Below are 288,358 nucleotides of genomic sequence, written 5' to 3'. Positions count from 1 at the left end.
TTCTGTTGGTCTATTTGTCTAACCAGGCACTAATATCACACTTTGTTAATTACTATAACTTTTTGGTAAGTCTTAATATCTGATACAATAAATTCTTCCATTTTATTTTTTATTCTTCAAGAGTAATTTAGATATTCTCATCTATTTACTTTCTGCATAAATTTTTGAAACATTTTTTAAATTATATACAATCTTGTGATTTTGTTTGTATTCTATTGATACTCCAGATCAGTTTTAGAGAATTGTCATTTTTATAATACTGACTCTTCTAATCCAAAGATGTGATGTATTTTTTTCTTCACTTATTGAAGTATTTTTTCATATCACTCAAAAACTAGAATTTTCTACATCTTGTACATCTTTTGTTAGATTTATTCTCAGGTACATCGTATTATTTTATAGTATCGTGAATGTCATATTTATTTCCTAACTGCTTATTTCTGGTAGGTAGAGTCTTGCACGTGATTTTTGTATACTGAGTTTGTATCTAGCAAAATCACTTTTTTTTTTCTTACTTAGTTTTATCATTTATCGGTAGAATTTGCGGGGGAGGGGGGGATTTGCTATGTAGACAACCTTTTCCATTCTTTTAACTTTCATTTCTTTACCTTGTCTTTTACTAAGATGTCTAGCATAATATCAAACAGAAGCTGTGAAATCCAAAATTCCTCTAGTCACATGTTAGAGTACATTTCCAAGCTTCTTTTTGTAATTACAGGTGGACATATGACTTTATCAGTGAAATTTAGGGCTAAATGTAGCATGATACTTCCAGCAGTTATCTATCAAATAATTACATGTGATCCTTTGTTTTCTCTCTCTTCTTTTCTGTTAGATGGAGAAGACTCGGAGAACCTAAGGAAAAGCAAGCTATTAGATGAAAGGAACCTAAGTACTTTAATGCCATATAGATTGTCACCTCATCAGGAGTACTCACACTGTATTTTCACATAAGTGTGGATTAAGTTTTATTAAGTTACTTAGCCTTTAGATTCATCTGATATATCAACTAGAAAGCATACATTTAGTTCGTTAATTTTAGTCTTTCTTTCTAAAAAGGCTAAAAAATTTCTTTGTAAGAACTGTTTTAGTTGCATCTCACAAGTTTTGCTACGTAATATTGTATTTTCATTTGCCTGGTTCAAATATTTTCCATTAAATTTACTCTTGAATTTCTAATATATCGATGTATTTTTCTTTTCAAACACTGATATTTTATAGTTACTTTTAAGGTGTTTAATTCTAGCTTAATTATATTGCCATAAGGTAACATGTTCTGTACGTATTTATTCTTTGAACAATTGGCATACTGCATGACCCAAACACTGATGGTGTAGTGAAATTATGAAACAATCTCTTTGAAGACATAATATACCTGCTTAGAAATGATACCTGTAAAGTTGGGATGGCATCCTTCAGGATGGCATATTCATAAATGAATATTTATGAATATCCATTCATAAATGAATGACCATTACATGGTACTATTTCCAGTAGGTTAGAATACAGGGTGTAGGAATCAAGGAGTGGAAGTAAAGTTGGCTTCCTTTACCATCACTACCAGCGACACACTCAGGGAATTTGTGCTTCATGTCTCTGCTACATTAATCTTTGTAAGTCTGGAGATCCTCTTTAGTGTCTGACAGTTGAACTTAAAAGAGATGGTAGGCAAAGAAGTTATCCTGTCTCACAGTTTACAGTAACTGAGAGCAAGAAAAAGAAAATATTATGAAAGCACAGAGAAGATGCTCCTAAACCAAATAGATGTATTTTTATTTTTGGTGGTCAAGGATTAGATAAGAACTGAAAGAGAATTAGAAAAGGCAGGAAAGATTTTCAGGGAGAGGTAATAATTGAATTAGATTTTGTGGAAATGAAAGCTGTTAATCATTCATATGTGTAGGTGAAAGTCATTTGGGCAAAAGGCAGAGAAACTTACATGAAGACTAGGAGATGTACAGATTTCTAATTCCAATAAGTGGAATGGAGTTTTAGAAGGGAAGGAATGTGCCAGAAGGTCAGGCTGCAGAGGCAGACAAATGACAATGCAGAAGCCTTTAATACCGCAGATGCCTGGAGGCAGTAGGAAGTCATCAAAGGGGTTTAATCAGGAGAATGAGGTGATTCCATGTGCGCTGAGCACATTGAACTGAAAACGCCCATTCTTGTGTGCTTTGGCCTCAGCCCATTCAGAAAGAAAAACCCTCCTTTTGGCAACAAACCTATATCTTCAAGAGATTTATAGACTTCTGGAGAAATTCCAGTGTAATACATCAAGTTTGGAACCTACTGTTTTTTTTTAAGGGGGTGGGGGAGGGAAACACTTCACTTTTGAGAGGGAGGGTTTTTCTGTTTGTTTGTTTGTTTTTACTTTTTTGGTGGGGAAAGAGATAACTAGATTTTTGGAAAATCACACCCTGATTACAGAAGTGGAAGGTATCATTACTTCAATAACGAGTTGTCTTAAGAACCAGAATTTCCATTAAGAGGACAAGAAGCACTACAAGAAAACCCTCCTGAGATGGAGCACTGGATTTTAGTTTTGCAAAGATCCACAAATTAGTTAAATCAGGTCATCACTTTGCTAAGAGATTACTCTCAGAAAAAAAAATAATAATAAAATAAAATAATAACATAAAATAAAATAAAAGATTTCCGAATGCACTTGCTAATCAGCTCTCCCTTAAAAGTTATTTCATTTAGGGGATGGGGGCTATTAAGGACTTTAGTCCAAGGAGAGCACTTCCTCAATTTCTTTGGGATTTCAGATTTAAAGCCCAGGATGCATCAGGAAACTGTTCCAGCGAGTAATATTCTCCTCTATGTGCATCAGCTTCCCTTTGGACCTTTACATGAATTACTCCTTTCTTGGTGCTCAAGTAGCACTTTTTCATGACCAATCTTTGTGTCTGTCTTAACTAAGAGGCTTGCGAATGTGTTGGTCATTAGGACTTTTCCATGGATTGTAAGAAACACAGAATTTTAGCCAGAGGAACTTTGAATGCCAAGTCTGCCACTTGTAGTGGCTGGAGGCAATGGAATCTCAACACATCTCAGTTTGTTCCATGTGAACTGGAGATACAAGGCCTCTGATGGAATGTTCTTATTGTATTCCTTTAACGAACTGTTTTCATCCAAAGCCAGACATTACAGTCACTTAGAGAAGCTTTTTTAAAAAGACCTTTGACAAGATCTCATCTTCAGAGGGCCAGGGCATTAGTATTTTTCAAAAGCCCCTCAAGCAATTCAAATATATAGCCTTAGTGGACAACCACTGCCTTAAACCAAGCCATTTCAGCAGCATACCGTGGGACAAGTGCAGAATAAATTGTTTATTGGGCCACGTGCACTGGTCTTCACACCGACCTAGTGAACAGACCATAGAGATAGGTTAGAGGCTCTCTTTAATCTATCAGTTGGTACTGTTAGAATGTCCCAGGAGCTGGGAGGAGAGGGGAATCTCCACTTCAGACTAGCAAAGTTTTATTAACCTGAGAAGAAAATATGAGAAATACAGTAAGGAAGGAGATGATCCCTTTATTCCATATGCGGTGACAAAATTCTGGGAAGAGCGGACAAAAGGTCCAGAACTCCTGCCTCACCTGCCTTTCTGCAAAAAATGACCCCTGGCAATAAGCTTGTTCTCTTGCTTGGAAGCCTGGAAAATGGGAACTAATATTTTGTGAATGTCTGCTAGGAGTTGAGAATTCTAAGTACACACACGGTATTTGGTCTCCAGTATCAGTCTACACAGGGGAGTCTGCCAGCTTTCAGTGGAATTGAAAGGACTTGAAGATAAAGTAGGAGACTGTAGAACAGACTTCCTGTCTGCCACTAACTGAGATCTCCTGGCCAAGTGGTTCTCAAACTTTAGTGGACATCAGCGTTACATAGGAGACTTGTAAATCACCATATAGAAAGTCACATTGATAAGCTTAATAAGTTTTGATTACTTAATAAGTAATCAAAAGGAAAATAGTAAACTATAAAATATATAATTGTAGAAATGGAAAAATGTAAATTAAATACAGACTCCTGAATCTCACTTCAGAATTCCTGATTCAGTTGGTCTGTGAAGGGGCTCTGTAATTTGCATTTTGGACAAGTTCTCAGGTAAGGCTAACGCTGCTGGTTTTTGGACCATACTTTGAGATCCACTCTTCTAGAGCACTTGTATAACCCTCTAGTTCAGTTATCAAGGACCAGACATGTATGCTCCCAAATCTATGATTCTCTTCTTTTTAATCAATTCAATTCAATGTTAGGTAACTAACAAAATACAAAAGTGAAAAAATTTTTTCTGTCTTTTTCTAAAAGCAAAGTAGAATATTTTGGAAATACCCCACCTATAAAGAGTGTTGCATTTAAAAAAAAAAAAAAGATATTGCGAAGTTAGTTGCCTGTCAGATGAGAAAGCTAAAAGATTGGGAATGGAGGGTGAGGAGAATTACAAAACTCTTCAACTTCTGTATTTAAGGTGCTTCGTGGTGTTTTATAACTTTTTTTTTTTTTTTTTTGCTTTACTATAATGGTATTGAAACTTGAAAAGGCCTTGGAAATACATTAAAATGTCATTAATTCAATATGTATGTGCATAATTTAAATTTTTCTAAAGTTTCTTAAAAACTTCTGAAAAGCTGTATATAATATTTTATCCTCTTCTTTATCATGTATTTTCTCCATTTTTATTTATATGTATTTAATTCATAAATTAGCTGACCAGTTATTGATACCTATAATACTAAACTTAGATCACACTAATTTTTCTGCCCACATAGGAACTAAGAGATATCTTTTCAAGAACTCACAAATAGAAAAATGAATTAACTTGGGAGATATAAAAATATTCCGCAGAAGAAAGGAAAAAGAGTCTTGTTCTGAGGACATGGAAGAAAAGACATTCACATATGTACATGTCTGTGGCGTATCTTTATATCTCTGGCTACATCACAAATATTGTTACATAGAATTTTTTAAAATAAACTGCTTCTTTCTCCTTTCCCCAATATTTAATTAGGTGTGCTTTTTAAAAACATTTCTACATGCTATCATCTTATATTTGTTTAGCATAATAAGTTTCTCCATTATTATTATTATAATGATAATAACAATAATTATTATTAAATGACTCTTGAATACTTCAGAAAGTATTTTTCTTGTATTTGAAGTTGGATGTATATCTAATAACACTGCCTAATTAATTGTATTGTGTTACTTTTTTGATATCTTGCTGTATTATAGACTTATAATGTGATGTTAACGTCTTTCATTACAATTGTGTTCTGTTTTCCCTGAAAAACTCCTGGTAGTTCTTAAGGCACCAAGTAAGACATTTTCTTTTCATTGAGCCCCTCTACTAGAACTTGTAGTTTAGTACTAATTTATGTTATATTGCAAATATTTATATTGCATATATTGGCATATAGCTTATGATAAACCAAATCCTATATCTTATTTTGGTAAAATTTTCCTAATGTTTATTTAGAAGAAAACAAAAACAGAGATCATTGTTAAAAATAATGGATAATTAGGTTGGGAGAGGAGAAAACTCTACTAGTTATTGGAACATGTTATAAATCCACAATGTGATATTATCACAAGAATAAATATTTCAGTGGAACAGAATAGGTTATCCAGATATAGACACCCCCCCTATTATAAATAGAAATATTTTATGAAAAAAAGAGAAGCATTGAAAATCAAAAGTAAGGATGGTATTATTAATCGATGTGTAGAATGGAAACAAATAGTTGTCATTTGGATAAAAATTATTTAAACTATTTTCTCAGACTGTACTTTTTTTTTTTTACTTTTCCACTCAAACAAATCATTAAAAATTTGTAAAGACTTGAATGTAATTACGGTCAAATATATAGAATGTATTTTATGAATTCACAAAGAGAAATAGTAGATAGATATTAAACCATTTAATTTTCTTGATAGACTATTTTTCTATGGTTAAAATAAAAAACAGCGGCAAATAAGAATAAAACAACTTGGAAAAAAAGTTTCTGAAAATTTGACAGAAACAAATACTTGTGGATAAAGACCAATGAAAATTAAAATAAAAAAATAGGTTCCTTAAAATAAATGGGGTAAAATAAACATAACAAAAAGAAAATAGCTCACAAACACGAAGATATATTAATCTCATTAGTAATCAAAAAAGTAATTTAAGGTGAGATATAATTTTCAACTACTAAATTAAAAAATTTAGTAATACATAAAATCATCCAGTGTCCAGTGAAATAGGCATTTCCATCAATTACTGCTTGAACTCTTTGGAAAGCAAATTACAATTATGTATAAATATATTCATTCATAGTGCTTTATATTTTGGAAGAAAATCATCCTAAATAATTTAGTAATAAATGTGGATTTATAAAGAGAAAACTAGCTGTACACACAGTTCATGTTCCTTCTTCATAAGGCAGAGTTTTACTGGGAAGTGACTTCCCAGCCCATTTTACAGTTAGATGAAATCATATGTCTAAATCCCAGTGAACAGGAATAAGGATAGAATTAATCCAAGCTACTCCCAGTGATGGACAGACTCTCTAGATTCAAACCTTAGATTTCCATTACCAGTGCACGATCTTAAACAAGTTATCTATCTGCCTCAGTTTCCTCATCTGTAATAACAGTGCCAACCTAATAGGTTTTAGAGTTAAAAACAATTAGTACATACTAAATTCTTAGACCAGTGTCAGGAGGCCAGTAGTTCAGAGAAGTAAAAGCATAACCAAATCCATCAAGGAAACCTGTATAAGGTTTTGCCCCAAGGCAGATGTCTGCCTTTAGTCCATCAGGCGGGGGTGGAGGTGGGGTGCTTGGGTCCCAAAATGAAGGAGACTCAGCCTTCCTGGGGGATGCGCTCCCTAATCCTGGGAAGTCAGGAAAGCAGTGTCACCATCCATAGGCAGTGTTCACAGTGGCATGGAACCTGAGCTGTGATCCTGTAGACCCTTTCAAGGCCATCTGGTTACCATGGATCTGGGAACACCAATCACCTTGTCCCTTCCGGACAATGAAAAGAAAAAAAGAAAGAGGTCATCTGGTCATAGCTTTCCAGACTTTGAGTATTAATCCATGTAAGGTCCCTGAAGGTGAGATGTTATTTATATAAATAAAGGCCTGTGGCTAAAAATTGAGATAAGAATACAGATAAAAGAGAGCCTTGAGAAAACACTCTTATTGTCCAGAACATATATTTGCCATGAAGTAATCATTATCTTAAAAAAATATATATTTAACAACCATTGATACGGCCCTTAGTATGCAAAAAGCATTGCTCTAAGAATGCTACATGTAACAAACCAGTGAGGGTTACTCTGTTATTACTCACATTTTACCGATGAGTTTAGGTACCTTGTCTAAGGTCACTCAGGTAGTAAGTACTAAAACCATAATTCAAACCCAGACAATATGATTCCCCAGTCTGTTCTCTGAGCTGCTAAACTCTCTTGCCTCTCTTACCATTCTAAGGGAGAGATGCCCATTAATGCTATTTTTAATGCCACTTTATATTAGTATAACATAATTTTAAATTTACATAAAGCAGTTACAGTGATTAGCTAAAAATTTTCACCATAGTCCCAGGAAGCAGATAAAACTGTTATTAATTCTCATTTTATATAAGAAAAAATTGAAGCTCATAAAATCAAAGTAACATTTAGAGGAACACATATCTGAAATTCAGATCCTAGTTTTTTGACTACTGATCCATCATTCTTCTCTTCACTCCACACTAATTTTCTCAATTCTCTATTTTCCCTTAGGGAGAATTTAAAATAAGATAGATTTTTTTTTTTTCTATTTCCTACAATGTTGGCAGAGTGATTAAATCAAAGAGATGAACTTTTTTTTTAAGCCCAGAACGTTAAGCAATTCTCAAAATTACTAGGAATGTTTGATTTCAATCTTTTTAGATAATGCAGTTACTTATTAAGAGTCAGGAGGGCTTTTGAAGCTTGATATATTGTACAGGATGACTGGGTAGAACATGGCAGTCCCTTTCCCCCTTCATCTTCAGCCAGGACACTGGATTGCTCCTTTGCCAGCTAGTGAGGCAGGCATGTTGGGAAGTGTTGAGGCAGGAAATGAAAGTTTGGTAGAGAAAACTCTGGAGCCCTAGGTTCAAGCCCCATAAGAAATCAGGACTCACTGAGGGACCCTCAGCAAATCACTTGCCCCTTTAGGCTTCAATACTCTCATCTGTTGAATACGGGTTTTGGACTAAATAACTCCTAAAGTGCCTCCCAACCTCCCGGCTCTGGGTCTGGGCTCTTTTCATGTGATTTTGAACATGTTGGGCTTCATTTTCCTCATCTGTAAACTAAGAGTAATGATATTTATCATGATTATCTTTCTTCATGGAAGAATTCATCAAAGAGGACTTTCAGCACAAAAGCTTTTAAATACAAAGTATGCTTTAGAACAGGCAAATGTTACCATTAACAAAATAGGAAAAAAAAGTTAATATTTCAGCAAATAAAAGCATCACTACAGATCTTCATAAAGCCCTTAGTGGGTTAAATACTTGGACATCTGGTGAAATACTAGCCTCAGCTGTTTAAGTGACATCTTCTTGGGTCAAATTTCTCTCCTCTCTCCAGTCCATCTGCTCACAGCTTGTCATGATAAACACTTCTGAGTTACAAAGCAAAGAGTACACAGCAACAAGAGAGGGATAGCATCTTGGATCTTTACTAGACAGTATTATCAGAGCAAAAACAGCACCCAGTTGTCTACTTATCATTCTCCCAACCCCACCGACATGGCCTATCCACCTTTGCCCCCATCTTTCTTTGATTCAATGTGTCATAGCCATTTGTCAAGCTAAAGGTAGGAAATCAAATCCATCAGTGAGTGACTAAGGAGAAGAGACAAACTTAATGAGTAAGAATAATGCCAGATGGAAACTTTAGGTGTCACTTGCCTTTGGTTCAATGAAATACAAAGTGATATGTGATTGATACTCCCTAAAATAGGATTATCTCAATATGGTGTTCTGGGGATCAGGGCACTTCACTTATCTAGGCACCATGGTGATTTATTCTTGAGACTTTGGCAGAATTGCCAAATATTCAGCCTATTTCCTCATTTGTAAACTCAAGTGATATTTGGTGGTAGCAACAAACAACTACATCACTGTTGTTATTAGGCTTAAATAAAAAAGTTTCTGACAGAGGTTGGCATGCAATGAGCAGTAAACGTTTTTTATTGACTCAGAATCAGGTATTCTGGAACAAGCAGAGTTCTTGCATGTTCAGCTAAGTACTTTGATCTTTCAACTCCTTAGAAGCAATCTGAAATTTCAGAACAAGTGAATGCAATCATTAGAGTTGGGATTCATATTCCTAGCTCTATTTCTTCCTATAGAAAATGAGGAAATTATTTAAATGTTCTATAAAGCCTCTCCTTAATCTGATGTTTTCAAAGTCCATGCTGCTGCCTTGAATGTCCAATTACTTTTAAAATTAAAGAGGATGTGTCATTACATATGTAATCTGTGTGCATAAGCACACTCCCAAAGCACACTTCTCCAATATATTCACCAATAACATAAAAACGACTTCATAACAATTAAACAGATTTAGGTGCATTCATACAATGCTAATAGTGTTTATTTCATAATGGAGCAATTTTAGATAAAATTTTTTAAAAAATTATTTTTGACTTTAGTTCCTTATTCATTTTTTATGAATATGCAATCCTTACATACTAACTTATTTAGATAAAAGAGAAAGGGAGAATGCTGTTCAAGCCAGGAGTAAAAAGAATTATGTTACAAGAGTCAGATTGTAAACTGGAAATTGACTCAGCGCTTATCCTGTTAGGCGAAGAAAATATAATTTGGCCTATGAATACATTCTTTAGCAATAAGGTTATCTATCTCCTCCCATTGGAAGAAAAAAAATGCATGTTTTATAATAATCCCTAAAAGAATCAGCATCCTCTTTCTCTGAATTTGCTTTAGCATCTAAGCTCCTCTCTCATTCATCTGATTAAATTAATATCACAGTGTACCCTCCATGTGCCAAATGTGCTATGGACTTAGTACACATAAATGAATTAGACGGCCTCTGCTTTCAAGGATATGATGTAACAAACATTGTCACACACTGCTGGTGGGAGGATAAATTGGAAATCCATTTTGGAAAAGCAGTTTGATTAGTTGTTACACTGGAAGACATGATTGCATTTTTCAGGACCTGGCATTTTCACACTAGACAAAGTTCTTAAGTATATGCAAGTATTGCATATGTGCGACTAGCACTCACACACAAGCATGTTCATAGTAGCATTATTTGTAATAGAAATGAAAAAAAAAAAACAGAAATGATCTAAATTATGTGAATACTTACAGCTGCTTGGATCAATATTAATGAAATTCAGAATCATAACATTAAATAGGAAATAGGTTACAGAAGACCATATGTAATATGGTTTCATTTATACAAAGATCAAGTGTCAAAACTAAACAATATGCTATTGGGGACACATAGATCAGTGATCAACTACAAAAGAAGACAAAAAATTAGAAAAATTCATTCAAATTCAGTATAGTGGTTACCTCTGAGAGTTGGGGAACAAGATTATTTAATAGGTAAAGAGCACTGGGGAAATTTCAAAGATATTGGGACTGTAATGGATACATGAGTAATAATTATATTGTTATTCTTTAAGCTATATAATGTATATAGTCTTTCTACATATAACCTCATTTTAATTTAAAAAATAAAATGCACAAAAATGGGACAAAATATTCCCTCTGCTCCACCCCCCCAAATCTATCTTGTCTTCAAAGCTCAAGTTATTTCTTGCTACATAGAGTCTCCAGATCTCACTGCTGTTTTCCCTCCCTGTTTTGATTGTTCTTTATATTTTTTTTTTATTAAACTTGACTTCCTATAACTTTTAATTTCTACTTTATGTGCACATAGTTTAGGTAACAAGCTTATCTTCTGGGGACTATAACCATTTTGAGTGTAGGATCTGTGGCTCATTATCTCCAGGCACTCACAGCAACTATCTTGGGAAGCATCAGTGTGGTGTAGTTAAGGGACATTGGGATTTGCCCTTAAGAGTTTTGACTTTAAATGTTGGGTTTATGACGTAAAATGTATGAGCTGTTGACATCGGTTTCCACTTCTATGAAATGCTGATAATGTGTACCTATCAGCATCACAAATTCAGAATTTTTCTGAGAATTTATTGATATAATGTTTGCTATATTGCATTATGAAGCATTAGATAAATGTTTATTTGGAGACCTTGAACGCAGAAAGTTTTCAACAAATATTTGTTAAATGGCTTTGAAACTGTCTTACTTTATCATGTTTCAGAGTCTTAATCAATATACGGGAAGGAAACACGCCTTATGAAGGGTCGAATGACTTGTTCGTGGAAAGGAAGGCACTGAGTCACTCAGAAATGACCCACCCCGGAATTATGACTTCACTAAAAAGAATTGAGTGTAAATTTTTCAACATCGTACCTTCTAAGCTAGAAAAACCTGTCAATAATTTGCTTCCAAACCCTTTAAGAGAGGAGCTATCAAAGGCCACTGCACTTTGGTGTTATGTGTCAATGTAAAGTATACTCTAAAACATAAAGAAGAATAGCTATAAAGTTGATATATGATAGCTATAGCTCACAATTAAAATAACAAAAACTGATTTTACCTTAAAATGAAGTCATTAGATATCAACACTTTTCTTAAAATATAAAATTGAACTTTTTTAGACTCATTGTTCTGGATAGTGTTAGAAAAATTTGAAAATTGCCTACAAGTTTGTTGAAGATATTTAAAAATTTGTTTTAAAGGTGTTTATTATTTTTTTTTCTGAAACACAAAATTGTTAAAGAGAATAAATGAGGACAAGTTGGATTGACTTTATTTTGGATTTATGCATATTAAAATGTCTACTTTGATTAATATTTATTTTATTTCCAAAATGCTTTAAGGCAGAATTATTTTATTTAAAATCTTTGAAAAGAGCAATATAAATCCCATTTGACACAAAAGAGTTTCGAGGTGTAGATAGTAAGTGATAGAGCCAGTTTCAAAACCTGAGATCACTGACTCTAGATTCCAGACATTTTCCACACCACTAATTTTGTCAGCCATTTATGTTCGACATTTACCTAGGTGGATCACCTTTTGTCTTTAACACACAGATATCTCTTTCAAATGTAAAAACTATGCCTAGCACATAGTACGTATGCAATACATAATTTTTGAATAAATAAACTTATTTTTTACTCCACATCCTTAGAGACCTACTACATCTACAACATTGTACTTGGCACCAAGTAGTATCGCAGACTATTCCTACCCTAACAGATACATCACCATTTTCATCTTTTGTGTGCATCTTCTATGAGCAAAAAATTGTTTAGATAGTTAAAATTTCAAAGGTCAGACATAACTTTTAGTTTTCACCTAGAAGATGGGCTCTTTGATATACTTTATTCTGCAAACGCAAGTCTACCAAATTAGCACTGGAAATTAAAAATGACATTCATATCTTTTTAAAAATGTGACTATTTCTAAATGTAAATCAAAACATCTTATTATTTATATCCTCAAAGTATCTATACTATGTCTGGCACATAGTAAGTGCTTCATAAATATTTGTCAAAGAAGTTGAAGTCTTGACAATCCTAATAAAATGGCCAGGGCCAAGTAATAAAACAAAGAGAACAGAACTCTGTGAGTGTGTGTTTGTGTATGTGGGTAGTAAATTTTATTTTGAAGTAATTTTGGATTTAAAGAGAAGTTGCAAAAATAAAGTTGACATATACCTCTCACCCAGTTTCTCCTAATGTTAATGTCTTACATATTTGTCAAAACTAAGAAACCGACATTAATATATTACTATCAACTATACTTCAAACTTTATTTGAATTTCTCTAGATTTTGCACTAATATCCTTGCTCTGTTTCAAAATTCAATCCTGGATACCACATTGCATTTAGGAATTTATTATTTACAGAAACGATTTTTATAGTGTGGAAGAGTTTTTCGTTATATGAAGCCTGTCAATGCACTGGAGAATGTTCATTAAGCCAAAATTGCAGACCCACACAAAGCAACTTCTATCAGGATAAGGGAAGAACACATAACTATAACATAACTATAAGTAATGAAGCTTGAAAGAAAAATACCTGTCAATTATTTCTCAATAAAACTGAAATTAAAAAGAAAAATACTTGAATTACATATTTTGAACCACGTTTGTATGCTCAGTCTCAGTAGTTGTGTATGTATAACAAAACCAATATGTGAATGTGTATTTATTAAACAAAAAATTATTTTAAATAGTCTCTTTTTTAATATCATTTTTATTAAATAAGAGACTATTTAAAATAATTTTTTGTTTAATAAATACACATTCACATACGTCACAAATATCACTATCACGAAGGATCTTGAAATCCTCTTGTAGTTTAAGTCCACTTTCTGTTCATCACCAAAACTCATCTATTTTTCTTTCTCTGGAGATTCTGTTGAATTTACAGCATATAATTTTTTTTTTTTTAATGACAAACTCAAAATAGTAAGAAGAATGCAGAAGTTTAGGAGATTTTGACATTTTTTTGGAGCATTGAGTCTTAGAAATGGATGGATCAAAGCAGACAAAGCCTCTGACCACTTCCAAGACAGTTTTCCTGGAAGAAGTTAGAAAGTTCAAGGTCAGAAGATTCAGAGATTAGAACTCCCTTATCAACTACTTTGTGAATTTCAGCCAAAAATTGGGAACAATTCCCCTAAGGAAATGAATACCTAAAATGACTAAGACCTCTAATTAACCTTAGTTAACCCAGAGTAGGTCCTATTTTTTTCTTGCTTTTGAAAATTCTTGCTAAATGGCTCACTTCTGTTTGACAATCTGAATGTAGAAATTAGCAGTTTATAAACTTTGTCAAGTGCACTGAACTTTTTTTCAGCCTTCTATTCAGAGAGAAGCTGAGCAGGAAAAGAGCACAGATTCACAAAAGCAAGAGAATTCAATACCTAAATAACCTGAATTTTTCATAGTTATCTATGAGTGAAATAAAATTGCACAAGACCTGTGGGAAACACCATCGAATAAAAGACAAAGGTAAACAAAGGACAACTAACCCCAAAGACACAAAACTGACACAGGAAATAGGTATGATTGTACATTGCAACTATATCATCAGAGAGATTTGAGAAGATATTTCAGGTATGAAATAGAATGAAGGCAAAAAATAAATTAGCAATCAAACATTTAAAAAAATCTTGTTGGAGATTAAAAATAAATTCATGGGAATGAAAGCTTAATAAAAGTATTGGAAGAATAGTTTGAGAAAAAAATTCAAAGAAATAGAGATAGAAAATATGAAAGAAAATATAAATGATGTAGCAAAACAATTGGTAAGTGTGGTATCCAAGGAAGTTTCAGAAAAAGAAAATAGAACAAAGTATCAAATAAACAATAATTATAATTTTTAAGTTGTGGGGGAATATTATTTTAGCATTCACATAGATTTCCATATCTTGAGAAGTTGTTAATCTAGTGTTGCTACAAAATAGATAGATTTTTAAATGTTTAATTTGTGTCATGTAGTATTTAAAATATAAAAAATAATTAACAGATATACATATAATTACCACTGTGATTTATATGTTGTTTATTTTTTGCCATTTTGGCTTCAGAATTTTAAAAAATGAAAAAATAATTTTGGAGACAAGAGCTAGCAAATGCTGGCATGCATATGGAGAAAAGGGAACCTGTTGGTAGGACTGTTAATTGGTGCAGTAACTGTGGAAAACAGTTTGGAGGATCCTCAAAAAATTAAAAATACAACCACTATATGATCCAGCAATTCCACTTCTGGGGATGTATCCCAAGGTGACTCAAAAAGACATCTGTGACCCATGTTCATAGCAGCATTTACAATAGCCAATCACGGAAACAATCTAAATGTCTATTAATGGGTAAATGGATAAAGAAATTGTGGTATACATATGTTATGGAATATTATTTAGCCATGAAAAATGAAGAAATCTTATTTTTTGAGACAATATGGATGGACATTGTAGGCCTTATGTTAAGCAAAATATGTTAAAGACAAATACTGTATGATTTATATGTGAAATCTTATTTTAAAAAGCTTTAAAATCTTTAAAACAAAACTCAGAAAAAGATTAGAGGTGGGGTAAGAAGAAGAGAGAATTGAAGCAAAGTGGTCAAAGGGTGCAAATTTCTAGTTATAAGATAACTGAGTATCAGGGATGTAATGTATAATGTGATTATAGCTAACACTGTTGTATGATAAATAAAAAAGTTGTTAAGAGAGTAGATCCTAAGAATTCTCTTCACAAAAAGAAAATATTTTTTGATTTATTTTGTTTTTTTTTGTTGTTGTTCTTTTCTTTTTATTGTCCCTATATGAGAAGATAGATGTTAGCTAAATCCATTGTGGTAATTATTTCACAATTTATGTAAATCGGACTATCATGCTGAATGCTTTAAACTTATGCAGTGTCGTATGTCAATTATTTTTCAATAAAACTGGAAAAAAACATATTTTGGGAAGAAAAATTATAATCATTCTTTAAGAACTAAAACATGTTTTTAAAAACGTAAAAATACTGAGAAATAAAAATTTTATGGTACAAATTTATCCTATATCTTGCTAAAATTCTACCCCTTTTATTTCTCCCCAAAGATTGTGTCTGTTCTGCTGGTAATATATATCCTTCCTATCATATGCTTTATAAGTTTAATGCATAAATAAGCATTTACAAATAGTACCTTGTACCAATTATTTGAAAATTTTTTAAATGGTACTATATTGTATATATCCAATGATGTATATATTTACCTTTACATTATGTTTCTGAAATTTATTTACCTTGATACATGAAGATTAAGTTCATTTATTTTAATTACTGCCTATAATTTCACTGTTTATATATCTATTCTCCTATTATGAATGTTCAAATTATCCCAACTTTAGTCTTACAAATTCTGTCATAATGATTATTCTTAAACATATCTCTTCATCTATATAGGTGAGAGTTTCTGCAGGAAATACTTCTAGAAATGGATTTCTCAGTAATAGGGTATGTCATTTTCAAATTTACTCGATAATGTCAAATTGTGCTCTTAAGTGATTTTCCCAATCTACTCTGCCACTAGAAATATGTGAAATTCCTTTTACCACATCTTCATCGATCTTTAATATGTTCCAAATTTTTAATTTGATAGTCTGATGCTTGTGATTTTAATATTTTTTTGATTGCTAGAAAGGATTTATATATTTATTGGCCTCTCTGATTTCCCTTTGTTCAAAATTCCCATGTTTAATATCTATTTACAATGCTGTTGGGTTATTTGACATTTTCTCATTAATTTTAGGAGTTCTTCATAAATTCTGTCCACATATTTTTTATCATTCATTATTATCCATTAGAGTTGCAAAACTCTTCTTTCCAGTTTCTAACTTGCTCTTAAATTCTCAGTCTCTTGTCATAAAAAGGGTATTATACTAAGTGAAATAAGTCAGACAGAGAAAGACAAATACTGCATGAGCTCACATATGTGTGGGAACTCATAAAACAAAAAAAATCAACAACAACGACAACGACAACAAACCTCGTGGACATGGTGAATACAGTGGTTATTAGGGGACTGCGCAAAACGGGTAAAGAGAGTTGGGAGGTACAAACTTCCAAATGTGAAATGAATAGGTCATGGGGATATGGTGCACAGCATGGTGAATATAATCAATGGTATTATAGTGCATATTTAAAGGTTTTTGGGAAAGTAGATCTTAAAAGTTCTCATTACAAGAAAAAAAAACAGCTCATCCATCCAAACCCGCAACGTAAAGTTTTTTTATGGGGATAAGATAGTGACTAGACTTATTGTGGCGATCATTTGCAGTATACACATGCGTCGAATCATTTTGCTATACACCTAAAACTAATATATTGTATGTCAATTATACCTCAATTTAAAAAAATAAGGTTTTAAAGTGTTATCTAGTCAAAATTATTAATATTACTTTTTATGGTTTGTGCTTTTGGGGGTTTATAAAATCCTTCCTAATTTCTATATCACTAATATCTCCTGTTTTTTCTAAATTTTTAAAAATTCTGAGTTTTATATTTGAATGTTTATAATAAACATATTTATTTATTACTTCAATATTACTTCTATATTATATTCGAATGTTTATAATAAGCATATTTATTTATTACTTCTATATTTTTAAAGGAACATAAAAGTAAAAAAAAAAATCCTCAGAAACCAAGTTCAGTTAACATTTATTCTATTTAATTCTAATTTTATTTTTATATAGAAGACTTTTGTTATATAAGTGAAATGACATATTATCTATATTTTATACAAGTTTTTTATTGAATAGCACTTAATATTTGAAAAACTCTATAGCAATTCACAAAAAGAGGCGTTGAGACTGAGGAATCCAGAGATGCAAGGTTTGGAGAAAAAACATGCATGAAAATTTCCCTTTACAGTATGAATTTGGAATACATGCAACCCAAAACAAGTATGCTAATTAGAAATTTTGTTTTCACAGAGTCTATACATCTCTCCATTTTTTAGAAACTTACATAATCTCCCTAGCAATTATTATTTATATCTCTGCCTCTTCTACTAAATTATATGTCCCTTTAGGTCAGGGACAGATCTCATTCATCTTTATATTACTAATTGGACTCAGTAACTAATAGGTGTTCAAGAAATGTGGAAGGGAGGTGGTGAAGTGAATGTTGAATTAGGAATAAAGAGACCTATGTTCTAGTTCAATAAGTAGTGTCTTTGGACAAATTTCTTCTAAGACTCAATCTCTTACTCTGCAAATGAAGGGAAAGAAACTAGATGACTTAAAAGTTTCCTACTTCCTCTGACATTCTAGACTCAGATTCTTAAAAAAAAAATGTATTGATGGGTTCCATAAATATTCTTTTAAATATTTATATTTCATGATCTCATTATATAGTGCAGTCTTTTAACAACCTATGATATCTAATACTAACCAGTGTTTACTTAAACACAGATGGAAATTGTAGTCGCTTAAGACTGCCAATTTTCAGTAGAGATGTCCTTGCGGGTTTGGATGGATGAGCTGTTTTCTGGTAAGCAGCCATCAGAATACCAGAGAGTGAGCTTAACGTAAGATACCCATTGGTGATCTCTTACCACTGAGATTTCTGGCAGGATATAAGTCCATGTCATTTCCTGGCTCCTTTGCCTTTCCATCTGCCCCATGAACTCCAACCTACTACAGGACTTTGTGATTACATCTCCCTCTAGTGACTAAAACCTTTGCATAATACAAAGTCTCTTGTGGCACACAAGAAAGAATATTTGGCTAGAAAGATATAAATAATAAAAGGTACTATATTAATCCTTTGATAATTCAAGAAAAAGTCTCTCACCATCACTCTACAGGAGGAGCAAAGTTCATCATATAATCCACTTTGCAATGAGAGAACTAACACTCAGGAGAAATTTTTCTGAGTGTGTCTGAGTACCAAACACACAGGAATTTGCCCCATTAATATAATACACAAGACCAATGATAAACCAAAGTCTTATATAAACATAAGATAGTGCAAATATACAAGAAAAAAATTCCTCTTCCATTCGTTCTGTGTATGTTGCCCACAGAAGTCATTCCGGTTGAAAAAGCTTTGAGTATTTTTTTATAATAAGGAAATAAAAATATCGGGAATATAAATTTTCAACCGAATAACAAACACTTACAGGAGAAATTAATAATAATAGTTAGCCAAGGTTAACTCCAAATAAATAGTTTGAGAGGTAAGGTAGGCAGTGAGAAGGCAATCCACCTCCTAGACCTATGAGTTTACTCTAAAACTCAGGTAGAAATGGCACAATCTGTTCTGTAATAATTCCATGCAGTTCAAGGGAAAATATTAGGCAAACAAATAGCCATTTTGTTTTCTCCTTATTTTGTTTGTGATAAGTATCACTGTGATCGCCAACAAAATTAGGAGGAAATCTCTGTATTGGCATAGAACTTGCTAGAGGTCTCATAAGGGTCCAAATCAGTGATATCAACTCCAGACTCTGACCTCAGGACATCTCACCTTTCACATCAAATACCCTAATCCCTCTATTCAGTACAAATTAAGGTCAAGGGATTAGAATGTCCTGAACCTTACAGAAAGTATTTGTCATCACAAGCAGGTTCATTTCAGGAGCCCACTTTTTATTAAAACTGTTATATCTGAAATGGAAGTTAGAAACTGGCTCTGGGGAAGAAGGGATTTTCACCAGCTCACTGGGAAAGTCCCTCTGGTTTCTAAGTTCCATTTCTCAGTTCATTTTAAGAAGATCTTAATACAGCTGGCCCTGTCATTTTAAACCACCATAGTCAATTTTTTCATCATTGACCTTGTAGTTGGACAATCGAAGAAGTCAAGTCTGTAATTTCAGCACAATTGTAGTCATTCGATGGGTCCAGACTTTAGATCTTAATCTGTTAAGCTTCTCAATTTTACAGCACAGAAGACAAAGGACTTGACTGGGTAAAAGAGTTCCTAAAATCACACATAGAGGGTAGGACTAGAAACCAGATCTCAAGATTTCGAGGACCCCTGTGTTTTGTACCATGCCATACTTACTGCTTTTATTTTTCCCAAACAGCCCAGAGATCACATATGTAAATAAATGTAGATTAATTTTTGCCTATTCAAAATATTCTTAGACATTTTCAGATGTTTCAACAATATTATGATTATTCAAAACGCATTTAGGAATCATCTCTGGGCATTATACCTAGACTATGACACATTATTAGTGATTTTCTTAGCTATCACACTGTTAGCTCATTTAAAGGCCCAGTTTGTATAATTTTGCCTGTATCTCCAACACTCAGCATAATATTTGGCACATGGTTGGTCATCGCAAGATTTTTTGAATAAAATTAGCCAGTTTATCTTCTAATGGAGGATTTCGCTATTAGGAATATCCAGTATTACAAGGAAAAATATCAAGTTCATAAAGTCATTAATTTGGTTGGATATTCTGCATCATATGTTTCAGGGTCCCTGGCTCCCCCACAGGCCCAGAGTAAGTTGAGCACAGAGACCATGTCTTATTTATCTCAGAATTTCATAGCACTAGTCCCAATTCTTGCACAGAACTCTCATAGATATTCAATAAATGTTTGATGAATAGTGGAGCAGTAGGTAGGAATTAGGATGAAGGCAGAGAGCTCTTATTTACAGGTTACTGAAGCAAGACCATAATGGTAATATTTCTTCATTGGAAAATAAAAATTAACATGGGTTATTGCCAAAGTTCTAACCTCAACTAGCCACTTTGGACAGTGACCTTAGATGAAAAGGTACTGTATAGATAATAGATTGTACCAGGAGCTGACATCCAAGTATCTTTCGCTGTCAACATTCTGATCCCAGAATGTTGTTAAAAACACAAAGTTTTCTCTTTTGCAAAGATCTCATCTTACTCCTTCCAGGATGCAGTATGTACTCATCACCAGCAGGACTTATACATTAAATAAGAAGTACTATGACTATAGTTAAGTTCTCTGATGTTTGTTGGTGCTCGTTATGCTTGGTGTTTGAAATTACATATATTTATGTTTACCCGAGATGACAAGCTATTAACATATGCTATTTGGGAATAATGCAGCATGGGCTATTTTATGAAAAAAAAAATGAAAGAAAAAGAAACAACAATAACACAAAGATACACACCTAGTACTCAAAAGCTATTTAATAAATGTGCTTGGGCAAAATCATGAGACCTAACTACCTAGAGATGCCCCTTTTAAAATCAAGGTTGAATGATAAATTTTAAGCCCCTATTTCCATCCAATCTATATTCCTTTAGAAATAAAACTTAATAAACCTTACCTTTTACCCCATATTGTTCTGGGTAGAGGTTTTGAGATGTCATCAAGCTTAATTAAAAGTATGAAAAATAACTTCAACTTGGATGTAAGTACCAGGGTAGCAACAAGATGCTGGGTGCTTCCTCACCATCCAAAATGATTTTTCTTCATGGAGGACTATACTTGTGATATTATGTTTAATTCTTTAGGGGGATCTCCCCCTATTTGAGATTCTTAATATATTCTAGTTTAACAAGCAAGATTTATTTTTGACAAGGTGTGTTTTATTACTGAACTGCTTTGTGGAGGAGATGAAGAGTTGGTTGCGTTCAGTCCTGCCCATCTATACAAAATGGGAGTGTTTGGCTGGGGAGGAAAAGAACTTTGTCTTCCACACTGTTGTTCCCCGCCCCCCCCCCCCCAGTTGTCCTGATCTAACTCTCCACCTAGAGTACTTATATATTTTCTGGCACATTAAAATGAATGTCTGTACATGGAACAAGTCAGATGAGGACTGAGCAAAGTATTAGGATGAAATAATACTTCTATTAGACAGCCAGTGAGGCAACTTCTTAGCCACCGTCTTGTCAGATAGATACCAACAAAAAAGACAGCCAACGAAACTCAACCCAGGCCATGAAAATTCTTCATTTTAAGGAAAATGTAGTGAGTGGCTGTGGCTCTGATTCTACTCCCATGTGGTTCTTAGGCCCCCACAGGCAAAAGATCTATCTTGACCAAGTGTGTGTGCCAGTGAATTTGGAGGTTAAACTGCTGGTGCTACTACTTTCTGCACCTCTCAAGATTAATTTCTGTCTTCTCAAGATCTACTGTGCTCCTTCCTTACACATCAACAAAGTTTCTCTTTTTCTTTACCATCTAAAGAATTGTTCGAGTCCCATGATGGGACTCCAGACTCTTTCCCCCTCCTATCCCATCGTCTCTCTAATCTGATTCGAAGCATGTGAATCTTATGCGACCCCTCTGAAATTAAGATTTTCGAACTCAAAAACCAAGGGTTAACTTTAATTTTCTTTTCTATCAGCTATGTCATCTCTTCTTTGAGGCAATACAAAGACTGCCTACCTGGATGAATGGAGTAGTCAAAAAGAAAACATTGGGAGTAAAAAATCACATTGTAAAGTTTTAAAAATATTATCTCATCATAACTTGTATATTCATGGAGACTGAAAAAAGAAATATGAGCTCAGAGAAGTGCATAAGTAGTTTGTTATTTTAAGATTATGGAGACAATTAGAGATCGCATTCTTTCATTTACAGTGGGGATAACCAAGTTCCAGAGAAAAGAAGTGCCTTGCTCAATATGATAGTGTAAGTTATCGGGGGGAAAAAATGGGGTTTTCAACCCATATTCTTATCAGTTTAATTTACACAAGAAAATACAGACTTTAATGTTAGTCATTTAACATTTATATTTTAATTTATATTTGAAAAGAATTTTAAAAAATAAAATAATATGAAATCAATAAATTATGTCATTTACTAAAATGTATGATCTTGATGACTATTAAACATCTTTAAAGGTTATCTATGAGAGTAATGTTAGACTTTATAAACTTGTTATAATCACATTATGTGAAGCATCCAAGTTCTTGGCATGTACTAAGTACTCAATAATTCATAGCTATGGTATAGTGCTATATGTATTTTTTATTTATAGTTGTGGATTATCATATGAATTTGTAGATAAAAGATGCTAGTTATGTGTTTAAATAGCATTTAATAGTATGCTATTTTGAAGGCTGGAATATCCCTTACCAGGCAAAGATAAACCACAGTACTTTTGAACATTTATTATTCACTTTCAAAGAGTATATCTTAAATTAGAAGCATTGAAACATTTACAAATGGGATTTTCTGACATTTTAGTTGGAACAGTTAAGCCAATCAGACTACTTGTCCTTTGAAAGGGGGTAAGATAGAAAAGAAAGATTAAATCTCTAAGATCTATTTTTTCACACACACATGCACAAAACTGAGCCTTACAAACGGAGAATTACTTTCCCAAGGTTACCGAGCTAGTTCCTTACAGAACTAGATTTACAATCCCCAAATTCAGTTATTTAAACTGGTCACATTACACTCTCTGTCCCATTTGTGACTGAAGAGTTGGAGAACATAAACCTCAAACCTGGAGGTAATTCAGACTCCTTCTCCGCCTTTACACTGTATCTTGTATCAATGATCAGATGCACTCTAAGTTGCTTTATTTAACTTTTTAGATTCATTCTACACCAACAAAATATAGATGACAAGAGACAGATCTGAGTGCCCCAAACTTCTTGTCAATAGATTTTTTATTTACGTAAACTAATTTTTAAATTTGTGATGCTTTCTAAAACTCACTTTACTGAATCCTCACGAGTCTACTTCTTTGGAATTTGTTTGTTTATATTTGTCCAGATGTTTAATTAAGAGAAAAATACTGGTTGCTTTACCAAAGTTTCAACCTATTTCTAAAATAAAGAAGAAAGAAATAATTTTCTGATCCCTTTCTTTACTTAAGCAAATTGAAAAGATAAAAATAAACAAATGCAAGAATGATTCAGAGATAACAAAGGAGTTTTACCTAAACAACTCCAATCACATGGACACAAAAATACTAAACACACAGAACAAATGAAATACAGTGAGAACTGTCTTTATCATAGACACACCTGAAATAGGTTCCCAAACGAGTCATGTTCAGTTTAATAATAGTTAATATAACCTGATGCTAGAATATTTTTATAAAGCCTTTTTAAAAATTAAACCTCACCCACGTAAAATCCATGTAAACAGATTTAAAGACAAAACACAAAACTCTCAGCATCACTATCCTGGTGAAAGTATACTAATAGAACAAGTGAAAATGCCAAAAGTGAAGCTCAGGAACAAGTTCGAACACTATAATCTCAATTCTTGAGACTATTAAGAGTTGTAGCCCATGATCATGAAAAGGGTGTGTGTGTGTGTGTGTGTGTGTGTGTGTGTGTGTAATATATATATATATATGAAAATACCTTCATTAACATGAAGCAAAAACATTATTATAACAAATGTTTTTAATATGACACCACAGCAGAGAATTTGCAGGGCAGGGAAGCATCTATGTGGCCAATTATTTTCCATTTTCCGTCTTCTTATTTTTCAAAATATATTTTGCTGTGTGAATTTGGTCTTATCATTGAACCTTCTTGAGTTTCCCTAGTCTCAAAAATAAAATTGTAACAACAATATCTACTTCACCTGTCATTAGAGGTAAATTTTGAAGAAAAGGCCAACATAATTTCTTAAAGGACAGGATGGAAAGGTGAGAGAAAGAGAGATTTTAGAAATAACTCCAGAGTATTTAGCCTGAAGGGTATAGAAGAATGGCATTGCCATTATTTGACTTAGGAAAGAAAGCCTGTGGAGGGAGCAGGTATGAGATACACATTCCCCCCAGCACACAGTTTCCCAGCTAGCTGAGCACATTTAACAGCAAAAGCCTAGAAATGTGAAAGAATCAGAGTTCTTCTATTCGATCCATTATTTAGCCCAGGCCTAGCACACATAGACTATGCTTTGCTGGATTCTGTGGCAACAGATGTTGACTTGTGGCTGCTCGAGATAATTCGGTATGAAAAAAGCTTGTTTCTAAGAAAGTTCTTTATCTTCCAATAAGATTGCCTGCAGAAAAATGGGTTATAGTAACTTGAATGGTACTTGCATTGCCTAATTATTTTATTATTTAATATATTATATGTTTGTGGGGTAAATTTTTTTGTTATGTATTAGAAAACATACCCAAAATACTATTTTTAAAAGTGCCATAGATGTTTTGACATACTCAAAAGACAAAATTCCAGCTGGAATGAAGGATATAGTGATTGAAGGACCAACGTCAAAAATATTTTAACATATTTTTCTATTAATAATTGTAAGATTGCACAGCTCCTTTCTGACAGATAAATCTTTTCTTTTGGGACCTGTAGGGTGCTAAATTATTTCTCTTTCCTATTAGGAAGTCAATAGACATCTAAAATGTATAAATAAAAAAATAGAAACTACAGTCTATTATTTAGAATTATAAAAGTATCTAGTAGGACAATGAAAATTAAGATCTATAAATCAATGAGACAATGTTGAAGTATAATTTTCATAGGAGGAAGTCATAAGATACTAGGTCAGTTGGAATCGGCAGAAAAGAGATAGCATACTGTTTAATAAAAAGTAGTTTACAAAGCTGTGGACCATGTTTAGGTAAAACAAAAAGAAATGATAAAGTATTCAAATTCTATCAAGGGGTGGGTGGGGGGGGGAAGTAATTTCCAGTACCTGGCATGACTTGTAGCTGTAGGGGAATATTATTCACAGAGTGGTAGCTGAAAGGACTTGTAGCCTTAGATTTGAGCCATTGTCTACCTATCAGCCAATAGAAAGCTAGCCATCCCTTTGATCTCCTGATGATGTCATTGGCTAAACTCATTTGGAAGACAAAGGGCATGGGAACCTAGATAGATGACTTCAAGAGGTCAGCTTCCCAAGTCACAATGCTGGGTGGAGAATCGACTCAGAGAAGCACAGAGAATTCCAGCACAAATATTCTCTAAGATAAGAAGCTTAAACATGTTAAAGTTGCCTAAGAAAACACATATGACTACAAAGAAATATAATTATTTTAACACATAAAATTGAAAAAAATGAAGTTAAAAAATATTCCAACTCAAAAATAAACATTGTACACACATTATTTATACATCATTTCAGACCCCTGCCCTCTCTCTCAGAGTGAATCAAGATAAATAAATATGTAGGTGGACAGATTGATAGAAGACATTTAAAATGATATTAATCACTATTTCTTATAAAGACTACTAAATACAATATTAAATACGATGGAGGTTAAAACTAAGATATTTAAATTATAACTGAAGTAGAATTCAATGATTTACCAATATGTATTTCTTTACCGCAAGTTTTAGTAGTATATAGATTTACAATATGTGCCTTAGCACATATTACCTTGTTTTAAAATTTATACTTTATGTGACTTATTAAATTTCCCATTTATCATTTATTTATTTGTGAATAGAGTCGCAAATTTTTATGTTATTCTATGACTATAGTCTAATTTTATTATTTATTTGGGTGTTTAAAGTATCCTAGTTTGGCCAGTGGGGGTCTGTCTCTTCAAGCTGCTTTCTCTGTCCTTTTGATATGTTTCCATTATTCTAAGAGTGGCTCCTTATTTTCCAGCATACAAAATGCTCCAGTCTCATTTTGTGTTTCCCCTGCCCAAGCCCTGGAAACAGCTCTTTCCCAAAGATCCCTGTCTCCTTTTGGTGGAGAATTTTATTTCAAAACCAAAATCTAAGTTATAATTATGCTCATTGTTATGAATGTATTACTGCTCCCAAACCATTTTAGTAAAGCTAGGGAATTCACACATATACCCATTTATCTATCTATCTATCTATCTATCTATCTATCTATCTATCTATCTCTACATCTATATCTATATCTATATCTATCTATATTAAAGATCATTATTTGACACCGATATCTTCAATTCTAATCTAACAAGACAATGTCATTTTGTTTTCTCCCTTCCCATATTTACAATTTCCTTTTCTAACAAAGAGGCACTTGGCTCCCATTATACGTAATAGTTTTGCATATTTAGTTAACACCTGTATATTAAAAAGTTCTCTCACTGCTGACATGTCTGTGTGTGTACACGCGCGCGCGCGCGCGCGCGCGCACACACACACACACACACCTTTCACTCCCTAGACGCCAATGTTCCATGTCAAGCTGTTTATCTCACCACACACAGGAACTGTCTTCACTCCTGTTGGGCTCTAACACCCACCCGGCTCTATGATTTTTAACCCAGGAATAAGTCTGGTATAATAATCAACATAATTTAATATATAAATAGGATAAAGAAGATAACTTTTACAATGATCTCAATATATGTTAAAAAGCATTTATGATAAAACTTAAAGAAACTTCTTCAATCTGACTGTGAGTATCTATGAAATAACCAGACTTAGCATTATTTTTAATTATGAAGGACTGAATGCTTTCTTTCTAAGAGTGGGACCAAGGCAAGGGTATTTCTCCTTAACACTTGTCTTCAAATTTTTAGTGAGAGTACAATGAAACAAGAAAAAGAAAGAAGAAATAAAGATTGAAAAATAACAATAAACCTAAGATCTCCCCCTTATTCCTGCTCTTAAAATCTCTACCACCTTTTATTTCAGCAGAGTTGAGTTCAGACTGTATTTGCTCTCTTTGCCCTATTGTAATAGCCTTGAATGAAGTCTTCGTTATTGTAAAAAAAAAAAAAAAAAAGATTAAAAAATAAGTAAACTATTATTATTCATAAATGCCAAAATTGTTCACATTAAGAGCCTAATAAGGAGGTCCTAATCACAGCAATCAGACAAGAAAACAAACAAATAAATAATAAATAAATGGCATCCTACTTAGAAAAGAAGTAAAATTTTCATCATTTGCAGATGACATGTTATTATATATAGAGAACTTTAAAGATTCCTACCAAAAAAATTAGAAGTGATAAATGAATTCAGTAAAGCAGTTGAATAAAAAAATTAATATTCAGAAATTGGTTGTACTGTTATACACCAATAGCAAACTCTCAAAAAGAGAAGTTAATTAAACTATTTCGTTTATAATGGGATCAAAATAAATAAATAAATAAAATGCCTGGAATACATTTAACCAAGGAGGTGAAAGATCTTACTCAAAAAATTATAAGATATTGAAGAAGTTACAAATAAATGGAGGTATATTCATATGCTCATGAATATGAAGAATTAACATTGTTAAAATATCTATACTATCCACAACAATCTATAGAGTCAGTGCAATTTCTATCAAAATATCACTGGGATTTTTTACAGAACTAGAATAAATAAACCTAAAATTTATATGGAACCACAAAAAAACCTCAAATAGCCACAGCAATCTTGAGAAAGATGAATAAAATTGGAAGTATCATGCTACCTGATCATGCTATACTACAAGTTTATAGTCATCAAAACAACATGTTACTGATATAAAAACAGACACATGGGTCAATGGAACAGAATTGAGAGCCCAGAAATAAATCCAGGCCTATGTGGTCAATTAATAATGACAAAGGAGGAAAGAATATATAATGGAGTAGATACAGCATATTCAATAAATAGTATTAGGGAAACTGGACAGATAATATGCAAAAAATAAAATGAAACTGGGCCACCTTCTTATACCATATACAAGAGTAAACTCAGATTAAAAGACTTAAATGTAAGACCTGAAACCATAAATCTCCTAGAAGAAAACATAGGCAGTAAACTTTGTGACATTGCTCTTAGTAATATTTTTTTCTGATATATCTGCTTGGGCAAGGGAAACAAACAAATAAACAAAAATAAATGGAACTACATTAAACTGAAAAAATTTTTCACAGTAAGGAAACCATCAGTGAAATGAAAAAACAACCTACTGAATGATATTGACTAATAATGTATTCGATAAGGGATTAGCATCCACAATTTTAAAAGAATTCATACAACTCAACACACATGCGCACGCTCGCGCGCGCACACACACACACACACACACACACACAATCTAATTAGAAAATAAGTAGAGTACCTGAATAGATATTTCTCGAAAGAAGACATACATATGGCCATTGGACATATGAAAATATGCTCAACATCACTAATCATCAGGAAAATGCAAATTAAAACCACAATGAAATATCACCTCACATGTGTCAGAGAGCCATCATCAATAAATAAACAAGTGTTGGTGAGGATGAAGGGAACCCTTGGGCACTGTTGGTGGGATTGCAAATTGGTTCAGCCGCTATGAAAATCAGTATGAAGGTCCCTTGAAATATTAAAAATAAAACAACTTATGACCTAGAAATTCTACTTCTGGGTATTTATCTGAAGAAATCCAAAACGCTAATTCAAAAAGATGTATTCACCCCTATGTCCACTGCACCACTCTTTACAATAGCCAAGATATGGAAGTAACTTAAGTGTCCATCAATAGATGATTGGATAAAGATGAAATGAAACATACATAAAATGAAATATTATTTGGCCGTAAAAAAAAAAAAGAAAGAAAGAAAGAAAAAGAAAAGAAAAAGAAACGAAATCTTACTGTTTGCAACATGAATGGACTTAGACGATATTATGGTACATAAAATAAGTCAGACAGAGAAAGACAAAAACCATATTGTCTCACTTATATGTGAAATCCAAAGAACAAAATAAATGAATAAGCAAAGCAGGAACAGACTCATAGATACAAAGAAAAAAAATTGATGGTTTCCAGATGGGAGAGAGGTTGGGGAACTGGGTGAAAAAGGTAAGGGATCAAGGAGTACAAATTGGCAGTTACAAAATAGTCAGAGATGTAAAGTACAGCATAGAGATATAGTCAATAATATTGTAATAACTATTTATAGTACTATAGGTAGGTATTAGACTAACCAGGGGATCACTTTTTAAATTATATAAATGTCTCATCACTATGCCTTTCAACTGAAACTAATATAAAATAATACTGAATGTCAACTGTACCTGGAAAATAAAAATAATAAAAAATAAAATCTTTTTAGAAACAAACTGAAAACCACAGCGAGCAATGAAAGTTACATAAATAACAATTAGATGTATCAACCAAAATGATAGATAATGAAGAGAACTGTAAAACCTGCCTGGAATTTAAAAAAAAAAAGGAAAGGAAAGAAAGAAAAACAAAACAAATAACTTTCCCAGTAGATTGCCATGCTACCTAAAATTCTAAAATTGCAAACTTAGACATATTTTCTTATTAACAGTTTTAAATATTTAACTATTTTGCTTTAAAATGAAAACCAGAATGTTAAAATTGTATAAAGCCAGAAAATAAATATTATGGTCTTTTCATTTAGTACTATGAACTATTAATCTATCAATTTTTAAATAAGCTTTTTATAAACAGTTTTAATTTTACATAATGTTGAGTTTTATAAATCTATTACAATTTAACCTTTTTTGTTGTTGTTTGGTGTTGTATTTTTTTTTCCTGCTTTTCACTCTTATAAAAAACAATATAACTTAAAAAAAGAGCCAGATAAAATTCACAAAAAAATTCTTCTAACTTATCAAGTTCATAGGACACAAAGTTACTAGTCAAAATTTAATGCTTTCTATAATAAGCAAAGAGCAATTGGAAAATAAAAATTTTTAAATGTCATTTAATAAATCATCAAATATATCAAATATCTAGCAATAAATCTAAAAAGATCTCTTTGCCGAAAGCTACAAAATATTGCTGAAATAAAAAATAAATAAAACCTAAAAAATATTAAAGTATATATAATGTTTATGAATTGGAAGACTCAATATTTTTAATATCCTCCCCCTCCAAATTGACCTCTAAATTCACTGCAATCTCAATGAAAATCTCAGCAGGCCCTTTGAAGAAATCAATGAGATAATTCTAAAATTTATATGTAAAGGATCTAGGATGACCAAAACAATTTCATATTTGTACCCTGTAGCATTTATAAGATTCCATGATTAAGGAAGCGACAGTTATAATAATGGCAGAGTGACCTAAGGTAAGGAAAGCCAAGAAAAAGAATTCAAAATATAGTAGCTATCTGCTTACTACGTTCTAGGCATAATGTGGGTACTTGGTATGTGTTATTTTTTAGTCCTCACAATAACCCTGTGAGGCAGGTATAATGAGGACCTCTACAGATGAAGAAACTGTGTTAAGTAACTTGTCTGAATTCATAAGTCTGTTAGATGGCAAATCCAGAATACAGAGTAAGGGCTTTCAGATCACAGATATTATCCATAAACAAAAAGGTACAGATAAAAATGGTATTTACATTCCATATGCAATATAAACAAACTGAAACATGTTTGCCTTTCTAATATATTACTAATACCTTTAAATGCCAAATGATATTTAGTTGCAAAGTGAAACCATTCTCTTCATGGCATAGACTAAAAATATTTCCTCCCAGAGTCTTTCAAAATAGTCAAATGAACAATATGCTGATGCAAAGATTGAATATTGAATGATAATGTAAAAGTAGTAATAATATTGAGAGATGCGAGGGCCAGGCTAAATCTCACGTGATTATTCCCAGAAGTAATGCAGTATAGAGATAAACATGGACATTCTCAGACTTCTATTTATTCGAGCAGTGTGGATCCTTGAATTAAAGCATTTTGAGGGAATCAACCTTTATTATTATACAAGGATTATTTTCAGAAAAAAAATCAATATGTAGGTTTTTCCTATATTATTTAGTAAGGAAAAAAAAAAGAATAGGGGTAACATCCCTGTTTGCACCGGAAAAAATGTCATTAAATATTTATTCTAATATTTGCTGAGCCTTCCTGTAGGAAGAGAAAGAAATAAAACACAACTATTACATTTGAGGAATTTGCAGCTTAGTAAGTAAACAAATGTATGTGTCAATAACTGGAAGTACAGTGAAATCAGTATGGAGAAGATTATGTAAATTACCAGAGTATAAATAAATTGTGGAAGCCTAGAGAAGGGATCAGTCAGGGATATATGGAATGAGAAGAAAGTTATGAAGGAAGTGTGAGAAATCAATAGTGGGGAAAGGAGAGAAAATACATTCTGGATAAATGATAATAATAATCAGAGACATGATGCTTAAAAGAGCATTACATGTTCAGGAAACTGCAAGTGATTCAATATGACATAAATGTGCAGTAGATGAAAAGGCAAGGAGGCTCAGGGGGCAGAATGTGAAGGATTTGGAACTTTGTCTTGAGGTTACAGAACCATGGAAGATTTTACACATTGGGGTAATCTCTTTATAGTACATTGGTGACACAGCTCAAAGTTGGAGTCTGGATGATGACTAAAAGGTTATTGCAATAGTTTACAGGAAATGTGAGGTGACCTAAATGTAAAGACAGAAATGAGATAGAAAAGCGAATTTGAGGACATTTAGCAGGCAGAATCAACAGAAATGAGCAAACCGTTGAATATGTAGGGACAGCAGAAAAGAGGCTGACTCAAAGAATCGTGGCACAAGCAGCTGAACATAAGCATTGCTAACAGATGACTTTCAATTACCCTTCCAATTACAGACTTATAGAACTAAATTAAGAGGAGGTGAAGCATAAGAATGACCACCAACAATTTTGTTTGGCAATCCTACTTTTTAACTCAGAACCTGAGATGTCAATTTTTCTTGTCACAAGCATTCAGATACACGATTCCTTTCTAAACATTGTACATGATTCACTCTTTCTGACTAATAACCTGACAGTAGGTAAAAGAGAAGAAAAGAAGAAATTGCCACAGAACAGAAAAAGGAGAGGCCAAAGAAACACACTGCATGTGAACACCTGCTATTGCACATAATAATTAGTTATTTTAGAAGTTTCAGGTTGAATAAGCACCAAAAGCCCCTGTGGCAAGAGAAACATCACCACCCAGAATGATATCTCTTCTTACCACATTCTGAGATCTTACTTTGTGTTGGTGAAAATGAGTTAAGCACAGATATGACTGGGCACTGTTGGCATTATTTGTATAGGATCCAAGCTACTATGAAAGAACAGAGTTTGTTTATCCTTCCATTTCTGCATTTATTCATACCTTGATCTCATCTACAATCTCAGGTAAGCCCTGGACATTCAGTTTGATACCCTGTGTCTGACCTCGGGCCAGTTTTCCAGGAAACTCCCTGTCCTTGGGCCCCTCTTGATCACTGAGGAATCCCGGCACATATTGGTGGTTTAATGAGAAGGCCCAGGACTGGGGACTGAGCGATCTCATCTCACCTTATCTCACTGCACTTCATGTTTCCATTCCTTGAAGCAGAAACAGTCATCACTCAGATATTACATCGCAATTAAAACCAAATAGAATGATGCTGCAAAGTGTTCTTTGTAACCTTAACATGTTATGCAAATATGAATGATTATAATCATCACCTGACCTTTCTCAGCCAGTTTATACATTTTGTCTAAATTACATCAACAACAAACTTAATTTTCTTCTTCTGTAGTATAAGGATAGAAACAGTGTCTTAACAGAGTAGTTATAAGAATAAAATGAAGATGTGGGGTATATGGTACTTGTCTTGAAAGCAGTAAGCACTGAATAAAAGATAGTACTTTTGGTAGAAATATTGCTGTTATTAGTATAATTATTATTAATCTATTCCAAAGTAATCAATGTTTTGTCTTATCTTACCAACAGAGCACAAATGCAGTGCTTGGTGGAGACTTTGCAGGTAGACTGTGCAGGAGGGATGTTGTAATCACACACGGTTTGCAGGATGAAGTAGTGCATTGCTTTAGTAGTAGTATGTGCAGCCCAGACCATGGCCCTTGCTTAGTACTAGTACAGCTTTACCCACTACTAATAGACAGAGCTTGATGACACAGTGAGTCTAAACTTTCTTAAAATTGGGACTCATGGAACGAGGGCCAAGACAGTTTATTGTGTGCATTTTGACCCATCACTAGTAGTGAGCTTGAACTCGCCTGTCTGGACCTTCCCCTGGGGATAGGGTTGCTTCAGGCAAGTGGTGTTATCCTTTCAGGTGTGGGAAATACTTAGCCTACACTTTATTTCAGATCCTAGAACTTAAGAATTGGACAAGACCCTAAAGATCATTTAGCTTAACCCACTTACTTCCCAGATGGTGAAACTAGGGCCAGAGAGGAGTGACTTGCAAAAGGTTGTACAGCTTATCTGTGGAGAAATCCAGCCAGGTCTCCTGTTTCTCTACTTGCTTCCTTTTCTATTCTGCACTTAATTTAGTCCCTCTTGGCCCAGATTATCTTGTTGTTGGCTTCCTGATGCTGAGCACCTGGGTGGTTTCTTATCTGAGTCTTGGACAGTAGCCAGGCATGTGGATGGGCAGGGGTGGCTGACTCAGACTTCAGAACATTTTGCGCCTAAGGGGCCAAGCTACAGTCTGAAAGGAGGGTGCGGGCTTTGGGCACTTCCCCATACCCCGTAGCTCCCAAGTTCTGTCAGCATGACAATGTGTGTATGTGGTGGGGAGGGGGGCGGGGAGTAGGGGAGCATGGTTTCACCCTGCAGGGCACTGCTAATGAGTTGTGGGATATGGAGCAACTTTGATTAATCACCCAACTCAGGGTATGCTTGGCAATGAATTAGGAGGGCATTACTCAGTGCGCAGAGAGTGAAAAGAGAGATTTTCTTTTGCAGGAAAAATCTTTATTATTTTTATGCATTCATTCATTTATGAAAGAGATATTTGTTGATTACCTACCACATGCTAGAAGGTGTGCAAACATTCAAGTATACAAAAGCAAGTAATAAGATCCCTGTTCTCAAAAAGTGAGAGATGGCAAGTAAAGAGCCAAATTTTATACAGTGAGATATGTACGGTCACAGTGGTAAGAACAAGGAAGGTGGAAGCTCAGTGGGGAACTGTTACATGTGTTCGCGTATGCATGTAAACAGTGTTTAAGAAGGTTTTCCTGAAAATGATGTTTGCACTGAATCTCTAAAGATACAGAGGGAGTATAATGACAGTGATATGAGGCATCACGACTGTTATGAGGAAATAGTAATTCAATATGGCCAGAGTACAGAATTAAAAATAAGTATTATTAGAAGATACTTGGCATGTCACTCTCAACTCATTGTAGGAATGTTCCATCTCACTTTGCTGTTGAGCAAACGGAAGACATCCTCCTAAGACTCAGGAGATATTAAGCACCAAACCAAGATTAGGTTGGATCCTCGTTTTTTTGTGTGTTCCTCTTTTCCTAGATGCAGAAGGGCATATTTGAAAAATCGTTTTCAAGTCTTCCTCAAGGTAGAGACCGAGCAATAATTTGTAACAGATATTATTTTCTTATGGAAAACATATATCTATATGGGTTAAGGTTTATCCCATGAATGTTATAGGTACATCCACAATGTACCTATAACATTGTACCAAAATAGTTACAGTAACTTGGTTATCAAATACAACCAAGTTTGTGTGGGAAAATGTGCTTAAATTTGGAATGCTTGAAAAAACTCACCTTTACCCTTCTGAGGTAGGAGATGGAGACTTCAAGATCAAACTGACCGGGTCCAGGAGGACATGGAGTGAGAATGCAAAGAAAGAACATGAACAAGGAACACTAGGGACCCAGAAAGTGTGAAACAAAACACCTATTTAGAACAAATTCATCAGGGACTCTTCTCAGCCTTGCATTCTCCATTGTCATCTATCCCTTATTTTCTTCAGTAAACCTTTTCATAACTCTTCAGGTGAATGATCATGTTTTTCTCCACTCCGATGTCTCATAGAGCTTTCCCTTCCTTCCTTCCTGAAATAAGCACCTCAAAATGTGGAAGTTTCATAAAGTCCATTTGTTGCTAGAGACTATGAAACATTAAGAAATGCGAAGACCTCCAAAGCCCCTTACGTTTTCTTTTTTTCGAGGAGATCCTTTGGGGAAAGTCAAAAGTGTGTAATCAGATCCACCCTTTTCGTAAAAAGGCCAGGGATTCTCTGTGGGTTAGCCATCTTGTGACAGCTGAAGTTTAGTGCCGAGTACAGCAGTGTTTGGTAGGTCTTGTCTCTTAGTAAGCTCAAAGATCTTTACTTAGAACTTACTAAAAGCAAAAAAAAAAAAAAAAAAAAAGATTTAGAAAAAAAATTCAGTATGTTGGTGATTCTCTGTGTCTATATTCCCAAGGCATGCTGTCATCATAGTCCTGAATGCTGATGCTCAGGAACACAAAAAGGGAGCAGGGTAGTAAAAAAAAAAAAAAAAAAAAAAGGCAGATGCTGATATTGCTACCTTTTCACCAGTTCTATCTTCCTGCTCTAACAATAACAAAAACTAATACTTATTTAATGTTTTAGCATTTCTGAAAAATGTTTAAATGATTAAAAAAATAAGAGAGTTCTTTAAGTGTGAATTATGTATTGATTCAATGTAAATCCTGGAAGGAATGTCAGAGGTGATCTAGTCAAACTTCTTTATCCTAAAGATAATGAAACTGAGGCACACAGCGTTTCATTTGTTCATGTTCATGAAGATGACCAGAGGCATATTCACAGTCAACACAGTACTTTTATATTCATTATTTTATTAATTATTCATGAAACTCTGGGTTTGTGCAAAATCAAATTGTTTCCAATGATTTGCCCGAAGCCACATAGTTAATGTGACAGCTGTAAACAGATCCTAGATTTTTAAAATTTCAATTCCAATGCTTATAAAACTCTGTAAAGATAGTTTTGTGTAATGCCCTTTCCAAAAAAAAAAAAAATTAACCTGTGGCATAGGTTGAGAACTTGAAAATAAATGATAGCTGCAGAATAATTTGTTGGGTAGTCTCAAAAAAAAAAATAAAAAACCAAGATCAAAACTATAAACAGAACTCCTCTAAGGATGAGTGTTAAATGAGCCACCTGTTTTTATTTCTTTAAATAGGTAGTATTTTACATGGTACATCATATAACAATTCAGAACACTTTAAAATTTAAGATACCTATAATTATTTCATTTAAAAAAATTCTCACATACATTAACTCATTTGGATTGACCATTTCTTGGAACAATTTGCTATTATTGTTATTATTATTATCATCATTAATATTATCATCTCCTTTTTGGAGATGAGAAACTAAAGCCCACAATCTCAAAAGTAATAAATTACAGCATAACTCTAGGTTTTTTAAAATCTAAATCCAATAGGCTAAATATTACTTCTGGCACATTTCAAACCATTTCTTGTATTTGCTTTGCTCTCTTTGAGAAAGATATTTTGGCAACCACAGTCCTGAATAGCACTTATATATTTAAATATCTATTTGCTTCTAAAAAATAGTAGCCCTATAGATTTGAGACCATTGGAGCATAATTTGCTGTATAATAAATGTTTTTTTTGCCATAAACGCAACCACAGAAAGTTGGTTTTCAAAACATATTCATGAGTACTCACCTACCAAAATCAAGTTTGTAGTTAAAATTTCAATTTCAATCTATTGCTCAGGTAAATATGTGAATTAATAAAAAATTAATAAAAAATCAAAATGCATAAATTTATATATATATTTCTCTATATAATGAAAGTAATAAAGAAGAGATGATAGAAAAAATATTTGCTTAAAACTTTCAGGATATTTTAATGTATTTTTTTAAAAACCATTTTATTACTATTATTCTCCTTTATTTGGTCAATGTAAAGTTTTGTTAAACTTGATTTGATTTAAGTAAATCCATGCTTAATCTAATTTAGTACATAAAATTGTATATATATATTTTTTTCTGGTTCTAAGCAAGTAAGTTTATTCATAGTTGCCTGAGTAGATAAATCCTTATGCAAGTGTATACAATAGATAAAACCTCATAGCCAGAACAGTTTTGTCTTCCTGGATCCAAATGATGAGTCTGATAGCAACTCATTGTTACGTAGCCCCTCAAAATAACCTTGTCCGTGCTAAAGGTTGTAATTTGTTTCAATCACTGTAACTGAAAGCTAGGCTAGATTGCTTTGTGAAGGTCAACTATTAACTCCATTCTGGAACTGCTCTCAGAATCAAGAAAATCAGAAGCACTCAGAACTCATTTTAACCATCCTCTGGAAGTAGTAAAAGACAAAACAGACAATATTTATAAATGAAACTTAACTTTCTTATAAAACAAAACCAACTTATAAATGTCAAAACTTATCTCCTAAACGAAAAAAAGGAAATTGTTACCATCAGTAATTTTTTTTTCTTTTCAATATGTTTTTCTTTGCAAATAAGAAAAGTCCATATAAAGTAATTCAAGCAATAAGGAGTTTTCTATCTCTCCTTATAAGAAGTTCTGAGGTCGGTAGTTCTACGAGAAATCTAGCAATTCTATGAGGTAAAGACATAATAATCACATACCACTGATAACAGTGACATTAAAGAGAGCCAGAAATTAAGTTAATAGAAGTGGTCAATAATGTGGCTTATTACAGGAGATTTAACATTTTTAATAGCAAAATGTAACTATGACAAGAAGATACTAAATAGTTTATATCTTCATTAATGTACCTTTCATAAAATATTTATTAAATGCCAATACCTTACTATATTTCTAAAGTTAAAAATTGGACTTCTAAAAAGTTAAATAAGTTTAATTTTGATTATTCTAGTATTGATTAAAAAGGGTTATAAGAAATACATTTCAGAACTTTATTTTTTAAATTAAAATAATACTTAGTGATATTTATTCTACAAGGTTTGTTTTAAATCTTGAACCCATACATAAGTTTGACGTGTACTATTTTGAATTCCTGGACTCGCAGATACGTATAGTCTTTTTTTTTCTTATTGAGTGTAACTTTTTTTAAGAAAGAGATTATGTTCTCAGCTTAAAAATATATTGAGTGAGAGTGGATCAACATGTACTTAACTTTCTCTCACCTTTTACACCTTATATGTATGTATGCATATGTGTAGATATACACAAAATTATAAATACAGAATTATATAAGTATTTATATATACTACTATATAAATTTTGAGCCAACATAAATGAGTTACAATGCTGTAAAACACAGAGGATTCACATTTGTTGAAAGAAATTATAATAGATAATTGTCATATACATAAATTTATATGAATTTACATATGTATAAATAAGGTGGGATGTATAATATATATATTGTATAAAGTGTACATGCACACACACAAGATTTGATCACTGAGAAAATCACAGCTCAATACACATAGTTGATTGAAATCCTACCCCCTGCCTCCAGAACCTCTCTTTTGACTTTGGGTTTATTAACGCTCTCCTCTACTCTTACTGCCCAAATTCCACATTATATTTTTGAGATGCATCCATGTTAATATATGTGGGTTTTGTTTATAAATATTAACTGTACATTCTTCTGATAGATATTAGGTTGTTTCCAACTCTTCACTGATGCAGTGCTGCCGTGAACATTTTAGTACGTATCTCTTAGGACACAAATACAAGAGCATCTCTTAGGGAGAAAATGATGGGTCAAAGAATATGTTTATCTTCACCTTTATTAGATATATCTAAATGGTTGTATAATCTCATTCTCTACCAGCAGTGTAGAAGAATTCTCATTTTACCACTTACTTTTAAAATAGTATGTGACACATGACAAAATGCCATGTAAGTTTTGTTATTGAGATTGAGGTAATATCAACCTGATAATATGAGTTCAATAGCTTTTTCTATATATTCTGTTTAATACCTGTGTAATATATTCCTTGAAGGTTTGGTAAAAATTAACATGAAACTCTTAGATCCCTTATATCTTGGAGGGGGTACTTGATTACCTGGTCAGTTTTTATAATCGATATTCATTTAATTCATGTTTGTTATTTTTCTTTGATCAAATTTATAATTAATATGCTTTTCTAAAAAATAATAATGTTTTTATAACTAATATTTACAGACAATTTAATGCTATTTATTAAATATTTACATTGATTATTGAGTAATTTGTGCATTTATTCATTGCCTTTTCTCTTTTTTTCCTAATGATTTAATAGAGATCCATCCAATTAAAGTTAGTTAATCTTTTAAAAGTTGACCTTTGATTTTGCTGTTTACTTTCCTGTTTAAACTATTTTTGGCTCTTAGCTTTTGCATTTCCTTCCTTTAAGTTTCTTTAGTTACCTAGTTTCTCTTTTGTAATTTATTGAGCTGAATGTGATTTGCTCATTAACTCATGATTTATTTCAGAATGTGTTTCTTCATTTTCAAATACGTTATTTTTGTGTGTGGGTGTGGGCATTTTCTTACATAAATTTTTTTCTAATCCACTATCATTTAAAAACATGTTATAGTTGCTTTAAAATCCCATGAACAATTTGTGACTAATTGCTTGTATAGTAGCAAAGAACTGCTTGTTAATTTTGCCTTCAAATCCATATTCAGTGCTAAATTTTGTCTTATTGATAGATCAGTTGCTGATACATATATGTTTAAAATCACCCACAGTAATTATGAATTTGTTCAATTCACCTTGTGAATTATGTATTTTGAGGCAATATTATTTAGTAACTAAGTTTATAATTGTCCTCTACTCTTGGCAGGTTGTTGCATTTATCATTATCAGTATCATTATTATATTATTGCTGCTGTTCCATTCTTAATTCCATTAAACTAAAATAATAATTTGCATTTTATCTTTTAAGAAATATCTACTGAATTATCTGACATATTCTAATTTTTAGACTTGTGTTAAAGGTATTCTTATTTCCTGTATTCCCAAAGGTACTAAGAAAGAATTTTATATGGCTCAACAATCCAAAATCATGAAAATAATTAATTAACTGGGGGAATCTAGGAGAGACTGAATTGGATTAGTGGGATGGTGGCAGTGGCGCTGATAGTGTGTGTTAATGTGTGTATAAATATGACATGACTTAAAGAGTTAGGGACAAGATAGAAAAAACCTGGTGGACCTTAAAGCTTTTGAAGTATGATGAAGATATCATGTTATAAATCTTCCCAATTTTAGAAAAAATTTGTTGTAATGGTTATAGGGGGGAAACCATGGAATAATTGTTTTCATGCTCAGCAAAAATTAATTGGTATTAGTTGTTTTAAAGTAATATTCTTGAAAAGTCCCTTATCAAAATTAAACCTTTTCATTATAATTGTGCATGTAGTATTAATTTATTTAAATTATCATTTCTAGATAGTTTGACACCTTCAGTGATATTTTTGTTGCAATTTTCATGAATTCTGATGATTTTACTTATTTGGTATCAAAATGCACAATGATATATAATTAATTAATTCAATGACTACATGTAGAGCATGTTTTTGGAAAACAGACCTTCCCTAAGGCTCCAGAAAGAGGGCACTGAAGGGCAGGCAACATTTGTGGACTCAAGAAACTCACTTTAGTAGAGCAAACAAGTAAGGATGATATAATGTAGAAAATGTTACCAGAACACATTAGTTGTAGTTAATTCTCATAGGGCTTGCTAGATGAGGGCTTGTAGTGAGTGGACTTCATAAACAAAATGTCACAGTATCTAGAGGTTAAAGAATGAGAAAATTCAACAAGAGGTGAGATGAGGGAAGTTTATTTTATCAGAATAGCCTATGTAAGAAGAAATGAAGAAATGTGAACACGTCTGGCCTGATTGGGAAGTAGGTAGTCTGGTGTAGTTGGCAGCGTGAGAATGGTGGTTGATGCAAACAAATAAATTAATAATAATAATTATTATTATTACATGTAACACATATAGAAGATACTAGATGTTTGCTGTCTGTCAATGCCATTTTAAATTCTTTACATATGATAATTCATTTAAGCCTTTAAACAACTTTATGAGATAGCTGTTATCATCTCCAATTACAGATGAAGAAACAAAGGTACAAACAAGTTAAAAGTTTGCCAAAATCTCAGAGCAAGAAAATAGTAGAAGCAGAATTAAAATCAGGTATTGGGCTCTAGAGCCAGAGCTCTTAAAGACTTATACAGTATTTCAAGCAACAGCACATGGAGGGAATTTTTACAAGATCAGCCACTATCACAGGAAAGCATACAGATTTCATTTATTTTTCAATTTCCTTGGCCTAAGTGATTACCCTGGGACAATAGTTATTTGCAAGTACCATCCAGATACAAAAGCAGAGGCAACCCAGATGGGAAATGACAAAAACTCTAAAGCCTAGCAAACCTACTGTCATTTTTAGAATTGATTATTGGTTTTTATTACAAAAAGCTAAACATTATAGGCTATGAAAGTAAGACAATGTTAAAATAAGCCCTCAGGAGAAAAATCAGAGTAGGCAATGTCAGCTGCTCCTGTCACTGTGGAAATGCAAACTTGTGAATTATTTTAGGCCCTTAAACAGCCCTAAAGTTCTTATGGACAAAGGGTTTTGGTTAAAACTATTTAAACCACTTTAAGTTAATTTACCATCGTATTTCTGAATTCTGGCCTGAAGCCAGCATCTTCCCAGTTTTAATTTGGTCCCTAGTTGAATTCAGATTTTAAACTTCATGTTCCCAGGAAATCTAAGCCCAATTTCATTTACCTCCTTAGGGACTTAGAGAACGCTCCTCCCTGTAACTTTCCCACAGTTAGATGTGCTGTACTGAAACATGCAAAAACACATGTATCTTTTCAAACCAGGGATCTGGTTAACCTTTTCCACCTCAAGCCTCTTTAAACTCCAAAACTGATTGTAAGGAACACTGTGTCCACAGAGCTCATGTCACTGCCTGTTTCCTTTAGCCACTAAACTGATAGCTCAGCCACTGCCTCTTCCATGGGGAAGTCCAAACCCCAGGTCTAATTTCTAGACATTCTGTGATTCTGGGTATATCAGTATAATGAAGATTTTCCCCAAATACTCTAAGTTCTGTTTCTTTCAAACTTTAGTGATGCTCTCCGCTTCCTCTGAACTATCTTTCCAACTCTTCTCATTCCAAGTTTCACAAAATATAACCCAATATGCAAGGCCCAGCTCAAATACCATTCTTCTCCCAGAACTGTATTATTTTTCAACTTTACATCCAAAACACTTCTTCAAGGCCTCTAAGAAATCTCTCATCAAAGCCACTTGGATTGCATTATCTGGTATAATTAACTAAAATGGGTGCCCTTTCCCCCCAAAATGTGAGCTTCCCCCACCCCACACTGCAGTGAGTCACATAGTCTGTACAGAAGCTTCCATAGTGCCTTATATATAGCAGATGCTCTGTAATCATAGTTGGAATTTGAAAAAAAAAATAGATGAGCTGAAATCTACTGCTTTGTTTTTGAGACTGAAAGAAATAATGAAAAGATAGCTTGACCATCAACCAAAAAATTTGGGTTCAAAGCTGGATCTACCACTATTTTTGTAACATCAGACCAATAACTTTGTCTCTCTGGGTAAAGGAGAATGTATTAGATAATCCTAAGATTCATTCTAATTTTTAGAATTTGTCATTCTATGATTTCCCCAGTATATCAGGGACATAAAATACTGATAACTTCTATCCCAACCTCCAATCTGGCTTGAGAAATGTTGTCTTAGACTATAACCCACAAAATCTCATTCTACAGGGTTAACTAGTGAACCTGCACAGTGTGGTTGAACATTTTTTAACATTCTTGGCAACCTGAAGGACAAAAACAAAACAAAAGTTAAAAAAGAAAAAGAAGAAAACTCCACTCTTAAGAGAATTTGAATAAATATTTATAGTCAAAGCCTCATTTCACTTGAAAAAGAAACTTAGGTTAAGAGAAGCAAATTATTTTTGCCTGTAGCACAGAGTCACTAGCTGCACACAGCCCCCAACTGAGTTCTCATCTTCCAGAAAGAGCTTTACCCATAGGAATTAAGAATTTAAATATTTAACTGACTTCAACAACTAAGGTGAAGGTAATGAAGAGAGAAAAAAAAGAAACAAGGTGTTTTGAGCTTTATCTGGGGTACATTTAATTAGAAGTATTAATCATTGGGTTTTTAAAAGGCATAATTATTGTGTGTATAAATTGTGGTTCAAACATGCAGGTGAGCAAAATTTTTAATTTTCTTTATTTTTATATAACTCAGCCTATTGGATATGTTAGATTCCTACCCTAATAGGTGGTGGAAACTTAATGTTGGTCACTTTAGGGTTCTTCTCCTCATCCCAGGTTTCCATCTAAGTTCCAAAGGATTTTTTTTTTTTTTTTATGCTATGGCAACAGGAGGCATCTGGTCCTCTACTACCATCTAATCATTTCCACAAATTTGATTTATGTCTCTCAGTTCACACAAGTCACTGCTCGGTCATCCATTATTCTCCTAGCCAAGAGGTCTGATTCTTTCTCCGTGCTTCCTCTGTTCCTTACTGCTGTTCCTGGAGACTCTTTGAGGCCAAGGCCCTATTTGCATACATCATGCAGTTATTTCCACATTGGGTTTTGCTTCTTGTCCAGGCTTTCCTGGAAAGCAAGGCATAGGCCTTGCAGCTCTCTAATTTGACCAATCTATACGAGAATTTGGTTATTTTCCCTAAGGTTATGGTCTGGGATAGAGAAAGTGGCAGAGTCTCGTATTATCTACATATATATTACTTTATGACGCTGTTCTCTCCCCAACCTAGAAAATACTTTTTTCTTTCTTTAATTTTTTAATTATAGAAAATTTCAACATATACAAAAGTATGTATGCATGATGAACCCCATGCATTCATTACCCAGCTTTGGTAATCATCTACCCCAAACAGTCTTGTCTTATCTATACTCTTGTCCATTCCCCACCAGTGCTGTTTTGAAGAAAATCTCAGGCATCATGTTTCCTTTTTATTTAAACATTTAGCTAATCTCTAAATTATAAGGATTCTTTTAAAAAGCAAAATATAATATTAGTATTAAAAACAATAATTTCCTAATATCAAATATCTACTATTTGTATATTTCACATTTTAAAATGTTTAATAAATATTTTGCTTTTTAAAAAATTTGTTTGAATTGGGATCCAAACAAGAAAGATTTATTGTTATTGACTGATGTGTCTTATAAAACTACTTTTATCTATAGGTAATGGCACCATCAATCTTCATAAAGCAAAAAGCAAAAACAAAACAAAACAAAAAACACCTTATCCTGAAGAGACCAAGTCATTTGTCCTGTAGATTTTCAGGAAATTTTTATTTGGACTCTAAGTGGGGAAACTCCCCTTCCCCCCACAGGTACACATTCATCAGATAGCCTCCTAAATGTATTTTCGAACTCATTTAATTGTCACCTATATTAGTGTATGGCATATAAAATCCAAACTGGGCTTGCTTAACACTATGGAACCATATTTTTTCAATGGGAGGCAAAAGAATTGTAACTTATCCCACATGGAGGTGTCGATTTTTCTATTTCTCCAACCTGGACATGGCACTCATTACTTCCACTCATATTTTACAGTGACACCTAACTGCAGAAGAGGCTGGGAAGTAATGCTGAGCTGTTTACTAGAAGGAAGAGGAAATAGAGGTAGTGAAAATTAGCTAGTTTTTGCCCATCTCCAAGAGCTATATTTTTGAAGTTCAAAAGCCATAATAACAGTCTTTTTTACTCATGTTCTGTTATCTCTTTCCTTAGTTAATAAATTTAGATTTACCTACTTTGTCCGGGTGGCATCAAGGTGCTAAAAAAAGTACTAGGGTTGAGTAAGAAAACTATCAGTTACAATTTCATTTTTTTTCTTGCCATGCATTGTAGTATTTTTTAAGATAGGCTTGTAACACAGTTGAATTGAGTTTGGATCCTTGACCTACAACTATCTAGTTATGTAAATTTGGTTAAGTTAATTTCTCTGAGCTTTGCTTCCCACATGTATAAAATGACACGAAGCATGCCTTATTTCATAAGCTGTAGTAAAACAGAGTAACATAAGCAAAAATTTTAATACAATGCCTGATATAAGGTAGCCTCTTAATAAAGGGTAGGTACTAATAGTAAAGAAAATAACAAAAAATTTTCTCTGACTGTAAGTCATTACCTATTATCCTGATGCTGCAGACCAAACCTCTACACAGATTTATCTTATTTTCTGAATGTAGTCATCAACATCTACCTGAAAAGTTTTGAATATCTGTCTCATCCTGAGTAAAAACAACTACAAAAAGCAGAAGCATCTGAGTTAAATGAGCTATAAAATGATATAAAAATTTATTATTCTAAATAGTAAAGATAGTACTATGTGTATTATTCACACTTTTACATGGATTATTTCCTTTAAAAAAGGAAACATGTTGGAATAATTTTTTATTGCTATTCTTGTTATTGTTTTTGTTTTGTTATGTTTCGTTTTGTTTTGAACTTGTCAGCTTTTTGCCTTCAGCAATCTACACAGCTGAATCTCTAAATGCCTGGAAATGAGAGTCTTCAAGGTAAGTCTTGCCTTGACCTTCTTCACTGCAAGGCTGAGGGATCCAGCTGGAAATAAGAACAGCTGCCTTTGGTGCCCTAGTTTAAGACACTTTAAACACAGCTTTAGCTTTATCCTGCTTTGAGTACAGACATTTCAAGATCCCATGGAATGGGACACGACCCATCTACTTTATATTTGGATGCTGTTTTTACTGAAGATAGACTACATGGGGAGGGGGAGGGGCATGAAGGGATGGCGTAAGAGTCCCTTGATGCCAGGTCAATGATATTTATATTTTTAGAGTACCTTTCTCTTCCAAGAATGTGTCCATTATATCTTGGTATTCTCAGGCATATCAGTTCCTCAAAAATTAAGTGGTTTTTAAAAAAGTTAGATGTTGTATTTCACTAGAGTTGAAAAAAGGGAAATCCAGTTGGGAATCAGATCTGTCCAACATTGTGGGGTACTCACCTCACAGGGAACCTTCCTTTTTAGGGTGAAAGGGAGTCACCATTCCACTGTTCTGCTAACAGACTATTTTTATGTTCAGGAAGTAGAGTTATTGCAGAATCATGAGAATTGGATATGGAAAGAATTCCTGAAGTAATCCATTGCAACTTCAGGCCGCATAAGAAGAATCTTTAGTCTGCTCTCCAGTGGAGGTGTGGGCCACCACATTCCTCTCATACTTTGATGAGCTGATTTCATCCAAGGCTAAAATTCTGTCAGTTTCATAAACAAAAGCATAGAGGTGTTAACAGTCTATTCACAGTTAGATTTACATGAACTGTCTTCCTGTGAAAGAGACTAGATTTCTATTGCCATTTTCTTTCATAGCACAGTTATCTTTAGGTAAAAGAAACAAACAAACAAAACCCAAATCACCATACTTTGAAGAGAATATATAAACATGTTAAAAATAAAACAAAAATTTCATATAAAGTACTTAAATCAATAAGACACTAATCAGAATATGTAGGAGAGGAAATAACCTTTAATGTAATGAGATTCTTCTTGTCATTATAATCCTGAATATTTATACAATAGCCAAATTTGAGTTATACAGTCAAAATATCAGAAAAATTTTTTTAACAGATCTCATAATTTTGCTAAAGATAAACTGAGGATCTAGAGAAATTTAGGAATTTGCCAAAGGGGTTCCAGAAAATTGTTAACAGGACTCCACTGACTGACAAAGCAGGGATCTTTGTACTGTAGAATACTACTGTCAATTTACGTAGGAATTCTGAAAATATTTGGTTGAAGTTTACAAGTATCACTATTACAAATAGCTTCAGCAGGATTTGGTACAACATCTGGTGAACTAGAAAGCTCTAAAGAATCTATGATTAAACTACATTTGTGGTGAAATGGTTGGGATTGGAAAAATTACCTGTTTAAAAATAGCATTGATCTTAAGTCAGTTATAAGAAAATAGCCCTGAGTATGGAAATTAATAGGGCCATATTAATGCCACCTATTTCCTCTGAATTGTTGGGTGAGTTTTGGTAATAACCAAATTTCTCTAAAATGAAGGGAGTTAAATCAATCCTAAGGCTGTCCTGGGAGTTCCACTAGTTTACCCAGCATAGCTATTCCTTCTCAATAAGTATTTATTAATGGAATTTTGCAGATATGTTCAGTGAACAATTCTTTCATCATATAAAGTTTAGAGCATGTCTTTCATTGGACGAAATCAATGAGTAAATGTTACCAGGCATATTGATTTACTTTATAAACGACTATACTCTATGTAATCTTTGTGAGTTTATTTCCTAATGCTCTAGAATAACAAATATTTAATTCTGAAAAGAGTCGAAGACTTGAAAAATAATATAAAAAATAAACAGCCTACCCCCCTCCCCGCCCCCCTTATTGAAATGGTCTCTATTCACAGTGGAATTTTTAGGTTGGGAATTTACCAACATGGAAAACATAAAATGAAGTGTAAGAATAAGCAAGGAGGGGAGTGACTAAAATGCTAGAGAAAATCCTTAAATTGAAAAGTTTCCCCAATGTAGTAAAAGTCCTATGAATGTGACCTACTTGCTGTAGACCAATATCTGAATATTATACAGAATGCCTCACTTCCTTATTCTTTCCTCAGCAAAATATTTTCAAAAATCATATTTGAGATGTTTATTGCCATGGAAATATGTTTGACTTATAATTTATGTGAAGTGATAAACAGCATTTGTTTCACAGAAATGAACATCACAGTCACGGTTTCTAGAGGGCATTTATTTTTCATAAATCCTTCGGGGTATATATCCTAAATCTTGAACTGTTTGATATTAAGAAACAGAATTATAATAAAACGCAGTCTAAATATGTCAGCAGGAACCTTTCATAACTTAAAAGTTAATAGAATAAAGTTTGCATCCTCTCCTAAAGTTTCCAACTTTGTGCGCCTACACTAAGTACGTTTATCACAGCACCTGTAACTCATTATTGCACCCACTCTTACACACTTGACTTTCTCCACTGAACCTGTCTTTTAGGGAAGAAACCATATCTTACTTATCTTTACATGACCAGGTAAGTCCCTGTTTCCAAGAAGTCAAATGTTTTTAAGTAATTAATGATAATTAAGGCTTGTATTTTGGTGACGTTACATCTTCTCTCATTACATTACATGTGGGTGACACATATCGGTGTGAACTTAGCAAAGTCCATTATAAAATCTGATCCCATATCTCTAATTAAAGGAATGAAAATCACAATTATTACTTGGGCACCACCTAAGATTATCATATTAATCAAATGGTTATGTATTATAATTTAATAGGGTTAAAAAAAGTAAATTATCTAATGCAATTTTTTGTATTTTTGGTGGTCATCACAGTAACAAAAAATATTAAAGTACTAAAAAGAAAAATAAATTATGCTTACATAGAGTTGCACTTTGGGCATTGAGAATGACTTTTTTTTCTTTAACCAATATGATGCTAAGTACTTCCCAGAAAGATTACTTAGTAATGTGAGAAATCAGTGCAATCAAAGTAAAATTTTACCTGGCAGTTCATTCATTTTACAATTTAGTTCACTTCCCCCATTGCTATTGGCATGACTCTGAGCTACTTATCCTTCAGGTTTAGTTCTAAACATGGATAGATGAAGGATAGACAATAGCGCAGACTCACAAAGTCTAGTCAGCTGTATTCTGTATCACATGATTCTTTTTCCATATCATTACCTTTCTTATATCTATTCCAGTTTAGTGCTCTTTTCACCACTAGTAAAACTAATGGCTGTCAGGTTGCCTCTCTCAAATCTTCTTTAAATATATTACTCGCTGAAAAAAATCCTCATTCATTGATTTATTGACTTATCTTACTTTCACTGCCCTCGTCTCTTTGACGCAAAACCATACACTTTCTAATTCTGCAGTTAGCCAGTGAAAGACTGGAAACACCCTAGAACCCAACCTGAAGTCATTTAGGATGTGGAACCACCATTTAGGAATCAAACACTGAAGGTAGTCTCCACATTTCCATAACTTAGATCCACTGGGAACGAGACTTTGGGAATCATCAAGCCCACTTTTTGCACTTCAAGGATGGAGCAGGGGAAGTTGTTCAAGGTCACTCAGCTTATTAGTGGCAGAACTGGAATTAGAACTTTAATTTCTGAACTCTTAATTTAGAGCTTTCTATAGAACAATTCTGTCCCCTTTTCTAGTGCTTAAGTTTTAAATACTCAGAATTGTTCAATACCTTTAAATGGCCTTGTGTAAATTCCAAGCACCATTAGGCTTCATTCCTCCTGAGGTCACCCTGACACACAACCTTATGCCAGCCATTTTCAGACTAACCCAGGGACCGAGAAAGGTGTCTGTGTTATTGAGTGTGTATATATTGGTTGCCACAAGTATCTGCAGTTTTCATGACTCTCCATGGATCACATTTCTGTGCAAGTTGCACTGCAGTGACCCAGACACAACACTGACAGCTGTGGTGTAAATAAATAAAAACAGAGTATTTTGATCCTAATGGGGGAAGGGGTAGTAAGAGGCTGGGTACAAGAAGAGAAAGAGGCAGACAGAATGAAAGAACCACAGCTGTGGAAAGAACAGATGCTGGCCAGGAGAGAGGGAGAGAGTGAGAAGGGGAGGAGAGAGAAGATTAGGGTTCCACCAATGTCAGAAATGTTGAGGCTCTTGGAAAAGGATACACATACTTGGGACAGGTGGGAAGTGTTTACATTAAAACCAGAATATCAAATGCCTTTCTAAATGCTAGCCAGCTCATTAAAGACCCAAGTTGACCCAAAGGAATAAGCTGAAGTCCTTGCCTAGAGAGCCCATTACAGAGAGGGCATCCAGAATTCTTTATATTCCATCCAAATTACGGGATATCAATTGTATGCATCAACATATGATGCTGTATGCCAGTCCCTGGATCAGTATCACTAAGGAAATTTCTAGAAATGGAAATTTTATGGACCTATTCTTACCTACTAAATCAGAAATTCTTGGAGTAGGACCTGAAACGTGTATTTCGACAAATCTTCCAGGTGATTCTGATGCATGTTCAAGACTGAGAATATGTGCTCTATCTGCATGATACTGATCAGCTTTCTCAGGATTCTTCAAAATCCTGCCACCTCCAGTCAATAGACCTTCACTCAACCTCACCTTGGTCACTCTGGTTTCTGCAGAACCCTTGCCCTGACAACACCAAGAACTATTATCCCCACAGGGCAATGGAGGCAAGAGACTGAATAGCATATACTTCTGATAGCTGGGCAACAGAATAACTAAATCATCAGCTCAAAAACCTGAAATCCATGCATTGAGATTCCATTTAGTAAATAGTGTTCAACACATACTCTCAACCAGAAATTGGCCCAATGCAAGAGCAGTAGCTTTAGTCTCAGGGTCATTTTTTCGGTTGCTTTCTGCAGTGACTTTTATTTAAGGAATACAAAATATTTTCTGTTAAGTTACTGAACTTAATATCTAAGCACATCAGTGTCTAAAGGAGATTTAGAAAATTTGGCACAGGAAAGTTCAGTTTAACATGGAAAACAATTTATTCTCTATCCCTTGATATTATTTTTAAGTGGTGGTGATATAGCAGCCTGGATTCCAGGAATCTAGCTTTCAGTGCTTCCTTCTCTACTGATCTGACCTCTGAGCAGTCATTTGTACTCTTTCATGCCAAGTTTCCCCTTCTATAAAATGAGGACCATAATTACAGAGGATATTGAAGGTCCTTTTTCAGCTCTAACAAATAATATCTTTGTAGTGGAGCTGACTGGTTAAAAAGCCAATTAGAGGACATGGTTGCATAGTGTAGCGGTTAGCACGTCTGCTTTACATGCAGAAGGTCCTAGGTTCATGCCCCAGTGGAGCCACTGTCCGTAGTCTATGGCCATGCCTCCCTGAGCAAGCCGGATGACTGATCTTGGAAGCTAAGCAGCGTCGGGCCTGGTTAGTACTTAGGTGAGAGACAACTTATAAAAACCAGGTGCTGTAGGCATAAATAACGATGACGATGATAATAATAATAAAAATAATAATAATAATAAGACAATTAGAGGAATTAATTAGGTGACAGTTCCCCAGTTCAGTTCCCTGTGTGTTTTGCAGGGCTGGCTATATATAGTCCATCCTCCTTTAGCAAACACTGGTTTCCAAAGGACTCTGGTGGCTCACTCTGTATGGCATGGCACTAAGATATCCATCATCACTTTAGAGAAAATGACTCAACATACATATTGCTTTGTATCTAATAGTGTTATGGCCTCCACTGGAAAGAAGTCACAAAATTATTATCAAAGAAGCTATCTGAGAGGTAGACTAGAAGAGTTTCTAAGTTCAAGAAACCATTTCCTAATTTCCCGGGACATTTTCACTAGGTTCTGCCCTTATGTTAAACACCTCAGCATGTTCAAAACGAGTCTCACTGTGCCAAAAGTCACAATTCTGAAAGTATAGAATGTCAGAACTGGAAATTCCTTAGAAAGGAGAATGGGAGAAAATGACTATTTATTTAGTACTAACCCTGTGCCAGAAACTATTAGATGCTTTATCATGATTACCATTCCATTTTACTACATAGAGGAAATCTAGTCTCACCTTTCTCATTTTACCCAAAGGGAAACTGGAATTCTCAAAGAAACATAAAGTGACAGGCTACAACATGACTTAGGAGCAGACCCAGAACTACACCCCCAGTCCAGTGATCTTTCCAATATGTTTTATTCCCTCTAGAGAGTCATTATCTCCCCAGAAAAATATAAAGGCAATATAGAAGACATTAGAAAGAAAAAAAAAAAACTTTTGATTTTTAAACGTATACTGCCCACTATAAAAATAACTGCATTTTAAATTTTAAAAATAATGAAACTGCCAAGGACAGTTAAAGATTTGCTCAAAAGAGGACATAGTTCCATAGTGTAGCAATTAACACATCTGCTTTACACGCAGCAGGACTTGAGTTCATGTGCCAGTGGAATGATTCATGGTCTTCAGCCATGCCACCCTGAACAAGCCCGATGTCTGATCTTGGAAGCTAAGTAGGGTCGGGCCTGGTTAGTTCTTGGATGGGAGACCACCTCGGAAGACCAGGTGCTATAAGCATAAAAAATAATACATAATAATAAAAAGTAAAAAAAATAAAATAAAGATTTGCTCAAAAGAACACCCAGGCAATTGCTTCAGTGTAAGGAATTCTAGAGTGGACTTCCAGAAAGACTCCGCACTTTGAGACTTTGGGTATAAGAGCAGCCACAGTTTGTAAAATTATAGTAATAGCAAAATATGTTGATTTCTTAATATGTGCCAATCACTGTGGCACTGCCTAGTTTAACCCTTCCATTTAGGGGAAGAAGGAAATATTAATGCCATTTCAGAATGACAAAACTGAGTTTTAGCAAGGTTACAGAACATGCTTGAATTCAAATAGCTTGTAAGTGGCAAAAACATTTGAACAAACTTGGTTTTATTGTAGATCTTCAACTTCTAACTACTATTCTATACTCCACTTGTAAACGGGTAGTGATAATACCTATCTTGTCCTTCAGGGTTTATGAACCTTAGTACGCTCCATCGTACTTAACAGTCATAAACGTGGCAAGGTTTCATGGTCATAACTGTTAAAACTCACGTAGGGTAAGAGATGAAAAAACTGAGGCCGTGTGAGATTAAGGAAGTGGTCTTGGGTTTCACAGGTAGAAAGTGCAGAAACAGAACTTCTGAGCTCTAGTGCATTGCATTTTCCCTTATACCATGACAGACCACAGCTACGCAAGTGGGCATCTTGAAGACGTGACATGATCAAGCCTCAGTACCAGTCACTGAATAGAAGGTTGTAGGAAAATCTTCCTCTTGCCCCGGGAAAGCTGGGAAAGGGATGGGGGTAGTTCGCGGAGGTCATGGTGATAGTGTAATACATAATGCTACCTCCTTTCATCACTATGTCCCATGTGAATTGGAACAGGCAGTGAGGCCTCAGTCATCCCTCTAAATGTGAGCAGGGGAAATAAAAGTGGAAATCATAAAAGATAGCTGTTCTCAATAACCTGCAAGTATCTCTCTTTCTTTGGCTTCTTATCTTTTGTCTATGAATGGCCCAGGGAACCTTTCAGCTTTGACCTCTGCTAATTTCACTGACCCTGGGCTTCCAGTTTAAAGGAGGGAGTCAGGACTGTCTCCTTTATTACAGCCTCCTCAGTTATAGGGTCACGACTGCCATCCCTGTTGGTTCCCCACCACCAAGAGTCACACTCTCCTTGCTGTCTCTGTTGAATAAATTCTCACCACACTTTTTTGGCAAAGTATGCTTCATTGTCTGATGAGTCCATATCAGACATTAAAGTAAATTTCAAGAACAGATTAGAAAAGCTTATGTTAAATTTAATCCTTAAGTGACACTGATTTTTAAATTAATAAAAAGAAACATCCTTTTTTTATAAGAAAATTTTACAGATCTTAACTTCTATTTCTTAAAAATAAAATAAGCACAAAACAAACAAACATAACCAAAAGAGAAATAAAAGGTTTATATGATCGCAGTTCTTGAAGTATTCAAATAGTACTGTTATTGGAAAGTTTTCATTGACTTAATGGCAAACAAAATTACTTTGCAATTACTCCACTGCTGCTTTAAAATATCTGGAGTCCATCTTTTACTTTTTTCCTTGTGTCCATATTCATTGGCCATCAAAACTCTAATTATACATTTTTTAAACACATACACAATTTGACATGCATACTGTCATAAATTGCTAGGCTATAAATGCATAAGCACTAATGAAAAGCTACAAATGCAAGAGTTGATTATCAACCTCTTCTCTTTTCCATTTACATGACCTTAAGCAAGACTTTTAATATCTCTCGTCCTCAGTTTTGATTCCTGTGAGATGGAAATTATAGTCTCCACCTTTTCTGCTTCCCTATATCCCAGAATTTTTGTAAAGAGTAAAAGGAATCATTTATATTAAACAACTTTGTAAACTCTGGCATTGTACATGTGAGACATTTTTACCATGATTATATTTATTTTTCAATCTCTTCTTCAATCCATGCTTCGTATAATGTGAATCTGCCATCGTATTATAGATGTTGCTCTCTTTAACTATTTTTTATGTCCTGCTTAGCCTGACGATTGCATAAATCTGTTCGTCATTATCATTTATTTTCTCAGTTACTGGTAATTTGTCACCACGTCATTCGTTCAACAGTTGAGCATGCCAAGTGTCAAGCTTTATTAAAAAGAAAGTTATTGTATTGGATTTATTTATTAATGATTCAAAGAGTTATTTTCTTTTCATTCATCTTTCTATTATTTTATATGAATTTTATTTTTTATTGAAAATATCACATTCTATATTTTAATATTAGTTCAAGCAATCCCATACTGCAATACTCGGAACCTGGTACTGAAGTTGTTGCCACAACAAAAAAAATTCATTTTTAAATATATCTGGTAAATGTATAAATATATATCATATATGAATATATAATATATAATAAATATTGCATACATATAATATATATACATGTATAAATATATAAGACATATACAAATGTAATTCCTGTCTCCTATACTCTTGGAATCACTGCCATAGCCATCCCAAACGCACTAAATTTGCTATTGCACATATATACATGCACAATAGTCATTTAATCCCTCTGAGCCTATTTCCTATTATTAAAATGAGGTTAATAATATTCTCCCCACCCCTGTATATGCCTTAAAGGTGACTGTAGAGGACAATGACAATAATGGGTATGAGTGCAACTGATGCACTGTAGAAAGTGATCCAGAATGGAGAGGCTATGTTGTCATGAATTTGCTGGCCCTGGTGATGTTTGCAGGTAGACTTAAGCCAGGGATCGGGGCTGGCATTCATAGTACATGAATCATCACTCAAATCTCAGTCATACAGTGAAAGGCATGTCTGAGCTATTCTTTGATTTGTTGTGGTTTTACGCCCTTTCAAGCCACACCTACCAATGTAAGAACCAAGCACCTTTGAGAAATTTATTTGAAATGCTTATTCTATTGGGTATAGTAACTTTAGGTCCAACCTTTTCATGATAAGCCTAGGTTGATTTTGTTAACGGCTGGCATCTGGTTTCCAAACTTGCCCTTACATAACCTGAGTGAGTCCCAGTTCAGCCTCGGCTTTAATGAAGATAGAAGTCTTGCACATCAAGGCAACGTGCCCTTGTTCTTATTATCCTCTAATCATAATAGCCAGGGCGTCCAAAGCTACACAAAAGTTGCTAGTGTTTCATCAATTTAACGACCAGGCAGAGGCACACAGATCTCACCCTGGGCTCATTACTGTAACCCAGTTTAAGAGCACAGAGACCACAAAACTACTGCCGTGTGCACTGAAGAAGGTACTTCAACAACTCTCTACTCCTGGATAATCATAGAGCCAGGGAAATGTTAAAAAGCACAAGACCTCGGGTAGCCTCTAGGGGAACTACTGGAATGTTGTTTATCTTCAGACCACAACAACTGGTCCAGTGTTTCACAACAGGAAGGTCTGTCCTGGATCTCAGACATTGAAAGCTTAGAGAAGCAAGGCCTGAAATAACCATTCCCCACCTCCCTTCTCTTCTACCTTCTGTTTCCCCACCCTTCTGGATCCCTTTTCTGTTCAACAGTTCAGATTTTTTAAAAAAAAAGGCGGGGGGGGGAGGGTAAGAGGGGAGGGCACAGCCAAGGCTGTGACCTTGAAATAGATACAGCTTTCCAAGCAGTTTGCAGTTAACTTAATACTCTAGCCTGGATGGGACGCAGCCTGATCCAACAGGACTTTAGGGAAACCAGAAACTATGCCTTCTTTTATTGTCTTAACCTCTCGACTCATAAAAATTACCCTTCTTCTGCTGCATCTGTGTTTTTAGAAGTTCAGATATATTCTCTCAGATCTCAGTATGAGAAGAAAGGAGAAACTGATTATGACTCAAATTCTAAATTAATAGTCAATGCCTGGTAACTGTTTAAGCTCCACATGATTTGGAGGAGTCAGTTTTAAAAAGTCCTGGTAAGTAGCTCCAGTCTTGGACGAATGAACTAACCTCTCAGAGGAGAGATAAGAGCCTATGTTCAGGCCCATAAAATGGAGAGGTTGTATGGGCCTTACATATTTGCACTTCAGGGATCTCTGAGACTCCTTGGCAGAGAGCACCAAACTCATAAGATTCTGGGTGAGTTTATTACATAACGTAATGAGAGCAGATTGTTGCTGAGAAAGGAATCTTTGTACACTAAATCATGAGGACATTCCTGAGTTTTGCATGTTATAATAGGGAAATATTGGTCTGCAATGTTTACGACCAGGTCTTGTCATCTCAACTGTTTTTTCGCACCCTGTTTCAACTCAGCTCTCCTTTCCTGTGATGGAGAGAAGAAACCTGGATCCAAGAAAAATGTTCTCTGGATATACCAGGATGGAGAAGCATTTGACCTGAAAACAGATGAGTACATAATGATTGTCTCAGAAAAGGTAACTATTTCATGTCCAACTCCTTCCTGGAAATATTTAACCCTTAGCACTCTGGCAGGCCATAGTATAACTACTTCTCAAAAAACCAACAAGTGAATCCATTCATTTATTTAGTAGGCAACTACGATACCCTGTCTTAAGCATAAAAGATGAACAATACTCACTTTTAGCTCTCAGAAAAGGCACAGAGAGAAAAAAAGGTAAAAACAAAACAACAACAACAAAAAAAACAACAACAAAAACCACTCTACTGTCAAGGAAAATAAAATACAGATGCAAAGAGAAAATGATGACATAATACAGAGAAGCATAAACAATTAATTCTGGCTGTCGGTTTAAAGAAGGTCTTTGTGAAATCAGTGCCATTCTACTTGAACCTTAAAGGACTGGTAGGTTTTGATAAGAATAAGAAAGTGAGTTCATTTCAAGCTGAAGTCAAAGCAACAGCAAATGAAAAAAGCTTGAAAATATGTCATTGATTATATATATATATATCAAAGAGCAATTAGAGAGGCCGTGAAGACCATTGCTTACACCTTCCCAACACTTCCAGAAGGACTTGCACTTTCACACTGCCTTTTATAGCACCTATGAAGTTGAAATATTTCCACATGTATTATTTAATCTTTAGCAACCTTGTAAAATAAGAATGTCTCCCATCACTTTTAGAATAAAATTCCATATCTTTAGGTTATCACATGAAGTCTGCCAGGATCTGGCTCCATTCCATCTATATGGCCTTATCTCTAACCTCTGACCCCTTACATCTACCAAACTTTTCCTACAGCCAGCCTGAGATACTAACACTTCCTACTCTTCCTTACTTCCAGACCTTATTACATGTTACTATTTTTGCTGGACATAATCTTCCTAATTGCCTCTAAAAGTTGGCCTGCATCAACTCCCTGAAGTCCACCACTACCATCATTTTCTTCCCCACGTATTGTAGCACTCTTCACATCGGTTTCCTAGATTTTCACTCCCACTAAGATCTCCTTGAGGCTAGAACTTTGACCACATTAACTTCTAAACCCACAGTGACTAATATAGCAGCTAATACATAGTAAGTTCTAAAATAGTATTTGTTGAATGAATGGATGTGAAATGTTAAATTTTCTGGAACACAAAAATGACTACCCAACTTCTAAACTTGAGCTGCAAACTCAAAGAAAGATAGTATGCAGCGGAGATTAAATTTGGTTCTAAGTTCTACATGACTTAGTGACATCACTATATTCCTTTTGTTTATCAAAAAATGTCTGAGGCCAACTTAGGGACACAGAGATTGTAATTTTGCTATGTTGATCTCAGCCAAAACCAAGGTGCATTTGCATGAGACTGTAATCATTTAACTGCCTTCTTACCAAGAACACTAATAATTTGGCCCTTCCAGACAGGCTTGGGAACATGATTAGGAACCATTTGAAAAGTGACACCCCACAGTAAAATGGAGCTTTGTGGCCGCATCCTCAATCCCAGCTCTGATCCTTTAAAACCTCCTTTCGAAAATATTTTTTTTTCTTTTCTTGTGTATGTTTATAAAAAGTGAGAATAAGAACACTCTTCTGAAACTACTCTTACCTGCCAAATTATCCCGTATTTATTTAGACAATAGTCGAGTCTCCGTGGTTAAAATAAACCTAAAATCTTTCTATCAAATCAGCCAATCTATGCTATATTATGTGGCCAGTTATTATTCTTCTTTGCCAAATATGTATAAACAGAAAATGAATTCATGAGTTTTGTTCTTATATTTTGTCTTCTCATATCTTGCTGAGCTTTTATAGGTAACATTTGTCCCAGTTGATATTTTTACAGTGCCATTATTGACTAATAGAATCTCAGGTTTTGGCAGGAACCTGATCTTGGAGCCTATGTATATAGTTGTCTGCAAAATGGCTGTGGAATTTCTATTTGAAAAGTCCTTTAACAGAGAACTCACTAACTCCTAAGAGTAGTTCATCCTATCTTTGAACAACACTAGCAATTTTAACTTGTGAGATCAGTTTTTCCAGGAGTTTCCATATCATTAGTTCTAATCTATTCTTTGGAGCCACAGAGCACAAATATAATCCATCGTCCATGCCAGCTCCTTTAGATATGTGACGATGATAAGGCAATTCTATTAAATCTTCTGCAGATGACTCTTTCAAAGGAAGTAGTTTGAGTCATACTCCTTGAGATTCCTGTGATTGTCAATGTCACTATAAAATCTGGTCTCTAGATTTAAGACCTGCCATCTGGATACTTTCAGAAGAAACAACAAGCTCAAGACCGTTGTATAAATATTTCAACTGGTGATGTGAGCCCCACATTTCTTACCTTAATCTTACATTTTCCATCCTGCTTTTAAATTTACCTTTCAGTTTATTCTTTCATTAAGCTCATACACTAATTATATTTTTTCCTTCACCCGTGCTATTAAAATTTGTAGACACATGATAATTCCAATAGATAAAACAGATATACAAATAAAATTGCAATATATTTGTATATAATATTTATTGAAAGTCCTATAATTTTTGCCATTGTAGTTACCCTTAGTCGCTTTAAATTTTAACTCTGCCAATTCATGATTTCTCCCCTGTCTATTTTACAGGAGTGCGTCTACGCTCTGAGAAAGCTTATGTTACATCGTGCAGAAAACATCAGGCCAAATCTGTATCAGTGCGAAATGTTTGCATTTCTATCTACCAACATCAATGTTCCTGTTCTTCACTGCCTTCTCTCCTCACCAACCCCTCTACCTGTATACTAGATCCCATCTCCTCCTGGAAGCAAAAAGATATCCCACCCTTAACATACCCTAGATTGATACTGATATCTAATAACTGTAAACCTTCTCCTCTCCCAGTCTTCCTAAACTTAGTAAATGGCCACTCTATCCTTCCAGTTGCTCAGGCCAAAAATCTTGGACTTATTTTTGAGTTTTTCTCTTTTTCTCATAGTCAACATTTGTTCTAACATAAGACACTCTGTCTGTCTTCCTAATACATCTAGAGCCCAACCAACCATTTATATTAATCTACACTGTAGTATCCTGAGTCAAGCTACCATTATCTCACCTGGATTTTTGCGATTGCCTCCTTCCTGCAGTCTCTGCTTCTCCCTTGACCTCTATGAACTATTTCACTCAGAACAACTAAGGTGATTCTGATCCTGTTAAAAATTAAGTCAGACCATGTTATCCCTCTGCACAAAACAGTGAAAGGCTTCCCATTTGACTGAAAGAAAGAGCCAAAGCTTACTGTGAAGGTATGGCTCGACGTGACCTGGATACATGTGGTCTGCCTTACTTTGACTTCCTTTACACACTCCTAACTCACAACACTGCACTATACTGGCCTCGTTGGTTCCTCAAACACCACAAACACATTCCTGCTTCAAGGCCTTTACATTGGGTATTCCCTGATATCACTATAGTTCTCTTTCTCACTCTCTTTAGGTCTTTCCTTAATTCCCATATTCAAAATTAACCACCCCCTCCAGCATGCTCCACCCAACTTTATTTTTCCTATGGTTCTTTCACCTTCTTAAGTATTCTTTTATTGTGTTTATTGTCCCTTCCACTCCTCTGTTCCCCATCATCAAAATGCCTTATGAAGACTGGAATTTTTATGTTTGTTTTTTCTGTTTTGTTTTGTTTTGTTTTGTTTTAGTGTATTCCAAATTGCTAGAATAGTATCTGACACAGCCAGCATTCAATAAATATAAATATTCACTACCTGAAATCCCATAAGACTCTTACCACATCATGTTCTGTTTGACATTGTTTTTTCTGACCATTAGGCTTTTCTAGGTCCACAAGCTGCTGTCTCTGAGCCCTCCTGAAGAAACGCGTGGATAATTTCTGGGTACCTTCCCTGCCCCTCTCAGGCTGCAGACACTTATGAGGCACCTCTTTGGTCTTCTTTGCACAGACGTAATGCAGTACCACTCCTTGTTCAGTGCTGCTCTCCTGCATCAGAGGAAGTACCATAAAGTCTGCCAGAATCCATTCAGCAAGTAGGCTCCTGGTCAGCTATAATCTCAGATGACCTCATTTTGGGGAAATGTAATACTTAACCACTAAACTCTCAACTCTTTCAAGTTAACAATTGAGTAGGGGGAGTAACTTCCTCAGAAACCACCTTCAGCTTCTCACTAGTTTGTTCTTATTTCCATTCCCAGATCTTAATCTCACATGGTCAATATGAAAATCACTCTAGGCTTATTGCTTCTATGCCAATATCACTTCATGCCAGAATCTTCATTATTGATTTCTAAAGGACCCATGCTATTACAAGTCCCACAGCATTTTCTCTTAAAGTTTTCATCTCTGTTAGGGCTTCAAAAAGCTTATTTTGAAACTAAAAAGTTGAGCTTCTCCTCCTTTCCTGTGTCTGAGATTCTGAAGTAACAATTCATTCTGAGGACATGGGGTTACAGAGAATAGCTCCGGCACCCAAGATATTTGAAGGGGGTAAACATATCAATTATATTTTTAAATCTTATTCAACTTTCCGAAAAATAGAATGGTTAGAATTCCTTGCCAGGAAAGAGGGGTTAAAAATCACTTATAATCCAGAATTTTCATATTCTCAACCTTTAAATTTTCCAGGTCCTCCTGCTGAGGTGTTCTAAGTAATATGCTCGGAAGACCCTGTAGGATACCTTATCCTTGTATTATTAATCTCTTATCTATGTAAAATCACAGGACTTATTCCTGTTTGATTTGTCTCCTGTCCAAGTGAGTTAAGATAATCAAACTGATGGCTGCTAGATGGAAGGGTGTTTAGGGGAATGTTGAAAAAGGTGAAGGAATTAAGAAGTACAAATTAGTTGTGAAAAAGTCACAGGGATATAAAGTACAGCATAGGGAATATAGTCAATAATATTGTAATAACTATGTTTGGTGCCAGGGGAATCACTTCATGAATTGTCTAAATGTCTAACCACTATATTGTACACCTGAAACTAATGTAAAACAATATCGAATGTCATCAGTAATTGAAAATATATTTTTTTAAAGAAGATAATCATGTGTAAGTCACAAGAACTCCTTTGGCCCCCAGGATCTCAGGTAGTGATTAGAGTACCCTGTGCAGAATCATGTCATCATGTTGATAGCAGGCTTTCCTAGGAATGCACACTAGGAAGAAATACTGACAGGCCCAAGATGGTGAGGAAGAGAGCAGCTAGATGAGCTCAGAATGCATTCATGGTGCTCTGCCAAACTGAAGTGTTGACATCCTCCTGGGGGAAAAATGGGGATTCTATGAAAAAACAGAGCAGAATAGAAGGCTATTCCATCTCTACTCATGTGTAAGCCAAGGCAGATCTCCACTGTGAAAATGCCTTAAAAATGAAAATATTGAAGTTTATACATCATTATTAACTATTTCTTTATGGATCGATAAACTATTCAAATTAGGTAGTGTTTTCTAAGTCCTAGCCTCAAATCCTGGTGAGCAAGAGAGAATGTGCTACCAGGAAATGTCAAGGAAATTCCAGGATTGGGCTCAGGCCAAGGGTGCGTGGTCAGGGCTCTGATGAGAGGGTGCAATGAAGGAACTGGTGAAAAGGAAAAATCTGTGACTGGAAGAGTTAAGAGGCATCAAGGAGGAAGATTTAACCTGGAGTGTTGCTTTTATTGCAGTTCTAGCACATCTCTCCTCGGCATCCCAATTCTATCATAATCCACTGTGAGCTCAGGTAATGCAAACTCATTTTCATATCAGCAAAAGGGATTAGGAAGGTAAATCTTCAGAGGAAAATATATCCATGATGTATTTTACAGCCGAATGCAGTATAAATGATTTTTTATCCCCCCTTTTGTATTATTCATGCCTCAGCTCCCTGTCATGGCCATGAATAAATGAAATTTAACAAATGTTGTTTGGTCCACAGTGGCCCAGAATCATCCTAGAAGCTTCAGATTAGCTGCAACCCGTTCCAGGGCCCCATTGAGTATGAATGTGAAGGCCTTGGAGATGATTAAAATAAAAATCAAAAGACTCTCTCAGTCTTTTCAAACTTCCTTTTACAAACGAAAAAAAAAAAATCACACACCCACAATTAATTCATTTGAAATGCAGTGTGTTTCATTGTATTTAGAACATATCTCTGCCTTGAACTTTTATAGACCCTCCTTTGAGAAATAACGTGTCAATCAGAAATGAGCAAAATTTGGCCTGTCGCCTACCTTCTTATGGCCTGTGTGCTAAGAATGGTTTTTAAATTCTTAAAAGGCTGAAAAAAAAAATAAAATAAAAGAAGAAGAATACTTCATAACATGTAAAAATTATATGAAATTCAAATTTTGGTGTCCACAAATTAAGTTTCATGGGAGTCCAACCATGCTCACCCATATTGTTCGTGGCTGCTTTTGCACTAAACAGTGGAATAGAGTGAGTGCAACATAGATCAGATGGCGCACAAATCTGAAATATGTACTATTTGACCATTTACCCACCCCCCCCCAAAAAAAATGTTTATCCTGGTGTAAACCAATTCCTTCTTTTAAAGATGAGGAAAATAAAACGCAAGGAAAAGTAACATCTCAAGGTCTTACAGCTGGTGTGTGACAGGGGCAATGCTGGAACCCACCTAGCATCCTATTTTTTTCATTACGCTACATGGTCCAGGGCCCTCCGGCCTATAGGGTGAAAGGCAGTGATGAAGCAGGCCATAGGAACCAGAGCCACTGTTTCAGGGTTTCAGGAGCATAAATTAAAAATACTTCCTAAGGTGAGGAGAAAACTAAACAAAATAAAACAAAACAAACACAGAAACCGATTATAAAGGTGTGTGAGGCAAATTCATTTAGGCCCAGCACATGCCCAACTGTGTGATAAGGCCATATCACCTTCTGTTCTGAACTGAATGCTGTGTGCCTTTGCACTTATTCTTATATCTCTGTGGCAATCTAAGAGCTCACAGAAATAGGAATGTGGAACTCTTCAGCTGAGCGAGGGCACTGGGAAGAAAAAAAAGAGAGAGAATCTCGGAATGAGGGATAGTCAAGCTTGGTTTTCTGCTGGAACATACATTTTTATTTATTATTTTTTCTGACTGGCACGTGTCTTCTTTGTTTTGAATAATGGAGATAATTATACATTTGAGGGATCACACTCTAAACCCCTTAAACAATTAAGAAATCTTATTGCAGGCAATCATGAGAAAATGTGAAGGAGGATTACCCAGAGAGACAATGGAAATTACACTTCTTCAAGTCCCTCGCTTAGCACAGGGACCTAATCACCATTCTCCTCTCTTTCCCATGGCCTAATTATTGATATTCCAGGCTGCTCTCAGGGTAAGGCAGTGTTCTCTCCTAAACCCCGTTCATGTGAAGTCAGAGGTTTTGATGGGTCCCTCTTGGGAAATTGCTACCTCAGTGATTTTGATGACAACTTATAAGCTCCCATTTACCAGCACCTAGGAGTAGAACAAAAGCTTTCATTATATTCAGGCTGCAAGATTCTTTGTGTAGGGAGAAAGGAACCATGTAGAATATTTGCTCAATTCAACAAATATGTATTGAGCAGCTACCACATAGCAGACGTTATTCTAGAAGCTGGGGATTAAGCAGTGAGAAAAATATACTCCTTGAAATATACCAGAAGGGCCTATGTCTAGTCAAGCCAGGTAGCTAGACAAGAAAATAAGAAATTCAAATGTGTGTCATAAGAGATAAAAAAATATATATATGTACAGATTGTTCGGGGCTGCCTAGGTGTTAAGCCATTTAAATAATAAATGGAATTAACCAGAAAAAGAGGCTAGAGGAAGCATTTGTCAGGCCAAGGGAAGAAGTGTAAAGCCCTATAGACAAAGGGAGTTGATGGGTTGTTCAGAAACTAGGGTGGGGCTGATCACACTTCTGGAAGTAGAGCAGTAGGCAGGTGGATTGGAGAGCAAAGGGCAAAGGATGAGGCTGAGCAGCCCAGCTGGTGTCAACCAGGAAGGTTCTTTTGAACTTTACTCTGAGGATAAGAAATGCGACCTTAACATGAGGGTAATGCAAAGCCTCAAAATTTTCTTAGTGACAGTATGTGATAGGACCCCATAATACCTTCTCACCAGAGACTATATATTTTGACCCACAATGCCCTCACTTTCATGGTATAATAAGAATAATAATGATAGCAATAGACAGTGCATATTGTGTTAACATGTCTCTGACACTGGGTTAAGCACTTTACCTGAATTATTTCATGTAATCCTTATAGCAGTCTGATGAAATAGATATTATTATTTCTGACAGATAAGGAAACTAAGACACAGAAGTTAAATAGCATGCCCAAGAATGAACAATTCTTAAGGAGAGAATTTAAATATAAATCCGGTGTGGTCTGCCTCCAGAGCTCAAACTGAACGTGGCCCTAGGAGTGAAAAAATCAAATACAGTTTCTGACTCAGATCCTCAGTGACTGTGTGACCATAGGCTTTTGCTGGCTGAATGTTTCCTAGTATTTAAATGAGAAAGATGGGTTAGTAATCCCCTTCTTCAAATCTAATGTCAAGATATTTTATTTTTCGTAGATATCAACAGAAAAACAGGAGTTCAGCCTACTTGTTTGACTCTTACTGTTCTTAAGCCAAGTACGGTTACAAGAAATCAACCCTATAGAAAAAATGTGGTCTCTCTCAAGGCTAATTCTAAATCTCTCTTCTCCCTCTCCATCACAGTCTTCTTTTGCAAGGCTTGAGGTGAAAATACAGTAACAGAATGATTTCCATAAACATAGGTTGACTGTCAGTGGATCAGAAAATACAGTATCCCTGGAACTTCCCTTCAACGTGTCACTGTCATCTGGTTTTGTCTTCTTTATGGTCCATCTACAGTGACAATAATCCAGGCTCTGCTTTCTCTTCATCGATTATACTTTAAGCTGATTAGAGTGAGACTTTCATTAAAAGAAAGTCAACAGCTCTGAAGAAGCAGGTGTTAAAAGCTAACAAAAAGATTCAACGTTAAAAATGGCTCAACTGTGTTTGCTGGTTTTGGAATGGCCAACAGGTCCCCATTCCTGAGTTACACCACTATCCATCATATAGAATGGAAGTCATAGTTGGCAAAAAAATATCTAGAGAAAGGCAGAGAACCATCCCATTTTAGTGCCCTCAGTTTGCCAGGGGAGTATCAATGTCTGGTTGGCTTTTGGTACTGGGAACATAACTCAGTGGTCTCAGCTTCAGAATTCTTAGACTTCCTGGAACCAAAGGTTTAAAGTCATGGCAAGTATGAGTCATGGCTTCAGTCTCTGTCTTCTTAGGAAAAAATCTGAAGAGCAAGTGATTTATGGTATCTTCTTCTTCTACAAGAGCTCTCCAAATCCTGGCCACTAAATGGACTTTGAAATATGCCCACAGGGATCCTTTATCCAAGGGCAATCTCTGAGTGCTTTTTATTCACTTTACTAGTGTAGAAGCTCTTTAATCATTGTCTCTGCACTTGCTTTAATCTAGAAACTGTCAATTTATTAGCCCATAATGTGCCTGAAGCTTCTCACCATCTTACTGGAGAAAGATTAGTATAAATTCACAAGATGGCTTTAAAAATTCAGATTGATGTGACATTAGAATATGAAGAGACAAAATAATATAACAATTATAGTACAGACTTTATGTTTATTTCTGAAAAAAAAGTCCATAGTTTTAAAGTAGAATAAGACCATTTTTAACTCCAGCAATAATAATAATCAAGTATAAAAGTAGTATTTATTAAAAACTTGAAGTTATCTATCCAAAAGGATTTTTCGCACCAGAGCTTTGGGAAGTTATCCAGAGTGCAATCTGAGAGATGCTTCAGTAGTTAAGAAATAGTTAAAACAAAGTAGGTAAGAAACCAAAGGCCATAGGCTGCTAAGTACATACATACAGACCACACACACATAAATAAGAATATAGATAGATAGATAGATAGATAGATAGATAGATAGATAGATAGATAGATAGATAACAATTTCATGGAGAACAATCAGAGCATCAAGAAAAAATAATGTTTCAGATATAGGAATCCAGGAGCCCAGGACAACATGAGACCAATGCAGTATGTGGGGCACATGCTAAAGAGAAGATGGCATAAGAGTCCCAAGAGAAAGGGCTGAAAGAAAGAATGACTCCACCTTGAAATAAAACTTCAATGTTTTGGCTTCCGGATGATCTAAAGCCCGGCTACAGCGAGTCTAAACTTTATAATCACTATGGTCTCTACCAATGCCATTCTTGATCTGTTACTATTTGTCTCTGATCTTTCTCCCTAGAGTTGTTTTATTATCAAGTAAAACATACTTTTTTTTTCCTTACAGCATATACCTAAAAGATTATCTAGTCCAATTCATTCACTTCGTAAATGGAGAAACCAGGACCCTGAGAGGTTAAAGTGAATTGCCCCAAAGCATCTGGGTATAGAGAACCATAAATGACTAAAATCCTGGATTTTCTAATTCCCAAACCACACTTCATCCTAAGAGCCCATTTTTCCTCTCAAGTAATCATCACTTTCCTCTTAATCATAGTGGGAATTTCTACAAAGGTAGAGAAAGACTAGATAGAGGCGATTCTCAAATTGTTGATTTTAAAATCATCATTTGGGAACTGTATATTTGTAAAGAAGTACTAGAAATTGGGAGGAAGACAATATTATCACATTTCTTTTCAAAAGAGTCCTAACATATTCCAGACCACTGGCTTAAAATAATAGGTTCTGTCTGTTCTGTCAATTAACTATTCTATTATTCTTTTCTTAGCAAAAATAGAATTTAGGTATGCAAAGGATCTTAGAGATTACCTAGATCTGCTTTCTTATTTTATGAATGAGAAAGCTGAGGTTCAAAGAGGATATCTTACAAAAGCAGAAAATATTAGAATTTGAAGGGACAATAAATATTTAGTCAATTTTATTTTTAATTTAGAGAAATGGAATTACAAAAAGTGCTTAACTATTATTAATGCCTGTGCTTCCTACCACCTATCATTGACAACTGATCATATTTTGCCATATTTATTTCAAACATTTTTTTATATAAGAAATAAAACTATGCAAATACAATTGAAATAACCTAAAGTATTGGCAACACCTAGTCTCATTTTCTTCCTTATAAATCGAGGGACAGCCTGCATTATAAATTTGCTTGTGAATCTTTGCAATGTAATTTGTATAATTTCACATCTGCCTGTAGATATTAGTGGATAATACATATCCTCTGTTAGTGCTAGGGAATTAGAGACCCTTCAAACAAAAGGATTCTGATTTTATCTGATTGAATATTATTCTGCCTAGAAATATTTAGCAGAAAATTACTATAAGACAACAAAATTGTAAACAAGTTAAATCTAACACACCCATTTAACAGAAAGGCAGAGGGGTTAAGTGACTTGCCTCAATGGATAGTGTCACCATTCAACAAGAACCCAGATGTCCTCTCTCCTATAACTACCTCCACATTCTGTTTTCACTAGAAAACCCCACCTCATTGTCTTTTTTCTCCTATTTTAAGTGCTGTGGTTTTTTGGGTTTTTTTGTTTTTTGTTTTTTGTTTTTCATCATTTTTAGAAAGCCACATTTCTCCCCTCTACTTCCATTCAGAAAATAAACAATTCTGGGGTTGAGAAATTTCATACCAGAAACAATATACTTTTTAATTTCACACTTTGTTCTGAACAGCAGGGCAGCCACGCAGACACCAGACTCACACACCATTATGAATCTGTCAGCAATTAGAATTCTAAACCCTTTTCGGTTTTTACTTGCTTCAATCAACTTGTCACTGCAGTGAGGATTATCTACTTTCTCAACATAAACATCAACCGAAGTGAGCGCAATGGCTTGCGTCCTTGGCGGAGGCACCGTCAGGGAGAATGTTAAATAGCACATTCTGCAGACAGAAGGGATCCGTGGCCTTAATGGGCCATAATTAAAGGGGGGAGAGCTACACTAGCCTTTGTGCGAGGCTTTAGAATTCTGCACCTTAAGATTGAGGGACATTTTGTGAGATGCAAGGAGACTGCTGTCTGAGTCTCCTGTCTCATTTTCTGAGAGGGAGAGAAAGGAACGGAAAAGAAAATGTGTCTGTGCAATGTTTGCACTCAGACTCAAAGGATCTTGGGGATCATGCCACACAACTCTCTCATTTAAAGGATTAGGAAACAGATACAAAGAGAGGACAATCATGGCCACTCACCACACTGCCCCCTATAGGGGAGGTGGAAAGGACTGAGGTCCTAAGCTAAATCTTTTTCCCAAATTCTCTTAGTTTTCCATGGCTCCCAGTGATGCAAAAGACCAAGCAATAAAGTGCAATAAGTGTGAGCACAAGGCAAACCCAGAGTGTCAGAGGCACCTAGGGAAGAGTCAGTCATTCCACATCAAATCTCTTCTGAAGATAGAGAGTATGTAAGTATACAAGTAGAAATTAATTTGATTCCTTTGAACAAGCTATTTTAAAATTATTGTCTAATGAAGTTAAAGTTAGGTGGGAAAAGACAAAGAGAGTTTGGTATCTTCTACTAATAATAATAGCTAACATTATATATTTACTTATTTAACCTTCATGACAACTATATGAGACTAACATTATTATTTTAGCCTTTATTTTACAGATGAGGAAACTGAAGCACAGAGTGTTGCATAACTTGCTCAAGGAGAATGTTGTATAGCACATTCTGCAGACAGAAGGGATCTGTGTCCTTAAAGGGCTATAATTGGAGGTAATGGCATACTAAGATTTGAATCTAGATGATCTGGCTCTAGAACTACACTCTAATAAAAGTAGAGTCTGTCTCAGTTTTAGTAATGAAGGTCTCATGATCTGGGTAACCCCTTAGATAAACTGGGACTCCTTACATATAACTCTACTGACTCTTGTTTGTCAACAATTAAACCCAAGCTTGAAGAGATGATTCAGTTAGTTGAGTTGTCATACTTGCCTTTGTATCCTTGAGAGGCTGAGGTGACAGGATAAAGCTTAAATGTTAATATGTGCCAGGTACCATAATGAGAAATTGTCAGGCTTGGTGTCGTTTTAATTCTCACATGCACCCTGGTTGAGATATATAGATAAAAAAACAAAGGCTCAGAGAAGATTGGGTTAGTTGCCTAAGACCTCAGAGGTAACAAGGCCAAAGTCAGGATTTGAACCTAGGCAAGACAGAAGATCTTGAGACTTCTTTATAGAAAAGTATTAAAATGAGGAAGGCTCAAAATATGAAAATTCTACCTGTTTGGTGGATTTTTTTTTTGTTTTTCACATATGAGAACTCACATCTAGAAATTTCAGTATAACTCTTTGGTAATTCCCTCTTTCTAAATAGAACTTTGTGCTTCCTCCTCCTTCCCATTCAGCCATGGGATATAGTATAAGAGGGCTACAAATTGGGGCCATTACCTCAGTGACCTCCCTATCTCCATGCTATGTCCACAGTTTCTTTTACTGAGATTATAGATTCTCTACAGATGTGCACATGCAAAATTCTTACCCATTTTTTACGACCAGTTCAAATATTATTTTCCTAAAAGCTTCCTGTGGATAGATTAATCATTCTCTCATTTTCTTCCCCTAAAAATTCTTTACCTTTTAAAAGTAGGTATCCTAAAAAGCAAACAAACAAACAAATATAAAAATAGGTATCCCATTCTGCCTTATTCTAGAGTCACAGTGTGCAGGGGTAGGAGGTGGGCAGTGCCTGGATCTTTAGCTATAGGAACCCACCTAGGCATTGTCCTATTTCCTTTCTTAGTACCCCATAGTACTGAAGGAGACATCTGCTCACAGTTAGTAGTTCAAAGTCAGTGGCTTGTTGAATGAATATCTGGATGCATCAGTGTATTTCATTGTAAACGATGATGTTTATATATGGAGATTTGGATGATGAAAACGAATATCCAGAATTTTTTTTTGCATTTAAGGGGATAATTTCTTTGGCACTTCTAGGCCAGGTTCTACTCTAAAGTTAAGGGCTAAATTTAGGTAATTGGCTAGACGTTTGTTAAGTATCTATTTCTATAAAACTTAACTATCTTCACAAAATTATTTGGTATCAAGAATAATGATTTTAAAATGGCTTAATAGAAACAAATACAGGGCAGGGAGTCAGTTTTCACTTTCTTGGTTGTGACCCAAACTTACTGTGTGACCTTTGGTCATCTTTTTGCCCAAACTGTAGCATAATAGTAGTAGGGTTACATGATTTCTAGGATCCGCTCCAGCTCTACATTCCTACAATCCAATAATTCTAATAATTAGAGCAATTTTCCCTCCACAGGGACATTCTGTTCTCTGCTGTTATAGTTTTGGCATTCAGAAAATTTTGGATGAATAATAATATTAATAACAAATTGGTGAAGGACCAATCGAGCCATCTGAGGAAGAAGAGAGTATTATGTTTGAAAGAAGGAAGCCAGAGATTTTGGATGGACATGATGTGTGAAATGCAGGCTGGGGGTTTAATGAGTTTGAGGCGTGAAAAATCCAAGCTTCAGGGCAGCATTCTTTGGCAGTGTGGAGCGAGGCATGTTTTCATGCCCTCTGTGGCTGAGTTCTATTTTAAAATGTCCTTATACTGAGATCCTCTAACAGCTGTGACTGTCTGTCAACTTGTAAGCATGGCTCTCCATTCAAGCAAATGACTCTTGGTCTCATATTGGCAGACCTCGGGGAAAGGAAGCTAGAGGAGGACCGACCTAGAAACTGTCAGAAAGTTGATTTGCGTGTGTGTGTATTGGGGGAAGTGGACTTTATTGAGATTAAGATGTGGCAAACTAAGTCCAATGGACCAGTGAAGATAGAATATTACTCTATGAAGGTGAGATGCAAATGGTGTGTATGAAAGTTATACTGGGCAGCCTCACCCAGCAAGAAATGTTTCATTCAGTATTTGAGAGCCCCTCAAAACTCATTTGCCATTAATGTTCTTTTTAGCTCGGACATACCTCTTGAGATATTAACCCATGGAAAAAAAAATAAGAAAACAGATGAGTGGTTTCACTGTACCCCTACCCTTCTCCCTTCTGGAATCTCTTCCAGGGGCCAAAGTGCAGAGCTGTCAAGTCCTGCCCTGAATGCTTTGGTTAAGTGGATGCCCAGCCCAACTGAGGAAGTTGTATCAGGGTTGGGTTAAGCTCTCCAGCTGCTGGGAAGGGCAGAAGTTGTCACTATGGAAACAAGTCCCTCATCAATCATTTAGTGACACAAGGAAATGACTAGGATTCAAAGGGGACTAGAGTCCCTGGAAAAACTACACCTTTTTCCTTGAAAAAAAAGCTGTCTGACTGCATTCTTGAAAAACAAGGCAGCCACTTCTAAAACAAGTGAAAATAGCTAGGGTTGCTTCTATCTCCTGAATTTAGGCCTAAATGCTATGGTGCCCTGGGTCTGTGAAGGCAGAAAGGCCCCTGTCTGTGTGGATTTTGTTATTGCAGCCAGTTCTAGTTGGTACAACTTAATCTTAGAGGAAGAAGAGAACTTTGGGTGTTATCTAGTCAAAATTTTCATTTTTTAAAGAAATAATTAAGGGGTCAAGAGTGAATCACTTGTCCAAGGCTTACATAGTGAATCAATTGGAGAGACTGGACTAGAATCAAGGTCTTGTACATTAAATCTCTTACCCTTTCCACAATCTTGGGATCAGAGTAGATTTTAAGTTTAAATTAAACTTCAAAATATCTCCTTTAATGGGTTCCTTCCAAAGCTATGAGAGAGGCCTTAGCAATGTATTCTTATGGTCACTTCTCTCTCTCTTTTTTAAATTTTCAAAAGTTAAATAGTTTAACTACACTTTGTCTCCTTCTCCATCATTCTTCCCCTCAGGTTGGGAGTTAGAATGACCATATGCTTTTCTGGCTAAGTAGAAGTCAAGGTAGGTTAACATTATTTGGGATTTAGTCGGATATAATTATGTGGTTCCCAATCACTTTCAGGAAGAGTTAAGTTATTGTTTTATCTTGATGTAGGACTGGGTTCCATTAACCCTCTTACAACCAACTAGTGCCAAGATTCAAAGAAGAGAGAGGGGCAAAGTTTAGTTTTTATGCAGATACAAATGGGCCCTGAGGCATCTGGCACAGGAAACATGAGGGTAGTGGAGAAGAACAAAGTTTAAAATATACAGAGGCAGGAGGTAGTCTGTAAAGATTCTTCCAAATCTCATCTCATATATGGAAGAAACTTGATAGACATTTCCATTATCCATAATGAATTGTGAAGCCGTAAATTATAAATGAAACTTTTCTAAACTACCAATAACAATTTTATAAAAATACATTTTATTCAACTAAAGAAAAATTGAATTATCTATTCTCCTTATAGAAAATAATTTAAAAATGTATCATCATAAGAAGTAATGTTCAACCAGTATACTGTCAATAATGGGTATGAATAAAGTATAAATCAGGTATGTTAATAAAGGTATTGTGTTATTTTCTGGATTTTCATTTTTTTGTAGGAGATATCAGGTCTATAATACCTGAATTTTTTTTGTAATTAATGAAAATGTATTTTGGCATTCAAAAAATATTCATTACTGTGCCTAATTTCGTTTTTATAATATTATATTTGTTTTCCTAAAAAAAGCCCCTATGTCATATATAAGCTGCATAAAATTTGGATCTGTCCTCTTCCTGAGATTATTTCTTTAATAAGTTTTCATCAATCATAGGATTACTGAGAATGATAGGATATGTCCTGGGCGAGGTTTCTGAATCAGGAATCCATTCTTTCTCTACAGTCACTCTAGCACTATCTTCATTGGAATTTAGCAATTTAGAAGAGAGTTGGAGTCTTTTGTTGGTGTGCAGGAACAGTCCCCCAATCCGTTTGGGTCAATTTCATTTCTAGTGACAGGAGCAAAGCCTTATAACATTGCATTATTACTCATCAGTGTTATGTTTGTATACTGCTTATCTCCAAAGCAACCAAGCTACTTAATCTCATTTGATTTTACCAAATTTATCTTCCAAATATGCACATTTGTGATATATGTCTGGGAGACTGGTTATTCTAGCCCATTTTACAGAAGGAAAAAACTCAATCATTTAATGAATTATTAAAACTCGAACTACTCATTACCATCTCTAATATATTCTCTACCTGGAGAGTTATTGTGAGGATTAAATAAGACAATGTTTATGAAATATCTTAACCTAGACACTAGCATGTGAGCACTTGGTAAATGTTAGTTTAATGTTAGATGATTCTTTACTCGTCGGTAAACATTTGCCAACTTGGGTTCATGAAACACCCAGATGCCTGGAGGCATTTCTACAGTTCCTTGAAAGAAAATGTGGTCATAGCACACAAGCTTTAAATTTTTCTGCTCTAACATGAACCATGGATTGTAGACCTGAAGCAAGAAATTCAACAAATTTTTTTTTTTTTTTTTTTTTTTTTTTTTTTTTTTGCAGACTTGGATGGTTAGGAAACCTTATTGAGAATTGATTTCTGAGGTGATATGTCAACAGAAAACCTGACTAACTAACTCTCAACTTACCTACCTACTTCCCAGTTACATGACCTTGGTCAAGTTGTTCTATTTATTTTTATTTTTTTATCTGCAAAATAAGTATGTTAATAACTTATGGGTCTAAAAGGGAATCAAAAAATAAAATATATGAGAAATTCAAAGATGTATAGGCAATGAATTATTTTTGCACTATAAAAGTAAGAATAAGAACCAAAGCAAACCAACAGATAATTTGTCTCACATTCTTTCTTCCACAAACTGCATCACTACTTTCCTCAGAATTACTAAGTGCAAGTAAGTGGGACACACTTAATATGATTCCAGAACAGAAAGTAAATGTTTAAAGCCTGGATAAGTAGATGTAAATACATACTTGACAAAAGACAAAAAAATAAGCATTGCTGAAAAAAAGCTAGGGTTATCTCCCTAGCTTTTATTTTCACAGAGGGGAGATGTGATACAAATTAAAGATGATAGAGAAATATAAGTAAAAGCATATCATTTAATTAACAAATATAGTCAACAGAAAAGTGGAAATAAACATTTAAGGAGGAAATGGAAGTGGGAAGTATAGTGTGTGTGAATTAAGTCTGGTTATTTCATAGACAGACGTCAATAGGTGATATGTGATGCTGACAAATCAATATATACAAATAAAAACACATTTTTCAGAGGTAACAAAAGTAACTACCAGCAAAACCAGAAATAAAGGCTCTTAAAGTAAGTTACCACTAAGTTGGAAGTAGGAAGAAATGAGTTGGGAAGGTACTATTGTCTAACATAAGCTCTTCTGTATAGATATTAAAGAAAAAAACAAACAACTAAAAAATACATATTTTTGTTTATCTTTGGTAGCATCAGGATCACCTCAGATATTCAACATTGCTATTAGTAAGGATTTTATTTTCAGCCATCGCTTTTCTTTATTCTATACCTATATTGTCCAGTAAGATAGCCACTAGACACACGTGGCTATGAGAAATTAAATTAATTAAAATAAAATAAAAAATTCAGTTTCTACATCTTATCTGCTATATTTCATAGCTAAAGGCTACTGTATTGGATATCCTAGAATTATGGAATTTTCCATTATTGCAGAAAGTTCTATACCCTCAATCTAAGCAATCTCATTCACATTTGACGTTTTACCTACCACTCCTTGACCTTTATCTCTACCCAAACATGCCGTGTCCTGAGCAATATGTCCTCACATGTACTGGCTGATTAAACAGGAATATTTCACTTTATGTCCCATTGCCCTTTATACTCAATTTATCCAAATCTGAACACATTGTATTTCTTGTGAAAGTCATTTTTACTTCTTATATTCTCTATATTGTTGAAATCATCATCTAAAAAGTCACTAGAACCTGATGGCAAGTCTCTGCTACTTGCCACTCACTCCCTCAAAGCTGACAGTGGTCAGCTTGTCACTTCTTCCTTTTACACTTTTTCTGGCCAGAGTATCTACCAGGTCATCATGTTCCGCTTATTCTGGATGCGCCCCACACTTCTGCTAACTGAACTCTGTTCTAAAGCTGACAAGTTCCTGACTGGCGCTCTGGACATCACTCAGCTAGTCTTCTTTACAATTTTTTTTTTTTACCCAGGTAAAATGCCATTCCTCACTTTCTGTAGCTATGATACATTCTGACTGTGTTTTGATGTAACCACAACAAAGTCTGGGGAATAAAAAGCTTTTGGTAAAATGAAAAGACTATTTCTTTCTAAAGTCAGTGAGGAGGCCTATGTTGGTCTGCTGCTTTGTAAAACCAGACTACAAAAAAGCAGTTATTTCACAGAAGTTTAAATGTGTGCCACTGAAATGAGTTGAAACCAAAAGACTTACGGCATTAGGATCATAAAATACATTTACTAATTGCCTAATATATGTAAAGGTCTGTGTTAGAGGAGAAATTGGGGTTTCTTCAAGAAATACACAGTCAATCAAGGGAGAAAATAGTTTAACAGCTATCTTTAATATAAGTGAAGTTGTGGAATCAGTAGAATGACCAGCTCAATATCTGTTTCAATCTTGTTCAAGTGGGTCTTTGGCACAGCAGTAATTATAAATTAGTATAATTCTTAGGTTCCTTTGCAACTAGATTCTGGATTTGATTGTGTTCTAACTTACTCCACATCCCCTACCTATGAGTGTACAATCTTAGCCATGTTTCTTAGCCTCCGTGTACTTTTGTCATTACAATATAGAGTTTGCGACATTAATTTATTCTTGAGAGGTATCCGAGAATCCATTAATATAGTGAATGTAAAGACCTTAACACACTCCCTGGTACCTAGAAACACTCAATAAATTCTTGCAGTTACTATTAAGAGAAAGAAATGGAATACCCTTCCCATGTCTTGCTTTAGGATAAATAAGGAGCAAGGAAGCAGAATGTGTCACGTTCATTTTGCTAATGCAGACCTAGCAGATGCAATATGGCTCTGGAGCCAATCAATCTAGTGGAAACTCCTGATTATTAGATTGTAGGTAAGGTATGGTACAATCCTGATGCCTGCTGTTGGGATAGCAACCTCCTGATTTTTTAGATTCCTGTATATGGCAGAGATAACTAATCTTTTGGTAAGCCAATTTGTAGTGTTGTTCAGGGAATCACTTCTGGAGTGCCAGCCTAAATCTTATGCCTCCAGCCTTTCTAACAACATTGTCAGTACTTATTTCTACATGTTAAACATTTTGTGTTTAAAATATAAAATTGTTTATATTATGTGAAACTGAACCCAACCAGATATACGCAGAATGGAAGAAAAAGAATCATGTCTCTTTCACTAACAAGCTGTGGTGGCTTTATGAGGTATGTGTGACAGTAACTGGGTCATAGCACTACTCCAGATATCAGTTTTTTCATTTATAAATTGGAAAGTAGTTTTGAGGTGGACATAAAGGAGGAATTTCCTTCACCACAGTCTTTCACTAGAACCATGGAGTAGGTGCCATAGCTGTCCAGTTTCAGGTTATATGTTGTATCATACAAAACCATTTTTCAATCAAGTTCAACAGCTTTTCCTCAGTCCATCAACTGTGGGAACTTTCCACAAAACCATAGGTATGAGCAGCTTAGGTTGCATTACCACTTGTTGGCCTATGCTCAAGTGCTTAATGTCTACTAAGGCCCAGCAACAAATTGAAAGAAAAAAAAAATGTTATCTAAGAGAATACCTTTGCTAAAATCTTAAGGTATATCTAGGGACTCACCTAATGAGGCTGGCCAAAGTTTCCATTTGGGATCTCCATCTGACAAAGATACTTCAAGCACCATTAGATCTGCTGGATATATAGTCCATGATAAAGTAAGTTGTACAGCAGCCTGAACCTGCTCCAGATCCTTCTCCTGTTCTGTTCTTCATTCAAAATTAGCAACCTTTGGATTACTTGATCAAGAAGTTCAAATAGCAGACCCAAGTGAGGTATATGTTGCCTTTGAAACCTAAAGAACCCAATAGGCATTGTGGTTCTTTCTTTGTAATAGAACAGAATTTTCTAACTGCCTTAGGAGGTATATCTTGACATGTCCCAGACTACTGATATTGTAGAAAAGTCATCACTATGACTTTTGGTGACAAAAGCCCTAGAATTCGAGGTAAATATATTTCTATGCATGTCACACAAGTGTTAGAATACTTACTGTTGTTCGCCTGGTTAATTTAACATGATATCATCAGTGAAATAGACCAGTGGAACAGAGAGATGATCAAGTTCCATGTTGACTGGAATGGGACATAGGTTTGGAAGGTTGATATAACCCTGAGAGTACTGGTGAAATCGAACTGCCTCTGATGATCTTTAATTATAGGTAAAAAGAGAAAAATAAAAACTCATCAGATTGATAACTTGCATACCAGGTGCCAGGGAATGAAAATGTATCATTTTTCTTAAATAAAACAGACAGACACACACACACAAACATACACACCCACACACACACACACACACACACATACACACACACATCTGGATCAATAGCTGTAGTTGGAATCAACATCTGATTAAATGAGCAATAATTCATTCTCATTCTGCATTGTTTCTACACTTATAACCAAATTCAGCTTTTCACAAGTAACTAAAAAAGTGTGATTAATGGAAAGTATAATATACTTCAAAATAATTGTGAGGTTTTGCCAATTTACACCAATGGAAAACATGTATGGAGACTGATTCCAAGGGGATTATTTCAAGGTGGAAGAAATACAATGTTGGAGTAGATAATATTTATTGATTAGAGTATACAAGGCTAAAATTCTGGATTCAACATGTTCAAGACATGAAAAATGGCTCTAAAAGTTTGCCTGGTCAATTGACTAAAATATGGGCCAAAGAAAGTATATACTGAACAAATACATACATCAAAGGACTTAGGGAGATTGAAATGCTAAAGTGAATTTATTTCGTAAGACCTTCTTACCTACCTCCTAACTATGTCCCCTAAGAAGTTTCTAGGGACACTTCCCTCACCAAGGCCATGAGGAATACAATTGTGAGGGGAATCCCAACATTCTTCAACAGATTCATTGTGGATATTCTCTGCTGACCAAGAATTACAAAGGGAACTGTTGCCATTGAATTGGACAATCTGAATTCAATGGGGGTAATGATACTGGTGTGGCAGTTTTGGATTAAAGGCAGACTTCATTTCTCTTCTGCTTACACAGATAAAACAAGACTTGAATGGTTTGTTTATCAATTTTTTGCTCTGGGGACCAAACTATCAACTGACCAATACCAAAGTTCTTTGTGAGTCATACCATTCTCATCATTGCCTTGGCTCAGCTCTCCATCATGGAAACCAGGCCAACCTTGTCCTCTGGACTGAAGACAGAAATAACCACTTAAAAATAATGCTGGTTACCTGATACTAAAATATAGTAACTTTGACACTAACTCAGGATAAAATGTTAAATGGAACTTTAACAAAAAAAATTAACAAATTTAAAAGTAAAAAAAAAAAAAACAATGATTACTAGGAGCTAACATAGGTTCACTATGAATAGTCCATTCTAATGTGGTCCCATTTGTTTTTTAAATGAGATTACTAAACAGAAAAAAAGTTTTATATTATATATAGTATGAAAGTAACCATGAGTTTTATGTGAATACATAGTATGATAAAGAAAACCTGAATTTCATTAATAACATATTGGTAAATGAAAAGTAACTACACTCTAATCTGTGCTAGTCAAGTTATATATGAACTGTCATGACAGTGTGGAATATAATATTGTAAAAGAAATATTAACCCAACAGAATAGTCCTCAAACAAATTCACTGAGGGCTCGAGATAATCCATTGCATGAAGAATGACTGGTAACTGGGGCTTATGTGTGAAAAACAAAAGTAAAACTACTTTGTCGAGAGAGCACCAGTTAGCTGTCTTTGTTTAAAGTATAACCATGTGAAACAGGAAATTGATTTATTCTGGATAATTTCAAAGGAAGAAGAATGATCAAATAGATAAATTTCCAGGGAGGAAGATTTGTACGCAATATCCAGAAAAATCTTCTACTTGAGGCAGCTGCCTAGCAGAAGAATTGGCTGCTGTGGAAAGGAAGGGATTCTCTGCCTTGGGAATGTTATTGCAGAAACTGAGTCTATATGTGCTGTGTGTTTTGGCTGAGCACATTCCTGTAATAGGTAGGAGGCTAAACTAGATGACCTTTAAGGTTCCTTGCAATCTCAGAATGAATGATTCCATAGAGTGAGCAGAGAATGTGAAAGGAAGGAAAAAGAATTTCTAAGATGAATGTGGTACACATTGTGGACAGTATGTGAGCAAGAAGGTGGTGGTTTAGAGAACTTGATCCTAACATATTCTCTATCCATAATGTAGCATCATGATTTTATATATATATATATATATATATATACATACACACACTCAGCAACTATGATACATTAATTTAGATGAAATACCTTTCCCTGGAAATAGAGATATACAGAAAGAGCAGTAGGACAGAAATAAAAAATTAGAAGCTTTAGAATTTAATTCCAGTATCACCAGAAATTTTCCATATACTATTTGAGCAATTCCTTGCAAATTCCACTTGTCTTCACTAAAAAGGAGATTTGTGAGATGTTTACTAAGAACTTTTTATAATTGAGTATAAAATAGTTCATCAGATACAAAATCTAGGCTCAGGAGCAAGCTCATGACTTTGCCTCTTAAATTTCACAGTGATTGCATCCCTGAAATGAAACATAGCTCACATTTTTTTGGTTTTGGTTTTGAGGCTAAAGTGGGAGTTTAGGAGAGGATGTCATAATTCTTCCTTGTGGCTACAGAACTATCCTAAGGGGTTGCTCCAATTGAGTAGAATAAGTATTGATCAAGTCTCCATCACTCTCAAGACCACAAAAGGAGTTATTCCTTAGCCTCTGAGGATCTGGTATCTCCAAAGAAATCAGGAGACCTGACCCCCTACCTCCCTTCAGAGCACCTTGTAGGAGGTGCAGACCAAAGGTGAGTTTACACATCAGTGACTAAAGCTTCCTGCCACTAAGCATAAGAAGTCACTCATGAGCAGCATCCCTAAACCACAGCTACAGGATGTGGGCACAAACTCTTGTATAATTGTTGGCCAAGAGCCAATGAGCATTCATCCCTGTGCAAATACTTGGGCTTTTTTGTTGTCGTTAACCTTTGAAAACCACAGGTATTAGCCTCTCTCTTTCTTTCCTTTGGCACGAGTCATCTTCTTTTCTCCAACTTGGTTTCTTGTGTGTAAAGAATTTCTAAGGAACTTTTAAGCCTAAATTTAATACTTTTGTCTGCCCCTCTCCTGCTCCACAAAATGCCAAGCAGAGGTAAATCTGCTTTATAAAATATCTGCTGGCTGTCCTGGCTTCCGCAGCTTTGTTTGCACTTTTTGATCAGAAAGAAAATCAGAACGCTCTATGAGTGACCTTAACCTTTATGAAAATACAGGACATTTCTGGAAATTCCCTTTAAACAATGGTGATCTATTTTTTTCTCACCTCAGAATTAACCTAGCAACTATGAGAAAACTGATTTAGATGACAGGCCTCTTCCTGAAAGAAAGATATATGGAAATAGCGGTGGACCAGGAATAGGAAATTGGAAGCTTTCGGATCTAATTCTAGTATTGCCAAAAATTCACTATCTGCTTTTTGAGCAATTCCTTTCCACTCTGTAGGTCTTTGCTCTGTGAAATAAAAACACTGGATTAGATAGTTTATATGCTTCCTTAGTCTCATGGCTCTGTGAATTGGCTTCCTTAGGAATGCTTCACCAGAGAATGGGCCTCATGGCAAAATATCCAAACTTGTAAGGTCTCCTTTCTTTTCTGCTTCAGAGGCTGGCCAAAATGCAAGCATCAAAAGAGGCCTTATTGCCCACTAGGAGGTTAGGCATAGTGGCTCTTGACCACTCCTCTTCTTATAAATGGTAGAGAATTGATACACCTTGTGTATCCAAATGTTCCTCATCCTAATATGAAAATCCAAGCTGAACCTACTCCAGCATCAGGATATTTTTAAATAAAACAGATGGCAGATAGACATTACAGGGTCTAAGTCTACAGAAGGAGAATTTTGTAACCATCAGAGCTGCCCAAGATGTATCAGAAAACTGTTAGCAAGCTGTTGATAGAAATGTTCAAGAAGTTTCTGAAGGGAGACTTATTGGGGATTTTCTAGTGGGAATTCCAGTATGGGATAAAAAGAATAAACTCAAATATATGGTGAAGGAAGGAGACTTGACTTTGAGTGGTGAACATACAATGCAATAAACAGATGATGTGTACACTTAAAATCTATATAATCTTATATAACTGATGTCACCCCAATAAATTTAATATTTAAAAAAAAGATTAGATAAGGAAGATGACTGACTATGACATTTTTATGATATGCTTTGTACTTAACATCTCTTGTATCTAATCCTATTCCCAATCGAACCTACGATGCCCCTTTTGGAAACTTTATTGGTATAGTTCAGATAATAGTCTAAAGAAAAAGCCCAGGTCACATATAGGTTTCCTGATTTGTGGATGTTAGTGGAGCTTAAAGACAAAAGCCCAAGTGAGAACCCCAAGTGGCAAATGAGAAAATGATGGTCAGTGGGCCCACGTTAACCAAAAAATCATTCCCTAAGAGAACTGAATTTAGTTCCTTTGGATGTTGCCCCACTTTCTGCTGTAAAAGTCACATCACTCTACAGGCAAGTACTCAAAGATTTTTATTTGATAAAATAATTTAATCTCATTTTATTGAGTCCTCACAAGACCTCTATGAAGAAAGCAGAAGAGGTATCATTGTCTCTATTTTGCAGATGAGGAAATTAAAACTTAGGAAAGTGAAGGTAATTTTTCAGGGTTTCACATGATTGATTTAACTTTTTGCAAACAACAAAGAATCTAATTATTTAATCAATAGCAAGAATTATTTGGAGAATCATAAAAATCATAGGTTAAAGGATTACATTAGTCATCTCTTCAGCAATCCTTTTCACAATATCCACTTTATCTGTCTCTACTTGAACACTATTTCAAGAAGCAATCCATGCCATCTTTTGACATTTCTAACTGTAAGATTATTCTTATTTTAAATTATCCTTTAAATTCTTGTATGCTCTCATCTTTTGATCATAATCCTGCTTTCTAGATCTCATGTATTACTTTTTCCACAGAACAGCCTTTCTAAAATGTGAAGATAGTTCTCCTGTCATTTGAGTTCACTCTTCTACATACTAAACAGCTTTGGTACCATTAACTGCTTATCCTATTGTTACAGACTGGACCTCAGGGCTGAGAGACATCTACCTCCTCTCATCTTTTCTGATTTGATTCCATTGATGATGCACTGAGTTCTTTAGAAGGTCATTTGGAACAGTCCAGCTTAGATTACAAAGGGGACAACTGTGCAGAGAGAAGTCAATTGTCAGGCTGATCCTTAAACAGTAACTCAAAAGAATGGGCTGGACACTTCAGAGGCGTCTGCCAACAAATGTCACTATCTTGAGGCAAATAGAGATTTTTGGGCAGCAGTGTTATAATAATTTGCCAATTATGTCTACTTCAGAACCACTGCCAAAACAATCTAACGACTTTTCATTCCACTACTGTTGACAGGACAGCTAAGAATTTCAACATTTCCTTTTAGAGTATGAATAGAAGTTTCCTGCCTTGGGGACTGTAACAATATTTGTCATCATAGGGGAAAAAAAGTGGGTGCTGAGAATGGGAAAGAGAGAGAGGGAGAAAAATACTTATGGAAGTAAACAGAGACAAAATAAAGTTTATTCAAGGCTTAGGTTTTGAATACCTGCATCGAATTGATGTTTGTGAATGTATCAGAGGACAAATCTTTGGACTTGAGGAAGTTTTTCAAGGGAAAGACTTCAAAAATAGACTCCACATGAGCAAAAAAGTAATATTACCTGAAAATTTTCACTTGAGTGTCAACCAAGATGTCTCAACTTTGGGTCATGGGACATGAAAAAAGTTGATTATAATGTTTACAGTGTTTAACATTCAAAACTTTTTTTTCAAAAGAAATTAAAAATAAAATAAACTTGAAAAAATTAAAAACTAAAAGAAATTTGAAGAGATGATAAAAGATGAGATAATCTCCAGAGTTCTTCAAAATTAGGCTTAAATCAAGGAGAAACAAAGAGGAAATAAGAGAAAAGAGTAATGAAAACAGAACAAATTAGACAGTGTTTTTGAAAATACACTCCTTAAAACTCTTTGAGATCCACAGATATTCTACAGGGAGCCTCTTTGAGACCTAAAAAGGAAGAGACCAGTGGCATTCCCACCTCCATTTTGGTCATGGTGGACCTACTTCTATTTGTTTTACATATTAAGTACCTAATAGAAAGAAAGGGTCTGCTATTGAAAGAAAAAAAAAAAAAAAAAGCTTGAACAAAAAACTGCAAAAGGAAATGAGCCATTGAAAATTCTTAAGCAAGGAGTGATATGATCAAATAGTGCTTTAGGAATCTGGCAACTGAGAACAGGATGGATTAGAAGAGGGTCAATCCTGGAGCAAGGATACAAATTAAAAATCTATGACCTCAAAAAAAAAAAAAAAAAACAGGCTACGGCCATTATTTAGGTGAATAGAATTGAAAAATTGATCTAATAATACACTTATAAGAATGGAAAGAAAGAGTATATAAACAATTTTGAAAGAATAATGAACAATTTGACATCTGAGCATCGTGGTACAATGGTAAGTCACATACAGATGCAGTACTGCTGTGGTCTAAATGTTTGTGTTCCCTCAGATTTTATATGTTATAATTCTAAAGCTCAATATGATAGTATTAAGAGGTGAAACCTTTAGACAGTGATTAGGTTACAAGAGCAGAGCTTTCATAAAAAAAAAAGGGCTCTTATTAAAAAAAAAAAGTATAAGAACACCTTTGCCCCTTTTCCATGTGAGGCTATAACAAGAGGGCTGTAACCTCAGAAGAGGACTCTCACCTGACCATGCTGGCACCCTGATCTCAGAATCCCAACCTCTGGAACTGTGAGAAATAAACTTAAGTTATTTATAAGACACTCAAATTGTGGTATTTTGTTATAGCAGCCCACACAGACTAAACTAGATACTCTATGGAATGTATTTGGCAAGGAATTTAAAGAAATAAACTGATGGATTTCAAAAATATTGACTGGGACCATAAAAATGCCACAGAGAAATCCAGAAATTTGAAGATGCCAAATGTGAGAGGCCATTGGAACACTAATATAGATGATAAGCATACACAAATGCAAAACTGAATCTTGAAGAAATATCAAGGATGCATATATGGATTTGGAAGTCATATTCATAAAAAGGGTAGCTAAAATAATATAGACAGTGAGACTCCTGATAAAGAAGATCGGGATCGAAAGGCTAAAGATCAAGACTTGGAAAATGCTTATATTTAGAGGACCGAAGAATAAGAACCCAGAAAGTCTGCTCTGAGTTTGTGATCAGGTATTCATTTGATAATATTATTTGATGGGCTTAGGAGAACTTATTTTCTAGTTTTAGAAAATTTGATTATACTTATATGAAATCTGAAATGTACATCTATCAGACTAATCAAGATTTTAAATTTCCTAAGACACTAAACATTCAAAATCATGTAGTATCATTTAAAAGTAGTTAATTGCTTCAGTCTGAAAATATGACAGGCTGAACCAGAATCTTCAATAACGATATATCTGTGGATGATGTACTTATACATCAAAAAGAGTCCTAAAAACCAATACTCCCACGGGCAAGGGAATAGCCAAGTTTGTTGCGGTTTCCAATGAACGACATCAGCCCCATGTAAGTCTCAATCAAAATAGGTTCAGTTAACACCATCAGTCCCTTTTGTCTTTCAGATCCACTTGAACTCTTGAGGGCATTCTGGATGGCTGGAACAAGCTTAGATGTGAACCCAGACAACTGAAGAGGAAAAGAAGGCACAGAGTTAGTGAACACAGATTAGGTCCAGAGGAACCCCATTCCCAGCCAGTTCTTACAACAGTTGACCACTCTCGGGGGCTGCAATTATTCTTCTTAAACAGAAATCATTTCTCAGAATTGTTAACATTGCTTCTCCTAGTCTTTTAATAAATTAATCAGTTAATAAATTATGTACATAAAATCATCTGCTTTATCTTGTTTACTTTTCATTATTCATAATTTGTAAACACATTAAGAAGCTGCTTTCATAAATTTGCTGATAGTCTATTAAGAATCAAATACCTGTTGAGTGTTACTGAAGATTTAAATACAAAGAAGATACAGTCTTGGCCATCAAAGAAATGACCCTGTAATAATCTAAGAAATGAACTTATAATGATTATACAAAGTTCACAAAAATAAATAGCAAAAAGAGGCACAAGATGCTAAAGCAACACAAGAGGGAGAAATCATAAATGGTTGAAGAATAGGAATGACTAAAAGGTGACTCAAGATAACCCTTTAAGGGTTAATAGCGTTTCGACCAGTGAAATTAGGTTAGGGAGGGGCCCAGCTGACAGCTGCTGTTTATTTTAACCCAGTATCTTTTTCACTATTTGAGATTCTTCTCGGAATACAAGTATTTTCATTTTCCTTTGGAAAACCACCCTCTTCCATTTAGCCCAACTAGTTTAAGTGGAACTGACTTTGGTACATGACTCAAGACTAGTCAATCAGAGGAACCCATTCTTCTGGGTAGAGATCTGTTCAAGTATGAGCATATGACCAAAGTAATTGTGAAATTGATAGAATATAAGCTTAGAGGTATTCATGGTCCTCTTTGTGATACATACTGAGAATCTGACTGAGAGTGAAGCCAATAATGGTGAAAGAACTAAGATATGGAGAGAGATAAATTCTTAACAAAGGCATTTGAATTACCAGATTGGCCTACACTAAATTTTTAAGTTAAATGAATGAAAAAAACTTTCCTTTGGTCAAGCCAAGTCAAATTGATAAGTCAGGGAGCATTTCAAACAGAGATATAAACAAGTAAATGAATTGAGAAAGTTCATATCTTTGTATTTCCAATAAACTCTTCTATATCAATTATCTCATTCTAATATAAGTCTATCATTTAGGTAAAGGAAGATATAATTATTTTCATGTTAGAAACAAAGGCTCATAAAAGTAAATGACTTACCAACAGTCACTCCACTTTCTGTATCATAATAAAAAAAAATACATTTGGAATAAGAGCCTACTCATAGTGAGATCCAAATCTGTTTCCTAGGAAACTGAATCACAAATCTAAATTAAATCTCTTAGAGTATATTTGAATATCAATCCAAATTATTAAGCATACTATATAAGTTATCTTTCCCATTTCTCCATTAGGTAGTCTTTACTTTAAGAGACTAAATGAGAGTGACAGTTCAATTAAAAAGGAGAAGCCTGTAGTCTTTCACCATAATCCAATTGTCTAATAGGTTTTATCCTGGATTCTTAAATCTATACCAAATTTCCCTTGAGCAAACTACTTCTTTATATTAGGTTTAGTTTCTTTACTAGTAAGAAAAAAATGCTAAAATTTAAAATTTAGAATGTATCTATTATTACTAGTTGACTTAACCCAAAAGAAAGAAAAAAAGAAAGAAAAAAGAAAAAGCCATGCAAATGCAACTTTTGTAATTTGCTAGTTGTGTGACATTGTAAATACCCTTTCCCTTTTTTGAGCCTCAGTTTGCTCTTTTGAAAAGAGGCCTTAAAATCTGTGTGTTTTTTTAGCCAATATAAGAAGAAGAAAAAAATAGTGGCTGATGATAAGACAACACAGAGTTTACTAGAGCACCTCAATATCTGTGGGTTTTTCAAAATAACCTGAGGTATTTGTCCCTCTACTTTTCTCTAAAGTAAAATTTACCTAATTGGATAATACAAAAATACTAATTTAAAAAAGCACACTCTGCTGAAGTAAAAGATCTAACAGACAAGTAGGGTTTTTGCTTGTTCTCCATGAGTTTCACGTATAGCAGCAAAGATAGACAGAAAGTACCTCTTATTACCAGTACCAGCATCTTCTTTGAGACCTTAGAAGGGATCTAAATACTGGTGTTAGTAAATTAACCAAATATAGTCACGTGGGTGGAGGATTCTGGAAAGAACATCCTTCATTTCAGTGAACTCTCCCAGTGCTTTAGTTGATTGGATAAGAAAAGCAGAAAAAAGAGTTCTTTCTTCAACTTCCAAAAGAGGAAAAACAAAAATGGAAGAATAATTTCCAGGTTTCGATAACTATATTTCAGTTATGTAAGTTGTTAGAAGGGTTTAAATGACAGGCATATGAAAAGTCTACTATATTTGCAACTTTTCTGTAAGTCCAAAATTATTTCAAAATGGAAGGGTTTTAAAATCTAAATTTAAAAATTCTAAATATTAGTTTCCTAAGATTGTTGATGTTTTCAATTAATCAAGAAGAAAAGTTTAAAAGAAAAACAGATACAAGAGAACATTACTACTTTGTTTCTCTTATCTCTATATTTTTAATATAAACCTCTATCAAAATTATATGAGCATTAGTAAATTTTCATTAACATTATGTATTTGTCATGAATTACATTGAGGCAATTAAATTTATTGAATAATTTTCATCCAATACAGTTAAATAATTTTCATTTTTTCCCATTTTTTAAAATGTTTCTGAACAATTCCACTGAATAGATTCTTTCCTTTGCAACTTTTACAACAAAAATTTGATTTTTGTTCATTTTAAATTTACCAATTATGTTTTCTTCTGAGGACATTATTTTTAATGTTATTATTTTCCTGAGTATGATTTTAGTTGTTAATTTTGTGTTTAACTCTATTAAGAATAACTTTCATCAGGCCAAATTTTGCTTCTTAATGTCAAAAATAATATGTGATTTTTTAGTTTGTTTACCAGCTATATGTGTATAAGACAGCTATGTTGTCTTAGCTGCTTTAACTTTCCATGTTTATAGAATTATTACTATTGGTACTGTAGACTAACTCTCTGTGTCACTAACAGATGAAAGGCTATTTAAAATCATTCAAGAAATATTAATTAAGCAGCTACATTCTACTCCAAGTACGTTCTAAGTATTGTGAGTAGACAGGTTAAGAAGCCTGCTCTCACGGAACTTATATTCTTGTGCTATGAGACAAAAAGTAAAAATAGATACAAGTGATTCTGGTAGTGAAAAAGATCTAGAAGGAAAATAAAATATGGTAAAGAGATACAGAGTAATGAGATTGAGGGTTTATTTATATATCATATTCAGAGCAAGTGTTTCTGAGGGAGAAAAACTTGAACTGAGGCCCAAAGAATAAAAAAGAGACAGTCATTTGGAGAAGGTATTCTAGGAAGAAAGTAACAGCATTGCTAAGGCTGTGAGGTAGAAATGAGCTTAGTTTACTTAAGAAACAGAAAAGGTCCGTAAGACTGGATTATAGTGATCAAAATGAAGAGGTCAGAGAACTAGGCATGAAGAATCTTGTGGACCATATTAAGAACTTTGGATTGAAGTGATTGTAAAGACAATTTAATGTCTTATTTTTAAAAAAGAATTCTGGCTGCTATTTAGATAATTTACTGTTGGGAGAAGGACTAGAAGCAGGAAGCTGAGATGAGTTTGGAGGTCACTTCAGTAGTCCAGGAAAGAGGTGGTGTCTTAGACCGGATAGCAGTGGAGAACATAAGAACTGGTTGAACTGGGAATACTTTTTCAAGGTAGAGTCACAGGACTTGCTGATATGATTGAATATAGGAGATGAGAACAGAAGAATTGAAGATGACATCTAGATTTTTTGTCTGAGCAATTGGGTAGATGGCGATATCATTAATGAGTTGGAAAAGCCTGTGGGAGTAGGGATTGGAGGTGGTGACGTGTAGAGATCAAGGATTCTGTTTTAGATATGTGTTGTTTTAGATGTCTCACCAGTAAGTCTCTTAGAGATTTATAATAGTCAGCTAGATACACGAGCTGGAGCATGAAGAAATGTACAGATGAAAAGTCTATGTCTATAGTTAAAAATTCTATAATAATAACTATAGATTCAGAAGTCAAGAACAATATTCACAAGGAAAAGTTAATAGCCTAAACAAAATAGGCTATAAGGCAGGGGTTAGATATCAAACATTTCAGAAAACATGTTGGACAAGACCCTAGGCACTAGGGGATCTAATAGGTAAACTGAGGATTCAAGTGTTTCAGAGATTTGTCCAGTACCAAGTAGCTAGTATGCAACTGAGCAAGTTCTTAGACCCAGGTCTCCTAATTTGAGTCCTAAAATCTTCTTTACAGTTCATAATAGCAGCATATACAAAATGCTGCTATTATGAACTGTAAAATTCTAATATTTAGGAAAGGATTCATGTTTCTTATTTTCAAAAGGGAGAGAGAAAAAAATCAGACTCAGTAATTACCAAACCCATGTTCCTTAGAACACTAGATTTCCTCATAGGGTGAGTGACCATATAATTTATCATCCAAGCCAGGATTCTTTTGAAAAGAAAGGAAGTGTTATTAATAATGTTGGGAAAACAGATTCCTGAGGGTTTAGAGAAAGGGTGTGGAAGAAAAGGAAGAAGCTAAGCAGGTAACCTGCTTCAGTTCCTGAAATTACATCGATTAGAGCTGCTCTATTTTTATCAGTTTTATATATTTGGGGTCTGAATAAGATTTTATTTTAAAAAGACTTTAACTTTTTTTTTTTTTTTTTGAGAAACACAGTACTAAGCTTGCCTAGGAACCCCAAGCTCTGACTATTCGATCCACAAAAATCTATAATGCCTACATTTCTATTCATCTTTTAAAACCAAGCTCCAATCCTCTCTCCCACAAGGCCTTCCCACACACTCTAGGCAAAAGTTTTTTTTTTTTTATTCTATTCCATTTCACATATATCTCCACTCAAATATTTTATCCAGTTTTCTAAGAATTAGAGTTACAAGTGTGATTGGCTGTCAATACAACTAAATCAAGGTTTCTCTATCTTGGGACTATTGCTATTTGGGGCCAGATAATTCTTTGCTAAATGGGAGGATGTCCTCTTAATTTAGGATATTAAGCAGCAACCTCAGCCTCTACTTACTAGATACTAGTGGCACCCCAACCTAGGCATGATAATGAAAATTATCTCCGGATATTCCCAAAGGTCCTCCAGAGGCAAAATGATCCCTTGTTGTGAACTACTAAGCTAAAGAAAGTAGAGCATGATGTAACATGAGAATCGAGATCAAACAGATCTGCTCTTAAGTTTCAAATATGGCATTCACTAGCCATATGACTTTGGGCACGTTATGTAATCTCTCTGAATTTTATAGTTTCTTTTCCATAAAAAAAAAAGCTATTAATAGCACTGAACTCACATGCTGTAAAGATTAAACTAACTTTAATAAGTAAAGAGTTTGTATATAAGGAATATGTGTGTGAACTCACACACTCATGTATTTCAGGAAGGGTTAGGGAAGTGAAATTCAATGAGGCTAAAATTTGGAGTTATATTGCAAAGGCCATAAAGAAAGCCTATTGCTAATATTCAATAAATATTGTCAATAAATCATTGATATTATCATCATCACTATCATCATCATCATCATCACTAAACTATGATTTCCTAAAGGCCAAGTACAATTCACCTTAACACTTCCATTGCCAACACCCTCTGGATTGTCAAGATGCCTTTTCATAGATCAATAAATATTTGTCAAATTAGATTACTGAATGCCTCCCTAGTCTTCATCATAAGCTTCATTTCACAAGAATCCTCTGTGGTCTCAGAATCTAAGTTCTGGAAAGAAAAAGTTGATACTATTGCATACTCAATAAACTTGGCATTTTATTAGAGTCGGATGCAATTTATTTGTAGTCATTTCTATGAGCCCTCTAAAAGTAGGAGGGCCAGGAAGACGGAACAAGCAGTACATTGAAAAAGAGGCAGACAAAAGACCAAATCTCCAAGGCTCTTGAGGTTTCAAGCACCTGAATTCAATCTGTGTGACAGGAACACAGTGTCATCTGATATGAATGCCACTAGCCACATACTTTTGTCTAAAAGCTTTTATACACCCACTCCTGGCTCCTTCTATTATTCCAGTCTCAAAAACAAAGGGTCAAGTTTTAACGACTCCAATTACATAGGGGCTAGGTGTTGGTTAAGGTAGGCATAGTAGTGTGTGTGTGTGTGTGTGTGTGTGTGTGTGTGTGTGTGTGTGTTTGGGGGGTAGAGTAGGGCGTGTTGAATATCCTTCTTCACTTTACAACAGTTATTTACCCACTGAGTGGCTGGGCCCCTGGTTTGCTTCAGGTGCTGTCTGCCAGCAGTTCACTGAGCAGGGTCTCGGTTTTCCTTATTACAACCATCACTTGTTTCCTGTTTACACTGGGTAGAGACCTGGTTTCATGCCTGCAGGCCCACATTCCTCAGCGAAGCAGATTTTTTAAGCCTTCGGGCTATGTATTTCAGTCTCTCTATGTGCTCTTGTTAGCACATTGATCAGCTTGTAGTATTCAATGCCATGTAGATACTCTATGAATATTTGTTGAATTGATGTGAAGAAAAATCAAAGGGCTAAAGATATAAAGTTTGATTTGAGTGCTAAAATATTGGTTCAATTCTTTAATTCCCTTGAAAAGAAAGTTAAATATATCAGAAGAGAATAAAAAGGGAAGTCTGCAGATAAGTTTGATTTGGCTGTAGAGCTCCCATGATACATTCACTATTATTCACCAGCTCTAAACTCAGTAACTAGTCACTCTCTGCAAGACTATCCACATGCTCCAAAAACCCAGTGAGGCAATAATTAAAATAGAGGAGATAAGGCGACAAGTTGCACATATAAAGAGGATTAAACAATGAGGATATTTTCACCTAGTCATAATGTATAATATCTTATCATATCCTATCATATCATATCAATGAATATGAATACATGCAGAGCTCCTTCAGGTTTACATCCATTTTTCTGCACATTAGAAATTGTTTAGTTGTGAAAAAAAAAAGCCATTTTATTGTAATACTTTAGTCAATTAATTTAATCACTCTAAGCACCCTCATTTTTAAAATGGAGATAGCTATCCTGACTCACAGGGTTTTATTGGTTGAATTACATAAAAACTTTAATGAATAAATACAAAATATAATTACAAAATATTACATGAGATTATTTTTATGTCTTGTAGTAATGTAATAGATAATCAATGCCCCCAAAATTTAGTATTTTCTATTTTCACTACTGCTTTATATAAATAATGCAAAGTATGTGCATGCACTGATTGGAAAATGTTGGTGAGGCTTGGAAATAAGCAAGAATGTCTGGAAAGAGAACATTTGACCATCATATTTGCCAGAGTTAGAAGGTATAGTGAGATGGATTAAGAAAATGTATTTTGACCTAGTATTCCATAATTTTGATAGTGAGTTTTTAGATCAATGAGACTAAGAGATAGTATAAATTTGAATTTGAATGCAATTATGTCTATTAATGTTTTTCACCAGGGTACCTTCCTAACTAAACAACCCATGGCTCAGCTTTGACACAATGTTGGATCATCAGAAACCTCTGTCACCAGCTCAACTTTCTCTCCTAAGTTTCAGGCGAAAATTTCTAACTGCCTGACAACCAATTCAACTCCACGTTCCTTGGACATTTCAAGCGCAACATGCACTAAACTGAATGTCCAAACTTAATCTTCTTGTAGTTTTCTCCTTTCAAATTAATGAATCTAATATCTACCTAAGCCAGAAACAATGTCATATTTGACATCTTCCTCTCTTTAACCTACTATGTCTTGTCAGTTACCTTCTTTCATTGAGACTATATCCTGAATATCTCGAAATGTCTTGATCTTTTCTCCATTCTTACTGCCCCTTAGTTGAAGCCCATATACCTATTGTTTGAGCTATTAAAATTACGGTGGGGAATTAATAAAATTAAACTCTAGCTAAACTGAATTACTGTGTCTAAGAACACTCCTTGTACCTTCATGTGCCTCCCTCCTCTCTTCATTTAATTCAGACTTCTGTTTTAGTTGATCAGTATTCATTTAAAAATCTTTGCATTTGTTTGTGCCTCCACTATTAAGCAATGCCTTCCACAAAGGGAAGAATCTTGTCTCATTTATATTTGTATCTTTAATAATAGGCATAATACCTGCACTTCACAGGTGTCAGGAAATATTTGTTGAATAAAGAGATTACATGTGCTTGTGCTCTAAAAAAAGTGAATAGAAGCTTTTAATATATTTTTTAAAATAAATTATTTCATTAAATTGTAAATAATTGTAAATTTTGACTGTGTGTAATTCAACTCTGCATGGTTCTCTTCCAATACCATAATAGTTTTGTTAAATTAAATTAAATTGCTTTAGGTATTTAATTTAGTTATGCATTTCCCTCATATTCTTACACTTTTCCCTGTTTCATTCATAAGGGAAATGGAACAGATAGTTTAGATCACTCTTTTAACATCTTATTTTATGCCAAAATATTCATATAAAAGGTATTTTATATCCCCAGAATTATCTTTCTTCTTATTTATACTTCTATGTTAATATAACTGGGTCTTAATCAAAGCCAATGCTGGAAAATGTCCTGAACATAAATAATATTGTGACATAAAAACCAACAACAAAAGAAAAACTAAGACTCGAAGAACTGGATCAGCATACTCATCTCACATCCCAGATGGAGATCACTTGTTTTCCTAGAGAGCTGGGACTTGGGGTGGTCTTTGAATAAGAAATGGCTTGGCAAATGAAAGTGCCAGACTGTTGCCAGGAAGAAAAAAAAAAGACACTGGAAGAATAATTTAAGGGAAAAAGCCTTAAAAGCAACGCACTCAACAGATCCACAAAGCAGTTAGATTGACAAAAAAAACAACCAACCAACTAACCAACCATTCACCATGCTTGAAGTCCATGCATGTGGACACACACACTCACACACACACACACACACACACACACACACACACACACACCCCTACTATTCTTACTTCCATCCAACAAGAGCTGTGTGAATATCAAATTTCAAATTTCCTTTTTAGCCTTGGGTAATAAGAAGACTTAGGGAAAAATTTAATGTTCCAGTCTACTAATTACATTCATGGGTATTTGGGAAATAATTATTCTATTTCCTTTTCAATAATTTAGTTGGTATCTTCATTCTTAAATTGATTGTACTTATATAAAACAGGATAAAACAAAACATTTATCTATAATTAATAGAAGTTGTTTTTTCACCCTTCACTTTGATTTCTTTCAGCAAAGGACATTTAAGGAATAAGTACTTAGTGCACCAGATAGGAGGAATATGAGAATCCTTGGTCCAGGAAGCGATGGATATAATAGCCAAGTTATTGCTGTTATTTATTTATTAAGTTGGTATTTATTTTGACTTAGAATTAAACATAATTATTATTAATTCAAATATACATATAGTTTTAATAGCTAGAACCAGATTCCCTTTAAAGGCGAATAGCTTTTGTAAGTTACATTATTAAGCTCTTTGAGTTGGAATAACAGGTGTTACAAAAACAAACAAACAGATAAACTACTCTCTACTATTAATAAGAAAAAAATAAAACAGGATTTTAGGTAAGGGCAAGAGCAGGATAGACAAGAAAGGAAAGAGGACTATGAAGCAATGCATCAGAGTATTATTATTAATAAGATCATTTAGAAACAGGGAGATCTGATATTCCATTTGAAGTTGGGGCATTATTATGTTGTAAACTCCCACTCTCTCTACCTGAAGCCCTCAGTGAGTCTACTCTCACAGAAATGCCTTTGTGTAAGTGTTGTTTTGTTCTTACCGGTTTTCATTTTGTTTTGTTCTGTTGACTTTGGGTGGTAAGGAGTCAGTCTAGGGACCAATGTTGATGCCTGTGTTGAGATATTGTGAAATGGAATTTCAGGAAGAGCAGCAACATTATCTATACAATGAAGTAATTTAGTGTCTGCAATAGCTTGGAGCCAGAACTTCTTCTCACTGGTGTGTTTCATGGGGTGTTCAGTATAGGTAACACAAGTCCCTGAGGATGTTGGCATAAATCTTAAGAGGACCACTGAAATGTCCTGAAAGCAGAATGTGACTTAAGCGAACTTCATCTATGTGTTAGAGGGGGATAAATGCCCCCATCCAGCCTTTAACCGCATATATTTTATTTCAAGTACTTTTTAAAATAGAGACTTACCAATTTAAAATATTTGTTTCACACATGAATAGGTATGTTTAAAATAATCTAAGAAATGCAATGTATGCCATCCAACCACTGAAGACTTTAGAGACAGATTGCCATATTCTGAATTTATAGCAAATCAAGAGTTGTGATATTCTGAAGTGAATGCCAGCTTAAAATGACAAACAGAAATGACAAGAGAAGGCAAGAATTTCAAGGCCTATAAGTGTTCTTGTATGTGTATATCTGATTTTGTTGAAAATATAATGTTCGATCTTTCACTGAATGTATGGCTCAAACTGTTTTACTTAGACTACTTAGAGTATTCTAGCACCTCTTCCTGGGGAAGAGGAAAGGATAGTAAAATGAATGTAAAATCTACTTGGGGAGATAAGATTTAAAGACATAAAAACACTATTAGTTTCTTTATAGTTAATGGAGCATTTTTATACACATTATCTCATTTAATCTTACAATAATTCAATGAGATTGGAAGACAGGGCAGTGTTCCTTATGTCTATTTAGAGATAAGACTACCAAGGCCCAGAGAGAAAAGTGTCTTAAACAAAACCACAGAGTCATATTTGACTTCATAGTTTGCACTATTCCATACCCCTCTGAACAAAATAATTAAAATATAATTATATCTAGAAAATTATATACATTCTGTGAGCAATAAACACAGTCAGACTAACACAAATATTGCAATTTTTAAACAATATTACACTATAATTTCTTGCTAAGAAATTAGCAAGGAAGGAACAGCATGATATGGTTAATAAAAATATTATATATTTTTCATATATAAAACAGCTTTATTGTTTACTAAAAAAGTTATATAAACCTATTAAAGTTTTTTACCTATATAAACCCCAGGTTGTATCTTATCACTTTTATTTAACTGTACATATTTTAGAATCACAAAACTTTACTACCAAAGCTATTCCAAGAGGGAATCCCAAAATGCATCCTACCTTGCAAATTTCGAGGAACTTCTCACTGGTGTGTCTTATAGGGTGCTCAGTGAAGGTAGCATAAGGCACCTCAGTGGACCACGGGTTCCAACGGGACAGTAGAGACTGCTGCTCTGGGCTCCCCCAGTAGATCCTAAGGCCTTCTCCTTGTCTCCTACAAGAAAGGAGTTTTTCTTTAGTCATTTCTATTAGATTAAAGCAAAAAGGGAAAGGTGGGAAAGGAATGTAATATTTCAGTGAGCCTTTATATTATTGCTGAGACAATTGGTTTAATTATCACCTAGTTGAATTGTTCTAGGCTTTTTAGGAGAATATAAAGAATTAGCTTTCAAACACGATGAGTTTAAAGTGTGGTTGAGAACTCTGTGTGGAAATGCCTCATTGGAAATGTGACTCTGGTGTTCAGGACAGTGGCCAGGGCTAAACATGTGAAAATCGACTTCATGAAAACATTCTGATAGTAACAGTTAAAAGAGAAAATGAGAAGGAAGAGTCGAGGAACTGAAACAGTCAGGGTGGGAGATGGTTTCAAGAAGAAAGATGACAACAGCAATGGTTTCCATAGAGTCATAAATACAAGCAAGAATTGACTAAAAAAAGGCTTGAGATTTCCCAAACAGACAGATATACATGATCTTTAAGAAAGATGATGACCAATTCAAAATGCCCTGTGACCTTAGATTATTTATCTCACGATTTTCTGTTCTCTGCACACATTCCACCTAGAAAAATTATAGCAACAAATATGTCAAAGCTCATAGGGAAGCTTTCCCTGACCTTTTTCACTAAGTTCACAGTCTTGATTCACAGTATGTGGGAGGCAGTCATTCTCTAATATAGCCCAGGCCTGGTCATCTGGTAAATCCAAGTGACAAGTAAAAGAAAGTCATCTTGAGAGTGGTGGGAGGGAAGTTGTGGTAAGGAAATGTGGCCGCTTTGAATAACAAAATTGTAATTTCTATGGCCTCTTCTTTTGCATGTGCCCATCGGAATTTACAGTTTGTGGTTTTAGACATCTCTGAATATAACGAGATGCCTAGAGGTTAAGCCAAGCTTAGGAGCTTTGCATTTGACAAGCTTTAAAACTAAGTTGCCTGTAATTCTAAACAGCCCCGTGGAACATCATAGAGGTCTTGTTTCTTCTGGAAATTAAATCCTGGGATCTAGAATAAAAAATTTGTACTTAATTGTGGTCCCTTAACAAAGTTGTCACTTCCTGTATTAAGGAAGGATTCCTTTGGAAATGTTATTGTGGTTTCCGAATGTTTATCCATGCAGAGATGTGTATAAACACCATCTCACACATAAGCATATAACACCCCTCTCCCAATTGGCTGGTTCCTGAACTACTTCTTACAAAAGGAAAGTAAGAAAAATGCTTGGCATATTCTGCTGCCCAGTTTTCAGATTTTCGATGATTAAATTTGAAAGGTGACACCCAACCTATTTTGAACTTAATCCTTTGTCCGGAAAGAAAAAAAAAGAGAAAAGAAAAATATTGTACATACCTCTAAAGTTCCCTCCCTAACCGCTCACATTCTCAGCTGCTATACTAACATTTATCATCCCCCCTGTACTTTCCTTCATTTTTTTTTTCCTGGCCTGATAAGAAACCCAAGGCTCAATGAATATTCTATACATGCTGGTCAATGGAGCATTCTGGATTGAATTCATTAAATAATTTTTACAATGGAAATATTTGCTGCTTCATATGTCAATTTATGTCCCGGGTGCAATTTTGCTCTTATCCAAAGAGGATGAAAATTTGCCAAGATAGCTTATCTAATAAGTACAATTATCTTACTTCACCTTGGGGAAACCCCAAATGAAGTTTAAGTATGACATTCAAGAAGGACTCTATTTCTAAATAGACAATCAATTTGGGCATGGCAATGACCTTTCTCAGAGATGTGGTATACTTCTAAATACACAAATTCAGCCACCCTTTTCTCCTGAGTTCCAGAGGTGATGATAGATGAGAAGATAAATCTACAACTAAGTAGTATCTCCAAAGGTAAAACTAAGATGACGCTTCTCAGCAGAGCTTTTAGTACTATAGTACTATGAAAATCTATCATCTTCTTTTCCGTCAAATATCACCACGACGATTGTGGAGAATATGAGTGATTTTATGACCAAGAATGCTTTATTAAACAGTTATTCATGCTTACCATGAGATAAATCATGTAAAATAATTAGAGTAAAAAATGCAATGACTGGATGTTGGGTAGTCCTATGTTAGTCTTAGTTTTGACATTTAATGCTGTGTGACCATGGGCTAGTTCATTTCTTTTTCTAAATTTCCATTTCCCCTATGTTCTTTAGAGTGCCTCCATTTGGGATATCCCATGACCTCAGGAACTCTGTGTTAATGATGTAGACAGCTATGATCATAATGCTACTAGCATTTATCCAGTAAAGAACATACAGTATCTATAAGAAGCCTCTGGGTTATGGGTTTTTTTTAATTTAAAGGCATCACATTTGCCTCCCAACCCACCCCCAAGCAGAATGCATCCTCTGCTGCAAAGGCTACATCAAGTATTGTCTCATTATTCCTAAGGAAATTTGGCACCTACCACAATATTTCAAAAACGTGTAAAAGCACTAATCAGCCACCATATGGTACAATGGTAGTTTAAGGCTTATAAGCTGTAGAATATCAGAGCTAGAATGGCCTTCTTTCTGAAGTTAGGAAAACTAAGACTCGGAAAGGACCAGGACATTCCCAAAGTATCACTACAGATAGGACTGAGTTGGTGAGAGCCATGGTCTCCCAAAATTTCACTGAGGAGTGTTTTCACCATTCTTGCCTATTGTTACAAAATACATTTCAAGTTAAGGTCCTGCCATTACACAACACAGCCTTATTTCCAATTAGACACAGAATTAAAAGAATTGCCCTAAGGAGCCAGCCATCTTTTGTGGGTAAAAAGCCTGCTCAGGAATTCTAGCTAATGGTTGGAAAGAAAATCCCTGACTCAAAAGGAACTGTATATTTTTATTTATACCCAATTATGGTAATAGCGATTATATGATTGTAGGAAAATAAGGTAGTACTGGAAGTGAGGCAGTTATGTCATAGGGCAAGAAGACTGGGTCTTTCTCACTGAGCTGCTATGGTCAACTTATCAAAGTTGGGGTACAGTCCCAGGAAAATAATGCTAACATCAAATTTTTAAGCAAAGAAAGAGTTGGTAGCTTTCTTCCTGAAATCATACTCTGAGTGTAAACCCTGGCTTTCACCAACTCTTTGTCTTTGGGCATTTCATACCACCTTTCTGATATTTAAGTAACAATTTCATGAGAAATAGGAAGATAATAGGTGAGAAAATGTTTTGTATGCTATAAAGCACTTTTCAACTAGCAAATACTAAGTGCCTCGCATATACTATAATGCTTATTGTGTACTGTTACAGACTTTATATTTTTAAATTTTATTTAATCCTCATAGCAATTTTTAATTTTTTGGGGGGGTAAAAAATAGTCGCTTACAGGAAATAAGATAAAAAATAATTGACTAATCTTCATCACATCACCAAGTCAAGAACTACTAGTGGAATAGAATAAAAAGGGGGAAGAGAGACATCATTATCCATTATCTCCAAGAGAGACACCAGTAATCATGTGTTACTGGTTCACAGTCCATTGCCCAATATTTTGAAAGGCTAAAACTAAAAATTTCAGAATTTGGAGTAAGAAAAAATTTATTGATCAAGAAGGGCCAACCAAGAAGATGAGAGACCTAGTTGTGCCTCAAATCCATCTTAAGAAAGCAAAGAGTTCCAGTTTCTTCTATGTTCAGCAAAAGGGGAAATGTGAGAGACAAGAGGCAATTGATGACTACAGACATGCCAGCAGGGTCCACGGAAGATCGTGCCTACTCTGTTGACCCTAGTTGATGTGAGTCCTGTCAAGAGTTTTCTGCAAATTTTTGATCAACAATACATACTTTCTTTATCTCCTTGGGAGAGGCACTTTATGGTAAGGGGCTGTTTTGAAAAAACTCAAGCCGCAAGCAGAATTCCTCCAATGATTAGCATGTCTGTATGCAAGAAGCTATTTACCTGAAGGCCATGGGAACAAAGCAGGCTTGAACAAAATGGAGTCAAAAAGACTGAGTATTTCACTCTGTTACAATTACATCTTATTTTATTATCGCTTTTTAACCTTAAGGAACTCAGCTGGATCCGACCTCCGTTCCCACTTTCTACCCTTCACTTAGATAAATATCAAAACCTCACAGAAAGGTATAGCAGTAGAGGAAGAGCTCCATAATGGCAAATAGGAACTTGATGAAAGAAAAGGGTTTATGATATTTGGAGTTTTTTAGAATCCTAGACTGTCTGAGTTGGAAGGCCTCTTAGAGGTGTGTTTCTAATTCTTTCACTTTATAGATATATAAACTGAGGACAAGAATTTTCAAAGATCAGAGTTCTTTAGTCATGTTAATTACATGTTCTACTCGGTGACTCAGACTTTGAATTCTACTCAAATACAATTGTTGGCAGGGTGGAAGCCCTAAGCAATTACTACTTTAAACCATCACAGCAGCCCAAGAGAAGATTTGCCTTTTACAACCCCCCCCCCCTCACCCACCAAAAAGAAAGCAAAGTCATGTTGAAGAGATGAGGTTTACACACAAGAAACTATCATATAAGTTCTGAAGGACCAATTGTGAAAAATAAACATGGTTTAACAACACAGAAAGGAGCTCCAAGATGAACAGGGGAATACTTTCTTTAAGAACAAGCTTTGTGAGAGAAGACATGATTTCTGTCATGAAAGAGTCCCCTACTTGAAGTCATTTTTGCTGAACTAGGAAAACATGCCAGTCAGCCACCAGACTGCGTTAATTTGCTCATTCCACGCATTTTTCTCCTCAGGAGAGAAACCACATATCCGTCTGTGTAGCCCAATATAGCCAACTTCCTTTCCCTTGACTCCCCACTCTCTTTCCACCCTGGTCTTCACAGGTGCTGGGCTGAGGCATTAAACTATCTGTTAGAAGAACTGAATGAAGATGCAGGGCTCCCCAGACGGAGAATGGCAGCTTCCATTATTACCTGTGTCAGTTGCTCCCCCTTTCTACTCATCTCAAATCTCAAAGCTCCACCACAGAATTAAAAACATAGCTCAAGGCACCAAAGTGAGATTTATGAGGAAGCACAGACATTAACTCTTGCTCTAAATGCAGGGCGTGTGCTTGTAAGTACGGGTGAGCAAACAGAGGAAGGCCACAGGGGAGGCGGGCTGGAGGGCGGGCAGGGAGGGGGAGACAGCAGTTCAGAAAAACACAATATATTTTCTTAATGTCTCCTTTCAGCCTGTATTGTTGAAAAGTGGGCCTTCTAGGCCTATGAAATGTTAGTCTCTTGCTTATTTAATTTACACAAAAGGGGGGACTGAGTTGGCACCCTGGAGGGTATTCAATGCTCCTTTGCTCATTGAATGACCTCAGACGAAATATTTTCCATGACAAGAACCCAAAAGACGCTGGCACAGAGTCAGACAATAAGATTTCAGAATGTGTTTACATTCTCTCACTGTCCCCAGGCTGTTCCAAACCCATCAGCAGGTGCTGCCTTTATCTGCTCTCTTTGCTCACCTGGCTCCCTCCCAGAAGTTTCCAGAGCCTTGGGCGCAGTGAGGTTAACTATTTACTGACATGGGTAACCAAGAAATTCTATAGGACTTGAGGGAGAGGTAAGTAACAAAGTTAAACAGATTAGCAGTGCCCAGACAGAGAGAACTCAGGGGCAGTGTGGTACAGTGGTGAGAACCTTGAATGTTAATAAGGAACCCTGCCTTCAAGGACTAGATCTGCCACTGGCTTGCTGGGTAATTTGAATCACTTACTTCCCTTTTGGCTCCAGGGATACATCTGTAAACCCAGATAGTCAAACTGTATCATCTCTTAGTTCCCTTTCTGTTCCAATAAATTAATATCTATGCTGAAAGACCAAAATAATTAGTATCATACTGGCTAAATAAAAAGCCATAGGATAATTTAATGAATATGAGAAATTCTTAGAGGGTTGCTGACCTGATCATTCCTGTCCTAGAAGAAGAAATGATCTTAAACTGCAGAATGAAAGACCTAGGTTTAAGCCAAAAGCAGAACTTAGAGAAAGTGAGAGTGAATAATTATAAAAAGGGTTATAAAAAAATTTTAAAAGATTATGGAATCACCCAAGCAAAAACAGATTTGTCTTTGCTTGAGAAATTTTAGATACATTTGTCCTAGAAGTGTTCATGTTCAGGCTATGGTAAAGATCCAAACCAAAGCCACCACCTAAGATTTTGTGACTGGCAGTGTTGGGATGTGTGTGTGTGTGTGTGTGTGTGTGTGTGTGTGTGTGTGTGTACTCGTGCGCACGTGCACGCATGCACATATATGTGTACGCAAATACTTAGAATAAAATATATACAGGCTGTTAAGGTGTCAGGTACATAATAATCACTGAATACATCCTTGTTTAATGACAATGAATGAATTCACGGACCAAGTTAGGATGCCTGTGAGATTGGATGCCCTATTATTCTGTTTTAAGAATGTCACATGTTATGATAATAAGATCCCTGAACTGGCAGTCAATAAAATCTGGGTCTAATCCTAGTACTGATACTAACTTTCTGTGTTTCTTAGAGCTGGGCACAATATCTTTAAGATTTAATTTCATTTTTCCATGGTCTAAATGTTTGTGTGCCCCCAAAATGTATATGTTGAAATTTTAATGCCCAAGGTGATAGAATTAGAAAGTAAAGTCTTTGTGGGGTGATTAGTTTATGAGGGTGGATGAAATTAGTGCCTTTTAAAAAGATCCCAGAGAGATCCTTCACCCTTTCACGGCAAGAAGGTGTCATATGTGAACCAGTAAACCAGATATCAAGCCCTTACTAGAAACTGTATCTGCTGACAACTTCATTTTGGACTTCCCAGGCTCCAAAACTGTGAGAAATAAATTTCTGTTGTTTATAAGCTACGCAGTCTCTGGTATTTTGCTATAGCAGCCCAAATGAACTAAGATACCCTTCTTATAAAATTATATAGAGACATGGATTAGATAGTCTGTAGAGGACACTCCACCTATGGCAAATCTAATGCTTATGATCCATCGAAGCCAAGGAATATTTACTTACCTTTGGGTTTTACTTAAATAACATACACCAATATTTTATTTTCCAGAACTGGTAGGAATAGATTGTTTGAATGTAAGTCATTTTAAAACTTACATACTTATTTTCTGAAAGACTATATTTAAAACTAACTAATTCTTTTATAGCTTAATAAAAACCATCACAAACTCCAGATTTTAAGACCTGGAAGGAATTTATTGTTAATCATTCATATCCTATGTTCTCGACTTCTTAATTTTACTGATACAGAGACTAAAGTTAAGAAAGTTATTTAGATTAATACTCAACTCCCACGTAATACTTTCCTTTACTCCAATGCTTTAATTCATCAAAGCCAACTGTTGTATACGAAAAGAAAGCCTATTTACCAAAGCCCTAAAAGATTCGTGACTGCCAAATGTATTAGTTCTTGTGTCAGCTGTCTCTTCCCCCATCATTATTCTAGTCTTGCTGTTATCAACATTCTATTACAATATTCCAGCAGCTCTTCTTCTATTTTTTTTTTTTTCTTCTAAATTTCCATTGATAAAGAAACTAGGAATCCATTACTCTGGGAATCACAGGAAAATAATTAAACAACAACAAACCTCTTTCCCATTCCCCTTCCTATAAGGAAAATGTACCATTTTATAGCAAAATTTTTGGTTTCACAAATGTCATCTAAATGGAGAGCTAATTTAATGAGATTGATGGTAAACAATTTAGATTTAAAACAAAAAGGATATGTGGTTCTTTTAGTCTTGGGCATCTAGATGTTCATATTTTAGTACATCCATTTGGACTCTACACTTGTCAAAATGAAACAAACATGATTCCGGGATTAAAAATAATAATCTTGTTTCCACTGATGGGGATGACATAAATTTTATAATTCATAGGATCATACTCCTGTAGACTCTTATTATCATATTCTGTACAAGAAGCTCATATTCTGATCTCCCCTTCAAACCTTTTAGGGTCTAACTCCCACAATATGTAACAATTGCTGTGAATAGCAACATTATCAGCAAATCCCTGCTAGCATTCCTCCATAAGGCCCAGAGAAATTTCTCTAGATAAAATTGCAATGAAGACTCAGAGGTGGTAATAATCTTTTACTGTTGAAAGTATCAAAGGAGGCTTCATTTATTCAATACGTGTTTACTAATCTTCAACCTTGTACCAAGTACCTTGCATTGAAGACAGAGGAAATTATGAAAGCAAAGACCCAGTTGGGAGTAGGGAATGAGGAAGACATAGAAAATTCAGTGTATGTGCTGTGATTTATGTTTTTAGAAGGATCTTACTCAGTTCCAGGTGAGCTACATGTGAGCTGGGAGGGTGGAGGAAAAGAAGAAAGTCACAGAACTCTGTGAAAATTGGAGTAGTACAGGAGGTAAAAGATCTGGAGAAGCCTATTCCTAATATAGAAGCTAGTAAGATGCCACTTGAAAATCAATGGGAAGTGTTTAATTAGCCAAGGAAATTGGTCTCTGACTGCTACACTCAAAACTACAGAAAGAAGGGTAATGATGTGTAGAGGCGAGTGGGGTATATGGCTAAGCCCTATGTCTTTCTTGGTCTCCAGGAGAAAAATGGGTCTGAGTTTCGACAATGTATGTGCTTCCTACTGGTGTCATCAGGAAGCCTAGAGGCAAACAAAAAATGGGATAAAATCAAAAGTTGTGTGGTGGCAGGATGACAGCAGAAGAAGAAAGGGAAGCAGAAAGTTTAAATGAAATATAATCTTTATCTTCAACAATTTCAAATTGCAGTTACTACTTTACTCAATTAGCAGGCTTCCTACTCTTACTGCACTTCGATTTTCTTTTCTGTCAAAACTAGTGACACTGTCTTTAAAAGGTATTATAAGGGTTAAGTAAAAAATTTAAAATGTAAGACTCTATATTTGCTAGTTCGGCAATGTTTTACAGCACACAAAACAATTTTTCATCCATTATCCCATTGTTCCTCATGAAACTGCTGTTTCCATAAAAATTATAAAGGTGATGTGAAATGCCCAAAGCCACAGGGGTAGTGAAAGCCAGAGTTTATGCCCAGATATTTCCGATCCAGTGGTAGGATTCCGATCTAGGGCTCCAAAGAATTTAGCTTGCTGAGCCTGTCTAACATTTGTGATAATGTCAACAATGTGAAATACTTCTGCATACTTGTCTTATATCATCCAATGAACTGTGAGCCCTCAAGAACAGGATCCACATCTAAATCAGATCCATTGCCCCACAAAATCTATCTTGTAAGACATGATTGGTTTTCCCAGGGTCTTTCTTGTAAAAAATACAAATCAAATCATAGCAAAAATACTCATTCCTCAAAAAGATTTATCTAGTTACTGCTTTTGCCTTTCATTAACTACATTTCCAAATTGCATTGTTTAAAATTGAGCTCTTAAAATGTTTTCTGTTTGTTTAAGTGGGGTGGGAGAATCCTTCATCAATTTTGAGGTGTACAGAAAATGAGATGTTTAGAGAAACACCCAGGACAGAGTGGCTGTACCTTTGCATGCAGGTAGTCAGGTAGTTTACGGTTCTTCTCTGAAAGCATTGTGCTGTAGATGCAGGTCTGCCAGGACTGTATTAGGGCCCTTCTATGCTAAGAGGCTGCCATGTGTAAAAAGGAGAGGGCAACTCTTGTAAAGTCACCAAGGAAAATGGCACATTATAAAGGAAATAATTTTGAAGCAACTGCCTCTATTATAAATTGGGATATTTGGCAAACCTCTTGGCCTCAGGTTTGTGTAAGTTTTCATCTCTTCTCTTAAAAGGAAGTTACTTTTGAACATCTTAAATAACCAAGTTTCAACAGGCACTGAATAGCTAAATTAAAAAAAAAATAGCTTCTTCTGAGAAAAACATTTTTCTGAATCTCATCTCTTTCTATTTTCTCTCAAGGGAGACTGAGAGTTGAAGGGCTGGAATACATACATGGGCAATTAGAGAGACCAGTTACCACAAACTTTTGGCCCAACTTTCCGTGGCTCTTTGGTAAACAGCCAAGGCTGGCCAAGAAGGAAAAGGGCACAGCAGGAACCCAGATATTTTCTCTTAACACTTCCCCTTGGATCATGCTCAAAAAGCTGAGACCATTTTCCTTTCTTGACCTTGAAAAAATTTGAATTGAAAAAATTTTTAAGAGGTTAAATGTGATACACATTTATTTTTCCTTTTATATTTATGAAAAAAATTTCCTGAGGAACTTTATTTATGTTATTTCATACAATACCTTATGTGGATGAAGCAAAAATGTCCATCTCTAATTTCCATACATAGATGTAGTTCCCAGTTAACATCATTTTCCCTCTTAGTCATCATCAATGTGAGCCATTTAAACTGTTCAGCAAGAATTGCATGTTCAGTGATCCCTTCCATCTCTGTCCAAAGTGATTATAGGTGAAATTCAATGAAAAAAAAAAAAACACACATTATTTGTGAGGTATTTCAAATAAAAGAAGTCATAGAGTTTAGAGGATGTAGACCTGGGTTCAAATCTCAGTGCCTTCATTTATTCTGTGATCTTGGAAAAGTCTCTTTAACTCTCACAGTCTGTTTCCTTATTTGCAAAATGGAGATAAGAATGACTACTTAGTGAAAATATTGTAGGGCTATATATAAAATGTCTGGCACATTTCATCATAGGTTTAAAGTACTCCTTTAGCAGAACTCTGAAAAGTAAATCAAAAGAAAAGAAATTTCTAAATTCTCTTGTACTCTGGTGAGTTTCTTTTGCATCCACCCAAAACTGCCAAATTATAAATTAAGGGAGGGGCACGGAGTGGTGACACAATTAGTAACATGGTATAAAATACTAAGTTAAGGACAAAGCTATGACATTTCTGAAATACAGCTGATTTACCTACATTCCACTGTGTATATTTATTTTGGGTTAAGTGAGCTAGCGTTTACTTGGTGTTTTTTATCTTTATGTTGCAGTAGTATTATTTTGCATACACATGAGCTTGGGGTTTTATGATTTTGTTTTTACTTAAGATTTACTTCTGCCACAGAGCTTTATTTATATTTCCACCTAGGCCCAGAGCAACAATACAGAAAGAGACCTGGGATCCTCATCTTATTTTTCAGTCCTGGTGTTCAGTACCTCAGTGTGGCAGCTTCGCATACATGAGCAAGAACAAGCAGACCACACCTCCAAATTCTATCCAAAGGTCCACTTTCCAGATGGTAACCTTCTTGGTTACCCATCTGGCCTAATATATTTCCATTGGCAGCATGGCATGCTCTGGGAAGGACAGGTCCTGAAAACAGAAACGGGGCCATTTGGAAAGAGAATTCTAGTGCCTCAGGTGCCCAGAATGTGGTCTAGAGCAATACATGACAAACTTTGATGTGTATTTGAATTGCCTGGAGACCTTTGTTAAAACACAAATTCTGATTCAGTTGGTTCTAGACTCAGTATCTCTAGCAAGCTCTCAAGTGATCCTGCCACTGGTCTTAATAACAAGTAGACTGGGGACCAGGAATAGGCTGTGGGTAAACATATCCCTTGGCCTTGAGGGTTCCTCGCCCAGTGGGAACCAACACAGCTAAATAAGGATCAGCAGAGGGTTGCCTTCAGTATGGGCTTAGTGGAAGGCACAATGGTTTATACCTGCTCCAAGATAGGAATCTAAGAGAAAAGCATTGTATTGGGATGATTAAAGAAAAAATCCAAAGGATTCAATTCAAACAAATTTTCTACTATATAGTGGAATTATCAAACAGCAGTTCTCAGAACATTTATTTTTTTCATTATTTTTTATTAAGAAAATAGTCTAGTGTTAGGTTTGTCTAAAGAGTCTTCAAATGTTTATAGTAATAATTTTTTTATCATAGAATCTCTCTCACCTCTCTCTCTCTCTCTCTCTCTCTCTCTCCCCCCTCTTCCCCATAAGAAATTTTAAAGCATTGTACAGAAATTGTTGAACATTCTCTTAAATAGCAACAACAATGAACATCTAGTTTCTTCAACCATTCCTCATTTGACAAAGTTAAAAATTCCCTGACTGGCCAGCAAATTATCCTCTTCTGAATATGTTCCAGTTTTCCAATGTCCTTATTAAAAATTATGTATCCAAGAAAGAAAAACAATACTCCAACAGTGATCTAGTCACTGTAGAGCATACCATGATAACACCCTCTTTCTTCTAGAGGCTTTATATCACTAATTTAGCCATACTGACTTGCCACACTGCTGACTCACCTGGAGTTCACCAGCAAAAATAGTTTCTAATTGCTAAGTCTTTTTACACACCTGCTGCTGCTTAAATACATTGTGAGGAGGTGATTTTTCAAACTGACTTCTGTAGAAAATAGACATGGAAAATATGGCTCATAGTTAAATTCCATCTTTGGCACCTGATCTTTCATAAAGAAGTGTTTGATCAGAAACTATAAGGCAAAACAAACAAGCCCTCCTGATGACTTATTTAGGTTAAATGCTCAAGGCAAAAGCAAAAGGAATTGAATTTGTTATATCCTGGTAAGACAGGCATTGAATTAGCAGCTCCTCATAAAATGTACCTCCATTTTAGTAAAAAGTTTGTGAATCAAGGGAGGTAGAAACTAAGCATATAATAAATAAGTGAATGAATAGATAGATAGACAGATAGATGATTGATTGATAGATAGATGATAGATAGATAGATAGATAATAGATAGATATTAATCAATTGATATATCCTGGCAAAGCTTAAAAATGGCTTAAGAGTTAAGAAAAAAAGACATTATTTAAAAATGAAACCAAATATATCATCTTTCCACCACACATCTCAGTGTCTGGCAAAATTAATTCTATTTGCATTATAAGTATTATCCAAAAAACCGTAAGAGCCAAAAAGACAAAGTTTGAGCATAGTTTTTAATTAATCCTGCACCATGCCTACCTAGTACAGCAGTGTGCACCCTTAGGAACTTTTAATCATTAAAATTAAAATTTGCACATACATACAACTATTTATCCCCTGAAGATGCTTTGGGTACAACTCCAGACTTCTACTACCATCGCCATATATTTCTGTAGAGAGCAGAGAAGAAATAAGTCTTAGAATATCAAAAAAAGCTTCTTCATAATAATTTAAAGGTCAAAGAGACCAAGGCCTCTTTTGTAGTATAAATGATGCCCATAGAGTTTATGTTAACTAAGTACTAAATATTAAACTATGAATTCCCGTTTAAAGCCACAGAGAAAAATGTAGTTTTGAATATGTAAAATATTGAACTTTATCTTAGCAATAATATTATTTATTCAATAAATGTATGCTCAGTGGAACTATGCTCAAAACACTGCCTCAGGCAGCATGTGGAGAAGATAAGGAAATTCCTCTGTGTTTCATGTTGCTCACATTCTACTAGGGGAGAATAAGTGTTCCAAGAAAGTGGCAGGAGAAAACGATGAAAGAGAGAAGCTATCATTACAGAAAGAAACTCCAAGACTGACTTGAGGACCAGTGAATCCTGAAAGAAGTGGCAACTGGGACACAAAAGTATATCAAGAAGTGGGCATTAAAGATGAGGAGAAAGATTATTCCAAGTAAAACATAATACAATGCCATAAATGATGAAAGTAGAAAAGTATTGGAATTCTTCTACCTCTCATTCTAGGCAGGGTAAACACTGACTATTGTCCTTGAGTTTAAAGCCTTAACTAGCTCTTTCCTGCTTTAGAATGATGGAGAAATCCTCTCTCTCCACCACCCCCTTTGTGGGGAGAGAGAGTGGGGCAGGGGTGAGAGAGAGAGAGAGAGAGAGAGAGAGAGAGAGAGAGAGAGAGAGAGAGAGAGAGAGAGTCTAGTAATTGGAAATGGCCTAGAAAAGGGAGCATGTATGTTCTGCATGGAAGCACACTTGCCATCTCTCCAAAGGGGATAGAGGCTGGTAGTGTGTTTTTCCCAGACAAACTTCTCACAAAATTTTATAAGATGCAGAGTGTTTGAACAATGTTAGCTTATCATTTCAGTTGTCTTTTCTCATTTTCTTACACCCAAGAAGCAAAGTGGGCCCCAAGCACAAATTTAACTATCATATATGGTGCTATTGTGCCATCAATTTGGCACAATAATTTAGAATTCATTCCAAGAATGGGCTTGCTTATTTTTCCCCCTCACCTATAGGATCTTATATGTCACTGCAGAGGTAACACAGTGTCTGAATACTAGATTCCAAATCTTCTTTATTTTTATCATTGTCTAGAAACATAAACCTAAGTCTCCAAAATCAGTAAGCAGTCCCCTAGGGACAGAACCATCTGACAGGAAGGGTAAACTGACAAGAAAATATATTATGTGCCCAGCTACCTCTTATTCTTAAAACTGTATGCAGTATTCCCATATGAAATCGTAAAGCATCATACAGAAATAGTTGAATGTTCCTGTGTGACTTAAATCTAGTACACATGGGGGAAGAAGTCAACCAAGAGGTTGAGCAAATATTGGAATTAAGTAATAAAAAATATTAAAAATTAGGCTAAGATTTTATCCTTATTCTATAAGATATTATCCTATAAATAATAATTGGGGGCGGGTGAGGAAAACTTTTAATAAAAGGAGAGATATGAACTTGACCATGTTTGGTTTAAGAAGAATAAATGGTCAGAACTTGAGAGGTAGGATGGAACTTAGAGACTGTAAATTAGGAGAAGTCAAATATAACAGGATCTTGATCTCAAGTTGGAAATACCCTGAAAAATTGTTTAGTGAATCCTTCTTTCAACTATTTTATGGTTCTGAGGTTTGTAATCTTAGCAAGTAAGAAGATAGCGGTTCCCTTTATCAGAGCAATAACTGCAGGTCTGGGAGGGAGATGAGTTTATTCCTGGGCCTGCTGAATTTGAGGAGACTTTGGTGTAGCAAATTCATTCTTAACATTTCTTTGCTTTTCTTCCTGCCACATCTTTCCCCACCTTTCCTCTGTCAAATCCTCTCCAAGAGTGAAAGAGCTCTATAATTAGCCACACCTCAAAATCAGGAAGTCCTCAGTTTTAAGTGCAGAAGAAAAGAAGAAAGTGGCTGGCTCCCTCAGTCATGTTGCCACTAGTCCCCTTCCCAGTTTGTGAAGATGAAAGCGGAAGGCAAGGTCCTCCCCTCCAAATTGACCGGGCCTCCAACTCTGTAGAAATTGAGAGCCAACCTAAGGACACTGCCAGTGGAGTCCCCATATCACCTCATTTATAACCTGGGGAACAACAAAATAGATATGGGTGGTACAGAATCTCTCCTCACAATCTGACTTCAAGTTGCCAACTTTAAAGAAAATAAATTCCTAATGAATGACATAAACCAATTAGAGAGCTGCCTAAACTGAGCCCAAGCTCTAAAACAGAGGCTACAGGTTCCCATTAGATGGAGTGATCTGGACAAGGGCCAAAATAAGCAGATGTGGGACCTGGGATGTCTGGATCCTGGCTTATTCCAGGAGGCATCCGAATACTCTACACGGCAGAGGCCGCTCTCATCTCTCACCTCACATCTAAGGATATCTTTGCAAACAGTGCTTCTCAACCTTCCTTCTCTGGCCAGGCTTTTCTGCTCATTACCATGTAGTATTTAATTACATTATCTTGTAAGAACCTGTCACCAAAGTACATGTGGGAAAGAATTGAGATTTGAAATAACTCGTCACCTTAAAGCTTTTGTTAGCTGTTTTTGAAAATGTGTATGTTTAATTCCTCATAGAACTTAGAATTATGACCAAATTTTTTTATATTCCTGAAACCATTATAAATTTGAAGAGCAGGGAAGAAGAGAAAATGGTGGCGGTAGATATATAGTAACTGACTGCCTATCACATGCCAGGATTCTTACATTATGTTATTTCTTTTAATCTTTCCACAACCCTATGAGCTGTATATTATCATTATTATTATTATCATTATTATTATTATTCCTATTTTATAGATAAAGAAATTGGAAATCAGGGAGGTAAAGGAAATTTTTAAGGTTACTCAAGTAGCAAGTGAAGGAGACATATACCAGCTCCAAAGTGTGGTACTGTCTTTAACCTAATAAATATATTTGCTATTTTTGCATAAAACTAATGGGGGAAAAAACTGGTACAAGTATAGAGAAGCAAAAACAGCCAAAAAAATATGGAAAATTATATCTAATCTCACCACCCAGAGATAATCACTCTTAATATTCTTGAAAATCCTGCAATTGCAGAAGTTTTAACTCCCTTTTTGGAGCTTCAACACTGATGCTGAAGAAAGCTTTTGAACAAATTATGTCTTCTTGTTATATTAAAAATCATCGAGAGAAAACACGAAAGATATTTTCACATTTTTTTTAATAAGTGAATTTGAGAAGTAGTCATCAAGTCTTACTACATGCTTCCACACTGCTTGGTATCTGGAGAATTAAAGACATCTGTGTTCTTTTAATACCTGCCCTCCAAAAGGTCACCTGAAATGGCAGCCATGGATTAATAGAGGCATAGCCGGATGTCTGGGAAGTCTCTGCAGTAGCACCATCAGGGTCCACTGGACCCACCACAGCTTGTTTTATGACCATGGCCAAATAGAATGCCCATGGCTTCAAGGTATCCACCTCCCAGTTTTGATGTTTATCATTCTTACCTTCTGCAATTATCAGAGTTGTTTCTAGGATTTAATGAGATACATATTTATGAATACTCTTTGAAATAAACAAAGCCCTATGCCAACAAAAGATAATTGTCAAAATCTCTAATAATTAAGGACTTAACTTCTAAGATAAAGATTTTGCCAGGGGGTTAAAGGAATCATGATAGAACCATTTTTGCAAATCTAAAAAATAAATTAGTAGCATAACCATAATGCAAATGCTACCATAATAATATCATGCCTATTATAGCTGTAGAACAAGAATAGTAATAATAATGATGATGATGATAATGATGGCTAATATTTATTCCCTTTAGCATCATATTTTCAAACACTTTATAAATAATTTACATAACTTTCTAATTTTATCTTCAGAATAATTCTGTGCAGAGATATATCACAGATCAAGAAAGCCATTAAAATTTACAAAGCATTTTTACATGTAAACCAATCATCTCATTTGTGTCATAAATTCCCCTTATTATTTCTATTTTGATGGATGATGGAACTAAGACCCAGAAAGTCAACTTGCCTAAGTTCACGAAATTTATAGAAGTCGTATCTTGGATTAGAACTGGATCTACCTAGGGTTATTTTTTGCTTGTTTGTTTGATTTTAACTAAACAGCATCTGTCTCGGTTTTTAGTCACACAATCATAAAACTTACCCATTCGGTTATATCCTCAAATACCCCAAGGTTAGTACTTGCACCTTTAATTTTGAAAGGGGGTTTACCTGACTTAATTTCTGCCTGTATAACTCAAAAGACATCTACAAATGTTCTCCGAAATGGCCTCATCTGAAACCTCTTCTCTGCCTACAACAGTCCGTAATCGAATAAAGCCAAGCCTCTCTGACCTGGAACTACTCAGAGATTTTCCCTTTATAAAATCTTTTTGCTTCCAAAAAGAATCGATAGTTCTTAATAATTACTCCTTCTGAATTGCTAGCTTCACTGGTGACAAATTATATCTATTTGTTCCATTTATCCCTAATAGAGCTTAAGACAAAGCTTTCTACATTAAGGTGCCAATGAAATAAATTTTCAAGTTCTTTCACACGTCTCTTTATTTCATCATAGTCTATTGATTCATCATCATGACTTGGACTTCAAGAAATAGATGAATCTTGACTAAAGGAAAGTACAGGCAACATGTGTATGTTGAGGGGTACTGGTTGAGTGCTTAAGACAGTTCAAGAAGAAAGAACCATATGAGTCCATTCATTGGCAGAGAAGTGATGAAATGTGTATAGGAAATATTGATATGTCTGATCGATGAGGTTATGAATTACATAAAACAATCTGGCAATGGACAGACTTAAAAAAAAATGGGCTTGGGACCATATTGCAAAGGTCTTTTAAGTCAAGCTATGAAGCTATACATTATTGCTTCTCACACTTTTTCAGTGGACTATTCCCAGTATCATAGAGCCAAGGCTACTTGCTATAAAGACTTTAAGTGAGACAATATATAACAAAACCAATTTTACCATGGGCAAATTGATACAAACAAAAGTTAAGTTCCTAAAACATCTCATTAACATTATAAGAAAACAACATTAAATAAAATGACAATATTCTAGGATCTGTTATATAAACTATCATCATCTCCATTTTATAGGTGAAGACACCAATGGAAAGAGCATATAAGAGACATTTCAAAGACTGCATGGTCAGTAAGTGGCTGAACCTGAACTTAAATGAGCACAGAAGGTCTGGATAGTCCAGGCTTAACACTACTGTGAAGCACAGTCAGGAAACCACCATAATCATTGAAATGAAAGATAATAAAAACCCAAAGTAAGATTGCAACAGGGTTAGGTGTGAGAAATGTAGCAAAGATAGACTTGACAGAATTTGACAACCTGATTAGATTGGGAGAAATAAAGAGTCAAAACTGATGGAATTTTTGAGCCTAGATAATTAAGAGGATAAAGAGGCCAAACTCATAAATAAAGGCCTACAGAAGAGAAGCAGGTTTGTTGAGGAAGCATGAGATGGGATGGCGGGGAGCGGGGTGGGAGGGATGACGGGTTGAGTTTGAGATGCCTGGGGGGCATACAGGTGGAGACAGCCAAAGGGAAGAAATGCAGGTGTGGAGTGTTTCCCATTACTGGGCCCCTAGACTTGCTAAAGGTCCAATTAGCAATTTTCAGTCTAGATTTTCAGTCTTCAACTTACCTTACGTATTAGTTAGTGACAAAGGACAGAATTTTTCATAATGCTTGGATTTGAGAAAAAATGCTCAACACAGACATAACTACCCATAAACTCAGGCACCTTATAACAATCTAGAATCTTTTGCAAAACCATCTTAAGCTGCTTATTTTCCAAACTTAAGCTATTATGCACATAAACCCATGGCTTGAGGATAGATGCAGTAACAGCTGAGTAATTCTTTCCTTTTCACAGCAAGCTGCTCTTGTGAAGGTGAATTTGTTCCTGCATGGTAATGAAATCTATTTAGGACATTTGAAAATGCAGATTGGCTCAAAATGACTTTCTCTGCCCAAGTTAGGCCTAAGAGGACCTCCAACCCAACTGAGGTAGAAAGACCAAAGAAAGATGGAGGGGAAAATGGAGAAGAGTTCAAGGTTGGCAGATAAAAGAAGAGGTAAAGAACTCTAGTGTTCTTTAAACATCTTATTCTGTGTCTCAGTTACTAGGAATTTATGATCATGGCATTGACTGAGTTTGCCCTAAAAATAAGCAAATTGCCCCACTAGTATATAACTTCTTATAGCAGTCAGTATTGTATACTAGCCATTCCTTTCCTCTTGAAATAAATGTTGACCTTTGGAGTTTTGCTCTGACTTCCTATTGCAGTCTCAGTGCAGATTCCAGAAAGAAACAACCAGAATATTTAGACTTCACAATCTCAGTTTATAAAATAACAACAACAATAACAACAACAATAACAAAAAACAGCATATGATCCTTACATATAACATATTACTCATTTAAAAAGTGAAGTAGCTGCATTATTGGTCCAAATCTAAAAATTTTGAAAATTAATTTTATTTAGCAGAAATGTCAGACACAAGTAAACACAGAAATCTCTCTTTTTCTCCTGTCGCTTTTTTCAATATAAACTTTCTGTAAAAATCAAAATGCTAATTTTCATGATTCTAGAGTTGGATAACAAAGTCAGATTTTATCATTATGCATACAAGTTCTCTAAACCTTTTCTCACATTCCCACCTGAAAAAAAGTTTTTTCTTTAAAAATCATACTTTAAATTGGGTGGGAGGGAATATACAAAGATAAACATATTTGAGCTATGCTTATGCTTCAAGAGTTGACTCTTCACTGAAAATGCTGATATTTTAAATAGTCATTACCAAAGCCCAGTAACTTTTCTGGGCAACATAAATTCAGCATTCTCAACCAAAATAACATTTGTGCTGACAGATATCGTGGTGGCCATAGCACTTAAAATAGTCAAGCAATACCTGCAGCTCTGAATCCTTTCTCTCTAAAATTGTCAGCAACCAGAGTAAAGTGCTCAGATATTAGAAACATTTACCTAGAAAAATCACAATGCCCTTTGAACTGCTGAGGCTCTAAGGTATTTCTTGTTTCTTTCCTTGCCCTTTCTATTGGATTCCATTGTCTTCTCATTCATGCTCATCTCCAGCCTACCATCATGATAGTTTCAGGGTACTACTTAGAACAAGCATTTTAATAACTTCAGGAAAGCATAATCTCATTCTTTCTAGAGAATCTTGTGTTCAGTGGTAAATAATACACATTACTTTTATTTGAATTCTAGAAAAATATGCAAATTAAATTTTACCAATAAATTAGGTTTGACTAATTTTGACACAGATAGCTCTGAGATGTATTTTTACTTATTTGTAGATTCATTGAGTACTGACTATGAAGATAGCCTTGTGTTAGAAGTGTAAAAAAGAAAGTTAAGGTCCAGCCCAACCAGCAAAGTGCTTACAATGGAGTTGTGGAATAGTTAGGACATAAACTTAGACAAGGAGTTGTCTAAAGCATTCTGGAAATGCACTGGTAAAAAAACCATTTGACTGTACATAGTCTGATATTCCTTCATTTACTTGGAGCATTGAATGGCTTTCTGATAAGTGTGATTCCATGGAACATATGGGGCCTTATGTCCGCGAAGGGTCCTTTCCTCTCTGACACAGAAAGCCTGACATGTTATCACTAAGCAAACCTGCCACACCATGGGCCCACCTTCCGTAGGTCTAGCAGGTCCTGGAGAGAAAGTCAAAGTTCACCAACACCTTCTAAACTGCTTTCAAAACCCTTCTCCCAACAATGTAAGGACCAGTATCTTAGAAAAATAACCAAGTTCATTCTTAAGGAAAAGTGAGGGATTTAAAAGAGAAAGAAAAGAAGGGGGAGGGTACAAACAGAAAGTTTTCTTCCTGAAGTTAATGGAGAAACATTGATCAAGAGCTAGGGAGCATCAGTGGGACTATATTGAAATCCTGTCCTTATAATATCTGTGCATCCATTTTTAAAGTATCCTTGATATGCCCTTGCTTTTAATACAATTCTGGTCATTGGAGGAAGAAGGAAGTCTCCAGTCATCTTGTCTGTTACACAACATGAAAATAGCACAGGAAATTTAAAGTGTTAACCCCTCTATCCAGATGTTTGATTTATTTAACTCAAGATTTAGGTTTGGATCTTGACTCCGCTATTAACTCTGTGATCTAGACCAATAACTTCAACTTCCCATTCCTTACTTTTTCTTTTCTTAAAAGGAGAAAATAATTTCTACCTACCAAGGTTTATCATGAGGTTTAGTGAAATAATGGGTGTGATGATTCCTGCTATGCTCAGGTTTAACAAATGCTTATGGAATGCATAACTGACTGTTAACCATTCCCCATCATAAAAATACCATTTCTCCTGGCTTCTATGACATCATTCAGTATCATGTCTAAGGAACTTGTTGCTGATAGTAATTTCATAGTCAGTAAACTCTAACTGCATTTTTATTTTCTATTAAGGCATATTCATTAAAAAATAAAGCACTCTAATTTTGTAACATCAACATTTCCAACAAATCACATTAAAAGAAAATCTTATTTTGTTATTTTCTATTATTGCTATAAAATAAAACAGAATAAAAGCAGGGAGTCACCTAGGAGGCATTCTCAGTGCTAAACTCTGAAAGAAGCTGAATACCTATTTAATGGATCTGAAAAAATTATTACCAGTCCATTAGCTCTAAGATGTCCCATTACATTAAAAGATAGGCACAAACATGAGGCACAAATAATTTAGGTTTGATATAAAAATGAAAATGAATGGCTGAAGTACTCCAAAGCCTTTAATAATTAATACATAAACTTTCCGGTAATTTAAATTATGGGCAAACTCAAACTCAATACATGAATTCACCTTGAGAGCAGGTTGACTTCAAGTTTCCTTTTTAGATATGCATGGTTTACTCAGTAATAATAATAAAAGAGAACCACAAAATTCCACATATAAAGCATCACTCCCTTTAAACCAGCCCCAGCATGCCAGGTTGCAGAGCACTTAAACCCACACACCAAGAGTTTAACTTGGGCTTGGCTGGGGGGACTTGGAAGAGACTTTCACTGTTCAGAGACAGAAAATATTAATTATCATCAAATCTGTCATTATCTCCCCATCCCCCTTCCACATTCTCATCTTGCCTATCTGATTCTTTCTCCCTCCAGCCAGTAAAATGAAAAGCAGTGATTTGCCGCGTGGATTGTGGTTTTACTCAAAAAGAAAAAGGGCCGGTTGTGTATGCCTATTCGAAGTCATCAAAACAAGGAGGTGGTAAAGGCATTTCTTGAAGTGCCCCAAGGCAATTTTGTAGAAAATCCAGAAAAGATGATTTCATTAAAGCATCTACAAAAGAAAGGCAGAGAAGAAGAGGAAAAAAGGGAGACGGGGTGACAGAGACTGAGACACAGACAGACAGACAGGCAAGCAGGGAGGAAGGATGAATAATAATAAAGAGAAGGAGAGAGAACTGATGAGAGAGAGGAAATTGAAAAAGAAATGAGAGAAAAACAAAACAAGGCATAAAACCATGTGTTCAATGCTCTCTCCCTTCTCTTTCTGCCTTTTGAACTGCGTGTCTAGGCAGATAAAGGTGTCAGAGGAGTGCGTGGATGCAGCAAGCAGAGTTGGTCTGAGATGCTGAAAGAACAGACAAACGCCTACAGGTTATGATTTCAGTAGTGCCTGGATGACCCACTGCCCAAAATAACACCACCTCACCTACTGGCTGATGACGAAAATTCCACTGTTTGTGCTTCATTTATTTTAGAAAGGGCTATGATGCCTGCTGTTATTGCCCTGGGTTAGAGAATTTTTTCAGCCTGTTTGCAACTATCTATAATCTTCTGTGGGTGCCTTTCAAAGTCTCTCCTGGGTGCTAGTTTGGACCCATGGTTAAGAGATTAAAAAAAAAAAAGGAAACTAGTAGGTACCTGAGCAGGATAAAGAGTCAAGCAAGAAAGTCATTAAGGACAAAATGTACCTACCAGACTAGTGCTCAATCCTCGTGAAACTCAGGTTCAACAATAAACATTTAATTTGTATTTAGAAATTCAGGAAGATGAAAAAAATGACAATTACATTTTGATTTTATATTTATAAAAGTACATATGTCATATAATTAAGATAATCCTAATAACACACACATACATACATGTGTATGAGTATTGTAAATCCACAATAATTCAGCTCCGGAGTTGTTTGGCTCAGGAGCTAAGTGTCATTTTTAAAAACTAGATTCTTTCCATCTTTCTGCTTTGCTGTTCTTCACATTTCATCTTAGTTCCTCTCATAATAGCAAGACGGCTAAATCTGTACAAGTTTTACACGCAGACCCCAAAATGTAGAGATTTTTCTTCTCATTTTTAAAAAATCAGTGAAGGGGACTTTTCCCTGAAGTTCCCTGGCATACTTTCACACACATAAGAAGCAACATTATCTAGTGGTTAGGAGAACATACTTTGGGGCCAGACTCCTGGGTTTGAATCCTGCTCTATCACTTATTAGCTGTCTTTTCTTGGACCAGTTACTTAACCTCTCTGTTCATCAGTTTCCTCATTTGTTAAATGAAGTTAATAATAGTATTTACCACATAAGGTGCTAACTGAATTAATGTACATAAAATCCTTATAACAGCATCTGGATCATACCAAGTTCACCTACACATGAGCTACCATGTTTGAATTAGGTTATACTCATGCCCAAAACATTAACTCATAAGGGGATGAGCTTACCAATTACTCATCTCTTATGGGCTGGAGATCGCCTTCCCTGAATCACATGACTTCTCAGAAGAGGGTTGATGCATAATAAAACTGGTTCTGGCTAGAACGGAAGGAGAGGATAAGTGGTTGTTGGGTAGGTGCTGAATACTGTCTACTACATGTACCATATCTATTAGTCTTTATTACAACTCTATGATGCAGATCGTGTCATCTCTGTATTACAGAGAGAATCTAAGACTCAGAGGGGTTAACTTTATTATAATAGTGGAAATAACAATGGTAGGGCTGATGCTTTAGTTCAGGTGATTTGCAAGTCCTGTGTTCTTTCAACTGAGACAAACAGCTTCATTTTTATGGAAGAGCCAAGACTCTTCCAAGTCTCACTTCGCAGAGCTTTCCTTTAGTCATGTGGAGGTGCATATGGGAAAGATTTAGAAGCTCATCTCTACAGCTTAGGGGAGTGGAAATATTGAAGAAGAAAGAGGTTAGAAGGACACAGAAAGAGCTATCATTTCTTCAGTTATTATTAATAAACGTATTAAATAAACTGTGTTTGAGACTCCTCTCACTCATGATACTCGTACTTTTCTTTCTAATATTTGAGAGAATGCTAGAAATATCTTAGTTGTTTACAAATAAGAAAGTAATGATATGGATTTTGATACCCTTTGGTAGACCTTTACTAATTTTTCTAATATTTTGCATTATAATAGGTCTTATTGAGTTCTCTATTTCCTGAATTCATTTTTGTACTTTATATTTTACCAAGAAATCATCTGTTTCCTCTCAGATGTCCAAATTTTACCAAGGAATTGTATATGGTGCTCTCTTATGATTATTTTAACCTCATCTCTAACTGTGATTATATTCTTTCCTCATTCCTAATTTTATCTATTTCTGCCTAATATTATGATATTAATGCTTAATATTCTGCCTCCATATTCGTGATAGCTTTATCTTCCTTGTTTTATCTTAGAATGAATCAGGTTTAATATGATTTGTTTATTTATTGCACTAACTTCTATCTTATTTTTATTAATTTTAATTTCCTCATTTCTTTCCACTTTATTTTAATGTTCATTCTCTATTTAATAAATATTATATCTAGGTAACTTTAAAATAGATTCTCTTTTGTAATAACATAGAAAGCTTTGCTGACCAGACCATACTTCCTTGTAGTATTTACCGTATCCCATAGATTATGATTTTTTTCCCTAGGTAATCTATTGTTTCGAATACAACATTCAAACTTTTAAAAAACATTTTCTCCTATACTTTTCTAGACTATAAGGACTTAAAGCTAAATGAGACCCAGTTTATTATACAAAATATCTTCTAGTCTAGCATGGTAACAGTCCTGTAAACACCTGATGCTGATATGAAATTTATATTAACAACAAGATCCTTAAGTAGCAAACAAGAAAGTGTAATAGTATTATTAATCTGTCCCATCTTCTGCAATAGGAATTTCAACCAGCCATAGAGATAATAGAAAGAGGCTACAGATCCAGCTGACAGATTTTTCAAATAAAGACCTGTGATCTACCAGAGTTTTCTAACTCCTTGTTTAAAGACATCTTCCATTAATTCCTCTGCCCACCTGAGGGCTGGATCCATTTGCCTTTGATTACATATCCTCTTCTGTAAGTTTCCATAAATACCTCACTAGAGAGAGAAGCAACTCTCTGTACTGTTCCATCCAAAGTTACAATCTGCAGATGGATAATGAGTCTCTAGACACAACCTGCAGTAGTAGTCAGTTTATGTGATGAATCGGTTTGTATCATTTCACCACCAAACCAGATAACTTCCTTTGTTTTAGTTCATGATTCAGTGAGGTTTTTCATACTACCTTTCACTGAAGGCTTATTATGTGCCAGATACTATTTTAAATACTTTGTATATATCATCTAATCCTTGCCATAACTCTTTGAGACAAGTAAAATTATGCCCATTTTACAGATGAAGAAAAAAACTCCTTGAGTGAATAACTTGCAAAAATTAGAAAGAATTCCCCAAAATAAGGTGGCAGAGCTATAAATCAAAGGCAGGTCCATGTGACTCCAAAGGCAATGCTCTTAGCCATTAGGCTATACTTGCCTCTTTCTGTACCCTAATCATATTACAAAATGTAGAAAACACCCTCAATTTCCTGAAGTCTGCAGATTTACCAGGTGTGTCCTCTTCCGTTAATTGAATCATACATAGGAATGTTGAACAGGTCAGAACAAGGCCTTACCATAAGCTGCCGAGGACCGCCCTCCACTATGCTAACTGTCCACCCTCCAGGCAATGATTGGCAAACTAGGACCTATGGCCAAATCTGGCCCACTGTCTATTATTTTTTGGAAAGCTTTATTGGAACACAGTCACATCCATTCATTTATATATCATCTGTGGTTTTTTTACTCTGTACTAGCAGAGTTGAGTAGTTGTGATAGATACTATATATCCATAAAGTCTAATACTACTATATTCTTTTAGAGAAAAAGTTTACCAACTTTCAGCCTAGAATATACCTGACTTCAAATACATTCTAACAGTTTTGAGCTGTGCAACTTTTTTATTTTGTACGCTATACACTCATCCTAAGAACACAGAGCGTAGGTGCTTAGCACTTTTCTCCTTCTATGATGCCACATAGACTATAATGAGATGGATAGAAGCAGGCATTGTTCATAGCGTCATTTACCACATTACTGAGATGGGAAAATTATGGATCTGGATGAGCAATTTGCTCAGTCTGTAAACCAATCCACTTCCCAGCAGCAGCTAACATACCTCATACTGGGCCAGAAGACCCAGGGTGATGATAGTGCAGACTCCTTCTGACCTCCAGATCTCTGTTGCTCTCTCCCCAGTCAAGAATATGGTGAACACTCTCCAGATGTTCACCGTGGAAACACTAGATCCGATGATCTAGGTAATAGATCACCCAGGCCTTTGACTGCTCTTGAGCCTTGGGATCATAGCATCATTTTAACTCCACAAAGACAGAATGGCATGAAAAGAAAAGGCACCAACCCTAAATCAAGCAATCAAGGGTACCAGGAAGGGCATGGTGATAGAGGTCTTTGATATATAAGGAATGTACTCTGTGAAAGAGGGCAAAGCAGCCTGAAGAAACGATACCTGAGAAAACACATGATTTGATGTTTACAAATCTGAGACATGTTTATGGATATATAGATTTAGGCTTCTATGTGGCTACAAAGGCAAACAAATTACTGGCGGGGTAGATTTGGCAAAATAGAAGTTTCTAAGAGTTATAGCTCATTAAAAATAAAACAGTCTGCCCGAGGAGGCAGTGAGTTCCCCATTTTTGAGCATGTTGGGGCAGACATCAGTGTCACATTTACCAGCTAGTATAATAATGATTCCAACATAAAGTGTGGAATTGAACTACTAAAGCTGTAAAATACATTTTAGTTTATGGATTTATGCTACTCATGCTCCTCAATGTGTTTGTTTTGAACTTGCCTGTACATCAATTGTTTTCCAACAATTGATCTCTCTAATTAATTGGCTTTTAGCACTTCAAGCCCATAAACTTTGATTTAGTCCTCTATATTCTGTACACTGGTCAAACATGAGCCTACTGCAAAGGCCTGATGAGCATAGCATTTTGATTTTGGGAGACAAATAAAGAAAGACACTTTTTTAAAAAGCTCATTTCTAATAGAATTGAGCTATCTTTTCCCCCCATTTTTAACTTCATCCTACTGTCTGCATTCTTTTTGCCACCAAACTATCAGACCACCCAAATCAATTCCTCTCCTTACTTTCGATTTACTGTTTTCTGTAACATGTGCGTGGTTTTAAAATACCCCTGGGATCTTATAATATGAAGTGTGTGTGCATATGTATATGTTTAAGGTGTCTCTTCACAGCCAGATAATTATGTTTGGGCAAATACATCATGTCCACTTACTCCCATCTTGCACTCAATGCCTTAAAATCCCTAGGAGGGCTGGAAACTGTAGGGGAAGATACCTTGATTGGGCAGAAAGCCACAAGGCTACATGTTTCACACAAACCTCCCGTTCCATGTTATTTCCTCTCTATCATTCTGTTGCCAAACCACTACAGTTCAGCTAATTCCTCCTCAAGCAGCATCTCACCCAGTGCTGCAATTATAGTGGAGACAGAAATGGAGTTGGAAATGAAGTAATGAGGAGGCAAAGAGAGGAGGCCACCGTGATTCACCCCTAAAGCATGTGGGATCATTAAATCTATATATGCGGTCCACTAGTCACTAATTTTACCTACTAACTAAAAGAAAAGAGGAAGACATGAAAATTAGGTGTTTTGAGAAAACTCTTCTTCTGTTGGTTCCTTCCCAGAAAGGAGCTTGTTTAAGAGTGCCAACCTGTCATCATAAATAATCCCAAGGTATTATTTAGAACATCCATAAGCCAACACAAGGAAGAGTACAGACTGTCCTCTACTTACAATGGTTCAGTGTTATAATGGTGCAAAACTAATACGCAGTCAGTAGGTACGATACTTCATATTTTGAATTTTGATCTTTTCCTGGGCTAGTGATATGTAGTTCAATAGCAGCAGGGAGCCACAGCTCCGAGTAGGTCACACAAGAGTAAATGACCCATACTCTACAGTGTACCATGTTGCCAGCGTTTGGGGGCTTTTTACGTTTTGTGTTTTTGCATCCCATTATGTCTACAAAATGCCCATCTGTGTCTCCTGCTTCTACTGAAAAGAAGTGAATGGCAATTACTGTTGAGATGAAATTCAAGGTAATTGACTAACTGTAGATTAATGTAAGCATTTCTGAGCAAGGTTAAGTTCGGCTAGGCTAAGCTATGATGTTTGATAGATTAGGTATATAAATGGATTTTCGACTTATGATATTTTCAACTTACAGTGGTTTTACTCCACCATAAGTCCAGGAACATCTGTATAGGAACTGTTAATAAAGTAGAGCTTTTATAATTTACAGTTAAAACACATGATCTTGTTGCCTTAGACATCAATACTTTAAAGTGTGCTTGACTCAATATTTGGGCACTTGACCAATGCCCTTTAATTTTCCAGGAGACAAAAGAGAGGAACTATGACATCATAGTCCAAGAAATTTTGCTCCTGGCCCAGTTTTAAGGGAATTTTCTTGTTCTGCTTTCTAGTAGTCAACCAACACTGAATTCCATACATTTGCCCCGAAACGGTTTTCTCTGTACTGCTGCATTCCTCTCCCTAGCAAAGAGAGGAAGGTTAAGGAAAAAGCTTGGTCTAGAGGGAAGGTATAATAAGAATAGAGATACATGGTCAAGAAATAGCAGGGAATTGCAGAGAATAGTACTTGCCTCCTAGACTTCTAATCATAGCCACTTTTTATCTCCTATTCTCACGCTCTTTCCATTCTGCAATTCCACCCCAGTCCCCAATTTCAAAATCAAATCAAGATCATCTACTGTTGCCTCTTCCATAGGACTTATCATCTATTCATCTTCGCAGCCATTTCAATAATTCAGGCTCTCATTATCTTATCTATTCTACCTCGGCTGCCTCTAACTAGTCTCCTTTCCTTTCTCACTGTCCTGTCTCCATCTTCCCACAGAAATCTCTCTTCCCAATGTTCCTGTGTTAGCAATCACATAAACTGTTTTCAGGTCTTATTGGAGCAGCATTTCTCATTTTCTCCACCTAGAAAACCTTTATTCAATTGTTAAGACTCATTTTCTTTAACAAATTTTCCATGATCCTTTAGTTACCCAAATAAAATGCCTCTTCTCAGTAATTATAACTATATTAAAATAATAATATTTGTCTCTCTATCCCACAGAAGACTTTGAGGTATGAGGTTGTCTATTTTTTATTTGAATTCTCAAGAGTCTACATAGTACTTGACCTATAAAAGTCATTATATATATATGTATATATATATATACACATATACATATATATATTTAATGGATGAGCTTTCTCATTTAAAATTCAGTTGTAACTTTGATGCTACCAAGAAAGTATAAACATTTCACATTGGTGTTTGAAGTCTTCATTCTTCATCCGGTCTGATTTCTAGCTTTATCATCCACTATGCATTCATTATATTCAAGCAAAACTGCACCCTCTCACTATTCTCTGCAATTCCCTGCTATTTCTTGACCATGTATCTCTATTCTTATTATGCCTTCCCTCTAGACCAAGCTTTTCCCTTAACCTTCCTCTCTTTGCATCCCAACTCCACACCATCATCCACCATTTCTTCTTCAAAGGTCATCTCATAAACCACTTCCTTTATGTTCTCTAGATGCATCCAGAGCTGTATGAATTATCATTGGTGTCAACTCCTCTGCAATGGTATAAGCTTGCAGAAACCCAAAGCATGGCTATCCATATACTTTACTTATCTCTACTGTTGCCATATGTACTATTTCTAGGGCAGACTGTATTACTTAGTTCTATCTCACTACACCTAACATAATATGTGTACATATTTGCATTTAGTGTATGCTTATTCTATTTGAACAGATTGTTTGAAATATTACCTTTATGCATACCACTTAGTGTCTGAGCCAAGTTGTCAAGTAGAAGCTTGATTTGGAGGAATTCAGTCACAAAGTAAAAGGTCTCAGATCTCCCTATAGGTGATGCATTTTCCATTCTCTTCTTAAAGCAATCAATCAAAAGGCATAAATATATGCACTGCTTTAACCTCAATATATATTTGATAAGTAAGTGGTTTTGTGGATTATAGTTATTATAATCAATAGTTAAATATATATAAATCAAATATATTAATAATTAAATTTATATATATAAATTGAACATATTGAATATAAATTGAACACACACACACACACACACACACACACACACACACACACACACAAACCCCCAAGATATATATGCTCTTGGGAAAACTTAGTGGTTCTTATTCATTTTAGAAATAAAACATAGATCAAAATGACATTTAAGGTGGGACTTTATTCATATGCTCTCAAGCATAATCAAAATTAGTCAAATCTCTCTGTTTAAAAAATCAATGAGAAATACCTATTGCTGAGTTGAAGAACCAGCCTTCTTTTCGATAGTCTAGGGAAAAAGAGAGTAGGTGGCAAATCCTGGGGATTCTTTGACAAAAATTTAAATCAATGGTGAGAGTTTACTGAAATTACATTAGAACATCTATACTCTGATATCCTGGTCTTAGACAATTCTCAGTGTTATTACCTGGGCCCCATGCCTCAATTTTTACTCTCCCTATTACATCCATGAAAGTCATTCAAAATTCAAAAATCATTGAATTTATTGTCCCTTTGAGTCCATGTTCAAATTTAAGTGCTGTATAATAGAAAAAACACCCAAGAAAGATTGCCATTTACCTTGAAATTTATCTAGACAGGCTGAACCAATGACAATTACATTTTTTCCTATTCCAAGAAAAACAGTATTTTATGTAATGGGACTTGGAGACTAGATTTCATAGCCCTTCATTAAGGGCTTTCCCTCCAGTGATTATGAGATATCCCATTCACCCAATATTTTCATTTCACATTAGCTCCAAAAAAATTTATCAGTGTGTGGCCAAAGCAGGTGAGAGTAATGCCTATCTTAATTATAACAGACTCCTCAGACCCCTGAGTCTGGGTCATTAACCCTTTCTCTAAAAATCCCTCTAAGAATGAGTGAAAAAAAATGGACTGCAAGAATTTAAGAAATAAGGATTTAAGGTAACAAGGCATTTGGGGTACAAAATAACCTGTCATCAGGCCATTTTAAACACACATTTTTTCTCTGGCCTCCAGACAAACACAACATGATTTCCACATAGGAGTGGGCAGACACTGCCTGAGTCATCTCTTTTGTGCTGGTCAATGGAAAGATCCCAGGGGCAACTTTCAATTTGCCTGGGCATGCTCAAAATTTCTGTAGGTTTCTCTAAGTGTATTTTTAATTTAATGACTGCTGAGAACATTTCAGGCACAAGCCAAGAGTCACCCCAATTTAAGCCCATAGCATGGAAGAGGGGGCTCACTGGGACTTGATAACGCCCAGGTGCAGAGAGAATTAAGTACTCATTTTCTACTCTAGGCTGACCAATGAGGAGCAGAAATAGAACTGAGGGAACTATTGGGACAGATTAATCAGATGAGTGTATCAAATATTTATTTTAAAATGTCAAGGGCTAATAACATGAAAGGATGTTGTTTGCATTCTCTGCTACGGGAAGTGAATTGAATTGTTCACTATCTCATGGAGATAATGGCAGAAAAACTAGGATTAGAACTCAAGTCTCCTGAGTCTTTCGATGACTTTCAAAATTATACTCCCTGTCACATTCTAGGAGTACAGTTGGCCAGAGGAAGATAAACATGAAGGAACACATGAAAACTTTTAATTTTCAAACTCCTTAGGCTGTCTTTTCTGCCATCCTCCTCCCTACAGTACCCATGTCTACAACCCACAGCACTTGCTACATTATACTGCAACTGATATTTTACTTTTCTATCTCTTCAACCACACTGCAAGCCCTTAGAAAGAAAGATGTTATATGTCATCTCTCTGCGCAGTGTCTGACATTTAATAGGAACTAAATAGTCGTTGAATTAATGAACTGACTCGATTCTGTGCAGCGACAGAGAAAAATACTAGGAACGATATGTGACAGTTTCAAGAGGAGCTTATTTCAAGTCAATACAAGAAAGACCATTATAACCAGAGCCTCCCTGAGTGGGTCAGGCAAGGCAAGAAGTACTGAATTCTCTTTTAGCAGATGCCTTTAAACAGAGGCTGAATAACCACTTGCCAGGGTTACTGGAGGGAAGGTGCCTGCTTTGAGTGGTCTCCAATTTGCAGCTCTATGACTCTGTTCCATTCCAGACCCCATGCTTCGTTTATCTGAGAGAAGAGTCTCTAGTGCCACCTTCTTGTAACCTGGAGTACTTTATAAAGATCTATCCTTGCCAGAACTGACTAATGAACTTGCAGATCCTATTTAGTATTGCGCCTTTGCAGTATGAAAACAAACAAACAAACCAACACAAAAAATTTACCCAATTTAGCAGGAGAGGTTCATGGTTGGGAACTCAGCTTATTCTTCCACTATTTAATTTATTTGAGTAAGAAGAATGGCATTTGTCCTTACCCTACTAGAAGCATTTTACAGACAAAATAAACTGGGGCCTCAATATATATTAATTGAAGAAAATACAGAAAAAATCAAATTTCAAAACTGATCAAAATTTTTTAGATTACTTGAACTAAAATCCCCATATTTAAGACTCAAAAGGAGGCTTTTATAATCACACAGCTAATGCCTGGTAGAGTTGGCACAAAATTCCACTGATTACAAGGCCAGAATTCTTTTCATTACCCAATGCTGTGAAGCCCACTATAATATAACACTTAATTATACAGGTTTAGGAATACAAGTCAAAGCAGATCCCAAATGTAATAATAGATGCTAAAACTACATATGGCAAAAGCATGCTATAACATGATTAATTTATGACATGAATAAATTATAAAGGGATTGATTGCACAGTACTTTTCCCATTAAGGACTCTGTTGTATTCTTATATCACATGGGTAATCTGTGCTGTAAACTCTATAACACATGATCTCATTAGAATCCAAACTAAATCAGAGACATTGGGGCAGTAGGGTATATAGCAAAGGTAACATACACATACACTATATTAGGCTTCTGAATGTACCAGCTCCTTTAGATTTACCAACTACTCTGTAAAGTAGATATTATTATCTCTATTTTCAAAGACTGGGGCTCAGAGATATCGAGAGTTTAAACGGTTTCATATTACTAGTAAATGACAGTCAGGATTCAAATCCACATATGTTTGGTTCCCAAGCCCAAACTCCTTCCCAAGGGATCAGGATACCCCAATCACCCATGTTCCTGTAAGTAAATTTGACTTTACATAAGTAATCCTCTCTCTTTGAGTCTTAAATAATCTGTAAGGTCCATTCTAGTTCCAGAAGTCTTTTGGTGAGACCTCAAGTATTCAAGATTTTAAAAAAACTTCTTATATATATTCTATTTAAGAATAAATTATGTTAAAGACAAGCATGCACAATATTCAAGATATCTAGATTACTTTCTTTTCTATTTTCTCCTAGGGCTCACTCATTTAGCTAGGGTTGTCTGCATGTCAGCACCAACTGAGGGCCTTTAGTAAAGAAGCAGCATATTCACACTTTCATTATGTAAATAATGGGCAAGCTAACGTGAGACATCTATGTGCAGGACTCTGTAAACAGCTGCAGCTTAAACAGCAGTATCATAAATGCAGGCAGGAATTAGCCAGTGCTGAAAGATGAGGGCCATCAAGTGGATGGGGACTGTCTCAACTCTGCATTAATGCCTAAGACTGTCCCTCTACCTTTCAGTTAACTAATCTTAGAGAAGTTCTTGAGTAGAAAAAAACAACCCATCTCTTTGAGGCACTGCAGTATAGTGAGAAGGTCCTAGCCTAGAGATTGGGAGATCTGACTGCATTATTTACCAAGAACTCTCTTAAGATGACTTCACCATCAAGTGAGCCTTAGTTTCTTCATTTATATAATTCAAAATTAACTACCCTCCTGCATTTACTACAGGATCATGTATGTGTGTGTTTCTCTGTGTGTGTATGCAATGAAATAATGACTATGCAAGGGCTAGAACTGAGGGCTGACATTATTTCTCTCTAGCCTAAACGTGCCTGACACATTCGTTCCCATTGGCTCACTCATCTCAAAAACACAGATGAGATTTTTGTTGTTGGCTTTATCTTTTCCATTTAGCAGTCCTATGGTAAGAAAACCATGGGTTTTGATGTCATAAGGATCTGTGTTTCATCCCAGGTAAAGCATTGGCTGGTGTGGCCTTGGGTATGTTTGTTAATCTTTCTTTCTGTCAGTTTCTTCAGCTTCCACATGGGGATATTAACACCTTGCTGGTGGCGATATTTGAATTCACAATGACATATGTAAAGAGTCTAATACAGTGTCTGGTCCACAGTGGCTGTTTAACAAATCATAGTGGCTAATGTAATTATTTACCACTCTTTTCAAATAACCATTGACAAACAATGGGGAAAAAAAAAGATTCCCCCACCACCTGCCAATCCCAGCCCTGCCAATCATTCCAGCTGTGTCACTTGTGGGGACTAGGACACATATTCAGTGCTAAATGAACATGGAAACACTACCATTTGGCCTTGCAGCTTGATCCATGGGCCACCACTTTAGCGCTTCTGCTGCCACCCAGCAACTGCCCAGGGGAACTGCATGGATTTCAGACTAGTAGAATTTAAAGGGATAGTTATTTGAAAATTCTACAAAGCAATAAGGAAAGACTTTTTTGAAAGATTCTTTTCCAGCAATGACAATATACAAAGGTATGAGATATTAAATGCAAGACTGGGTCAAATTCAAAACTCCTGACATTAATATCTAGGCATATCACCTTCCAAATAGAAGAATTTCTGTAAAACCAACTGGACCTTTTTTTTTTTCTCACTATATCATTCATTATTATATTTTAGAGTATCTAGGTAAAATTTTCAGATTATAGAATTTCATTCTGAAAGACAACTGGAAGATTATAAACTTCATTCTCATTGTTCTACAAAAGTAAACAAAAAAAATTGAAAAATATAGTTAATAGATGTCTGGAATTCATTTATAGAGAGTTAAAACTCTTAATGCCACATCTACTGTCTACCTAACTAATGCTCTATTTCCTAGATGCTTCTAAAGAACAGATGCCCTATTTTCCAGTGACATAAGAAGAAAACCTAAAAATGCTAGAGCTTATAGGTTTAGGTCAATGAACAAACTCCTTAGTTGTTTACCCATCTTTGAGTTCTACTCTCAACTTTGTCATGGGGGTCTTGATCACAATTCCCCAAGACCACAGTTTACATCTGTAAAGTAAGGGAGATTGAACCAGAACCTCTAAAATCTATTCTACCTTTTGTTTCTTATCATTACTCTCTTTATTTAAGTATAATATTAGCACCCTGGAAGAATTTAAACACATCATAACTGGGTTTTTTTTTTCCACAATAAATATGAAGAAACAAATCCTGAACTTTGACTCTCTGCCAAACATCCACTGGTCCCCATGTCATTCCTCCAGATGGATTCTCATGAAAATGTACCCTGCACAGCCCTAGGGTTCAGCCCAATCTGTTAAGTAAACCTTTTTTTCACTTGACTTTAAGTTGGCACACATAGGCAGGGTCTCCCCTTTCTTAGGTTATCTATGTCAGTGGATGTTAGTACAACCCCTAATGAAAAGGGGTCCAAAGAGTTAAAAACAAAAATAAAATAATATATGGCTTATAAGAGGTGAATCTGAAAACCATGGGGAGAGTCACAGCATGTGACTTTGATGCCACATGTTGTTATGGAAAATGTATGTTTAGAATGGATCTTGATAGGAGTCAAGAACGCTAGAGAAGACTATATAAGCAGCTGTTTTGGGATGAAAGGCTTTATAAATGTCAATTATGTCCAGTTGGTCTAATATGTCATTTAAGGATGTTATTTCCTTATTGACCCCAAATACTTGAAAACTCTTATCCAAAAAGATATTTGCACACCGATGTTCATAGCAGCATTATTCAAGGTGGCCGGGATGTGTAAGCAACTTCAGATAGATGACTGAATAAAGAAGCTGTGGTACATATATACAATAGAATATTACTCAGATATAAGAAGAGATGAAATACTGCCATTTGCGACAACATGGATGGACCTCGAAATAATCATGTTAAGCGAAATAAGCCAAACAGAAAAAATTAAAAACTACATGATATCACTTATATGTGGGATATAAACCTAAAAGCAACAAGGAGGAGAGAGGGGAGAGATAGATGGAGTAAAAGGGTCAAATATGTGGTGACAGAAAAAAATCTAACTATGGGCAGTGAACACACAATGCAGTATATATATTCCTTACTGTTGGATTATACACCTAAAACACTGGATTTCGTTAACTAATGTCACCATAAAAAGATGAATAAATAAAATAAATAAATAATCACTTTGACCCAGAAAGTCAGGTTAATCTTTTTTTCACTTGTGTTTTTGTCTTCTGTCCTCCCTGCTTTTTGCTGTGTTTTTATTTGTGTTTTGTTCTGTGTTCTTAAAATAAAAAAGAAAAGAAGAATAAGATGTTAACTGGTTTGTTTCTAAAGACAGATGATCAGAAAAACCACACACAAACAGTTATAAAATTTAAATACTGAGTCCTAATATTCTCGTTCAGTGAAATGGAAGGAAAATGTATAAAATAAGAGGACTCTCCCCATAGAACAGAAAAGCTAAATTCACGGGGCCAACATTTAAGTATTGATTAAAGTAGCAAGAGCAAAGTTAAGAATGCCCTATGTCTGAAATATTTAAATTCTCTAGCTTCCCAGACTCTGCTTTAGATTCCAGAAAGGATTAAGCTCTTTTTTAGAGAACTGATTTCTCTCCTTAAAGCCAAATCTCTGACTTGGATTCCATTTGTGCTTCAAAATCTTACCATTATGACACTAAAGACCAGAAGTGCTTCTCTAAAGAAATGCAGTACCTCTAACACTGATGGGTTTTCTTGTTCTTTAGAGCAATAGATTTTTGTAGAACCTCAAACTGGATGCCCTCACACTAAGTACATAGTGACTATAGTGTAAGCTCTGGGGTGCTTCTCAAGTATTTCCCAGCAGGGATTGGATCCTGCCCTCTGCAGGAAGTCTTAGGCAACAACTTCCTAAGAGGTATCTCTCATTTAAATATAACCTCCTGGCAACCAAATATTTATCTAGAAGAAATTGGGAGTGGCTCTGTCCAATCAGGCACCTGGGTTCAGTCCATTACTCAAAAATAACAGGATTGAGGCATTTGGGGAACGCCTCCTCCCAAAGATTTGCCAAGAAATAGCTCAGCAATCCCCTACCATCCACCCATCCTTGTCAACACGCCTCCCTGGGCATTATGAGTGAGTGGACAAAACCACACCCAAGATCAAATCCAGGGCATTCTTGGCACAGATCCCCAAAGGCAAAGTCAAGAGCATGCATGACAAAATCCTTGCCTGCTGCCTAGTTCATAAGAGTATGTGATGTAAATTGATCCTTACTGAGGATGGTAGGTCCAAGGCAATTCTGTTTTCAGACTTCACTTCCATCCAAGCAAATCACAGTGACTTTGCTTTCTTGGAGTCTGGGTCCATTAGTCGGTGTTGCCCACAAGAGAGTGATACTCAGAATCTTACATACAACCTTTTCTTTCCACACTTAGGTCAAGCATGCAACACCTCTCACCAGCACTGACTCAAAGATTTGATCGAAATATTCTCAGTGCTCCAATCCATCTCACACTCCACTACCTGCTTTAATCATTTACTTACCATTTATTGAGTACACAGCATTGTGCCACCACATACTAGTGTTGTGCTATAGGGTGTAGGAATACAAAGATGCATAAAGTCTCTCTAATCTAAAACCTTTATGACTTCCATTAGCAAATAAAAATATATGAGACCTCTCTATCCTGCCATTTAACATTGCCTGTGAACAGGTTCTCATCCCTCTCCTATCTCCACCGCTCTCCTTACACTTTCATCACCTGGGAGATTCATCAGGGTTTCAAAAACAGCTTTTCACACTTCTGTATCATCACGTCTTTTAATAATATTCTTCTCCCAGCCTATGAGTCAGCTTACTGTTTTCTACCAAAATTTATCAGTCTCTTGTCTCTTTAGCAATAATTCTCATCTTAAAAAACAATTGGCTCTTCTATGCTTCCACAACACATTTCTATCTTTCATTTAGAGTTTGTCACGTTATGTGTTATATCAAACTTAGTTTTCTATATGTTTATTCTCCCTGTGTCTAACTATATCTTAGGTATTTGAAGGTGGAACCGATATATAATTCATCATTCTTTTCCTAAAAAGATGACTAGGTCATTGTCCTTCATTTGTTGAAACACATCATTAAAGCTATTACAATCAGGGTCAAGATGGCAGAGTAGGTAAACATTGTGCTCACCACTTCTCATGATCACATCAAAATTACAACTAAACTACAGGACAATCATTATTGAGAATCCCCTGAAATCTAGCTGAACAGAAGCTCTACTGAGAACACACAAAAGACACCACCTTGAGACTGGTAGGAAGGGCAGAGTCATGGACAGGCTGGTTCTACACCCATGTATACCCTTTGAGAACCAGGAGGGATATCTGAGCTGTGGACGTACCCCTGAAGGAACAAGGGGGTCCCAGCTCTATACCAGGCTCCCCAATCCAGGGTTCCAGTGCCAGGAAGAAAAATCCCCACAAATTCTGGCTGTGAAAACCAGTAGAGATTGTGGCTGACCGAGACAGAGAGCTGCTAGAGTCACAGACATTGCTCTATAGGGGCCCACTCGTGAACTTACTCCATAACAGACTCACTCGCTCTGAGCTTCAGTGCTGGGGAAGCAACTCAAAATGTGCCAGGGACATACAGGAGAAAAACCGAGTTGTCTGGCTTCAGGATGAGGGTTAGAGGAGCAGCTTTCTCCCAGAGAGAAGTGCTGGCAGAAGTTATTGTTCTTTTGTTGATACCCTTCCTCCTCTTGGCATGCAGAAACAAGTAACCTCCATATCTGAGTCTCCATCAATGTGGCTAACATTGATCGCCCACCTTGGTGATTCCCTGAGACCCCTCCTTACCCAACTTGCAGGCCCACCCAAGCCACTTCCAGTCAATTTTTCATACAAACAGCCTATTTTGGTTCATGCTGCAGACTTTTCTAAAATTTCTCAAAAATTCACAAAACCTAAGCAAGAAGCATCTTGCCTTAGCATGACCCATACCTCTTCCTGGCACTAATAGCAGCTGGCCTTGGTTTAAGGCTTGGCGTCTGGAGGCACATCTAACCCCAGCATCAATGGCAGCCACCTGCAGATTGCTCGGTGGCTCATGCCAGGTGTTCCCAGGCAGGGCATAGGCTACAACTGAACTTAGCCTATGGTGGGGCCCCTCCCAGGAGGCCTAGGTCTACATGCCCAGTGGCCTGCTCAGTATGAGCCAGAGCATCACCAGGGCCAAATTCAAAGATGACACACTCAAAGAACAGACTGAGAAGGAACCAGAGTCCTGCTAAAGCCAATTCTACTCCATAGGATCAGCCCTTGAACAACAGCTCTGCCACTGTAATCATGGCCAATCCTCATAACCAATCAAGCCAAGGGCCAGTCTCTCCCACTGATGTGCAAACAGCGACCAAGGCTCAACTAAACAGGATGACACATGCAACACATACAAGGGACACACCTGGAGCACCTGGCTCAGGTGACCAGGGAGACTGCACCACTGAGCCCCACAGGACATCTACTACATAAGGCTAATCTACTAAGATCAGGAGACATGGCAGGCCTACCTAAACATAGAAACAAGCACAGGAAGGCAGCCAAAATGAAGAGACAAAGAAACATTTCCCAAAGGAATGAACAGAACAAAACTCCAGAAAATAAAGAACTAAAGAAAATGGAGACAAGCAGTTTACCAGATACAGAGTTCAAAACACTGGTTATAAGGATGCTTGATGAATTTAGAGAAAGAGTCAATGAACTTAGAGCAAATTTAACAAAGAGATAGAAAATGTAACAGTGGAAATAGAAAACGTAAAAAAAGAACCAGTCATAAATAAAGAATATGATAACTGAAATGAAGAATATATTAGAGTGAATCAACAGTAGATTAGATAAAGCAGATGTCTGAATCAATTTAGAAGATAAAGTAGCAGAAAACATCCAATCAGAAAAGCATCATGAAAAAAGAATCCCCCAAAATGAGGATAATTTAAGGAGCCTCTGGGAAAACATCAAGCGTACCAACATTCGCATTATAGGGGTGCCAAAAGGAGAAGAGAGAGCACAAGGAATTGAAAACGTATTTCAACAAATAGTGACTAAAAACTTCACTGACCCGGTGAAGGAAATAGACATGCAAGCCCAGGAAGTGCAGAGAGTCCCAAACAAGATGAACCCAAAGACACATTATAATTAAAATGCCAAAGGTTAAAGACAAAGAGAAAAAAATCTTAAAAGTAGCAAGAGAAAGGTGGTCAGTTACCTCCAAGGGAATTCCCATAAGACCATCAATAGAAACTTTGCAGGCCACAAGGGACTGGCATGAAATATGTAAAGTGATGAAAAGTAAAGATTTACAATGAACATTACTCTACCTAGCAAAGCTATCTTGTCTAACCTTCTCAGACATGAAAAAGCTAAAGGAGTTCATTACGACCAAGTAAGTATTACAGGAAATGTTGGAGGAACTTCTTTAAAAAGAAAGAAAAAATAAATAAATAATATGAATAATAACATGGCAATAACTACATATCTAGGAACAATTATTTTAACCGTAAATGGATTAAAGTCTCCAATTAAAAGAAAGTGTGGCTGACTGGATAAGAAAACAAGGCCTATACATACGCTGCCTGTAAGAGATTCGCCTCGGATCAAACGACGCACTCAGACTGAAGGCAAAGCGATAGAAAAAGATATTTCATGAAAATGGAAACAAACAACAAAAAAAGCTGGCATAGCAATACTTATACCAGACAAAATAGACTTTAAAACAAAAGCTATAACAAGAGTAAAAGAAAGACTCAGTCATCCCACTTCTAGGTATTTAAAGGAAACCAAAACACTACTTTGAAGAGACATGTGAATTCATAGGTTTATTACAGCATTGTTTACAGTAGCCAAGATGTGGAGGATACCTGGGTGTCCATCAGTGGATGAATGGAAAAGTGGTGTACATATATAATGGAATATTAGTCAGCCATAAAAAGAATGAAATCTTGCCAGCAACATGGGTGGACCTAGAGGGTACTGTGCTGAGCAAAGTAGGTCAGACAGAGAAAAACAAATGCCATATAATTTTACCTACATGTAGACTCTTAAGAACAAATTAAACATACAAGCCTCAATGGAAACAAACTCATAGATACAGAGAATGTTTTGGTGGTTGCTAGATGGGAAAGGGGTTGGGAGTTGGGCGAAAAAGAAGAAAGGATTAAGAAGTAGGAATTGGCAGTTACAGTATGGCTCTGGGGATATAAAGTATAGCATAAGGAATATAGTCAATAACATTGTAATAACTATGTATCATTTCAGATGGGTACTAGATTTATCAGGGAGATCACTTTGTAAGTAATAGAAAAATCTAACTATGTTGTACACTTGAAACTAATATATCATAAGCAAATTGCAATTAAATTTTTTTTAATTATAAAAATGATAACAATTAAAATAAAACTATTACAACTAAACCTTGTTTTCAGGATCTGGACATAGCAATATCTGACTTAGTGTGAAGGAGAAAAAAACACAAAGAACACACAATGACTGTACTATAGGAAATAGCTAAAATAACTTTTTAACTAAAAAAGTTAATGAATATTAATTACATAATGTTCTCAATTATAAGTTAGGTTTTGCATTAGAACTAGCTTCCTCTGCCTGCTGGCTCATCGTCAAATATATCCCTAGGTGTTTTAGGTGGCCACATATTAGGTTTAAGGTTACTTCTCTATACATACCTGCAGAGTTATCCCTCTAACTCCATACACCTCCTGCTTAGTCTGATTTGGCGGATCCCATGTTGTTCTTAGGAGTATTTTAACATGTGCTTTCCCTGCTCACAGAAACAGATCCCCTGCTTCCAATTAATTAGGGATTAGGCTCTCTCAAATCAACTCATCAAATTTGTAATCCTATCAGAAAACAGGCTCTCCCTCTCCTTTAGTTTGTCACTAAAAGGATTTGAGTTGAGTAAATGATTAACACTTCTTTCCTGTTAAGCACAGACCTGTAGTTCTAATTGCCCCACTCAGAGACTCAGTAGCTTCTCAGGTAGTCGCTGTCTATTAGTATTTTGTAACACCTTAAAGCAGCAGTCCCTAATGTTTTTGGCACCGATGCCTGATGATCTGAGGTAGAGTTGAGGTGGTGATGCTAGGCACTGGGAAGCAGCTGCAAATACAGATAAAGCTTCACTGGCTTGACCACAGCTCACCACCTGTTGTGCAGCCCAGTTCCAAATAGGCTTTATTCGGTAGCATTAGGTTTGGCTGCATGAAACAGAAACACCTTAACTAAGGTGAACCACACATCTCCTCTTGGTAAAATAAGATCAGAGGTGAGCAGCTCAGGAATGGAAGCCTGATTCCAGATTCCTGCCTCTGCCGCCCCAAGGTTTGCTTCTTGGATCCATGATGCAAGATGGTGGCTGGAGCATTACATCCACATTACAGGTAGAAGGAGGGGGAAGTGGAAAGGTAGAGGGGAGAGTATTTCCTTGTCTTTCAAGGAGTCTTCCCAGAGGGCTCTCTCATTTTTTCTGCTTAGAATTCATTGGCCAGAACTTAGTCAGGTGGCACACTTAGCTTCAAGAGAGTCTAAAAAATGTTACCTCATGCCATTTGCATTTAACAGACATTTTTCCTACTCTGAAAGCTAACATAAGTGTTGAAGACAGAATTTTCAGGATTTTAATGTAGGTGAGAAAGGGTAGAAAAAGAAAATTGGGTCTCTTTTATTCATGCCTAAAGACACTCTACAGAGAAAATAAAAGTTGTTGCTTTTGCCTGAGTGGAAGGAGAAGATGAACCAATCAACCATAACACAATTCTTTAGCCTGATGTCACTCTTCAAAAGAGAGGACTTACATTCTACCAGTTCCATGATTCACTTACATTCGCAGACATATTAGGATTTTGTGACTCCAGCACTGTAAAGATTGTAGCTTTCTCTATTCATGTATAAGTCAAAAAATAAAAAATGCTAAATCAAAAAGCATAAAATTTTCATAAATGCTGAAAATAAAAATTTCTTTTAAGATTTACAGATTTAAAATTTTGAAGAAGTACATTAAGATCGAATGCCTGTCATTGTTTGATTTGTTACCATGTGCCTGTACTTGTCTGCCTGTTAGATAATCGAGTGTTATTGATAATTTTTCTTGGACTTCAGTTATTCTCAAGGTTTTCTATCCTGAGTCACATGGAGTGCAGTAATATTTCTGTAAATAATGATTAATTTGGTGAGAAAAGTACTGTTCTACAACATCTTATTTACTGAGAGTATTTGAGGAAGGAAGGGATGAGAAGCCAGTGACTTAATCCTCAGGAAAGACAAAAGACTGAATCCTTGTTCAGTAACTTCTCATCCTACCTCCACCTAATGAAAATGCTTTGCTTTGTGTTTTTAAAAATATATCTTTTTTGGTAAGGTAAACACTCTGTCGAATGGATAATCTAGTAGTCAGGCACATCTAAATGAAGAATAATTTAACTTATTTCAGACTTGGCTGAATGTTTTTAATAGAGAGATGTGAGGATGATATGACATAAAAAAATATAAACTATATAAAAAGTATAAAGCTAGGTCCAGAGACTTTGGAGTAAGAGAAGAACAGGGGCTGTAAAAAAAAGAGTAAAAAGAAAAGAAATGTCAGTTGAAAGTAAAGAAAAAAAAAGTGGATTAAACACCAACTCCGGCCTATTTTCTTTTCTCCCAGTCTATCTTTTCCTTGGGTCTGAAAAATAAAGGCACAAAAGTTCAAGTTCTGCCACCAATGTTAAACATTCCTCAAACAAAAACTGTCATTGTTTACAGTATTCCTTAGCTGCTAACAAAGAGTTCTTAATGTTCTTATTTTGTGGGCACAAAACTGGAATGAACATTATAAAATTTTGGTTAATCACTGGCCCATGAGATGGCAGAAAGTTTAAAGATCATCTTCTTTAACTCCTTTCATGTTACATGGGAGTAAATTAGGTCTCCGAGAGGGGAAACAACTTTATTTCAAGGACACACAGAAAATTAAAGGCTGAATAGAGGCAAAAGTTCAGATTTTCTTACTCCCAGTCCAGAAGAAAAATCTCTGTTGCATTTTTAAATAGTCACATTCATTTAACTAGGATTAACCAAGACTAGTGCTCCTCTTTATTAGAGTGAATGAGCTAAAAAGAGAGCTCCTCAATGCTCCGCACCTCCCATCCCCCCACCCCGCAACCTCTCTACACCCACACCCATTCAAATTACCTCCCAGTACCCCTGATCCTCCACTTCTTAATCTAAAACACTTCTCAAAAACTCAGGTGAACTTAGCAGGTCTCTTAGTTTGTAGTAAAATGACATAGTATCAAGATGCACACCTAATTTTAATCCTCCAGATCTGTTTCCATCATCACTGATAAAGCCTTGTGTTTATATAACATCTTCCCCCAATAAGCTCAGGGTGATTTATGAACATTATCTCATTACACAATAAGTAATTATTCTAAGTGATAAGTGCGCAATTTTATTCATTTTATACACTGAATCAGACCCATTTCCCAGCAGTTCCAGAGATAGTCTCACAGTTTAGAGGGAGAGCTTTCAAACCAGCTTTAAGTGTAAACCCCTCATTCCCTAGTGAATGCCAGTACAAGTGACAGGTAAAAGGAGAATTGCTCTAACTCCTTCAAAATGCCATAGCTCATCGACATCTAAATAGAAAACTCTCCATGTCAGTGTCTTCAGGCCCTTCATATTTAGCAAGCCATGTTAGCTTGTTTACAGTTCTTCAGAGGTACCAGTTTCCCTCCCTCCTTTGCACATATCCTTCCCTCTCCTTAAAACATTCTCTCCATAACACCCTTCATCCTGCCAGCTCTTACTCATCCTCCCAATCCCAGTTTCAGAATCCCTTCCTCAGAGAAAAACTTCCCTGACCTTTACCCTCTAGTTTAGGTTCAAATCCTGTAATAGATACTCTGATGTCCTTCATGTGGTAGGCTACTTTTCAGGTGGCCTCCGATAAATGTCTGCTTCCTGATATTCACACCCTTGGGTGATAGCTTCCCCTGGAGTGTGAGCTGGACCTAGCAACCTGCCTCTAGTGAATAGAGTGTGGCAGAGGTGGTAAGCAGTCAATTCCACTATTAGGTGACCTAAAGACTGTGGCTTCTATCCTGCTCAACCTCTCCTGCTCTCTCCCACTATCTCCCTTGCTCCCTCTGAGAAGCCAGCAGCCATGATGTCAGTAGCCTTAGAGAAAGGCTTACGTGGTACGAACTGTTATTTCTGGCCATCCTCCACTGAGAACGGGAGCCTTCCTACAATTACACGAGTGAACTTAAATGTGATCCTCCCTTGGTTGAGCTTCGAGATGCCACAGCCTCAGTGACACCTTGCTTGAAGCTTTGGAGAAATCCTGAACCAGAGGACCCAGCTAAGCCACACCCATATTCTTGACTCAGAAACAGAGGAATAATAAATGTTTGTTATTTTGCACTACTAAGTTTTGAGATAAGTTGTTGCACAGCAATAGATAATTCACACACCCCATATATCTCTCCTTTAAAGTACCATCACTGTTGTAATTTTATACTTATCCGTATGATTATTTAATCACTCTCTGATTGCCCCTTTGACTGCAAGCTCTATGACAAAAAGAAAAAGAAAACACTCTCTTTAGCATGATGGTATCACTATACCCAGCAGAGCAAATGGCAACAGCAAGTGCTCAATAAATGTCAGTTGCATGAACAGTTTATCCCAACCAAAATCTTTTTCCATAGCCAATGAGGTACCCCACGTAATAAAGATGAAGTGCTTCTTCCCCTTATAGGCTCACAGTTTGTGCCTTCTCCTTCCCACTCCCACACCAGCCAGTCATCACATGCCAGAGATTCTACTTCAGCCAAGTCTTCTCAAACCCATGCCCTCCTTTTCTCACCCACTGGTCCAGCTCAGGTCCTTATAATTTTCCAGCTTTACTGTTAGAGAATCTCTCCCCTAGCCGGCCCTCTCCTACCATCTCTTATAGTGTAGCCACCCTTATCTTCTTGAAGCAAAATGCCAATCATTTTGGGCTCCTTCCAAACCTTCAACATCTCGCATCTTAATATAACTAACATCCAAACTCTTCGTATTATTATTGTTCAAGACCATTCAGACTCTTCTCTCATACCTTCTCAACAGCTGGGACCCAGCGCCATGGGAGACCTGGCATGGTCACACTAGTCAGTCACTTGTCTACCTATGTGTGGATGGCAATGCTCCTCATTATCTCTCTGCCCAAATTCTCTTCATCCTATAAATACCTGCTCAGGTTGCACCTCCTCTTTAAGATCTTTCCACATCTCTCAGTAGAAATTTTCTTTCCCTCTCCCGTGCTATGATGCTGTTGGCTTTCCACTGAAGCATTAACTAAAGCCTAGTTAAAGCATGAGTGTGTGTGAGAGTGTGTGTGTGTGTGTGTGTGTATTCCTGCAAGTCTGTGAACATCTTGGAGACAGAGTCCGTGTCTTGTCACTTTGTCATGAACAAGGCCTGCCATCTCGCCAGGCTCAGAAAATACTCATTGAATTAATCTAATTACTACTTGGAAGAAGCATACGTTTAGGGGGCTACTTTTTATTTTCAGAGTGCTGCTGGGAGGGCAGATGATTAAATCAGCGGCTTTTTCCTTCTTAAAGCAAAGACCACAAACCACCTTTAAAGCCAAGAAAAAGATGTGATGGGAGGGAAATAATCCTCCATTGAGTTTGGCAAAACGACAAAATGCAAGCTTCTACCAGGTAGTTTCTTTTTAATTAAAAGTTAGCTGGATTCTTTTGGAGGACCCAATTTTCTGGTCAAGTCAACAAAAAAAGTAACCGATGCCATCCATATCCCCTCCACTGCCCTCCCACCCCCACTCCTGGAGTTAGGCAATCCTTGGGGTGGCATACTCTTCAGCTGTTTGCTCTGCGCTCATAATTAGGTTGTCTAGACAGGAGATGTTGCTGGAGCAATAGCAAATATTTTACAAGGTGTTCTGCAGAACCACACTTAAAACAGTGATTAGAATGTACTGACAGACGCAAAGCCAGCAGAATCAGCCTGGGCCAGGAGCCGGTTTCACCCAGAGCAGAGCAGAGGCCCTTTGAAGCTCTTGTCTGAGGAATAGAGGCCAAATTAGAACTCTGGGTGCACAGAGCAGCTCACTGGCCTTTGGGCAAGGGAATAAGGCTGAAGTGATAGAGTAATGTCTGGGATGCCCTCCACCTGCCCTCTGTGTGCTGGCACTAAGTCAACTACGGGGTGGGGGTGGCGACTCCCAGCTCCTGTTCTCACCAGCATCTCTACAAAGAGGATGAGTTCTGGTGACCACCACAAGCAGTTTCCCAAGCCTCACTTTGCTTCTGCAGTGTTGCTTATTCCTTATGTTGTGCAGATTGCAAATTGAAAACAGCATGGAGACATAAATCTGACATGCCTACTCTGGCAGGAAGACATTTATTGGCCTGACCTTCCCTCTCAGATTTTGTTGGCATATTAATGTGACAACAATAATATATCCCAGCAGAAAACCTCTTTAGAGACATTTTTTTTTCCACAGGAGTAATTAAGTAGGTAAAATCATTTGCCCCCTAAGATAAATGAAAAATTGCTGCACAAACACAGTAGTGCCGAAAACAAAAAAACAAACAAACAAACAACCCCCCCCCCAAAAAAACATAAAAACACAAAAACCCACAGGATTTCAAGACCAAACAAATAAAACAAAAACAAAAACCCTTTGAGATTTTATAAATGAGGAAATTGAGAGACTCAGCAAAGGTTGAAGAAGACTGATATTGGGAAGGTACCTCAGGACCCAAATCCCTAAATCCACCTGTGAACTAGTGTCTTTCTACCAAACCTATTATAAAGTCTTGTATATTCTAAGTGCTTACTACAATACCAGGTATTTTTCTAAGTATTTTTTAAATATTATCCCATTTAATCCTTAACACAGACTGATGAAGTAGATACTGTTACCCTCTCAGTTTATAAATGAGGAAGGAGACTAAGGCAAGGACTATTATGTGACTGCTCTAAGACACTCAGAAGCATATCTAAGATTGGCCCTCAGGCATCTTTCTAAGATTAATACTGTCTATCTACACTCTACCATCTCATCAAGAGTTCAGATGAGAGCAGAGATAAAGAGATGGGGCCCACTTATCCTCAAAAATTATAGTGCATTTGAGGACAAATATGAACTAGGTACATGACAAAGGAAGGATTTGAAATCAGAGGATCTTATGTTTCAGGCCTCACCACCATATATTTTCATGATTAAATACAAGTCACTTGACCACTCAGTCACAGTTTCCTCATCATTATCTATTGTGAGCATATTAAAAAAAGAAATGTGGAGGGAGAGAAATGGCAAGTAAACATGGATTTTTAGAACTCATTAAGAGACAACTTAATGTATTTTAGCACTTTACAATTTACAAAGCACTTTTGCATTCACCATTTAAATCTACAATGACCTATGAGTTAGACCTGGAAGGGATTTTTATTATTGATGTTTTATAGATTGGAAATTGAGATCCCAAGAGTTAAATTGTTCAAATTCGAACAGCAAGAAATTGGTGTAGGTAAGATTAGTTATAGCTTTAGCCTTATGCTTACCTCTCATAGAAATCTAGTCTTCCCTTCCCTCCCTCACTTTTTGAATTATGAAAATCTATTTTTAATTAAAATCTCAGAATGATAGATTTCCAATTATGATAGAAATAAAATTTGGGTTCCCATCCCAGGTAAGGAAAGACAACAAAAGATATGTACTAGCAACTAGTTACCCTAGAGCAGGGGTCCCCAACCCCTGGGGCACGGACTGGTACTAGTTGGTCTGTGGTCTATTATGAACTGGGCCACACAGCAGGAGGTGAGCAGCAAGCGAGGCAGCAAAACTTCATCTGTATTTGCAGCCGCTCCCCAGCACTAGGATCACCACCTCAGCTCCGCTTCAGATCATCAGGCATTTGATTCTCACTGGAGCACTGGTCCCTGGTACCAAAAAGGCTGGGGACCACTGCCCAAGAGAATAAACTAGGCCTTTAACTATTTCCTAGTTATGTCTCTGGGAAATGCTCTAATTCAGAGGGAATCTGGCTTCATCTCACAAATAAATGATCCACAGCCTTTCACAGTCACTTGCCATAGCCATCTCCCTTCAAATTAAGCCAAAGGCAAACAGTGAATGAAACAAAACAACTCTGTCTTGTAAGCACCAGTATGTGGGATACGCTGGCACATGTTCTAAGTTCCAGTAGTCCTCTTCATGGCTTCTTAAGGGAAGCAGAAGCTATATTAACAGAATTCTTCACTCGGACAGACAGAGAAGAGGAAAGAAAAAGAGAGAGGGGAAAAAAAAAAAAAAAGAAAGATCATAGAGAAAGAGGGAAAGGAGTGAAAGGAGAGAAAGAGAAAGGGAGTTAAAATATTATTTATCCAAAGAAAATAATACCAGACTGAGAATTGGAAGAATTGATTTTGAAATCCAGTTCTAATACTAATTAGCTGATGGTTCCTGAATCCCTGAACCTCTTTTGATCTCATTAGTCTCATCTCTAACAAGTTTCAATCTGTGCCACTTATTCTTGGGATTCGAAGGTCAAATGGCACAGGGGAGGTACAAGCTCTTGGGCAACCATGTCAGCATTACCACTACACCTAGTGGGTGCTAATGTTAAATCATTGCATTTTCTTAAGACAAGGGAATTTGCTCAGACTGCCAAGATTTCTTCTGGAGTCAGCTTATAATTACTTAGCAACTGATTTTCCCTTGCCTCTTCCTCCATTCTCTGACTACTGCCGCCTGACCTCTGATCTTGCTGACTTAATGCCCAACCAAGAAGGGCCAACTGACTTGGAAATAAAGATAACAATCAAATTAATCTACTAAGTTTCATGTTAACAAAAGCTTTTATCTGGGAGAGAATCAGAACTTGTTAACACCTGATATCTACTAGGCATATTACGAATTGCTTTCAAGCTATCTCATTAGAGCCTTACAATAAGACCGTTAATGAAACAGAATGACAATTAATATGCATGATCTTTGATAGATGAGGAAACAAAGTTAACAGTTGTGAAACTGAGACTGAAACCCAGGACTCTTCTCTTAGCTCAGAACTCAACTATGAAAGTTTGCTAAAAAATTGAGCAGAACATAAAGTACCCCTTCACCACATTATGTTCCTACCTTCAGGGGCCCAGAGAAAGCCCTTTAACATTTAACAGCATGCCAGCTGCTGGCACTGGCTTTCTCATTCTAACTCCAGAATGCAAATCTGGATAAAGCTACACAAGTTAATTAGGAGGGCTGGAATTGCATCAACTCTCTGTGGTAATAATTGGATGCCTCATGGGAAATAAAATAAAATATGCCATAAAAAATGAACTTTGTCTAGTAAAATTAATGAAAGTAGGGAAGTAGAGGATGAGAGAATGTGGAAATAGTATGAATAGGAAGATTTGTTAGTTTTTAGAATGGAGGTTTAATATACAATATTTAAGATGACACATCAAGTGGAAGCATATTACTTAAATTAGTAACCACCAAAGTAACTAATAATAATAATAAACTACTTTAAAAAATGAAAGATAGACAAATTTTAAAAGAAGACAAAATAGGTGGTGGGTTGTTAGTGTAAATAGGTTTATATTAGGAAGTCAATAGATAATATTTAAAAAAGAGGATTAAGAATGCTGTGTTAAGTTACATACACTTAGAATCACCAGTAGAAAAAGGTAGACTATAAACCGTGTCAAATATACATATTTATTTTACACACACGAACACACACACACACACACACACACACTCAATGAAAAGCAAGGGAACTATAGGAAATGCAATATATATATATATATATATATATATTTAAATACAATAATATAAAAATCAAGATGGGAGAACTAAGGCCATAACTGTTGTATCAATATGTGTAAATAGGTTAATATTACCAATTAAAAGAAAAGACCCCCAAGTCAGATTACAAAGTAAAATTCAATTATATCTAGGTGATTATATAGAGATATATTCAATAAGACTTTTAATGAAACAGAATGACACTTAATATGAATGGATCTTTGATAGATGAGGAAACAAAGTTAATATATATTTAATTATATCTATATACAAGAACAAATTAAAAAACAGCATATTTTTGTTAAAACCAATAAAAGTGGTTATGTTCATTAACAACAAAGAGAGAGAATCCAAATTGCCACTATTAGAAAAGAAAAATATTTCACTAAATATCTTATAGCCATTTAAAGGATAATAATGAAATATGAACAACCTGATGCTTTCAAATACAACTTAAATGAACTCAGCAAATTCCTCATCTATTAACCAAAATTAATACAAACCTAAGAAAAATTATGAGTAACTCAGTATTTACTTTTTAAAAAGTAACTTTATTATCAAAAACTATCCTGCAAAGAAGTCTAGGAATTACAAGATTTTCCTTATAAATTCTTTCAAATATTCAAGGAAGAGATAATACCATTAAGAAACAGAATCTCTTAGAAAACAAAAGAGGAGAGAACACTTTTCAACTTGTTTTATAAGACCAGCCTCACCCAAATACCAAAACATGACAGACATTTACAAAAGAATGAAAATAATAGGCTAATATTCCTCATGAACATAGACACATAACTCTAATAAAATATCAGAAAACCAAATCCATGAATGCATAAAAAGAATAATATACCATGACTAAATGTGTTTATCTTAGAAATGGAAGGTTGATAGAATATTTAGAAATCCTAATAAAAATAAGTTTTTTTAAAAAACTTGGTAAGCTGCTGAAAAAATAAACATAAACTCTAAAAAAAGGATGAATAAAAGGGGAGTAACTCTACCAGTTATTAAAACATAAATAAAGATTATAATAATTAAAGCTATTTTGTACACTAATAAACAGATAAATGGAGTGCAATGGAGAATTTGGAAGTAGAAACAAACATAGTACAGTACATATGATAAAGGAAAAAAGATAGAGGATTGAATAAATGATGCTAAGTAATCCAGCCTGCCATCTGGATAAAAAATACAACTGATTGCATATCTTTTTATTTACTTAAGTTAAATTCTAAATGAAACATAAACATAACTTTCTAAAAATAAAACTACAAAAACAAGATGAAAACTTGGAAATATATTTTATAATTTCAGTGTAGAGAAAGAAAGTTTTTCTCAAAAAAGAAATAAACTTATAAATTTTGAAAGACAGATAAATTTGACAACCTAAAACTCAAAGTAAAAAATAGCATTATAAAGTTAAAAGAACTGTGACAAACTGGGGAAAAAAATATTTGCAACATATATGGCAGACAGAAGATCAAGTTCTTTTATATATAAGAAACTCTTATAAATCTATAAGAAAAAAATAAATATCCCAATTTAAAAAATGGGCTATGGTCAAAATAGTTCAGAGAAAAATAAATAAAATGTCTTTATAACATAAGAAAAACAACCTCAAGTTCCTTCAAATTTTTGTGATAAAAATTAAAACAAAAATAAGATATTTTTCTTTATCTCACTGGCAAAGCAAGAGTTTCATAATACACAATGTTGGTAAAGATGTGTCACAAATGATGTTCTTACACTCCATGAGAGCAGAAACTGGTGTCACCCATTTAGAAGACGATGTGGCAATATCTTTCAGTTAAAATTCAGGCGACTTTTGACCTAATTCTCTTATAAAAAGTTATATTACAGGTACATTCGCACATCTATACAAAGTCCTATAGACAAGGATATTTATAGTACATTTGTAGTAGAAAGATAAAAATAAATATCCATTAATGAGAGGCTGGATAAATAGGTTAGGCTTAAAATAGAATATGCTGCATTATTAAAAAGACTGAGGTATATCTACACCTGATTATATAATAAAGTTTCCAAAGTATATTACAAAGTAAAATATCTTGAGTCAAAACAGTTTGTGACATGTATACTATTGAGTAAAATAATTAGTGATAATTTGTGTGTAGATATAGACTTACAAATGTGTACAAACACACACACACATATATATACCTATATATGTATATATATACACACACACAAAGACATTTCTATTGTAGTATATTTATAGACTATTTCTTTAAACACACACAAACACACACACACACGCATACACACACGTGAAACTGCAGACTATTGCCTATGGAGATAATCCTGGAGAACTGAAAATCTGGGTTAAGAGAGGTAGTTCCTGAAAAAAAAACATTTTCTGTGATGTTTAAATATATGTTTATGATGAGCATACATTATTAGAAAATTCCACCAGTTCAAAAAGTTGGTGAACTTAATCACTTCTTACATTCATGAAAAGAGTAAATAAAAAATAGATCTTTGATATGGTATGCTTTATATAAGGAAAACCAATCACTTGACTAAGCTCTGCTTTTTTAGTATTTTAGAAAGATTTTTCTGTTTTTACTATGTGCCAGGCCCAATGCCAGTTGCTTCTAGGACCCCCTGCCTCCCCCCTAAAAAATATGGTACCTGCCTTTAAGTAGTTCACAGTTCAATGAGAAGAGCTCACATTCAGAGGTCAGAGGAAGTTTGTTGTCTTTATGACTTAGATATAAGATGTTAGATCTAAACATCTCTTTTTGAGATCACGACAAGAATTTACTCAGTTCAGCAACACTCCTTTGTAGACCTCACCAGGTCTCTTGGTAACTATCAACATCTCTGAGACAGTTGATGTCCCCTCCACTAAGTCATCAGGGAAGATCCCAAGAAGATTTATTTTAAGAAGAGCTATTAGCCATTGTGGATTCTGTCCCCTGAGCTTTACAGAATAATTTTAATTCCTAAAGGCGTCAATTTTTTTCCCACCTTCGCTCCTTCTGTTGTGCTGTTCTCTTTGTTTGAAATGTTCTTACACTTTATTTCCCCTTCTTTGGCTAACTCCTACCTAATTTCAGATATTGGCTCAAGTGCCTCTCCAGGAAAGCCTTGCTGATTCTCTGCCACACAAATTGGTTGAGAACATTTCCTCCATGATCCCACAGATCTTTTCACCTTACATTTACTTGCCAGGTTATCATGTTAAAGTACAAATTTACTTAAAATGTTGTCCTTGGTGTCTGACATAGAGGAGAGACTAAATGATTGATTAAATTCACCTGTAGAGCTTCCCTGTTCCCCTTTGGGTTCTCCCAGCTTATAGTATGGAACTTAACTTTGTAATTGTTTTTCCTTGAATAACCCTCCCCCTCTGCACCACTTCTCCAAGTCTGAGACATCATTCTTACTTGTCCAGTGACATCCCAGGGAAGGCAAACTTGCCCAGGCAGATGCGATAGACAGCATCCAGGGGAATCCGCTGCAGCTGCACACAACTGAGCATGATGAAGTCATATTTGCAGATCAAGAGAGTCTTGTCTGTGACCAGCAAAATCCTCTCCTTCTCATTGTTCCAGTGGTCTATCCTGTAGAAATCACCATGGAGAAGAAAAGTTGATGGCATAATTTTTCCAGGTTAAATATAATGGCATATACTTAAATATCTCTACTAACACAGAAGATGGTGAGGTTTGATCACTCAGAAGAAAGTTAGGGTGAGGAATACCACCTCCTCTCTCAGTCTGGCTCTATGACCAAGGTAGGAGGGAAGGTGGAAGATCACAGGTAAGTGTTCTATGGCCACAGAGCTCAACGATTACTACTGATGACAGATCCTTAGGGAAGTAGCAAGTTTACATCAAGTTGGCAGTTGATTGATTCATACTCCTCCATATCTTCCCATTCTCCAGAAAAACATCATGGAGCACACATTCCTCCAAGGATATGAAAGACATCTCTGTTCGAACACAATCCGCACAAACTTTACTTACTATGCATTAGTTTATGCTAATCTCCAAAGGTCACATTGCTAACTGGAGATAAAATGGAGATTTGAACATAGGTCCACTGATCCCCAAGCCATCACTGTTTCAAGTTCATCCCATCATATCCTTGTGGTAGAAATACAGTGAAATAAGTGAAGTAGGATTCTTATTAGCCAAGGACAACTAGACACTAGATAAGTGTTTCCTGAATGTATTTGCTTCACACTTGAGGGCCTTTCAGGGCGTATATAAAAAAATTCTAAGAGTTAAAAGTCTCTCCAACAGAGGGAACAAAAAGGAATCAAAACAATGGCTTCTGGTTAAAAGAACGAGAGCGTGGTCTATAATTTCTCTCACTCGCAACACTTTTACTGTCTGTTTACTGTAGTCTTTAGTATATAGCACTTCATGACTTTTATTAGAATTGCCTTAGTATATGTTTAATCTTCCCTAAGAAACTAAAAAGGATGATTTGTGACTGATTCTTATCTGAATCTACACTATACAGAATCAATCTAATGCAAAGATAGTATAGGCGCTTCATTTCTCTCCATGCAGAGTAACCACAAGGCTATTTTTAAAATACAAAAGGCATGATATCACTGACCGTTCACTTTATGAAACAGAATCTTTTTGCTCTGAGGATCAAATCTAAGGTACCTAACTGGTCTGGCTTCTAGAAACTGAGCATCATCTCAGAGCAGGCTAAGAAAACTCATTGTGCAAGTCATGGTTCAAATGTCTCATCTGAAGAGGAATTCATTAACTCTTACATGCACTTGACCCCCTATTACACTCTCAAAGCATCCTGACTCTGCTTCCTTCGTGGAACTCATTGTTGTTTGTAAGGAGGAATTATATGTAAAATGTTTAGTAACAAGTACCACATGGACACTGACAGATGAGAATGAACACAAAGTACAGAGGGTAGGGCAGAGCCAGAAAGTATGGGCTTGTATCATCACTGTGTGTGTGTGTATGTGTGTGTGTGTGTGTGTGTGTGTGTGTGTGTGTTTCATGAGGGTGGACACTATGTTTGTTGAGCTACTCATTCTATGCAGTTCCTATTAAAGAACCTACACTAAATAAATATCTGTAGAATGAATAAATGAGTGCCAATTATAATCATTTTGAAAGACTCAACTGATTGAGGGCAGGAATGGAAACTTCTAGTTCTATTACTCACTAATTCTGAAAGATCAGACTTTAATCAGTCTTTGGCTCATGTCCCTTATCTGAGAAATAGAGACAATACTAATATTCACCTCATAAATTTGGGGAGGGAATTAAGGAGCATGATTCTCAATCAGTGTTTTATAAATTAACTGTTATTATCACTGGCAGAGACCTATATCACTAAGCAACTGGGTAATCCAAATATATGCCAATCCTCAGTATAATTTAGAGACACACAAGCAAAACAAAGATAGGAGTTAAATCAATGGAAAGAAGAACAGGAGGAGACAGGAGAGAAGAAGGAAAAAGCAAGAAAGAGCAAGAAGCAGGAGGAGGAAACAAAGGATGAGATCATTGATGGAGGTCCTATTGTATGCCGACTATTATGTATTTATAAGTATTACATTTCCCCACAATTCTTTGAAGAAAGTCACATTTAAATTCACTCAACTAGAATATGCTGGTAGAGTCAGTGGTGAGTTAAAAGGTTCTGGTTTAAATCTTATTTCTAAGGTTTCCCTCCACTCCAACAACACTGTGATACTCCCTTCCTACTCCAATAAGAGATGAGAGAATTCTTGATGATCTGTTTAACACTCTCAGTTTTAGTCAGAAAGAGAAAGGAACTCTGAAATGTCTTATCAGATATCTACATAAATTTCTCTAAATAAATTGCATCTACTTAGCAGCAAGTTATAAACTGCTGCCTAATAAATCAGACTTGTGTTTAGTCTGAAAAAACTGCAGCTTTTGGTTGAATGGTTTTACTGAAAATGTCAGCACTCCATAATGAGATTTATTTTAAAAGGTAAAGGATTCGGGGGAAAAAAAAAAGAGAATTCTTTTTAGGAACACAGAGAGTGCTCTACTGTGACACAGACTCTGCATAATTTGCATGTTGAAAAAGTCTGAATTCAAGTAAACAAGCAGGCTTATAAATGGTTGGGGGCCACCATCTCAAAAGCCTAGGTGGTGTTTTTATTTGTTTAGACTTCAATCCCACTCTTTTTTCCCAAAGAATTCATGGAGAAAACATGAAATTTCATATGCCTAATAATATAATTAAAGTTTGGTTAGTGATAATATCCAGGACTAATATAGGAATAGAAATAACAATATTACATTTGTCCAGCTTGTGGAGCTTTACAAAGCCCTTGAATATCAACATCCTCATTGAATCCTCACAACAACCCTTTGCATTAGATATTATTACCTTTGTTTTAAAGACAAGGAAACTATGATCCAGAGACCCTTAAAATAACTTGTCCAATGTTTTACAGTTAGCAATCAGTAGTGCAGGAACCTGAAACAGGTATCAAGATACCAAATCTAGCCTTAAGTTTGGCTTTCTCCCCATTACCACCCACCTCCAAACAGAAGACCCTTCATCATGATGTGAAAATGTGGTAAAAGCCACCTCTGGAAAGAGCTGATGTGATGATACGTATCACTTCTTGAACTGTTTTCTCTGGGAATCCTCTCCCCAAGACAACACTCATGACTGTCCCTTCCAAACCTTGTCCTCATGCCATGTTTCCTATGTCAGGGAAGAATCCTCCTTTCATCCAGGTATGCAAGACAGAGGTGTAGGAGTCATTCTGGACTCATCCCATTTTCTCACCTCACACGTCCAGTCTTAGACATTTACTCCCAAAATATCTCTCAACACCATCTATTCTCTCCATCTCAGTCTTTACCATCCTGATCCAGTCTTCCCTCATCTCCCACCTGGATTATTGCAGTCACCTTCTCACTAGGTTTGAGCTCCTAGTCACCTATAGCTGCTTTACCTACATCTACTCTTGTTTCCTTCCAATCATTTCACCAGACTGCAATGACATGGACCTTTTGACAAAACAAAGCTTGTCTTCACCTCCCCACTCTGGCTTAAAACACTTCAACAGGTCTCCAGCATTCTTATGAAAAATGATGAAAATTCTTCACCTGGTCTAAGAGGCTCTGCAAGGTCAGGCCCTACCTACTTCTACAACCTCACTACAGTCCACGTCTTTTCACTCCATTCTCCTTGATTTCCTTTCAGTTTCTGTATTCACCATGCCCATCTCTACTAACGGGCCTTTGAACAAAATTGCTGTTCCCTCTTTTGGCAATGTTCTCCCTGATCTTTTTTACCCAGTTAACTTTTAGAGTGGTAAGCAGTTATGACTTCCTCAGGCAAGTTTTCTCTACTTCTCTTCTTTCTAATATTATACACTTTCATAGCACTGCACTTTCCTCCTTCATAATACTTATCCCAGATACAATTTTATAGTTATTTCTATGATTATCTAATTAATGTCTGTTTCTTTTTCTTATTGTGAATTCCACAAAGACAGTCAGTTAGCATTGTGTCTCCGAGGTTATAGGTGTCTAAAAGAAATTTCTGAAGTGAATTAATAAAAATTGAACAATCCTTGTGCTGTGCAAGCCGTAAGCCTTGGCTCCTGCTATTTGGGGAACCCTGTCTTCAGGTTTATGTTGAAATCGTCTCCCATTAAATAGTACATTTTCAAAAAATAATCAGTAACATTGGGAAGATGTGCATGCCATAATAAGTGAGAAAGAGTAGGATACAAACTATTACCTTCAGTACACAGACAATTTTTTAACAGCAACAACCACAAAATACATAGATCAAAACATTAACATGTTTTGAATGGTGGGATTTCAAGTGACTTTTATTTCTTTTCATACTTTAGCCAGAATTTAATTTTTATAATGAAAAATATTTTTATATTCTACTTTTATGAAAAAAGATATTTTTAAAATAATAAATCCTCTCCATCTTTCAAGTTCCCACTTTAAATGCTATCTGTTTCATGCAGCCTGACCCTCATCATCCTCACCCCCAAATGGATGTCGTCTTTCTTTACCTTTAAAATACACACAAGCCTTTATCAGCGCTTCAGTTGTGGCTCTAGTCACAATATTCTCTGTATGACAATGATTTCTGTGCTTGTCCTGCCATTCCCTCAACATTTGATTTAGAGATGGGACCTAGTCCTGTTTGAGCCTCCTCACTGTGCTCCCTGCGGAGCCAAAAGAAAGCGCAAGGTTTTAGCAAATCAGCGTGGTATAGAAAACTAGAACCATAAGATTCATTTCCTCGGTTTTAAAAGCCAGTTTCTCCTGGGAGAGGATTTGTCACATCTCCTCTCACCATCACTGTTCCTCAGCACTAGCATCATTTCCTTACTTGACGGGAAAGGGACCCCGTTCCTCCACCATATGAGGAAACCTGGGAGTTTGTGAGATTTGCAGTTTCCTAGATGACAACAGTTTCGCCAGCAGAGGGCAACAGCGAACCAGTAATGACAGGCAGGACCTGCCTGAGCAAATTTCCAGAACCGCCCCTCCCACCCAGTTACTAAAACCATCCCAGATGCCTTCCCAAGGGCCCCAGCCCTATGCCTAACAATACTTTTAGTTGCTCTTTTAAGGCTATGTTAAGTCAATTTGTGGTTTGGAAATGATTTTCCTCCAAAAAAGATTTTTTTCTAATATTCCCCTACACACATACACACATGAGCACAAACACACGTAACATACCACTCAGTGGAGAATCTTCCCTGATACTGAATAGAGTGAGCTTACCTGATTTACAAATCAACCTTCCTTTGTGTGACCCGCAGCCTCTTAGCAGAGCTCAGGCCCTGAAGGAGGAAGACAGTGTCTTGGCTGGCTAGGAATTGCCCAGGAGAAAAACACTGAATCATTCATTCCACACATATTCTCTGAGTACCCACTGGGTTCCAGGCCCTGAAGAGAATCCAATTTGGGTTTGTTCTTCAAACACAAACAGATGAAAAACGCATGATGTTGAAGCAAAGCAATTTCTCTCCCCCTGAGTTAAGTGAAGCCTTATAAAACCTTTAGCTAAATAGTCCACTTGCAATTCTTTCAATCATTTGGTTGCTCTTTCCCTGGACTTCTTCAATTTGTTTAAAATAGGAACCCTACAAGTAAACACAGTATTCTAATAACAATTTGATGACCACAAGCTTTTCCTATTCTGAGATCCCCTGACTTGACTTCCTATGGTTCATATTTTCTCCCTACTACCCTATGCAGCCATTTGTGTACCAGATCCCATGCTAGCTGCTGGGGACATTGAGAAGAGCATTGTGCTCTTAAGGGATACACAATTCTGTAAGATGTGAGGTAAGATCACATAGGGAAGAGCTAATGTGGCACCCAAAGGTGAGATGAGACTTTATAATAGTAACTTTATAATAGTAACACGATCCAAGTGTCCAGATTCCCAGCACATGGCCCACAGGGCTGAGAAACAGGAACTCCAGGCATCTATTTGATGTTCTTGAAGAAGGTACTCATCAACACTTCATTTCCTGCTGTTTGGTGAACATCTCAATATTGGAAAAACACAAGTTGCAAAGCACAAATGATTCTCTGGAATGTACACAAAAAAAAGGTTTCAAGAGTATTCATTCATTTCTTCAACACTTCTTTAATGTGTACCGCTGTAAGACAGACAGAGTGTCCCCATAAGACATAGATAGGATGGACCTGGAAATACCCATTTATGTATCCACAAAGTCTGCTTTGTTTTTTTTCCTGAGTAAGAGAAGTCCTATCATAGAGTTTCATATTGTTGATTGCAGAAAAAAACAATGGTCAATTTTTCCCTTGGAAAACAAAGGAGTTTGTGAGTTATTAAAAAAATAATAAAATAATAACTACAAACAGTTTTAGTTGGGAAATTATATATATATGTATATACATACATATTTATATTTATACATATATATACACACACATATATAGAAATATATGTATGTATATACATATATACATACACACACATATATATAAATATGTGTGTATAATATATATATGTATGTGTATGTATGCCAGGTCTAATTCTGAGATCTACATGCACATATGAATAATTCTACCATGTATTTTTCTTAAATTGTAATAAGAGGAGCCTCCATTTATTGTTTTTTTTTTTTTTATCTGGATCAGGTACTGTGCCAGACACCATGTACATATAATCTCTTTTAATCCTCACCAAACATTCCTGATTAATACGGGTAAGGAAACTGAGAATCAGGGAGGTGTTATGAACTGAATATTTGTGCTTTCCCCCACCCCAATTCATATGTTAAATCCCTAATTCTTAATGTGATAGTACTAAGAGATGAGGCCTCTGGGATGTGATTAGGTTTAGATAAGGTCATGAGGGTAGACTCCAATACTGGGATTAGTGCCCTTATAAGAAGAGAAAAAGACCAGAGCTTCCTCTCTCCAGGACATGAGGACACAGTAAGAAGGCAAGCTAGAAAGAGAGTCCTCCCCAAGCATTGAATCAGTAGGCATCTTGATCTTGGCTTCCCAGCCTCCATAACTGTGAGAAATAAATGTCCGTTGTTTAAGCTACCAAGTTATAGTATTTTGTTACAGCAGCCTCATCTGATTAATTCAGGAGGTTAACTTGTTCAAAGAAACATAGTAAAGATTCATCCAAGGTGAATTTTACTTTAAAACCTTGAGCTTTCTACTTTACCAAACCACTATTCATTAGGAAGGTAATAAAATCTCCACTATTAAATCAAGAAATATTTCAGTGTCTATTCTGTATTAAAAGCATTGTATAGGTGCTCAGACTATAAAGTCTTCTGCAATTGTCCCTTCTTAGGTTAAAAAGCTTTTAACCTAATATGGAATATAATTAAATCAAGTATTATGGTATAGAGAAATAAATAAGATGGAAATTTGTACACAGTGCATGGATATCATGATTAATGAGTAATATTTTTTTAATGCTTACTTTGTATGAGCTTTTGCTCTAAGTGCTTCACATGAATTACTTCATTTATGCTCATGGCAACCCTGTGAGAAAGGTAGTGTCATTATCCTCATTTTACAGATGAGCAAATAAAACAGAAAAAGGTTAAATAACTTGTCCAAAGTCATACTTTCCAAGTTCTAGAACTAGAATTCAAACTGAGGGAGTCTGCTCCCAGAGCCCAGCTTTCAATGAAATGCTTTCTTCTACTAAAAGGCATCCTAAACCACCTAAGAAGTCGGGCAAAACTCTAGGTAAAGTGTATTGAAGGTTTTGAAGGATGAGCAGGAGATAACTCTATCAAGAAGGGAGAGTAATTAGTTCTAGACAGAGGAAATGGCACATATGAACATGTACAGTAACATATATAGGACGACTTGTTGGATGAAATGTGTTTGCATAGTATATAAATAATAATCATGAAAATAGGATTACCCCTACAAAGGAAGACAGCACCCATGAAGATTCTGATTCAGGATTGCTGAGATGGGATCCCAGACATTTAGATCCTCTTAAAAGCTATCCAGATGCAGACCAAGGTTTTCAAAGACCAGGACATTTTCACGAACTGATCTAGGAACTTGAGTTATACCTGGGAACTTGCAGCCACCCAAGTGGGCCCTCTGTGAATTTAGACATGAAAATTTTTTAGGTGGAACTAGAAGATTTGTGGATTTACCCAACATTTCAGAATATAATGCCTCAGAATATTTCCAAGGAGTGCTTGTCTCATCCAAATAATTAATCCTGACCACCCTTACTTTATCAAAAGTTCCTTAAATTTTAGCAATGAACCCTTTTCTGTTTCTTATTGCCTCATCTAGAGTACCCAAGACCATAGAGCATCATCATATAATATCATAGACCCAATATAGTCCTGATACAGAGAAACTACTTTGTGAATGCTAATTTCTCTTTTTTTATGTCCCTTCCCTGAAGATAAACTGCACTTAAGTAGAGTTTTGTCAAGACTTCTATTAGCTTCAGACCCATTTTAACCACAAATGGGTCTTTATTTCATCTTACATTTCAAATGCTAAATTCCTGAGCAGTGGTGGGCTTCTTATCACACTGGTATGGACTTAGAGATGCAGCTTGGCTCCTCACTAGCTGTAAGATCTGGTAAAAGTTATTTATCTTTCCTAAATTTTATTTTCCACATATCCAAAATGAAAATAACAGTAGTACATACCTCATAGAGTTGTTGTGAATCTAGGAAATACTTTGTCTAGAGCACTTAGTAAAATACAAAGCACACAAAATACTCAGTTATTGTTGGCTACTAATATGGTGATGATGATAATGATGATGAAGAGGAGGAGGAGGAGGAGGAGGAGGAGGAGGAGGAGGAGGAGGAGGAAGAAGAAGAAGAAGAAGAAGAAGAAGAAGAAGAAGAAGAAGAAGAAGAAGAAGATTAATTATCCAATTAATTAATGGATAATTGATGTAAATTATTTAATGAAAACTCCTCAAATCAATTTCAGTTTTTAGACATATAAAATATTTATATTTCAATGTCCTAAAAATTAAAGAAGTAGTCCTTAATTCCATATATATAAGGCACATTTCTGTTTGTTTGCCTGTTTGTTTGTTGTCTGACACAGTAGGGCATATTTTTATTATATTGGAAGTTATGTTTGATTTATTCTGTCTTAAAATATAGATTATAGAATCACATAATGATATGTGAAGTTCCCTTTGTAGATGGCTGCTATGGAAGACCTTAGAAGATAAGAACCAACAATAGTTGAAACAAAGAACCCACAGAGTGTCAGCTGCAGGAGTCATGTCATACTTATTCAGATACCCTGGCCAAAAAAGCCAACAGTGAATTCAAATATGAGCCCAAGTTGGTAGTCATAAGGGCAGCAGCTAAGGACTGCAGCTCAAAGTAAATTCACTGAGTTGCATTTGGATTTCTTCTATGTGCAGGGGGCAGCTGGGGGGAGGCTTTTCTGTAGAGAAGCAATACCAGGTAATCAGCCCAGAAATAATTCTCTTTAATAACCCAAGACATATTTATTGAGCAACTATTACATTCTCGGCTCTGGTGGTATAGTAATAAACCAAACAAGTTCCTGTTTCTCTCATACTTACATTCTAGGAAGAGATGTAAACAAAAGGAAACAGACATAAATACAGAGACTTAGATAAAAGGGAGACAGGGAGCATATCTGTGGGACTAGTATCTAGGTAAAGTGAAGAGCTAGTACAAAGGTTCCAAGATGGAATCCATCACGTTTATAAAACATCAAGGCAGCCAGTGTGACCTAAGCAAAGGGGACAAGAAGGAGAGTTTAAACAAAAGTTTAAACAGAAGCCAGACACATGCTGGAACAACCACAGTTTCTTTGCAGTTTATGAATGTTTTCCACATTCAGTGGTTACTCTTCCCCACTTTAGAGACGGAGGAAAAAGCCTCAATAAAAAGGCATGCAACTAGTAGTAAGTAACAGAGCCAAGGCCAGAATCCTTCTCTCTGACCTCAGCCCAGGCCATATCCATTCTATCTAGCTGCTTCTCTCACTTGCTTCTCCTGTGCAGCCAGTCAGCTTTGCTCTCCTTACCATAATATCACCAGTAAGAGGATATTTTAAAAGCTACACAAAAGAAAAGACTCAGCACACCCCATCCTTCTCTCTTTCCCACAAAATGACTAAATAGCTGTTGAATAGCTCAAGTCCTCCACAGCACACCAGGAGCTAACAAGAGACCCACCCCCTGATTGGCTCTCTCCTCCCCTGAATTCACTTTAGGGGATTCACTTGATCAGAAGCCAAGGAAGTTGGCAGGAGAACAAGGCCTAATTTTGAGGAGGCAGCAGAGAGGGAAGAACAGAGAGGGACAAGATACAACAATTGCTCACATCTTGCCACCTCCATTGTTTTATTTTTCGAAATGGGAGAGATGTCTGCTTACTGTACTATATTAGTTACACCCCTTTGGGTACAGGGGACACAGCCCAGATCAGGCAAGCTCGAGAAGAGATGTGTTATAAAAATACTCTGAGGAATCCCACAGAAATCTAAGAACAGGAACAATAGCATTTTATGGTTGGGCTTTATGAAACCTGGAAATCCACAGGAATAAAGTCACTCTCTTAACTGTCTGTCATGATTCCTGTGTGTCTCTACACATCTTATGTTTCCTCTTGACCTATGTGCTTTTTCTGCTGACTGTCGATGTTTGTTCCTCTTTAACTGTACCTTGTCTATGACCTACATCATTTCCCTCATCTTGACTGTACATAAATTTTCAAGTCTGCTCTCACAGATAACTGGTCTCTAGTTCTGGAGCTCCCAGTTCAAATTCTTAAGAGAGGGAATTCTTTTAGTCCAAATTGTTCTTTTGAGGTCAGCTAATGATTAACTTCTCTTTGTCCAATCAGCCATGTCTAGGGACTAAAGTCACCTAGCAGAAAATAGAAATTGCCAATGAGATATACTTCATTCTTTTTCAGAATCGTTTTAGCTATTCTAATTTCTTTATCATTCCATAAAAAATAAATAAATAAATAATCTTGTCTACTTACAACAAATTTTGCTGAAATCTTGAAAGGAATTATGTTAAACCTGTATATCAAATTTGTGAAGAATTGACATCTTTACTATGTTGAGTTTTCCAATTTATGAACACAATGTCTCACCATTTGTCTAGATCTTCTTTGACGTCTTTCATCACCATTTTTTAGCTTTCAGCATGTTAGTCCCATACATATTTTATTAAATTTACACTTGAAGATTTCTTCTTTCTTCGAGTGATTGTAAATGTTATAGTATTATTTTAGATTTGTTTTCACTTCTTTAAGGCTGATGTGTAGAAATAAGATTGATTTTTGTATGTTGATCTTGTATCCTGCAACCTTGCTAAACTCACTGATTAGTTCTGGGAATGTTTGTAGATTTTCTAAAATTTTCTACATATTCTCTTATGCCATCTACAATTAGAAACAGTTTTATTTCTTCCATTCTGTTCTGTACACATTTTCTAGAACTTCTAGTACTATGTTGAATAGTGGTAGTGAGAGTGGATACTTTTGCCTTGTTCCCATCTTAGGGGAACATTAGTTTTTTCCTAGTATCATGATGTTGACTATAGCTTTTATGTAGATGTTCTTTATCAAATTGAAAAAAAATTTCCTCTGTTATTTTTCTGAGAGTTTTTACCGCAAATGGGTGTGTTGAGTTTTGTCAAATGTTATCTCTGCATGAATTGAACTGTTCGTGTGATTTTTCTTTTTCAGCCTGTTAATATGATAGATTATAGTAATTAATTTTCCAATATTGAAGGAATTTAACATCCCTGGAATAAACCCCACTTGGGTCATGGTACATAATTTTTTTATATATGCTGAATTCTATTTGCTAACATTTTGTTAAGAATTTTTACATGTATGTTCATGAGGGATATTGGCTTGTAGTTTTATGTTTGTTCTGTCTTTGTTTGGATTTAGGATCAAGTTAATACCGGCTTCATAGAATGAGCTTGGAAGTGTTCCCTCATTTTCTATTTTTTGGAAAAGATTATGTGAATTGGTGTTTATTCTTCTCTAAATATTTAATAGAGTTCTCCAGTGAAACCATCTGGGCCTGGAGAATTCTTTTTTGGGGAGGTTTTAATTACAAATTCAACTTCCAAATTGTTATAGGGCTATTCAAATTATCTATTTCATATTGAGTGGGTTGTGGTAGTTTTGTGTTTTGAGAAATTGGTTCATATCATCTAAGTTGTCAAGTTTATGTATGTAAAGAGTTGTTAGCTATAATCACTTATTATTTTTTTGTTGTTTGTAGGGTCTATAGTGACATCCCCTGCTTCATTCCTAATATTGAAAATTTGTGTTTTCTCTCTTTTTTCTGTCAGCTTTGCTAAAAGTTTGTCAATTTTATTAAACTTTTTAGAGAACCAGCTTTTTGCTTCATTAATTTTCTGTATTGGTTTTTTCATTGATTTCTATTCTTATCTTTATTTTTTTCCTTTCTTACCCTCACTTTAAGGTCTTTTGGTCTTCTTTTTCCAGTTTGTTAAAGGAGAAGTTTAGATGATTGATTTGAGACTTTTCCTTTAGTGCTATAAATTTGTCTCTAAGGACTGCTTTAGCTGTATTCCACACATTTTGATATATTGTATTTTTAATTGCATTCAATTTAATATATTTTTATTTCCTTTGAAACTTATTCTTTAATCCCTCAGTTATTTGGAAGTATGTTGCTTTGTTTCTAAGTGTTTACAGAGATTTTCCCCTTGTCTTTCTACTATTAATTTCTTGTTCGATTCCAGTGTAGTCAGAGAACACACTCTATATAATTTCAATTCTTTTAAATATGGTGAGGTTTGTTTTGAGGCTCAGAATATGTTAGATTTGGTTTATGTTCCTTGAGTGATTAAAAAGAACATGTATTCTGCGGTTACTGGGTAAAGTGTTCGGTAAATGTTTATGGAGTCCTGCTGGTGTTGTCGAGGTCTTCTGAATTCTTGGTAACTTTCTGCCTATTTGTCATATCAAAAATTGACAGAATGTGTTGATGTCTCCAACTATAATCATAGATTTGTCTCTTTCTCCTTTTAGTTCTATCACCTTTTATTTTGCATATTTTGCAGCTCTATTGTTCAGTGCATACACATTTATAATTTCTCTGTCTTTATGGTAGACTGGCCCTTTTACCATTATACAATTCCCTAATAATTTTCTTTGCTCAGGAGTATGCATTTTTATAATCTACATAGCATAGCATTTCAGTAACCACAGCAATTCTTAAACTTTGTAGTTCCTTCCATTGAACGGACCAAGGGAAACAGAGGCTCCCTTCTCTTCACATTGATTACTCCTCTTAGGTCCACCTAACCTTCTCTAAAACAGGACATTTTGGGACAACTTAGGGTCTGCATACAGTGGAGACAATTTACTTTTTGTGAATCAGGCAGAGTGTTTATTCATAAATGTCTGTAATAGTTGTTTGTATAATAGCTGTGGAGGCATAAATGTGTTAATAGCCTCAATATTAAGATTGAGGTCATATTTGTTTTCCTCAATAAAACACATTGGCAGGCCACTACATAATCAAGATTAGATTTAAATTATTGGCAAATTATTTCCAGAGCCTACTGCTTCTCTAAAAATGTCAATATCCTATTTTAAACCTTTCAGCAACTCAAAAAAAAAATGTCAATAGTGGTCATGAAGAAAACATAAATGTAGCAGTGAGTTATAAATGGTAAACATGTTCTAAAATAATAATAATAATGAAGATGATGATAATGCCTTAATTTCATTTCCTTGGCATAAATTCCCCTACCACTACTGATTTTAATATACCAAGATGAGGTCACTATCACTAGACACGTGGTTGGAAGCGATGCACACAGTTGGCTCTCATGAGTGGGTGAGGCCACACACCATTGCATCACGTGAATGAAGAAGGACCAGTGTTATGCAATGGGGAGTAGCAGGATGTTGGAGAACTGGGGACACATACCCTACCTAAAAGCATTCAAATGACCTATAGATCTCCAATCTGTGACTCTAGAAAAAATTATGATCCAAATTCTTTAGCTTTACTCTCAAAATTCTTGACTTTCTGATTCCTTCTACTGTTCTCGTTTGTTTCTAGGGCCCTCACTCTTGATACCTGTCATGCAGCCACATTGAACTGTTGTGGTTCCATGAGTCTCTGTCTATTACTCTGCACATATTCTTCCTTCTTTCTGGAAGGTTCTTTCCCATCATATATTTTTGGAAATTTCTCTTTCTTCTTTAAATCTGGATATTCCCTTTACCTAACTCAAGAGTACAGACACAGGGAGTTCTGAGCTCCCATAGAATCATTTGCACAGCTATATATCAGCATGTATCTTATCTGCTGTGACTTCATTTACTTATCCTCCTTCCCCAAAAGAGTGAGAACTCCTTGAAGACAAAATCTTGTCTTATTTGCCTCTGTATTTTTGTAACTTAGGGTGCAATCTGGTTTGTGGAAGGAGTTTGGTATTTACATAAGTGAATATATGATGCATGAATATTAATAAATAATAATAATAATAATAATAATAATAACCAACTCCTATGTGGCACATACCATGTGGGAAAATTTGTTGTAAGCATTCTACACATATTAAGTAATTCAATCCTTAAATTAATAACTCTCTTTGCATTTCTATTTATAAATGATAAAACCAAGGCCCCAAAAATAAAAGAGATTTCTACAACCAAGGTCACATGCCAGTAAGTGATAGAAATGAGCATTTAGCTGCATCAGACTTTTTTCATTTCTTGGCTCTTTCTGACTCCTCCCTAATTGGTAGCAATCTTGGGAAAACAAACATTTCCAAGTACCTTTGTGACTGCAGTAACTAAATGCCCTCACTGTCCTATAATTCAGGTCACTCAGGGACCATTAGCTATCTGGATGAAGCTGCTGCCATGGGGAATTTATAGAGAAAAGCAATGTGTTTAATTAAGTGGTTGTAGAAAACACCCACCCAGTATAAATGGATTCTGGCAACAGAGGTGCTTTTCTTTCTGCCAGAGTCCTGCCACAGGTCATTAAAATCTTGATAGATTTGAGGCACTTTTCAGCCTGAATGCTTTCATCCAAGGATGGAGGAAGTATCATTGGTCTTTGAGCTGCTTAGAGGCCCAGGGACATGGAGGCAGGACTCAATGGATGGACTCTGTTAGTGTCAGTGAATGGCTTCAAACAGTAGACTATCAGAATTAAATTAAAGTCAAGTCTGTGACAGATTCTGAGGCCTTCCCATGTGCCAGACACTATACTAAGTACTGGGAGGAGGGCAGAAATGGGTCTGGACAAATATGAATCAGAATCAGGCCCTACATCAAGGAATGCTTTTCTCACAATGTGCACATGAACTACACTATAATGTAAGATGTGAGTACAAAGAAGGGAGAGGTTATTCTGGCTGAATTACTATTGAGAGGCTCTATGGATATAACACACATGAAGAACAGAAAGGTCTGGGTTAGCATAAAGGAAAGAAAGCCACACACAATAGAACAAACTGGGTGAGTACAATTATGAGGCCAAGAAACTGTGTCAGAAGCTTTTGGGAACAGCAAGTAGTTCAATTGTTAGCTCATGACATGCAGGGACTTAATGATGCAGCAAAGAATATGGAGGCAGTGAGGACCCACTGCAGTCCTTGGGCCATGAACATGAATGTGATCCAGACAAATGGTTTTTCAAATTTTAATGTACATAGGAATCATCTGGGGATCTTGTGAAAATGCAGATTCAGGTTCCATATGTCTGATGTGGATCCTGAGAGTCAGCATTGCTAACAAGTTTCTAGGTGAAGCTGATTCCAAGACCACACTTTGAGTTGCAAGAGTCTAGAATAGATGGAAGTATGCAAAATGAATGGAGTTGGGTAGGAGATACATTTAAAATGTTAATTTGCATAGTATGTTTATTATTCATGACTAAAAGGATTAGAAATCCCTGACTTCCAGTTTTTTTCTTTCCTTTTTTAAATTATAAGTAGCAGTATTTTTTCATTACGGAACTAGTTCAGCATTCTTTAAAGCATGATTAGACTGTGAAAAAATAAAGTGTGATTGGCCTTAGCCCATCAGTGGCACCCACTATCCCTACAGGTATCTGTCTTTTTAGTTGATTATGGAAAAAGGCTAAATAAAGTCAAATGAACAGCCAAAGGCATAGAATGATCTCATATGGAAAAGAGGAAAAGGTCTCTGAACCTGTCCAATGAATTTCTGACCCTCCTTCCTGGAAACAACAGACAATCAACAAAGAAACCAGACACAGGTGCAAAGATCACTTAACCAATTCAAACTGCAGTGATAGCTGTGTCAGAAGATGAAAAATCACAAAAGGCAGCAAGAGCAGTGCTATGAGATGACAACTAGTCAAAGAGAGAAGTCCCATGAAGTCAAGCCCTCCTGTGACCCTTAATAAGTGGTTGCCCTTAGACAGGTCATTTCATCTTTGGGTTTCTTCATCCATAAAATGAAGCCAATTATGCCTCCTTGACTTCTCCCATGATTCTGTTTGAGGATCAAATGTGAGAGCAGGTGTGAAAAAGATCACATGCAGTACTGCTTTGGAGATCAGTGTACTCCGAAGAGGCACCCAGTGCCTGGAAAATAGTTCCCAGTCACCTGTTCATCAACACCCTTTTGTGTCTCAGAATATATTTCTTTTTATTTAAACATATAGAATAGAACTGTCTTCTGGGGTATCCTTCTAAATTAAGCAGAGATACTCTGCACACTTACATTTACCCCATCAAGATTAAGAGACAGAATTCTGAGTTTATCCAACATGTTTCTGCCAAAGGAAACACATGCTACGATTTAATAAGAGACACACATGGAATCTTTGCACAGTAGTGCAAGGACTATTTTAGCAAAAATCAGACCAGTATAATGCACTGGAGCCCGGCCTCTACTACTTAATAGCTATGCTACACTTCTGTGTCTTAATTTTCTCATGTGTAAACTGTAGTTAATGTTTTCTACCTCAGATGATTGCTGACAAGTGAATTAAATAAAAAAGAGCACTTTTAAAACTATAAAGTGCTATAGAAATGTTATTATTTTTATCAAAAACTAAATGGGGAATGTCTTATATATTTTCATTTCTCTTTCTAACCATGGAGTTTTACTCTGCTTTTCTTATAAATAGCCCTTAGCTGGTGCTTCTATTTTAAAAGAATAATATAAATTCTTAAATGTGTGTAGCCATTGACAATTGGGAAAGTAATTGTCCAATAATAGGTGAATGATTGAGATACTTAAAAACGCTGCATGATATCAAGAAAATACATGGAAAAACATGAGAGAAGTGTCATTTAGAGATCATCAAAATTATATGTATTATACTAATATAATGGCAAATGCATGGGGAGTATCACAATACTTGGTACACATAAGTGTTCAATAAACATTATCTATAATATTATAACAATATTTGACAAAAATACATGGAGAAAAGCTGGAATGAAGTATACAAAAAATTAACAGTAGCTATGCTTTTTTCAAGAACATATTAAAACAAATTCACTAATTTTAAAGAGATGGCAAATTCTACTCACATTTACCCAGCTACACTGATTGTAAATAACAGAGCAAGGATTCAAATCAGAATCCATTTAGATTCTAAACTCAGACTTCTTTCTATGACACTAGGCGGCCTTGTTTACTTCACTTTTATTCTACTGTTCTCTGTTCGATGTAGATAGCTAATTAGATTTCACATATTTGTTATACAAAAGTCACAGGTGGGTTTAGAGAAAGGTGGACAATGAAACATGTTGCAAGTATTTTCCTCAAAGATGAACAGTGAGAGTTACTTGATCCCAGTCACTAGAGGCAGGTCATATTGTTTATGAATAAGAGGGATAAGAATAACAACCCCCACCATCTCTTCACACTAATGTATATAAAGGGAATAATCCATCTCCTCCTGCCTCCTTAACCACCATAGACAAAGACAGCTTGAGTATATTTCACTGAAGAGCACTTCATTGCTATTATTTCACACTTTTTGAGACTTTATAGAGTGTCAAGATGTTCTCTTCGGTTCTGGCTTAATAGATCACTTCTAAAAAGATACACACAATTTCTTTTAAAAGTCCTTTCCCAGAAGGGCCAAGAATGACAGTTGAGAAGAGGAGACAAAATTGAGATAAACACAATCTTGTCTTTAGATATAGAAGCAAATAAAGTAGTAGGCTGGGCTGGAGGCCTGATTTCTAACTAAAGTCTCTTTAAGGTATTCTTAATGGTTTCAGCTAACTGGTACCTAGCTGAAATTGATGGTTGCATCTCTCTTCTCCTTTTGGTCTCTCTGTCTATCCTCCTCAGGTTCTCCCCGCTAGTATCTTCAAACTCATTTTTCTATTTTACTGAATAATGTATCTATATCAATGTAGACCACAAAGTAGATCATTTGAACTAATTCAGGTGGCATCCCTTGAAACATGTCTGTGCTGACTTAATGTTGTTATATGTCCTTGGCTTCTATAGAAGGCAAGACTCTAAGAAACAAGAGTGTCAGGATTACTGTCTTTCAAAAAACTACTTATGAAGGTAATATCTGGACCCCTATATAAAATGATCTATTCAACATCTCTTTGTGGATGTTCTATGAATACCTCAAACACATTTTTCCCCCAAACTGTACTCAACAAGTTCTGAATGACAAGTGAATGAAAAGAATATTAGGAGGCTTAAATGATATTGTGTGTACAATATTCCTTTTACAATGTTTGGCATATGGTGATTTCTCAAGAGTTATTTTTTTCTCAACCTGGAATGGTGGCCCAGTCGACCTATCAGTTTTCCAGGCCAAAGCCCAGGAGTTATCTTGGACTCATTCTTCATAGATGATTGAACTCAAAGATCCACAAATCCCGACTATGCCAATTATCAGTGTATTGCCCCTCAGTTCTAAATGCACCCTTTATTATATGCTGTTTGATAACAACAGCATGTCTCCTTTAATTGTGTACAATGTTATGCGTTTGCAATAGAGAGCTCTAGATGGATATAATAGGAAAAGGCTTTTCGTATTTCCTGCTTGGGTGGGGAGGTCAGCCATGTAGGTGTCAGAACAACCAATAACCTTCACCCCGGCCAAGGGCTCAGACCTTTCCTCAACCACTTATCCAGTTTTAATCCATTCATCAGTGAAAAAAAGTGATTTTTTTCTGAACTTGATAACAGTTTTTGAATACTGGAAGAATATTTCCTCAATATATTTTTTTGTGCTATTACAATGTCACAGCCACAGACATGACACACTTCTAAGTTTAATCTGTACTTTCAACATATTATCCATTACTTTCTTAAATTTAGGTAATTAACAAAGCAGTAAATCAAGCTCTGATCTCTAGTGTTTGCTGATTTCCGCAATGTAATTGTTGCCACCAGGGTTAATTCCAAGCTACCAACGTGACATCTCTGAATGTGCTTTTGGAAAGAGATTTGCAGAAGCACACCATCATGTAGTATTTCCACCACACAAATGTAATAGTCACAGATAACCTCAAGAGCATACAAAGCAGCAAAATGAAGTAAAATAATCAGAAAGCGAGGAGTTTGAGCGTATTATCTTCTTTTGAAATTTAATTTATTTGGTGTGAAACTTTAATTTAATTTTAATAATGAACAACTGATCTCAAAATTGCTGAAATTGTATTATTCACCTCTTATGAGCCAGTGTCAACCAGTTCCAGCACATCGCTGGCTCAGACCGTCGCTGATATTCCACAAGTATCTAATTTGCCACCCAGCTTCCCACTCGTTCACTGATTCTTCACAAACCCTCATCCACATTTCCAAATTCAACAAAACTTGGAAAAAGGCAGCTGTAGTGCAAATTCACTTTTTGAACTAGCATGAGGTAATTTTGTTTTAATCCCTCATGTTTCCCTGAAAAAAAAATATTAATGTGTTTGATTGTGGGGGGTTGTCCTAGACCTCTATTTGGGGCATGAAATAAATAGTATATTCATTGTTTTTCTTTTCTAAAGTCTGAAAAATTCTCAATTTGACTCACACAAGGGTTTGGATAGGGGTTGTGGACCTTTAGTGATTTTCATAAAATATAAATATTGTCATACTTTTTCAGTCATCAGTGCCTCCTCATCGTTTATGAGTTAGAATCTAAGTTCTTAAACATGATATTTGAGGTTTTTAAACACTTTTCAAGTTTCCTCTCTTCACACTTCTCACCTTGCCCTCCAATATCAAACTACTTCTAGGGGTCTGATCAATCATAACTAAACATTGAGCTGGACTCGTTATTCACCCCACACCTATACCTTACACTCAGCTAATCAAAGAATCAAAACCCAGTTAATGTAAGGGTGTAATCTGTCTTCCTTGCTCCATCACTATGTGATCTTCATCTGGCCACTTCATCTTCCCTAGTCTCTATTTCTCATCTGCCAAATGGGAATCATAAAACCAGCAAGGTTTTAGTGAAGTTAAAGCCAGTTCATGGACATGAAGATACTTTGTAATGTGCTATATACATTAAAAGAGAGTTTATTCTCATCATTCTGAAAGTGGAATGCTTGTTCAAAAACAGACATCCTTTAAGCTGTTGAATGAGCAGCCAAGGGTCTCTCATCTCCATAAAAGGAACTGAAAGTTGATGTGTGCATAAAGCCCAGTCATTCCTATCACATTCACACACACACACACACAAAGGAGTTATGCTTGAAAAGAGTCTTGTCTGGTTGATGGGGTTGGAAAAGTTAGTCTAATTAAAGCCTCTGTAACTCATAAGTTCTGAATGAATGGGTCTCATACCATAAGAAAAAAAGAGAAAAGGGAACTAGAGTAGCCCCAGGCTCTTACCTATCTGGGTCCCAATGTTTATTTTTTTTTTTGTTTAGTTTCCTTTGTTTGTTTTATTTTGTTTAGCTGTTGTTATTTGGGGAGTTTGTTGTTTGTTTGTTTTTGCTATTATTGTCTTTACATTTCCCTGCATTAATGGATAAAAAACAAACAAACAAAAGATTTATGTGTGAAAACTCATTCAGAACCTCTATGCAAGCCCCTTCTTTGACAAACAGCCTCCCATCTTCTGTTTTAACAGTCACAGTGACTGAGAATATATTCATTTAGTCCAGATGCCTAAACCATCTTTATAACTGGCAGCTCTTTCCATTACAAAAAGGCAGTCTGAACCAGCTATAAGGCTTAGCGGGCAAAGAAAACAAACTGGAAAATTCTTACTAAGGTAGAAATGACTTAAATTAGAACTTTTCTTTAAAAATAGCTTTGAGAGAGGTTGGTGGGGAGATATAAAAGGATTTGGGCATACAGGAAAACCAAAAAAAAAAAAAAAAACACACACACACAAAAAGAACTACCTTTAAAGAGGAGAAATGGGTTCCAAGTACAAAGGAAGAAAATCTGAAAGCAAAAACAAGCAAATATAATTATTTGAAATTCCATGTGCACAGGACACATCCCTCATTGTTCTCTTTAATATAAATGAGTACAACAAAACAAAAGAGAAATATTAAACTAACTGCCAGACAGTTCTTAGCAACCCTTGAAGCTTCCTATTAGGTTTAGAGCTAGGTGCAAAACTTGGGTCTTTGGGGCACAATTGTTCATATTTATCTGCAAACTCTTGGTTTTGCCAATCATCCTATTTGATGTTAAATCAAGCACAGAGCATTGTACTAAGCCTCAACGTGGACCACACAATCTGATTCATCTTTGGACAATTGATATCTACAGGTCTTTGTAATAACTAAATAAAACATTCAACAAACAACAACAAAAATTGTTTCTATACAGATAAAACCAAATAATTAAAATATGCATTATTAAACAAAATATTGATACTATTATCTGAGAATTCAGAACAGCCACCACTTAATTTTGAAAGACCACATTTGTACATTCTTTCTTATAAATGAAATGCACTGTAGAAACGAAATAGGTGTTTACTTCTGATTTGACCTTCAGAATTTAAGTAGACATCTGTCCTAATCAAGAAGACTTTTCACTTGCATAAGTCAAATTTTACTCTGTGCAAAGGAGGTGGGCAGAGAGGAATGAAATGTAGGTTGGTAAAAGTGAATAAATGAACATCTTGAATTATAGACTTTTTATTTCTTTTCAATGCAGAAATGATAGAGATATAGATAGGATAAAAATAAAGGTAGAGACTACCAAAAAAAAAAAGACCTTTTATCAATAGTTAGTATTTGTAAACAGAAGAGGGACAGTGATGTCTATTGAAAATCCACTATGTATTGGGGACTTTGCTAAGAATTTTACAATGTTATCTCATTTAGTCTTCATAACAACTCCTCAGGTATATAGCATTACCTCAATTTATAGGTGAAGAAACAAATGCTTAGAAATTGTTAGGTTGGTTTTCAAAAATTTATTTTCATTCAATTCCTGGAACCCATTTGAAATAAAAATATAGTAGGTGGTCAGTAACATGGACTCACAGGCGATCTGGTTCTACATTCTATTGAGGGAGGGATGTGTTCTGCTGGCCTCAGTGGCTAACCATTCAAGCATTGCCCCCTTGAAACTTAGTCAAATAAGATGCCCTGGACATTGATGAAGGATAAATGCTTCTTCACTCAAGGTATATAGGAATTACTGAGCTTTACTGCTGGAAACTTTAGTGACCATGTTACTAAGCCAGAAAACTCATTAAACCAATTAAGCATCTGAAATTGAGTTCTAATTTCATTAAATATTTACTATTACAGATTCTAGAGCAGGAAGGAGGTGACTCTTTTCCTTACCATGTGAATATTTTACTTATCATTGTAAAAACCATGGTATTCCTAGTATTTTCCTGGTGAGTGAAGAAAAGTTCACACAGACACTAGAGTTTCAGGTCAGGACAGAAAGACGATCATCTTCATGAAGTTATTTGCAATGAGAGCCCTTAGAGCTCAGATAAAACTTGAATGTGAATGGAAAAGTTAGTAAAGTGATATGGACTTAAGTATTAGCCTTGGCTTTCATCCTAACTCTGGACAGGTGGTCTGTCTTTGTGCTGAATGATTTTCTGGTTTTGCTGCTCATGTTATTGTATACAAGATAAAATTCAAACTGTATATGTTGACCTCATTGATCCTCTTTCTAATTTACCTTTTCACTGTATGAAAAATGGGATGGTTGATAGCCTAATCTGGTTAGAGGGAGGATATTTGTAAGAGACAGGGATTGAAACTAATGAATTAAATCAAAAGGGCTTATACAATAATCCCTGAGAGCAATGACGAGGGCCAGACCTACGGTAGTCATGGCAATGGTTGAAGGAAGTGGCTAGCTATCGGGTACCATAAAAAGAAATTCTTCCACAGGTCAGTCTCCTGTTTTGTTATCATAGTGTCAGGAAAAAACGCTAGATTTCCACTGCCCTTCACTGAGCCATATCTACTCACTCTGTCAAGAGCCAGAAGCCTTCAATTTTCTCTCCAGAAGTCTTGGCTATGTGGCCTTTCAAGTCCTCCACAGCAGTCTCAATGGCCCCTGGCTGAGTGGGAAAAAGAAAATACCTAGTTAAGAGAAGACTGAGTCATTTTTGTGCTTGCAATTAGTTATTACATCCTTGCAGCTCCTCCAGAAAGCTGAGAAGCAAAGATTGTTCTTGCATTTGCCTGTTTGTTCCAGGCACAATCTGCCAAAGAGCTTAGCCTTGAACTCTGGTATTTACTAAGATGTTCTCCCTGGGTGGGGCAAAAGTGATCTAAATCCTGTCTTCTGTAATCTTACTCACACTTTCTCATAGAAATGAAGACAGCCATTTTCAGAGGACCAGTTTTTCTAAATGAATGTTTATCCGGAAGTTCAAAGCATTTAGCAATATATACACTATTAAAATCAAACCCCTCTCTCTTCAAAGACCACATGAAAATAAAACACAAAAGTGAAGTCTTTTTCCAATATTCTGGCCATAATTCTAGCTGAACTTTTTCATCTTATCTTTCTTCACCATTCTTCAAGCAGGTGTTACTACTTATGAGCCTACCTTTAGCTTAAAAATGGATTAATCCCTGTGCTAATAAGAGATTCATAGAAACTCTAGCTTAGTAATTTTTTAAACTTCAGTGCACATCAGAATCACCTGAAGTGTATTTTAAAACACAGATGTCTAAGTACTGTTCCCAGAGTTTCTGATTCAGTAGGTCTGGAATGGGTTTGAGAATTTGCATTTCTGACAAATCCCAGGTGATGCTGTTGGTGAGGGACTCTACCAGGAGAACCATTGCTCTCTAGACGATTATTCTCAAGCTTGACTACACATCAGAGTCACCAAGGAGGCTTAAAAAAAAAAAATCCTAACATGAAGGCTGTGCACCAGGACAATTACATTAGATACTCAGTGGATTGGACCCACATATCAGTAGGTCGGGATTTTTAAAAGCATTCCAGATGACTCCAATGTGTAGTCAAGGTTGAGAATGACTACAGCCTAGGGCTTATTTAGTGTAAGCCATTTCATTTTATAGGTGTAGAAACAGGGATCACTGTCAAGTTCACTAAGCTAAGAAGTGGCAGAGACAAGAAACCCAGAACTTCCATTTCCAGGCCTACAATGCAGTGCTGGCCTCATTCCCATGCCTGGGCTACTGACACATAGCTTGCAATTTCTCATATATTCTCTATATAATAGGGCTTTAATGCTAAATACCTAATCTTCTCTAAATATTAACAATCCTAATCCTTTCAGTCTGAGATCTTTCTCTTATAAAAGGAAACAGGAACACTAGCCTGGTCAAGACCCATTCAATTTCTTTCCAGAGGTAGGGTGGTGTTAGAATTTCGGTTTCCTTATTTTCTCCGTCTATGATAAAAAGCTTTGAACCATTTCGGATATGGAGTACACCGGTCAAGAAAAGTCTTATGCAGGATTCCATACATGAAAAACAGGAACAGAATGGAGGTGCTTCAGATAAGTGGTAGTCAAGGTGCAGAGCTTTACCTACTCAATTCTCTCCCCAACCCCCCCTCCAATTTACTGCACGTAGCCCAAGTTAGCAGGGAAATGGAGAGATCAACTCCTAAACAGAGTAGGAGGACTTGGGTTTGTATTCCAGTTCTATCATGAATGAATTTCATGACTTACAGCCAATTATCTGGCTTTCCTTGGCCTCTATTTCCTTGTCTATAAAACAACTGAATAGACTGAACCAAACTTTCTAAGCCACCCCAATGATCAAAACCTCCTGTAAATCTTGGAGAAAATATAATCATAGAAATTACATCAGGAGATTCTGATTCTATCATTTTAACAAGTTTTCTGTTGAATTAGATGGTCAGCCAGTGGAATAAATGATTTTGATTCTCTTGTCATCACATGCCACTGGTTGAACGGTTGTTTGAAAGCTGCTGAAACTGTGTCATGAAATCAGTAAGTTCCAGGACATTAATCAAGTATGCCTTGAGCTCTCACTGACAGAGGAGGTTGTGCCACCATCACTGGTTTCCAGTGATCCTACTGGAAGGACTGGACTACCATGGAGGGAACTTTTCTATGATCTCATGACAATTCTCCCATCACCCAACCTCCGCTTCCCAGGATGCAGCCTAACTCTATCGCGACCACTGGTCAAAGTCTCTGAAAAATAATACTTTCTGTGATGATTCATCTTCAGTATTTTTCCTGTCTCTCTTCCTGTATTCATATAATATCTGTCACAGTTAATATAACTTGGCAGTGAAACTAATACTTTTCAGGAGAAAAAAATCATAAATGGAATTGAAAAATAATTAAATAATTCTAAAATAAGCATTTTGTTGAATGTTTTTCTGCCAGGCACTTGGCCAAAAATATTTGAAGATGAATACAATAATGTAGAATTTTTCAAAACCTTACCATCCTCTCTATATAAAGCAATTGGCAAAATCTATTAAAGTGATCTATCCTTTGATTCTCATACTTCACCTCTGTGAAGTTATATTATAGATATTCTTGCATATATACAAAATGACATATGAATAAAGTATTCTTTGAAGCCTTGTTTGTGAAGAGCAAAAATTTTGCAACAAATCAATATCTATTAATAGGAGACTAGATGTATTTTGGGACACATCTATGCGATGAAATATGATCAATATACTTTAAAATGAGGAATCTTACATTAACTTGGAAAGTTTTCAAGATATATTATTAAGTGAAAAGAAAAAAATGTTCATCAGAGAAAGTAAATATGCCACCTTTTATGTAAAGGGAGAAGAATGGATAGGAATAAATATTTGTGTTTGCTTGTATTATGTCTAAAATAACTCTAAAAGAATATATAGAAACTGTTACCAATGGCTCCCTAAGGGTGGAGAAGAAACATGATGGATGAGTACAATAAACGGAGGTGGTGTTTTACTCTACACCTTTTCAAAATTTAAATGGTAAAAACAAAGTGTGTTCTCTAACAAATAGTTTGGAAGTCTCTAGAGTTCTGTCAATGTCCTCACTGGCTGTGATGTTATTTCTTCAATAGAAATGTCAGTCACACCCTTGTGGAACAGTTACACATTATACTCCAGTGAAATATTTTACTCTCCTCCATTTGTTATTATTGGTACTATAATAAATTAACTTCATCTATCTAGTGTTGGAAATGAAATAAAACATGTGAGCACTTTGACTTGTGTCGAGGAAAAGGTATAAATCTCAGCTTTTCTGCTTGTTTGAGACTCATGTTAAGCCATTTTGTCATTCTATACATCAGTTTATTCATTTGTTAGGTAGATAAAATAATATTTGTAACTGAGCTGTTGGGATATGCCAAAAATATTTCGTAACACTGAATAATGAAAGACTTTATTACCATTCTTATTCATAATATAAATAGAAAAAAAAGAGGAAGTAGTTGTACCAAGGTTTGAGGATCAAATGATTACTGCACTGGAATAATTAGTTCTGAGACTCATCCAGTGTAATAGGAAATAATGACAAAATAATATTTACTCAGCATATGATAAAAGAAAGCTTAGAAAGGTTATATATATACATATATATATAATTTTAAGAAAAAAATCATTTGAAGGATCCTTATTTTTAAGTCATTGTATAGCACAACAGACACTATCTTCTCTAATAGACTAGCACTGAATATTTTCAGTCAAAACAAGCCTATTGAGAGTTTCAAAGACATAAGTCTTTGTTTCCTTTTCATCCCTTGAACTAGACTAGCCTGGGGCCAGCTGTCACACAAATGATACTTGTGTCGGCTTCTAATTTTTTCCCATGTACTAGACTTCTTATCTAGATAGCAAAAGGGGGAGGAAGTATAGGATGGAATGCTCCTATGGACTCAGATGCAATATGATCTGTCATGGATGTCATCGTGCCCATATAGGATTGCTTTGTGGTAAATACATAAGGTAGGAAAAGCAGCTCTAAATTGTATGTGATTTGTAAAATCAAAGCAAGTTTATCTTTCCCTGAAAATAAAGAAAATGCATCTTATTTTATTATTGTCAAATGTCTGCCCTCAGAAAGAAACTTCATCTTTATTATAACCTTCAAGGGATTTTTTCGTAAGAAGGAGAATCAAGAAAACTTTTGCCCAGTGAGACATATAATTTCTAGACCAGAAAGAAGCTCACACAGACAGTAATAATACAAATAATATATTTAGTTGTTCCCAATGCAAGAGCAAGACACAGGGAACCCTATAGTAAAAGAGGAGAGAAAGGCAAAGGGTATGAAAGCCAAATTAGTGTCATGAAAGCAATGACATCTTGCTACACAATGGGAAGTCCCAAACCTGCTTATTAAAGTCTCGTTGCTCACAATAGAACATAGGCTATAAAAAGGCCATGGGGAACCATTAATTAAATATTAAAAGATCAAATAGTTTCAGTCCCATTAATTTGTATGTAATTTACATTCTCAAGTATAAATTTAGAGATAATTCCTCATCCCTAATAGCTTTCAACTTTCTGATAAGGTATCTGCAAATATAGAGTCCTACAGGGAGTTTAAAAATATCTTTCCCCATGTGGATCAAGTATTGTTTCTTTCATAAGAAGTTGCTTTTGAATATGTCTCCACAATAAAGAGGTTATCATAATATACCTCGAGTTATTAGCCTTGAGGGGTACTTTTCTTCAAAGAAGGCACTAGGCCATTTTTAGATACGGCTAAGCAATAATAGCAAATGAACTAAAACAGGAGGAAAAGGTTATCCAAGTAAACTGACAGCAAGTGGTTCAGACTTCATTACTGTGGCCTCTCAGTCATTGTCCAAGGTCAGAGTCAGTGGAGGGGTGGTGGAAAGTGAAAGGAGTCCAGTCTCACTGGCCCCTAAGTTTCCAGTTGACCTTGTACAAGTCGAATCTTCTTTATGTGTTTCAGAGAATAGATTAGGTATCTCTGAGTCCCTTTCTGAATCTGAGTAAAAGTGTTGCTAAGCTATATCAGAAGGGCACATTTTCAGTAAATAAAAAATAGGCTGGAAGCCTGAGGAAAGGAAGCAACATCTCAAAGTGACCATGAAAGGTTCAAAGGACTCCATCAACTTCTTTTATAATCTGGTATTCAGAGGTGTGATCTAATGCATGAGGTTATGATGCTAAAAATGTCTCTTGTTTGTCCTGGGTTAATTTATACTTTCGTAGCAGTCACATTTTTGCATATCCAGCTCAAAACTCATATAATTGATCCTCCTTTTTATTACAGCATTGGGTGTCTACTCTTGGCATCAGAGACATTGAATATAATTCTGCCAAGAAATAATTTTTCTTTTCTGGTTAAAGGTATAAACAAGAAACGACCTAAATACTCAACAAAAGTTAAATTAATTGTAGCACATTTTCATGGTAGAATATTATGGAGTTGTTAAATGTAATATTATGGAAGTATATTTAATGACATAGGAAATAATATTTGGCATATAATCCCATTTTTGCACACATTTAAAATGTAAAAAGGTAAGAAAGGATATGCACCAAAGATTTTCTTCACAGTTATATCTTACAACTTAATTTTGCATATTCAATAAAGTTCACATGCTTTATAAAACAAACCATATGCTCTACATATGCAAAAACACTCACACAAACACACACATAGTATAACACCTACCAAGGCACCTTGCACGAAAGAGTCACAGAATATAGGTGATATGAGTATATGTTATCATCAAACACACACATACACACACCCACCACACACATTGAGTTGCTTTAGTCAAAACTTTATCTTAACTGAAAATATATTTTAAAAGCTACTAAATAAGGATTCATTGGTTAAAGCTTTATAAAGGCACAAAGTCTTAACCACCATTTAATGGTAAAATTGAGTCAAAAACAAATTTTCAATGAGATATCCCATGCACACTCGAAAAATGAATTGGTCTCTGTTGCCACTGTTCACAGCCCCCGATTTGACACCAAGCGATTGCAACCTATGAGCTAACCACTACTGTATTGACAAAGATGTTGAAGGATTGGGAAGGAAGATCTCTAATTAAGAAGGCGAGTTCAAGATAGAGAAAGGTACGAGAAACCAGTGAAGAACTCTCTACTTGATTCAAATGATAGAAGTTTGAAATATCACGTTTTTAAAATCTAGATATACAAACTTGATCCTCATTACCCATCCAACCATTTCTCAGCTCCAATGCACAGGAAAGAGAGTTCAGCTCCAGACTGCAGATAGTTTGAGGATTTAAAAGTTCCTGCTCCCACACTGCAATACCTGCATCCCAACATAGACCCCTGAGGTTCAGCCTATTCTCGGAAAGCCTTTCCACTCCATCATCCATGTAATTTACTAACATATAACAAATAACCGCTATATGCTCATAGCTTTATATTCTAGTTGTTCTGATTCTCTCTTCATAGAACATTAATTGAGGTCAGTTTTAGCATAAACATGGGACTGAGGCGTCAAACATCTATAGAGATTGGAGAACTTGTATCTCCTTGGTACTATCTGGTGATCAAAACTAGACCCTTAAATTCTCCGAAATTCAAATCCTTTGCCTATAAAATGGAGATAAAGATACCTGCTTCACAGTTGTTGTAACTAATACTTGAGATAACAAATATGAAGTACATGGCAAAATATGTGGTATATAGAAAGATATTAGGATGTTTTTAAGAGAATGCCTTATGTAGCATCTAAGAACACCAATGATTTTACCCGTGTAGCGAAGTACTTCCGTGAGATATAAGGCCGGTGATAAGGATTGGGGTAGAGTGTTGATTTGGTCATGCTTGGCTGCCTTGAAATCTGCTTTGACATTGGGTCCTTGCCTGGGTCTCCCTCTTCCACAGACAGTTGGTCAGTCTCTGAGGGTTGGTCATCTCCCTCTTGCTTCAGAGAAACAGGCTGGAATCCATCGAAATTTCCAATTGTTGACATTTCTTTAGCCTAAAAGAAGGAGAAAAAAAAAAAACAATCTTATCAACAGAAAAAAAAAAAACATCCAATCAGAACAGCAGCAGAAAAAAAGAATCCGAAAAAATGAGGATAATTTAATAGGCCTCTGGGAAAACGTCAAGCTAACTAACATTTGCATCAGAGGGGTACCAGAAGTAGAAGAATGAACAGAAGGAATTGAAAACTTATTTGAAGAAATAATAAAGGAAAATTTACATAATCTGGTGAAAGAAATAAGCATACAAGCCCAGGAAGTGCAGAGAGTACAAAACAAGCTAAACTCAAAGAGGCCCACACCAAGATACATAATAATTAAAATGCCAAAGGTTAAAGAGAAAAAGAGAATCTTAAAAGCAGCAAGAAAAAAGCAGTTAGTTACCTCCATAAGATAGTCAGCTGATTTCTCATAGAAACTTTGCAGGCCAGAAGAGGTTGACATGAAATATTTAAAGTGATGAAAAGAAAAGACCTATGACCAAGATTACTGTACCCAGCAAAACTATCATTTAGAATTGAAGGACCGATAAAGATCTTCCCAGACAAGAAAAAGCTAAAGGAATTCATCGTGGTCAAACCAGTATTATAGTAAATGTTAGAGGTACAGCTAAAGAAGGAAGAAAAAGAAATACAGAAAAAAATATATGAATAATAAAACTGCAATAACTAGGTATCTAGCAACAATTACTTTAAATGTAAATGGATTAAAAGCTCCAATTAAAAGAGTGTGGCTGAATTGATAAGAAAACAAGACCCTTACATATGCTGCCTACAAAAGACTCACTTCAGATCGAAAGACACACACAGACTGAAAGTAAATGGATGAAAAAAAGATGTTTCCTTAAAATGGAAGCAAACGAACAAAAAGCTGGGGTAGCAACACTTATACTAGATAAAAGAGACTTTAAAGCAAAAGTGATAACAAGAGATAAGAAAGGACCCACTTTTGGGTATTTATTTAAACATATCCAAAACACTTCTTCAAAGGAAAATGTGAATCTACAGGTTCATTGTAGCATTATTTATAGTAGCCAAGATATGGAGGATACCTGAGTGTCCATCAGTGGATGACTGTATAAAGAAGAGGTGATACACACACACACACACACACACACACACACACACACACTAAAATATTACTCAGCCATAAAAAGAATGAAATCTTACCATCTGCAACAACATGGATGATCCTAGAAAGTATTATGCTGAGTAGAGTAAGTCAGACAGAGCAAGACAAATGTCATATATGGAATCTAGAGTACCAGTTAAAGAAACAAATAAAGGAATCAAGCTCATAGATACAGAGCATTTTGATGGTTGTCAGATTTGGGATTGGGGGATAGATGAAGGGAAAAGGGGATTAAGAGGTACAAATTGGTAGTTATAACATAGTCATGGGAATGTAGAGTATGGCATGGGGAATATAGTCAGTGCTATTGTAATAACTACGTATGGTGTCAGATAGGTACTGTCTGTATTTATCAGAATGATCACTTCATAAGTTACATAAATGTTTAATCACTGTGTTATACACCTAAAACTAATATACTATTGTATGCCAACTATAATGGAAAATATATATATATAATTTTTTAAAAAAATAAACAGGGGCACTGATGAACCCAATTTGATTACACAGACTCCACAATCCTGCAGGGCTATTCTCTGGAAAGAGAAAAGGAGCCTGCATGTAGTTCTGTTTTTTCATCTTTATTCCCATGAGACAGGAAGCTGAACAAGGGAAGAGATTTCATAGCATTTTTGCCTGAAAACTCACTGGCCTGAAAGCTTATTTAGGAATTAAAAGCAATGATAATAGTGCACCTTCTTTTGTGTTTCTTGGGTGGTAATAGGGCACAAAAGCACTTAAAATTGAGCATGTTTTTAACTGAAGTATCACAATTCTAAAAATGTATCCTAAGAAAATAATTTAGACAAATGCTCAAAGACATAATATAAAAAATTATTCATCACAATATTGTGTCTAATAGCAGAAAAAAATACAATTTTATGTCTAATAGCAAAATATTGTGCTTATAGCAATATTAGATACTCACGCAACATTGTATCTAATACTAAAAAAAAAACACAGTGAAACTAAGTACTATCACTAGAGAATTGGTTAAATAAGATATGTTATACCACGCAATAAAATACAATGTAGTCATTAAAAATGTGAGGGTATATTTTTACCATGAAAAGATGTCCAAAATATATTATTAATGAGAAAAGTAAATTATAAAATATTATAAATAATGTTGTTCAAATTTGTTAAAATAATATAAAAAGAAAGAAGGAAGGAAGGAAGGAAGGAAGGAGGGAGGGAGGGAGGGAGGGAGGGAGGGAGGGAGGAGGAAGGAAGGAAGGAAAGGAGGGAGGGAGGGAGGAAGGAAGGAAGGAAGGAAGGAAGGAAGGAAGGAGGAAGGAAGGAAGGAAGGAAGGAAGGAAGGAAGGAAGGAAGGAAGGAAGGAAGGAAGGAAGGAAAGGAGGGAGGGAGGGAGGGAGGGAGGAAGGAAGGGAATACCTGGACTTATATATGTATATACGTGTATGATGTGAGAAAGATTAGAAAAAGTTTAAAAAGTAAAATAAAATATTAGCAGTGCTTATCTGTGGACGATAAGGTTGCAGATAATTTTTTTTCTGTTTTTATAAGTCCCTAGATGCTTACGATGATTGTACATGTTCTAAAATAAATAAAAACAGAATATGTTTATTTCTGTTTTGTAAATATAAGGCAACAGGAAACAAAAGGAAACATAAGGCACATGGAAACTAGTAAAAAGTATGCTAAATCAGTTCTCTATTTTCAATCTGGGGCCACACAGCCATTTCTACAGTGAACAAAGCACCAATACCACGCAGAAGGAGGTTTCTCACACCCAGCTTCACTGTGTAACAAAGAATGGCATCTTCTTCTCAGGGCTGCCTCAGTGTTCTTAATCAGACAAATTCAATTTCCTTTGTTCTTGTGAAATACCAGAAAGTGAGAAACAGTCCTTATCTCCAGCAAGTTTACACTCTTGAAATTGAAATTAATTAGAGTATTCAAGAGAAGTAAAAATAGTATGAACATATAATTTGTTGCTTAAACCTGGACACTTTTAAGCATGAAAAGGGTGCTATTAACAATTATGCCAGGGTGATGGGAGTAAACTGGGATTGTCTCAGGCAAATGTGGACATATATATTCACCCTGAGGGGTTTGAATATAAGAGAAAACAGTTGGTTAGGAGAACTCAATAGTGAAGAGTCCTCTGTGATCACATTGCAGGTTATCTTATCGAATTCTCCCAGCAAATCTAGAAGGATGATTTCAACTCTATGTCTCTGGGAATCACTGAGTTGGTGGGGCCAATGCAGAGACACTTGAATAGTTAGGGCAGCACCTGGCTCCCCCCAGGACTCCCAACCATGCTATGAGTCCAGCACCTCACCGTGATGCACACTATCTTACAACAGGATGGGATTCACTGAATTTGCATGTAATTTTCTTTTTAAGTTAAGTGTACAAAAAGCAAAAGAGATTGGCCCGTGAGAAATACAATGTACACACACAGAACAGCAGGAGAAATTTAGTGGGGTGTGTGTGTGTGTGTGTGTGTGTGTGTGTGTGTGTGTGTGTATGAGAGAGAGACAGAGACAGAAAGAGAGAGACAGAGAAAGAGACAGAGAAATATTGAGATATCAGTGAGACAATTTGGCCTCCCTGGCAGTTACACGCTCTATTTATGCAGGTCTGCCGCCTCTATTACAGTGGGTGTTGGAAGGAAGTAATTTCTAGAGTTCCCTGTAACCTGTGAAGGAAGGTTTGTGCCTTTGGGGAAGGAAAGCTGCTTCTGTATTTGCTGCACTCTGTGAACACCGCCTAAAAACAGACATCTGAGAAAGGCTTCTGTGCCTGGAAAACAGAGGGAGGATTTAATTAGCACTACTTCCTCTCCCTCAGGCTGTCTTCTCTGGAAACACTTGGAGAAGAAAAGCAGAGCACGGCAAGACTGAGCTGTTTGAGATCCAGTTCCAGTAAAATTCTTACAGCCATAACTAATAAGAAAACTGAGTCTAGCCACCTCAATCCAGAATGATTCCAGCTCTGTTCCAGCCATAGGGACATCTTCACAAGACCATTTAACTTTTTTTAATAACCTCTCCGATATCAGAGGAGCACCATGCGTCTAAGCAGCCCCCTCCGTTCACATAAATGTGGTGGTTCGCAAATTCAAGAGCTGCCTATGTGAAATCTGAAACTGGCGCCCTACATGAAGGGCAAAGACAAACTGAAAATCAAAGGAACAGTCCAAGACTACTCCAGATTGGTATGTGATAGGTTTAACAAGCAAGGGAAGGTACAGTACCTAAAAGTCTGTCTTGGTCACCTCACAATTGGTAGGTCTCTGTACCCACTGGCCAGAATCTTAAAAGTTTATATAGAGGCCTTAACTGGGTTCCGTCACGTATACCATCCAGATGGCCTAACGATACATTGCTCTCTCAACAACACCACGTCCTTGAAAATGGCTCCCACTGTGGGAACAGTAGGTGGAATGTACATTCAAAGGACAAGGGATGGGGTGAGGAGCCCCTATTGCCCAGGTCTGGCTCCAGGATCAACTGGCAGTCATGTCTTCTCGATGACCTTCTGCAATAAAATGCCAAATGAATACCTAAAGAGTGCTACCCTTCCTTCGGTCAGACAATAAGAATTCAATATTTCTCAGCTGCCAGCAAATTCAGAGCTAAATTTAATATCGTATTTCAGTAAATAACTTATTTCTGGACCCTGATCTAATTATGCCTGCCTCTCTTTATACATGCTTTTATCTATCTCTCTGTGATTTTCTAATACTATTTAACAAGCATATAGGGCATAATTGTAACTAGAGAATGGATGTATAGTCCAATGCCTTTATTTTGCAAATTTTGGAACACAGAGGTGAGGGACTTACTCAAGGTCACACAACTAAGTAGAATGAACACTCACAATCAGACTCCTGGACTCTAGTTCATTGCATTTAATCACAGTATTTAGAAGAAAAGCAGAGAAACAGGCATCGAACTTAATTTTCAGGAAACTGGAGACACATTTGCCAAATGTCTGCCCCAGCCATCTTTGCTTTGCTCTGGGATCAGAGATACAGCTCCCATGAAGCAAGGCTCCTTCCCAGCTTCTCCTGCCTCAGCAGCCCCATACCCAGCGCTGCAGACTGAAGCTTTCTCCTTCACCTGGGTCAGGTCAACGTATCCATTAGGCACAGGAGGCACAATGTCTGGGGTTCACAAAACATTTAGGGACTCAGGAAGTGTTTTAATTTATTTTAAATTAGAAAAAAATTAAAGTTTATGGTTGAAAAAACATTTTAATTTATCAAGGAAAAAAAGGGGAAAATTGCATGGCACTATCACATTTTTTCTAAAATTAAATAAGATAGATAAGATAAAATAAAATAGAATAAATAAAATACTGAACTATGTAAAGTTATAGAAACTTAAGTTTTAATATTGATATGGTGGAGAAGTCCACAAAGGCAAAAGAGTTCTGGGCCCAAAAAGTTGTAACATGGCCCTGACTCGAATCTGCATCCTATTACTCATATTTCCTGCTTAATATTCTAATCTGGGGCTTCATCCTAAACCCTCAGACCTGGAAACTTCCCTCCTGCCCATGTTTTCCAATCGCTTTATCATGGAGGATTCTGTTTCACTACTTACTAGAAGATTCCTGTGCTATAGACACCTCCTGTATCTGGGAGTTGGTTCCTATGCCTTGTGTTGCATTCAAAGTTATTCAATTATCTTAAGATAATTGTTTTTGATTTCTTATAATCAAAGAGAGATCCAACATAGCTGACCCCCAATACATATTTTCTCCCAAGGAAGGGGATGAACATCTACCCTGAGGAAGGCTAATCAGCCGCATGAAAAGAGTAGCCGGCTGCACTGAGTGGCCACAGTTCCAGACAGAGGCAAAGAAAGGGGGAGTTGTGAGATTTTTCCCCCCTCTCACAGGAGTTTTTAAAAAAATCAGTTTGGACATACCAAAAAGTACCATAGTTTCAATCAAGAAAACAGGATTGACATTAAACAGAGATACTCGTGACACTCAGGGCTGATTTCGTGATGAACCCCTTCTCAGGGGCCATGCCACTCTTCATTTCCTCAGTGCTCCTTCCCCCTTTGCCATCCTGTTTTAAGAAGTCCTTCTTGGCTCCTTGCTCTCTCTGCCTTCTCGGTGAGCTTGACCAGCAAGTCTCTCTTTAGCTTTCTTCACTTACTGTGTCTGTCTCCTGATAATCTCCATTAAGTCTCCATGGGATTTTTTTTTTTTTAACCCTCTGTAACCTATTGCAGGTACCTGTGATTTGCACATAGTTTTTAGAATATTATCAGCTACCTGAGGGTCCTTATTACTATCTCTCTTGCTCCTTGGGAAGACAGAATGCTTAGTTAGGAAACACTCATCTATCCTAACCTCTACATTTTATAAACGAGAAAACCGAGGCTTAGATGGGTTGCATATCTCCCTTGAACTCTCAATTTAGTTAATTAAAATTTAGTTAAAGACAATAAAGAATGAAGTTACAGCCATCATAGGATTAAAAATATTGTCTCCAGAGAAATATCTGTGGACAGACCAGGAGCTTAGAAAAGTCCATGCTTGGTTAACAAAAACTGCTACCCTTTTGCAGGTGGGGTAGTGACCGGCTGGGGAGGGAGTGTGGGAGTTAGTTCCTATGGCTTATGTTGCATTCAAAGTTGTCAGCTCTGTTTTTCTGATGATGACATCTCTACCCATATGAAGGGGTTAACATTTTCACGGCACTTCCCCAAAATAAAAATCCACTTTTAATTTTGACATTTTGTAAAGGTAATTTATGTGAATTTATGTGTGCAGCCTTTCCTGAGACTCTCTGTGAGAACAGTTAAAGGATGTGCAGTGGATAAACAACAATATTCTAACACCTTGAAACTCTCCAACAAGCCTTCCTCTGTGCCAGGTGAGATAAGGAAATTGGGAAACAAATCATCACAATTCCACATCTTGTACATTAGTGATGATAAGCCAGCAGAGCTGCTCTGTCTCCCCAGCCGGGCAAGGCCTGCTGCTCTGTTACTAGTGCTTTCACTAAGAAGAGGGTGAGGGGAGAATATAGGGTCAGGATATATAAATGTGGGTCCCTCTCCCTCCCTCCCTCATGTGGTGACCCTGAGCAAGTCATTTCCTCTCTCTGCACCACAGATTTCTCATCTACAAAACGAGAAGCCATACTTTACAGTTTGCAAATTATACTCCAAGAAATTAACCCATTTTAATCAATGGAGATCCATTTATTCCTTTCTGTACTTCTTCTGAAGCTTTAATTTTTTTCCGGGGGGGGGGGGGTGGTGGCATGATGTATTCAAGTTTGAAAGCTTTTGGACTTAATTATTCCTAAATTTCTGTCCAACTCAATAACGCCATAGATTTGATTACCTAGAATACTCTAGATCTAAACTTATAAGAGGTCGTTCATATAAGGTTTCCCATCTCATCTTCATTATGTGACTTTAACCGGCACATTAGTTCTGTAACACATGTGATTCAAACACTGTGGGGTCAGAGGAAGAGAATTATGATGGCAGTCACCAATTTGGGTGCACACGGTGAAGATTCTGGGGTGTTTTGCCTTTGACTTCCTGCTAACACAAATGAATATCCACCTTGACCTGAGCTGCTAGAAACATCAATAATGGAACATTGGGCACTTCACCCAGGTGAGAGAGGCCAGGGCCAGAAACTTGCTAGAGCATCAATAACTATTCTGGCATTTAAGAAGGAAAAAAAATTAGAGGTTAGCAGTGCTCTTCACAGAAGATATTACTTTCTAGAGTAGTTTCTTCCAAAATATATATAGAAAAAAGAATTGGTAAAGGCAAGAATATTGACTAGAGAAACTCGTGAGACTACAGATATCTTGTGACTCCTTGAGATTAATTTTCTCGCACATTTCCACAAACACTTCCACCACTCGCCATGTAGGGGTGATGATAGTATTGGGTGTGTGGCCCTTGTAGCTTTGTCACACTGTTCTATAATCAGCGTTTACTTTCCAGACTTTACTCCTGGGCCGTGAGCAACTCTGGAATAGAAGCTGTGCTGCGTTCATCTTATAGCCAGCACTTGGCATGGGGATTCTACAGAACACAACTTCTCAAATGGTTAAATAGATGCCCTACGTTTTCTCTGTCAGGTCTAAGATCTGAAGGGCAGGATGATGTCTGATCCGTTGTTGTTTGCACGTTACCTCATCCCTCAGACATAAGTGCTTAGTAAATGTGGACAGAGAAATGAAGCTCTATGTGACATCTGAATGGAAACATATGTACACACACGCTTATACTCACACAGACACACACAGAAACTCATGCCACAGTCTTTCATCTTCTGAAGCATATAGTCTAGTGGAGGTGACGGAAACATAAATGAGTAATTGCAAACTTACGTGATAGAGCCATAATAGGAGAATGTGCACAAAATATGGTGAAAAGATAATATAGAAGTAACAGTGTGGAGAGAGGGGGTTGACAGTGTGGAAACTTAGAGGTGTGGAGAAAAGCACCTCAGAGCCGATTGCATATGAGAGTACGGGTGGGGACTTTTCAGACAAAGGTGTGAGCTGTCAAGAGAAGGGTGTATTCGAAAGATGGCAGCTAATATCGTGTGTGTAACTGAGATGTCACCTGCTTACCTCCGGCCCCCACCACTTGAATCGCTGATAACACTTGGTTAAAACTATCGCCCTCTTAACAGGATGAAAGTCTGAAATCCTCCTCACACCTCTTCTGTATTCACCACTGTCTGTTGTCACACCTTCATTCTTACTGGGACGGTTCCCTCACAGTCGAACCAAACACAGAGTCTGGGCTTGGCACTGTAAGCATCCACTTGCCTCAAGAACTTCATGAGATTAACAACTTCAGTAAAGATTTCGAGAAGCCTTGGAGAGGTGAGTCACACTGTGTATGGTTCGACTTAGCGCCACCCATCTATTTCTCTCCCCTGTCTCTTTTCAGGGTAGAAATTTCTTCTTGTTTGTGTGTTTGTTTCTTACTTAAAATACATGTCTATTCTATCCACATATCCAGGTCTCTCAGATTCGTCCCTTCAACCGCCCAAAGAAATAGAGTTTCCCCCACAAAGATAAATTCTAGAGGTAGCTATTAATGTAAACCTATGCAAGGATTTGTGAGTCAGTGGAGAGCTGGCTGGAGATGTATCTGAAAAAGTAGAAGAAAGTCTATGTGTGAGACCAGCATCAAGTATAGTGACTTATCTCAGGCAGTAGTAGAAGTGTCCTACTTTGCAGGGAGGAGACAGAAAAGTTGTGGCATTTGGGGGAGGAGAATAATTAAGATTAAATTACCAAGCCTCCCTACTTTCTCTCTCTCTCTCTCCCTCTCTCTCTCCCTCTCCCTCCACCCGCCCCCCCCCCCACCTCATGTAAGGAACTGAACAGGATAAAGATGATAGTCCTGGTGATGTACTCCTGGAGGTGCTTATCAGCATTCAAATATCTTCTCCATGCACAAGTGAAAAAGACAGGAGCAGAGAAATCAAGAGAATCAACTCAGACCAACAATTCTGATGGCAGCAGTCTCTTTTCTTCTCTCTCCAAAGTAAACAGGATCCCTGATTTTGAATTTACTGATTCAGAAACTAGATGATGACAATGCTTAGAAATTAGAACAAGCTTCTTTCCCAGGTATTAGGACCTCCCAGGGGAGTGTGTGGATTCTGTCCACCAGGGATTACTACTCATCCAGTATTAATCTTGGTACCAGGCGGAAGCGCTAGCACACATTCTACAACCAGAAGGTCCTGGCTGGGAGCTTTGTTTAAGAAAATCGCACCGAAGCCTGGGTTTCCTGTTTGGCCAACGGTGACTTCTCACATACAGATTTCATGAAATTCAGGGAAAGCCATTCATCTACATGCTGATGACACTCTCCCTCCACTCAAAACAAAACAAAACAAAAAACTGCATCTTTTCTTATTTAATGGCATTTTTATTACAAACGTTTTCATTAAAGTATGACAGGCACTCAAAAAATCATAAACACGCAGATCAGTGGAGTATCATAAAATAAACACACCCATGTAACTATCACATAGGTCCAAAAATACCATATTACTGGCATGCTGACAGGATTATTTTTCTCAAGGTGAATATTCAGTTGATTTCACGTGATAGAATCTGAGAGTGATGTCAGACATTTTAGATATCATTTAACTCAACACCCCTATTTTATAAATAAGAAACCAGATGTCTAGATGGGAGCAGGAAAATGTCTTCCTTCAGAACACAAAGCAAGCTAGAGGACCTACCAGAATTTAAGGCTTCTCTTTCCTATTCTTACCACCTCAAATTCCTAGGTAGGCTTAGCTAGCCTTCGGAGCAAGAGAAACCAGTTCTTCATGAGGACTTCTTTCTCCAGAAGTCTGAACTCAGCTCTCTCCTATCCCCATAAAGCCAGGCTCTGAGGAGTTGTCTTGAAAACACAGCTCTAAAGCCTACACACCATCAGTTTCCCTCTGTCAGAGGCACCTGGTATACATCTGGCCCATGGTAAAATATTTGTTAAGTGAATTAATGAGGAGACACTTCATGATAGCAACAGTTGTTTTTCAAATTCCTTTCTTCTTTATTTTCATTATCTGACTTTCGGCCTGTGAGATGACCTTCCCCTTTTCTAAAGAGGTTATCACTTGGATAGTAAGGACCGTGTTATATGAAGAATAGTGAGAAAACTGGAGAAATTCAGGTAAGAAGAGAGTGGCCAAGAGAGTGGCCTCCATATTTAAGTTTTGCCAGAAGTAAAGAGCACATTTACTCCATTTGATCTCAGAAAGCACAAGGATAATTTTATTTCTTATTTTTCATGACCAAGCTTCTCAAAAAATTGTCAACTCTTGCTGTCTCCACTTAATTTTATCTCAATCACATCTTATTCCACAGAAACCTCCTTTTTAGTCCCAATATATCTTTGAAATATTCTCAGCAAACTCTCGTGATCAAATTCAGTGGTTACTTTGCACTCTTTATTTTCCTTGATTTCTTTGGCACTATTGATTGCTGACATCATCCTTCTCGAAATTATTGTTTATGTTCCTTGGAACTGCAGATTCCCAATTTCCTCTTTATTTCCATGTTCATGACAGAGTTTCCTTCACGGAGACTCTATTTCTCACACACTGATGTTTATCAGAGCGAACTCTGGATTGTCTCATTAAGCAATCTTCTTCATTCTCATTGTTTAACAATAATCTATAGACTCCCACGTCATATCTCCAGTCAGATCTCACTCCCAAGCCCTGAATCTGCCTATGTAACTGTCTACTAGACATGTCATTTTAGTTGACCCTCACATATTCTAGTTCATTATATACAAAGATGAACTTAACATCTTTTTACTTCCCCTATAAACTTGTTCCTCCTTTTTCATTCCAATCTTGGTGAGTGAGATCACAGTTACACAGTTGCCAGCCTGGAGACCTCCCTGATTCCCTCTTCTTGCCCAATACTAACAAATCAGGCACCTAATCCATCTGTAGCTTTCAACTGGAGTCTCTACTTTACTCCACTTACTGCCATGGCTTTAGTTCATCTCTTGAGGATCATTACAAAGGCTTTCTAACTGGTCCCTCTCCAATATTACTCTCTTAAATTTTTGGAGCACACAGCAAGAACACTAATCTTCCTAAAATACAAGCTAGATTGAGTCACTGGTTCCTTAAACTTCAATAAATCTTCATTGCATTCCAAATAAAATCTGAACTCCTGAGCATGGTAGGCAAGACCTTCATGAAGCAAACTCCTACTCACTTGTAGAGGTTCATGTCTCACTTTCTCTTCCCTTCCTTTTCTTCTTATTGTCCTTGTCTAGCTGAGAGAGTCTGTCTCCTCAGGTGTGATGGAATCAGAACTGACAAGAGAAGATTTGAAGCTCTTTCTTCTAAACCAGGGTTCCATACTCACCAGATCCTGCAAACTTAACATCCTATCCTACCTTTAGTCCCACAAATCCACCAAGCTCTTTCTCATTTCCTTTACTTGTTAACTCCCACTGCCCTTCTCTCAGCTGAGAAAGCAGCTAGAGGCTTCCCTGACCAATCTTGTTTCATGAGTTATATGCCTTCCACTGTTTCTCGTTGTCGACTATGCTTATCCTTACGACAGTGTTTATCATATTGTATTATGGCTACCTGTTAGCTTGCCTTAACTTTCACATTCTTCTCACGAGTACATAAGATCTTTATTGATAGGGACAGTTTTGTTTATTGCAGTATCCTTAGCACCAAGTAGAGCACATAAAAAGCATTCGTTATATGTTAGCTGGACAAATGGGTCAGCGATAAATACCTTCACTCCATGGAGTACCCGTGATAGAAAATGCAAATGAGATTTAGCTGAAAGAGTCTGTCTCCTCGGGTGTGACGGAATCAAAACTGACAAGAGAAGATTTGAAGCTCGAAGCTCTTTCTTCTAAACCAGGTTCCATACTCACCAGATCCTGCAAATTTAACATGAATGGCAATTTAGAAATGCCATTTTTCCTGTGATATCAAGGCACATGGTCTTTTATCAACCAATTCTTTAGTCATTTTCTGTGATTAATCTCCATGAGTCAATCGTGAGCTTTATGAGGGAAAAATCCATGCCCTCATTTGTCCTCTCAGGTGCCCACAGAATGCTTAACCTTTTGTGTAATACAGTGAGATCAGTCACAGCTGATGTCATAGAAGATATTTGTACCATGAGACAAACAGAACAAGGAAAATCTCACTTCTGACTGACACTACCCTGAGGGGTAAGTGACAGATACGGGAGCCTTTCCTGAAAGCAGGTCTAGGAATGAAGGATGATATTTGGGAGCATAATTTGAAGAGCCATTGGGATATTATCATAGAAGGAGGTAATTAAATAATATCCAGGTAGAGGCTGTTAGCAGTCCCTGAAAGATGCCAAAAGGAAAGTGCTACTGCCCAAAGTTTTTAGTGAAGACTGATTTCTATCTTGATTAAGTCAAAACTACTGGTGAGATGTGGAGGCTGATAGCAAGGAGAGGTAATGTGTTTAGACCAGGGATGTCTGAGTCTTTCCAGGATGCATGTTCTGCCTAGCCCAGGGAAACTGGTAGAAACTGAAATCCACAGGGCCAGACTATGATGTTGCACAAGCTACCTGTAACCCACTTCCTGTGTCAATTTCTGCCTCTAGAATATCCCTTCAGAATATAAAGGTGGCAAAAGAACATCCGCGGCTTATATATATCCTATTCGTGAATGGAGAAATGCAAGTGAATGGATAAGTTTGATTACTCCTTAGAGTTTCCCCTTTGAGACAAGTGTCACTAAAAGTAGATTACTCTTTGACAATATCTCTGCATCTAAGAACTTCAACTATGACATTGTATGGTGTTTAAAGAGATCATTGAAATGTTTGACATGTCTCCACAACATATTTTCTGTTAACTATCTTTCCTTCTTAATGGGCTAGGGCCAATCTGTAATACTCAGCACTATTCCTAGTTCAAATTATGTCCACCTAAATAGGAAATGTCAGGCTCCAAATGCCATTAATGTTTGACTGTAAAACATCTGTAATCCTCCCACTAAAGCCCAGCCAGTGGATAAACTTATAAGAAAATGCTGCAGAGACTTGCTGAAACCAACTCTCCTGTTGGGAATGACTGAATGTAAAATCTTCCATGTAGGAGGGACCTTACATATGCTAGTCCAACGTCCTATCCAGTATAGGCATCTTTAAGATTTTTGCTTTGGTTCATTAGTAATGTTACCCATCTAGAGATTTAGATCTCATGATAAAAAAAAAAGTGGGATTAACCAGTACATTGTTAGAAACTGTATTGGTATATTTGAACATATGAAATAGAGAGAGAGATCATTTAAAATAAGTGATATCTCTAGTTATCTTTTTAACTCATCATCTTCCAGTGACAACTCCAAAATAAAAAAAAAACATTCTGTTTCATACAAATTTGGCCTTTAGAAATTCTCCAAAAATGAAAGTCAGAAAAGAACTAAAATTCATACTCAAATAGAAACTATTTCCTGTACATGGATAGTTGGATTGTTGGGCAATGATTTTTATCTGTCCAATGATATGCAATGACTGCATTCAGAAAATAAATTCAAAAGAAGCTTTGAAAGATGGAGAAACATAGTGTCTCTCGGGCAAGTTTTATCACAAGAAGTTATGAAACTGCTATAGGCCAGGAAGCTACAAATTTGTTATGTAAATTATATAAGGAAAAAAAGATGGAGGAAATATTTGTGTTAGAGAGTTAAGTCGAATGCACTGCCAATGAACAGATCTTCTGAGAACAAAGTTCTTAGTTACAGATTGACTGGACAAAATTATTTGACTGAAGTTCTAGCTTTCCCAGCAAAAGTTCATAGCAAGTGATGTGAAAATGGAGAAGGAAAAAGTGTAGGTGACTCTGTTTACAAAGTGTCCTGGAGGAAGAGTAGTGTTGAGGGATTGTCTAAGGGAGATATCCCGTACCAACCTGACCTTAACACAGACCAGATTCAGAAACATTGGTTTGCAACAAATTAAAGTAAAACACTTTCCTTCTCTACTCCTCTTGCATTATGCCAAAAGTGTTAGAAGCCATAATATAGCCCATTTTTTTTCTTTTCTGAGAAGAAGTAAAGAGAAAATGCCTGGCCAAGGGACTCTATATCCCAACACATGGCCCTAAATTTCCTTCATGCCTGCAAACTCTTAATGAAACATCTGATCTCAGTGTATCTACCTAACATGTAGTTACTTTCGTAGTAGAAATCACATTACTTATATGCCATATAAGTGCAGCAGTTTCCAACCTTTTTGTCACCAGGGACTGGTTCTCCTATGAGAATCTAGTGCCTGGTGACCTGAGCTGGAGCTGAGGCGGTGATGCTAGCGCTGGGGTGCGTCTGCAAATGCAGAAGAATCCACACTGGCTCATCAGAGCACACCTCCTGCTGTGCCACCCGGTTCCTAACACACCCCTGACAGGTACCTGTCAACTGCTCTGTGGTCGGGACCCTTGTTATATGATATTGAACAAGGCTTTTCCTTTCTTTCTCTTTCATGCTCCCCCCACCCTCCGCTTCAACTTTTGCAAAACTTTAATTCTTGTTTGTTTCCGTTATTAAGTTTCAATCCTGTTTGGTAGCTCAGTCAATCAGCGGAGTGGCTAAGCCACACAATTCAGCTTCTTCCATTCGAGCTTGAAAGACGAATTTATTTTTCATTTAAGTACAACTTTGTAGATGATGTGTCAAGATCACTCACCTACAACTCAAAGACAGTTTATATATAATATATATACACACCATATATATTATATACATGTATATTATATATATAGGCAAAGAAAATACTAGAAATTAACATGCTAAATATTTAAAAGGAGTTTATCTCTAAGAGGGGAGATTGTAAAAGATGTCATAAAATAATCTTGTAGACAAATATTAGTCAACCTGAAAATATCTTATGAAGCAGAAATACAGCTTATAAAATATTATATTTAAAAATATCCACACATGTATTGGAAGCACATGCACCCAAGTGTTATGAATGATTATCTCTGCATGACTGGTTTATGGGTGATTTTTACTTTCTTTTTAACATTTTTCTAAACTTTCCAACTGTTTTTTTTTTTTTACATTGAACATATATTATACTTATGATGGAGGGGGAAAATGTTAAACATTTTTTTTTTAGGAATTTTCAAGGAAGTACAAGTTAATATAAGTCAGAGTCTCAGGGTTATGGGTACAATTAATTGAATATATAATACAGGGAATTGATTGAAATATAAGAATAAAAACCTAAAACCCTAGAAAGTGGTGGGGTAAAGAGGTAATCACATAAGAAACCTAATGAAAGGTAATGCCAGTACTAGAAGTTTGGGAGGGCTTCATCCTACTCAGAGATCACAATGTCTGAGAACTATGAAAATACACTTGTTTTAAAGTCTACCTAATAGTTCAGGGCCTTCTCTTTAAGGAAGCTTTCTCTAGCCACCAAAACTCATTTGCGACAGAAGGACCTTCTCAACACTATGAAGCATTGCATGTAGCATAGGTAAGAGCTCATTCCCTCCAGGGCTACTATAAGCAACTCCTGGTCAGAAACCATCCTTTGTAATGCTCTGCATCCCACTGTTACTGACAACAGCAAGTGTTCTAAACAGAACAGATGCTTCATAAATGTTTATGGTGTACATCACATAGGGTATGACAGAAGGACAAAGGTACAGGAGCAAGGAGAACCTGGAAGTAATTAGCCTAGCCCTGCCAAACACTGGATATATGTTCTCAATGGCAATGGTACAGAGAGATTTTGGTTACTTAACAATGAGAAAAACAGTGGTAACACAGGCAAAGAACTACTGCGTTGACAGATGTTCACTTATAGGAATTGATGTTAATAATTATTTGGACACATTTAACTTTATTATGTTATAGGCTGCACATAAAAGCTAAAGAAGCAAAAGAAATTTTCTCTTAAATCTACCATGCAGAGAAAATGAAAGTAAATTTTTTCGATGTATATCATTTTAGACTTACACATTTAATTGTAGATAATATCATTTTTCTACTTCAAAAATAGAGTTATGCTGTATATATATTTCAAAAGCTGTTTTTTTACATTTAACATATTGAGGAGGATTCTGATACTGATAATAGTAGCCAAAACTTATTAAGCACTTACTGTGTGCCAATCACTTGGCTTTAACTGCATTGGCTAATTTTGAACTCACCAGTCCTGTGGTTCAGGTATTATTAATTATCCTCATTTTACAGATTAGGAAACTGAAACTCAAGGTTGAGGAATTTGCTCAAGGTTACACAGTTAGTAAGTGATAACAGCTCTACATTGATCAAAGGTCTCTTGGACCTCAAGCTTATTTCCACCACTGTGCTACACTGAGCAGTTAATAGATAATTTCTTACAACAGCATATTAGTGGCTATATAGAGTTCCATTATACAACCAGTTATATTTATTTAACTCATCCCCTATAGTTAGCTATTTATGTTGCTTCCTTTTTACTTTGCTTTTATAATGACTATGCACTGAAGATCCTTATAGATAAAACTTTTCATAACCCTTATTTTTTTCCTTAGTATAAATTCCTAGAATTGGAAATACTGGGTCAAAGAGTTTGTATATTTAAGGTTCTTGGTACATATGTGGTCCTCCCAGACATGTTATAGCAGTTTAAGTCTTAGTAGAATATGTAGCCCATATATTTGTGAAATCTAAAACAAAACAAAACAAAACAAAACAAAACAAAATGAGCTCTTAGATACACAAAACAAATTGGTGTTTGTCAGTGGCAGGGGTGGAAGGCGGGGAAAAAAATGAGTGACAAGGGTCAAAGATTATAAATTTCAAGTTATAAAGATCAAAATATACATTTCCAGTTATAAAACAAGTAAGCTGTGGAATGGAATGTACAGCATGGTGACTGTAGTTAATAATACTGAATTGTATATTTGAAAGTTGCTAAGAAAGTAGATCTTAAAAGTTCTCGATACACTCACACAAAAATTGTAACTATGTGTGGTGATGATATTAACTGGATTTGTTGTGGTGATCATTTTGCAATATATACAAATATCAAATCATTACATTCTGTACCCAGAACAAATATATTATAGAGTAGTTCCTCTTTATCCATGGTTTCACTTTTCCCAGTTTCAGTTACGTGGTCCAAAAATATTAAGTAGAAAATTCCAGAAATAAACAATTCATACATTCTAAATTGCATGCCATTCTGAGTAGTGTGCTGTCTCTTTCTGTCCTGCCTTTCATTCCTTTGTCCAGGGAGTACTTAATAATAGCTCTAAAACCATTTACATAACTCGAAGTTTTTTATTCTGTATTTGTATTGTCCTGGGCTGAGTAAAAAATGTGTTTCAATGTATCTCCATCTACAGAGTAGCAATGCCCAAGTGGGAACAAGGTAGGGATCAGGACCCAGAGTTCCATGTCAACAGAAAGAACTTTTAACAGAAAGCAACAAATGTCATTAAGGATGTATCATAATGTGAGACTCGGTCTGAGATTACAGATATGAAAAGCTGCATTTTCATCCTTCAGCATGCAGATGGTTCAACCTGTAGCCCTGTTGACCATACTTAGAAAACTCTTTCCAAATAATGCAAGTTTTCATGGATGCAGACATTGAGTTTTGGTTCCTTCACGGTGCCCCAAACAGCCTGCACCTGGTATAACAGCACTTGCAGTTTAGAAGACATTGCTGAGAAGTACAAATTCCTTGGGATTTATGAAAGGTCCTTAAACAATGACAAAGTGAAAGTTTTATAGAGCTATAGAGAGAGTTCTAAAGCTAAGTGATCTCCAAAATTATCTGTCTAATATGAGGCAGTGGTAGTGAAGAGAACAATGAACTTTACTCTTAGATCCCAAATTTGAATACCCATTATTAATTTGCTGCATGATTTGGGATAGACTGTTTAAACTCCTGAGCCTTATTTTCCTTCTCTAAGGAAAGTAAGACCATAACTCTTAACGGGACAATTTCCCTGGGGTAGAGAAGATAAATGAAATACTCTATGTGTATCAATCAAGTTACGATTTCTAAAAAAGTATATTTTTATCCTCTTTCTCTTATCTGAAGGGGAAAATAAAGCCTCTCTCTTTCCCTTCCAATTTGTGCCCATTTTCTGTGGGTCCTTTACAAATAACTTCCTTGAAAGGAATGGCTATGTCCTCCAGCTCCAATTCTTATTCTTACTTTTTCTTTTGAACCCACCCCAGCTGCTTCCTGCATGTTCAGATCTCTGACATCATCTCACTCTGACTCTCAGCAGCATCTGTACTGTCTGAACACTCTTTCCTCTTTGGACAGTGTCTTCACCTGGATCCCAGAACACACTGCGATCACCTGGTGTTCGCCCACCCCTCCCGCTGTTCCTTCTCTGTCTGCTGTCTTGGTTCCTGTGGAACCAGAGGGGCATAGAGAGCAGTGGCAGTAACAGCCATGGTCTTCTCCAGGGTGCAGATGACAATAAAGGGCTATGTTGTTTACAGGAAATTTAAATGAAAAATGCTTTCATTATACCATGTGCTGAGAGTGCTAAACAATTTCAGTGATAAAATTTTCTTCTCTGCTGGCATGAAACTGCCATGACTTTTCCCCTTTGGTACACTATTGACTAGATTTTTTTCAACTCTCCAACCCCAAAACCTACAGCACCCCAAGTCAGCCATTAAACCTCTCATCTTTTCTGTCTACACTAACTTCTTGATCTCATTTAATTCCATTGCTATAAATATCATGTATTTCAATGACTCTCACTTTTTAGCTTCAGTTCAGACATCTTCACCAAATCCCAGATTCGTGTAGTAATTACTGCTTGACATCTCCAACTTAACCTGTCCAAAAGTAAGCTCCCACTGATCCTTTGAAACCCATTTCTCTCACAGTCTTCTCCATCTCATGTAAAGGCCACTCCTTTCTACTAGTTACTCAATAAAAATCTTAGAGTCATCCTTGGCTGCTTCCTGTCTTCCCCATTAAATCAATCCACCACAGATCCGAACACTTGTCTGTCATCGCTTCCACCATGACTTGCTGTCCAAGCTTCTATCTCACTCATCTGGATTATAGCAATGACTCTAATGAATCTCCCTGATTCTGCCTGCCTGCTCCCCACTCCACCTTCATTATTCTCAAAATATAGACAGAGGAATCTCTTTGATATGTAAGTCAGACCATGGCATTCCTTTGACCAAAGTCTACAAATGGATTCCATTTTACTCGGAGTGAAGGTCAAAGTCTTAACAGGGCCCTGCATTGTTGCTGCCCACCCCCTCCCCCCCCACCACCACCACTCCACCATCATCCTTCTAATTTCATTTACAAAGATTTTCCACTCAATTCAATCTATGTCTTATTCTTTAAAGGTGCCAAGAAGCAATGCGCCTGCCTCAGGACTTTTGTACCTGCTGTTACAGCTAACTGGAATGCTGTTTCTCCAGTTATTTACATAGCCCATACCCTCGTATTAGTAGGTTCCTTAATCAAATAACAACTTATTTCTCTTTAAGCACCCTCTCCAAAATCTCAACTCTCCAAGACTTCTGATTCCCTTCCCTGTTCTATTTTCTCTATGTCTCATATGTTACATATTTTACCGATTGCTTTTATTCAAGATGTATTATTCCAGATGTAAACTACTTGAGGGCAGAGATTATTTCTTTTTATTCACTGATGCTGTTTTTCCAAACCTTAGAATACATATTGAGTAAATAGTTTTGAGTGATTGAAACTTGAAGAGATGTTTGTATTGAACAGAAGTTTAAGAAACAGTTGTAAATGAATGAATCTTGCTCAAATATTTTATTTTACTCTGTGCCACATCACCTACATACTTCCCTTCAAGCACACACCTTTGAGATATAGGTATAATTCTGAACCAATCCCTCACGCAAACATGAGCATAAAAATGAGAAAAGTTTGGTTAATTACACAAATACCTTGGTGTATGTATGTAAATATTGTCCAGGTGATAGGTACGGCCCTTCACAAGACCAGAACCTTCCCTTCAACCCATAAAGAATTCTATAAAGAGCAGTGGAACATTCACATATTTACATTTTGTGGAATTCTCTAGCAGTGTTTACTATGGAATAGTCTAGGGCAAGGACCATCTATAACTATTCTTTAGGGAATGACTGCTTCTCAGACCAAAGGAAAAGCTTATCATCTAAGAATAACCCTTTGCATCCTACAAGTTAAGAACTTATATAACATAATTTTTCTATCCAAAGGAATAGACCTGATTTTTTTTGAAAAAAGAAAAAAGTCTTAACCATATTTTTTCAAAAATATTTCTCACAAGTTTGCTCAATGTATTTAAAAAATTTTTCCTCCATCTTTCTAATTCCACTGTATATTACCACCTTGCCTCCCTCACTAAGTATCTGATACTGTCCGCTGTGCTTAGAAGTTTAGAAGTGCTCCATTCTGTTTCTTTCTTTTTAATTCTTTTTAAAAACTTAAAGCAGAGTTAAGTGATGCCTACGCAGATGTTCTGTCACCGCCAAATTATAGACTTGGGCAGCATGAGCTTGTACAAAATGTCTCGTCAGTAGTCACACTGCTCCTCCAATCCACCATATTGTGCCTGATGCAAAGCCCCTAACCTATCACCCAGGCTCAAATTTTTAGCCCCAATCACCCTTTAGTTCCATTGGCCTTATATACAGCCATGGTGAATTCTCTCTATCCCCCAAGAACACTTCAGACAGCATTAACTTATGAGTTTGCTTAAGTTCTTTTGCTGGAAACTGTTCTCACCTCTGTCTGTCCAAAGCACAGATCAAATGCCATTCTTTCCTTACAGCCATCTCTGACGGCAACACGCCTAGATGTCATGACTATCTCGTTACTCAGTAAAACCATTTGCTCTCTTCTTCTTGCCGTATTTATCATATGTTGTCCTGTGATGTAGTTATTTGTATACACATTTTCAATCCTAGTAAGCTCCTTTAGGGAACAGTCATTGATCATCATCCCTAAATCCTCGAGCTTAGGGTGGTGGACACTGTAAGTGATCAACAGGTGATTATTTATTTTATTAATGAATGGATTATAGAAAGTACATCATTGGGCTAATTTTAAGGATTTCATCCTGTATTCTTTGAGAATTCAGAGCATCGTGTCGCTATCCATGTTGCTATCACACATCATATTTTTTTTCTTATTTTTATGTCATTGACCTCTTGAGTAAAAAGTATTACCCTGACCTTGTCGATTTTCTTTCTCTTTCTCTTGTAGACACCCAAAGATTATGCTGGAGCTGTGCTAGCTGGCTTAATGCTTTAGCTTTCAAGTCACTGAGACTCAGTATCTGGCTTAAGATCCTGAATAGGTATCAAGATCAGTGGCATATTCTGCTGAAGTGATCATTTTCTCTTCCTACCACTTAAATAATGGGAGTTTAAGGCCACATAATTAATTTCACCTCTTCCCTGATGCCATTGATCTGTGGCCTGACCTAGCATTATGTAGAACTAGGTTACCCTTGAAAGAGAATGATTTGAACACATAAGAGATTGGTAGATGTTGGTATTGACACACTCAAATAACTGGTAGCCTAAATCAGGTTCTATAGTGCAGAGAATTGGGGAATACATGCTTTATCTACAGGGATCATATGCTAAGTAGACCTAGCCTATGTGTTTTCTGTGTGGGAATGTGGATCCACTATTACCAGATCTTCTGTTCTTCCTGAAACACAAGATACCTAATTTTTACAAGAAATTTCCTGAATGTTAAATATCATCAACTAGTTTAATTTTGTTTAACACTGCACCACAAACAAAAGATATATCTACATGCTGGACTCACATTTGCTGCTAGTGTGCACCCCTGGATCAAAGGAACGCTCAAGGTCAATCCTGCCATTAGACTCTACAATTCTGAATAAAAGTACAACTAGAATTACAAGTTCTGACTGAGTGACATCTCTTTAGAAGGATCCTAGAAGATACAAAGGAAGATTCAGATTGGCTGAATAAAATAAAGACCCTATCACTGTGTATGCATCTCCAAAATTTGGCTGAAACAAATATTCCATAAGAAATAAGTCAATAAGAAAAAAAGCTTCTATGAAAAACTCCCTTACTCTACTGGGTATAACATTTTCACTGGATGCTAAGAAAAGGTTAAAATGCCCTAAAACTTTTAATTGAAAGGAATTTCGTGTATGACCCTAAAATGACACAGCTAATGCTTCTAACAATGTCCACGCCATTTATTCCTTATTGGGGGCAGTGAAAAAGTCACTGACCTGTGTTTGACTTACAATTTCAATGATCACTGGCTGGTGGCTTTGTGCACATTATGCCATCTTTCTGGCTTTAGTTTCTCTATTTTTAATAAAGTAATTGATTACATGATTTCTTTAAGACTTGTACAGTTAGAAAGACACTAAGAATATACAGAAGTCTGCCAAAGATTGTATAGCATTTCAATCCATGGGATGAATATTAGAACTGTCATAACAAAATCAAACACAAACACAAACAGACACACACACACACACACACACACACACACACACACACACACACCGAGGAAATATTTCTTTCAACAACTTAGAATGATACATTTTGAGCATGAAGTAAAAAAAAAAAAAAATGATAGCTAAAATTAGTACCTTAAAAAATAAACTACACAATCACTGAAGATGAGATTTTCTTAAAACTGTAAAACAATAAGATAGCTGTCATAAGAGAGAAAATTGCAAGAGTCAATTTGAAGGAACTTAGCGGGTGTTTTTTCCCCTTGTTGAGATTTGCTTTTCCACATTTCACAGTAAGACTGAAGAGCTAAATACTTCCCCAGGGCCTTTGGGATCCATGCCTCCTAATGCTGCTGCTGACATTAGGAGACTGTCATTCAGCCCAAATGAAAGCTTTCTACACACAGAGGCAGAACCTGTTTCAGGTTCTATGCAGTCACCGTCTCACATTTGCATACTGCTTTTTAATTTACAAGCCCCTTTACATACACAATCTCATTTGTTCTCTAAAAATAGCCCTATTTGATGGAGCTTATATATCATTATGAAATCTCTCTCAGATGAATTCAAAAACATCCCTCCCAATCTGCCTGCAAGGAAATAACACCTTTTGTTTGCCATTTGACAGTTCAGGCAGCCCTTTCTCTTCTCTTAGCTTTTGGAGATAAGGTATGACCTGCTGGGTGGTATAGCAGAGGGAGAGAGAAGGAGGAATCAAATCTAATCTTGGCCTCAGCCTGCTGATCAAACTTGAGCAAATCACTTCAATTCACCAAGCCTCAGTTCACTAAGCCACTGAATAGAGAAAATTATACCGATCCTATTGCACTTATAGAGCAGTTAAGATCAGAATCAATATATAGATAAGTAGGTTAAGTGACTGAACAGGCTGGAAAACGCTGGTCTACAAATCTCATCAACCCTGAGCAGTAAGAAAGAGTGAAGGACTGTCATTTGGTCACTGAAAACTGTGAGCCCTGGTGGAAGTTCAAGGCAGTGGTGCAGGTGGCCAGAAATGTAGGCAAGAAGACAGGAGGAATAAACTTCTGGAGAGAAGACTCCATCTCTTTGCAGAAATGGTGACAAGCCACCCAGCCTTACCTGACTAGTCTGTGGCCTGTCCTCAAGGCTCTTCTTTCTCTTCTTGGACAAAGAGGCTCAGACCACAGACAGTGGCCAGTGGAGGTGTGGTTAGCTCAGATGAAGCCAAACAGAAGGATACCCCCGTGCTGTCACCCCACTTAGTGTAAACCTCACCTCACCGAGTAGACTAAGAGTGTGTTCAAAGGATCAAAGAAAGGATGTTTACAGGGTGGAACTCAATCTGTCAGAGACAGGGAACTGAGTTGTGGGTGGGGCCTTTCTCGTTCTACAAGGACACACCTCTCTCTCCTGTCCTCTCCTTTAAGAAGTCCTGGATTTTTCTGCCAGCTTCCTCTTTGATTGAAATCTGATGGAGTGAGAAAAAGTAGCCGTCTGTCCATTTCTCCATGGCACATGTGTGCTGCCAATTAGTTTTAAGAAAACAAGTCTGAAGCTTATACTCCTATTATTAAAATTCCTTGGTGATGACTTAACTTATTGGATATTTGTGATTTTGAGCATCATTGCTACTTTTGTATCTGAAGTATAGAGGACATGTAGAGTAGTATATATTTCTGTGAAAACACAATATGTCCACATAGAATCTTTGGGCGTTAGCAATAAGCCTATTGGAGTATTTGCTGCATGATACTGCTTTTCACTTAAGTGTATGTCCCTCTCACTAGACTGTGAGCCTCTTGAGAGTAATGACTATATCTTATTCTCCCATATAGTCCCCACGAAACCCAGCATGCAGCAAGTACTAAATAAATACATATTGAATTAATGATGATCAATTAATATCAATTTAATGAATCCTGATCTGATGTTTAATGGCCTTGCAACCTATGGCAAGTCATATTTTTACCAGCCTAAGCTGATACTTCTGGTTATCTGTAAATGAGGGTTATCATTCCCCCTTCAGAGATGATGAATTTAAAAGAAAGCATATGAAAATGAACCTAGACTAATATTTGACAATGCAACAATTGCTAGAAAATGTAATTGAATCTTAATGAATTTATTTCAAAACTCAAATAAGAGTTGGCTACATAGAGAGTCAATATAAAATATGAACTGTTAAAAGACATCACATGTCCTCCTGTCTTTTACATACCTCCACAATGCCTTGGACATAGTCAATTTATGCTTTCATTCAACAGGTTGTTAATCGAGCACATATCTTGGCCATTTTCATTGTTTAGAGTAGAGCAGGATAGAAATATAAACTAAACGTAATCTCTGTAAAGTAGATTGCTGGAGAAAGAAGAGGACAGAAAATGAAGTGATATATATATATACATATACATATACATATACATATACATATACATATACATATATGTATATATAAATTAAATTTTTGAATTTTCTATTCTAAATTCTCTATTTCATTCAGCAGAATCTGGTCAAGTCTGAGTATAATTATTTGATGTCTGAAGAAACTGGGGTATACTGGGGGACTAATCTGATTGGTTTCCATGTTGTCATTTTCCTCTTTTCAAAGGAAAACTAACTGGTGCTCAACCCTCCAAAAAAAAAAAAAAATTGTGCATAGTTCTGGGCACACTGAGGTGATGAAGAGATTCCATAGAAAATAAGGTTCAAACTGCCAACTCACCTCAGGTCACCTAGGAGTGGTCCCCCTGAGTAAACAGTCTATTTACATGCCTCCACAATGTCTAGGACATAATCAGCTTATACTTTCATTCGACAAGTAATTAACTAAGCAACTACCTTGGCTTTTCTCAGTTCTCAGAGTAGACGAGAATAGAAAAATGAATTAGACACAGTCTCTGGCATGAGGAGTTCAGGAAGATGAAATATGCAGAAAATGATGACCACCAAAGGTAGGATCAGAACAAGCACTATGTAAATCCAGAGGAGGGAACAATTCAGGGAGGCGTCACAGAGGGAGTCAGTCTTAGGTTTAGCCTGTTAAGGAGACCTGGTATTTTGACAAGTAAAGACAGTGGCATTACATATAAGTGTTAATTGGGAGATGCACTGAGCCACTATTCCCTGATCTGACTCACCTCCTCCTTAATACAGACCCCAGGATGAAAAGGGAGTTTTAAATAACTGGTATCTAGGTCATTCTACTTGTACACCACAAAACTACAAGGCAATTAGAAGTAATTGTGGGACAAATACTGCTTCCACTCAGCTCCAAGTGTCTTTATGATGGCTCAGGATGAGGGCAAAAATGAGGGCAGAGCCTAGAGATGCTGGATGTCAACCTTGTCTGCTACGAGAGGGACCAAATGATGCATTGCTATTTGAAGTATGTTTTTTAAAGGCAAAAAACTCTGTGAGAAGACATCAAATGTCCACATGGCAACTATCTTATTATTACTACATCTCCAGTGACCACTGAACACTTCTTCCAGCTTGTACTGTGCTCTTGTTACACTACGCACTGTGATAACTGGATCAAGGAACAGTGCATCCAGGAGAGGCACAAGATGTAGAAAGAACATCACGTAGAAAACCTGGGCTCTAGTCTCTCATCTGCCACTCAATGGGATCATCCCCAAGCATGAGTTGCTTCTTCTGAGAATTATAATATAGATCCTACCCACCTCTCGGGGCTTTTGAGAGAGCAAGTGAAATTCTAGAGGTGGTATGAGCTTTGTAAATGCTAAGTATTGGCATAAATGTGCAGTGCTATTAATGGGACACATGATGACACGCAGGATTCGCTTCGTGTATACTATTTCCAGTCACATCATAGACTGCAATACAGATCAGGTGAGTAAAATGCTCAAGAGCTAAGAAGCATGGAATCCCAGCAAAATTTTACATGGGCGCCTCAAGATCATTTCTCTTGGTGTTGTCCCCGCTCTCTCTTCTTTGAAGCCTTTTTGGTGGATTGCTCTTTCTTTTCTACTTCAATCCTTATTTGTTACTTATTTTGGGTTAGAAAGCACAGGTTCAGGAGACCTCCTCCCTTCCTGCCATTTTTCAGATGGAGACAGAGTAACATTCCAATCCAATGATCACAGCTGGCCCTCTCCCTGGCCTCAGCAGAGCTGTTCTCTTACGTATGTGTTTAAGGTAGCAGATGAGCAGAAGAAAGTACGAGTAGGCATGGATTCTCATCAGGTCTAAACAAGACTTATCTTCACCCCAGGTTTTCCTCTGGAGGATCATGCAAAGAAGGATTGGTACATAGACATGCCTCACCAAGGTTAAATAGGTACCGTATACAAGAATACCACATCCAACTGCCCAGCTATGCCCCCTCTCCCAGAGTCTTTTGGGAAAGAGGAGCATAGTGATGATGAATGACTACTGGCTGTAGTTGTGGAGGCAACCAGGAACCTGCAGGCAGGTTATCAACTGAGAAATATAAGCAGTTTAAATTTCTCCTCTCTTAAACTCCAATGGCACACAGCATGCATCACCAGTATTATACTCTACTATCTATTACGATTAGTTTTTTCCCCTGACACATATCTATCTACTCTCCTTAAAAGTAGGGACCATGTCTTAAACATTTTTTTAGGATCTAGCACAGTACAATGCTAATAGTACAATCTAGTATAATGCTAATAGAGATGCTTGAGAAATGTTGGGTGGATGGATAAATGAACAAACGCATGCATGTAAGAATTATTCTGTCTCCCTTCACAGTCCCATAAGGCCTGGCCATTGGAGAGATGACAAGTAAGAGAAAGAAAAGCAATAAATTTCCCTGTGATTTTGACAAGGGACTAAATTCAGCCCAAAGCATCTTTTTTCCTCTTTCTATTTACTCTGGACAATCTGTCCCTTATCAGATGAGCTCAAGGATGGTTGGAAATATGTGTATTTTATTTGAAAATATCTTTTTCTTGCAGTTTTGTTTTGCTGCACAGACATTTGTCTGCTTTGCTGTATGTTGTGTATCAGATAGGACTCAGACAAACTGCTTTGGCTTTCTAAACTGTTTTGTTTTCTTCCTTCAATTATCATTTATCTCATTTCCCTTCCTGCATCTCACTCTTATTCTCAACTTCCAACTTAATTCACAGTGACAGAGAACAATTTCATTGTTGCTTAGCTTCACTAAGGACTGTAAAGGGCATGAAAGTTGGAAGGTCTGAGATTTAGTCCCCATCTGCCACTAACAAGCAAAGTAATCATCTTCTGATCACCTTTTCTACCTCAGCCTGCTTCTCATTTGCAAAATAAAGTCTGCTCTTGATTGCCACCAAATCTAAGTGCAATACCTTGAAACTCTCTGGACACCAAACTACAGTAACAATTGTGTCATTTTTCACATTCAGTGCAGCTGGAGAATTCTCATCCTTCTTGGCTTTGGATTGAGGCAATAGTCTGGTGTCTTTTGGTCCGATGAAGTCCCACCTCATTCTTCACCGCATATCCCCATCCCACTGCCTGACTCACTCCCACCCAAAGAGGCTTAATGGGTGTGCAACGTGCCCTTAATACAGAAAGTCCTCATACTTGGTTTGGCTCTGCTGATTCTCAAAAAATTTTAAACAAAGGGCATACATTTTCATTTTGCACTGGGGTTCACAAAATATGTAGCCAATCCTCTCCCTATACCCCCAAAGCAGTATAGAACTAAGAAGCATTAGGCAGTTGAAAACAATGGTACAGATTTACCAGCTGCCAATGAAGGGCTCCCCCTATGGCAGAGCCTTGCCAAGAAACTCCCTTCCTTATTAATATAAAATGAAAGAAAAGGTCAAGGTGGGAGAATGCAAAACTTGACACAAGCCCCACCCTTATCAACCCTTCCCATGTTGGGTGTATTGGGAGCCTGACTCATACCCTGGGTGTAGCTTACCAGTCCTGCTAAACACTGGGCTCCTCCCTGCTCGTAGAGCTGAGAAGAAAATGCTGGTTGCCCAGGAATGAATGTAGAAACTGCTCAGTTGCCAGCCCACATCATAGAACTATATGGGATCTTAGAGTAGACCTCAGGCAGCTATCACAATCTGTGAAATGATAGCTCCAGATTAGAGAATGGATTGACCCAAACCAAGTTCCTACTGTGAGCCAGATTCCCATGCTGCTCTCAGTATTAATTCTCTTTTGGATTACTTTCCTTTTCTATATATTTGGAGTCCACAGGGAAGAAACTACTGGTCTGTCACGTAGGTAACACAGTCCCATACCCATTGCAGTGATGAGCAGATTCTGATGTTCAATACATATTGGTCAAATTAAATTGAAGATGACCCTGCTGTTTTAAAATCATAGTATCACAAAATTATTACCAGTGGTTCTTTTCTCCAATTCAAAGTACTTCTAATAACCTGAGTCATTTCACATGTCTCAACAGGAAAGAAATCAGAGGAGGGAGGTGGACTGTGACAAAACTTAGCATATTAATAAAGAGCGTATAACAAGCTAAAGTGTAATACGAGCTTTTGAAACATTGAGATTCTAAGGAAAGTAGGAAGGGCTCTAGTTAGGATGAAATATATTACACATCTGTGTGGGTATTAAGAGTTACTTAAGAGCCATAGTTCACTAATTCTCTGGGTACACCTGGGCAAGTATATATTTGTGAAAATTTCCCTCTCTGGCCTTTGGCTTCCTTGTCAACCAGATGAAGAGGTTTGGAGGTGCTCAAAGTGAGTTCCCTTCTAAGGCTTATATTCTGTGCTTCTAATGTCAAACTGTTATGATCTTCATATCAATGTCATGGCAAAGATTGATTTTCAGGGTAAGATTGTATTTTAAAACTTAAATTGGCATGGTAGCAACAAAACAATTCAATTAAAAAAGTTGAGTTTTCACCACAGGCAGTGACTGGAGAGGAAGCTGCTATAGAATTCTTCTGTTGTTGTATAGACAGGGTCTAACTCTGAGGTGCCAGAAACACAGGGGTGGGTAGGTCCCAGGTATTCAAGGAGGGGCCTTAGGGCAGTGAGGTTCCAAGTCCCAAGTGACTCAATTTAGACTGAACCCCACCCCCAAGCACAGTCACTTGAACAGTGATGCTGCTCTGTTAGGATGTTTGAAGAATAAAGGCCAAGGCTATATTGCTGAGAGTCTTGAACACTAAGCCAAGAAGTTTGTACTTCATTTTCATCTTTACTATGTGTTGGGAACTGTGTTGGAGACTCTGTCTTGACATTTGATGAGTTCCTGTGAGCTATAACCAGTCCGCAAACAGCCTCGATAGTTGTCCAAACCACATACAGAGAGGGTGAGAGTGTTTCTTTTGTCTGTCTTAGTTCCTGACCCAGTCACATTCCTGCCTCTGCTCCTGCAACATAAGGAATTTTGCAGATTTGTAACACTTTGTGACCATCTGAACCAAAACCAGTCCCCCCACAGTTTGGGAAATGGGACTCCAGTCTCGGCCTAGACCTTTATACCAGGGGATCCTTTAATACATGGCCCAGGAAAGACAACCCTGAGGACAGCATTTGATGTACAGGCTGTCTTTGGACCACTTGCCTAAGAAACTCTAGTTTAAAATGCATATCCTCTGTCCCTATTCTTGATTTATTAGGTTAGAATCTCTGGGGTTGGGCCCAGGAATCTCCAGATGGCTGTTTTGAATATAAAAGGTTGAGAACTAGAGTGTTAACACTTTCTCAATCTACTGTCAGAAAACTCCAATATGAAACAGGCTGTAGGGAATGCGGGGCAGGAGCTTACAGGATGAATCAGTCCTACTGCAAGGATGCAGTGGTGAAACCTGTGTGTCTGCAACATTGGGTGGTAGGCAGAATGGAGTGTGCGATGAAGTTAGAAGAAAAGCGATTTGTACGTAGGTGACCCACAACTCTTTTATTGCTTCCCTGCTCCTGATGGCAGTATATGAGAGTTCCTAGGTGAACTCCAACTTTCAATAGTCTCCATTCCAAATTTCAATAGCTAGATACCTGTACTCTTGCTGACTTATTATACATTCATAAGAGAGGTTCTTGCTTAACAACGATAACAAGAAAAAAATGATGCAAAGGAACAGGGGCCAGAGCTAGCTGGCTGTATTATGCAAAGACCCATAAAGGAAAAAAGCACGAAGGTTTTATAAAGGGAAGGAGCTGGCAAAGGCCATCGGCACTCCCAGGGAGACTCCCCGCCACGCGAAGGACAAGCTCCCACTCCCGAGACTTTTCTTAAAACATGTTTGGGATCCCAGGTGATGTGGGAAACTGCAGAGGGAACCTGCCACACAACATGCCATATCCGTTTTCAGAGGGTGTCAACACCCTCCTTCCCACACCTGCTGTTCCCAAATATCACAACCTGATTTTTTTCTCCAGCCTCCTGTCTTGATGATGATGATTAAATATTCATGGAATGCTGTGATGCCAGCATACTTTGTGAAATTTCAGATACCTTTTTTTAAATGGAAGATTTTTTTTTCCTTTCTGATTATCCCATTTTGAAGAGAAGTAAAGAATGACAAATGCCAGTGACTCAAAAAGTGGAAACTGAACAAAAAAGCTAGAGTACTAAGTTTTTGCAATTGTGTTTGGAGCCCAAATTGTCCTACTTTAAGAAGAGTAAAACACATAATTTAGAAAACAGAGACATTGATTGTTCATATTACTAAAGAATTTTTCGTTTTACTACAGGATCCATTTGAATAGCAAAGTCTTCAACTCTATGTAAAATACAAGTAAATTTATGTGTCTATGTCTATTTATATGTTTTATTTATTATGCTAAAAGAAGTTTACCTTATTATAAAAAATGTATTTTAGAAATTTTTAGAATCACAGACTATTAGGTAAAAGCTAATAGTCTCATTTTACCCAGCTGTTTTCAGAATGAGTTTCAGGGATCTTTGAGGGTCCCAAAAAGATGTCCCAGAGATTACTGTGAGACACAGGCTGAGCCCAAGAGGACTGAGCTAACATGCACCCATCCCAAGTCAAAGAGGGCAACTCTACTGCTACCTGGGTATATACTGTAGGGTCCCACAATATTTAATTTTAAGAAATTGGGAGGGGGTTCCCAATAATACACATGGAAGCCTAATTCCTTAATTTTACATTTTGGGGACAAAGACGAGACACAGAAAAATGTGACTTTACCCCAAAGTCACACGCTAAGTTTCAGTTCCAGTTCGGGTTTGCTTTTTCACTGAACCATGTTGCCCCATAGAAATCTCATAATTTTATTAGAGGAGCTTGTTTATTCCCTAAAAATGTTATGGCTTAAGCCTGAAACGGGTAAATCTTTGAAATAACCAGAACAACTGTCTATGAAATAATCATAAACTGAAGGTAAAATGCAAATCTTTTTGCTTCCTGAACAAGTCTGACATTCTCAAAGGTCTTCGGATTAGCTGAATAATGTCAGTGTTGATCACAGCTCTGTCTTGAATCATAACACAGATAAGCTGGGCTAGCACATTCTAAAATTGTATTTAAAACACCAATAAGGAGAGGTGTCATCAAGTTGAATCAATTCCTCAGTGAGAAGTCACTCAGAGGAAAAAGTACCAATAAGATACCTATGTTGTATCAACTTACGTCTATTTATTTCTAATTACTTAACAAATACCTATGTAGTGCTTAATATGTGCCAGGAATGGTTGTAAGTGCCTTATAAATATTAATCATTTAATTCTCACAACAACCATGTGGGGAAGGTACTAGTATATAGTACTGCCGTTTCACACATAGGAAACCTGGGCGCAAAAAGACTAAATAAATTGACAACTATTATACAGTTGTTCAGTATGACAAGTCTCAAAGATGCTCTCCTAGGTCACATTTGACATAAAGGATACTATATCATCATCAAGATTATTTCACCAAACTTCCTTTAAAGTTCCTTCAAGACCTTCAAAAAGTAGAATAAGTTAGAATCTATGCCATTAATTTTATTATTAAGAAACAGCTAATATTACCTAACTCTGCCAACACTGTTAATGCTTTATACACATGACAATTTTATTAGGAGAGATTGTCATCAGACCCCTTTCACAGATGAGGAAAGAGACTCAGAGAGGTGATGAAATATGTCAAAAATCATGGGAACCTACAAAGTGGAGTTGGAATTCAAAACTAGATTAGTCTAACTATGTCATGTGTGCTCTAGTAGAGGTCTTTAATCGACTCCTGCAGATCTGTTTGTTTTGCCCATGAGGTTTTTACAATTTCTTTAACAAGATGCTAAAAACTAATTGAGAGGTTTCAAAGAAAAATCTAAACTTAGTAGAGGCTACCTTTTTGCCAAGATGCCACAGTTCCCGCCTCTTGCCATCATGTCATGCCCACCTGCTTTGTGCCTTTATGTGGCTAGCCTGGCTCCTTGAAGCATTTGAGCTTGAGCTGTTGGGCAAGGTACTCGAGGAGTATCTTTTTTGTGGAAAGTGATCTTTTGCAGTAGGCTCAGAGACTCTCAAACTTGAGGAATGTTTACCTTTTGCAAGACAAAAATAGTGTCATGAACCTCTGAAATGCATCAAAAACTTCTGAAGTTTTGCAAAGCTCTATTCAAGAATCACTAAGTTAAAATGCAATTGCTGTGAACTATGAAAATATTTTCAACTGAAAATTATTACTACATACACAAAAAGTGACACTACAACTGGTAATTTTTTATTAATATTAAAATAAAAACAATATTTAAAATTTATGTAACAATAATTTCAAAGTTCATCCATTTGTATCTTCATCAGTATTTCATTTCTTTTTATGGCTAAATAATATCCCATTGTATTGTTACACCACATTTTGTTTATCCATGTATCCATCTGCTTTTGCCAGGGGTTGGGATTGGATGGAGTGGGGAGTGACTGCTTAATAGCCACAGGTTCCTTTTTGGGGTGATGAAAAAGTTCTGGAACTAAATAGTGGTGATAACTGTACAACACATGAATGTACTTAAGAGTTAAAATGGTAATTTTATATTATGTGTATTTAGCACAATAAAAAAATTTAATAGAACACAAGGCTTCCAAAAAACCAGATTTCAAAGAAACACTAATCAAATTAAACCCATTTAGACTCTGTTTGATCACCTTACAAGTACTAAGATCTCCTTTAAAATAGAAACCAGTATCACTGATATAAACCTTCAGGATCCCTCATGATATTTACTTTACAATCATCTCCCCAAATTTTCCTATTTGTATATTAAATGTTCATAGCAGCCTGGACTAGTATGTTTTCAAATGATTTTTGAGACTTTCCCATCTCTATATCTTTATCCTCTTCTTGACTTAAAACTTGGAATGGTGCCATTATCAACCATCAAAGACCCAGACAGAAGTCTCTATCTGGCTGTAGCTAGAACCAGATATAAACCTCACTTCTGATACAACTTATTGTATCTTGTCATATTACTTACCCTCATGCTCAAAAAAGCTCTTAATGCTTCTTCACTGCAAATCAGACTGAGTGCAAAATTAGTATCCTGTCATTAAAGACTCTTAACAATAATTCCTCACCCTTATTCTTCATTATTTCCCTTTACATATCATATACTCCAGTCAAACCAAACTGTCAACATTCCTCCAATAAATTTCACACACTTCTACACTCACACCTTTTCTCAGAATGTGCCTGGAGTCCCTCCCCAAAGACTTCAGAGCCCCAACACTCTGTTCCAAACTTCTCTTCTCCATAAGCTTCGTCCAGTTGTCGCCGCCCTTCTACCATCCAGATGCTACCTGCCTTGACTTTGATTCCTCATATACCTTCACCTCTTTTACAGCACTGCAGTATGTGTCTTATAATCATTTGTAGACTGTGCTATTCCCTGTCTAATTTATGAGCTTTTTGAGAGCAAGTACTGTCACATTAATCACTGCAAGTCCCATTATTTCTAGCATTTAATAGGTGCTCAATTTGCGTTTACTTCATGGGACGAAATGGTGTAAAATATATAGATAAAAGGTGAAAAAATGGATAAAGCATCTAGACACAATCATTGCATTTAGACCTACTGCCAGGGTCTAGAGAATAGACTATTGTCTATAGTCATGACAACCAAGCAAGGTGGTATTGAGGGGAAGCAGGCAAATGCGGAAAAGAAGAATAGGAAAGTCTTACTATTATTAAACGAAGGGGACAAACACTCTGTTAGGCACCTAATATACTGGTGTTATTCGGTTCTCACAGTATCCCTCCATTTGATGGCTGAAGAAATTGAGGAGAAATAAGAGTGAATAACTTGCCCAAGGTCACACAGTTAGTCTGATTCTTAATCTCGTATACACTGCTTCTATAACAAATGAAAAGCAAGACTTGCCATGCTTATTCCCTCTAACTCTACCTGCACAAAGATCTTACATTAGATCACCTCAGCAGTTATATGTAACAAAAAAAACGATAACAATAAAAGATAATGCTTCCTAAGTGCCTATCATTTACCATTCAATTAATAGTTACTTTATCCACATTTTCTCAAATTCTTCAAATCATCCCATAAGGTGAATACTATAAGACTCATGACAGAGAAGGAAAATTAAGTTTAGTGATATGTTCATGGTCACACCACAGTGCAAAGTCAAAAATCCAACTCAGATCTCTGTGAGGTATGTTTTCAATGGTGCCCCATTGCTTCTTCACAGATCCTATTCATAAGTGGTATATTAAAAGGATTCTCAAAAAAAGTCAAAAGGAATCACAAACCTGAATATGAAAAATGCAATAAGAATTTTCCATTTGGTGATCGAATTTTCATCTCTCAGAGAAGAATATACCTAGAAACAGTTCTAGCAGGTGAAGGGGGTGGAGAGGCACCAGCATCCCAGTGTTTCTTCTAAGCTTTTACCTTTCCCTAGAGTTCTCTTATTTTGATTTCTGTTGCCACTGCCAAGCTAAGTCCTCTTCTCCCACGGTTGAGGAGGAAGAGAAAATGAGAGAGAAAGGCTTTGCTTTTTTTATTCCTGGTTTAAGGTAAATATAATCTTTCTTCTTGTTTTCTTCAGCACAACTGAGACAGGCTGACATACCAAACACTGAGAAAAAACTAAATGGAAATAAAGAAAACAACAATAGCACAAAATAGATGCTGATCCCAAGACTTCTAATAAGAGAAGAGGTTTAGTGAGCGCCATATTCTATCGCAATTCCCCAGCCAAAAATTATCTTAAACAACTTATAAGCACCTTGCATGGGGTCTTTCCCTTTTGACTCCCATGTGGGATTATCTTCCCACTATGGAAAAGAAATCACCCAGTCAGATCCCCAGAGTCAGTTACAGACTGCTCAGGGCCCTTCCACTGAATTCTACTTTTCTTCTAGAAAATTCAACTCACTGGTCATTTGCCAACTGACATCCATTAGTTCCAATGAGGTCTGCAGCCCCTCTCAGCTCAGGCCAACAACTGTCCACTTCCTCCTCAGCACTCAGTTGAGCCCCTATTCACCCACCCACTCATCCACCAAGAGGTATTTATTTGAAATTAGAATTTTAGTATCTATTATGACACTAAAAATAAAGTGCCAATCTCTGAGAAAGCTGTGCTCTATACTCCTTTACAATACTCAGCAAGGCTGAAGACAGTGGATATTTGCAGCTCGTGAACCCCACAGAAAACCACTGCATCAAAGCATCAACTACCACAAAAGCGTTTACCCCGGGGCTGTGGGTATGACTATGCAGGAGGTGAGTGAAACAGATGTCCTATTTCCCATTTCCCATCCCACATTGCACTCTGAAGACCAAGAACAACATACAAGATAATTAGATTATATCAGCCACTGAATCAGATCGTTCCTGTTTGGGACTCAGGGCTGACTTCAAGTTGCTGATGGTAACAACAACAAGAAAATATAAATAACATTAGCACTAACAAACACTGCTGCCTTATAATAGTGCAGTGTTCTCCAGCTATTGGACCTCCAGTCAGTTCCAAGAAATCACCAGACAGAGGCATAACTGCCCTTCCCTCTTCCCGAATTATTCCTCAAGAATTTTCTCTCACTTTCTGTCAGCTTCCCCTACTCCATTACCTTTATGCGTGTTTGTTTATGCTTCTCTACTTTTATCTGTCATGTTCCCTCTACTGACACACTACTGCCATCTCTTCTTCACCTGGTGGAATATGACACGTTCATGAGACCCATTTCTTGGGAAACCTTTTGTAATTAGCAGAATTGGGTCTGCCCTTCCTCATCTTTTATTTTTAAAAAAATCGGAAGAAACCATTATTTTTCTCAAGTGCATTTCAGATTAATTACCATTTTGAATATTTTTTAAAGAGTATACTATGATTTAGCATTGAAATAAAAATTTCTGAGTACAAAATGACACGAACCCAGGGCAGCAGGATGTAAATGTGGTGTTGAGAGGAGCACATTTTTATCATTATAGGAATAACCGCCATCTACTTAGAAGAAAATTCTGGTGACAATAAACTTTATTATCTTAACAGCTTTCACAATAACTCTTCTTAAGAAGAAAATTGCCTTTGTCTAGGACAAAAAGAAAAATACCTTGATAAGCTCTTGGGATAAAAAATGTGCTTTTGAGGATAGCTCTAGAGAAGTAGGAAAACATTTGTGGTGAAAATGAGAGTAATTTGGGTTTTATTCCTTAGAAGAGGAGGCATGAAAAGAAGACAACAGAGCCGTGAAGTGAAAGAAAAGAGATATCCAACAAGATAGAGACAAACTAAACTAAACAGTGTAAGACCACTGAAAATAGATGTTGGTGGGAAAGCCGAAAGATATTTTAAGAAAAGGGATACCTGCTCTTCCCATTTGAAAGTATTAAAAGGTTTTAGATCTTTTTAGGCTCTTAGAGGCTCAGTCCCCCCACCTTAATAAAGATAATAATAATGAAAGCTAGTTCACAGGGCTGTTTTGGGGACCGGGTGATAAAAATGGGAATAAGTACAGTCTGAAAGACATAATGATGGTTATTGTTTCCTACATGAGATGGTTTGAGGGATGCTCCAATGTGGATGGTGAATAACTATGATGTCAACATTCGATATCTTTTTGATTATAAAAGGTTTGGCCAGCATCTTTGTTTTATAAAAGACCCTAAGAACCAAAAGAGTAATGTAACATTTATAATGTCTCATAGTAAATAGATAATATCCTTTTAATCCATTCACTTATTTATGTAAGGCTTTATTAGTCTGTATAACATGCATTGCATAATATGTGGCACCAGTAATCCAGTCTTTGGTGCTATGAGGTGGATCAGGTTCCCTATAGCCACAAGGAGACAGAATGGTGGAACTTAAAAAAAACACCTAGAACTTATGAGAATGTTTATCACTTAGACCCAGCATGTTTCAACTCACCAACCTGGCCCAGGGAGGAAGACGGGGAGCACATTCACAAAGCTGATCTGCCCATCTACCTGTGATGCAGTGGTACTATGTTTTATTTGTGTTTTATTTTCATGGAAACTTCTTCCCAAAGGGTAGAGAATGCCTGCCGCACTCCCATAACAGACTAATCAGTTCCTTCTTTGCGTTTTCCATCCTTCCTTGTCTTTTACCAATAGCATCATCAGGCAAATTAGAACAGAAGGTGGCTGGAATCTGACCTGTGTGTCCCATCACAGAACTCCAAGCCAGAAGGAAGGTGCCTCTCACCAAATTTCTGGCATTTGATATTCAGTCTGGAAAGGAAGCATGGCCATCTGCCTTGAACTCCATCAATGGAGTCTGTCCTCACTGCTCTGTCCCACGTACATGTGAATCATGGACCACTTGGAATAGAAGCAAGCTGTCTAATGCAGCCTGAGCAATGACAGCTCTGGGGTCATTCCTAGCCAGTAAGATGGCAGGGAAGGGCAGATGAGGGAGGTAGGTCAGTGCCTACTCTTCAGATGCTGAGACCCTGGCTGGCTGAACACTCATCCCAGCTTCCCTCCAAGACAAACAACTGATATCACTGAGAACCAGAGAAGCAGGCTCAAGGAGGTTCATGGATGACATTAGCTTCCACACCCTCAATCTACAGATGAGGAAACTGAAACTCAAAAGGAGAGAGCAACAGCAGTTGAGGAGCAAAGCCAAGGTCAGAATAAGGTGTTCCATCTCCCTGGCCTGGAGTTCTTTTCACTACACCAGCATGACTCTCAACAGTGGCTGAGGATCACCAGAGAGGAGGGCTGGTTTGATAACTCCACAGCCTGAGAAAGCCATCAGCAGACCATCAACAGGCCTCCAGATAATACAGTTTATATCAAAACAACTTTTATTTCCTGAGTGTTTTCTCAGCTGTGCCTTAAAATAAAATATATGTGTCTAATATCATGCATCTCTGGGCTGCGTGCTGCCGTCAGAAAATACTGAGGAAGTGCTGATAGAAGAGGCTGCAGAGAGGGTGTGAAACTCTTCCAGGAAATTAGGAAAAAGGTGATGGCAGCAGAGAAACCATCTGACCAGCTGAGCTGGGCGCATCTCCTGTGAACATCTCGGCTCAGCTTCTGGAATATGGTAAGAGCAGAAAGGGCACGGCCAGGTAGATGAAGTTTCTCCATCACCCTAGTAGGTCTTCCCCATCACAATAAAGGACACACTACCCTTCCAGCTGCTCCACCACAAACTCTGAACGTCATCCCTGACTCTCTCTCATACTTTGCATCTAATCTGTGAATAAACACTGTTGGCTTTAAGTCCATAATTTAACCTATATTTGTTTCCTGTTGCTGTTGTAACAAATCACCACAAATGTGGTGGCTTAAAACAACGCACATTTTGTTATCATATAATTTGGGGGCTCGGAAATCTGCAAGGCTGCATGCCTTCTGGAAGCTGTAGGATAACACATTTTCCCTGACTCTTCCAGCTGCTAGTAGCCAGCTGCATTCCTTGGCTCATGGCACCTTCCCCTGTCATCAAAGCCAGAGTCAGAACATCTTCTCTTTTTTCTCTGCTTCTTCCATCATCACGTCACTATTTCTCTTTCCAGTTCTACTGCTTCCCTTGTATAAGGACCCTTATGATTACATTGAGGTCACCCAGATAATTCAGAATAATCTCCCCACCCAAGATCTTTAATTTAACTATATTTGTAAAATCCCATTTGCCATAAGATTCCATGGATTAGGACCTGAATGTTTGTTGAGGGGTCACTGTAGAGCCTACCCACACAGACGAATTTTGATTATTTTCTCAGGACCTTCATAGATGTTACCCTAATCTCGGCCTCCATTATCATTCACCTGTTTTATCACAGTAACCTCCTAACCAGTCTGCTCCTGACATTCCTCTAAAGTCCCTCTTTACACATAGGCAGTGGTCTCTTCTATAATAGCAGTCAGAGTGATTTATTAGAAATGTAAGTCAGATCATGTCAGTCCCCTGCTCAAATGTTTTATGACCTCAAAGGCTCCCACGGTCTAGCCCCAGTTCCCCCTGGCTCCTGCCTTCCCCGCTGCTCTCCCCCTGCTCACTCTACTCCCAACCATGCTGACCGCAATGTGGGCCTTTGCGTGTGCTGGGTGTTGTCATGCCTCACAGCATTTTGCTCTTGCTGTTCCCTCTGCTTGGGACATTTTTTCCCAGATGCTCACATGGGTCATTTCCTTATCTCCTTCAGATCTCTGATCAAATATCGAATGTCTTAGAGAGACCTACTTGACTGCCCAACTTAAAACTGCAACATCTCCAAAAAGCAGCCACTTCCCTAGTCTCCTTTCCTAATTTTTTTTCCAGGTATTTATCTCCATCTGATCAACTACCTGTTTTATGTATCTGTTATTTTCTGCTCGTTCCCCTCCCCCACAAAGATATGTACGCTGCATAAAGGCAGAGATTTCCCCTGTTTTGCTGATGATTGAAACCTCAGCACTTGGAATAGTAGCACACAGTAGGCACCAACAAATATTTGATGAATCAATAAGCGAAGTGGTTTTTTTTTTTTTTTGAGCCTTTGTTCCCATAACTATAAAATGGGGGTAATAATTCTCATTTTGCAAGCTTTTCTGGAGGTGCTCTGGACATCTCTCTGGTTCTGCTGTCGAGCATCTAACCCTTTTTTCTGTTTCTGAAGAATATCCCAGGATACGAATTATTGATGAGATGAAGTGCCTTCTTCCTATCTGAGGAAAAAAAAGCTTCTTCACCTTCTCTCTGCTTCTAGGCATGCAGATAATGAAGATGTGGTCTAAATTCGGCCAACAGATGCTACTACTATACAAGGGACTGGCCTTTACAGGCACTACATTGCCTCACTGTGGCAATGGTGATGTTCAGCGGCATCAGTAATGGTGCTGTCCTGGCCAGTCAGTTATGGCTGAATGATACTTGCTACACTCAGGGTCTTTTAAGACTTGATTCCCTTGGCCCTTTAAGACTTCCCTAGCTTCTGCCAATGGCCCAAATCTCATCCTCCTGCTGCTCCTCAAACCAGTCAGCCCTCCACACCTCCTAATCGGTTCCTTTTTTTTTTTTTTTTTCCTATACTAGCTGGAGTTTCTGTTGCCTGCAGCCAAGCCCCCTATAGTAGACTGGGTTGAGGGAGTTCTGGAGTAGATGTTGCTGGTGCCCTACTCAGATTCCATTTGCCAGCTGGTGCATCCACCTTACAGCTGCTTCGGGTGCTGCAACCAAAAGCTTACACACTCGCTTTTCAAAAAATTGCCCTAGGTTGATGGGAGCCATCTCACTAGAGATACTTGGGAGGTTATAATACCTCGCTCCTTATAACAATGACTGACAAAAGGGGTTGAAAAGCCCAGACCCTTTGCCTCAAGTTGGGACAATTCTATAGTGTGAATCACACTCCAGACTTCCCCTGAGTCAGAGCAGGTCCAGATGTCACCTGAGATCAAATTGTTCTGCCCTTTCCATCCATATCCCGCTTTCCTCATTGCTCTGGAGATTTTTTTCTGAAGACCTTGCCCTCAGTGAACCACATCTGATTCCCTTCTCAGGTTCTACTTCTAGGGCACCTGAATTAAGACAGATCTTGACAGATACTAGATGATGATAAATAAAATATTTATTTAAACCAGTGCCTGGCACGTAAATGCTCAATAAGTGGTAATGAAGATATTTGTGAAAGTGTGGGAATAGCAAATTAGCTTTCTGACATAACCTCCCACCCCAGAGCATCTCTGTTGTGTTCTATCACTGAAAAATAATAATAATAAAAAAATTAAACAATAAAAAATAAAATTCATATATAAAGAAAAAAGAAGTCACACACACACACACACACACACTATTTCTTCATCCTATCTTTTTCTTCTAGAGTGATCTAAGATACATCTGATAAGATACAAATAATAGGAAGTAGCAATCCTACTCCTTCTTAGGTTTTCCTGTCAATGAACAAAACATTCTCAGTGCAACAGACATGACTATTGTACCATCACACATCCCTTTGTAAAGGAAACTGCCCATGTACAGATGGGATTTTCTCCAGCTTAGAAGTAATCATGTTTATAGGCTGCTCTGGCCAAAGCTGATTGGACCAGCAAATGCCTGTAACCCAAGGGTTACCAAAGCATAGGCTAATCAGCAACTACAGCACAACTTGAAGGAAAAATCCACTCAACCAGGGGCTATGGTAATTAACCACGGCATTCAGACTATGTCTCTCCGGGTTTTATAATATAGAGTGAATGGTGCAGCCCAGCAGCAGGAAGAGAAAAGAAGAGCTTCTAAGAGAAGGAGAAATAGAGAGTAGCTGAGTTGCATTGAAGGTGAAGCACAGGCTCATGGGCTCATGCGTTCTGGCTCACCTTGGTCCCTAGAGCAGATCCAAGTAGATCCATTAGATCAGGGGTGCCCAACCCCTAGGCTGTGGACTGGTATCGGTCTGTGGTCTATTAGAAACCAGGCTGCACAGCAGGAGGTGAGCAGGGGGTGAGCCAGCAAACCTTCATCTTTATTTGCAGCCACTCCCCAGCGCTAGCATCACTACCTCAGCTCCACCTCAGATCCTCAGGCATTAGATTATCATAGGAGCACCGGTCCTTGGGGCCAAAAAGGTTGGGGACCACTATTAAGATCCAGACCACCTTCTCATCCAAGGTGCTGTGAGACCTGATGATTACATTTTGCTTGGCTTCCAGTAAATCCAGACAGGCCTGCTTCCACATGTGTGTGTGTCCTTAAAACAAAATTTTCATTCCTCGATTTAACCGAAGTTTCCTTTTCTTACAACCAAGAGAGCTTAACACTCTCAGTAACTAAATGCAAAGTAATACCGTTTCAAAGCCCTTTGCAATACCATAGTTTTAGCTATATTTAGGGTCAAATTTGTCTCTCTGAAATACATCTTCGATGTACTTAGATTGTGAAGTGAGAAAACTGTTGCTGGGATATCAGCTCTATCTCCCAACTCAAACCAGCTTTTTCTATATTGGTGAGTTCGTAATTACATAGTATCCCATCATTGCAAACCCACTTGCTTTTCCAAATGTCCTAGCTTATTGAACCCTAAGGACAAGCAGTGCTAAGGGACTCACTTTGGAGGTGTGCTTGCCATTTTAATTACTTATGCAGATCTTTGCACAAACATCTTTAGAAGAGAATGGGAGCCAATGCTGGATTTCTACTAACTGAAAATTACTCAGCAGTTTCAACCAAAAGATTGGGACTTTTTTGGTACCTGAGACAAAACCATATAAATCCAAGGCATTGTCAGAGATGGAAGGTCTTGGGGAGCCAATTCCTTCATTTTATATATGGGAAAACCGAGTGACTTACCCAGGGCCACGTTTACAGGAATTGGGAAAGCCAAGGCTATATTAGGGATGCCATGACATTTAGCCCAGACTTGATCCATTAATGTCCACTCTTCTTGCCCTCAGGGAGCTATGGAGCTTCCTGAACAACCTCAGACCATATGTGAATATCACTGTGCTGTGTCCACCACTTTATTGATTTTTATTCAGAATGCTTCCAAAAAAAAAAATGCGACCCTGTCGTCTTGGGGAAATTTTACTGAGGTCTCGAATGTTGTTCATATCCAGATGGGTCCTTATAAATTATTGAAAAGCCATTGAAAAAGTAGTTATTGCTCATGTACCATAAGCCGTGTTTCAGGCCACACACAGAAGGCTTCTTCCTTGAAGGAGTTCACAGTTTAAGGAAGAGAGACAAGCACGGAAACCAGCAGTGACAACTAAATGAGGTAACTGAACACTAGGTAGCCATAGGACGTCTACGAGGGGTTCGAAGGCACTCCTGCCTTGTAGCTCTTTGTCAAAGGCAATGGGCTAAGTTACAGTTCCATTTTCTCTAACAAAACAAAGAACAGGCCCAACTCATTCATTCTAAAGCGTGATATTCACTCGTTTATTGAACTTGGCACCGGGAACATAAAAGAACACTGGTCAGTGGGCCATGGGGAAAATAGCAATTAACCTAAGCCATGCGGGCCACAGTCAATGCTGATGTCAGTGTTCGACCACATGGAAAATCTGTGCATGTAATCAAGTACTGGGGGAAGCCTTTGAATGAAAATTAACATCTCTTTGTGAAGGCCTCTAAGAAAAGGCGGGGGCCCAAGTACGAAAGATGCACCAGATGGCAAGAAGGAGGCTGTTCTGGACACAGGCTCGAAACAGAGACGTTCACAAGGGAAAGCGAGAGCAGACTGACCCCATCTTGCAGAGCGAGTGGGAAAGAAATAAGGACTGATGAGGAGCATGATTGAGAATTAGAGGAAATGTTGGGTGGGTGGAATTCACGTTTTCCCTCTGAAAGTGTGAATCTGAAAGCACAAGAAGATAACCATAGTTGGTAGAACAAAATGGTCTTTGGCCATCAGGGGGCCAGTCACCCTTTATCAATTCTTGGGCTGAAATCTCTCTCCCTGTGGCAAATGCCACCCAGAAACTATAGTCTTCAAAGAACAGAAAGACCAGCGGATCTTGATAATTCAGCCACTCATCAGAAGGCTCTTGAATACTTTCCCAGAGTGTAGTGCTTGGAATGAAAGCAACATTTGCAGCTATTAGTAAGAGTCAAAGGGTTCCTTCCCAGAACTCCATCATGGATGATATGTGGGTTGAGGATGGCACATATGTTGTGGATACTAAATGTAAATTAACACATTGGGAGGCAGGCAAATGATTCTTCATAAATAATGCAGAGATAGATGGTCTCTAGCCACCTCTCTACATATGCCTTTCAGCAATATAAAGCTTGGGGTTAGGGACCAGGTGTTATAGGTCGTGTGTTTAAGAAAGTTCATTTGTTCATAAAATAAAGGTCACCATAAAATAGGGTCTCCAGAATGGTAAGCAGCTCTAGTAAAAGGGTTAAGAAAGATGTCGATCTGAAAAGGCTACATACTGTACGATTCCAACTATATGACATTTTAGAAAATGCAAAACTGTGGAGACAGTAAAAAGATTCAGTGATTGCCAGGAAGTGGGGACAGGGGGATGAATAGACAGAGCATAGAGGATTTTTAGGGCAGTGAAAACACTCTGCATCATATTATAGTGAGGGATTCATGCTATTATACATTTGTCCAAACTCATAGAATATATAACACCAAGAGTGAACCCTAACAGGAACTATGGGCTTTGGGTGTAGATTCCTCAATTTTAACAAATATACCACTCTGGTGGAGAATATTTGATAATGGGGGAGGTTATGCATGTGTGGTGATAGAAAGTGTATGGGAAATCTCTATATCTGCCTCTTAATTTTGCTATAAACCAAATGGTTCTAAAAAAAAGTCTTTAAAAAATAAAAAGTAAATAAATAGAAAAATGCTTTAAAAACAATTAATTAATTTAAAAGATAGGAAAAGATCTAGAACCTAATTTATGAACACCTAGGATATAGTTGCCTCTAAAACCAGGGCAGGGATGGTCACATTAAGTAAGGAATCCTCCAGATATCAATCCAGGTTTTGCTGAGCCTTAGACATTGCTCAAAAGCATCCACATGGATCAAGGATGGGAGAAGTGAGATGAGAGACAATTCATCAGGCTCAGGGCCTCCACTTTTACTTTAGTCAGAATAGCTATAATTTAAACTGCTTCATATAACAAGTTTCCTTCCACGGGAGACTTCAAATTATGAAGGCATATGGACAGCTACTTGTTGTTCATATTACTTTACCATCAAAACCTGATCCCATATTTTTCCTGCTAACCAATCTTGAGTAGACTTGTAGCCTTGGTCAGACATTCAAGCCCTTCATGATCCAGCCTTCACCTACTTCCAGTTTTTATCTGTAGCTTTTTTCCCATGTTCTTTACTTCCCAACCAGACTAACAGCCTATACCCCGTACTTGCTCGTGCTGTTCCCTGGGTTCTGGCTTCTGCCCGCTGGGTTAAGCATGTGTCGACCTTAAAAATAAAATAGCCAGTTATTTTACCAACAAACTGGGTTTATTTGGGAATAGCATAGAATTACCATATGGGACAAGCAAGCTATGGCAAAACTGTAGGTAAGTCTGGAGAACAAAGGAGAGAGGTTCGTGTTTATTAGGTTTTAGGAGGAAATAGGGGAGGGATATTTTGAACAAAAGTTCATTGGAGAACAAGAGTTCGGGATTGTGGCGGTTTCTTATTGGCTGCAAGCAGTGGTCAGTGCATTTTGGGGGCAGGGTGGGATCCTCCTCTTTTTTTCTTAAAAGCAGGAGATGAAACTCCCACATGATTAATGTCCTCCCTTATTAAAATATCTTCCTCCTTCCTGCTGCTACATACAGACTGCAACCAGTGGTACTTGCTGAGATGTTCCCCCTCTGGGGTTTTCCACTCCCTTTAAATAAGGTTTTCTGCCTTTATTTTCACATATGCTTCAAGACCCAGCTCAAAGGTGGTTTTTTCTAAGCCCCCAGAGAGTTGTCCTTTGCTTTGGTAAAATTTGACATCTTTCTCTTAAAATGTTTTTTTTTTAATTATTTATTAACATGTCAATTTTTTCCATTAGACTAGGAGCCCCTTCAGGACAGAAACGATGTTTTGTTCATTGCTACTTTGTTAAACTGGCAGAGAGCCTAGAAGCTTCTAAGTGTTTGTTGAGTGAACTTTGCCATTCAGACCGCAGTGACTCATAGTGCCCACCAGATGGCAGTATATAGACATTTTTCCCCCCTCTTACCAATCAGAGGGAGGGGAAGGGTTTATAGCAAGTTGACTTTCATCTCTGTCCTTGCAGACAAATAAATCTCTGCAGACATTAGGACTTTCGACTGGGTAGTAGAATTCACACCGCTGAATCAGAACCTCAGGAAGCCATCGTATTCCCTAGATACCACTCATTTTCTGAAAACATTCCTCTTGTAAACTGAGAAAGGATTATACTGTTCTGTGTTCTAGGACAGAGGAACTTGGAATTGTGTTTGTCAGAGGAACAAGGTGACCATCTTTTCAGCACTTAGGAAAAATGGACACCAACACCCACTGATTGCTGCCATCTGTTGAGGTTTCTAACCTCCTGCCCACCCCCATCTGTCAGACCCAGGCAGCAAGAAAAGTCAGCCAAACATACCAGTTTACTTTTGAGAAAAGCATCTTCTCTGGTTTCCTGCCTCTTTCCTCTCTTGAAAGCACTGAGCTGTTCAGGCCAGGAGACCTACAGGTCCTCATTATCTGGAACCCTGTGCTCAGCTCCAGAGCACCCCAAAAGTAAGGGCTCCCAAATGGAAGATATCTCCAGCACGAATGAAAGACAAGGAGAAACGAAGGACCGTCCACACTAAAAACCACAAAGGCTTTTCTCTATGTCTTTCTGTTTCCATGTGTCTCTCTGTTCGCCACAGTCTTGAGGGCAGAGACCCTCTCCTCTCTGTAATTTCTTGTGTTGTCTCCACCACCATTCACTTGTCCTATTCCCATGAACTTCTCCTTTCTCCACTGCTAGAGCAGAGGTTATAACGGGATAAGAGGCAAGAAGACTGGAGAGTTCGACTTCTTGTAACCAGACAAGGCTCTTAGTTCCTATGGGGGCGACCCTGGAGAAAGGACTTACTGGCTAACTCTGCCTCACCCTAGGAAAAATGCCTCATTCAATGGATAATACAGTGGTTAAGACACAGGCTCTGGAGTCAGCAGAATTTGGTCAAATTCTGGTTCTGTCACATCCTAACTATGTGACCTTGGATGAATTACTCGGCCTCTCTAAAATCTTAGCTTTTCCAACTATGTATTGCAGAAATAACCTACAGAAGACTCTTCTAGCTCCCTAGAAGTAATTCTTGGTGTCACACTCAGCACAACCTCAGAAATTTCTAAGAACCCAAAACCACTTTATAAGTCTATCTTTTAAAGGAGCTTTGTATTGCTTTCATTTATTTATTCTTTCATGCAATAGAACATACTGAATATATAAGCTATGGAAAGCTCAGGGAAGGCTATGAAGATACAGGCCATGCAAGACATGGTTTCTTCCTAAAGGAGCTCATATTGCATTGAGGAGGCCCACTTACCAGCAATTATAATACAGTGGGATTTGCTCATTAAAATGTGTACTCACAAGATACAATAGATCCAGAGGGAGGAAGCCTGAGCCCCAACATGCCTTGCAAGATGTTGCAGGTTCTTTATGATCTAACCCTTGCCTCCCTAGCAATGTCTACTCTCTGAAATAATTGTTTACCAGAGAATATATTATGATGTGTCATACCTCCAAACTTGGCACTGACTGTGCTTTCTGAATGGATTAGCCACATTTTGGAAAACTCCTATCAGTCCTCTGGGTCTCTGCTGGAGGGCGGGCAGCTATGAGAAGGACACAGGGGCTCCTCCTCCCCACTGTGATCGCACTGAAAGAGGGAACCACGTACCTTTACTTTGGCCCCAACACTTGACTTAGTGCCCAACGCAAAACTGATATTCTGTGATCTGATGCACAAATGAAGCCAGCCTTAATGCACCCTCTGCAAACAGTACTGCCCATGTTTCAGTCAGTACAAGGAGAACCAGCTGATCAGATAGGTCTATCATTTCCCATGTCACACAGATCCATTATAGGAAAGCTTGACTGCTGTAGAAAGTTTTCTAATATCTTCTAAAGTTTCTTTCCTTTTGACTCTCACCAATTTTGGCCTGGTTTTGCTCTTTAGAACAATGCAGAACAAATATGTCCATATTTTCATCAACATAGCAGCCTTTCACATATATGAAGACATCAGACAGATATAATATCAGTATAAGATCCTCCTGTGTGTTTTTTTTCTTTTCAAACACACACAGCTAATTAAGCCATCATTAACACACATTTTAAGTGCCTAACATATGTTCAACACTTTGTAGAAGCTTCGAGTGTCATAAATTTAGGCCTGATACCTCCAACACCACCCACATACACATACCTTAAATTTTGATTTGTTTTATCATGTTGGTTTCAGTTCTGTGTTCTGAAAGCTCTATCGTTTTAGATATCAATCCTACATTATTATTATTAGCATTGCATTAATTTATTTAGATCCATTCCAAACATGATATTAGGTTTCTTTTCAAATTCTCACATTGAACTAAAAACAAAGCAACCATATTGCTTCTTTGCACAGGGATGAGACTCAACTGCCAGAGGTTAACCCCTGTTCAATATTACCTTCCTGATAGGTAACAGAGACAAGAGGCAAGGACAACTCAGACTTTCTCAAAAGCCAGTGCTTTGTTTAGTACACCATGCCATCTGTTTGTGACAGTCTGTAGTGTTAGATTTTCATTTTAGTTTGGCGTCATTGCAAATTTACACATTCTTCCTTTTAGATAACCTTTCAAGTCATAACTAAAAACTACTGACCAGAAAAAAGGCTTTGGTCTTCCCCAGAGATCTCTTTCTAGCTTACCTGGAGCTGTTAGCAGACCTAAAGAGTCACTTTTGTTACCTATCTGTGAAACCAATGAATAAGACATAGTCGTCTTGTGTACAATCACATCACAGGAGGCCATGGTAAGTCCATTGCTAAAACTTCCTCATCCTGCCGTATTTACCAATTTAGTGACATAAAAAGAAAAAAATGTGGTGTGTCTAACCTGACTTTTTTGTGGCAAACTCCATTAACTTCTAGTGATTGGTGCCTTTTCTTCAAAATGCCCACAGATCAATTGTTTAATGATCCGTTTCAAAATTTTAGCAGGAACCTAGATAAAATTCATGCTATTTTCTGGCTTCTGTGTTTAGTCCTGTGATAAGGTGCAGAGTAAACCCCTTAATTAAAAGGAAAAACCTTTAAGAACCTATCATAATATTATCTGTTCCTGGGTTATTGAGAAGCATCCCCACCTCCACCCCCGGTTACATCTGAATGCTCGGTTTGACAGGAGAACCTCCCACTTCTATTTTGGAGTGTGTCACATCAGTATTTCATTACCTTTTCCTCTTCATTGCCTATATGTCACCTGGAAGAGTGTTTGGCTAAATATTCCTATCCCCAAAATTAAAGGTTAAAAACTCTTTAGAATGGTAGGAACAAATAGCTGACTGTGAGGTATGTGGGTCTCAGAAGTCTACTTACAGGAAATAGCTTTCTTGTTACAAACATGTTAAATCCAGGAGGACATGGATGATGTCTGATTCTTCATCATAGTATTTTTAGTGCCAAGAACACGGTGAGTGCTCAGGAAGTATTTCTTATAGCAAATGAGGAGAAGGTGATCATGAAAATATGTACACCTTTAGGAGAGAGAACTCAAAGTTTTAAAATCATACTAAAACATTTTTGATTGATGCAAGAACCTTTCTGGAAAGCAGGTCTGATCATAAGCCTGCAGGAAGAGTTCTCAACGATTCCTAAAAGAGGACAGAAAAGCCTCAGATAGAGAAAAGAGAAGAGAAACATTGAAGGGTCAGGGAGCTGCGCTGGAAGCAGAGAAACAAGCCATGATCTTGTAGACATAGGTTCAAGGATCAAGCTCCTGATGTTCCAGCATCTGCGATTTGGCATCAAATAACTCTCACCCTAACAGAGCCCCATTTCCTAAGTGACATGACAGTGACAAGAAGTCACATCTCACAGAAGTGCTGTGAACATCAAGTGAGGTAAAGAATATGGAAGCATGTTAACAGATCCATATTACTTATACCTAAATCTGTGTTGGGGTTAGCTTAAATAGAAGGTGTGAGTAGAACAGTGCATTACAAGAACATATTAAGGATGGAGTACGAGACTGTTTCTTAACTCGACTTTCCAGCAAACCTAAAAATATTTCTGACAAGAAAAACATTGACCTCCACCAGGTTGAGAAGGCAGTGCTTATGCAACATGGACATGGCTGACAGACAAAACCATATAAACATTTGTCCAGCCTTGTGTTCTCTAGTCAAGTAAAACTCAGCACTTCTTAAGCAGAATTCATAATCTTTTGCAGAGAGGAGATGTCATTTCTGGTACTGACAGAACAGCATCTCAAGCTACTTGGGCCTGAAATCCGTGTCTCCATTGTCAATTCTTTTGTTGCTCTAAGGAAAACGGAGAGGAGAGACTTCATGCACACACCTGTTACCCTAAGAAATCTTTTAACTGCTCTGAGCCCGATATTCTCACCTGTCAAATAAAGATAATACCACTTGGCCTACTTTTTTTCAGTGTTTTATGAGAATTGACTGATCGATGATGGAAAAGCATTTTGAAAACTGTAAAATGCTATTTTAAAAAGATGATTTTAATAATTGCAATATTACAAGACCAAACCTGGATGACTGACTTTGTCTAGCTGTACATAGAAAATTAAGACAAAAAAAAATATCTCATATTTAGCAATACCAAAGGATACTGGTTGAAAGAATTGTCACTACCACTTGTATAATTGTTCTATTTGTTCCCTAGCTGAAGAGCTTCAATCTATGGAGTCTGATGCTGAAAGAATTAAGAAAACCATTACCACATTAAAGGTGTGAAATTTTTAAGAAATATATTAATGAGGTTGTGGGAAGTGAGCTGACAGTAAAGTGGGTTTGGAAGTGTTTGGTTTCCCTAATTAAATAGAGCTAATGAGTTTCTCCACCGAGCCTGAGCGCTGAGCTAAACAGTCTAACAAGCCTTGGATTTCTGTGATCTCAATAAGGGATGGCCAACTGGCGGCTGAAAATATCTGCATCATGGTGTGATTCATCCTTCACACCTTTGGGTGAAACGTCCCCCCGTCAGAACACAGAAGCAGGTCGCAAGCGCATGTGGGGCTGAAGTTAGAACCTTTGGGATCTTCAGAAGCTGCTGACTCTTCGTGTCAAGAGAAATTAGCACCATGGCTCTATGAGGTAGATAGAATCACAAAGTGACAGTCACCACAGACCACAAATCAGAGCTGAGAACAAAATGACAAAGAGATGGGATTCGATTTAACCAACAGTAGTTAAGAATGGAGAAGTGGGTGAGATACGAAGACACGAAAATTATGCTCCTGCTCTCTTTGTAAAGCCTATGAACAACCTGAGGAGATAGATATAATTTTAAGAACACTTAAAAGACAATTTAGAACATCCCCAGTGCTTCCATGGCATGTCCAGATATAATCAATCCCTTCACATAGTTTGTGAAGCCATTTATGACATGACTCAGGCCACTTCTTCATTTCTCATCATTCTCAAACTTCCCACACACACACAAGGAGTGTGAATAGAGCTTCTCTCAGACCTGGTGTGTCCCGTCAGGCTTCCTGCCTGCTGCGTGTGCTGCTCCTTCTGCCTGAAATGCCCTGTGTTTCCTTCTGGATGTGGCCAGCCTTCCTCAGTGGGCCCACCTTGTCTGTGACGCCTTCCCAAACTTCTTCCTTCCTGTCACTCTGTTGCTTCCAATTCTTCAGACTCCAAGCTCATTCCCTCTTACGGATCTTTGCACACACATTTTTTCTATCTCACTCATCCTTATTCCTACTCGTCTCTCAGGCCTCCACTTAAATATAACTTGGAGAAGCAATTATATCCTGCTCACAGCTCAATCAGGGCTTCATCTTATCTTCTAATAGAATCCTATTTCCTTCCTTCATAACATTTATCACAGCTATGAAATAATAAACAAATAAACAATAAATCATCTGCAGGTACTCATCTAAAGTCCACACACAGATATCCTCAAGACAGTAATTTTGATAAATTTCAAGTGCTATCTATATTGTTCTTTGTTTAAGATTCCAGCACATTCTGGTGCTCAATAGATATTTGTTGAACAAATTCTCTCCTTGAGGTGCTCAGAGCACATTGTATTATCTTTAAATATAACACTTATTCCATAGTAATTTGCTTGCCTATTTATCGTCTCTGAATTTCTGAGCTACTGCATTCCGTGTGCGACGGGCCTCATAGCATCCTGCATTTGACCATACTGTGGATCTTTTACCCTGTGACGAGGCCGTAGTCAACTTCCATCTGTCTGTCAGAGTCTTTGTGGCAAGAACGGATTGTCTACCACTACGTCCCTGTGCCTACCACTGTGTCTGGCAAGCAAATAATCTTTAAAAGAATGAATGAATAAAATTTATTTTTTCATTTTGTCCTGACCCTCTGAAGTACTCTTGAAATGTTGGAAGAATATTATGTCCCAGAGCTCTGGTGTCTCATACACCTTCTGTGCATGTGTTTCCTGCTTGGAGCACATCCAATAAAACCTATAAAACCTCAGATTTACAGATTAGAAGTACAACAAGGGCATTAGCTTCTTTGAAAAAAAAAATGCATTTTTCCTACAAAACGGTGCAGAGACCTGCAGGCATAAAGCTCATCCCCCCATCCACTGAATTTAAAATATTACATGATTTCTTAAAAACTGCTATTTATAAATTTTCCATGGAGAGGCCTATTTTGTAAGGCTCGATGTAATCCCACAAATCGTTACTCATCACCAGGTAGGACCCGGCTGGTAACTCTCCCCTTTAACTGTTATGCTCAGTGCGGCATAGACATACCCAAGGCAGCCCAAGAAAGGGAACCAAGCAAGTAAGGGGACTCAATGCTACATCAGCCATGGAAGTTAAAGGAACAAAAGGTACTAAATGAAGATAGAGAGTGCTTGCAGGGTGCATATAACCTCCCCAAATACCTGAAGGGCCACCACCCAATTAGACTTCTTCCATGCGTCCCTCAAAAAAAAAAAAGGCTTGAGGTGGGGGTGAGATTTGTGTTTAACATAAGGAAAAATTACTTAACAGAGTTGTATAGGAAATAATAGGCTGCCTTAGAAGGAAATGACGTCCTGTACCACAGAGGGGTTCAAGACCAGAACAAGAGAACAATGGTAGATGATGTTGTAGGGGATATTTAAGCATCTGATTTGGGAATGGAGTGGTAAGGAAAAGGTACAGAATTCTAACGGCCATAACTGATTGAGCCAGGTGCTGTGCTTAGGCATTTAAGCCCCCACAACATCCTAAATCGTGAGGGTACTCTTATTACCCACCACATCACTGATGGAGAAATGGAGGCACACAAAGCTTCACAATGTGCCCAAGGTCACCAAGCTAGGGATAGCATCAGGACTCAAGCCGAGGTTCATCTGACTCCAGAGCACATGTTCTTTAGCTGCAAAGATGCTAAAGTACTGTGCAAATCTAATATTCTGGGACTCTTTGAATATTGAGATATCAATAAACCAACCTCAAATGTACCTAAGGAAGTTGAGTCTCTCGCTTCTCTTTTTCCTTTGTCCTCCAGTGTAATTCCTATGCATGTGAGTACAGAGCATCTAACTGGGTTTCAAGTTTACTGTGTGTCTCCGTGTATATGTGTGCATAGATCTGACAGGGCTAGTTCATTTCAAGTAACCAAGTATGACTTTGGACAGCTCTTGTCAAGATCTAATAGAAGAGCCAATTCCAAAAATATGTTCCTTTAGTGGTTTTTTAGGGTTCTCCGCTCTGCACGGATTGACAATGTGGTAACGAGAGACATTCTGGAGACTGGATTTAATGCAACCATATGCTAGACAGAATGAGAACCCATATTGCAGCAGACCAGCCGGTACATTTCCATGTTAACAGAAGCTTGATTGCAAATTACATTTAGTCTCAACAGCTCAGTTCACTGCACACAGATGCCATGGGGGACTGTAAAGTTAGCGAGATGTGGGGGAGTACGACGAACATTTTTTTTTTTTCTGAAAAAAAAAATCCTTCAGCTGATAGAATGCCAAGGAGCATCAGCGCTGATGCTGAAAAGAAAATGCTGCTATATTTGTTTTGCCAGGAAAGGAAAAATAATCATTGTCGTGAGTTGTTAGTCAAATTATGAATACGAGCTCGGCTGGTAATTGTCTGATAATACAAACAGTGATATTAAGGCTGTCAGATGCTGCATGCGCTGTTTGACAGCTAACATGTACATGCTTTCTGAACAAGGAGTTGGTTCACTGATTTCAAAAGTCAGGCAGACAAAAGGGTGGGTAATTGAGGAGAATTTTCCCAGGATCCTAGCTGGCCTCATGTCTAGGGCTGGATCTGAGTCAGCTTCCCAGAGTGTGGTCAGCAGCTACTCCCATGCAAAAGAGGATCTGTGGGATTGTGGAAGCAACACAATATGGGCTTGAGTTGCAGGTCTGTCTCTTAGTTGCTGTGCAACCCTGGGTAACTCATTTAACCTCTCTGGGCATAGCTTTCTCTACTTCTAAAATGGGAATGATAATTCTCAACCAGGCCCTCCTCACAAGGTTATTATTAAGATCAGCTGAGAACACTAAACACAGAGTACTTCTAAGTTATCTACTTGGTTGGGTTTCTTTTTGTTTGCAATTTAAAGAGCCGAGTTGAAATGATTTCTTGTCCATTTCCTCATGACTGGAGCAGAATTTTTCCATCTGGATACAAGCACCTTTCATTAGAATCTTCCAATCTTCTCCCTTCTGAGGAATCTGGCCACAGGACACCTCTCACCTAGAGCCCAACCTGACTCCTTTATCACATGTTTTTCCCCTAGGGAAGTTAAAAGGATTTCATCAGGCCCTGCAGGTATGCATAGTGCCCTCATTCTTTTCATCCCCCTGTTCTCCAGACTCCCCAAAACAAGGGTAGAAACTGTTCTGCCCAACAACTCATGTTCTGCCCTTAGCTTCTAATTTCCAGGATCTCTTGCAGTTAAGCGTGGCCATGTGGCTAAGTTCTGGCCAAAGGAATATATACAGGAATGAAGCGTACAACTTCCGGCCTTACTTTTAAACTACCTAAGTATTCATGATCCATCCTCATTCTCTTTCCCCATTCACCATCTGAGTGGCAAAGACCCCAGGACCTATGTAAGGACAGAGCCACAAGATAGAAGGAACTGGAGCATAACCCCCTGCAAACCTGCATTGGGCTATAAAGTGAGTGAGAAATGAAAGTATTCCCTCTTAAGCCACTGAGGATGGTTGGTTGGTTGGTTGGTTGGTTGGTTGGTTGTTAAAGTAGCTAGCCTTCCTTAAAACCCAAACAATAATCTATTTTATCTCACCACACAAAGTGTGTTGTTACCAGAAACACAATCAGTATTTCATCAAACACTCCCTGAACACTCCATGTACTTTCACATCTCTAAGCCTTAGCTTATACTGAAAAATTTCCTCCCAACCTCCCCCATTCCCCTCAACTCCTCTACACTTTTCTACTGGTGAACTCCTACCGTCAGGGTCCATCTCCGAATCCCCCACCCCAATGGAGTTAATCGCTTTCCCCTTTGGACTTTCACAAAACGTATACATTGCTCTTAGTCAATTATAATGGAATTATGGTTTACAAATGTCTCCTTGTTCTATTCAAACCCTTAATGAATGCCTGAGAAAGCATTCTCTTTTTCTGTTTTCATTTATCGACTGAGAGATTAGGGGCTCTGGGGCTATATCTTTCAGTTTAAAAATGGAGGGACAAAGGGACAAATGTAGATACTCATTTAAATTTAGATCTCGTATTATAGCTCAGGAAAAGAAAGATCACATCTTCCTGTTTACACATCCACCAGTCAAGCCCTTCACTCATACATGCAGAGGCGTGAGGAGGGGGAGGGTACTGGCCTGAGAAAAGCAGGCATAATGTCTTGTGAGTGTGGAGGATATCCCTATGAATGGAGGCATCCTCTCTCTCCCTGCTCACCCCTTTCCCCCTTGGCACCCTGTTGGGACCCGTATTGATCATCCTTCAAAATGCAAGAGGCTGTGTTCCGTTCACTTCTGAGTCCAGCGTAGCCAATCAGGACTGCTGGTTGGAAGACACAAATGTAGAGTTCTGTGCACAGTGGGAAGCCATGCTCACATCACATACCACTTTGTACAAGGACACCCTGCTGGGTTCTAGCTTTCAGAGTACAAATCATTTCCGATTTTGTTTTCTAGTGGCCGCTACTATTCTGTTGTTCCTATTTTGGCTGTTTCCCTCCCCTCACTTTGGAGTTTTCCTTAAAACTCAAAACTTTCTTATGTTTGACACTTTGAGCTTCTCTACATGGCACTCTGACATCCTCATTGGCATTAGCTATTTTTTTCAGTTAACTCCTAGGAAGTGCTCAGGGATTGTCCAATGTTAGTGAGGCAGAATGGTGGCAAAATTAAAGACCTAGACTGGGAACGGGAAGCCCAGGCGAGGCCTAGCTCCATCACTTATGAGACAAAGCATTTCACTTTAGTCTCTTTGTCGCTAAAATGGGAATGCAAGTATAAACCCTGTCCCTCTAGACTGCGAGCTCCATCAGAGCTGATTTCACATCTATTTTTCTCAAAATCATATCCTTAAACCTATCCTGGTGACTGGAATGTTGTAGGCCCTCGATAAAGACTGTCGAGTGACTGACTGATTATTGCGGAGACCGAATCAGGTAACAGGCATAAACACACTTAGTAAATCCTGTAATGATATACACAGGGAGTGTTATTATTGAACAGATGGGAAAAGTATAGACGATCCCCAAACTGAAGAGTTACTTAACTACTGGAAGATACCAAGATATTGGATGATACCTTGGCAAATATATTTCAAATATGCATAATATCCTTGGTGTGGCCGAGGATTGCAATTCAAATGGGAGATGGGGCAAAGAGGTGATTGCTGTCCTAACAGAGATGAAGACAGGAGCAGGCAGCATGTGTTAGAGAAGCTTGGAATGTTCCTAGGCAGAAAAGAGTTACACGTCAGAAAGGAATCTTATGCTCACTTGTTACAACAAACAGCTTTTATTGTCTGGCCAAGGTCATTGGAATCTAGAGTTGGATGTGACATTTCCCAAAGAGTCATTATTTCCTCATGTGTTTTATATTTATTTATAATTCCATCAAGTCTGAAAAATGACTTAAGACAGAACTTGTCAAAATAGACCATTCTAACTGACATTTGAGCATGCTGAATTTTTCATCTCATAGAGGGCAGAATTAAGGAAATGATGTGTCTAAGGTAACCCAGCTAGATATGATATTTAGTGCTAGCCACATTTTTAATCCAGCTTTCTGAATTGTAAGTAGCTGGAAACACCAAAAATACTGGTCTATAGCAAAAAAGAAATATATAACAGACACAAAGAGAGAATAAAGACAAAAGTAGAACTATTTGTTGGATGTCCTATAGCTCTTCATCCCCTGGTTCCAGCTCAGTTCAAGACCTAGTTACTTGCCTTTGGATTCTGACACCCTCATGTCTTTAAAATAAATTTGTCTTTCTAGCTAGCTAGTATAGCTAGTTTCTCTACATAGGAACCAAGGGTCATAAGCAATCCAACTACAAACTAGAAGCTCCTTGAGGAATGTGTGTCCCCACAGCACCTAGTGCAATGTCCTACACAGAGTAGGTACTCAGCAAATATAAGGTGTTGATACGAAGCTCCAGGAATCTTCCCTAATATCTGCTCTCCAGAAGTGGTTCTCCTTTTCTTTCAATGTACTGCCATATTGAGGAGAAAAATTGAAAACACAATGTATTCAAGAAAAATTATGGAAAGTGAACATGTTCCATGTAATATACTCCATTGATCTTTCCTAAGCACCAGTGCAGCTGGGAGAGTGGACAGAGCACTGCTTCCTCTCCCATAAGCATCTCGTAGTGTAATTGCCAATGTACTTGTCTCATCTCCCTCTCTGAACCAGTGTTCCCGGCATAACCCTCAGGGGTTCCTATCTAGACCTCAGTAGTAAAGGAGGTGAAGAGGTTAGAGACCACTGTATTAGAACTATAACCTTGTTTATTGCATCAAGTTCATCAAGAATCGACCATAAGCTACTCTATCAATTTTAAAGAAAGTAAAAGAGAATCACCATTCTAGATTTATATCAGAAAGATGAGTAAAATACATCCTTTAAGGAGCTTAGAATACACTGAGAGATGGACACAAATACACACAAGTAGGATATAATTTAAATGTATAATAGACACAAGAATGCAGTCCTCTAAGAGCTTGGGGGTTAAGCTGGGACATGGGATCAAAGAAGACTTCAGAAAGTAGGAGACATTTGAATTGGTCCGTAAAACATGCGTAGGATTTCCACAGATGGCAAGAGTCAGGAAGAAGGACATTCTAAGCAGAGGAAATAACAAGAGCAGTGACAAAGAGGGGTGGACAGATGTGACAATGATTAGGGACTATATTTCATCTGGAATGGCTAGGCTAGCATTTCTCAGAAGATGCTCTGGAAAAAAAAAATGTTCCATGGTCAATAAATGTGGGGAAATGCATCCTATGTTCCCATTTAGAAATTTAAAATGCATTATCAAAGGCTCTGATAAATCAGTTAGGAAGTTACGTGGATAGCCCAAGGAAGTCCGATGAAGGGCCTGAAGGGGAACAGTGGATGTGAATACAAAAGGGGACACATGTGAGAGATTTCAGAGGGCGCACTATCAGGACTTATCAAATACAGAACAGTAGGTTTTAAAAGACCAGGTTTTAGCTTGCTGGACTGAATCAATGGCAATGCAATTTGAGAAGAAAAGTGTTTAGAGAAGATAACACAGGTTTTGCTTTAGTATACTGAATGTGTGCTGACCGTGGGGCAATCATGTGACAATGTCAACAGGTGGATGACGACACAGGTCTAGATTCCAGAAGTGATGTTGTGGTTCAAGAAGATGGTGGACAACCATTATAAATGTTACAGAAATGATCAAGCACGAGACAAGGCATGGGTTGGATAAGTTCCAAGGTCTCCTCTGGCCCTTATGTGGTCTCCACGACTGTCGGCCAGAGGAACGCCCACTGAGGAGTGTAGGTGGTCCATCCTCTGCTCACTGACCACATCCAAGTGCAAAACTTCCTGCAGCTGGTCGTGGAAGTAATGACCACAAACGGGAGCTTGACATCTGCACATCCTAATGAAAGGAGGTGTTTTCTTTTCTAAGAAATGTCTTTCACAAGTAAAACTGCAGTGACCTTAGAAAAGTGGTTTCCTTTCTTTTGACCTGACCACATTGAGGAGAAAAACTGGAAATACAAGGTATTCAAGAAAAATTATGGAAAATGAATTTATGTTCCTTGCAATGTACTCCATTGACCCTTCCCAGGCATCAGTGCAGCTGGGAGAGTGGAGATAGCACGGCAGCTGCGAGTCTGACGACTTCGGATCTAGTCCTCCTGACTAAGTCAGTAAATCACTATATGTCCTGATCTAGTCCCAAATGTCAAATCACTCTATGCCCTTGGGACGATTACCTACCATCTATGTGTCTCTATGCCTCTATGTACACATCTGTAAAATATGTTTACATAATGATACCTACTTATTTCTAGGGCTGTCAAGAGGGTTCAATGAGATGGGATTGTTTTGTGAAAGGTAATATTAGTAATGGAGACTGTCTGTTCTAAATATACATCCTAAACTGTTGGAGATACAAGGGGTCCTGAACACTGAGTAATATAACATGTTCATTTTGCAGACAGGAGACCAAGGCCCAAAGAGGGCAGCTGATTTACCAAAGGTCAGACAGGCAGCAGAGTGGAGCCAGCAAGTAGATAGGTGGGTACTCTTCCTTCCAGGAACCACTGCCTTCTAAACACCAAGAGCTGGGACCACAGCTGGAAATAAATGACAGGCCGGAAAGAAAACATGGTTGAGTAGGCAACCGATTGTATTTAGAGCCCCAAATAGCAAATAAAGCCTGCAGGATGAGCAAGCCAGCTAAAACTATATGCCCCATATTTCTCTATAAAGTGGGCAATCTGTTTCTGTTTGTGTCCAACTGAGTTGGCCACAGCAGAGCCTCTCTGACCCCCCAGCTCAATAATTTTAACAAACACCAAACCATTTTATAATGGTGAGCTTTTCTATATTGATATTCTCACTGACTCGATTAGAGGTTCGGATATTATAACTTCATCCTTTCCTATAAACCCTCTCTTCTCTCATCCCAGAGGGAATGTTTGAGGTGGGGAGGCAATGGGCTGTTTTTACTCACAACATTTCTGACATAAAATGTGTGCGGCAGGGTTTTCCATCAACCAGTTCTCCAACCTTCCAACACTAACTACTCATAGTGCAGACTCCACAGGTTAAGCACTTGTTTCCATAAGACTACCTGCCCCACCCCCACCATCATAGGCCAGTGTTGCCATCTGTACTTCTGGCCAACCAGTTAGGAACTCAGGGGGCTTCTACGACTCTTTCCTCAGGTTTGACAGTTTGCTAGAAAAACTCACAGGACTCAGGAAAACACTTCAGTTACTATGATTGGTTTATTATGAAGTCAGGAAGAGATGCAAAAAAATGGGGAAGGATCATGGGAATTCCTTCACTCTCCCAGTACCTTGATGTGTTCATCAACCCAAAAGGTCACCAAAACCCCAGTGTTTATGGATTTTTATGGCTTCACTATGTTAGCATGATAACTTAAATCATTAGTCCCCATTAATTAATTCAAGGTTTAGTCCCTCTACCCTCTCCAGGGGTTGGATGATGTGGCTGAAAGTTCTAACCTTCTAATCATATCCTGATCTTTCTGGAGACCAGCCCCATCCTGAAGATATCTAGAGCCTCTCCCCTGGCCACCAGTAATCTGATTAGAAAAAAAAAGACATTCCTATCACTCAGGAAATTCCAAGGGATTTAGAAGCTCTGTGTCAGAAGATCAAAAGATGCTCTTATCACCTCTAGCACTCAGGAAATTGTAAGGGTTTTAGGAGCTCCATGCCAAGAACCAGGTACAAAGACCAAATATAGATGTTTTATTATGCCATGGGGGCCATCACTTATTTTCTTTGTGAACTGTGGCGATAGTCTTCTCACTGATCTTCCTGGATCTTGCTTCTCCTTCGTCTTTTCCTCCCCACAGTTGGCGTTATCTGTCCCTAGTGTCACTGCTTCTCCCCTCCTCCTTTTCCACAGCATAGAGAACAAGGCCCGAAACCTTTATCCTGGCATTCTGACCCCTTCCAGATCTGGTCCCAAACTCTCCTCCAAGCTTAATTTTTTTCTACTCCCTCACACTATTTACCAAGCCAAACCTGGACTCATTGCTAAATTATGGATACACGCAGACTCTCTTCACATTATCTCTCAGTCTGGTAGACCATTTGCCAAGGTTCACCTCTGTTTTCAAAGCGCCCTAATGGTCTCATGTTTTTCTTGTTTTCATCGCATTTTCTTTATTTCATAATATCGTGATGTGTACACTTGTCCCACTTCTTCGTTAGATAGTCTTCATGTTAATTCATCTCTCCATTCCCCACAGTGCTCAGCTCAATGCTTAGAAACTAAGTCTCAGCCATAAAAATACCTTATTTGAGGAAAAATAAGTACATACACTACAGCAGAACTGAAGACCACTATACTTTAAAAAAAAAAAAAAAAAAAAGCAGCATTGGCTAAAGATGAAAGCATTTCCAGGCAGCTTCAAATCAGAGTAGAGTAGCTGGTTCTCTAGGCAAACACTTGGAAAAATTGTTTTACCTGTTTCCCCTCTTGTCTGTTCAGTTGCCCAAGTTGCTTTGAAGTCTGTAAAATAGCCAATATCTCCAATCAGAGCAGTGTTTCCTTTCCAGACAGGAAGACTGCTGGTAAGTAGAGAAGCCACGCTTGTTTTTGCGGTCTGGGCTGCAATGGTGACTCATCCATTAAAGCCAAAGGCTGTCTATTTTGATCTTTCTATGTTCTGAGTCTATTTACAGTTGTAATTCTTTCTTTCTCTTTCTCCCTTCCCTCTGTTGACTTATGGGAATGGTCACACATATTTGACAAATGGAACCTGGATAAGGGGAGGGAGGGAAGGAGGGGAAAGTGGGATGTGGGAAGAAGGGGAGAGTGGAGAGAGAGAGAGAGAGAGAGAGAGAGAGAGAGAGCGCGCGCAACTGAACACACTTTCAGCTAAAGCCCACAAATGAAAGCTTGTGTTTACAGCTCTGATGATAGGGTTCCAGTAATGACTTGGCCTTTTTCTCCTTGATCGAATATTCCCCTGGGCCTGCCAGTCTGGGCTCCTGTTATTTAATGAGGACATTGGAGCACAACCTCAAGATGTCTGCAAAAATGACCTTTTCTTTGGGCTTTTTCCAAGTGCAAAGAAAAGCAGAGCCCAAGTTAGACAGGGTGCTTCTGGAATACAGCTTTGGAATTCACTCTTTTCCCCAGAAGCTCAGAAGCCTGGAGAGAACCTGTCAGAGCCAGAGAGAACCATAGAGAAGGTCTGGCTACATGTTTTCATTCTGCAGCTGGAGAAACCGAGAGGAGGAGGGGGAAAGCAAGTCACCATAAATCATATGGCAGGCACAGTCGAAACAAATGCATGCTTGGAAACTAAGTCTCTAAGTCTCTAAATTGTAATAGGTGTGCTTTTGAATGGTTTGAGATAGAAATTAACAGCTGGCTAAATAAAGGAAAAGCTTCTCTTTGTTTCCCGTATTGTGGCAACATTATACTCTCCTTTCTCTACACCGGAGAAGATGAGAGACTCGCAGCGCAAGCAAAGGAACTAGCCTCTCCTTGTAAACTCAGTGTCTTGTTGTCAAGCTTTGAAAACCAACACAAGATTAATACAAGAGTCAGTGGTGAAGGGTCTTAAGTAGGACAACCTCAGAGCTCCCAGATCTGCCTCATTCACTGTACATCTGCATTTTGGTTTCACCTGCAAAATGGGGAATGAGTTTACAACTGTGAGCGTTCTTCTAAAGTTTAAATGGGAAAAGATCAGCAAGTACTTGGTAATATAAAGCTCTGTTCTATTTGTGAGAAGAATTATTATTATGTTGTTAGACTCCTACCTATGGAGTTTTATTTTCTCCAAGATGGGAATTTCACGGTCTCATGTTAAGAGAGACCACTTAATTCTAAATGAGAGATTTTAAAGATTATTTTTGGCTATAAATTTTTTTACATAATCATTGTAGACTATTTGGAAATCCAGAAATATATTTTTAAAAGAATCTATAATCTCATTACCTAGATGTAACCACATATATATAATCCTAGGCTCAAATTATTATAATTTTGCCTTTTTTTGTGGGCTTTTTTTTACCAGGTTATTAAATATTATATATATATATACACGTATATGTGCATGTGTGTATATTATATATCTACATACTGTTCAAACATCAAGATGCATTATAGTATATTTAAATTACATAATTATTTTTTAACATTTAGGTGGCTTATTGCTGATTTCCTTAACTGAAGGTTAAAGATTGCATGCAGCCCAAGGTAGAATTTCTCTGAGTCATTCTATAAACAGGAAGATAGGATATTTTCTGGTCCAAAACAGATCATTTTTTTAGAGTAGAAAGTCAATCTATTGACAATTGTGCTATGACAAAAAAACATAAATCTGAACTGTCCTGAACAAAGGGGACACATGACCACTCTACTTACAGTCATGAAGAATTTTAGGAATGTCATTTACCGGAGGCAATAAAACATAAGATGAAAAATACATATTCTAGAATTAGAGTATTTGGTTCCAAGATCTTGATCAACCATTTTTGTCAAAAGTGGAATAATGATACTGAACATCAGTTTCCTTACCTCTAAAATTGCATGCTATTACCTGCACCTCGAACTTACCTACATTTGAGTAAGTATTTAGATGAAAGCCTGCTGTAATTGGAATAACCGCTACCATTGGGAAGATTTTTTTTTTTTAAGTGGTATTAAAGTAATGGAGTTAGGTTCTCTTCAAATAAGTCTTCCTCATGGGAGTGTCTGAAACAATTCACATGCTGCCTGAATATGCAAATAATTCCTCCACAGAAAATAGGCTAGTAAACCACTGACCCACACACAGAGAATCAACATTTGCCCCTGATTGGGTCTCATTATATGCCACACAAAGGGACAATTAGTGTTCTCTTTAAAGCTGTCCTTTAGCTTTATTAACTACTGCTTAAAATAATAGTCTACACTTTCGAAATCTTTTGACCATGCCAGTCCCCTATCCCCTAGTGATATTTGGGTCACTGATGTTATACCTGCACGGTCTGTTTCAGTCACCTGCTAAGAAAGAAAGCACCAAAAATAGAAGGTTAACTTTTCCAGGTACTATGCATAAGATAATTCCAAGTTTCATAATGAAGAGCAGTACTTGAATTATCTGAAGCCTCATTATCTCTTCCAGGCAGGAAAGAAATTATGGGCCCCAAAAGCAGTCAAATGGTTTTCTAGTTGAGTTCTTCTCTCTATGAATTAGGAGAAAGGCTATGATGCTTATAACCCCGTGGACTGAGGCATCAGGGTCTGCACATACATCACATTCATTTGATTGGAGATGTTCTGCACTACATAGAACTGACCTTGCAGAGAGGACTGATAACCGCATTATCATATGCTTGACCTTGCCATAATCATCAGTGTAATCATTTATCAGTTTGAAATTCAGTTGAGAAGTTTTATTATTTCTTTTATAAAGAGCGCCTTAAATATAAATTTTTAATTCACTAGCCTCTTTAGGATTTGCTGTGCATTTTAATTTTTGGCAGTACCTCACCCAATGCTTTGTATAGAAATAAGTGTTTGATCAATACTTGGGAAATGAGCAAATTATTCTACCCCCTTTCCACTGCATACCTGAAACAATCATATGTTTACAGTAACCCAAAATCTTACTTTTTCCTTCACCTGTGCTTTAGTAAAATAATTCCTCCACAGGAGTTAGGCTAGTAATAAACTCGGAATTACAATAACTGATTTTAAATAGGAGTGAAGCTATATCTCTTTCTTAAATAAGAATTCCAATTAATAAATGTGAAAGGAATGAGAAAAATAGAAAATGACTACACCACGATAATTATGGCAACAAGCAAAACCCATCAATAGATGCTAAAATTAGTGGGTAAAAGTTTAAATAGATACTGGATATGTACGTAATCTTTAAGAATCTCCTCTTGAAATAATTATTATCACAAAGGGAAAAAATAGTAAATTTACAGTGGAGAACCCCAGCAGATGGTATCTTTACCAAGCGGTCAAGGTGAATATCAACATAATCTGATATGCCTTAAGAAGGACACATCATCTCTGTGGCATCCTTTCTAATATCTTCAATATAATTATGACAAAACCTCAGACAAACCAGAATTGAAGGACATTCTACAAAACAACTCATCAGTACTCTTCAAAAGTGTTAAGATCATGAAAGACAAGGAAAAACTGTGAGGAACTGTTCCAGATGGCAGGAGACTAAGGAGACATGACAACTGACAGTAATGTGGGAATCAGAATCGGATCCTAGGAAAGAAAAAGACATTAGTGAAAAAATTAGAGAAACCTTAATAAAGTCTGTACTTTAATGAATAGTAACGTACCAAGGTTAATTTCTTACTTTTGATTATTATTCTATAATTATATAAGATATTAATGTTAGGGGGAATTGGGAGAAGGGTATAGAAGAACACTCTGCATTATTTTTTAAAATTTTGTAAGCCTGAAATTATCTCAAAATAAATTTAAAAGTAACTGAGTTTGAGTGCTTACCACTGCCACTATCCACGGCATGTCCTTAGGTACATCGCCTAACCTCTCTCAACTATCTCTAAAATCAAAGGAAGATAGTTTCTCTTTTGCTAAAGTGAGGTCTAAATGAGATAAGAAACCTGAAGCACTTTTAAAACTATAAAATCTTTCTTTAAAAAGATATCATTTTTATTACTACTGAACCACTTTGGCCTTTCCTGCCCCATCCATTGAGGATACCAGATAACATACATGTTGCCCAATTAAATTTGAAGTTCATATAAACAATATTATTTTAGTATATGTATGTCCCATGTAATATATGAGACATACTTATATTAACAGTTATATTTTTTATTTATCTGAAATTCAAATTTAACTGGGTATTTTTATTAAATCTAGAAATCCTACCTCCACCTAACTTCTAATACATTGTCTCTTTCTGTATGACACCTCTTCCTCCCCTTGTTCAGCCTCTCCTTATACACTGCTGATGCTCTCAGCTCTCAGAACCCTTCAACACAAGGATTCCATCTGAACACTGTGACAGCCCATGTTCCAGAAGAGACATGTGAAGGTTAGTCAATCACAGGACTCCTACTCTGGCAAAGTGAGTTCACAGGGAACGTGTGACTCAGGGGAATTTCCTCTTTGACTTGCAATTGTGCAAAAGTTATTTTAAAACTGTTAGGGTATTTTTATTACCTACCTCTGATAAAAGCCCAATGATATGTTTTATGCAGATTTTTAAGCCACAAGGAAAAATCAGAACCACCTAGAGCAGGAGACAAACCACCTCTTGGGATCTGTGGTGTGGTTTGGGGAGGAAATGAGAAGAAAGAGGGAGCATTTGAGCACAGTACTTTTACTTGCATCCCTAACCATTGGAGGGGGAGTAGCATGCCTATCCTCACTTTCCTGAGAAACTGAGTTTGAGGAAAGATAAAGAACACAGACTTTCTCTACCTCCTAAGGAAATGATCATTTTCTTTTGCTTATAGCCGTTCATTGCAACAATTCCTTATTTCTCTTCCATTACATCTGGTCATTGAGCTTCTGCTCAAAAACCACCTCTTGTGTGAGTTTTCACCCTTGAATCTCCGAACCAGGTATTCTTTTTTTCTCTGACTCTCCACATTATTTTGAAAAGAACTGAGACCTTTACCTGGGGGTTATAACCACGTGTCTACATTTTATCTCCTTTTTCATCTTTGAGAGCAAAGATCACATTATATTCTCAAGATTTCCCACAGCACCTCTAACCCAAAGGCGATACTTTCGAAACTGGGAGTTGAGAGGTCCAAGTTCCAGTTCAGATTAACCACTAACCTGATGACAGTACATATTGTTGCATGTATAATTTTTAAAATTGGTAAATAGCTTCTATTTATTCACATGTATAATCACCTAGATGATTTCTAAGATCTTCTCAGTTCTAACATTCTGCCTTCTGGGACCCTGATGTCTGATGGAACAGCCATCTGAGTAATAGTCTTGTGCTACCAACACTTTCCTGGTTTCTGGAAACAACTTCTAGTGGGTATCACAATTTTCCCTTTTGGTCAACAGTTCCACGTTTCCTTCTCCCCACCTGGGAGGCATATCAGAAATATTAAAAGTGAGGAACTTCTGTAGGGAACATCCCAGACTCCAAGGACTCCACTGAGCAAGCAATGACAGGATTCCCGTGAATGAATAGCATGAAATCTTGGGGCATCTTTTCCCCCAGGTCTTCTTCAGGAAGGATATTTTCTGCCTCAAAGGGGAGATGCAGTTTTATTTTAAGCAACAGTAGTCACAAGTTCTGTTTATATATGGCTTTACAGGATATTCCTGCTGGATTTCAGTAGAGTAATGTACTTCATCTTTCCAGGGCCTCTGGTTACCAACTGTTACACAATGGAAACCATGTAGGAGCTGCTCTTCTATCCTCTCAGCATTTGGTAGACATCAAATAAGATACAACTAGTAACCACTTACAGAGCACATATCACATGCAAGGAACCAAACACTTCACATGTATCATTTAATCCTTCTAACATCCCTGTAACTTTGTTTTTACAATTCTCATTTGCATAATGAGGAAGCCAACACTCAGTAAGTTTAAGCAAATTGCACAAGGTCACAGAGCTGGGAAATAATCAGAAGAGAATCAGATACTTATAGCTGCCCCCCAACCTGTGTTCTTAATCACATACTCCTCACTTCTCATATAAACATGCTTTAAAATCAGAAAATGCCGTGTATATAAAGAAACAGTCATTTAACCCTCACAACACAACAGGGGATGATAAGGTAGGTATTTTTATCCCTACTTTATAAATAAACATAGATCAGACCTATTGCCATCCAGCTAGTAAGTGGCAAAAGTAGGAGCCAAGACCATTTTCTGGTTCCACGACCAGATTCACTCAATGAAAGAAAGAGACATAACCTACCAGTTTTGTCTGAAAACAGAATGATACATTTTTTAAAAAAAATACTAGAAGAAGGCCATGCCCTCGTATAACAGCATAGCCCTACCCTCCATGTGTCTTCTGAGTTAAATTGACTTATTTTATCTGGAACAAGGAGTTTTCCCAGTGTCAGCACCTCATAGTCCAAAATGGACTTTTCTCTGTCTCATGCATCATCCCCCAAATGGAAATTGCCAGCAAAGTCTTGCTTTCAGAATTTTTATTATCTATAATAATGCTGTGAACTAAGGGAAAGAGCCTACCTCCATTCCAGGCATCGGCAGTGCTTATCAGGCTGGCAGAGAGAAATGCAGCTTGCACTTTGTCAGGAAAGTTAATCTCCTATGAGACGATAAAGATGGAACGTCATCAGGGTGCTTTTGCCAAAGCACTTTGATGATCATTAAAGACCCTTTAAAAATAAAGCAAAATATAAACAAAACAAAAGAAAAACCAGAAGCTCCGTTTTCTGAGCAAGCAATGAAATCTCACACTGAAATAAACAAACAGAATAAGTAAGTAAGTCTGCCATGCAGAATTCTGCAAGAAAGGAGAATGGTCTTCTCTGAGGTCTGAGGCCCTTGAGCGGCCAGAATCCTAACATAGGGCTGGAAGGTGTTGCTTCTTTCATATCTTGTGAATAAGAAGATGTGAATAGGGAGACCGAAGGACAAAGTGAGAGAGAAGTTTTTTAGGTGAAATCTGTACCTTGTCATTTCTTTGCAGTCCCCACCTCTGTGGACCTTGAAAAGCAGGTAAGGATGGGAAGGCAGAGGGGATTAATCAAATATAAACAAACAGCCCTAGAAAAAGATTATATGGTCTGACAGGCCCAGGGCTCAACAGATAATAAGCACCTTCATTTATGTGGTACTTTATATAGTTCACAGTGCACTATCAATTAGATCATTTCTTTTGATCCTCAAAAACAATAACGGGATTAGCATCTCTATTTCATACCCTAGAAAACTGAAACCAAGAGAAGGAAAGAAACTTGAACAAAAATTTGTTCAAGTTTTTTTCTGACACTAGAATACAGTTAGCCTCTACGGTGCCACATTAATATTATAAAGTAAATCTTGAAAACAATAACATCTATTTTTTTAGTATAGTAGACTTCTTTATATAGTTGCATGGAAATTAAGTGTATAAAACCTACTTTTACCATCCTATATTGGAAAACAAAAGTATAAGCAAACATTTAGTGTGGGCAGGGCCCTTTTTAGGAAGCTTACTAAATTGAAATAAGTGAATCACTTAGGATCTCACTGCTTAGGTAGACCTATTATTCCTTAGGTAGAAATTTATTTAACTTTTAGGATAACAAGCTAAGTGTAATCTCTGTCATCATTCACCTTTCAACAAATATTTGTTTTACTTTGTATGCCTATTGCTGACCTTCCCAAACTGAATAGGAAAATACTTCAGTAGGTTGGTCTCATACAGAAAGAAATAAGGATGACTATTTTTTGTGCTGACCATGAAATAACAAATGTTTATTTAAGATAAATATTTTCTGTATATGTAAAATGGGGAGGGCATTGCCTCCTGCTACCAGGATGATTTATTGTAACATTAAAGGAGTTAACAAAGACCACGTATATGGTTTGTCTGTATTTTTTAAATAAAACCCTTTGTTCTAAAATTCGCGTAAGAAATATGCACATATGAAACGAGTAAAAGAAGAAGTCTCCACTTGAAGGGAGGCAAGGCAGGAGTTGCACAAGAGTAATCCAAGTCCTTTTGGCCATCTCTGTCTCCAGCCTTCTCCAGCCAGAGCCTAGTTAGAGAACCACTGCTCCATTCGCTGTGCAAGAGAGTGCTCTCACCACCCCTCTGAGCTCCCAGGGTACTTTGCACCTGCCTCTTTTCTATGTGACATGATTTATTGTCATAATGAATTTTTCTGTGAAGGGGTTCAGAACAGGCCTCTCCGAGATGTACTACTTTGACATATGGATTATTTTAAACTGAAAGCAATCGAAACCCTGGGGCTCAAAAGAAACTTTACTTCTCTCTTAAGGAATTTAAGTTGGGTCCTTGCCCATAAGAGTTATCGCCAGAATAACTTTTTATGACCTATCCGTAGGGCAGAGCAAACTTCTAACTACTAAATATCTCATCCTACTGTCCTGCAAATTGCTCTCCTCCCCTACCTTCCCCTCTAAAACCTAAGGTATCTTACCTCATTCCTTGGTTCAGGATGCCATGCCATATACCTCTTTTACACTCTTCTGTCTTTGAACCTCTCATGTATGTGGGGTTTCCACATGCACATATTTAATTACGTGTGTAATTAAATTTTGTTATATCTTTTTCTTGTTAGTCTAGCTTATGAACATTTAATTATTAGACCAGCAGAAAGAGTATAGAAGGGTGGAGGAAAATTTCTTCCTCACCCCCTATCTGTCCCTTACACTAGCCTGAGCTCTCCTTGAGGACAGGCACCATGTCCCCACTCCAGAGCCTTCCCCACACTGTCTCTGACATGTGGAACTCAATTATGTGTTCTGGATAAATACACGATTTATGAGTAAACAAATGAACAATAAGGATCTTTAAGAAGGTAATATTTCTGAAAAATCTGATCGGAACAATATAATTAAGATAGTACTCTGCTCATTACTCTAATGCATTTCAAAACCTAAAAATCATAGGATAACACCTTCGTTTTGCAAATGGAGGAGATGCCAGCCTTGACGAGCCTGCCAAGGCCAGCAAGTCGGGGTCTGAGTGAGAAGGACGCAGAAGTATAGTTCCCAGGCACATTCCCAGTCCTAAAGAGAATCCCGCTACCAAGTTATCAGCCAAATCCTTCTGATTACCAGAGATTGAGAGCATGTGCAGCAAACCATTTCTCTACTGGTTTAAGCCAAGGAGAGGCTTGACAGAGTGCCAGAAAGTACAATGAATGTTTTGCCTTACAAATGCTGCAAAGAAAACATGCTCCTTTTAGTATTAATTGCCTCATTCAAAAGAAGCCATTTAGGATCTGAGTCTGGTCTTTCTCCTTGGTGAGCAATTTCAGGCTGCCTACCAAAGCTTTTGTGTGTTGGGAGGAGAGAGGAAGAGAAAGCATTTTGTTAAGGCATTTTAATTTTCATATTTAATGAAACAGATTGGGTAGCAGGTTCCTTTGATTTTATTTTTCTGTTCCCTGAATACCTTCTTGTATATTACATATTCTGCTGGAGCTTCCTGCAAGAACTTTTCTACATTTCACAAGTTAAGGCTGTCAAATGTTACCCACTGAATCAAATATATTTCTTGCGCCAATATTCAGTTGTTATTATTATTGTAACAGACCAATCATAAATCTCAAAGCTGGAGAGAAAGGGAACATGTACTGATGTTTCCCCATATTCTCTTGAGCACATAAAATTATATAACTCTCTGAAGCCCTCTTTTTATTGCTGCATCTAAAATGCTCTGCATTCTTTACAAGAGACAGTCTTTTACGGGGTTACTTCTCCTTAGTAAAAAAGAATTAGCTAATCAATCTGAAATTTTATTTGTTTTAATTAATTAACAAAAATATAGAGATAAACATCACTGGATTGGAGTCAGGAGGCAAGCTCGCTCATTTCAGCTATGTTTTGTTATAGTGTTTTCTCTCTTTTTCTCTGATAAAAGAAGGGCAGAGACTTTGTTTTGTCCATATTTAGAACAAAATAAAAATAGTGCCTAGTTCACAATAGGAGCTCAATTAATATTTGTAGAATAAATGAATAAGATAATTCAAGGATTTGACTTGGTTTTTCTGGGCCCCAATTTCCTTGTTTATTAAAAAACCAATAGAGTTGATATTGTCTGTGTTTCCTACCTGTGCATTATTGTAAGTTTCAGATGAGATAAAGGATGGCTTTGTGAAACTGTTGAGTAATGCACATAATTAAAGGAGCAGCATCATTTAGTAAAAGCGGCGGGTCTGCACCTAATCATCTGTTTGAGCTTGCCCAAAACATTTCCAATCTCTATGTTTTTGTTTCCTCATCTATAAATGCACAGGGTTGGATCAGATGATCCCTAGATGACTTTCCATCTCAAACCAAGATCGTTACACCAGTTGACAAAAACTGATTTAGTATCCACTCTATGCAAAATACTCTTCTAGGAAAAAAACACCAAGAAATAATCAGAGATTTTAAAGAAAAAGAAAAACAATAACATTTCTAAAATACTTTTTACTGGTTCTTTTTTGAAATTTAAAAGCGGGCCATTAGGGAAAAGCATGGGAAGATGTGAAAACCAGATTTCACAAGAAAAGTCATTTGGGGAAATCAAAAATTGAGTTAGCTGCTGGTATGCATCTTGTGGAGATCATTCTGACCTTCCAAACTGCTTGTGCAACAAACTTGGAATTGACATTTGGTGTTGGCTTTTACAATCAACCTAATGAGAAATATCTTTTCAAAGAATAAGAGAATGCTGCACAAAAGGGTTCAAGAAAATGAAGATTTGAGTGGCTAGGGAGCCAAGACAAGAGGCAGTATAAATATGCTATTGTGATTTTAAAACGCTACTTCCTTTGAACGTGTGGTAAACTCGAAGGTAATTGCAGGCTCAAAAAGAACAAACATCTTCAGAGCTCTCAGAGGAATTCACTGACCTAAGGAGTGAGAAAATTTCCTCCAGAATTCAGCTTATCCAGTAAGAAACCGACCCACAAACAAATGTGAATGGTATATAGATAGTAGATAGACACTACAGGAAATTAAACATATAAGACCACAATACTTGTCCTCAGAGATTTTTATAAGAGCATCCACAATATAAGGCTACATTCTTCTGACACAACATGTTCAAAATTAATTCCATATTTTTAATCCTCAAACCTACTCTTCTTCATTTGGCCTATCTTGATATCTTCATCACAAACCAAACCAAAAAACACAAAAGCTTTTTTTGTTTGTTTCCTACACCCTCACTTCCTATGCCCAATGAGTTATCAAGATTTATTTTTACAGATGACCCACACAATCCAAAGGAGGTCATTTAAAGACCTGTAGAAGGAAGAGGAGTACATTTGTCAGAACAGATCAGGCTATTCCTCAATAACAAATATCCCCTGAAACATCAGTGGCTTAACCTAACAAACATTTGATTTTTTTTCTCATGTTACAGTGTGATGTAGTTCGGCTTTACTCAGTGGTTCTTCAAAGCCATGATTCAAGAATTCAAGTTTTTTAGCTATAAAAAAAATATTGTCTTCCAGATTCACCATAGAAAGAGAAAGAGAGACAGTATATATGAGATATGTTTAATGACCAAGCATAGAAGTGGCTTACATCTCTTCTGCTCACATTCTGTTGGCCAAAACACAGTCACAAAACACTTGATCCTAATCTAACTTCAGAGAGTTGGAAAGATGTAGTCTTTGAGTATCCAGAAAGAGGAAAGTATGTGGTGAGCTCAGAGCATTGTCTTTGCCACAAGGACTGATACTTAAATTAGATTCTCTATCCTATTTAAAGAGATTTTCAGGTGCTAAGATCCATAAACTCTCAGGGTTCTCTATCTAACAGACAAAAGCCCCTCATAATTAAACTCTTTCTATAATTCTTGTGGTTTCATTCTCTAAGAAAACAAAAATTTACAGATGTGTCCTTGTCATCTCTCTCATTCTGGGATAAAAGACTTTTTGCTCATACAGTACTGTATAATCTAATAATTTACCTTTAGCTTTCCCACAAGTATTTGTCTTTCCCGTGACAGAATAAAATCTACTATTCTCTAAGTTTTCCCATTCTCCTCACATTCCTTTGAAACTACCGAGATACCAGCAGGACCTGGGCTCAGGCAGGGGTATCTGATCATGGGGAGAAATTTAGATTTTCAAAAGTCTGAAATCACTTAACCTGCACCATCAAAATTGACCAGGTTTGCCTTTTAGCTATAATTTAGACAAACTTTCCTGAGCCCTCTTAATACTCTTGCTTCTTTAGCCCCATTTATCCAAGCAACCTTCATTCATCTTTCAGGTATATATCCTGGCCTCCAAAATCTGGTTGGGTGTGCCTTTTAAGTGAATTCAAAGTATACTGCTCCTTACCTTTTCCATAGCTCTTGCCACACTCCGTGTGATTTTTTGTTGTTGTTTCTTTGGGGGGGGGGGGCGGTGGTGGGTGTCAGAGTTTTTCAGAGCACTTTGACACAAGGACTGAGTTAGGGTAGTGGTGGTGGTGGTGGTGGTGATGGTTGTGCTTCCATCTCCTGCAGCCATTTAGATCCTTAAAAACATGTTTGATGAATGAATGAATGAATGAATGAATGAATGAATACATAAATACATGAATAAGGGAAAGTAGCAGCTAATTAAATTTTGGGGTAATTTAAGGAAGGACAATCTGTGTTGATGATTGGTGACTATAGTTGAAGCACGTGTAGATGGAAATAAGAGAGTTTCAGAGGATTAGCTATAGAAAAGGCAGATATCTTACAAGGCAAGTTTCAATATCACTTCTTTCATAAAACTTGCCCTGGTCACCTCAACTTAGATGAACTTATACACCATAATCATTAAACCTATAATGCTTTGGGCCTTTTTTATAGCACCAAATATGCAACTTTGTGTCATAGTGTCTTTGTCTTATGGTTCTAACTAGATGGTGAACTCTTGAACACAAGGACAAGTCTCTGTCTCAGTATATTTTTCATTACTTAGTTCACTGACCTATGTATAGTAGGATTTTTAAATATGTATTATAGATTTTGTACCCTATAAATGCATGTTGAATTTAGTGTACCTACAACACAGAGCTGAGTTTTATATCTGAACATACAATAAAATTTTACATCTTCAAATCTGCCCTGTGTGTCCATGTTAGTTCAAACCCTATCTTAAGGTCTCTGTTCCTGGTCAGTCTCTCATTTCATATTCTTATTTAGGAAAATTAATGACAATAGTTTACAGGGCATAAATTAGGTATGTACTTTGGGTAAATCCTCACTCTGTGTGTCTTATTTTTCTCTTTTGGAAATAGAAGATAGCAACTTCTGTCCTGGATAAATTACAAAGTGGTATGTAACTTAAATTGGAAATTGTATATTATCACACATAGTGTGGAAAAGATTTTTATCTGTTTTATAATATTCATTACATGCCACTGAAAGGTAAACTGGCTCTTCTCCTTGGAGAAAGAGATCAGCAGATTCATGGGATAATACAGTTTTCTTTATGAAATAGCTTCCCTGATCAACCAACCTGTTCTTTTTTGTATCTTCCTGAGGCCAAAGAGAGAAGTTTATCTTTTTGCCTATAAAATATTTAAATAGGTAAGAAGAGTAATTTATACAATATTCTAGACCAAATATCCTCTTGTTATTCTAAATTATTTCTATTCACATCATCCAATATATATAGGGACAACAAGATCAATATTAAAGTAAAAGTTACTTTAAAAATACAATATTAAAATGTTCCAGATTTGAACAATAACTTCATCCCATTATCAAATTCTCAAAGAGAAATTGAGATCCACAAGTTAGTGTCCTTTCCCATTGTAAATTTCATGCCAAAGGGGAAAAAAGTCTTTCCTATTTTTTTTTTCTCTTTAGTTTCAGCCAGACAGGCTCAGAAACCTGGCAGATACTGAATTCATATACCACTCCTAGCCTGAGCTCTCTACTGATAGAATAGGGCAGTTCCTTAAATGCTTTCCAGATTAAACTAATCCAGTCGAAATACCAGGAAGTCAATAGATACAAATATTATCACAGTGCTCTGCACACTGAAAACTAATTTTTTTTTTTTAAGTTTAAAAACACAAGCAAATCCCTAGTTCTTAGGACAAAGATTCCCATCAGATGGATGCTCCTAGGTTTCAAGATCTGGAACATAACGGCATACATACCTATTGCCAAGACCCAAGAAGATAACCAGAATATCTTAGTAAAGGAAAGTAAAGGGGAAAAATATATCTATGTGTGTGTGTGCGTATGTGTGTGTTGGTATCTCGGCAGTTATATGTGTATATATATGTATATACACACATATATATGTATGTATATGTGTGTGTATATATATATATATACACATATACATACATATATATAATAGATCAGTAAGACTAAAAGATGTGGAGATATACACACACACACACACACACACATAGATCAGTAAGACTAAAAGATGTGGAGATACACACACACACACACACACACACACACACACACACACATCTTTTAGTTTTACCGATCTATTTGTCCAGAGCCTATATGTTAGAACTTAAATTTGGTGAGAATAAAATACTTTGTCATTAGATTAAGAATAAGGATATTTGCCTTAATTTGGCCTAATTAACTTGTGCAACCTCTCAACTTTTCTTCAGAGAGTGACTTTCTTGCCTCTTTTTTTAATTTAAAAATTTTCGGTGGTAGCAGCCCTAGGTTATCATGTTACTGTTGAGTTCACTTCTTTGTTTTCTTCCATCCAGAATATTAAACCTTCAAACTATCCAGCTCAATTTTGAACTTGTGTTCCTAGTACTTCAGCACTAAATTTAAAGTGACATAGCCTCCACACCCTATTTTAAGAAGGCATTTTTAGTGTAAGAGGTTATTGCTACTGCCTCTGGCAAACATTGATATTTTGGGGTTTGCTTGTTACAGAAACTAGTGTTACTTACCCGGACTAACATAGGGACTCCTCCTTAGTGAGAGTTATGAAGTCACGAGTTCTGAGTTTTCCAATTGCACATATTTTTAACCAAATCTAGTCTGTCCACATCTCCTAGCATCAGATAGTTACATTTTGGTCTATCAGATCAGTGTTCACACCAAGCCTGGACCACATCTCTTATTGACTCACTATATTTTCCTTTAGGATGTCTCTGTGTTAGGCACAGCTAATATGCCCTTTCAGGTTTATTAGGTTCTCATTTGTCTCCCAGATATTTGGCCACTTGCTCTCAGAGAGCTCTAGACGCCACTGCTATCTCTAATATGTCTTCATCTTTTAGCATGTTCTCAATTGTGCCTGTCGTGGCCAAAACCAGAATAGCTCCAGCAGTCAGGCCATAGGACTAGGACTTGACCTGAATCACAAAGGTGTTAGTTTTTTCTACTATTTCTGGACTTGAATGCAGGGCTAACCCACAGGGCATGGAACCTTGCTTCTCCAGAGATTGCCCCTTTAAAGGGGCCAGCAGATGCAGCCTAAAAGTATAAGGGTGTCTCTCTACAGTGAGAAGTTTGACTGCTGAAAGACAGAGAATGATAAAAAACTGGCAAATAAATTCCTCTCCTCCTTTCAGAGATGACGCACATGACTGAACAATCACTGGTGCTTTTTCTAAAGAAGTGGCCAGCTCATTAAGTACCAGTTTGTATTTACTTACCCCTCTTTTCCTCCTTACTCTCTTTGCCCTCAATCTCCCTGCCTGAGATTACACCTCTCAATTAAGTATTTGTATTAAACTTTGCCTCAAGTAAAGGAAGCGAGACTAAACTAGATAAAGGGAGACTGCCTTAAGGGAAAGTCTTAGATTTAGAGGACAGATAAACTGATATGAAAAACATTAAAAAATAAAAAAAAAATAAACACATAAAAAAGGATACAGCCAAGTCTAGCTTCTCTTTGACAAAAAATATTTTTAGTGTTCTTTTTTATTATTTTTATTTTAAATTGTGTTAAAATATGTACAACATAAAATTTACCATCTACCGTTTTGAAGTGTGTAACATAAAATTTACCATCTTAACTGTTTTTAAGTGTACAGCCCAATACTATGAAGTACATTCATTGTTGTGCAACCAATCTCCTGAACTCTTTTCATCTTGCAAACCTAAAACTCTATTCTAATAAAGCAATTCTCCATTTCCCACTCCCCTCAGCCTCTGGCAACCACCATTCTACTTTCCATCTTTATGAATTTCACTACTCTAGAGAGTTCATACAAATGAAGATATAAAGTATGTGTCTTTTTGTAATTGGCTTACTTCACGTGGCATGATATCTACAAGGTTCATTTGCGTTGTAGCCCTTGTCAGAATTTTCTTTTTTAAGGCTGAATAGTATTCCATTATATGTCTATAACACATATTGTTTATTCACTCACCTGTCAGTGGACACTCAGGTTTCTTCCACCATTTAGTTATTATAAATAATGTCACTGTGAACATGGGCACAAATATCTCTTTGAAACCTTGCTTTCAACTCTTTGGAGTATATACCCAGAAGTGAAATTGCTGGATCATATGTTAACTTTATTTTTTTCTTTTTGAGGCACCGTAATATCATTGTCCATAGTGGCTGCCCCCTTTCACATTTCCACCCACTATACATGAGGGTTCCATTTTCTCCACATTCTTGCCTAAAGTTGTTATTTTCTGATTTTTTTTTAAATAGTAGTTATTCTAATGGGTGTGAGGTAGAATATCAGTGTGGTTTTGACTTCCTGACAGAGGTTTTTAAAAGAGATTTTTTGATTGCTAGTAGATTGAATAAGTAATGAGCCCAAAGAAGTCTCACCAAGGAAGAGATAATGATGAGTTAGAACTTGATTATTCTCTTCTTAGCCCTAGAACTAAATGTAATTCTAAACAAGATTAAGAGTAACAGAATTTAAGCAGGTTGATCTAACACTAACTGCTAACACCTAATACAATTTAGAGATTATGTCTCATCCATTGTAACTTTGTAAAACTTAGTTTTAGCTTTTGTAGTTTTAAAGTCCAGACCTACAATCTTGGCAGAATACATAGTGCAGGGAATCACTAATACATTAAAGGCTTGTATGACTTCTTTGGTCCAATGTAAATCAAGCTGTATGGATAAAATATAAGCCACTGCCAATCACCTAGATGAAATACCCAAGGGAATTTGGCTTACAAATATGTCAAGCCTAAACCTATTGCCCTAGCTACTGCATAAGGCACAGTTTCTTCTGGATGTCACTCTCCACCCGCCCCCACACACACCCCAAATATCAGCCCTTGCAGCTACTTTTCAAGGTTCCCAGCCCATGTACCAATGTGTTGGAGTTAGCAGTGGGAGGCAATAAATAACTGCTCTCTTTCCCCTCAAGATCTGATCCATTTGCAAAATGATACAGTAAATATCAAAGGTCAAAATAGCAGTTTTACCAAATAGAAATGGCTTTTCTTCTCCTTAGTTTCATGCTTCACTCCCTTAATTGAACACATACAACCTGTCATAAGCAGAGCTGGAAAGTACAACCACAAGTTCCCACCAAGCAGAACACATGTGTGTCCTGGGATCAAGTCTCTTCAAGAGTGGGTAAAGGGCAAAGATAAGCACTTTCTTTCCTTTACTTCTGCAAAAACAGAAATTCCTACTTTATATACTAAGAGAGCTGCAGTAGAATTAGAATTCTGTTTTTATCTTCCCTCAGCCATAGCTATGGTTTAGCTCAATAGTTCTATTATAGTTGAGATTTTTCTTTGAGTCTTGCAGCCCTTCAAAGTTATAACTATGATCTATTTGACTCTCATATACCTTAAACTATCTAGAATTTCTGTTGCCCACCTTTCTGGGCCAAGTACCGGGAATCAAGACTTAGACCAAATGGAAAATGGGATACCGGCTCTATTATAGTGACACAGGCCAAGACTGAATCTAGTACTGGCATCACTAGTCCTCTTCTTTCCAGTGGCTCATCGAATGCTTAGTGGAGGAAGTTGAGGGGAAGCTCTTATCTTATTTGTCATTCATAGAATAAATTCAATGATCTGAATCCTCCACACTTTAGCACTAGTTATTTTTAAAAGTGATTTAGAATTAAATCACACATACACCTTACTTTCTCAAAGTACTGTCTTTGTCTTTTTAGAAAAGTTATCTCTAGGGCCTGAATGGTGGAATAGGGCTCTGGAAAGCATAAGACAGAAAAAAATATTTTGCACTTTATTATCTCCAAATACTATATTGCTGTATATGGAAATAAGATCGCACGTCTCTAGTTGATAAAATTTATGAATTATTCTTATTTTTTATTTAAATTTTCTACAACAACCATGAATTATTTTTAAACTTAAAAAAGAACACTAAAACATTTTTAAAAAATATAGAATAATGCTATCACTTGGTCAAGTTCATATAAGGAGAAAATTACCACATTTTATCAGGTACTGTTTCCTCACTTATGAAATCAGAGACATACTCATACCTTCTGCTTAATTTTTGAAAACATAAAAAATACTCTGAACACATAACACTTGGGTGTCTGGCACAAAGTCTGCACCCAACAAATTGTTTTCTCCCTCCCAAATCACCAAAGCTTGCTTTAGAACTGGCACTATTGGGGCTGCATTCACTAGTTATATCCCCAAATAGTCCATAGTAAAATTAATTTGACAGAAGCTCCCTTATGTATTAAGCTCCCTGTGTATTCTGGATTTTTTTTTCCATCATGAAAAATAGTTCATAAGCAAGAAATAATACCAATTTTACAAGTTCCTCTAGATTATAGACTAAGAGGGAAACTTCCAACTAATTTTATAATATCAGAATTACCCTGATACCAAAATCAGACCAAAAAAAAATGGGAAAAGAAAAAGGAAAAGGGAAAGGAAAGGAAAGGAAAGAAAAAGAAAAAAGAAAGAAGGAAGGAAGGAAGGAAGGAAGGAAGGAAGGAAGGAAGGAAGGAAGATATCAATATCTCTCATGAACATAGAAATGAACAGATGCAAATATTTCATGAAATACTATCAAACAGAGCCCAACAGCATATAAAGGATAATATACTGGGACCAAGTGGAGTTTATCACAGCATGCATGCAAGTCTGGTTCAACATTTAAATGCTATCAATGTAATTTATTATACTAACACAAAAAAGGAAAAATGCTAGTGTATCTTAATAGTTACAGAAAACATTTTGACAAAATTTTATATCCATTCCTGATAAAAACTCTCAGTAAAGTAGGAATAAAAGGGAACTTCCACAACCTGATAAAGGATACCCACAAACAGCTAAGCTAACATCACATTTAACAGTAAAACGCTGAATGCTTTCCCCGTGAGACCATAAGCAAGATAATGATGATAATGATGTCTGTTCTCACCATTTCTATGCAACATTGTACTGAAAGTACAAGCCAGGGCAACAGGCAAAAAAAAAAAAAAAAAAAAAAAAAAGTCACACGGGATGAAAAACAAGAAATTAGAGTCTCTCTGTTCACAAGTAACATAATTGTCTAGAAAGAGAATCTCAAAAATGCAACAAAAACACTACTAGAAGTAATACATGAGTTTAAGAAGAATGCAGGATATATGCGCAAGCATATTTCTGTACACTAGCAAGGAATAATTAGAAATTGAAACTTAAAAAGTATTATTTTCTATCACAGCAAAAAGTATGAAATATATAAATCTTTCAAAATATCTGCAAGAACTTTATGCTGAAAACTACATCATACTGATGAAAGAAATTAAAGAAGACTTAAGTGGAGATATATATTATGTTCAACCATCAGATGACTCAACATCGTTAACATGTTAATTTTCCCTACACCTACCTGCAGATTCAAGTCCAGTCAAAATCATAATAGTGTTTTCTTTAATTTGTAAGCTAATTCTAAAATTAAAAGAGAAAGGCAATAAAACAAGAAAACATGAAAACTTGAAAACATGAAAAGAGAAAACAAATTTGGAGGATTTATACTACCTAATTTCCACACTTACTATAAAGCTGTAATAGTCAAAAACAGTTTGGTATTCGAGAAAGACTAGACATACAAATCAATAGAATATGATAGGGAGTCCTAAAACAGACCTACACATGCTCAACTGAATGTCAACAAAGGTGCAGAGGTGACTTAACAGAGAAAGGGTAATCTTTTCAATAATTATTACTGGAACAGTTATATATCAATTTGAAAAAATAACAAAAAAGAGCTTACATCCATCCATACCTTTTTACCCTATGCAAAACTTGACTCAAAATGGATCATAGACATAAATGTAAAAACCATTGTAACTTTGGAACAAAGAGTTCTTAGATATTACATGGAAAACATAAGTCATAAAATAAATTTTGATCTATTGGACTTTATGAAATGCAAGAATCTTTGCTTTTTAAGACCCCTAATGAGAGAATAATATAAGGCTCAGACTAGAAAAAAGTATTTCCAGATATCTCAGATTATGGACTTGTAGCCAGAATATAGAAAGAATTCTCAAAATTCAACAATTAAATAGAAAAAAGTAGGCAAATCATTTGCACAGTTTATCAAAAATATAAAAATATGGAATAAGCCATGCAAATTAAAACCACAATGTAATATTATTACACTTATTAGAATAACAAATAAAAACTGACAATGAGCAAGTAGAATTCCTGGAACCCTGATGATAAGACTGTAAATTGTTACAGCCACATTAGAAATAGATTTGGCAGCATCTTATAAAGTTAAACATAACCCACACAAGGCAGCAATCCTACTCCTGGGTATTTACCCAAGTAAAATGAACATTTACATTCACACAAAAACCTGTATGTAATTGTTTATACCAGCTTTATTTGTAATCACCAAAAACTGGAAATAACTATAGCACATACAGACAGTCAAATACTACTCAGTGATAAAAAGGAACAAACTGCTGATACACACAATTTGAACAAACTTACATGCATTATGCTCAGTGAAAGAAGCTAGACTCAAAAGGTTTCAATTCCATTGATATGACATTCTTGCAAAGCCAAAACTATAGGGAGAAAGACAAATCAGTAGTTGCCAGGGTAGAGGGATTGACTACAAAGGAGCATTGGGGAGTCTGGGGGAGTGAGAGAACTATTCTATGTCGTGATTGTGTAGTGTAGAGGAAATGTTTGCCCAAACTCACATAACTGCATTAAAAGCATGAATTTTATTGTATGCGAATGTTACCTTAATGTTTTTAAGTGAGTAAAATAGTTCATGATTGTACAGAAAATATACCTCTCAGTCCACACATAAGTGTACTATAAACATTCATTTTCTATCATTCATTGTAATATTTCTATCCCGAGTTTCTATTCTGCTGGGTTGCTGGACAAACTTATTGAAAGTTTCTCCTGAGACTTATACCCTATCTTGGTTTCTCTCAAGGTGTTCTGTCATAAGGATTCCATACGCAGTGGCAAGGTGGGAGAGCAATTGCAATGGATTCCCAGTCATGGATCCACACAAGTTGCTGCATCCATTGTTCAGTGCTGCACGACCCATTATATTTGGTAACTCCTCATGGTTTCCCTCTTGGAGAAAGGGAATTTTTCTTACAAGGCTGCCATGTGTCAACTGTCACACAATGTGTTCCATGCATGAGGCAGCCATTTCCTCAAAAGAATGGAGTTATTGCAACATCGGTGCTGCTGGGAAGTAGTAGGCACCATCTTTCTTTAGATTACAAAGCTCTCTGAGTCCTTTCCCTCTCCTCCTACTCCCTCCTCCTCCTTTCTCTTCCCCTTCCAGCGACTCTCTCTCTCTCTCTTCCCCCAAGCCTCACACCCTCACGCACAACACAGTGCCCAGAGGAATACTCTGCTGTCTCCTCTACTTGCTTCAAGCCAATATACTTTGTTTATACCTTTAAATAGCAACCTTTTACCTTCTCCACAAAACTCTCGAAATTCCCCGGAGGGCTTAGGCTTTTCCATGACAAATATCAAAAAGACAAGTAGGCTATTTCTGAATTCAGTTCTTCATTGCCTCCCCTGAGGCAAACACAGAGCTGTGTTGAGAAGCTGAAGTTGGTGTATTGAATTAAGAATATGCAGATTATGACCTGCTGAATGAGAGGTGTAAACCACCCAGGAGGGATCTGCAGGTAGATCCCTCAGCATCTGACCTCCCGCTTTGGGGAAGTGAAACCTATGGGGTCATTTCTATTGAAAGAGCAGTTTCAGTACATCCACACAAAGGAAGTAGAATCACAAGATTTATTACTTATAGATCCCAGAAGCAGGAACAAATGGAGGAGGGGGGAGGGGAGGACAGTCCTTCATCCCAGGTCACAAGTAAGCAAAAGATAGAGATCAGAGTAGCAAGAAATATGTATTAATTATAAGACTTAGAAGATGGTTAGAGAAGAGGTCATGACATTTTCAGAGGCTTATCCTCTAAGTGATTGTTTTAAAAGGTATCTAAAAATCAAGACTGTGTGTGAGAAGAGTCCTGCTGTAAAATGCCTAGGAAGTGATCGTTAACTACACTACAAGGGAAGGGTGTGCAGAGAGAGGGAGGAGAGATGGAAACATTGGAAAATAAAAAACAGATTGATATCTTAAAATATTACTCTACCTCACTTGGATACAAAATTGTAGAGGTGTTACTTTTATAGCAGTTTTTTTTTTTTTTGACAAGAAGGTAGAAATAACCTGAGCAAACTACACCATTTTCACAAGGTAGTACCATAAATGTTAGGTTTTTATTTGACGGTTAAAATTATGTTATGAAATTATGTTGTTCTATAGAATGCACAAAAAGAAAGATTTTTAAATGTAAGGAATAATGTGTGAACCAACAAGTGAAAAAGAATGTGCATAAAATTATACTAAGACAAATTGTGAGTTTATCAGCATTCTGGACAGTTGTTCTGAAGCAAAGGAAAAAAGAACAGATTCTAAAATATAAAATTTATGAAAATTGTGCTGCCAAACGTTAAGTAAAAAATAATCAGTGAAAAGAGTAATTGATTCACATGTTACATATTTTTTTTTTTTAATCCTTCCCAATGGCAACCATGTACTTTTGAGGGGGACATCTGGAAACCTAAGCTCACTTGAAACAGTCTCTTTTTGTAACAAGCAGCTGGCCAGGAATCTCCATATTCTAAAAGGCACTGTCAGCTTGCCCTTGCCTCCAGCCCACCTTGCTAGTAGACACTCTAAACAATTGCAAATTGGCTCCAATTGCCGAGCACTCTCTCCAGATGTCCAGGTTTCAGGGAAGCTACTGTTCAGGCATAAATGAAGCTCTATATTTCACAAGCCAGCAACTTGCTAGTGTGTTAGAGGGACAATATTTAGTTGGGCAGACAAGCAACCTGGTTTCTCCCAGGTGCATATAGTAGAAGTTAGGTGGTGAGTTCCCCATCACACAAAGTATTCAAGCAGTGAATATATGACTTTGGAGGGCTTATTGCAGAAGTGATTCCAGATTCCAAGGCAGTTGGTCTAAATGGCCTATAAAACTTCTAGCCACCATAAGACTTTATGATTCTATGAAATTTCCTTTTTTCAAGAAGTGAGAAAAGAATATATTATGAAAAACTTCACTTCCTAAGTGATTCAAAGCTTGGCTAATCCCTTAGAGAAATGAAAATAAATGTTTCATATTCAGGAATTATGTAACTCAAGATATAAATCAGAGACAGTTTACAAATTAGGGAATATTTTTAAATTATATGTCAATTCAGTAAAATAACTGTAGTGATATATACAATTTTTCCCTTAAAGTAAGTTTCTGTTATATGACTGTACTGGGATTCTATGATTTTTCTCAATGCTGGAGAATAAAAAGCAGACCTTACTAATTTGAAATATAATGAAAAAAGTATAGTATGATTCAGTGGGGGAAAGAAAAAGATAATGTATGAAATTTCTATAAAAGGATGATGTTTGCACTGTTTTCAATTCTGCATGCTGTTGCAAAGGGAATGACTAATAAAGCAAAGTAAATCAATAGGAAGAAATATAATTCGTAACAGATATATTAGGAAGTAGAAGGTAGATTCGAGGGAATTTTTAATATTTTAAGTCATTGGTTTGACAAAAACTAACATGTTCCTTTTGACAATACTCTCATAAGAAAATACATTAAATGTGTCCAGATGGAAAAATTGTTTTCTACCTTTATTCAATGTATATTACATATGGCCTGTCTGAAGTTCTGTGAATGCCAAAGTAATGGGATTGAGTCAGTGAGATTTTTCCCTTTATGTTCCTCTCCACAGTAGGTCATATGAAGAAATCGAGTCACAAAAATTATGACATTGCTGCAAGTGTATGAAAAATCTCAGTACTTTTGCTCAAATTTGCGGTGAATTTAAAATTGCTCTAAAAAAATAAAGTGCACTAAAAAAATTTTTTTAAAGCCAAGAGATTGTATTACCTAGATCTTTCCCAGAAGCAGATACTATTTTTTTCTCAAGATTAAAAAAGTAACATTATTTTCATTTAAAATTATTTCTAAAAGAAAGTTTATTTTATTTTTTAAATAACTAATGGAAAGAGTACTATATTAAGAAGAAATATGCATTTTTAGTTGTGATCACAGCTCCACATGCCACCATCTAAGTTAATGTTAGTTCCTTTTTCTGAACCTCGGTTTCATTAGATGGAAATTGGGACAATAATAACCACATTTCCCTACCTAAAATGACAGGAACATGAAAATTCTTCAAATAACAAGGCCATATAAAAGTATAAGCAAGGAAGAAAAAAAACAGTATGTTGCAGGAATCATTCATTCATTCATTCATCATCATTCATTCATCTAGCAAATATTATGTAAATTTCCAATATATATCAGGCTCTCTCCCAGGCGCTGAGAATTTCACAGTAAACAAAGCAAATAGAATTCAACCTTTCCAGAGTTTACAGTCTAGTGGAGAAGATAGATGCTAAATAATCATGCAAATAAACATATTTGAAATTGTGACATTTGCCATACGGAAAGTTAGAGGTGGTTTGGAAAATAATAATGGATGACCCGATTTAGATGAGGACTTGGGTGGGTGATAAAGAAATCAAGGGAAAGTTTCTCAGAGACTTGAAGCATGAGTTGGCAGGTAAACATTTGAGGTTGCAGAGAAAATTCCAGGCAAAGAAATAAGCACGTGCAAAGGCCTTGAGGTGACAAAAGCTTGACATGTTCAGGGCACTAGCAGAAAATTAGAGGGCACATTGATGGTTTTGCTCATGCCATCATGATGATAATCTTATAGTGCTTTTAAGAATAGACTAGAACAATTATGAATATTGACACACTAATTTTTACATAGACTAAACTTTCTATTTTCAACAAATGTTTCCAATTTAGAATGTTTCTGTATCCAAAGCAAATCCCTAATTCCTACGTATTTAGTATTTATTATGCCTGAAGAACATTTTAGATATTCCCTATTCTGTAGACTTCAAAGAAAGAGTCGGCTTATTAAAATTAAGAATTTTAAAAAGAAAATTGATGCACCAGAATCTATCCTGGGAAAAGCTAAGTGGACCAAAAAACCATAGCACATGAGCAGCAGTTGAAGGTCCTAAGGCTGATGGTGTTGGAAAAAAGAAAATGTACCTCCTCAAGCTGTCATGTGGAGAAGAAAGTATTTCGATTATCTCTAATAGTAAATAGAGGATTTCATGGTTAAAGTTTGCAGGAGGGCAAAATGGTCCTTAATAGGTAAAAAAGAACTGGATAAGAATGGAAGATCTATAATTTGGCAGAGGGAAGTAAGTAATATATGTTTCTCTAGTTGTCACAAATAAATATTAAATAAGTAGAGATTATATCACCCCTTGGGGGACACTTAGAGAAGATTCTGGCATCTTTAAGGATCAATGTAATAGACAACCTCTAAAGTGTCTTCCAGCAATGAGAGAGGCCATTGAAAAATGTCTCCATAACACAAAGACTTAAGAAACTATACTCAGTAAAAGAGAAGTTTCATTTCCCAAAACTATTAATTATTTAGGAGACCGACACTGTGATCAGGAATGAGATGTCCTTTAAAATATCACCATTGGATTGTTCTAGAGAGCTTTGCAAACTATAAATGATTTCCACAAAGCATTTATCAGTGGAGAGAAATTTTTATTCATTGGAAAAGTTCTTTGGCATTACCCAGTATGGATTTAGAAGAAACAGTTTAGTAAGCAAATTGGGTAGGAGATAATAGCCTCAGGTTCCTGGCTTGAGTAGAAAACTCAGGGGAAGCACCAAATTTTGCTGTAAGCATCACAAAAAAAAACATTTCTACGAGAGATGACAACTAAACTGAGTCTTTAAACACAAGGGGGTAGTTAAAGCAAGAAGGGATGAGTACGAAAAGTAGCATTTACAAATGCAATGAGCTCTGAGAGACCCTGTCATTTGAGGGACTGCCAATAGCTCCGTTACTGGAGCAAGAAGTAAAAAGTTAGGAGAGTGGCAGAAATAAGATAAAGCAAGGAAACAAGGAGAATCATAATGATAATTTAAAAAAAAAAAAAAAACATGCTAAGAAATTTAAACTATATCTTGAGAGCTTTAGAAAGCCATGGAAGAATTTTAGGCAGAACAAAATAAACATCATCCGATTTCTTCTTTTTTTAAAATAATCTTTCATAACTATAAAAAAGTAGAGAGAGGGATTCCAGGTAGGAAAGTACTGCAATTGTTCAGATGCAAAGTGATAACGGCTTGAATACAGGCAATGGTGTCAATTAACCATTAGAATCAATAGTATCTAACTTTTAGATAGGGTATATATAGGAATAAGAGGAGAAAAAATATTACCCATAGGGCAATTGGGTAGATAAAAGAGAAATGTCACCAATATTGAAACATTTGGAACATGGTGAGTTCAGTTAGATATGTACTGTTAGATACCTCTGAGGCATTCAAGTAGAGATTTAGGAGACTGATCGGACAGCTATGAAGGTATAGCAGCTTTTTATATACTTATGCTTGCAACATAAGGTAGGTGCTATTATTATTCCTATTTTTCACAGATAGGAAACTGAGGTAAAGGAGATCCAGGGGAAGTGTTTTTTGTTTTTTTTTGTTTAAATTATTAATTATTTATTTTTAATAACTCCTGATTGTTTTCTCATACCGTGACCTGGATAGCAGAATTAGAAGTTAACTATAATATAGAAGCAGGCGACAAGTTCATTTAGAGAGTATGCAGGATGAAAAGAGAGGAAGAATAAGGCTGAAACCCCAGGAACAAAAATTTTTAGGAGGTGGAGATAGTAGTGACTATGATGGTTTATGTCCCCATTCTAGAGTTCAGATCTCAATTCAGTGAATTTTAGCAGCTGCTAAAATTCCTGTTTCCTCATCTGCAAAGTGAGATAATAATAGCTCCTACCTCCTAGGTCGTGTGTATCGACTGAATGGCTCTATGTAAAAACCTGACTACACAGCCGAGCAAGTAGTGAATATTTAAGAAATATTTCCCATTATTGTTATTATTAACTTGAAAAGGAAACAGAAAAAAAAATGGTAAAATTCTAAAAGGTACTGAGCTAGTAGCTAAGGAAAGAGAAACTTCAAGAGACAGGAAAAACACAAAGCATCAATATACTGTAGAGAGGTCAAGAGAAACAGGCCTCAAACAGATCCAATTAGTTTATCTGCTTCAAGGTCATGTGTGGAATATTAGAGGCAGCAGCCAGGCTGTGGCTGCTTGAGGAAAGAGTGGGTGGTGAAGAAGTAAAGTCAACAACAGCCAAGTATACTCTCAGACAGTTTGTAGATGAAGGAAGCAGAGAATGTTGGCTAAAGAAGATGTTGGTAGGATGTGGTTTTTGATAAGTGTTGCTTGCTTTGGTAGGAGAGATGGGTAATTTTCTATGCTGAAGAGAAAAAGCAATAGAGGAAGAGGGGGAGGGGAAAAGGGAGGGGAGGAAGAAGGGGAGGAAGGGGAGAATGGGGAGGAAAGAGGAAGGGGAAAGGGGGAGGAGGGAAGGGGGAAGAGGAGGAGGAGGAGGAGGAAGAAGAAGAGGAGGAGGAAGAAAGAAGAACAAGAGAAGGAGAAATAGGGAACAGGAGAAAACTTCTAGAGCAAAGTTCTTGAGGAGGAAAATATAGGTGAGGAAATCCAGAGCTCAAGGGAAATTTGGCCTGAAATACAAAGAGACATCTCTTTCACAGGGGCAGGTGTAGACAAGACTAGGAAACAACGAAAATCACAGCTATAATTCTTATCTGACAACATAAACATCACTGTAAGGTAGCAGATATGGTACATCACTGAGAGTGATAGAGCCATAGAATAGAGTATTTGATCTCATAGAAAATTCTAAAATGTTTATTATAGGGAATCAGAGAAGGATTAAATTCTGGATTCATAAAAGGTGTACCCCAGAGGTGTCACTGAGGGCCAGACTGAGGTTGGAATCATGAACTTTTGGTGGCACCAATAAATTTGGTGGTGCGATTTTTCTCCAACTGGCTCAGTGGGTTAAATGCAGGAGCAGAGAAAACAGAGTGGGATTGATTTAGAATGTACAATAGCCAAGGGAAGGGATTTATGATGCCACCAAGAGAACGGTCATCTAGACCGGACAGGAAGAACAAAGGAACAGGAAAACAGAGAACTGTTAAGTGGGGGAAGGTAAATATAAATAACACAGGGCATCTCGAAGACATAAAAGAATAGATGAAGGGAGTGAGAGATGGAATGATAGAGATTTATGATAAGAGAATGAAATCTTAAAGTTTGTGAAAGTCAAAGAATTGGATAGTCCTCTAGATACTGAACACACATAACAATGATAGGATTTAGGAAAGGAGAGAGACCCACAAGTCATGTACCTAGGTCCTCAGAGAATATAGAGAGAGACTATGAGGGCCATGGTTGACAGTAGGGGTGTGGGTGTGGAATGTGGAGGATTGGGACTGTATAGTAAAGTGCCATGCTTCTTTAAGAGAAACACAAAATTGCCAGAAGAATAATAATTTAGAAGCAACACTGGATAGGTATGGGAAAGGTTTCATTGCTCTAACTTCAGAGTAAGACTTGAGAAAAATGTGTTGGTATCGAGGTTCCTCAAAATTAAAAATAGAGCTACCATATGATCCAGTAATTTCAGGAAATGAAAACACTAACTTGAAAAGATATTTGAATCTCCATGTTCATAGCAGCATTATTTACCATAGCCAAAATACAAAGACAATTTAAGTGTCCATCGGTGGATAAATGGAAAAGAAGTTACAGTATATATATAATGGAATATTATTCAGCTATGAAAAAAACAACAAGGCAATCTTACCATTTGTGAAACATGGATGTATCCTGAAGACATTATGCTAGGTAAAATAAGTAGGTTAGAGAAAGCCACCTACTGTATGATTTCATTAATATGTAGAATATGTTTTTTAAAAACCCACAGAACTCACAGAAGAAATTAGGTTTGTGGTTACCAGAGGCAGGGGGATTAGAGGAGGGGTAACTGGTCAAAAGATACAAATTTCCAGTTATAAGATAAATAAGGACTAGGGACGTAATGTATAACATGACTAGCTAATACTGCTGTATGATATAATACATAGGAAAGTTCTTAAGAGAGTAGATCCTAAGAGTTCTTATCATAAGGAGGATACTTTTATTCTTTTGTTTAATATATATGGATGGTGGATGTTAACTAAACTTATTGTGGTAATTTCACAATATATGTAAATCAAAACATCATGCTGTACACCTTAAACTTACATAGTGCTATATTTCGATTATTTCTCAATAAAACTGGAGGTAGGACAAAAACTAGTTAAGATGGTTAAAAAGCAGAAGAAAAATGTGTCGGAAGTCCATGTAAGAAAACCTCCAGATAAGTGATACCCACTGGGGAAACCAGGTTTCAGTTAGGGCTGATATAAGGAAGAACTCTGTAAGAAACTATAAATATAAGAGAGAATGTGTGGGCATAGGCAGGAAAGCTCCAACGCTGAGATGCAAAAGATGAGAAGGGATGGTATTCAGAAAGGAAAGGGAGAGGAATCAGAGCAGGACAGGGATGCAGGGATGTGCCTAGAGGAGCAGTAATGACCCGAAGTCATGGTTGCCAAGCAGAGCTGTGATGTGAAGCCTGGCAGAGTGCACTGCCTTCAATTGTCCAAAAGAAACTTTGGAATAAAGTTGTTTTGATGCTAAGAACACCATGGCACTTACTCAGTGTTCCAAACAGTATGCTGGTGAAAATATAATGCCGCCAAAATAATATTTTTCTGGGTGTGCAGGGCAGAATTTTCTTTTACCAAAAATGTAGCTCATGGTGGAAGCTACAGCGACTCCATTGACAAACAAGAGGGCACAAATCTCTTTTGGTGGCACCAACTAACTGCCTGAACTGGTCAAGCAAGTTATCCCAGCTCACATAGTCAGACAATGCTAAAGCTTATATTCAAAGCCTTATCTGATGAAACCAAAGTCTGTGTTTTTGTACTAGCTTGGCTCTGTATAAAGCAGGCCATCAGTAACTCTTCTACTATTTCCCAGTGTCATAAAGAACAACTGAGTTAATATTTGCAATAGCAATAAATTCTGTTAGCAGAGATACACTGTACAAATATTAGCCACTACCATTACCAAATAATTTATTATATGACACTTTGAGATACCTACTAGAAATAAAATATGAAATGCAATAGAGTGGGGTGGAGAGGTGGAGCTAAGCCTCACAGGGAGTGATTTGGCAAGGGTTCTTAGAGGAGAAGTTGGAGCTGGCTTTCCAATTACGTGTTTCATTTTCCCCAAAGATATCTTTCCTCTAGATATTCAAACATACCCTCCCTATCTCCATTTCACTAAGCTTAGGTAATTCAGCCTTCAGTAAAGAATGGAGAAGAGAAGAACCAGGAAACTGGCAAGGCCTCGCTTAACTAACTTAAGCCGGGTGTGGATGAGGGAATAAAGCCCACCTACCTCACAGGCCATCATCTTCCATTGGCAAAAACATTCCTTACTGCTCCAACTCAGCTCTTGGGGCCTGACCTCTTTTTCAAGCCTGTGGTCAGCCTGCTTATCGGGCCTGACCTCCTCCAGCTGGATCTTGTTTTTGACTTGGCTCCTTTCTTCTCAGCTGTTTCCATTTTAGGTCTCTGTTCCTGATTCTTGAAAGCAAAATAGCCAAGCCCCTTCCCTCTGGCCAAAGCAAAGGGATTGTTTTGGGGCACCATGGACCTAAGCAGGAGAAAAGATGAGCCTCCATCATTGACATTCTGGTAGAGACTTCATTTGGGTACAGCTGAGCCTCTTCAAGGAGTTTGGGGTTTAGAACAGGACTAGATAACCCAACGTGTAAGAACAAGGTGAAGTGAGATTTCGGCAGGAAGGAAAAAGCAAAGACATTATCTTCCCAGACAGTGGCTGAAGGAACAACAGGTAGCAAAACCCTGAGCATCCGCTGTCTACTTTCTTTCAATTTAGGGCAATTAAGCTCCGAAGGGGCACTAAATCAAGCCGCACTTACTATACAGCTTTTAGCCAACGATGAAGCCCAGCACCTACAGAGCCAGAAACCTCCCCATTCTGCCATATAAAACATATATGTACGTATATATCAGAAATCTTTCCCTACATTTCTATGCCACAGATTTGGGGGTATGCCTTTACCTCCAGGAGCAAATGGCTTCCTGGAAGGCTAACGCGGATTTTTAAAAATCAAGACTGATTCCCCTTATTGCCCACTCTCTTGCTATTGCCTCGCTTCCTCTCCCCGCTTTCCACCCACAACCCCTCCTCCTCCCCAAGGGGTCATTTTGGAGCCAAAATCCACTTTGTCAGAGCAAGAGCAGCCCTGCCTTCTCTTGCTCCACACACCATGTGACCCTGGAGAACCTCCAGGGCATATTTCATCTGGCATCAGCACTAGAGGTCACAATGACCCAAAACTTCCTGCATTCTCAGGCCTGGCAGCGCCTGCCAAAGCCAGCCATGGTGGAGGACAGAGCGCGCCGCTTTGGGGGAGTTGACCAAGTGTGGCGTCGGCCCGTCCTGTCTGCTGGCAGACAGGAGCACTGGTTTTCCATTGCCGGCCATTCATTGGGCTTGGCCAGATTTGTTCCTTCTCTGGGACCAAGTCAACAAGCTGAGAGCAGAGTTGCTGCAGCTCTGGCACAGAGTGAAGAAGCCATTTCTGTTTGCATGCTCACGACGCAGCAGCAGCTGTGCGCAGTGGTCCCAGGGACTGGTTTCCCACCTACCTTCTGGGCACTGCAGTGGAACAGGTTTCAGGAAGACTCCCAGGGATGGCTGCTCCTTTTTTTTTTTTTTTTTTTCTCCCTGTATAGATAGAAACAAATCATTATGGAGGTCAGAAGCTTCATGTTGAATTTGCTCAAAGGTGATGAAAGTGAACCTCTAAGGCCAGAAAACAATTTCAATATCAGTTTACAGGGTCCCCTTCCGTGTAAGAATCATAAAATTTTAGGGCTAGAAAAGATTTTAAACCACCCAAGTCAGTGGTTCTTCTTCCAGTTTGGTAAAGAAACATTTAAGTAACTGATGAAAATAACCCACTCCCTGACATAGGGGGGGAAAAATCCAGGAACATGCAAGATTTCGCTTACAATTTTGGGAGTGCAGGGACTCCTGGAGCTCATCTGTGGATATTCTTGTCTACCTCCAGTACCATTCTTTCTGCTGTCATCCCTATCATTCTACAGAAGTGGAAATGAAAAGTGAGACCCAGAGAAGATGTTGATTTTCTCAAGGATCATGGCCAGATGTGGTCCTGCTGAACCCAGATCTCCTGACTCAGGGCCTTTAGAACAGAATGTCTCGCCTCCTCTCACCTCTGGAGCCCTTCTCCCCTTTATCTATTTTCTTTACCCTTATTGTCTCTCTTTTTCTTCATTTTTCCCCTTCCTGCTTTCTCTCCTTAGTTCTCTTTCATTCTTATATATATATTTTTTCTTTTCAAGCCTGCTTCCTCCTGTGCTTTCCCTCACCCCTCTTTGTTTTTTCTTTCTCTCTGCCCTGTGCCTCAGGCACCCAATCAATTGATGAGCCTTAGCTTTGAAGTCCTCTGAATAGATCACTGGCTTCTATTCAATTGAAAGATACAATGTTAAAACAGTGGAAACAGTGAAATTACAGAAACTAGTAAAATCAAGAAGAAAATCTTGTCTTTCTCCCCAAATCTTCAGTATAGAATTAGCACAAATGGGCCTTTTTACCCTTAGTAAAGAAAAGATGAATACATAAAGGCAAAGAAATACAGAAACCAGTCCTGTAGATCAGCAGTTCTCAAATTACCATTTAAGGACCCCTGAAGATCTTTGAGACCATTTGAGGAGGTTTTGCAAGGTCAAAATTGTTTTCACCATAATGCTAAGACATTATTTACCTTTTACTGTGTTAACATTTGAACTAATGGTGCAAAAATCAGTGGATAAAATTGAGGGGCCTTAGCATGTATATAGCCATTGAAACCAGATTGGACCCATAGGAATTGTAATCTTTCCATCTATAAATAACAGTTTAAAAAAAAAAAAGTAAATTTCTCTTAAGGATGCCTTTAAAGAAACAGTTAACGTTATTTTTAAATTAAATTTAGAACCTTAAGTGCACATCTTTTCCTATTCCATAACAAATGCACATATAGAGTGTTTCTGCCCACTGAAGTATAATAGTTATACTGAAGTATAATAGTTGTCTCAAGAAAAAGTAGTTACAGATGTAAGCTGTCCCAATCACTTTTTTCCAGAATGACTGACAAAGTATAGTTGGTTAAGTCTGTGTATTTGGCAGACACTTTCTTAATAAAGAACAAAGTGAGGCTGTCACTTCGAAGGCATGATTGACAGTATCTTTTGCCAATCATAAATTCAAACTTTAAATCAAAAATTAGAATTCTGGAAAATATGTATCCACCACCATAAACTTAACTGCTTCTCAATACCTAAATCTTTTCCGATAAGATTGGTAGTGATATTAACAGTTGTAATTATTTGAATTTCGGAACGAAATGTGTCAACATTTGAAAGATCGATAAGTCAGTGAACCATTATTTTCCAAATGATCAATGTATGGTGTTACAAAACCATACATGGGGAAAATATCCACTTAAAACACAAGATATCCTAGTGGATTTTAATATAACTGAGTACAAATGTTCATTAATATCGTTCCAGATTCATTGTATTCCACAATGCAACTAAACTTTAAGAAACTAGCATACATTGAGGTTTGACATAGTAGGAAAGAAAAATGTCTACAATAATCTAAAAATATTATTAAAGTATTCTACCCTTTTCTAACTGCATATCTGTATAAAGCAGAATTATCTTCTACTTTAGTAAACAACATATTAATACAGATTGAATAAAATAAACTATAAGCACTAGCTTCTATGGGAAATCCTGCTCTTATAGACTTCACAGTCTAGTAGGAAGATAAGACATGCAGGCCAATAACTACACAAATGCACTGAATGCCACCAAAGAAAAGAAATGAAGTATCACCACACTGTCACTAGAGTTGGAAGGAAGAGGGGATAGAAAAATCTTTACAGAGAAGAAAACAGTTTAAAAGTCTGAATAAAAACTGAGCATTAAGGAAACAAAACCAAAAAAGAGGTGCCTACCAAGAAGAGGGAAATGCGTGGGGACAGGAGGGTAGAGGGTGTATTGAGTACTGAGCAAGCATTCCATTAGGGGCAACTGAGATATTATATGCAAAGTCTTAGGGGAGAAGCCTCTTATAACTTTAGTGCTCAATAAATGATTACCATATGAATCTCTGTGTGGAAGCAATGATGACTAATCCATAGATGGGCTTAGCTATGTTTTATCACCCCTCTTCCCACAGTATATATGAGGAAATGAAATTTTGTGGATAAAACCGATAGAGAAGGCCAAAAGAAGTGAAATGTTTCATACCAAATACAAATCAGAGGCAAAGCTGGGCTCTGACAAATTCACCTCTCCTGACTTCAAAGTCTCCTTCCCCAGACAATTCCTTTTGAAGTCAGGCCTCTGCTCCAACTTGAGGACATTGAATGAATAAGGAGATAACAGATATGAGCTTTGAGATTCATCATTTGAAGCATTTCTTCTGAACACATACTCCTTTATGGGAGCAATGGGGATCCAGAGATGAAAAAGATGTTGGTCTTGTCCTCACAGTCTCTTGAACAAGTCATTCAGAAGAGAGAGATCCATCTGACCATGACTGAGAGAGTACAGTGCTATCCTAAGATATAGAACACTCATTCATGAATTCAAAGACTAGTGAAGAGCTGTGAGTTTTTCTTCTTTGTCTATTCTTTGTGCCAACACCCAGCACAGTGTCTGTCACAGGCAAAGACATTCCATAAATATCTGATGAGCTACCCTAAATGTAAAGTTGAAAAAGATATGCTTCCAACCCATTTTTCCCACTTTTACTGAGATATAACATGTAGCATAAGGTATACAATGTGATGACTTGATACATGTATGTATTGAAAAATAATTATCACAAGGTTAGTTAACACCTCCATTCCCTCATATAATTACCATTTTGTGTGTGTATGTGTGTGTGGTGATAACATTTAAAATTTACTCTCTTAATAATTCTCAAGTATATAATACGGTATTGTAAATTATAGTCACCATGCTATATTTTGGATCTAAAGAACTTATTCTTCTTATAGTTGGAAGTTTGTACCATTTGACCAACATCTCCCCTTTCTCCAACCCTTCAGCCCCTGGCAACCATGATTCTTTTCCCTATTTCTTTGAATTTGTTTTAGATTTCATGTATAAGGAAGAACATACAGTATTTGTCTTTGTCTGATTTACTTCACTTAACATAATGTTCTCAATGTCCATCCATGTTGTTGCAAATGTCAGGATTTCCTTCTTTTTATGGCTGTATATTTTATCTTAAATATATACCACATTTTTTTTCATAGGCTCACTAATATTTGTTGTCTCTTACCTTTTCAATAATACTTCTCCTAACAAGTTTGAGATGGTATCTCATTGTGATTTTGGTTTGCATTTTCATGATAATTAGTGATGTTGAGTATCTCTTCATGTACCTGCTGTTCATTTCCATCACCCACATTTGAATAAGATACACATACCTATGCTCTGGTCTATGACTCTCCACTTTCCCCTTCCGCACCATTAGAAATCTTGTCAGCCATTATTACCCAAATCTGCCACAGATAGACAGGCTCTCTCATCTCTCTCTCTCTCTCTCTCTCTCTCTCTCTCTCTCTCGCTCTCGCTCTCTCTTGCTCTCGCTCTCGCTCTCGCTGTCGCTGTCGCTGTCGCTCTCGCTCTCTCTCTTTCTCTCTCTCTCTCTCAATGGACAGAGGACAAAAGAATTGCATTGGTATCCTAGTCATGAACCAGAATCTCCGTAAGAAAGGCTACAATCAATACACATGACACAAGACTGATATGATGCCCTTGAACTGAAGGGATATCTGCAAAACTAATGCCAATCATTTCCTGAGGTCACGCATTACACTGCAACAGGATGGATGGGCCTGTTTCCTACCTCAACCAGAGCAAGGGGAAGGCTTCAGTGATGGATGACAACAAGGAGATAATCACCCCTAAAGTACGGATATTACATAGTTCTCTCACCACCCCTATCGATACTGATCGGCAGAGATTAAGCCCTACCCATCATCTCTAAAAATACTCGCATTTAAAACACTTCTCCTTTTGGGGATTGGCTGCCAAGACTACTGACACTATGAGAAAATTAATTACACCTGGATGAACTTTAGTGCCATAACTCACAGAGCAGTGTTTGTCAGAACAAATGACGCAAACCTAAGATGCAAGCAGGAGTCACTGAGGAGGCTGAGGGATCTCAGCAGGATAAACATTAAGTCACTCCAAACCCACCAAACCCAAGGAACTGAAGCAGGTGGGTCAACCCACACCTTCCCAAGCACCATGTGCAGGGGGAATCTCAGAGCACTTCGAATAGATATTTTTACTGATAAGCAAATCTTTAAAAGTGAGGAGTTCAGAGGGGAAGTGGAGTGAGAAGGAGAAGGAAGGGACAGTTATGGAATGTTTGAGAAATTATAAGAAAGAACTAATTATACTGGAAAACATCTATTCATCTTGTGAGATCTAGGTAGAGGTTGCCTGTCCCCAAGCGGAGTGAGACCTCCTCTCCACTTACCTCATATGATATCCTTTACATAGCCCAGATACAGCACACAATAGAATAATGTATATTCTATTTTCCACTCTGTCTCCCTATAGAACTCTGATAGTCCCTGAAGTCAGAGACATGGGGAATTATCTTTCTGTTCCAGGGCTCAAGCTTAGGTCTAGGACCATGGTAGAAGTTTGTTTAGAGGTTGTATTTCGACTGAGACTCAAGCAAAAAACTGAAAAATGTACAAATGATTAAAAGTCAAGGTAGAGCTAAACAAAGCCAATGTCCCAAGGTCTGCTCTGGCCATGTTCTCTCTGTTAAGCTGCTTTCTTTACCAGGAATAATACTGTCTGATCTTAATTAAAGACAAGTAGAACAACTCCTAGAGTCACACTAAGTATCAGACTCTAAAGAAACAGATTTTAATAAATACAGAAAATCAGGATTGTATTTTCTCTGCAAAACAAATTCCTTTAACAAGAAAGAAAATATTTTTAAGAGTGTGAGCTTCAAATTTCTCAGATTCCAACATATGGAAAATTAGTGGCCTGAGTCCATCCACATTATGAAAATTGTATTTTTTTTTTAAAAAAAATCCCTGAGATGAAAGATCACATTAGGTTGCAAATTCAGATTAGTCAGGTTCCAAGATTTAAGTGGCTTCCTCTTCAGTTTCTAAATTAAAACTGGTAATAAAATCCTCATAAGCCCACAAAATATTAGAAACAATCCATACAACATAGAACAAGATGTCTTTCCAATAAACTTGTGAAAATCTGCCTTTTGGGAAGCTGAAATTAATATTTTTCCAGTTTTCCTGGGTTATGTCTTTAAGGTCAATATAGCCAAAATTCTTTCTGATTGTTGGAAGCTACTCAATTAATCTTGTTTGCAAAGATTTGAAAACATTTAAGGAAGGGTCAAAAACTAATACCAAGCAAAATGCAACTAAATTCCCCACTGTTATGCACATTTTACCTTCACTCATGTTTTCCTCCCCCTTTTTCCTCTCTCTTCTTTATTCACTCTTTTTCCATGACTCTCTTTTTTTATTTTGTCTTTCCTCTCATATATACATATTTACTCTGTTCGCTTCCTATTATACCGGGATTGACTTTGGGGTATTATCCAATTATTCAGCAAAGATTCAGAAAAGTTACCATCCTCATATCCCAGAAAAAAGAAGAGGATGAAGGTATCTGAAAGAAATGTGTGATTCATAAAGAAAATAAATCAAAGAATAAATAATATAAAAAAAAAAAGAATGGTGAGTAACTGAAGTAAACCTAAAGTAGGTTTAAATAACTCTTGATGCATAATTCAAAAATATTTATAAATAAAAATTTATAACTAAAATCCCAGATAATCTCAAGGTGGCAGGCAGCAGAGGGAAGAGAGAGAAGAGAGAAGAGAAAAACTACTCAAGTTATTGTCTCATTTAGGGGAGAGTGGAAGTATTGAATAACTCTAATGATAGCAAAATATGTTTAAATGTGTATGTCATAAAAGACTACATACTGCATGATTCCATTTATATGTAACTTTAGAAAAGACAAATCTAATTTATAGTGACAAAAAGCTTATCAATGGTTAGCTGGATCTAGAGAGGAGTGAGGAGTGGAATATGTATTGTATGGGAAGTGGTACAATGTATTTTGGGGATAATGAACAAGTTTTATATATCAATTGTGGTGATGATTAAATGGGTATATAAATTTGTCAAAATTCATCAAAATATATGCTTAAATGGGTACATAATATACATAATTAATATTTCAACAAATTGATTTACAAATATGAGTCATATGTACAAATGTAACTGTTAGAAGAATAAGAATTAGATGAACCATTTCTAACATACTAGAAGAAGAAAGGGGGTAAGGGGAAGCTTGACTGGCTCAATAAATACAAGCGAGGAGAAAGACAATGCATAATGATAATAATAGCTGACATTTATTCAGTTATCTTTCTCAGGCAAAGTTTTAGATACTTTATATATCATAATCCCTACAACGAATTGATCAATTAAGCAGGGTTATAGTCATTCTCATTTTGTTGATGAAAAAACTGAGGAACAGAAGACTTATGTAACCTAATCCATGTTAAACATCTAGTATAACAGAGCTGGGGTTCCAAGACAGGTCATAAAACATTCTGCCATACTGCTTTTCATAGTAAATAGAAAACAAAGAAAAATGAAAGAAACTATCACAAAAATATCACTAATCAAAGCAAAAGAATATGTAATAATTTTTCTTACTATAAGTCAGTCACTAAGATTTGTTTAAAAAAATAAAGCTTATCTATGTGATATTTACGAAAGACATAAACAAGATCTAGAGAAGCTGAAAATATTTAATGCATTCAAAAGAAAATCTAAGTAAATGCTAAAAATGAAAGCAGGTATGTTAATGTTAACATAAAAGACAATTCAAGGGGAACATATTTTAAGATATCAAGAAGGAATGTTTTAAATTAACAAAATGTACATTTAATGGAGAAAATAAACCTATGGATCTTCTGTGTACCTAAAACAGATTCAAAATATATAATGCATAAACTATGACAAAGCAAAAACTTAATGAAAGATTTTAATACATCTCTCTCAACTTTAGGTAAACCAAAAGCATATAAAGACCCAAATAATTCAACTAGCAAAGTGTATATTCTTTTTAAACATTTTTATCAGGGCACAAATAAACTGTAGTAAATTCCATAAAGCAATAATTATGTAGATCAGCGTTTTAGACCTTAACGAAATAGTTAAAAATTAACAACAAAATGTAACCATCTTCTTCAAAAAAGCCGTATACTCTTTTGGAAATTTTAACATACTACTTTAAATAATGCCTGAGATTAAATCTATTTAGAAATAAATTACCTGAAATATTCTACACATCAACGCTTAAGGGATGTAGCCAGTGTAGCAAAGTAATACTGAAAAGAATCAGTATGTTCTTAAATGCATTTAATAAGGAGCAAGGAATATTGAAATTAAATTAGTTACAAATACAATTAAAATGTTATAAAATAATAAAAATAAATCCAAAGACATCTTCAAAAGTAATTAATAAATATAAAACAAATATTAATAAAATACAAAATGATAAATTTTAGAGTTGATCAATAATTTCAATAGATGTTTCTTAAATGACTAATAAAATTGTCAAAGTCCTGGCAAATCTTGTAAAAGAAAAGAAAGAAGAAACAACTATATGAAAAACAAAACCAAGGATTTAATTATCAATGTGGTAGAGATTTTCAAATGTTATAAGAATATTACATATATCAGTAAATTTGGAAGTATAAACAAAATGGATAATATAATACCCTGGGAAAATATAAATTATCAAATGGACTTCAGAAGAGTCATGAAAATCTTGAATAGCAAGTAATTAGAAGAGAAAATTAAAAAAGAAAATTAGATATCTTTCTATTAAATCAATCCCAGGCAACTTTTTTTCTTTTTTCTTTTTTAACCTTTAATTAAGTTTATTGGGGTAACATTGGTTAATACAATTATATAATTTTCAGGTATACATTATAATTTCACATCTCTATATTCTATTGTGTGTTTACCACCTAAAGTCCAGTTTCCTTCAGCTACCTTATATTTATCCCCTTTACCAACTTCACCCTCCCCCAAACTCTATATTTGACCCCCTTTACACCATTTACCTCCTCCTCCTCTCCCACACCACTAATAGCCACTAGCCTATAGTCCTCTGGTAACTACTAGACTATAGTACATGTCCATGAGTCTCTGTTTGTCCTGCTCAGTTTTTTCTTTTAGGTTTATATCCCACATATAAGTTGTATCATGTGATTTTCAACTTTTCCTGTCTGGTTTATTTCTCTTAGCATGATTATCTCGAGGGCCATCCATGTTGTAGCAAATGGCAGTATTTCATCTCTTCTTATGGCTGAATAATATTCCATTGTATATATGTACCACAGTTTCATTAGCCAATCATCTATCTTAGGACACTTCGGTTGTTTCCATGTCCTGGCCACTGTGAATGATGCTGCTATGAACACTGGTGTGCAAGTATCTTTTGGAATATGGGTCTTTAAGTCTTTGGGGTAAATATCCAGTGGAGGGATTGCTGGAGCATATGGTAGGTCAATTCTTAGTTTTTTGAGGAACCTCCATACTGTCTTCCATAGTGGCTGTACCTTGCAGTCCCACCAGCAGTGTATAAGGGTTCCTTTTTTCTCTGCATCCCCTCCAACATTTGTTATTACTTGTCATGTCGATTATAGCTATTTGAACAGGTGTGAGATGGTATCTCATTGTAGTTTTGATTTTCATTTCCCTAACAACTAGTGATGTTCAGCATCTTTTCATATATTTGTTGGCCATTTGCATGTCCTCTAGGGAGAAATGTCTGTTCAGGTTCTCTGCCCAGTTTTTGATTGGATCATTTGTTTTTTGTAGTTATTGAGTTGTATGAGTTCTTTGTATGTTTTGGATATTAGGCTCTTATCAGAGATGTTGCTTGCAAATATATTTTCCCATTTGGATGGTTCTCTCTTTACCTTGTTGATGATTTCTTTTGCTGAACAGCAGCTTTTTAGTTTGATGTAGTCCCATTCATTTATTTTAGCTTTTACTTCCCTTGCTCTTGTAGTTAAATTCATAAAATCCTCTCTAACGCCAAGGTCCTTGAGTTTAGTTCCTATGTTTTCTTCTATGCATTTTATTGTTTCAGGTCTTATAATTAGGTCCTTAATTCATTTTGTATAGTGATAGACAACAATCTAGTTTCATTCTTTTGCAGGTGGCTTTCCAGTTTTCCCAGCACCACTTATTGAAGAGGCTTTCCTTTCTTCACTGTATGTTTTTGGCTTGTCAAAAATTATTTGTCCATATAAATATGGGTTTACCTCTGGACTCTTAATTCTGTTCCACTGGTCAATGTGTCTGTTTTGCTACCAATACCATGCCATTTTGATTACAGTTGCTATGTAGTATAATTTGAAGTCGGGCAGAGTGATGCCTCAGGCCTCATTCTTTTTTCTCAGGATGGCTCTGGCAATTCGGAGACTTTTGTGCTTCCATACAAATCTGATGATTTTTTTGTTCTATTTCTTTAAAAAATACCAATGGGATTTTGATGGGGATTGTATTAAATCTGTGTAATGCTTTAGGTAATATGGTTATTTTAAATGTTGATTCTTCCAATCCAAGAACATGGAATATCTTTCCATTTCTTTATATCTTCTTTAATTTCTTTTAATAGAGTCTTACAGTTTTCATTATATAGGTCCTTCACATGTTTCTTTAAATTTATTAGGTATTTTATTCTTTTTGTTACAATTGCAAAAGGACTTATTTTTTCCACTTCTTTTTCTGATGCTTCATTATTAGAGTATAAAAATGCTATGGATTTTGAACATTGATTTTGTATCCAGAGACTTTACTGTATTTGTTTACTTTTTCTAGTAGTGTTCTTGTGGAGTCTTTTTATATAGAGACTCATGTCAGCTGCAAATAGTGACTGTTTGACTTCGTTTCCTATTTGGGTGCCTTTTATATCTTTCTCTTATCTCATTGTATTTTCTAGGACCTTCAATGTTATATTGAATGACAGTGGCAATAGTGGACAGCCTTACCAGACAATTTTTATGGATAAGTTCCACTAATTCTTTAGGGAAATAGTCTGAATTGTGTTTGTTTGTTTGTTTTTGGTTTTTATTTATTTTTATTTTAAAAATTTTATTGTTTATTGGGGTAACATTGGTTAATAAAGTTATATAAGTTTCAAGTGTACAATTATATAACACATTATCTGTATATCGCACTGTGCTTTCACCATCCAAAGTCAAACTTACTTCCATCATCATATATTTGATACCTCTTTTCTACCTCCCCCAACCACCCTATCCCTCTGGTAACCACTTAACTGTTGTCTACATCTGTGAGTTTTTGTTTGTTTGCTTGTTCTTTCAGTTTTATGTTCCACATATGAGTGAAATCATATGGTTCTTGACTTTTTCTATCTTTTCACTTAGCATGATTTCTCAAGATCCTTCATGTTGTCACAAATGGCAGTGTTTCATCTTTTCTTATGGCTGAGTAGTATTTCACTG

General features: G+C 36.7%; 1 protein-coding gene across 1 annotated transcript; it reads right to left on the bottom strand.

Moving 5' to 3' along the window:
• Positions 1–83,784: 83,784 nt before the first annotated feature.
• TPRG1 (tumor protein p63 regulated 1) lies at positions 83,785–206,576 on the bottom strand. Its single transcript, XM_016136241.2, has 6 exons — positions 206,486–206,576; positions 182,033–182,263; positions 175,323–175,414; positions 151,841–152,017; positions 96,778–96,931; positions 83,785–85,599 (listed from the first exon to the last, which is right to left on the bottom strand). Exons 2-6 carry the CDS (start codon positions 182,252–182,254, stop codon positions 85,405–85,407), a joined length of 840 nt encoding a protein of 279 aa, XP_015991727.2. The 5' UTR covers positions 182,255–182,263; positions 206,486–206,576; the 3' UTR covers positions 83,785–85,404.
• Between the last annotated feature and the right edge of the window lie 81,782 nt (positions 206,577–288,358).

The sequence above is a fragment of the Rousettus aegyptiacus genome, unplaced genomic scaffold (assembly GCF_014176215.1).
Source record: "Rousettus aegyptiacus isolate mRouAeg1 unplaced genomic scaffold, mRouAeg1.p scaffold_m13_p_4, whole genome shotgun sequence".
NCBI classification, from domain to species: domain Eukaryota; kingdom Metazoa; phylum Chordata; class Mammalia; order Chiroptera; family Pteropodidae; genus Rousettus; species Rousettus aegyptiacus.
This window is presented reverse-complemented; position numbering and strand designations above follow the sequence as displayed.

Excerpts from the sequence above, each read along its gene's own strand:
- TPRG1 (XM_016136241.2), bottom strand. The coding sequence starts at position 182,254 with ATGTCAACAATTGGAAATTTCGATGGATTCCAGCCTGTTTCTCTGAAG. Across the intron at positions 96,932-151,840 it reads CCTGGGATGTCACTGGACAA|GAGACAAGGAGAAGGCCTTA; the intron begins GTAAGAATGATG and ends CCTTTCTTGTAG. Across the intron at positions 85,600-96,777 it reads AGTTCCTCGAAATTTGCAAG|TTGTCTGGGTTCACATCTAA; the intron begins GTAGGATGCATT and ends TTTCCTCTTCAG.